At 44.4% G+C, this 288,358-nt stretch overlaps 3 protein-coding genes across 16 annotated transcripts in view; 1 reads left to right on the top strand and 2 right to left on the bottom strand.

The window, feature by feature from the left end:
- VAV2 (vav guanine nucleotide exchange factor 2) overlaps positions 1-56,591 on the bottom strand; it is a 277,949-nt gene extending 221,358 nt beyond the window's left edge. For 5 of the 8 annotated variants that reach the window (XR_013274298.1, XM_077479141.1, XM_077479145.1 and 2 more), the window contains exon 1: positions 55,691-56,591. Coding sequence is in view for 7 of the 8 variants with exons in the window: in XM_077479141.1 (XP_077335267.1) it covers positions 55,691-55,894 (204 nt within the window). In the remaining variant the exon portion in view is untranslated. The remainder of the gene's footprint in view (positions 1-55,690) is intronic. The other 3 variants (XM_077479147.1, XM_077479144.1, XM_077479148.1) reach the window with 2 other exon arrangements.
- Positions 56,592-123,377: 66,786 nt separating this feature from the next.
- On the top strand, positions 123,378-132,174 carry BRD3OS (BRD3 opposite strand). The gene is made up of 2 exons (XM_077479140.1): positions 123,378-123,473; positions 129,253-132,174. The coding sequence occupies exon 2, from the start codon at positions 129,504-129,506 to the stop codon at positions 129,753-129,755; it is 252 nt and encodes an 83-aa protein (XP_077335266.1). The 5' UTR covers positions 123,378-123,473; positions 129,253-129,503; the 3' UTR covers positions 129,756-132,174.
- Positions 132,175-153,781: 21,607 nt separating this feature from the next.
- Positions 153,782-273,184, bottom strand: BRD3 (bromodomain containing 3). 7 transcript variants are annotated; one of them, XM_077479131.1, is made up of 13 exons: positions 273,001-273,173; positions 228,102-228,413; positions 227,534-227,671; positions 225,769-225,919; positions 222,384-222,566; positions 221,221-221,438; positions 218,890-219,261; positions 206,555-206,683; positions 195,784-196,011; positions 187,197-187,480; positions 178,529-178,827; positions 158,463-158,588; positions 153,782-154,219 (listed from the first exon to the last, which is right to left on the bottom strand). In XM_077479131.1, exons 2-13 carry the CDS (start codon positions 228,300-228,302, stop codon positions 154,101-154,103), a joined length of 2,448 nt encoding a protein of 815 aa, XP_077335257.1. In that variant the 5' UTR covers positions 228,303-228,413; positions 273,001-273,173; the 3' UTR covers positions 153,782-154,100. The 7 variants fall into 7 exon arrangements, with proteins under 7 accessions (XP_077335257.1, XP_077335262.1, XP_077335261.1 ...); XM_077479136.1 differs by having other exon boundaries at positions 195,820-196,011; positions 273,001-273,167; XM_077479135.1 differs by having other exon boundaries at positions 158,463-158,585; positions 273,001-273,165.
- Positions 273,185-288,358: the final 15,174 nt, after the last annotated feature.

The raw sequence follows: 288,358 nt of genomic DNA, 5'->3' as shown, positions 1-288,358 counted from the left end.
TAAGACTGAACAATTGCTGCTACAACTACTGGCGATTTACCGCTAACCCCCCCTCCCGACCCCCCCAATGTGAAAGTAGCCTTCTGAATGTACAGTGTCAGTGATCTCCCTTTTCCCAATGCAAAGAGTCAGTGGAGCCGGTAAATTACATATTTACCGGCTCCTTCCTCCGCTCTCCATCCTGACAGATCGAGGACGGAGGGGGATCGGAGGAGGGTATGGGGGACAGTCAGGAACGAACGGTGCGGGCAAATACTCAGCATCAACACCGAAACTAGTATCTGTATCAGTGCAACCCTATAAAAAACCTTCTGACTTTAGAACCCCTTGAAGGAAGCTATACTCGTGCAAACTGGCACAAGTCTGCCTACTCGAACCAGCTTGTTACTCAATTGTAAAAAAAAGTTACCCATTTAAATACTTTGGGATTATTACTACACCTTCCATTACAGTATGCTGAACAGCGAGACACATTCTTACGTTACATAGTTTCATAGTTAGTAAGGTTGAATAAAGACACCAGTCCATCCAGTTCAACCTGAGTGTGTGTCTACAATTGTCCCTATCCCTGTACATTGCACACTCACATTGGTCCCTACCCTCAATGAGCCCACAATCCAAGGTCCCCATTCATATACTAGCGGCCAGTTTTGGACAGAGGTCAATTAACCTACCTGCATGTCTTTGGAGTGTGGGAGGAAGCCAGAGTACCCGGAGGAAACCCACACAGGCACAGGGTGAACACGCAAACTCCAGGCAGGTAATGTTGTGGTTGGGATTTAAACCAGCGACCCTTCTTACTGCTAGGTGAGAGTGCTACCCACTACACTACTGTGCCGCTACTCACTACACTACTGTTACCCTGAGGCTTCATGTACACGGGACGTTTATCAACCTCTTCTGAATGCTGGAACATCACAGCTAGTAATCTACGTTTAGAAACATGTGTTTAGCAGCATTTACAAGCCGAGTTTGCATTCAGAAGCATTTACTAAATATAAACTCAGTAGACCTTCCTAAGTGCCGGTTCACACAGGAGCGACTTGTCAGGCGACTTAGCCGCCAGACAAGTCGCGCTCCGCTCTGTACTATGGAACCGTTCTAATAGGAGTGACTCAAGTCGCTCCGACTTAGAAAAAGGTTCCTGTACTATTTTTGGGGCGACTTCATGCGACTTGCATTGACTTCTATACAGAAGTAGTTTTGCAAGTCGCTGCTGAAGTCGTGTGCAGGCCGCGTCTGTGAGCCGCGCTGCAAGTCGCGTCGCCCCTGTGTGAACCGGCACTAAATGATTAGAAAGCACCAACAAATATTTCTTAACCATTTCAGCCATTTAGTGAGAGAACAGTGTGAGTAGCAGCTGAGAAAGTGTGCTTGAAGCTAGCTGTTATTTTTTCGGTTGGCTTGTTAGTTTGGATCCAATGAAGAGCACATGTGAGGAACTGGGTGAGGAACTGGGTGAGGAACTGGGTGAGGAACTGGGTGAGGAACTGGGTGAGGAACTGCTTCTGATGTTTTTTGCTGAAGCTCCAAAGATGTAGAAAATTGCGTGAGAGGACCAGAGCTCATCGCTACTGGACTCATCCATTGATGGCTCAACGCATGTCCACAGGATACTTTTCTAATATGTATGTAGAGCTGTGCGATTACCCAGAGAAATATTTATTCATTTTACACGCATGTCAATTGCCACCTTTGGCGATCTCATGGAAAAAGGTTAGACCCCCCGTCTAGTTCGCATGGACACCAACATGAGGAAAAGCGCGCCACCAGAGGAACGCCTGTTGGCGACTCAACTTCAATGCCAAGTAATGCAAGTCGTGTATTGTACAGCATAATTGGCTGATGAGGGGAATATCACATGGTAAATCAAGCTCGCAGGCGGTGATAATTGAGTTTTTGGTGTGTTTTTAGCATTTTCCAGGCTCAAAAGTAATAAATTAAATAAGTTTCTCTTTAAAAACGCTTCTAAACGCAAAACGCACCTAAACACGGGTAGCAGCACTTAGCGCTTGAAATGCCTCTAAACTCAGCTTCTGAGCTAATTTTTTTGAGGTTCCAAAAAAAAGCCTCTAAACTCAACTGCCTAGAAACGACTATAAGAAACCCTTTCACACCACGCCGCCCATAGCGTCGGTGGTAAAACGCCTCTATTTTTAGCGGCGTTTTACCGTCGGATTTGCGGCGCATTTCAGCCGCTAGCGGGGAGTAAAAGCGGGGTTAAAACCACCGGCAATAGTGGCGTTTTGCCGGCGGTAATACAGCGCTGCCCCATTGATTTCAATGGGGAGCAGCGGTGGAGGAGCAGTAAACATACCGCTCCAAAGAAGCTGCTGGCAGGACTTTTCCCTGACGTCCTGCCAGCGCACCGCTCCAGTATGGAAGCCCTCTGGGCTTTCACACTACAGACAATGGTGCAGCTGTTTTAGCGTGGATTGCAGACGCTATTTCTAACAATATAGCACCTGCAAAATGCCCTTGGTGTGAAAGGGGTCTAAACGACCCCTGTGTACATCTACTGATAACATAACAGAGGAGAGTTCAGGGGCAGTTGGGGAAAAAAAAAAAATGCCCAACTGCTCCTAAACGTCCGTTTACCAGCAGCGGTGTACATGAGGCCTAATTTTTCTCCGATTTCCAAGCTTCTGTGTTGGATCTTTCCCAGCGTCCTCATCTGCTGTCAAGAAATTATAGCTCACAGCATTCCCACCCCAAATGTCTGATCTTTGCCAATCAAACAGAACTCACAGTGGGAATATATCCAACACTAGAAAATTTCCAGTCATCGAGGTCCAAAAAAAAAAAAAGTCATAAAAAACTCTCCTGTAAATATGCTTCCTTAAAGGGATAGCCTATGCAAAATGTTTTTTTTTTTTCCCAGTTAGTGGTAAATGCGGGTGAGTTGCATAGCCCACCGACTTATTTTATACTTCTTAGGCTCCATGCACAGTGAAGCGCAAAAAAAAAAAAAGCTTTTTCTAGACGCCAGATTGCTGGCAGAAAATGTTGGCTGAAAAACGTGCTTTTAACAGCGTTTTGTACCAGCGTTTTTAATAAAAATACAGAGGACACTCCAAAAATCCCACAGTGCATTCCAAACTCCCACAATGCATTGAAAAAAATAGAACGCCGAACACAAATAACGCGTGCTTATGGAGCGTTCATACGTGTTTATCGGCGTTTGTCTTTTTTTGGTGGTGAAAAAATTGCACTTTGAACGCAAATTTCTGGCGTTCAGAAAAAAGCCCATAAACTCCACTGCTCATTAAAGCTAAAAAACGTCTATGTGTGCATGGACACATAGGCTAACAGAGTGGAGTTTATGGGCTTTAAAAAAAAAAACGAAAAAACCCCCCCCCCAAAAAAAAAAAAAAACGCCCAAACTCCAATAAACTGCAGTTTATGAGCTCCGGTGTGCATGGAGCCTTATGCAGGCCATACACGGTCAAATTTCGAACAAATTTTCTTTTTAAAACCAGAAAATTCAGGGTTTTTTTGTGATCCGATGGCGCCACCATTGATTTTCGAAATTCGGCTGACCAAGCCTTCAATTTCACCTCATGTTACAGAAAATAATTTTCTTGGCCGGGAATCTTCTTTTTTCTCCGTAAATTTTCTTTACTTATTACATTTCTCGCACGATTCTCCCATCATTGATTAGAAAATCGTTCGTCTTTTCAAAAAATTTCCAACATGTCCGATTCTTCAAATTTCATTTCCGCACGAAAATCGGCTGTTGCTGCCGCCCCACTAATGGTGCGAAATTCATACGAAAATTCTTAGATACGATTTTCGAAAGAAAAAATTCTTTTGAAATTCGAACCGTGTATGGCCGGTGTTCTGCTGTATAGAGTCCGGCCATCAAATATTGTCCAAGCCGACGAAGCTTCGGAAAATCTCCGAAGCTGAACGGCGCCTGCGCCGTGAGTGGAGGTGGTAGCCCCACCATCCAAGCGGACATAGGTTTGTGAATATTAGAGGGCCCCTCGCGGACGAGCTTCGCTCGCCACGCTTCGGGCTTGGCCAAGCTGCGCTCGGCTCTTTTATATTCCAACTCTATGTCCACTTGGATGGTGGGGATAGAACCTGGACTCACGGCGCAGGCGCCGTTCATCCTCGGCAATTTTCGGAATCTGTGTTGCTGTGTACTGCGCATGCGCAGTACGCAGCGGACACTATCGGATGGAGGACGTTATATGACAAGACACCGGCATTAGTGAGAAATCCAACATGGCTTTTCACAGTCACATTCAGTGGGAGGAGCTGAGGACTCTGGGTAGAAATTCTAGGAGATGAGAGATTTCTAAGAAGAATCCAGCGAGTATCACAAGTAAAAGTGATTTCTACAACAATAATGGCTTCATATGGAAGACAATTGCTTTACATAATGACTGTTTTCATGGTCATTAAATTACATGGCAAAATGAATCCAACATTGTGCAGCAATGAACCCCAAGCAGCGCTGTGCATAACGACAAGCAGCGGACGAACGAAGGGGTAATAGATCTCAGGAAAGCACATTGGCTCAGCACGTTTTTCTCTAGAGCAGAAAATAATCCCTCATCTAAACACTGACCTCGGATGTGAAGCTGCTAATCCACAAATTTTCAGCATGTGCTACCGTCACTGCGGGAGACCGGACTGACACATACTAGAGATCTGACACACTTTGTTGTGGCCAGTCTGGTCAAAGGCGATGTTTCACTTATGGCTAGGGTAGGCTCCCTAAATTAGCTATATTGCTGCATACTGCAAAAGTATTGGGACGCCTGCCTTTACACGCACATGACCTTTAATGGCATCCCAGTCTTAACCCGTTGGGGTCAATATTGAGTTGGCCCACCCTTTGCAGGTATAACAGCTTCACCTCTTCTGGGAAGGCCGTCCACAAGGTTCCGGAGTACGTCTATGGGTATGTTTGCCCATTCTTCGCATTTGTGAGATCGTGCACTGATGTGGATGAGAAAGCCTGGCTCGCAGTCTCCGCTGTAATTCACCCCAAAAAAGGTCAGAACTCCGTGCAACCCAGTTAAGTTCCTCCACCCCAAACTTGCTCATCCAGGTCTTTATGGACCTTGCTTTGTGCACTGATCCAAATAATTTGTTGGAGGGGGGATTATTGTGGGGGGTTGTTTTCAGGGGTTGGGCCGATCCCAGCCCCTTACCATGTGATAAACGGTCAATTGGCTGACAGCTGATCACATGATGTAAACAGAAGATCGGTAATAAGTTCTCCCCCCCACCGAGGGGAGAAAAAAAAAAAACCCAGATCACTGGCTTCTGTCAGGAGGAACATCAGTCCCTCACACGGAGAGGCACTGCTGTTATGCAGTGCCATCTACCAGTGCTGCAAATCAATGCCCATTAGTGCCACTCACCAGTGCCGCCCATCCATGCCACCTCTCAGTGCTGCCTCATTAGCGTACATCAATGCAGGAAATTTACCGGTTTCAAAAGTTTATGACATACTTTGAAACAGTTTTTTTTTTTTTCTTCTTCAAAATTTTTCGGGCTTTGTTTTTTTTTAGCAAAAAATAAATAAAAACCCAGCAGTGATTAAATACCACCAAAAGAAAGCTCTATATTGGGTGAATAAAAATGATAAAAATATCATTTAGGTACACAGTGTAGCATGACCGCGCAATTGTCATTCAAAGAGTGACAGAGCTGAAAGCTGAAAATTGGCCTGGCAAGGAAGGGGGTTTAAGTGCCCAGTAAGCAAGTGGTTAAGACCACTAAAAACAATATGTTCATGGGAAAAAATGGTTTTAAAAACAACATTTAAAGCGGGAGTCCGCCGTTTTTTTATTTTTTTTTAAAAAGCCAGCAGCTGCAAATACTGCAGCTGCTGACTTTTAAAATAGTGACACTTACCCCGCCCAGCGCGCCCGCGATGTCGGCACCCGAAGCCGATCTCTCGATCATCTCTCGGGTGCTGCCGCTGCCATCTTGGGTAGGGGAATCAGGAAGTGGAGCCTTGCGGCTTAATTTCCCGGTTCCCTACTGCGCATGCGCGAGTCGCGCTGCGCAATAAGGATGGCCCCCGCTGTCTCTGGGATCCGTGTGTTTCCCAGCAGGCAGCGGGGGTCCTTCGGAACGGGGCGTAGATTCTGCGGAAAGGGGCGTAGATTCTGCAGATATCTATGCCGGAAGTGGGTGCAGATAGAGGTACCTGCACCCCCCTCCCCCCTGAAAGGTGCCAATTGTGGCGCTGGAGGGGGGGGGGGGGTTCCAATGAGCGGAAGCTCCACTTTAGGGTGGAGCTCCGCTTTAAGGATAAATATGTAAGGTTCGGTTCACACAGGGGTAACACGACTTTTGGAGGCGACTTGGACGTGACCAACACTACTTTAAGTCGCCCCAGGCCAGGCGCCTTGCCGTGGCCAATCAGAGATTGAGCTCTCAGGGGGGGAACTCCTTTTGAGAGCTGATAATTCTCTGAGAGTCGCCTCCGTATAGACGGAGATCGGACTTGGAGGCGACCTCCATTGAAATCAATGGGTACCGGTCGCCTACAAGTCGGATTGAAGTAGTACAGGAACCTTTTCTGAAGTCGGAGCGACTCCAGTAGTGTGCATTAAGACGGCTCTCATTCACTTACATTGATTTCTACATGTTGTGCGACCTGAGGCGACTTGAAGTCGGATCTGAGTCGCCCCTGTGTGAACCGGCTCTAACAGTTTGCAGAGATTATTAAAGCAGAAGCAGCAGCACAAGTGAAGCAATGAGGGACGCTATTTCCAGCGCTCAGCTTTCTGTGCAGGAATCCCGAAGGCCGCGTTTCCTGATAACAGAATAATCCGCAGGGTGAAGTCACACTGAAATCTAAATATTTAAAATTCCTATGCAGATAAGGAGATCTTATACATACATATTTACTAACGTTTACAGCAACTTTTTTTCTATTATTAAAAATTGGCAGATCTTTTACAAAACTTGTCATTTTTCTGACACTGTTGGCCCCTCCCACATTGGCGAGCGTTCCCTTCAGTTGATTGGATCTCAGCCCCTCTCATTGGCGATTTGTTTCTCCCCTTTCCTGCGATGCTGAGATTTCCTGCACTAGGTTGTGGAGAATTATTGAGAATATATTGGAATCTGGAGAGCACATTGATTGGGGGGGGGGGGGGGGGGGGCGGCGACACCATTGTTTAGCAAATTAAAAAGCCTCAGCTACAAATGTTTAAATCCCCATATATAAAGCTGTAATGTCGGTTTGATGCCTCTTTAATAAGAATAGCGCGTTAGCCGCGATTTGAAATTTTTTTTTTTTTTTTTTGTTACGCTGCAAGCGACTCGCTCCTATAAGACAGAACATACAGAAAAAGACATTAAAACGAGACGATTCCTGGAAGCAGCGGTGTATTCCTCCTCCGACGCTGCACACGCCTCTTCCTCATGTTATTAATAATGTGGACAGACAGGAAGCAGATTGCTATTAAGTATTACATGGCTATTAATTGCTTTTCTAAGGCTTCATTAAGTGTGATTTTATGACGCAGACACGGCCGCGGGTCGGCTGCGCACATTAAATTTTGACAGGATTACAAATTTATTTATTATTCATTTTCCGTTTTACTGCTCCTTCGACAAGCGGAGCGGATTTGGAACAGCGCTGGAAATCTTTTCTGCTAGAATAACTCCACCATCAGCGTGCGTAGTCTATAAGAGAACCTATAGATGCGACGTTGTGATTGTCGGATGAAAAGACACGCCGAGCCATTTATCCATTCCGATTTTGGATTCTAATTTTTCGGTATAAAAAAGATTTATGGCACTAATAAAATGTACAGAGGAAAAAAAAAAAAAAAAAAACTCACACTCCCGAAGCTTAGTACAAACACAGCCGAGCAAATTATGTTTTGAGGATAATGCCGCGTACACACGATCGAATTGTCCGGCGTACTTGGTTCCGCCGAAACGCATTTCACCGGACAATTCGATCGTGTGTGGGCTTCAGCGGACTGTCTCAGCGTAAAGTCCGGCGGACTTAGAAAGTATTTTTGCAGTCCAATCTTTCCGCCGGACTTGGGTTTCAGCGGACAATACGTTCGTCAGTGTGCTAGTCCGGCGGACTAAGAATGGCGCATGCTCAGAAGCAAGTACGAAAAGAAAGCTATTGGCTACTGGCTATTAAACTTCCTTTTTCTAGTCCCGTCGTACGTGCTGTACGTCATCGCACAAGCGAACGCCGGACTTTGTGTGTCCAAGTCCGTTCGGTAGAAAGTCCGCCGGACTATTCGCCGGATTGTTTGCCGGACTAAGTACGCCGGATAATTCGATCGTGTGTACGCGGCATAATAAACACAAAGAAGTTTTAAAATTATCCTGACCCTCGATCCCCTACCACAACTTGATAAATATATGGAACAAATATACATGTAGCGGTACCCTCGTAAGGGCTGCCGAATTGGTAATAGCAATCCGCCAATCACCTTGCTGCCGATCTCACACGCACCATGTAAAGACATTAAACAGTCAATGATTTGATTTTCTCTTTATTGATGGGAAATGACTTGGATGAAACAAGGTAGGTATGAGATGCCCACATAGGTTTTGTATATTGAAGGGTATCCTCCATGGCCTTGGCCTAGTATATGGATTTTACCTGTAGAATCCTCACTGCAGACTATTGCTTCTTCTGTTACTTAGCATATCTGACTGAAGCTTTACTACTCTCTGCTTCCAGTTGTAACCAATCACCCACCGTAGTTTTTACGGCGGCAGAACGGCTCCCCTGTGCAAATCCCCGTAACTGTACGGCGGCGGCTTTAAAGGGTATCGGGGGCGCGTGCACCTGCCCCGTCATTGGAGGAGCCAATACGCATGCCCAGCTCCCACGATGTAAGCGCGGGAACAGAGCAGAACTGTGTGTGTGTGTGTGTGTGTGTGTGTGTGTGTGTGTGTGTGTGTGTGTGTGTGTGTGTGTGTGTGTGTGTGTGTGTGTGTGTGTGTGTGTGTGTGTGTGTGTGTGTGTGTGTGTGTGTGTGTGTGTGTGTGTGTGTGTGTGTGTGTGTGTGTGTGTGTGTTAACGGGCAGCACAGTGGTGTAGTGGTTAGCACTCTCACCTAGCAGTAAGAAGGGTCCGCTGGTTGGAATCCCAACCACGACACTACCTGCCTGGAGTTTGCATGTTCTACCTGTGCCTGCGTGGGTTTCCTCCGGGTACTCCGGTTTCCTCCCACAGTCCAAAGACATGCAGGTAGGTTAATTGGCTTCTGTCCAAAATTGGCCCTAGTATATGAATGGGGAGCTTGGATTGCACGCTCCTTGAGGGTAGGGACCGATGCGACTGTGCAATGTACAGGGATAGGGACAATTGTAGATAGATACTCAGGTTGAACTGGATGGACTGGTGTCTTTATTCAACCTTACCAACTATGAAATCCACATCCTGTCGGGAGAGGAGACAGATCGCGTGTTTCTAGTATATAGAAACACCGATCTGTCTCCTCCCCCAGTCAGTCCTATCCTCCACAGTTAGAACACACAACGATGGAACACATATAACCCCTTGATTGCCCCACAGCGTTAACCCCTTCCCTGCCAGTGACATTTATACAGTAATCAGTAGCCATTTTTAGTTCTGATCACTGTATAAAATGTCAATGGTTTCAATAAAGTGTCAAAAGTGTTCAATTTGTCGCAGTCACACAAAAAAAAAAAAAAAAAAAAAAAAGTATAATAACAAAAATGACAAAGCAATAAACTATTTTGTAGGCGCTATAACGTTCGCGCAAAACCGATCTATATACACTTATAGAAGAATACACTTAGAAGAATACCTATCATAAACTGAGGAAAGAAACTGTTTGTTTTTTTAAGAATTTTGGACATTTAAGCAAAAAGTCAAAAATATTGTGTTTTTTTTCTAAAATTGTCGCTCTTCTTATGTTTATAGAGAAAAAAAATAAAAACAGCAGGGGTTGATCACCATCAAAATACCACCCAAAAAAAAAAGCTCGATTTGTGGGGGGGGGAAGGAAAATCTATTTTGTTTGAGTACAAACGTCGCACGACCGTGCAATTGTCAGTTAAAGCGATGGCGCAGTGTGGTGTCGCAAAAAAATGGCCCACTCAGGAAGGGGCTAAATTCTTCTGGGGCTGAAGTGGTTAACAACCCCCTCTGCTACCTAACTGACCAGATCAATATCTCAGGAATTACATTTTTTTTTTTTTTTTTTTTTTTTTTTGAGCAGTGTATTTCCTGAGATTTAAGCAGCACTGCCAGACTGTACAGCCAGCCTGGTGGCCTGGCTTTTCTTCACTGTAGCAAAAGCAGAACTCTAATTAAATCCTGCTTTGCTAGTTTGCTGGCACCCTAGCTACCAATGATATAAATCAGTTGCTGGGACTTCAGCACCATAACAACCACAAACAAAAAAAAAAAAAAAAAAAAAAAAAAAAAAGGGGGGGGGGATTCCCAGTTATCCAGCACCCCACACGTGATCACCTTGGATCCTCTGCCCTTTTCATTACATTTAGCTGCCAGGTGGGGAAATGTCCTTCGCAGAGAGTCAGTTGGTAAAAAGGACTGTCCCAGTGGGTGAGCGGATTTTGTTTCGGTGAATATCTTTTTCCATGACTGAAGTGGATCTACACTGCTGGGTGACAACCGACAACAGACTAACATCATGGCAACTATTTTATTTTTCTTCTATTTGCCGCACACTCACTGACCCTCTTTCCTGGCCAGCCAGGCTGCTTCCTTGGATAAGGGTCAAGTACAGGTTTTGTGGGGAACTTCACTTTTTTTTGCATGGGGTCCCCTTTACAATATATACACCAGACCCTAATCTAGGATACGGGTCTGGTGTAAATGTTGAAGAGTACCCCTGGACCACTCTGCTTACAAACAATGAGACGCCCTGGAAATGTAATTCAGTTACAATTTAAAAATGGTATTGTTTTTGGTTTGTTAAAGCGGGAGTCCGCCGGGACTCCGCGTTTTTTTTTTTTTTTTTTTTTTTTAAAAGCCAGCAGCTACAAATACTGCAGCTGCTGACTTTTAAAATAGTGACACTTACCTGTCCAGCGCGCCCGCGATGTCGGCACCCGAAGCCGATCTCTAGATCGACACTCGAGTGCTGCCGCCGCCATCTTGGGTATGGGAATCAGGAAGTGGAGCCTTTCGGCTTCATTTCCCGGTTCCCTACTGCGCATGCGCGAGCCGCGCTGCGCAATGAGGACGGTCCCCGCTGCCTCTGGGATCTGTGTGTTTCCCAGCAGGCAGCGGGGCACTTGCGGGAAGGGGCGGGCACTTGCGGAAAGGGGCGTAAGTTACGCCCCTTTCCGCAGAGAGCTATCCCAGAAGTGGGTGCAGTTACCTGGATTATCCCCTCCCCCCTGAAAGGTGCCAATTGTGGCGCCGGAGGGGGGGAGGATTCCGATGAGCGGAAGGTCCACTTTAAGGTTTAATTTAGTACATGTGTGTAGTTTTAAAGTGTTACTAAACCCAGGACCCTGCATTCACAATATCTGGTCTCTCACAGTATATGGAAATGCAATTATTTTAGTAAATATACAGTAGGTAAACTGCTAAATACCTTTTCTCATCAGCAGTATATAGCAGTCTTGTAAATTCTATCAGTGTCAGACCGAGCACTGGTTACAGCTTGTAGGAAGAGAGTTTTCATTTTCCTCGGACTGTCCTATGAGGCTGCATAACCACTGACCCTCTGTCTGGACAGTGCTGATTGCCACCGCCGCCCCCCCCCCCCCCTCCAAAAAAACAGCTCTTTAGAAATACACACCAAACTGAGCATGTGCAGAGAGTCCCACAAGGCTCTGTACTATGAAGAGATGGATTGGGGACTGTGGAAGAAGCGGAGGATCAAAGAAGACAGGATCAAACAGCCTTTTGCCACAATGCGCAGGATTAATCCCTTAGGATCCACAGTGAGTATAACAAGCATGTTTTACTGCATGGGGGGGGGGGTCAACCTGAGGAGCTCTAGCTGTTGCCTCATGGGACTTGTAGTTTTACAACAGCTGGGGGGTCACCGGTTGAGTACCCAAGCTTTACTGCATATACAGACTGATTTTACTGTTGTGGGTTTTCGTAACATCCACACCATTTATCAGTTTGCAGAAACACACTAATCCATTTAACAGGGTTTCCTATGGTACATGGTCACATCTATGTTTTTCAGCCACTGCATTTTTGGAGCGTCACGGACTTCCCCCCCCCCCCCCATAGCAGATTGCATTTTGTGTGTGTGTAAAAACAAGAATTGCCGGCAAAAAAAACTACGTGGGAGGAACCCCATGCTAAAAGGGTATAAAACAGGTTTATTGAAGAGAAGTGATGAAAAAAATATAAAAAAAACACAGCAAAAACGCATCAAAAACGCATGTTCAACAACACAAAAAGCACTGAAAAACATGCATGAAGACCGCATCTACTGCATAGATGTGAACCTAGCTTAAGGCACCCATTAAGCATGTTATGTAAATTAATGATAGGTTTAATTTAATTTAAATATTTTTAGAAGAGCTGCTCCCTGCTAAACAGCAATGTTTTTCCATTGGTACATGTTCTCCAAGCATCCTACTACCTATGCCTTTTTTTTTTCCCCAAAAGCTTGACAATTGCAGATTTGGTTAACATGCACTGCAATGGAGTTTACAGCTTTGGAATTTTTTTTCAATTGTTCAGTAAAGTGAGCTTAACTTTGATTAATTGGCTTATCATACAGCATCATGTAAATCCGCATCCTCTGAGCCTAGGCTCCCGTGTACCCACCCCGGCTGTGACTTAAACGTAAAGGAGAAGCAGTACAGCGATGTGTTCATCTCTCTATTACTTTGTGCTGCTTCTTCCTCTCCTACCCCGAGCTCTGCTGTGGTCAGTGGGAAGAATGCTCCTCTTATGATGGTTATCAGAATGCCATTATAGACAGCGAGAAAGATCATTGGGGTATTATGTTCTGCCAAGTGGTGTTGGACCTAGAATTATGCAGGTACCATCAGATGGGAGATTAATTAGCCACAGCTCAAGGAACCAAAACCTCTGGAGGAACGAAAGGGTTCCATGGAACCCTGACTGAGAATGACTGTTCTAGAGTACAGATTTAGACAATAAGACCCCTTTCACACTGGGGCGTTTTTCAGGCGCTTTTGCGTTAAAAAAAGCGCCTGTAAAAAAGCCTCATCTGCAGTCCCAATGTGAAAGCCCGAGTGCTTTAAGAGCCCTTTCACAATGTCAGTGCCCAAAAAACACTCGTAAAGCGCTGCTTAAACTAGCAGCGCTTTACCAGTGTTTTTCGTGCGTTATCGGGGCGCTTTTAACCCCTGCTAGTGGCCAAATAAAGGGTTAAAAGCGCCCACAAAATGCTGCTGCCAATAGCGCTTTTCAGGCGCTTCCCATTGATTTCAATGGGAAGGGGCGCTTTAGGAGCATTGTATTCAAAGCGCTGCAAAGAAGCTGCTTGCAGGACTTTTTTTTTGACGCCCTGCCAGCGAAGTGCCTCAGTGTGAAAGCACTCGGGCTTTTACATTGGGATTGCAGTTGCGGCTTCGTTCAAGCGCTTTACAGGCGCTTTTTTTAACGCTAAAGCACCTGAAAAACGCCCCAGTGTGAAAGGGGTCTTAAGCCTGGCCACCTTTCCGAAAAGTAGCAGCAATTCACCTCACTGCTCTCTACTACTGTAAGTTATATTGTACCAGTGTGACATCACCACTCACAAGCTATACGTTACATTTTACAGGAATGACACCAACTACTCTCCAGAAGTAAGCTATATTCTCCAGGAGTGACATCACTGCTCTCCAGATATAGGTTATACTGCACTGCTGTGACAACACTCAATATATTAAAACATTACATTTTACAGGGGTGACATTACCGCTTTCCTGATAGGTTGCGTCGTACAGGAGTGACATCCGCGCTCTCCAGATATACGAGTTATATTTTACAAGTGATATTACCTCTCCAACAATTATCAGCGGCATTGCGAATTTTAATTAACGTACAAGTAGGTACATATTCATGGAGTCACATTACATCGTTCTTAAATCTACTGATCCACCACCAAAAAAAAAAAAAGGAATTATACGCACCTTTCCAGAGACAATGCCCCGCTGGGTGTCGTTATGAAAAGTCTATGGAGAAGTCATCTTCTCTGTTTAAATGAACATGAAATTATCTCCTGGCTTAATTAGAGGTCCTCCACAGAAACCTGTAATTAACTTACATCCCGCTGTGCGGGAGGAGGAGCGAGAGCGCCGGCTTCTCTTACACAGAAAATGTCAGGACCCGAGAAAGGCGACAGGAAAAGAATTCCACACAATGAGAAATTCTGATACACTGTCGCCACAGAGGGGGTTTAGAGAACACGACAATCCTTACATTATGTAGCTAAATGTGTACACGGCATAAGGAGAACCACCGCTGCCAGGACATTTTCTCATGACTAAAAATTCAAGCGAACCGGTCCACAGATAAATCTGTCTAAAACCCCAAATGACAGCCAATCACAAGTCAAGGAATAGCGTCCAAATGTCTTAAAAGCTTTTCAAGCAACAACTTGGATAGGTGTCAGGGGTTCACTCGTTTGGAACAGAACCCCATACAGCCAGAAGTCACTGCTGCTGCAGAGCTGTATAAATTATTATTATTATACAGGTTTTATATAGCGCCAACAGTTTGCACAGCGCTTTACAACATGATGATATATTATTATTATTATTAATAATAATAATAATAATAATAATAAGAGCCGGTTCACACAGCAGGCGATGCGAGGCGACACGACTCGCCTCGCTCTCGCAAGTCGCCCCCGTTCTGTACAATGGAACCGTTCTGAGAGGAGCGACTCGAGTCGCTCCGACTCAGAAAAAAGGTTCCTGTACTACTTTTGGGCGACCTCGGGGCGACTTGCATTGACTTCTATACAGAAGTCATTTGCAAGTCGCCGCTGAGGCCGCGGCAGGTCGCGGCGAGGCAAGTCGGAGTCGCCTCGCCTGCTGTGTGAACCGGCCCTTATGGGTAACTGTGGAGAAGGCAAAGTAAGCTCCCCTGATACAAAGGTTGATGTGAATGGTTTGGTGTTCTATACACTAACAGTGGTCATCAACCTTGTCCTCGGGGCCCACTAAGGCCCCTTTCACACTGGGGTGGTGCGGGCGTCAGCGGTAAAGCGCCGCTATTTTTAGCGGCGCTTTACCGTTGTTCTAGCTGCGGTCTGCGGCCGCTAGCTGGGGTTAAAATCACCCCGTGAAAAAAGGGTTAAAGCCGCCCGCAGAGTGCCGCTACAGCGGCGCTTTGCCGGCGGTATAGCCGCGCTGTCCCATTGATTTCAATTTGTAGGAGCGGTCTAGGAGTGGTGAATACACCGCTCCTTTCACCGCTCCAAAGATGCGGCTAGCAGGACTTTTTTTACCGTCCTGCTAGCGCACCGCTCCAGTGTGAAAGCCCCTCGGGCTTTCACATTGGAATGAAAGGGGCAGTTTTTTTTAAGCGCTGGAGCGCCTGAAAACCACCCCAGTGTGAAAGGGGCCTAACAGGCCAGGTTTGCAAGATAACTGAAATACATCACAGCTGATATCATTTGCTGCTCAGTGATTGCCATATTCTAGTCTGCATCTCCCAAAGGTAATACTTAAAACCTGGCCTGTTAGTGGCCCCTGAGGACAGGGTTGATGACCACTGCTCTACAGCATTACAAGATGTGTCGGAGCGATTACCTATATATAGCAACTACTTTTCCCATTAATAATAATGAAGTGTGTAGGCGCCTCGTAGACCTACAAGCCCTCATTCAGAGCCAGTCATGGAGACTAGCAGGCTATTCCATAAGGCAGTAATGAAACACATGTCCAGCAAGGACACAAGGCATCAGCTGCGGCCTGCACTGCATCACGTCTCTTCAGCTTCCTATAAACTAGGACTCCGCTGAGAATAATATTGTATTATTAAATATGTTACGACTGTCAGAATTATTACAGGCCTGGAGGAGATTACACTGTAGAGGGGATAACGAGGAGAAAATCACCAGGCATAGCAATCATAACATATTATAAAACATTATTATCCATATCAAGAAAAGTGATGATAATTTAGGCAAGGTTACAGAAATTAATGATAGATTATATATATATATACACACACACACACACACACACACACACACTATATTATATATACACACACAAACAATATAATATATTATATTATATTATATTATATATATATATTTTTTTTTTTCATATATTCAAGATTGGTATATTAGGGTGACCCAAGATTAGGCGCTCTGGTTTTGATTGATGATGTTAAAAGATTATGCGCAGGCTCCTGAGAGTCCACACATTTAAAATTACAGACCCACTAAAAGTGCATCTAAATTCAGGAGCAGAGTTGTCACCACAGGACAAGTAGTCTGTAAGGACTACAGTACTCCTACCCCTCCATAACATAGAAGGTGAGGTGTTCCATAGTTCAAAGAAAGAACTGGGATACTTAAAAACTAAGCTTGAAATAATGCCGCGTACACACGACCGAATTGTCTGGCGGACTTAATCCGGCAAACAATCCACCGGACTTTCTAACGAACGGACTTGGCCACACACGGACACTCCAAAAGTCCGGCGATTTCTAACGCGATGACGTACAGCACATATGATGGGACTAGAAAAAGGAAGCTCAATAGCCAGTAGCCAATAACTTCCTTCTCGTACTTGCTTCTGAGCATGCGTCATTCTTATGCCGCGTACACACGAGCGGACTGTATGGCGTACTTAGTCCGTCATACAATCCGACGGACAGTCCGTCATACTTTCGACTGAACGGACTTGACCACACACGGATGCACAAACAGTCCGTCGAAAGCTGTACAGCACGTACAACGGGACTAGAAATAGGAAGTCCAATACACAGCAAAGCACCCTTCCGCCGTGTAAATCCTTTCTGAGCATGCGCCATTCTTAGGCCGTCGAACTAGCCTACTGACGAGCGGATTGTCCGCTGAAACCAAAGTACGACGGACAGAATTTCGAAAAATCCGAAATACTTAGTACTCCGGACTGCACGCTGAAAAAGTCAGCTGAAGCCCACACACGAGCGGACTGTCCGCTGAAATGTGTTTAGACGGACTAAGTACCCCATACAGTCCGCCCGTGTGTACGCGGCATTAGTCAGTCGGACTAGCACACTGACGAACGGATTGTCTGCTGAAAGCGGAGTCCGGCGGACAAATTTTGAGTCAAAACTACTTTCTAAGTCCGCCGGACTTTACGAAGAAAAAGTCCGCTGAAGCCCACACACGATCGAATTGTCCGGCGTAATGCCACAATTCGGTCGTGTGTACGTGGCATACGACTGCAGAGTTTGCAGGACTGCACTGGATTTCTGTCAGGATAAACAGGTAAATGTTGAGGCCAAAAGGGAGCAAATAAGGGAAGTGCAATATTCAAGATTACATACATTTTAATGTCTGTCTGTCTGTCTGTCTTTCTCAATGACTTCCATAAAATACACATCCAGAAAATTAATAAAAGCCACCTTCAAAATGTCTAAACTAGCGACTGAAAGATTCAAGGCATTTTCTAAAAAATTGAAATCGTCAGATTAAAGTTGGAAAATGCATTATGGGCCATGAAGGTTTTCCAAAAATGGCAGCAGTCAAAATTCAGGAGGATCTCTGGCTGCCACGACCTTGACACATAAAGATTTAAATATACAAAATGAGCGTTAATCCCAGAAAGAATCACATTACAAATCCACTGTGGCAGATTTTCTTCTCTAAGAGATTAAAAAAGATTAACCATGGAAATAAAAAATCAACATTTAACCCTTCGCCCAGCAGGTGAAAGAAGAAGTACGGCGCCCAGTGTGTCTCTTCTAGAGACAGAAAGGGGTTAACCCTCATATTGAGGCCTCCTATATGCCCTATGGGCTGCGCTTCATCCGATTTGGTGCCTAATTCCATATTCTATGTAAAAACATAAATGACTTTTTCTAAGTCGATATTCAGTTTGAGCTCATTACAGTTTGGCTCCAGATGGTCCACTTACTGGATAAGTGACGGAGAATTACCCTTCAGAGAGCCGATCGTACTAATTCTCATAAATTTGGCAGCTTTTCTCCTATTTGTCCTTATTAAAATGAGAATATTCCCCTTGTTAGGCCTTGTTATCTCACCTCTCCTACTTGAGATATTTGCAACATCACAGAAAATACATGAAGCCTGCCACTGTGCGGAAAAGGTGACCTAATGTAGAAAGAGGTTTGGCAACATAAAACAGAATCCAGAATACAAAGTGTCTTGTATTCTAGAGATACTGGGATTACTGAACGACAAAAGATAAAATTCTTAGCCCTTGTACACACGGTCGGACATTCCGACAACAAAATCCATCAGATTTTGTCCGAAACTTGTGTTGCATACACGCGGTCGGACAAAGTTGTCGGAAAATCCGATCGTTCTGAACGTGATGACGTTATTTCGTTAGGACGGGACTACGTTCAGGCTAGTAGCCAATAGCTTCGGTCTAGGACTTTGATCTGAGCATGCGTGGCACTTTGTCCGATCGGAATTCTCTACAAACGATCAGACAAAGTCCGATCGGATCATGTTGTCGGGAAAATTTTATAGCCCAGCTCTAAAACGTTGTCGGTCGGATATTCCGACGGAAACAGTCCGATGGAGCCCACACACGGTCGGATTATCCGACAACACGGTCCGATTGCACATTTTCCGGCGGAATGTCCGACCGTGTGTACAAGGGCTTAGAGTTGCCTTGATACTCAAAGTCACCAATGTCATGTGATCATTCAGAGCCAATGTAGGGAAAGCTGTCAGTGTGCTGTCATCTTGTGATCACACACAGCCAATGTAGTAAGAGAAGCAGTGGGATGCCATGTGACCATTCAAAGCCAATGTAGTAAGAGAGGCAGTGGGACGCCATGTGACCATTCAAAGCCAATGTAGTAAGAGAGGCAGTGGGATGCCATGTGACCATTCAAAGCCAATGTAGTAAGAGAGGCAGTGGGACGCCATGTGACCATTCAAAGCCAATGTAGTAAGAGAAGCAGTGGGACGCCATGTGACCATTCAAAGCCAATGTAGTAAGCGAGGCAGTGGGATGCCATGTGACCATTCAAAGCCAATGTAGTAAGAGAAGCAGTGGGACGCCATGTGATGTGACCATTCAAAGCCAATGTAGTAAGAGAAGCAGTGGGATGCCATGTGACCATTCAAAGCCAATGTAGTAAGAGAAGCAGTGGGATGCCATGTGACCATTCAAAGCCAATGTAGTAAGAGAGGCAGTGGGACGCCATGTGACCATTCAAAGCCAATGTAGTAAGAGAGGCAGTGGGACGCCATGTGATGTGACCATTCAAAGCCAATGTAGTAAGAGAAGCAGTGGGATGCCATGTGACCATTCAAAGCCAATGTAGTAAGAGAGGCAGTGGGATGCCATGTGACCATTCAAAGCCAATGTAGTAAGAGAAGCAGTGGGATGCCATGTGACCATTCAAAGCCAATGTAGTAAGAGAGGCAGTGGGACGCCATGTGACCATTCAAAGCCAATGTAGTAAGAGAAGCAGTGGGACGCCATGTGACCATTCAAAGCCAATGTAGTAAGAGAAGCAGTGGGACGCCATGTGATGTGACCATTCAAAGCCAATGTAGTAAGAGAAGCAGTGGGATGCCATGTGACCATTCAAAGCCAATGTAGTAAGAGAGGCAGTGGGATGCCATGTGACCATTCAAAGCCAATGTAGTAAGAGAGGCAGTGGGACGCCATGTGGCCATTCAAAGCCAATGTAGTAAGAGAGGCAGTGGGATGCCATGTGACCATTCAAAGCCAATGTAGTAAGAAAGGCAGTGGGATGCCATGTGACCATTCAAAGCCAATGTAGTAAGAGAGGCAGTGGGATGCCATGTGACCATACAAAGCCAATGTAGTAAGAGAGGCAGTGGGATGCCATGTGGCCATTCAAAGCCAATGTAGTAAGAGAGGCAGTGGGATGCCATGTGACCATACAAAGCCAATGTAGTAAGAGAGGCAGTGGGATGCCATGTGGCCATTCAAAGCCAATGTAGTAAGAGAGGCAGTGGGATGCCATGTGACCATACAAAGCCAATGTAGTAAGAGAGGCAGTGGGATGCCATGTGGCCATTCAAAGCCAATGTAGTAAGAGAGGCAGTGGGATGCCATGTGACCATACAAAGCCAATGTAGTAAGAGGCAGTGGGATGCCATGTGGCCATTCAAAGCCAATGTAGTAAGAGAGGCAGTGGGATGCCATGTGACCATACAAAGCCAATGTAGTAAGAGAGGCAGTGGGATGCCATGTGGCCATTCAAAGCCAATGTAGTAAGAGAGGCAGTGGGATGCCATGTGACCATTCAAAGCCAATGTAGTGAAAGCTAGAAGTGTTATAAATTGGACAGTGCATGAAAGATTTATTTACAGCTTGTCGTTTTTTTTTCAAGACGTTGTTTGACCCGGTGGCATTGTCCACATTAATGCTAGCACACCGACAATGAATAGAAAATTGCAGCAAATTACTACACCAGTTATTATACACCGATAAGCCATTGAGACTGCTAGGCACAACCAGCGATCATATGTATACTACGTGGTACATTACACTTGACCATAAATTTGTTGGGCATCCCGTTTCAATACTATGGAAAGCAATATGGAGCGGTTTCCCCTTTTGCTCGATTTTGCAGCGTGTCTGTAGAAATTTTTGCCAATTTAGCACAAAAAATAAAAATAAAATCTGTGAAAAGGGTGGAGGAGTGGCCATTTAATCATGCTCAGACGTAAATGCAGGCCCTTTTATCTCCATTCCCACATATTTTTGGGCATGCCCAGAAAGTGTAAATTCCTCAGCAATGCTGAGAGGCAGAGGCAACTTGGCAAGTGATCTGCAGCCAGATGAGCAGCCCGGTCAAAACTAGCATACGGTAGACAGACAGGAGCGGAAGACTATGTTCACACTGGCCGGTGCGAATTGTAGCGTCTGAAATCAGAGATTCCTGCTAGAATCTCCAAGTGTATGGGTGCTGTTCACTATAGTGGCAGGTCATTGGCAGCCCCTGCTAGTCGCACTCTGCATAGCCAGCCATTGATTATCTGTGGTAATAGACTCTTAAAGAGGGTGGGTTAATGGGTTTGGGTTTACTTCCTCTTTGTTACCCTTTAAAGGTAAAGAATAATGGGCTACTATGCATCGCATAGTAGCCCATTATGTGTCACTTACCTGACACAGGAGCCAGCGAAGTCACCTCTGTCCCCTGTAGTCCGTAGCATCCATCTTCTTCCGGGTTCTCTGGCCACTCACAGTGCCAGAGCAGCGATGACATCACTCCGGCGCATGCGAGTCGCCACTATCGGCATATCGCCGTTAGCAGCGGCATGTTGCTAATGCCAATAGTGCACCTGTGTGCCGCTGTCTACGGTGCATGCGCCATAGACATCTGTCACTATCTTTTAGTAAATATCTCCTAAACCGTGTAGGTTTAGGAGATATTTCTTGGACCTACAGGTAAGCCTTAATCTAGGCTTACCTGTAGGTCAAAGTGGTTTGTAAGGGTTTACAACCACTTTAAAGTCTAAATCTTTTTCTGACACTTGTTAGTCCGGAGCGTCCATCTTCTTCCGGGTATCGCTGCTCCGGCCACTCACATGCGTACGGCAGCTGCCACTAACAGCATATCGTGTGAATTAGCACTCACTCCCCATCTGATCTTTTGGCCAATTACTTATTCGGTTTGTCAGATAATGATGTTGGCAAAGAGAGACCTGGCTTGCAATCAACATTTCAATTCATACCAAAAGCGATCGGTAGGGTTGAGGTCAGGGCACTGTGCAAGCACTCAAGTTCCTCCACATACACAACTAATCAAACCATGTCTTTATGGATCTGGCTTTGTGAACAGGTGAACAGTTAGACTGCTTTCACACTGGGACGGGTGTTGATGGTAAAACGCTAGTTTAGCGGCACTTTACCGTTATTTTAGCTGTGCTATTGGGCCAATGGTGGGGTGCTTTTAACCCCCACTAGCTGCCAAATAAAGAGTTAAATGTGCCCGTGTAACGCCACTGCTGAGGCGCTTTGGCAGCGGTGCCTATTCATGTCAATGGGCAGGAGTGGTGTATACATTAAGATGTACTTTTTTTTATTTATTTATTTATTTTTTTTCATGACATGTCCTGCCGGTGCATAGTCCCAGTGTGAAAGCACTCGGGCCCTCACACTGGGACTGCAGGGGAGGTGTTTTTTCAGGCACTATTTTTTAGCTCAAAAGTGCATGAAAAATGCCCCAGTGTGAAAGAGGTCTTAAGCTGTAGTGCAGGGATATGCAATTAGCGGACCTCCAGCTGTTGCAGAACTACAAGTCCCATGAGGCATAGCAAGACTCTGACAGCCACAAGCATGACACCCAGAGGCAGAGCATGATGGGACTTGTAGTTTGGCAACAGCTGGAGGTCCGCTAATTGCATATCCCTGCTGTAGTGAAAGGCCTTCCCCAAGCTGTTGCTAAAAGGTTGGAAGTATACAAGGGTCTAAAACAGAGATATGCAATTAGCGGACCTCCAGCTGTTGCAAAACTACAAGTCCCATCATGCTCTACCTCTGGGTGTCATGCTTGTGGATGTCAGAGTCTTGCTATGCCTCATGGGACTTGTAGTTCTGCAACAGCTGGAGGTCCGCCAATTGCATATCCCTGATCTAAAATGTCATTGTAACAAAATTTAAAAATCCACATACAAGCCCAGCAGCTCAATGCGTCCCATCTATATTGTAATTATTCTAACAATTGAGCCTTTTCTGCATTCCTGGACTTCTCCAGCTATCGTGAAACTACAAATGTCTGCATACCCACTTAAATTACAATCAATCTTACAACACTGATCAGAGCAGACATGGGCTGCCAAATTGTCCATTTAATACAACACCAACAAATATGGCAAGAAAATTGGCACAGGGCCAGCCATGAGGACAGCTCCTCCAGAAAGGGAAAGAAACAAGATATTATAACAAAACAGATTATCATTCAGTCTGGCACAATTCCCAGCCCGTTCCTATAACAACTACACAGAGAGTTGCCTGACGCAATTGCTCTGACCCCTCTGACTGGCCTGGGTTGTGTCACCAGCTGCGTCATCCATCATTTTGGAACTTGACAGCTGAGCAAGAGGAATCTTCTTTAGGAAGTCAGCGGTAGCAGAGGACCCCTGACCACATCGCTAACGCCAACATGAACCAGTAGACAGGAGGAGAGGTGGTCAACCACCTCTATTTTGCAACAAACGGTAACCCAGAAGCAATGGCCATCACAGTCTTCTGTTATTTATAGAAAACAAGCCTAATGCGTGAAACCCATCTCAGCCATGCTATCCTCCAAGTCACAGAAATGCGCATTGATGTGATTGAAGTGGACAAATGTGGGTTACAGTGCTCCAATTGGGCTTAGAAAAACAGGATCTTTAAATAGGAAAAAAATAGGATTTTTAAAACAGTTTACCTGTAAAATCCTTTTCTTTGATGTACATCAGGGGACACAGAGCCATAGTAATAACTATGTGGGTTAAATCAGACCATCAGGTGCTGGACACTGGCACGCCACTTAAGGCGTGTACTTCCCCCTTATAACCCCTCCCATTACTGGGAGTCCTCAGTTTTGAGAAGGAGGAGAAGGAGGAGAAGGAGAAGGAGGAGAAGGAGAAGGAGGAGGAGGAGAAGGAGAAGGAGAAGGAGGAGAAGGAGAAGGAGGAGAAGGAGAAGGAGGAGGAGGAGGAGAAGGAGAAGGAGAAGGAGGAGAAGGAGAAGGAGGAGAAGGAGAAGGAGGAGAAGGAGAAGGAGGAGAAGGAGGAGAAGGAGAAGGAGAAGGAGAAGAAGGCCATTTTAAAAATCCTATTTTCTTTTCTTACATCAGGGGACACAGAGCCATAGTAATAACTATGTGGGATGTCCCATAGCAATGTCAACTGAAGGGGGGGGGGGGACACAGAATCAAGGAAACAGGAGGCCAGAGGACTCATCCTGCAGCCTGCGATGTATGCTGTGCCCAAAGGCAATATCCTCATGACCTTTAATATCGATTTGATAAAATCGGATAAACGTCTGCACCGAAGACCAAGTTGCGGTCTTACAGATCTGAGCAATAGAGGCCTGATGATGCACCACCCAAGAGGCACTAATCGCCCTGGATGAGTGTGCTCTTCATAAGAGAAGGAAGAATTGTCTTCTTTAAGCTGAAGCTTGATCAATCACTTGACAAACCCATTAGGAAAATAGTGGATCTTGATGCTGCCTGTCCATATCTTGGATCCTCTGGCAGTACAAACAAAACCTGTGTTTTGCGAACCTGAGAGGTCGCCTTTAAATAGATTCTGATCGCTCTTACTACATCAAGAGACTATAGTGCTTTCTCTTCCCCAGATTAAGGCTTCTGGGGAAAAAGAAGGAAGAGTAATATCTTGCTTTAAATGAAAACCACTTTTGGTAAGAATTCAGGATGAGGACATCAAACCACCTCATCCTTATGCATGATGAAATATGGCTCTTACGAGACAGAGCCGTTAGTTCCAAAACTCTTCTAGCAGAAGAAATGGCAAGCAAAAAATATTATCTTTCTTGTCAAAGAACCAAGAGAATTTCTCGTAAGGTTCAAACGGCTGATTCAGCAAAGCCGATGAGACATATCTTAAATCCTAAGGATTTAGAGGTGCCTTGATAGGGGGAATAAACCGTGTTACCCCCTGAATAAGCTACGCACCAAGAGTGGGAAGAAAGAGGCCATAGGAAAAAAAAAAAAAAAGACAGCGACACGGCCTGGATCTGGCTCTTGATAAAAAAAAAGTCAAGGCCAGCTTAATTTCAGATTCCATATGCAGGAATCCAGAGATCTACAGCTGAGATCAAACTCCGTTTTTAGACCCGAGACTGAATGATTTATTAAAAGTAGATCCTTTTAATAGGCTAGGACCGTTATGCCTTGAGCCCTTAACCTGGCTAAAGGCGGTGCCAGAATCTTTCAGAACACTCGTAGTGCTGTGGCTAAGCCGGATGGCAGTGCCACGATTGAAAAAAATCATTTCATATTTCAAACCGCAGACATTTCTGGTAAGCAGGAAACTTTGGCACATGTAGATGTGCAACTCCCCTCCTTTCAGTGATTCAGATCTCCGAGATCTAGAATGGGTCTTACCTCTGGCTCCGAGACCTTAAAAGGTTTGCGTCAAAAAAAAAAAAAAAAAAAAAAAAAAAACACCCTGTTCCACTAAGGCAGTGATGGCAAACCTTGGCACCCCAGATGTTTTGGAACTACATTTCCCATGATGCTCATGCCTTCTGCAGTGTAGTTGAGCATCATGGGAAATGTAGTTTCAAAACATCTGGGGTGCCAAGGTTCGCCATCACTGCACTAAGGGAATCTCTGATATCACCGACTGGGATAACAGCTGTTTTTTTTTTTGGAACCTTAGGAGCATTCTTTGAGGAGACGGACACTCTTGCATAAAGACTACAGCATCAGAAGCCCCATGGACCCCACAGGCAGCACCCAAACGGGACCTGAATCCCGGACCCTCAGATCTAAAGCTGACTGGGCCATCCGGGCTCTTGAAACTTTAGATGTAACTGAAAGAAAAGTCGCAGAAATCCCTCTGCTCTTAACATTGTTCCTGCCAAAATCGCAGGACCTTTCCCCTCACCCGAACGAGTGGGGGTGCTCCTTCATGAGAAGGCCTTAGCATTCTGCTTTATGGGCTTTCTGCCCCCAAGATCCTGGTGCGGCCCCTGGGAACTAAGGCATAGGAGAGGCTGCACAATTAAAGGAGAACTGTCTGAACCTCCTTTTACTGGTAAAGAGAGCTTTACCCCTTTTGGATGTACTTATCCATTCTAAATAGTCATACCCCAGAAAAAGGGACACAGACTGGCTAAGGCCGCGTACACACGCGGGGACTGTTCGCTCAACTTTGTCCGCTGAACAGTGTTTCGGCGGACAGTCCGCTCGTGTGTGGGCTTCAGCGGACAGTTTCAAAAAACTTGAAACTTGGTTTGAGCGGACAGTCCGCTCGTGTGTAGGCTTGTTCGTCAAACTAAGTTCCGCGCATGCTCAGAAAGAATTTATACGCCGAAGGTTGCATTGCAGTGTATAGGACGTCGTTTTCTAGTCCCGTCGTACGTGCCGTTCACGTCATCGCGCACGGTTTCAGCGGACTGTTCGTTCGTCGTGTGTGGCCAAGTCCGTCCATGCTAATTTTGAGCGGACTGTCCGCTGAAACTGTTTGACGAACAAAGTTGAGCGAACAGTCCCCGCGTGTGTACGCGGCCTAAGGGTTTTCACCTGGTGCTTCGGCTGATTAATATTACAGCCACGACCATCTTAACCCAAGAGCATCCAGTCAAGTTTAGCCAAACTAGCCGTTTATATTTTGGCAGCAAGAAATTGTAATATAAAATTTTTACTCATAAGCACATATAGTATGTTCAAATGGAAGCGAATATCTATAGCATAATTACTTTTCTAGTTTTACTCAGACAGCCATGAGAATACGAAGGAACACCAATAAAAGCAGTTCAAAAAGGCAGCCAACAGTGTACCAGGAAATAAAAATTCATGAACCAGGTTCAAAAGGGCAACAATGATTACATTTACGGTCTTCTACTTCCTTATAACACACAGTCTATTACAGGGGTAGGCAACGAAGCCTCTTTTGCAGACACTCGACTCCCTCCCCATCAGCAGAGCAGCGCAGGGAAGCGTCATGCAGGCCATACACGGTCAAATTTCGAAAGAATTTTCTTTTCAAAAATCAGAAAATTTGTTTTTTGTGATGCGATGATGCCACCACTGATTTTTGAAATTCGGCCGACCAAGCCTTCAATTTCACCTCATGTTGCTACAGAAAAGAATTTTCTTGGCTGGGAATCTTCTTTTCTCTCCGTAAATTTTCCTTTCATCTCCGTACATTTTCTTTTATGATTACATTTCTCACACGATTCTCCCATCATTGATTAGAAAATCGTTCGTTTTTCAAAAAAATTTCCAACATGTCCGATTCCTCAAATTTTATTTCCGCACGAAAATCGGCTGTTGCTGCAGCCCCACTAATGGTGCGAAATTCATACGAAAATTCTTAGATAAGATTTTCGAAAAAGAAAATTCTTTCAAAATTCGAACCGTGTATGGCCGGCATCAGTGAGACTCTAATGGATTCCAATTCAGAATTCCCCACACCGCACCTGCACTGAGGGGGAGGCACTGCGCCCCTACACATTGTAAAAGATGGGAAACATTGTTTGGTTCTCTAACTTTGTCGTCAGCTTTTGTGATGGGGAAGAGTTTGGGTGCAGTTCTGGGGGGGGGGGATCCCCATTTCCAGGAGGAGGAAGACTACTCTCATTGGCCACTGCTAAAGCCAATCACAGTCCTGCTAGCATCGCCCACCATCTGGAGGACTCGCTTGGCACTGCCAATCTCAGAAAGAAGAGATTTATCTGTGATTGAGAAAACCCCAATCAGGTGACAGTTTGTGGAATTAATGTTGAGCTTCTGGGAACTTTGTTGAAATTATTCCTGAACATTTGTGTCACTTACTACTGAACCCCTCGGCACTCCGTGTCCCTTTAAGCCACAGCCAGTATTCAGTACAACGCAAATCACACCCAACTTTTCCTGTGGCGCAGAGTGCCGCACTTTTTCTTAGCTGCGGGGGCCCAACTTATGATCCTGCACACAGGCCCACTGCTTTCAGAAAATACCCCCGATCTGAGCTCATCATTGCACATCCATTCCAGATGCTTGTATGTGACATCACATACAGTGGGGACGGAAAGTATTTAGACCCCCTTAAATTTTTCACTCTGTTATCTTGCAGCCATTTCCTAAAATCATGCAAATTAATTTTTTTATTCATTAATATACACACAGCACCCCATATTGACAGAAAAACACAGAATTGTTGACTTTTCGTAGATTTATTGAAAAAGAAAAACTGAAATATCACATGGTCCTAAGTATTCAGACCCTTTGCTGTGACACTCATACATTTAACTCAGGTGCTGCCCATTTCTTCTGATCATCCTTGAGATGGTTCTACACCTTCATTTGAGTCCAGCTGTGTTTGATTATAGTGATTGGACTTGATTAGGAAATCCTCACACCTGTCTATACAAGACAAGACCTTATGCCCCATACACACGATGAGATTATCGGACGAATGATCGTCCGTTTTTTATTGCATGCTAATCTCAGATCGAATCTGATGAGTTTACTAAAGTCACGAAAATTCCCGCACGACAGAAAAAAAATTCGGAAGTGATGTCATGTGTTGTAATGCATTTGTATTGCATTTTCGAACGATAGCTGTACTGATTACACGAAAATCGTACGATCTGGCATCGTACGAAAAAAATTTCCGCGCACGTCCGATAGAATAATATCGGATGAACTGTTCGAATCGGCTCTCGAAAGCTCTGTACTAACGACTCGATTATCGTACGATCGCATCGAAAGCGGTATTTTCCGTACGATTTTCGGATCGTGTGTACGGGGCATAAGGCCTCTTTCACACAGGGCGGATCAGTGATGATCCGCCACGTGGATATCCGCTTGCTCAGCGGGGATCCTTCTGTCAATATGGGGTCCTGTGTACATTAATGAGGGAAAAAATTTACTTAGAATGATTTTAGCAAATGGCTGCAATATAAAAAAAATAAAAATAAAAATTAAGGGGGTCTGACTACTTTCCGTCCCCACTGTACATCACCTGGGCTGGATGCGAAAGTTGGATCAGTAGGATGAGTGTGCCAGGACAGGTAGATGTGTCTCTTCTCTGCATATCACACATATAGATGAGAAGAGGGTACAGCGGTGGGGCAGATGAGCAAGAGGGTACAGCGGTGGGATAGAAAAGCAGGGGGGTAGAGCAGTGGGGCAGATGTGAAAGGTGGTGTATTGGTGGGACAGATGAGCAGTGGGGAACAGAGGTGGGGCAGAAGAAAAGGGAGTACAGATGTGCAGGAGGTACATTGGTGGGGCAGATGAGAAAGCAGGTTACAGTGGTGGGGCAGAAAAGTATGGGGATATGGCGGTGGGGCAGAGGTGCAGGGTGGTACCGTGGTGGGGCAGATGAGCAGGGGGGGGGTACCGTGGTGAAAAAAATTTGCAGGAGGGACAGCGATCTAAGGTGTGAAGGTGCATGAATTGGGGCTGATCTGAGGTGTGGAGTTGCTGAAATTGGGATTGATTTGAGGCATGAGAGTGCAGGATGTTAATTTCTCACTACCAAAAGTAGTTTACAGCATTTGTTTTCCTGATTAAGAGTGTGAAGTTGACATTTTTTTGCTATAAAATTGGCACGCTCAATTTCTTTGAAAACATTTTCACACACTGTACTCAAAAGGTTGCCTACCCCCTGGTCTATCAAGTGTAATTGCTAGTTTTGCACGCTTTCCACGTAAAGGAGAGAAGATGAAAGGTAACAGAATGCTGCCACGTTACAGTCTGAAGGTCAGACATATTCATCAGTGGAGGAGCGACCACTAAACAATAACAAAGTCCAAACTGGTCTCAAACATATATAGGAAGGTAATTTGTTCATAGCTTATTGTCCATCTGCCCTCCACCTACTCATCAGTGTGCTTCCACTGTGGAGTCACTCATCAGACAGTGATTATAAACTAGATACCAGGGTGCCTTAACGTGGCCTGTAGCTTATGCACATATTTGCAAAATGTGTGCAGAATAAACCTGTTTTTAACGCATACTGTCAAAGTGGTTGTAAACCCTTACAAACCACTTTGACCTACAGGTAAGCCTGTAGGTCCAAGAAATATCTCCTAAACCTACACAGAGACAGCGGACAGCGGAGCGCAGGCGCACTGAGCAGGCCGCAGATCACGGTGGAGTGACGCTGGAGTGACGTCATCGCGGCTCCGGCGAATCACAGCGCCGGAGCAGCGAGACCCAGAAGTCACTCCAGGATACATGGCAGCGGTGAAGATGAAGAAGGAGGACCGCTTCGGGGGCTTCGTTCTCAGGTAGGTTATTCATAATGAGCTAGTATGCTATGCATACTAGCTCATTATGCCTTTGCCTTGCAGATTGCATTTTAAAAAAAATAAAAAATAAAAAGTGCCTTTACTTCCTCTTTAAACAGGTTGATTTGGTTGTCAGTGGGCTGGTCGGTAACTAGGCTTGAAATTTTTCCTTGGATTTATCCTTGGCCTTGTTTATATCTATTTGCCCTCCAAAGCTGCTTACTGTAATGGCCAGTTATAGGTTGGGGGTAGTGGACCCCTTTTTTTTGCTTTTCCATTAGTCCCTTAAAACTTAAAGCAGAGTTCCATCCATATTTTCATCTTTATATATAAAATGGTTTCCTTTCTGCTCACATAACATTTGGGGAAATTTTTTTTTACCTACTGTATCTGTCTTGTTGCCATGGGGTCCCTCGTAATCTGCCATTTCCGGGCCGCGGCGATGCATGTCAAATTCTGCGGGGGCCTGTGCTCCTAGGAGAGGTGTGTCGTTTCCCAGGAGTTTGCGGGCATCGCCAAAGGATTTCATTGTGTCATTTCCAAACAGGATATGACGCGATGAAAGGCGGATCTAAGTACCAGCAGCAACTTATCCCAGAAGAGAGACCTAGTGGCCTTCACATGCCCACAATGAAGATGGAAGCGCTCAGGAAGACAAAATATAAGAGGTAAGTAAACGCTAAAAAAGATGTACTCGAAATGGGATTCAATTACAGACATGATTTAATGTATATTATGTAGACGAGCAGAGGGGATGCTGCAAAAAATAAAAACAAAATTATGTGGGCGGAATTCCGCTTTAAGACAAATTCTGGAAAGCAGTTCCCCTAAAGCTTGGTTCAAACTTCTGCCATCTGAAAGTCGTGCGACTTTGTCAGGTGACTCGAGTACTACTTTGATGCAATTTTCAGGAATGCCTGGGTAATAATCCTGTAATGTCAGATCCAAATCACATCAATATAGATGAGGATCCGACATGAAGGCAACTTCTATTAAAGTCTACGGGCACAAGTCAGATAGTCACCTTGAAGTAGTACAGGAACCTTTTCTAAAGTCTGAGTGACTTCGGTAGTGCTAATTAAAGCAGCTCTCATTGACTAACATGAGATATCGCATCATGCGACTTGGTGTCTCACAAGTCGGATCCCAAGTCATGGCAGTGTGAACCGAGCCTTAAAGAGGAAGTAAACCCGATGGGTTTACTTCCTCTTTGATCCCCTACCTACATAGTTAAAGCATAATGGACTACTATGCATCGCATAGTAGTCCATTATGTGTCACTTACCTGACACAGGAGCCAGCGATGTCACCGCTGTCCCCTGTAGTCCGGAGCCTCCATCTTCTCGTGGGTCTCACTGCTACTCCTGCGCATGGGAGGCAGCACTCGCGGCATATTGCCGTTAACAGCGGCGCGCTCAGTGAGCCCGCACGCTGCTGTCTATGGCGCGTGCGCTGTTGACAGCGGTGCCTGTCTTTTGGCAAATATCTCCTAAACCATGTAGGTTTAGGAGATATTTCTTGGACCTACAGGAAAGCCTTAGGTCAAAGTGGTTTGTAAGAGAGAAGAGAAAGAGAAAGAAAGAGAGAAGAGAAAGAGAAAGAAAGAGAGAAGAGAAAGAGAAAGAAAGAGAGAAGAGAAAGAGAAAGAAAGAGAGAAGAGAAAGAGAAAGAAAGAGAGAAGAGAAGAGAAAGAGAAAGAAAGAAGAGAAGAGAAAGAGAAAGAAAGAAGAGAAGAGAAAGAGAAAGAAAGAGAGAAGAGAAAGAGAAAGAAAGAGAGAAGAGAAGAGAAAGAGAAAGAAAGAAGAGAAGAGAAAGAGAAAGAAAGAAGAGAAGAGAAAGAGAAAGAAAGAGAGAAGAGAAAGAGAAAGAGAAAGAAAGAGAGAAGAGAAAGAGAAAGAAAGAGAGAAGAGAAAGAGAAAGAAAGAGAGAAGAGAAAGAGAAAGAAAGAGAGAAGAGAAAGAGAAAGAAAGAGAGAAGAGAAAGACAGAAGAGAAAGAGAAAGAAAGAGAGAAGAGAAAGAGAAAGAAAGAGAGAAGAGAAAGAGAAAGAAAGAGAGAAGAGAAAGAGAAAGAAAGAGAGAAGAGAAAGAGAAAGAAAGAGAGAAGAGAAAGAGAAAGAAAGAGAGAAGAGAAAGAGAAAGAAAGAGAGAAGAGAAAGAGAAAGAAAGAGAGAAGAGAAAGAGAAAGAAAGAGAGAAGAGAAAGAGAAAGAAAGAGAGAAGAGAAAGAGAAAGAAAGAGAGAAGAGAAAGACAGAAGAGAAAGAGAAAGAAAGAGAGAAGAGAAAGAGAAAGAAAGAGAGAAGAGAAAGAGAAAGAAAGAGAGAAGAGAAAGAGAAAGAAAGAGAGAAGAGAAAGAGAAAGAAAGAGAGAAGAGAGAAGAGAAAGAAAGAGAGAAGAGAGAAGAGAAAGAAAGAGAGAAGAGAAAGAAAGAGAGAAGAGAGAAGAGAAAGAAAGAGAGAAGAGAGAAGAAAGAGAAAGAAAGAGAAAGAAAGAGAAAGAAAGAGAAAGAAAGAGAAAGAAAGAGAAAGAAAGAGAAAGAAAGAGAAAGAAAGAGAAAGAAAGAGAAAGAAAGAGAAAGAAAGAGAAAGAAAGAGAAAGAAAGAGAAAGAAAGAGAAAGAAAGAGAAAGAAAGAGAAAGAGAGAAAGAGAGAAAGAGAAAAAGAAAGAAAGAAGTTAGTTTCCAGATTGACAGGACAGTTCCTTAATTTTACTTTGATAGAAAGAAACAAAAAATCTGTACACCTGTCAATTGTTTCCCGCACTGTGATCACCTGTGACAGGATACAAATTGCACCCATCCACCTCCCTAGGAATGACTAAACGGCTGCTGCAACCATGCGCACTCTCTCCCGGCGCCTGTCAGCGGCAACAGAAAGTCTCTGCCATGGCGTCGTGGAGAGGAGTGTCAAATCTTGCTGAATGGGGGACTGTGGGAAGCAGAGAGTGTCAACAGGGAGCCACACAGCGAACATCTTCCTCTGTCAGAGAGAGCGGCTCTGTTCTGTGCTGCAGAGAATAAAACAGAGAACAGCGGGAATTTGCACACAGTGCTTTGATATCGAAACAGTCTCGCTTTATTTTGCTCCCTCTATAAATCGCAGAGTTAAAAAGCGCTGAATATTTCTTGCCAGGAACAGACAGATCTTCCCCTTCCCTAATGAAGGATGCCATTGTAAGCAAAATCTCTGTTCCGGTTCAGCTCCGGCAAGAGATTTCACGGGCTGTGGTTTAGAGGCAGACAAGCTGGATGCACCTGCGCCGAGACACGACGCTTACTGTCCGTATGTTCAATTTGGAGATATTTATTGATCACTCTGATAACTACAGTTTTCTGAAGAAATGTGACGCCCTGCAAACATACAAGAAAGTAAAATGATCCTGTCATAATAGAAATAAATATAGGAGCTACAAAAAGGTCAACTTGTTTCTTAAAGCGGCTGTATAGTCATTTTTGGAACTTTTACCTACAGGAAAGCCTACAATAAGGCTTACCTGTAGGCAAAAAAAAAAAAAAAAAAAATCTCCTAAACCTATACGATTTAGGAGATAGTCCCCTCGCAATGCGGCGCTGACTGCAGCAGTGCATGCGCACAGGGGATTCTCGGCTCAAAGTCCGGCAAACCCCGGACCCTGCCGGGAAGAAATCTCCCGCGCGCGTGCGTGACGATATCCCGGAAGAAACGCAGAGGGAACATGTCAGCTCCCTCAGCGTGGATTGGGACAGATGTCGGGGCCTCGTTCTAAGGTGCATACTAGCTCATTATGCCTTTTCCTTTGCAGGTCAGCGCCGGAGCCGCGATACCCGGAAGAAACATGTCAGCTCCCTCGGCGTGGATCGGGACAGATGTCGGGGCCTTGTTCTAAGGTAAGTATTTCATAATGCCTTTTTCCTTTGCAGGAGTGAAAAAAAAAAAAAAAACAAACACACACACCATCAGCTGGTATACAACCGCTTTAATGGTGCAAGATATCCTCAATTTTTGCTTCAGACCCATATCACACTAGGGATATTGTTGGAAAATTGCTGCAAGATCAAATAAACTACTCACCTACCTCTACAGTTATAATCTCTCACTGGGCTGACCATGAATTATGCCGGCCATACACAGTTCAAATTTCGAAAGAATTTTCTTTCGAAAATCGTATCTAAGAATTTTACGTATGAATTTCGCACCATTAGTGGGGCGGCAGCAACAGCCGATTTTCGTGCGGAAATAAAATTTGAGGAATCTGACATGTTGGAAATTTTTCATATGGCAACACGTGGACAGGTATTAGATACACAATGGATGATGCTCACCATGTGGCAATGCACAGCCAATATATAAAACTTGTGTTTATCCAACACAACTAGCCACATCATCTGCTTCCAGAAAGTACCTAAAATCTACCTCATTTACTGTGTTTTCACTGAAAAGAGACTGCGCATGCATGTCCACCATACAAGGTTCTATAATGTGTATTTTCCTAGGATTCAGGCTCAAAGTACACAATGCAAAAGACCGCCCCCCCCGATCCCTCCCTTACACTTCAAAGTATTCAGATCACTGTTTTCGGCTATTCTGAATGCTGTATTTTTTTTTTTAAACCGGCGCCATTGGCAGTCAAGTAAACCGGAAGTGACGTCATGACGTCGCTTCCGTGTTTACAATTAGGCGGGGAGGCATCAGATGTTCGATTGGGGCTCCCGATTGAACAGGAGCCCCCCGGTAAGAGCGGTGGGAGGGGGGGAAACATCCCCTCCCACTCCCACTCCTCCGGCATAACAGCTGAGCGGCTTTTAGCCGCATCGGTTGTTATGGCTGGAAAGCAGATAGCCGGCTCTGCAAAACAGTACCGGGATGATGCCTGCAGGTGCGGGCATCATCCCGGTATAACCCCTGAAAGCAGAGTACGCACATCTGCATACGCTCGGCGGGAAGGGGATAGGCTTACCTGTAGGTACAAGTGGTGTAACAGAGTTTACCACCACTTTAATGTTCAATTGGTAATAAAAAGGTTTTCTCTGGGGGGTTTAATATGGCTTTAAGATCTTCTGCCATGACTTTTTGGTCAAAGGTCGTCCATTTACTAAAATCTTAGTGTCAAAGATATTCACAAAAAAAATAAAATAAACCACCACCACACAACGCATGGCAGGCTCTATTACAAAAGAAGATCAAAGCTTGGATTAGCAACCACTAAACATACCATATTCCAATAGCTGGCCAGGTGATGATCGCTAGAAACTAGAACTCATCAATTTCCCAGAAGTCTATACACAGAGTAGACAACAGGGGCAGACTGATTATTGGGCCACTCGGGCACTGCCCAAGGGCCCCATGCCACTAGGGGGCCCCATCAGGGTTGCCAGCCTCAGTAAAACCAGGGAAAGTATGTAAAAATCTCTGTTTTTTTTACATCTGTCTCTGAAATGTCCCTTACCAACATCCTTTTGGTCTAAAAATCCTGAGATTATAGCTGCTCCACCTCTCCAGTACCTTCTCAGCCAATAGAAACATGTCTGTGTATACTGTGTGATTGTATACTCTGTGTGTGTGTTTGTGTATACTGTGTGACCCCATAATCTCCGATTGCCTGGGGGCCCCATAATCTCCTATTGCCCGGGGGCCCCATAAGTTGTCGGTCTGCCCCTGGTAGACAATACTGTATCATGGTTAACGTTAAGAAGCATTTTGAATAAACATACACAATACATTTCTGTGTGTAAGGGAGCCATGGTTAGAACTTTTCCATTCAGGAACAGATGCCAACAGCCTTTTAGTTGGTAGAGTTGGGGAGGGAGCAGGATACGCCGTTTACCCAATCAGCTTAAAAGCAACATTAAGGGTACTTTCACACTGAGGCACTTTACAAGTGCTATAGCGCTAAAAATTGTGCCTGCAAAGTGCCCGTTCTCCTCGGTGCGCTGGCAGGGAGCTCAAAAAAGTCCTGCAAGCAGCATCTTTGAGGTGCTGTAGGAGCGCTCCTAAAGTGCCCCTGTACGTTGAAATCAATGGACAGCGCCATTGCAGCAGCGCTTTGCACCATTTTTTCGGCTGTTAGCGGGGGGGTTAAAAGCGTCCGACGGGCAGCCGAAAAGCACTGCAAAAATGTCGCCGCCCACCCCAGTGTGAAAGTGCCCTAAAGCTTCAGATTTTTTTTTTTAATTTTTTTTTTTTTAATAAAAACAAAGACACGTTACACTTACCTGCTCTGTGCAATGGTTTTGCACAGAGCAGCTCTGAACCTCCTCTTCTGGGATCTCTTGCCAGGGCTCCTGGCTCTTCCTCTTCGGCAAATGCCCCTATAGAAAACCGCTTTCTATGTGGGCACTTAGCCCTTGTACACACGGTCAGAGAATCTGTCGGAATGCGTCTTATCGGACCGTGTCATCAGATAATCCGACTGTGTGTGGTATGCATCGGACTGATTCCGTCCGAATCTCCTTCCGACCCAATTTTCCAACATGTTGGAAATATTTCCCGACCAACTGGTTCGATCGGACATACTCCGATCACGTGTAGAGAATTTTGATTGGACAAAGTGCCACGCATGCTCAGATCAAATTCCTACATCAAAGCTATTAATTACGTCATCACGTTCTGAATGATCGGATTTTACGACAACTTAGTCCGACCGTGTGTATGCAACAGTTTCGGACAAAATCCGACGGATTTGGTTGTCGAAATCTCCGACCGTGTGTACAGGGGCTTATGCAGGCTTTCTCCTGATCTGCCCTGTCTATAGACACAGACCAGGTGGCTTGGCCCTGCACCCCACATCACAGCAATTGACTGCAGTGGGAGCCATTCAAATTTAAATCTGCCCAGTGAGGAGGGAGGCAGCAAAAAGAGCAAGAGAATCTTAAACTGGCATCTGACTGAATGCAGGCGCTGTTTGGCTGCCAATTTTCCAACTGACTCCTTCAAGTTTTGAATTGAGGGATATAGGGCGGGTTCCTTGTATGGCCAACTTTAGTTTCCAATACTCTATTATGATCTAGTGAATAGGCGCACTTGACAAAGCCAGACACTTGTATAATCGTTTTTATTGGCATATTCCTGTGTTGAGGATAGTTATAGTTTTTCTCTTTCTTTTATTGGCAAATATAATTTACATGCAATCTAATCTTGCAGCTTTATAAACTGGCCGTTTCCGTGTCATCAATGAGGATTCTCAGTGTGCGGAGATCATGTTCACACACGTTCTCCACCAATTAGCTCCGTTTCATTGTTTCATAAACTGTTTATGGAGTGTGATCAGTGTCGATCCTCAGGATCACTGCTGTTCATTGCTTCATAAACGGACACCAAACGCAAACACGTACGCAAATTAAATTTATATTATTTTTTTACTTAAATAGAGCTTTCTTTTGGTGGTAGTTGATCAACACTGGGTTTATTTTATTTATTTTTTTCTATATACCGTATTTATCGGCGTATAACACGCACATTCATTTTAAAAGGAAAGTTTCAGGGGAAAAAAAAAAAAAAAAACTTAAAGCGGAGGTCCACCCTAAAGTGGAGCTTCCGCTCATTGGAACCCTCCCCCCCCTACGGTGCCACAATTGGCACCTTTCAGGGGGGAGGGGGGTGCAGGTACCTGTACAGTACAGGTATCTGCACCCACTTCCGGCATAGATATCTGCAGAAGCTACACCCGTTTCCGCAGAATCTACGCCCCTTTCCGAAGGTCCCCCGCTGCCTGCTGGGAAACACACGGATCCCAGAGACAGCGGGGACCATCCTTATTGTGCAGCGCGACTCGCACATGCGCAGTAGGGAACCGGGAAATGAAGCCGCAAGGCTCCACTTCCTGATTCCCATACCCAAGATGGCGGCGGCAGCACCCGAGAGACCGGCTCCGGGTGCCGACATCACGGATGCGCTGGGCGGGTAAGTGTCATTATTTTAAAAGTCAGCAGCTGCAGTATTTGTAGCTGCTGGCTTTAAAGAAAAAAAATAAGGAGCTTTGCAGAAAAAAATAAGGGTCAGTGCCCATCTGCAGCCTCATAAGTGCCATCAATGCAGCCTCATCAGTCCACATAAAAGCAGCCTCAGCATTGCCATCAGTGCAGCCTTATCGATGCCCATCTGCAGCCTAGATGGGACAGGGTAGGAGGGGGGGGGGGGGGGGGTGGGACGAGCGCCGACAGATTACATTCAGCGAGAATCTCCTATGATAGACAGAACAGTGGTCCAATGGCGGCCCAGGAGACGGAACCTCCTATTACAGAGGCCTCCAAATAAATAGGAGATTGGCAGCTAAAATTGAAGTATTGGGGTAAAAAAAAAAAAAAAAAAAAAAAACACCCACCAATAATTTTCTACTTTCGGTTATAAAACATATCCAATAAAATCAACATAGGGCAAAATGCCTTCCCTCCATGTTGAGGGCATGTGGCCGGGTATGGATTAGAAGTTGGGGTGCTCGCTTATCCTCCCACTCCCTTTCCTGGCCTGCAAGCTCAAAGTCTGGTATAGATTTTGGAGGGATCTCTTTTTATTTATTTTTTTATTTTATTTTTTTGGTGCCGGGCACCCTTAAACCAGTTCCAGCACTGGCTACAGTCAAATGACGGGCAGGCAGGATGTCCTCCCAGAATGTCCACCTTACAGCAGTGATGGCGAACCTATGACACGTGTGCCACAGCTGGCCCTCCGTGGGCACGCAGCGCGCCGTCAGGATAGGGGAGGGAATCCCCCAGCCGGACAGTCACTAGCTCTGGTGGCGCAGGTGCGGAGGAGTCGGCTTCATTCCTATCATCAGTGTGATCAATCAGGCAGCCTGGCAGCAGATGTGAGCAAAACCCTCCCTGCATGTACCGCAAGTTCAGCCCGGTGGGAAGGACACAGTATCTGCATCTGTAAGCAGCACCGCGATACCGAGGAAGAGAAGAATAGGGGAAAGGGGGGGGCAGAGGACACTGCTGTGTATGTGGGGGTGCTTTGGGAAGGGCCATAGCAATGTCCCCAACTGGCCTTCACATCACCCCCCCCCTCCCCCCAGTATTCTGAGCACAACGCATCTCTGATCCCTTCATTTTGAGAGTAACGCATTCATAACCCCCGCATTCTAAGAGTAACGCACTCCTTTGAAAAAGCCCAAAAGGTTTTTTGCTCCCTTGAAGGCTCATTCAGAGGGATGATCAGTCCCATCCTCAGAGTCGCTAGTAGGTAAGGCAGGTGGGCAAGTCCACGTTGGCACTTTGAAATAAATAAGTTTGTTTCGTGTCACCGTTTTTTTGGCACTTGGGCTCAAAAAGGTTCGTCATCACTGCCATAGACTGTCTACAAAAAAAAAAAAAAAAGAAAGAGGTAATTTATTGACTGCAACCTGCCTAAATAATACAGATTTGGGGATTTTTCACCAAAAAAAAAATAAAAAATTTAGCAGAATACAGTTTGGCCCAAAATAATGAAGAAAGTATTTGAAAAATTCTATAACATGAACAAATGAAAAACCTTATTTTTTTTCCTTTTTTCTCCCCGTTTATCAAAAAATAAAAAAAGCCAGTGGTGAATAAATGGCACCAAAAAAAGCTACATTTGTCTGAAAATATGATAAAAAAAAATTCATATGGGTACAGTGTTGCATGACTGCACAATTTTCATTCAAATTACAACAGCGCAGAAAGCTGAAAATTGACCTGGGCAGGAGGGTGGGGGGTATTGAAGTGGTTAAAATTGACTTCTTTGGTAGGGACCCCTACTGAGGAAGTCCACGCCCAGGGACGAAACGTGCATAGGGAAGGGAACAGAACCCATTGATTGAATATCATCTCATGGCCATCCTGGAAGTGTTTCACTGATATATCTGTACCAGCTAGTACTGCTTAAAGAGGGATTCCACCTACAAAAAAAAAAAATATTAAAAGCCAGCAGCTATAAATACTACAGCTGCTGACTTTTAATAAATGGACAGTCACCTGTCCCGGGTTCCAGCGATGCCGGCAGCCGAGGCCGATCGATCGCTCGGCTCTCGGCTGCTGCCGCCACCATTCTAGGTGAGGGAATCAGGAAGTGAAGCGAATCGGCTTCACTTCCCGGTTCCCTACTGCGCATGTGCGAGCCGCGCCGCGCAATAGGAAATCTCCGCGCTGTCACTGGGACCCGTGTGTGTCCCAGCAGACAGCGCGGCAGGGCAGGAAATGGCGTAGACTCCCACGGGAGTCTATGCCCGGAAGTGGGTGTAAATGCCTGTCTTTGACAGGTATCTCCACCCCCCTGAAAGGTGCCAATTGTGACACCGGAGGGGGGGGGGGAAGAGTTCCGATCAGCGGAAGTTCCACTTTAGGGTGGAACCCCGCTTTAAAGTGGTTGTATACCCCCGATTGTGAGTTTTACCTATACGTAAGCTTTATTCTGGGCTACCCTATTAGGTAGTGGAAATATATCCAAAACGTGTGCCATTTAGGAGATATTTACCTTGTAGTGTGCCGATGTCATCAGCGCATGCACTGTGAAGAAACGGACCTCCATGCGGTTTGTTCCCGAGTGTGTGCCGTGACCGGAGTCCACAGCCCCGGAAAGGAAGAGGGGCGAAGTTAGATGCTTCCTGCAGCGGGGACAGTGTGGGCTTCATTTGCAGGCAAGTGCCACATAATGGGCTAGTTAGTATGCGATGCATACTAGCCCATTATGCTTTTACTTTGCAGGGTTTGCTGCAAACAAAGGAGTAAGTAAAACCCATCAGGGTTTACTTGCTCTAATTGCTACAATTTTTTCTTGGTTTTGGGATTACATTTCATGCAGAGAGCCCTAGATCTTTTTTGTTTTAAATATTGGAGACACAGGGAGATAGATCGCTGCAGAGACCCAACATTATCCACGGAGAGGAGCAGCCGATTATGAACCACTGCTGAACACAGGAGTCATAATGTGAGATGAGCATTTACATCTCACAGGTGGAGGATCGAAACATGCATTTTATGGATTTGTTTCATTCACATCACGGTGAATCAACACTTGGATGGGATTATTTTTTGCTTGGATTTATAATTGGCTCATTGGAGCAAATTTCTGGACTATTTGCACTTTATCATACTAAAATTAGTTTACAGACACATTGCACTTATATAGATCAGTTTTCACTGTATGTATTTTTTGCACTTTAGGGAATTTTTTATATGTTGGATTAAACCTATTTATTTTAATAAGTATTTACATAAGTTGCATTATACAGGCGGTCACCAGGTTACAAACAAGATAGGGTCTGTAGGTTAGTTCGCAGGTAAAATTTGTATGCAAGTCAGAACAGGTACATTTTTTTAAAGTGGTGTTGCCACCAAAAAATAAAAAAGTGTTTAAAATTCTTAAAAAATAAATAAAAATAATAATAATTGGAAAAAAAAAAAAAAAAAATGGTTTACTCACCTCTAAAAACCTGTTGCTAGGGGGTCCCTTGTAGTCTGCCTTCTTCCTTGCCCGGGCTGGTGACATCACTTCCCCTCACGCCGCACAGTCATCTGGGACCGGTCACGTGCGCCGCTCGCGCATGTGCATTGGGTGCCCGGCTGTGAAGCCACAGCCGGGTGCCCACAGTACAAATGACGGCGCCGCGAGTGGGGAATGAGGGGGGAGGGGGCTTTGTTCCCCTGCATCGCTGGACCCTGAGACAGGTAAGTGTTGCGATTATTAAGACCCCATTCACACCTGAGCGTTTTGTAGCCCTACGCCTGAAGCTACAAAACACTGGAGGGGAAAAAATACATTATTCTCAATGGAGATGGTTCACATCTCCACTCCAAGTCGCCTGAAGCCGAACGCCTGAAGCTCAAACAAGTTCCGGACCCTTTTTTGGGCTGATTTGGGCGTTTTCATTCCCATAGAAACTAATGGAAACCCGTCGGAATTTCCAACACACAAATGTTTGAGAGCAGAGTCTAAAATTTTCCCGACAACAAAATCCGATCGTTTAAATGCCGATCGTGCGTAGACAATTCCGACGGACAAGGTGCCACGCATGCTCAGAATGAATTACAAGACAAAAGCTATTGGCTACTGGCCTCTTTATAGAACCGTCGTATGTGTTTTATGTCACCTTGTCCTGAATGATCGGATTTTCCCGACAACTTTGTGCGACCCTGTGTATGCAAGACAGGTTATCCGATGGATTTTGTCGTCGGAATGTCCGACCGTGTGTACAGGGCATTACAGGAGTGAATTTCCCTTCCTAGGGGTAGATTTCCTCTCACTTCCTGTTGTCTCCCTCCGTTTGTAAGTCGGATGTTGGTAACTCTAGGACTGCCTGTATAGGGTAATATGGTGAGTTTACAGTAGTACTGCTCTAATTTTTGGTTTTATGTGGATTAAATGTAGTTAAAGCGGAGGTCCACCCTAAAGTGGACCTTCCGCTCATCGGAACCCTCCCCCCCTCCGGCGCCACAATTGGCACCTTTCAGGGGGGAGGGGGGTGCAGATACCTGTACAGTACAGGTATCTGCACCCACTTCCGGGATAGCTCTCTGCGGAAAGGGGCGTTCATTACGCCCCTTTCCGAAGGTCCCCCGCTGCCTGCTGGGAAACACACAGATCCCAGAGGCAGCGGGTCCATTCTTATTGCGCAGCGCAACTCGCGCATGCGCAGTAGGGAACCGGGAAATGAAGCCGAAAGGCTCCACTTCCTGATTCCCATACCTAAGATGGTGGTGGCAGCACCCGAGAGACGATCGAGAGATCGGCTTCGGGTGCCGACATCGCGGGCGCGCTGGACAGGTAAGTGTCACTATTTTAAAAGTCCGCAGCTGCAGTATTTGTAGCTGCTGGCTTTAAAACTGGAGATATTAGATATATTAACAGTCTGTTCGTGATAATAGGGGGATGCGCTAATTGTATACCATTTAAAATTCATACCAGACCCCCACCCTATTGTTTTTTTTCCCCATGCCGCATCTTTTGTTTACTTTCGCTGTAAGTGGGGGATCCCCTGTTGATATCAGGGATGATTCATAGCCGGAGTGTGCCAGCTCATAACATCCAGCTCAAATTGCATCAAGTCATCATGTAGATGCGATTTTAACGCATTACCATTAAAGTCTTTGGACCACAAAATTGCATCTGCATAGCACCAAAGCAGCACAGGACCCTTCGCCAAATTTGCATTACAGCTGCTTTGCATTGATGTGAACGGGCACCACTGGAAATGTTATTTTCATGGTCATGTTGTTCAAGGAAAAAATAAAATATAAATATGGCTTCTCTAACAATAATAATAATAATAATAATAATAATAATAATAATAATAATAATAGGTAGCGATCAGGCATCATAGCCTATTGTCTAATTTTTAAGACCCCTTTCACACTGGGGCGTTTTTTCAGGCGTTTTTCAGGCACTTTAAAAAGCACCTGTAAAGCGCTTGAACGAAGCCTCATCTGCAGTCCCAATGTGAAAGCCCAAGTGCTTTAAGAGCCCTTTCACAATGTCAGCACCCGAAAAACGCTCGTAAAGCGCCGCTTAAACTAGCGGCGCTTTACCAGCATTTTTCAAGCGTTATTGGGGCGCTTTTAACCCCTGCTAGTGGCCAAATAAAGGGTTAAAAGCGCCCACAAGACGCTGCTGCCAGTAGCGCTTTTCAGGCGCTTCCCATTGATTTCAGTGGGAAGGGGCGCTTTAGGAGCGGTGTATTCACCGCTGCAAAGAAGCTGCTTGCAGGACTTTTTTTGACGCCCTGCCAGCGCAGCGCCTCGGGGTGAAAGCACTCGGTCTTTTACATTGGGATTGCAGTTGCGGCTTCTTTCAAGCGCTTTACAGGCGCTTTTTTTTTTTTTTTAAACGCTAAAGCACCTGAAAACCGCCCCAGTGTGAAAGGGATCTAAAAGGCAATTCATGCCAAAACGATGCAAATTGTTGGTAGTGTTCATAGTGTCAAAGCATTGGTTTTTTGTAAACTGAATCACTGGCTGATTTTAAATGGGTCCTTTGGTCGTAGGACCTAAAGCCCATAGCTCTCGACTCTGTTCCTACCCACCGAGGGTTGTTTTATAAATTTTACTCAAATATGAAAGTAGTAAAAAAATTAAAAACGGAAGTTGTGGTTGGATCCCCGTGTATTGGCCGAGGCAGATGTGCAGACCCTGAAACTCACTGTTGAGATCATCGGGAGTGATGTTATGAATTACATTACTGGATGGTTTAACCTTCCAAGTCCAAAAATCACAGTGGACAACCTCCTAAAGTCACCCAATTGCACCCCCCCCCCCGTGGAATACAAACTGCACTGGTGGCGGAAAGGCCCAGTGAGGAGAGGGAGGGGTGAAAACTCTGCCACCCAGAGAATTATGTGTCAGTATTAATGAAATTTGTGGCACCTGTGAACTCTGCTCTTCTATGTGTGCCGGTGTTCACATGGCACTGAAGGGCAGTGGAAGGCTGCGCTTGTCTGGTGTAATTAATGTTTTCTGCCAATCATTGCGGAAAGAGGAGAGCAGAACGGGACTGTGCATTACAAGAAGGGAGCGCCTGATAACTGCAGGAGATGATCACAGGAAGAAACGCTGGCACAATACACACACATACGGGCATCTATACCCCAACACAAAAACACACGCTGAACAATTATTTCTGAGCATTTATTATCACTCAAGAATCTTTTTTCAAATGTGAACTGTAGGGGGGATATGAATAAAGGAAGCCTTTATTAAAGCAGAACTCCACTAATTATTATTATTACATCTGAACTGAATGCACAAAATGTAATTTCAGAAAATCAACAACTTTCTGTGACTCAGGGTACCATTTAAATGAAAAGCTATGCTCATGCTCACATCTGGTGGACGTGCCCAAGCATCCGACCGTTCTGGTCCAACGTTATTCAAATTATTCAGCGGATCTCAGGCATCAACCTTCCCAATGATCCCTGGCCTATCCTTTTCCACGCTACCCCAGATCCCATTGGCATGTATAAACGATCAATCATCCCTCACTTGTTGAATACGGCCAAGGCACGAATACCCACCCTATGGGGCCAATCCAAGAACCAGTCAATGGAAAGCTGGATGCATAAGATATCAGAACAGTGGTGTAGTGGTTAGCACTCTCATCTAGCAGTAAGAAGGGTCGCTGGTTCAAATCCCAACCACGACACTACCTGCCTGGAGTTTGCATGTTCTCCCTGTGCCTGTGTGGGTTTCCTCCGGGTACTCCGGTTTCCTCCCACAATCCAAAGACATGCAGGTAGGTTAATTGGCTTCTGTCCAAAACTGGCCCTAGAATATGAGTGGGGACCTTGGATTGTGGGCTCCTTGGGGGTAGGGACCAATGTAAGTGTGCAATGTACAGGCATGGGGACAATTGTAGACACCTCACTCAGGTTGAACTGGATGGACTGGTGTCTTTATTCAACCTAACTATCAAACTATGAAGAAGTACATTTCATGGAGGACATCACCCACAACAATAAGAATACCTCGCAGAGACATACTTTATCTTGAAACCCTTGGAGAGAATTCACAGCCACTTCATTCTACAAACATCTTATAACACAAACTCATTGTGATGCGACCATCTTCCCAAACCGGTCTTGACATCTCTATCTACACAGGAGCCTTTCTTTTTGAAGCCTAGACTTACTTCTCCCCTGATTTAATCATAAAAAGGTCCAGTTACACTAATGCGGCGTACACACGACCGGACTTTGAGGGAGTAGGTCCGACGGTCTTTCCGAATGAACGGACTTGGCCACACACTAAAGTCCGATAGATTCGAACGTGATGACGTACGACCGGACTAGAATAAGGAAGTTCATAGCCAGTAGCCAATAGCTGCCCTAGCGTCGGTTTTGTCCGTCGGACTAGCATACACACGAACGGATTTCTCGGTCTGGTGGAGTTCCGGAGGAAAAATTTAAAACATGTTCTATTTGGAGCCCACACATGATCGAATTGTCCGACGGACTCGTTCCGTCTGACCTTTGCTGTCAAAAAGTCCGGTCGTGTGTACGCGGCATTACTCTCCATGTGTCGCCACGCAAGCCACCATCCCTCTTCCTTCCCCCTTTAATCCTCTTCCCCGGTCTTCTCTCTCCCTACTGTTCTCCCATCTCTTCCCGTTTCACACTCTGAATTTCTTCCTTTTTCCTAGACAAACAACTCACCGTCCTTACTTCGAATTTGTGCTTAGACCCATACTTGCTCATATGTCATAGATACTGGTGCAGACACTTTACCATGTATAGAGCTCATGTTTAGGGCCGGTTCACACAGCGAGGCGCGGCGAGGCGTCTCCGACTTACCTCGCCGCGACCTGCGGGGAGCTCAGCGGCGACTTGCAGAGGACTTCTGTATAGAAGTCAATGCAAGTCGCCCCCGAAGTCGCCCCGAAGTAGTACAGGAACCTTTTTTCTGAGTCGGAGCGACTCGAGTCGCTCCTCTCAGAACGGTTCCATTGTACAGAACGGGGGCGACTTGCGGGAGCGAGGCGAGGCGAGCCGTGTCGCCTCGCCTCACTGTGTGAACCGGCCCTTAATGTTACCTGACCACCAGAGGTTATGAGTAGCCCTGGTAACCTACTACAATGCACATGTAATACCCACATACTTTATCTTAACTGTTTGTTGTTTATCTTGGACGCTTTAATAAACATTTATTAAACAAAAAAAAAATAATAATAATGAAAAGCTATGGGGTCAGTTCTGGGCCTTGTACAAAATACTCAGTAACTCCTATAAAAGTGCCAGACGCAGTCACTGCATCAATGTTCAAGTATTCCAAACAGTCTCAGATGCCAGCTATAGGAATACAATAGCCGGTAGTGGGAGATTTGTCCACACACGCTGTAATGTGACTGGGGAAATCTATGAATTTCTCTTGTTCAGAACTTGCATAAAAGTCTACACTTCCCTCCATTCTAATCTGACAGCTTTCAGGCCGGGTGACCGGCCACCTATGTCCCGAGTGTTACATTGCCGGCCTCAACAGGGGCCTGGGTCATATGTTCCCCCCATAGCTGTTTACCAGAGTCTACCAGCAGGTCCGGCAGTTAGGGAGCACTGCAAAAGGTAAACACAGGTTGGTCACTCTGCCCACAATAAAGTGAACCTGTCATGTTCCCTACTATAGGCAATGTACAGGTTCACTTTAAAAGCATAAAGAAGCCATTAAATGAAGTTGCCTTGTTAGCCCTTGTACACACGGTCGTCCATTCCGACGGAAAATGTCCGATCAGGCCGTGTTGTCGGATAATACGACTGTGTGTGGGCTCCATCGGACTTTTTCCGTCAGAATATCCGACCGACAAAGTTTTAGAATTTAAATTTTCCGACAACATGATCCGATCGGACTTTGTCCGATCGTGTGTAGAGAATTCCGATCGGACAAAGTGCCACACATGCTCAGATCAAATTCCTAGACCAAAGCTATTGGCTACTAACCTGAATGTAGTCCTGTCGTAATGAAATAACGTCATCACGTTCTGAACTTTTCCGACAACTTTGTCCGACCGTGTGTATGCAACACCAGTTTCGGACAAAATCCGACGGATTTGGTTGTCGGAATGTCCGACCGTGTGTACAAGGGCTCAGACATATACTGGGACACAAATGGGGCGTTATGTAGCCATGTTCCATAAAGATAGTGCTTGGCTGGGTTCTTGGAGAATCATTAATAAATATTTTGTTTAGAGCATTCTATGGTGTTCAATGACCCTCCTGTAGATGGGACAGATAACCTGCACAGTTTCTACTTGAAGACTTAAAACTTCCTGCAGGAAATGGTTATCAAATGCTTCACTAAGAAAAATTTGCATACAGATGTGACTCACTGAAACCAACGTGTATGGCACCAGGGAGCTCAAAGTACGCGTCGCAAAAGAAACACATTAAGTGGGCTGTCGTCGTTTTCCCTCTCACTGGGTGCCACGTGGATCCACTGGCTTTAATACGTTCTGGAGTCAGTGGTCGGGAATAAACATGGAGATGAATAATTGAAACTTTTTCTGCATGCTTATTCCGGCTCTGTGGCTATGGCTAAATTAGCGCAGTTCTGCACGGGCAAAGCAGGAAAAAAAGGTTGCACCTCTCAAAACGTGGCCATCTGGAAATCACATGGCGCTTTGGCACCATGCAATTCCACATGCAGGAAAGCTCACTGCGTTTTTTAGTGCATGGAGATGGCATTAAGAGTTCGCAAAGCAAGGTTCACATCAGTGCAGTGTGAGAATGCGTGTAAATCACATGCATTCCCGCACCCGCATGTAGCCGCACACAAAATGTAGAGCTTTAAAGAAACTGCCATGGGGTCCCATGAACTTCTAATGACACGCCCACACACTGAAAAACGTAGCACACTTTTCCCACATGTAGAACTGCAGGGTGCCTAAGCACTAAGCAATTACGTGCAAAACGAGTTTTAAAAAATTTGCTGGAACCTTTTTTTTTTTGCAGGAAAAAACACAGGCACAACAGCCTATTCAAATGAATAGTCAATGTGCCTGCACAAACGCAGCACGTATATCAGCGCTAATGTAAACCTAGCCTTAAATGGCAAACCCCCCCCCCCATGTGTTTTTTTTTTTTTTTCTTTTTTTTTTTTAAAGCACCACGTTTTGTGTGTGGCTGCAGGAATGCATGCGATTTCCATGGATTTCAACATCTGCACTATTGTGAACCTAGCCTTATCAAAGAAAGACAGCAATTTAATCTTCTTCCCCCTTTGTCTACAAGACGGGAAAAAAAAAACAACAAAAAAATAAAACTCTGAAACAGGTTCTTTCCTTTGCAAATGCTATCCAAAAGAACACACATACACACATATATACCAATCAGCCATAACTTTATGACCACCCACTTAATTTTGAGTAGGTGCCCATTTGCCATCTAAACAGCCCTGACCCATGGAGGCAGAGACACCACTAGACCTTTGAAGGTATGCTGTGATATCTGGCACCAATCCATCAGTAACAGATCTTCAAGCCCTGTATGTAGTCAGATAGGCCCTCCACGGCCCTCATTTTTGCCATGTGCCATTATCCTATTGAAAGAGGCAACTGACATCAGGGAATACTGTTTTCATAAGACCCCTTTCATACTGTCAGCGTTTTTCAGGCGATACCACGCTAAAAACAGCGTCTGTAAAAAAAAAAAAAAAAAAAAAAAAAAAAAAAGAGGCTCCTTTCACACTGAAGCGGTGCGCTGGCAGGGCGACACAAAAAGTCCTGCCAGCAGCTTTTTTGGAGCGGTGAAGGGGCAGTGAACTCACCGCTCCACCACTGCTCCCCATTGAAAACAATGGGACAGCGATGCAATACCGCCGGCAAAACGGGGCTCCGGTGGAATTTTGCGGGCAGATTTTACCCCTTTTCAGCCACTAGCACCTCTAAAACTAGGGTAAAGCCTCTTTACCACCGACGCCCCACACCCCGCCCCCCCCCCCCGTGGCTCGGTGTGAAAGCCCTCTAAAAGGAGTTTACTTGGTCAGCAACAATGTTTAGGTAGTTGGTACGTGTCAAAGTAGCATCCACATGACATTGCACAAATTGTTGGTCATAACGTTATTACCAATCAGTAGGGGGTGCAACGGATCGTCACAGATCCGTGATCCGAACGGGTCACCCCGCTCGGATCGGCACATGCCGCGATCCATGGTCTCGGCCTTAGGAAAGGCCGCAGCTTCGGCCTAGCTCAGAAGCGGCGGGCATCTTTCTACACCCAGGCCGTTTTATAATGTGTTCGCTCCGACAGAGCGATCACTTGTAAACAAACCGGCGTCATGTCATGGAAAAAAAAAAAAAAAAAAAAGGCATGAAATTGGTATTAAACCCAAATTCAAAAAAATCTAATCAAAAATGTATTATATTGAAGCTTACCAATCATTAGATGCGGCAGCGTCTGTTTTTATCGCCCCCCCCCCCCGTTTTCACCTGGTGATCTGGCCAGCAACACACCTCCTGTATTAGTGAGAGACAACTCTGGAGGAATGAGCACAGGAGACACCTGAGGCATTTGCCACCCTTTGGGGAGGGGGGGCAAGTATGGGGTTTTAACAGGTACCCACTCCCACTTCTGGGTCACTTCGCCATGGCGAACTGAGGCAGAGGTTCGCCCCCCACGCCTCCTTTCCCTGCAGCCGGCCCATTCACAGAGCGCAGCGTGCTTTGCGCATGCATAGTAGGGAACCGGCTGTGAAACCACAAAGCTACACTGATGGTTACCTTAGTGGAGATGGCAGCAGCAGCACTCGATTGAAAAATCAGCTCGGGTACCGACATCGCTGGATCCCTGGGCAGGTAAGTACCCCAATGATAAAAGTCAGCCACTACAGTATTTGTAGCTGCTGACTTACTTTTTTTTTCTGAAGGAGCCGGGAGCTCCTATTTAAGTGAGGTCAAACCTCCCTCTCCTGAACGTTTTTTTAAGAATCACGATCAGGAAGGAACGCTTTTACTGCGGTCTGCAGGAAAGCGCAAAACAAATTGCGATTTGCATTTTTTTCACAGCCGCAGTCAGGGTAAACTAGTATACATGTAGTCTTAGGTAGTTTGTCTCATCCTTGTAAACTGATACATTCTACCAGAGAGCTTGGGCTTTTATGGAACAGACAAAAATAGAAGAAAACTAATGCAGTCATCACATCTAAAGAATTGGTAAGCTGCAATATAATAAACGTTTGCTTGTGTTTAATACTGCTTTAAAAGTAAGAAAAAAAAAAAAAAAAAAAAACTTAAAGTTATAACTAAAGGCAAAGCTTTTCTTTTTTTTTTTTTTTTTTTTAGTTTTGGATAGGGGGAAGAGGGATTAGAAATTGTCAGGTTTTTATTGCCATCTGTGATCCCATTAAAGTCTTGTTTTTTTTTTCTTTAAAAATAACAAACAAGTTATACTTACCTGCTCTGTGTAGTGGTTTTGCACAGAGCAACCTGGATCCTCCTCTTTTTGGGTCCCCCTTCCTCCTGTCAAGTGCCCCCACAGCAGGCAGGTTGCTATGGGGGAATTTGAGCCAAGCCACAGCTCCGTGTGTCCAACCAGACACCGAGCCACGTTTCAGCCCCACCCCGTCTCTCTCACTGGCTGACTTTGATTGACAGCATCAGCCAATGGCACTGCTGCTGTGTCTCTGCCAATCAGGAGGAAGAGTCCCAGACAGCCAAGGCACTCGTGGACATCGCTGGATCAAGAGGGGGCTCAGGTAAGCATTAGAGTGGGGCCACTGCACACTGAAGGTTTTTTTTTTTTTTTTTCTTAATATACAGAATACATCAAGGTAAAAAACGATCTGCCTTTACAACCACTTCCCCCCTCCATTTGTCCTGTTTATCATCACTGAAAGTGAAATTAAAACTGGCTACTCCTCTTCTCGAGTGCCCCGTTGGAGAGCCGCTCTCCCTCGGGGGGAAATCGTGCAGGTGCACTCCTGTGTCCTGCTGCTACGTCTATTGCCACAGACAGCAGGACTCGGCCCCGCCCCCTGTCTCTGGCGTCATTGGATTTGATTGACAGCAGAGGGGGCCCAATGGCTGCGCTGCTATCAATCTATCCAATCATCTATCCAATCATGACCCGAGACACACCGGCTGGAGCTTGTGTGCTTGTGCCCGTTTCAGGAATAGAATGCATTAAGGTGAAAAACCCTGAGGGTTTACAACCTCTTTAAAAAAAGGTGGAGTTCCAGTAGATTTTGTGTTTATTAAAAGTCAGCAGCTACAAAGAGTGTACTTTTAATGTGCACACACTCACCTGTCCCACGATCCAGCGGTTCTCTCCCTCGCAGCTCCTCTGCAATACAAGTATGGGCACCCAGTTTTGACAGCTTGCAGCTGTACAGCCAGAAGCGCACTGTGCCTCCATGGCCGGGCAATCTTCTTGGACCTGTAACATGTTCCAGAAGATTGCAGGGAGGGAGGAGAACTAGGTGACTCGAGCGGAAGTGGGAGCTGGGCACTCGTCAAAACAAAAAGGGGGTATATAACCTGCCCTTACTCGAAAATATATATAATATATATATATATATATATATATATATATATCACACACACACATACAGAAACATATACATACATACATACACACACAACCACTTTAAGCTTTTGCAACTACTTAAGAAATATAAAATACACTTTTTGATACAACCAGTATCAGGGCCTGGGTCACTTCATAGCAAATTTTTGCTTTACATTATAAAAGTCTTTTTTTTTTTTTTTTTTTTTTTCATCATGTATAATTGTTTTACCTTAGGACTTGGATCATTAGGGGCAAAGCAACTTAAAGCGGAGGTCCACCCTAAAATGGACCTCCGCTCATCGGAATCCCCCCCCCCTCCGGCGCCACAATCGGCACCTTTCAGGGGGGAGGGGGGTGAAGTTACCTGGATAATCCAGGTAACTGCACCCACTTCCGGGCTAGCTCTCTGCGGAAAGGGGCGTACGTTACGCCCCTTTCCGCAAGCGCCCGCCCTCTTCAGCAAGTGCCCCGCTGCCTGCTGGGAAACACACAGCTCCCAGAGGCAGCGGGGACCGTCTGGATTGCGCCGCTCGGCTCGCGCATGCGCAGTAGGGAACCGGGAAATGAAGCCGAAAGGCTCCATTTCCTGATTCCCATACCCAAGATGGCGGCGGCAGGACCCGATAGACGAGCGAGCGATCGGCTTCGGGTGCCGACATCGCGGGCGCGCTGGACAGGTAAGTGTCACTATTTAAAAGTCAGCAGCTGCAGTATTTGTAGCTGCTGGCTTTTAAAAAAAAAAAAACGCGGAGTCCCGGTGGACTCCCGCTTTAAATGGCTCTGTGAGACCAGTGAGTGGTTCTCATTGCCCGGTGGCACTGCACACAAAAAGTACACAAAAAAAGTTTAAGGAAAAAGGCTGTCCATAGGGAAGAGGCATTAATTCTCAAATGCAGCGACTTTGGGAAATGTTTAGTTCTAGAGCTCTAACCCACTGATGCTCTATACCAGCCTTTCTCAACCTTTTCACCACAGAGGAACCCTTGAAATAGTTCTCCAGTCTCGGGGGAACCCCGGCTAGAAATTAGAAACCCACAACTCATGATACATTAGTGTGATGGTCAGTGGGAAGAATGGTCCTTACACTTGTGGTCAGTGGGAAGAATGGTCCTTACACTTGTGGTCATTGGGAAGAATTACCTCCTTACAGATAGCTAAAAATATCAATGGTGTCAGTGGGAACTTATCTGAGAGTCAGAAATTGCCCAATGCTGAAGGAACCCCTAGCAATCTAATGCCGCGTACACACGACCGAACTTTTTGACAGCAAAGGTCCGACGGACATTTCGATCTTGTGTGGGCTCCATCGGACCTTTGCTTGCCAAAAATCCGGCGGACTTTAGAAATAGAACACGTTTTAATTTTTTCCGCTGAACCGAGAAATCCGCTCGTGTGTATGCTAGTCCGACGGACAAAAACCCGACGCTAGGGCAGCTATTGGCTACGAACTTCCTTATTCTAGTCCAGTCGTCATCACGTTCAAATCCGTCGGACTTTGGTGTGATTGTGTGTGGCCAAGTCCGTTCATTCGGAAAGTCAGTCGGAACGCCGTCAAAAGGCCGTCGGAACGACCGTCGGACCTAGTCCCTCAAAGTCCGGTCGTGTGTACGCGGCATTAGGAGGAACCCTGGGTTGAGAATCACTGCTCTATACTCTGCTTCTTCTGCCAAGTGTACTGACCCCCCTCCACTCCTATTGGAAGCCTCCTCAAGAACCACAAGCAGGAGACCAAATATATCACCGCAGCGCTGTGGGCGTGGCTACCTGTTCCATGTCTGCGGTAACTAATGTCAATGTCTGCTTGATGCCAAAACTACAGGATCAAGCTAAGCCGAGACAATCAAAAGAAAAATCAAAGCACCCTGACAGAGGCAGTAATGTGAGCGATCAGAATTCCAGCAATCAGCTTCATATCTATCATCAGCTATCAACCAACTGCTGTAGGTAGTCATCTTCGCCCTTTGCCTGTCCAATAAAAAGCAAACCGAATAGTAAAAAAGGAGCAAAGTGCACCTTATCGTTTCTGCCACATAAAGTGCACCTGTCACCATGAAGAATGATGTAGGCGGCCATTGAGGACCTCTTTTTTTTTTTTCGGTAATGCTAGTTGGCTAGCTGTCTCTGGCTTCTATATTTTTGAAAATCACTGACCCAGACTAAGGCTCCATGCACACCGAAGCTCAAAAAAGATTTTTTCTGGACACCAGATTGCTGGCAGAAAACGCCGGTTGAAAAAAACCGTGCTTTTAACAGCGTTTTGTACTAGCGTTTATGAGCGTTTTCAATAAAACTACACAGAGGACAATCCAAAAATCCCACAGTGCATTCCAAACTCCCACAATGCATTGAAAAAAATAGACCGCTGAACACCAATTAATGCGTGTTTATGAGCATTTATAAGCGTTTGACGTTTTTTGGCGGTGAAAAACGGCACTTTGAACGCAAATTTCTGGCGTTCAGAAAAAAAGCCCATAAACACCACTGCTCATTAAAGCTAAAAAAAACGTCCATGTGTGCATGGACACATAGGCTAACATAGAGTGGAGTTTATGGGATTTTTTTTTTTTAAAAACGCCCAAACTCCAATAAACTGCAGTTTATGAGCTCCAGTGTGCATGGAGCCTCAGCATGCAGAGAGAGAGTCAAGTCTGGTAATCTGCAAAACACAGAAAGTAGTCACGCCATGCGATTCGTACAACAGCCACACACCTGGCATTTTCAGAAGAACAAGTCGGCAATGGCTCCATCCAGATTTCTTTCAGCACAAGTTTTGTTTAAATAGAGCCACAAACCATTTTGTATAAAATTACTGAAAAGCAGCAGATCAAATAAAAAAAATACATAAATAAAATAAAACGTGATGTGACACTGGCTAACCTGTTCCAGCAAGGAGTTAAACCGACAAGGCCGAGCCCGGCATGGAGCCCCCGGGCCCACGGGCAGCAGCTGCCCAACAAAAAAAGGATGCAAAAACGCAACGCTTGAGCCACAGGACCAACCTAGCAGCCAATCTTAATTCTGTGCACAGCGCCGTCATTCCCTGGGCGCCCCTCACTGGCAAACCAGCCAACCAGGGATGATTAAACCTCAAAACCCGCCTGGCCTCCACAACGACAGGTCAGCACGCAATAAACTGCTAATTAAACAATAAAATAGTCCTAATGAAAGATAGACAGCCAAAGATGTCACGAGCGACCGAGAAATTCCATATGCTACAAACGACATTCTATGTTACCGAAGGGGAGTCTCTCAGGAGCAATACGGCGCTGTGGCAGCATCTGCTGCGCACAGCGATGGGCAGCGCTGCCACCCCGGCATTAACCCCTAAAGCGCTGTGTAACACTCACCCGAAACAATGGTATAAAATCGAAACAACGTGCTGCGGGGCATACAGCACGCTACAACAGTAAAAAAGCTGGCACGAACCAAAAACAAAAACCAGACATGGGTGCCAACCTAAAAACGGAGAATCACTACAGGTGAGCAATTACCAACCGACAATCACACAGCGGCTTGTTTAGACAGAAACATGGAAGGTGTAAATTCTGCATGGTGAACACAAACCAGTTTGTAAGATGGCACGAGCATGCACCCTGCGGGCAGAGGTGCCATGTGGCAGAACGGGACACAAAGCTTAATCTGCATATACTCTACAAAGAAAAATAAGAGCTGTTTCTGCATTAGGTAGGGGGGGGTGGGGGGGGGGTAAAGCACCCCACCCCCCCTTTATGCATTATTTACCATCCAAAAAGATGCCCCGTTACCTGTGACATCTGAGGGCGGAAATTGATGTCCTTGAGGTCGATAGATCCGGGGGATAAGTTGTGAAGAAGCTGGCACAGCAGGACCCCATCGCGGAGGGCTTGGGCCAAATCGAAAACCACCGCCGAGGGCAGAACTACCCTGTGGTTGGGGGGCAGAACTTTGCAGTCTATCAGCCAGCGGCCACATTGTCTCCATTCCTCCATGGCGAAGGGGGTTGGGGGTAAGAGGGGGGCAAATTCCAGGGCCAAAAAGCTGCTCCTCCGGGGTCAGGCTGCAGTTGGGGTCATAGCAGGAAGAGGGCGCAATGTGCCCAGTGTATTGGTGTTAGGTGCCCCCCAGTGTGTGTGTGTGTGTGTGTGTGCCCACTGTGTGCACTAGAAGGTGGGGGGCACCCAGTGTGTGTCAGTGCTGGGAGCCCAGTGTGTGCCAGTGCTGAATGTACAGTGCTGGGTGCCCAGTGTGTGCAGTAGAAGGTAGAGGGTGCACAGTGTGTGCCAGTGCTGGGTGCCAAGTGTGTGCCAGTGCTGGGTGCCCAGTGTGTGTGTCAGTGTTGGGTGCCCAGTGTGTGTGTCAGTGCTGGGTGCCCAGTGTGTGTGTCAGTGCTGGGTGCCCAGTGTGTGTAGAGGGGGGGGGGGGGAGGTGCACACTGTGTGCTGGCTGATAGATTAACCTTTGCACTGTACAATGCTGGCAGCACTTCCTTGAGGCACAGACTGGGGGCAGCCAGGGGGCTCTTCTCTGGGTTATGTGCACAGCTCAGCTCCTTCCATCTTCCTCCTCATGCATTGTCCATCCAGGGGCCAAAGACACACAACAAAGGGCCCCGGCTCTCCTCTTCTGCCTCTCCCGGAGCTCCTCTCTCCTCCAGTGCGCGCCCCCGCCCGCTTACACTAAGGCAGCGCGCTCCCGAGGGTTGATCCCGAGAGTGGGCGGGGCTGATCCCGGGAATGGAGGCGTGGCCTGGGCAGGGACAGGCGTTCAGCTGCAATGCTGCTACATTGATATATATATATCGTTACGTTCAGAGGAAATGGGGACAATTGTATGACAATCAGATCGTACGTGTAGGAGGCCAGCGAGTGGCGAGTGGCGCTCTCTGCAGGCATTCTACTATTATTAATAATATCATTTATACGATACAGGGATCAATGATCACAGCCCTGTGCTGGCTCCTTTTATTTTCTCATCCCTGTAGAACAGATCTGTGATGGAGATTACTATTATCATGTGTCACTTGTATGTGGAATCAGAGGAGTTGGAACCCCCTTGCTGGCTTCCCAGGCTGCATTCAGATCTGTGATGGAGATTACTATTATTAGATTACTATTATCAGATTACTATTATCAGCCTGCATTCACACTTTCGCATTTTGTAAACGTGCACAAGTTTGCACGCATTTGCAAAAACCGCCTGTCAACGTTTGCGTTACTATTCGTTGTTAGCAGCGCCCCAAACACAGGCAGAAAAAAAAAAAAAAAACACTCAAAGCTCAGACATGTGCATGACAAAAAAAAAATTGTTTCGATTTGTTAAAGGGGTTGTAAAGGTAAATGTTTTTTCACCTTAATGCATTCAATGCATTAAGGTGAAAAAACATATCACAGTGCCCAGCCCCCCCCCCCCCCCCCGTTTTACTTACCTCACCCCTCGAAAATCCCGCGCCCGCCCCCACCGTTCTTCTTCACCACTCAGCCATTGGCTCGCGCTGCTGTCAATCACATCCACTGACGCTGAGCACCGGGGGCAGGGCCGTGTGATACAGCAAGCGGCTATAGCCACCGGTGTCCTATCATCATATATGGTCCCCCATCGGATAGTATCCGCTGTGTACAGCACATGCGCAGTACACAGCACACACAGATTCCGAAAATAGCCGAGGACGAACGGCGCCTGCGCCGTGAGTCCAGGTTCTAGCCCCACCATCCAAGTGGACATAGAGTAGGAATATAAAAGAGCCGAGCGCAGTGAGGCCGAGCCTGAAGCGTGGCAAGCGAAGCTATCCCGTGAGGGGCCCTCTCATTTTCCCAACCCTATGTCCGCTTGGATGGTGGGGCTGCCACCTCCACTTACGGCGCAGGCGCCGTTCATCTTCGGAGATTTTCAGAAGCTTCTTCTGCCCTGTACTGCGCATGCGCAGTACGCGGCGGACACTATATGATGGCAGGACACTATCTACCAGAACACCGGCTGTATCACGGGAACGCTCCCGCAGGTACTTCTCACCATGTGAGGGAGCTCGCATGAACGTGAGAAGTACCTGCAGGAGGAAGCAGAGACAGCCGCGGAGGGACCCCAGAAGAGCAGGTTCGGGGGCCACTCTGTGCAAAACGAGCTGCACAATGGAGGTAAGTATAACATGTTTGTTATTTAAAAAAATAATAATAATTAACTTTACAATCCCTTTAATCTAGTTCTTTTGTTTCGTTAAATTCAGTTGATTCATTCAATTTATATTCGGGAATTCGTATTCTGAATTTTTAGAATTTACAGATTTTTCTTAATTTAAAATGTTCAAATCTATAAATTTTGAATCGGTCAAATCTTAAACATTCGATTTTTTATTTATTTTTTTCAACTTCAATGTGGCAAAGTTAACAAACAAAAGAAATTACTCTTTAACCACTTGCTTACTGGCAGGGGTCAAGTCCTGGGGAAAAAAAGTGTGGGAACTCCCACCCAAGATCCACTCCCCCCACCAAAAAAATAAATAAATGATACGCTCATATGCATAACGCTTCAAAAGTAGTATTTTTCATGCAATTTTCGTATTGTGTGTATGAAACTTAACTGTTAGTACATAAAAAAAACAAAACAATCATCTATAAACATAAATACGGTAATTCTCTGAATAATCAGCATTCATTCAGTTGTGCTTCTATCCAAATGTGAACATCATGTTCCGATCTTTATTGGGGAATGTTATTTTGTATATAGAGTGTTTATGTGGTGAGTTTACACTTTTCATTGAACAGAGTTTGGATAACACAGGGTTAAATGGAAAGGTCATAAATGAATTGCACATTATCTGGACAGAATGCTTGGGGAGATAGTGATGTGTTCCTGCTTAGGAGATGTATGTTAGCTTGGGGGGGCTACAAACTCTGCAGGGGCTCCAACACACACTCGCTGCTATTCCAACCCTTCACATATTTTCACATAAACTTCCCTCCTGGCATTAAACTTTGCCAGGTATTGTGCTCAGCTTACCACCCCAAACTGATGTTCCTCCCTCAGCTCACCTCTCTCCCTGCATGTCCTGTGAGCAGAATAGCTGATCTACCCGTCAGCTAGACCTAGACCTGATCTACCCGTCAGCTAGCTATGATTGACAGGTAGATCGAAGCGGAAGCTGTCATGGGGGCCCCCTACTGGCAATGCCTGGATGGTCAGGTGTGCGGCACTTACTATTGCGAGCTGTGTCGGCGGCTGCTGGTGTAGCACCTGCCACACAGTTTGCATAGGTCAAAGTCTTGCAGGACGCGGCTGCTAATGGGAACTGAGTTCCTGTTGTGGAAAAAGTACAGGAACTCTGTTCCTATGCGTTCCCGCAGGACTTGAGCCCTGCTTACTGGGCACTTAAACCTAATGCTAATGCACTTTGAATGACAATTGCGCGGTCATACAACACTGTACCCAAATGAAATTTTTATAATTTTTTTCCCCCAAATAGAGCTTTCTTTTGGTGGTATTTGATTACCTTTGCGATTTATTTATTTATTTATTTATTTTATGTAAAAAGACAGAATTAAAAAAAAAATAATAATTTTTTATTTTGTTATAAAATTTTAAAAACGGGTAATTTTTGTCCGTCATTGATGTACGCTGATGAGGCAGCACTGATGGGCACCGATAGGTGGCAGTGATGGGCACTGATCGGATACACTGATAGGCAGCACTTCTAGGTGGCACTGATTGGCACCACTGGTGGGAATTGATAGGGGGCACTTGTGGGCACTGTTAGATGGCATAAATGAGGCATAAATGCCTCTTCCTTTTCGGGACCGATGTCCCTTTAAGATGAGCCGGTGATCGGCTTTTTTTTTTTCTCCTCCGCTGTCAGCCAGAGGAGGGGAAAAAAAATGATTATCGAGCTTTTGTTTTGATTATGTGATCAGCTGTCATTGGCTGACAGCTGATCAAATGGTAAGGGGCCGAGACCGGCCCCTTACTCGGATGGGTGATCACCCGAGTTTCATTGACTCTGTGATCACAGGGCGCGTGCACAGGGGAGGGCGTCATATGATGGCCTCCCGGGAATTCAGGTAATTCGGCCATAGCGCGGATGTCAACTGGTTAAATCACCTTTGGCTTAACTAAAACAGCATTATTTTCGAAAAGCTACTGTAATAACACACACAGGGGTTTATTTACTAAAGGCAAATCCACTTTGCGCTATGAGTGCACTTTGGAAGTGAAGTCGCTGTAGATCTGAGGGGGACATGCAAGGGAAATAAAAAAACAGCATTTTTGCTTGTACATGCTCAGTAACCATCTTCTCTGTACAGCAACATGTACATCTTCTAAATCAGATTTATGTCAAAATCATCTGTGTGTCTCCCTTTACCCTCCCTATAAATTCAGACTTATTAAGTCAAGCTGGCCATACACTGTACAAATGTACTTCCAAAATTTGCTCAATAGGTGGCCCTGTTATCCACTTATCGAGCAACATTGGGGGCTGGCTGTCAAAGTATAATAATAATCTTGTCCTTTATTCACATGTAACAGGCCTGGGGTGCCTTTTATGTTATGTGTATATAGGACAAGGTTATCACTATACCATCAGTATACGGCCAGCTTAAAGTGGAGGGCCACCTTGAAAACAAAAAAATATTAAAAATTACAAAAAAATATAAAAAAAATAAAATGAAAAAAAATTTTTTTTTTTACTTACCAGAAATGCCTGTTGCTAGGCACTTTCTCCTAATCTTCCTCTTCCTCCTCCGCGGAGATCTTCTGTCTTCTCTCTTCGTCGCGGCGTCTTCTGGGTAATGGGTCGTGCTGTGTTCTGGGAACTGTGTGTTCCAGAACACAGCGCGTCCCATTCAGAAAGCGCTGCGGGACTCGCGCATGCGCAGTAGGAAACGGGCAGTGAAGCCATAAAGCTCCACTGCCTGTTTCCCTTAGAGGGAATGGCGGCGCCGAGACCCGAGGGACGGGTCGGCCTCGGGCGGCCGACATCGCGGGCGCCCTGGACAGGTGAGTGTGTTTATTAAGTCAGCAGCTGCAGTGTTTGCAGCTGCTGACTTTTTTTTTTTTTTTTTAAACGGACCTCCTCTTTAAACCACTTGCCTACTGGGCACTTTCAGCCCCTTCCTGCCCAGGCCAATGTTCAGCTTTTAGCGCCGTCACTCTTTGAATGGCAATTGCACGGTCATGCAACACTGTACCAAAATGACATTTTTAGATTTTTTTTTTCACACAAATAGAAAAGCTTTCTTTTAGTGGTAAAAAAAAAAAACGCATGAAAAAATAAAACACATTTGTGTGAATAGAGCCTTATACAGGAGGTGTATTACTGGCAAAATCATTAAAGCGGGAGTCCGCGTTTTTTTTTTTTTTTAAAGCCAGCAGCTACAAATACTGCAGCTGCTGACTTTTAAAATAAGGACACTTACCCGCCCAGCGCACCCGCGATGTTGGCACCCTGAAGCCGATCTCTCGATTGTCTCTCGGGTGCTGCCGCCGCCATCTTGGGTATGGGAATCAGGAAGTGGAGCCTTTCGGCTTCATTTCCCGGTTCCCTACTGCACATGCGCGAGTCGCGCTGCGCAATAAGGATGGTCCACGCTGCCTCTGGGATCTGTGTGTTTCCCCAGCAGGCAGCAGGGCACTTGCGGAAAGGGGCGTAATCTACGCCCCTTTCCACAGATAGCTATGCCGGAAGTGGGTGCAGATACCTGTACTGTACAGGTACCTGCACCCCCCTCCCCCCTGAAAGGTGCCAATTGTGGCGCCGGAGGGGGGGAGGATTCCAATGAGCGGAAGGTCCACTTTAGGGTGGACCTCCGCTTTAAAGTGTTACTAAATCCAGTAATATGGAAATAGTCCCCCCCCCCACAGTGCCCACAGCTTATAAATATTCTTTTTACAATAAAATACTGCCACTATATACCTTTTCCTGGTGCCTCCATGGCAGCATACCTGTGACAAGCTCCGCCTTGGCTCCTCCCTCAGGACTAGTGAATATTATAAAAGAAAAGGTTAGTACAGCCCCCGCATTCTCCTTTTTTTCCTCATACCTCATGGCAGTGAATCCTGGTCGGCGTCCTTACCTTCTGCATTCGGCAGCGTCCGTCCGGGTTCAAGCCTCTCCCGGACGCAGTTCCTTCTCTTGGGCAGCTAAATGCGCTTATAAGGTTGGAAGTCCCTTCTGTAGGATCTTTTGGGACAAGCAGTTTGTCTCTTAAGTAAGAGCTTTACCTGCAGTATGGGCATTCAGGCTCCAGTCTATGGCAGCAGAGGTAGCAGCTTTGCTCTGTCCCTGAGGTTTGTTTTTTCCCTCCAGTCTCATCTGTCCTTCCTGTTTGTCACTCCCAGACTCACTAGGGGCCGCGCGCGGCGAGTCTGTGTCATTTTATAATAGTCTAGCGTTCCCGCCGTCGTCTGCGCATGCGCCAGCGGGTTGTATGTTTCGACGGTCAGTTTTGACGTTCGGTGCGTGTGCGGTAGCGTCGGAAGCTTCGGCGGCCATCTGTTTTGAGGGCAAATGGTTCTTTTTGCCCTCAGAGTGTCAGAGGAGGAGCTTTAGCACGACATCACTTCCCCTCCTCCTATTTATTTCCCCAGCAGCACAAGTGAAATGCCTGTGGTCAACAAGAGAATTACACTTTAGAGTTCCAGGCTATTCCCACCCCTGTTAAGGTAAGGCATGTTTTAAATGCATTTGTTTTTGTACATGTGATCATCCGAATATATTGGTATAGCTCTGATGGAATGTCTCTTTTTCACTTAAAAAGAATTAATTTATTAATATATTAAATTATTTAAATCGGAGCCTCCAAAAAAAAAAAAATATATATATATAAAAAATGGATTTAAAAAAAAAAAAAAAAACACAAAACACAACACACAGTAACGGGGGGTGGGAATCGTCACTTTTGTAGGCAAATTCCCTTCTTTTCCGTGAATCAGCGCACGACGGGTTGACGCCTTTTCCTCTGACTCTTTCCTAGCCGTTTCCTCTGCTAAGCCGCCTAAACATGAGCCTTTCGCCGCCCGCTCAAGATCCTACTCTACTTCCAAGGTAAGGACCTACGCCCAGGTAAGTTTAAAAAAAAAAAAAAAAAAAAAAAGAGTGCACTAAGGACGATACTTTTGTATTTCAGTCCTGTACGCCAGAAGACGTCTAAGAAGACCTCAAGGCGATATGGAGATGACGATGATGATTCCTGTCACAGCAGAGACAGGTCACCCAGACATGGGCATTACAGAAGCGGCAGGAAAGCTTCAGCTAAGAGGCGCCGTCATTCGCGCTCCCCGAGACCTAGACCTACCAGATGTCAGGCCTGCGGAGGCTCCCCACTTCCGGACAAACTAATTTGTCGAGATTGCCTTAGAGACTATGCAGCAGACAGAGAGTCTGAGAGCCTACAGGTGGCAGATCTCCTTAAAAAGGCAGTTAAAGACTCCCTTACGGAATTGGTCGCTATAAGGCCGACACAACAACCGGCATCTCCTCCTCAGGAGCTGATGGCTGAGGCCTCCATTCCTGGTCCATCCACCAGTGGAAGTGGTCGTCTGTTCCCTCCCTCCTCCTCTAAGCATAAGGACGAAATGGCCATTTCAGAGGATTCCTCAGATGACACAGATGCCTCTGGCTTTGCCTTTGCCATGGTCCAGCCCTATGTGCAGGCCGTTAAACAAGCAATCGGTTGGGAGGATTCCAACGTGGAGGTCAGGAAGTCCAAATCATACTTCCCCTTCCTTAAGCGCCAGATCTCCTTCTTCCCTCTTATGGAGGAAATCAGGGAGGTGATCGAGGAAGAATGGGGGAGGACAGACAAAAGACTTTCCACCAATCGATTGGGAAAATTATACCCTCTCTCCGAGGCAGATTCCAAAATGCTGGACGGCCCGCCGGTGGTAGATGCCGCAGTGGTAAGGCTGGCCAAGAACGTCACTTTACCCCTAGATGATTCAACCTCCTTCAAGGACCCTCTGGATAGAAGGATGGACCTTGACCTTAAGAAGGCCTATCAGATGGCAGGATATGCCTGTAAACCTGCAATAGCTCTGACATCAGTGTCCAACGCACTACGCGTCTGGACAGATAATATAGAGTCGGCAATCCAACAGGATATCCCTAAAGAAGAGATAATAAGGGCATTGGATGAGCTGAAGCTCTCAGCCGACTTCATTGGAGAAGCCGCCATCGATTCCATTCGTTGCTCCGCAAGGGCAATGCTTCACACAGTAATGGCCAAAAGGGCACTGTGGCTAAAACCATGGGCAGCGGACGTTGCCTCGAAGCAAAATTGGTGCAAGATACCTTTTGACGGTAAAGCCTTGTTCGGGGAAAAACTCGACAAAGCCATCTCTCGGGTCACCGGCGGAAAGTCAGGCCTACTTCCTCAAGACAGGCGATCTAGACGTTTCAGATCCTCTGCACCAAGGTTCCAATATTCCAAAAATAGGGACTACCGACAATCAAGACAAGGGAAAGGCTTCAGGCACAACTGGAAGAGCACACAGTCTACGTTTCTCAAGTCCAGGAGGCAGAGGCCGGTACCTACCCCACAGGAGCCATCAAAATCTTTTTGACGCCAGGCCAGCCCAAGTGATCCCTGTGGGGGCCAGGTTGAAACAGTTCTCAAAGATTTGGGAACAAAAATGCAGGGATCCCTGGGTAGTTGCAACAGTCAAACACGGTCATTCCTGGTCCTTCCTAAACCAACCCCCCAAGGACTATTTTTCTCCGACAAGGGTGTCAAGATCTCCTCAAAAGGCGGAAGCTCTGAAGCGATTTCTTCTTTCCCTACAGGAACAACGGGCAGTAGTTCCAGTGCCTCCATCCGAGAGATTTTCAGGTTTCTATTCCACCCTGTTTCTAGTCCCCAAAAGAAACGGAGGGTGGAGACCTGTGATAGACCTAAAGAGGCTAAATCGCTACATTTTTCTGGAAAAGTTCAAGATGGAGTCTCTTCAGACGATCATTCGCGTAGTCCAACCAGGGGATTGGATGTTGTCAATAGACCTGCAAGACGCCTACTTACACATACCTATACTCCCTACGTTCCAGAAATACCTGAGATTTGCGGTGGGGCAAGTACATCTCCAATTTCGGAGCCTTCCGTTTGGCCTCTGCACGTCACCCTGAGTCTTTACAAAAACCCTGATTGCCATCATAGCACCTCTGAGAGAATTGGGGCTCCGGGTGTATCACTATCTGGACGACCTTCTACTCCTGGCGAAGAACCCAACCCAGTTATTAGAACACAGGGATATCCTGTTAACAACACTAGTGGATTTCGGTTGGAAGATAAACTACGAGAAAAGTCTTCTCTCTCCGACCCAAGAGATGGTCTATCTGGGAGCCCTGTTCAATACAATGAAAGGATCAGTGTCTCTCCCACCTCAGAAGGTATCTTCCATTATCCAACAGATGAAGAAGGTGAGCTCGAGATCCCACCTGACAGCCTCAAATTGTTTGAGCCTGATAGGTCGGATGTCATCATGCATCCCTATGGTCCCCTGGGCCCACTGGCATTTGAGACATTTTCAGCTGGAGTTCTTAAGAATGTGGAACAAACGATATCTATCCCAACCCATACACCTGACAACCCGGATGCTCAGGAGTCTACATTGGTGGATGAAGAGACAGTCGCTTCTGAAGTCTCGCCCGCTAGGGCATGTCGACTGGATCATAATTACTACCGATGCCAGCGCAGCTGGTTGGGGAGCACATTCCAACAAGACCTCAGTACAAGGGAGATGGTCCTTCAATGCAGCAGGCGTGGTGTCCAATGTCCTGGAGCTCAGAGCGGCCTATCTTGCACTGCTAGCCCTGGAGTTCGAGATTTCGGGCAAACCAGTTCTCCTCAGGATGGACAACAGGGCCGCGGTATCTTATGTGCACCGTCAAGGAGGAACGCGCAGCAGATCCCTCCTGAACGAGGTGGAGCCCATATTCCTCTGGGCCGAAAGGAATCTGAAGGACCTGAGGGCAGTCTATCTGCCCGGCCATCTCAACTCAAGGGCAGACAGCCTTTCCCGCAGGTTCGCAGACACCAACGAGTGGTCCTTACACCCGGAAATCTTCAACTGGATAATGATCCAGTGGGGGCCCCTCGAGCTAGATCTCTTTGCGACAGCATCCAACACCAAACTTCCAAGGTTTATCTCGAGATTTCCGCACCCCCAGGCGGAGGCAACAGATGCCCTATCAGCCCCGTGGGCATGCGATCGGGCCTACGCTTTTCCCCCACGGCCCCTCATACCGAGGTTCCTGTCAAGACTCGTGAGGGAGACATCGACGGTGATAGCGGTTCTGCCATACTGGCCAAGAAGGCCTTGGTTCCCTACGGCAATGGATCTGAGCACCAGTCCTCCAGTCAAAGTTCCAATAGTACCCCTCCTCCTGTCGCAAGGATGTCACACCCACCCAGATCCCCGCAGGCTGGACCTTCACATCTGGCAACTGAAAGGGAAAGGTTCCAATCCCTAGGGTGCTCCGACAAGGTGATCGCAACCCTGCTCAAGGCAAGAAAACCATCCACAAACAACATATATGATAAAGTATGGAACAACTTCAAGACCTTCATGCTTGATAGAAACTGTGATCCAGGTTCCCCTTCGTCATCTCAAATTCTTGAGTTCCTGCAGGCAGGCCTGGACCTGGGTCTTGCATTGAGTACTTTGAAGGTACAGGTGTCAGCGATCTCAGCAGCAACCAGTAGAAGATGGGCGGAGGACCCATTGTTAATCCAATTTTTTAAGGCCGTCAGGAAGATCAGACCACCGTCTAAACAATCTTTTCCCACTTGGGACCTTACGGTCATCCTGGAGTCCTTAGCCAATCCACCCTTTGCCCCTTCGGACTCAATATCACTCTGGAACCTAACTTTAAAATTAGCCTTTCTGATAGCCATAACCTCCGGCAGGCGGGTGTCAGAGCTCCAAGCTTTGGGAGCAGATCAGGATCATATTATTTTTTACCCAGATAGAGTGGAACTTAGAACAATACGAGGGTTCATTCCCAAGGTCGCTTCATCCTTGAGCATGTCAGAACCCTGGGCACTCCCAACATTTTCTGAACAGGACTCTGTCACTCTTCATGAATTAGACATCGCCTCCACTCTGAAATGCTATCTCCAAGCCACAGCTCCATTCCGGGCTTCCATCAGACTGTTCATAATTCCCTGGGGAAAACGTAAAGGAAAGGAGGCATCAGCCAGAACGATCGCTTCATGGATCGTCAAACTCATCCACAAGGTGTACAGGACAAAGGGACTAGAGACCCCTTCAGCGGTCAGGGCGCACTCCACAAGAGCGGTCTCTGCCTCTTGGGCGGCAAGAGCGAATGTGTCGATCGAAACTATTTGTCGGGCAGCAACCTGGTCATCCCAACACACATTCCTGAAACATTACAGGGTGGACCCAGGAGCTCTCTCCTCAGTGGAGTTTGGCAGACAGGCAATCACTTCGGCCTTAGCCTCTTCTAAATAATAAATTCTTTAATAAACCTCTAAGCATTATCCCACCCGTCTCAGCTAGTTATTTGTCACAGGTATGCTGCCATGGAGGCACCAGGAAAACAGAAAATTGTTCCATACTTACCGTAATTTTCTTTTCCTGGTGCCTATCCATGGCAGCATACAATCCCACCCTCGGTATTCTATATTAACGAGAATGCGGGGGCTGTACTAACCTTTTCTTTTATAATATTCACTAGTCCTGAGGGAGGAGCCAAGGCGGAGCTTGTCACAGGTATGCTGCCATGGATAGGCACCAGGAAAAGAAAATTACGGTAAGTATGGAACAATTTTCTGTTTTTTGGCTGATCTGTATACCACGGTCAGTGATAAACTGCACAGTTTCTCCAGTGCTGAGAGTTCAGGTAGGAGGAGATTTCCACTGCAGCCTGTATACACTCCCACAAGTGTGATGCCAATATCCTGTGACCTGGCTAGCTAGTAAATGTTCTCTCCAGCATAAAAGACACAACTGAGCATGTGCAGGTTGGCTACCCTGCCTGTGATAGCTGGCCTTTCCAAGATAGACAATGCAAGAAGGGAAGGATCTGTGAATACAGCCTTTTTACACAATGCAGAGGACTAACCCCTAAGTTCCACAGTGAGTATAACAAGCATGCTATGCTGCATACACAGACAAACTTTACTTTTGTGGGTTTAGTAACACTTAGTAACCGCTTCCCGACTGCCTCATGCACATATACTGCGGCAGAAGGGCATTTACAGGCAGAATCACGTACCTGTACATTGCCCTTTAAGAGGCGGGTTGCGGGCACGCGTGGGAGCTTCGTGAGCGCAATTGCTGGTCCCGTGGACTCTAAGTCCGTGGGAATATCCGCAATCGTCTCACAGAGCGGAAGAACGGGGAAATGCTAATGTAAACAAGCATTTCCCCCTTCTGCCTAGTGACACTGTCACCGATCACAGCTCCCAGAAATCGGGAGAGCGGTGATCAATGTTGTGTCGCACACACAGTTAGAATCACTCCCTTGGACACACTTAACCCCTACAGCGCCACCTAGTGGTTAACCCCTTCACTGCCAGTCACATTTACACAGTAATCAATGCATTTTTTAATTGCACTGATCACTGTATAAATGTGAATGGTCCCAAAATTGCGGCAAAAGTGTCCGACCTGTCCGCCATAATGTCGCAGTCATGATAAAAATCGCTGATCACTGCCATTACTAATAAAAAAAAAATATTAATAAAAATGCCATAAAACTATCCCCTATTTTGTAAGCGCTATAACTTTTGCGCAAACCAATCAATAAACGCTTATTGTGATTTTTTCAGCTGATCATGTGATGTCAACATAGCTGGTAATCGGCTATTTTTTCTCCTCGCACTGACAGCGCAAGGAGAGAATAAAAAGGCGATCACCGGTCGACAGTGAGAGGGACATCAGTCCCGATCACTGCGATGTGCCCCAGCTCCTCAGTGCCCACCTGTGCCCCCTACAAGTGCCACCTACCAGTGCCCACCAGCAACACCTGTCAGTGCCCACCAGCGCCACCTGTCAGTGCCCACAGTGCCATCTGTCAGTGCCCACAGTGCCATCTGTCAGTGCCCACAGTGCCACCTATCAGTGCCTAAAATCAGTGCCTGAACAGTGCTGTACATCAGTGCCACCTATCGGTGCCCATCAGTGTCACCTACCAGTGCCCATAAGTGCCCATCAGTGCCACCTATCAGTGCCATCTATCAGTGGTACCTATCAGTGCCCATCCATGCCACCCATCAGGGCCCATCAGTGCCATCTTATCAGTGGCCATCAGTGCCACCTTATCTGTCCCTATCAGTACCACCTTAACTGTGCCTATTAGTGCCCATCAGTGCAGCCTATCAGTGCCCACCAGTTCCTCCTCATTAGCGCATATCAATTAAGCAGAAAAATTACCTGTTTGCAAAATTTTATAACAAACATGATTTTTTTTTTCATCTTTTTTTGTTTGTTTAGCAAAAAATAAAAACCCCCAGCTGTGATTAAATACCACCAAAAGAAAGCTCTGTTTGTGGGAAAAGCCGAAAGCTGAAAATTGGTCTGCGCGGGGGGGGGGGGGGGTTAAGTGCTTAGTAAGCAAGTGGGTGAGCTTTCAGATGTTGTGCCCGTATTTCTGTCTGTTGTGATCACATTCTGCTGTCTGTCAATGTTCATTTGCATTTGATGTCAGTAACGATATCCCTAATTTTTGCAAACTATCCTACATGGTAGAGACATTGAACATATTACACGCCTCTGGCTGTTGAACTCAACAGACCAGAAAGTGGGGGCAAGTGTAATTTATTTCATAAAAAACAAAATCTGAAAACGAAAGCATCAAGATTCGGAAAAGCCAAGTGTCAAAAGAGGGCGCTTGACGTTTCGCTTAACGTTGGAGGAGATCCCCCGGACAAGCAGACCTAGCGAAGGGTTTGCTGCACACGTGGAGGAACGGCGACTCCGCATCTGACAAGCTTTGACACTGTGACATCTGTTACTATCCCGAGCAAATCAGGGCGCTATTAATGCTAAAACCAGAGTTCACTTCATTTAAATGAAAGCCAAACTCCAGGCAAACACAAAAGGCGCAAATGAATAATGAATGCAGCTCTGTATTCATTATTAACCACTTTCAGCCCCGGACCATTTTGCTGGCTTAAGACCAGAGCACTTTTTGCGATTCTGCACTGCGTCGCTTTAACTGACAATTGCGCGGTCGTGCGACGTGGCTCCCAAACAAAATTGACGTCCTTTTTTTTCCCACAAATAGAGCTTTCTTTTGGTGGTATTTGATCACCCCTGCGGTTTTTATTTTTTGCGCTATAAACAAAAAAAAGAGCGTACATTTTTAAAAAAACGCATTATTTTTAACTTTTTGCTATAATATATATCCCCAAAAAATATATAAAAAAACATTTTTTTTCCTCAGTTTAGACCGATACGTATTCTTCTACATATTTTTGGTAAAAAAAATTGCAATAAGCGATTATTGATTGGTTGGCGCAAAAGTTATAGCGTTTACAAAATAGGGGATCGTTTTATGGCATTTTTATTGATATTTGTTTTTTTTTACTAATAATGGTGGCGATGAGCGATTTTTATTGTGACTGCGACATTATGGCGGACACATCGGACATTTTTGACACATTTTTGGAACCATTGTCATTTATACAGCAATCACTGCTATACAAATGCACTGATTCCTGTGTAAATGACACTGGCAGTGACGGGGTTAACCAGGAGGTGGCAGTGTAGGGGTTAAGTGTGTCCTAGGGGCGTGTTTCTAACTGTGGGGGCGTGGCTTTGTTTTACAGATCACTGTTAGGCCTCTTTCACACTGATGTCCCGTTCAGGCCCGCCTGTCAGTTTTTCAGGCGGACCTGAACGGGTGCTCCATAGAGGTCTATGGAGCGTCGGATGTCAGCGGTGACATGTCCGCTGACATCCGACCCGCTCCGATCCGAAAAAGTGTAACGGAGGAAAAAGCTATTTTTCCATCCGTCTGCGGATCGGATGACGACGGGCACTGCGGTCCGTCGTCATCCGATCTCCCATAGGGGAGAGCGGCGCTGTGACAGGTCCGTCCCTGCGCAGTGTGCAGAGACGGAGCTGTCATCTCCCTGCTCAGCGGGGATCGGCGGAGTGATCCCTGCTGAGCAAACGGATATCCACGGGGCGGATCAGAACTGATCCGCCCCGTGTGAAAGGACCCTAAGGCAGAAAGGGGAGATGCTGTTTACATCTGTAGCTACAGCTGTTTACTTCTTCCTCCCCGTGAGATGATCACGGTGATCAAGTCCGCAGGACCCACGGTCGGACTCATGGGGGTCCCGACCGGCACGCACTGGACGTACCTGTACGCCCATTTGCCTGTCCGTGCCATTCTGCTGACGTACATCGTCGTGCGCTTGTCGGGAAACCTTTAATTGGAGTTATTTTAATACAGATGGTGTATGTACCGGAATTTGACTGGCTATCTGACTTTTAGCCCGGGTTCACAGGTGGGTGCGTTGCGAATTGAATCTGCGGTTTCACTGCGCAGATAAAAATCAATTGTTCAGCGGTCCCTCTGCGTTTTGGCTGAGGATCAGCTGCGAATTCAGAAGTAACCCCTGAAGTGTCTAATTAGAGCTGCACATTTTGATCTGGATAATCGCTTGTTATCCATTTCTGAGGCTGCTAATAAAAAGATTGATTTTTGTGGACACTTCCTGGTTGTCCAGGAGTCTGTAGTGTGTTTTTGTTTGTTAGCAAAATGTGTGCTGCTCTGCCCATGATAATGCCAACCGGTGTTGGTGCAACAGTAGCAATCTTGCTGGAAGTAGAGAAGAGGAGAAGGAGGAGGAGAAGAAGATACTGGGTTCATCCCATAATTGTAAATCGGGAGGAGAGAGGCCAGTTCATGATCCTGTATGAAAACCTCTATGTGCATGACGAGAAATTTTTTAATTACACGTGCATTTCAATAACTAGGTGAGTCATTTACCTGCCAAACCATTCATTTTTTTGCATGCATATTTCCAGGGCCGTCTTTAATATTGATTGGACCCTGGGCAAAAAACTTTTCTTGCCCCCCCCCCCCCCCCCCCCATGCAGTTTTGCTCTCCACCTGCTCTGACATACAATAAATAGCAGCCAGACTCAAAATCAGTTAACTGAATCAGATCAGGCAGCTATTGCAATTGGTTGCCATAGGTTACAGTATCATTACCGCTCACTGACTGGTTGCTAGAGGTTACAGCACATATTATGGCTCACTGATTAATTTCTAGAGGTTACAGCACGATTTCTGCTTGTTGATTGGTTGCTAGAGATTACTGTGCATATGACCTCAGGGGGGCATGATATACATATCAACACCCCTGGCTACCCCTATTTACATATGAATGCCGGTAATTTACATGTAAACACAGAGTCGGAAGGTGAGTCATCTGTACACAATAGGGCAGAGCTGGGCAGCATTAGTAGCAGCACTTCACACTGAGATATTGGGACACAGCACAGGACTAAAACCTCAAGGGATGAGGGAATTTAAACTGGGATAGTTGGCAAGTATGAGGCAGCTGCTTTGGGCCCCACAACAATGACAGGGCCCAGGGCAGCTGCCCCTTTTGCCCTGCCTTAAAAACGGCCCTGCATATTTCCATAGTAGGGGATGTTTGAAAAAGACACAAGTCCATCAAGTGTAACCTTTGTGTGTGATTATGTCAGTCTTATATTTTGATAAATAAGCGTTGTTTCTCCCCCCCCCCCTCCAAAACACATTGTCCCCAAGTTGATGGGGACAAGGTGCTTTGTGTGTGTGTGTGTGGGGGGGGGGGATCCGCCGCCGCTTTGTTGTGCAGTTTGTGACCAGACAATTGTTATTGTTCAATTAAAATGCCAGTGGCTAGATCTATGTCCAAATTATGTCACAACTGCAAATGGCGTAGGATCTTATTTTTGATGTCACTTATTTTACCTACATTTTGATGTAGATGAAGGATGCAGCCCTTTTTTGAAATAATAATGCTCTCTACCACTTACCTTACTATTTTGAAGACTGTATGGCAAAATGTGTTTCATACATGTATCTAATCTAAGCTTTTTTTATTTTTGATGAATTGCTTGGATTAATCTCTACTCGCTTGGAGCGTCAGAACACGTGCTAAAGAACTAGTATCCAGCCTGCTGAAAGATTACTGATCACATTAACCGGTTCCCGACCAGCGCACGCCGATGTACGCCGGCAGAATGGCACGGGCAGGCATATTGGCGTACAGGTACATCCAATCTTTAATGCCGCCCTGCCATCGCTGGTCGGGGTCCCCATGAGTCCGGTCGCGGGTCCTGCGGACTCGATTGCCGCGGGCATACCCATGATCGTCTCACGGGGCGGCTGAACGGAGAGATGCCATTGTAAGCAGCATCTCCCCGTTCTGCCTAGCAACAAGTGACGCTGATCTCTGCTCCATGCGATTGGAGCAGAGATCAGTGTTCACTAAATGAAAGCCCAGCCCCCAACAGTCAGTAACACACCCCTAGGAACACTTAACCCCTACACTGCCACCCACTGGTTAACCCCTTCACTGCCAGTGTCATTTACACAGGAATCACTGCATTTGTATAGCAGTGATTGCTGTATAAATGACAATGGTCCCAAAAATGTGTCAAAAATGTCCGATGTGTCCACCATGATGTCGCAGTCACAATAAAAATCGCTGATTGCCGCCATTACTAGTAAAAAAAAAAATGCCATAACACTATCCCCTATTTTGTAAACGCTATAACTTTTGCGCAAACCAATCAATAATCACTTATTGCAATTCTTTTACCAAAAATATGTAGAAGAATTTCGTATCGGCCTAAATTGAGGGAAAAAAAGTTTTTTTATATTTTTGGGGGATATTTTTTTTAAAATTGTCGCTCTATTTTTGTTTATAACGCAAAAAATAAAAACCGCAGGGGTGATCAAATACCACCAAAAGAAAGCTCTATTTGTGGGGGGAAAAAAGTCAATTTTGTTTGGGAGCCACGTCGCACGACCGCGCAATTGTCAGTTAAAGCGACGCAGTGCCGAATGGCAAAAAGTGGTCTGGTCTTTGGCCAGCAAAATGGTCCAGGGCTGAAGTGGTTAAGGTACTTTTCTTCACTGATGTCCTTTGTCATGTGAATTTTGGAGCATGTAATCTAATGTTTTTACAACTCTTCAAACATGTGTAATTCTAAATATAACCCGACAAAAGTTGGCCTAATAAGGATTTATTCAATTATCCAAGATATATTAAAAATATATATATATATATATAAAAAAATAAAAAATATTTGCCATGTAGCCATCATAAATTAACATAGAAAAATGGAAAAAACAAAAAAATAAAAGTCTTTCAAGTAGGGCTCTTTAACTTAGTTTACCAAAAAGGTGTCCTCTTGGACCTCAGCCTTGGACAGGCATTTATAATTATAGATTGTGATAGTTTTTTTGGAAAGGGGGCTCATTGGAGTAGTGACTGGCAGAAGCTGGGTCATCACTGGCAGTGCTGGGAGCCGGCCTGGCCTCACCATGTTGACTTGGCACATACATACCAGGATTTGGGGGGGGGGGGGGCTGATTGAAGTAATTGGGGATGGGATAGGGAATGTTACTGTGTGCAACTTCATATCTGGAGATTGCCTTTTCAAAACTTGAAGGATAGGATGGGGGATTATAGGGGTAAGGTTGGTGTTGTTGTTCAGGGTACTGGACGTATTTGGGATAGTTAACGGGAGGTCTTGGTGGTGGCACATATGGCACTTTAAATGAAGCTTCCCCACATGGCTGTGAGAAGGAGTGCAGCACTTGTTCAATAGTTTTTCGCATTTCAAAGTAGCGCTCTGGTGGTACCTTTTTAATTAGAGGGACAAAACTGAGTGCCAGTATAGTATCGGGACATAACAAAGAATCCACCTTTTTTGACAAGGTTTTCAACATTTCAAGTAGGCGCTCACTTATGTCAGGTTGGGATTGAGGTGCTCGCCTCCGTGGCACTTTGACTGGCAGAACAATGTCTGCAGGAGCAGAGGAGGGCCCAGGGATAGCCTCTGCCACTGCAGATTGTTCATCTGGATTTGTTTCCCAAAGATAGGACGAGCTTTGGATTTGTGATAAATCCTCTGTGCCTTCTGGAAATTCAATCTGGCCTTGGGCCTCCGGTTGAGCCTCTGGTTGGTCCTCCATTACATCTTGTTCCTCCCAAATAGCTTCTGTCCTATTTTTCAAAAATAAAGAGGGGAACTCAACTAGGCATAATCAAAGTTAAGATGTTGGCAGATACATAGATGATGTAGATGAAAACTTACTCTCTCATCTCCACAATGGGTTGCAGAAAATCGAAGTCCCTGGCAATCATATAGGGTACCCTTGGCACTGCCCCTGTGCCACTCCTTGCTTCTTCGACGTGACACATATATTTTCGAGAAGCATCACGCATGCTATGCCACTGTCATGGTTATGCAGTAATCTTCCTGTTTGCTTACCTCCCCTCATGTGTTCAGACTAAGAGGCCAGCCACTTTCACCTGGTGGTTTTTAGAACCTCTCCTCTAAGCATGGCTCCACCCCAGGTCCTATCAGGGAACCCTATATTAACACTGCAAGCCAGTGGTGCTGATCAACCATTGTGTATCCATTGTGTGTTTGGCTTCCTGTTTCCTGCTTGCCGTGTGCTCTATGTTTGTCTTTGTTACCGACCTTGGCGTGTTCTCAACGATTCCTGTCTGCTTGTGACCTTAACCTTTTGGCATGTCCCCAACCATCCCAGTCTGCCTGTGACCCTGAACCTTTGGCGTGTACTCTGTTGTTCCTGTCTGCTAGTTGTCCTGACCTCTGCCTTATCCCCTTACTATCCTTATTGTTCCAGCCTGCTGCTTCCTTCTCCTCTAGTAAGTGTGAGCTGTGAGACCCTAGGGGCCGCGACCTGGAGCCAGACTGTAGCCAAGTCCATCCTCACCACTGGAGGCTCTGGTGAACACCTGCTGGCTCTTAGACTCCGCGCCCTGGGGAATTTATGCTCTAGCTCCTACTGGAATCTGTGTTAGTGATCCAGTAGACCTGTGTCCTAAACCTCCCTGCGTACAAACCGCAGCAGTCAGTCCTAAGGTCCACTACCTAGCGGTGCACTTCTGACTCCTACGGAGTGCATCTGTCACCTGGTCTCAGGTGACCTGACAACCACCTTGTCTGTAAGTATTGCACTGAAAAACATAAAAATTAATAATTTTATTTATGTTTGCTTTTAGGTACCTAGCAACAGGAAATTCTTTTGGAAGTTTGCACTATGAATTTAAGGTTAGGAAGTCAACTATTAGTGGCATTGTTAATAAAACCTGCCTAGTCATATGGGAAGAACTGAAGGATTTGGTTATGAAGAAGCCAACAAAAAAAAAACAAATGGTTGAAGATAGTGGAGCTATTCTGGGAGCGTTGCAATTTCCCCAACTGTCTGGGAGCCACAGATGGGAAGCACATCCACATCCTCAAGCCTCCAGCTAATGGGAGCCAATATTTTAATTATACGATTTTTTTTTCGTTGGTATTAATGGCAGTGGCAGACGCCAATTATAAATGTATTTATATTGATGTGGGTTCTTATGGTAGCAGCTCGGATTCTAGTGTATTTTCACATTCCTCATTTGGCCGCATGCTGCGTGAGAATACACTAGACTTGCCCAATCATTCTCCCCCGCCCGGAACAACAGAGCCTTCCCTCCCACATGTATTCGTAGGAGATGAAGCATTTGCACTTTCAGAGCACATGCTCAGGCCTTTTTCAAGTCGCTCTCTGACAACAGTAAAAAGAGTGTTCAATTATAGGCTCAACAGGGCACGACGAGTAGTAGAATATTCATTTGGTATACTATGCAATAAGTGGAGATTCTTGCATACTTCAATAAACCTCGGTATTGACCATGCTATCAGTGCTGTTAAAGCAGCCTGTGCACTGCACAACTATGTGCGTGAACGAGATGGCTATCTATTTGAGGATTCCCTGAGCCATAACATGGAGGCGGCACAGTGGAATGTTACTAGAGGCACCACTACTGGTACACATATTCATGGTGAATTCCAAAAATTCTTTATGTCACCAGCTGGGGAGGTGCCTTGGCAGATGAATTCGATATAATCCTAAAAAAGTGTGTATTTGTTTGCATTATATTATCAGTGCCTTTATAAATGAAAAGTGTGCTGTAACAAATGTTTTTTTAGGTCATTTTGATTTTTTTTTAAATAAAAAAATGTTGGTCACATTTGTGTTATAAATTATTTTGCAAACCTAATGCCGCGTACACACGGTCGAACTGTTTGACGTACTTAGTCCGTTGAAACACATTTCAGCGGACAATCCGCTCGTGTGTGGGCTTCTGTGGACTTTTTCAGCGTGCAGTCCGGAGTACTAAGAATTTCGGATTTTCCAAAAATCTGTCCGTCGTACTTTGGTTTCAGCGGACAATACAGTCGTCAGTATGCTAGTTCGACAGACTAAGAATGGCGCATGCCCAGAAAGGATTTACACGGCGGAAGGGTGCTTTGCTGTGTATTGAACTTCCTATTTCTAGTCCCGTCGTACGTGCTGTACACGTCATCGCGCAAGCTTTCGACGGACTGTTTGTGCATCCGTGTGTGGTCAAGTCCGTTCATTCGAAAGTATGACGGACTGTCCGTCGGATTGTATGACGGACTAAGTAGGCCATACAATCCGCCCGTGTGTACACGGCTTAAGATTAAGCACGTTTTTAAGAACGTTGTCCTTATATTTAGGATGAAAATACCCAAGACACAATGTGTATAAATGAGTAATATAGAGATCCACGTGAACCGTAACATATGGATCAAACAAAGTTGAAGCAAGTTATTGCGAAACATGTCAGGTACATAGCCTGCAGGCGAGATTTTCCACGCATTAAAATGACAGTCTTGTTGTTGCTGTTTTCCTTCTTGTATCCCCTCTTCATTGTGGGCTTTGTACATGCATGTATTTTTTTTTTTTTTTTTAATAAACGCATTTTTTTACGGGATTTAATCTACTCTATGAGGAGGCCTTCTGTTTTTTCCCCTTTTATTTTTGATACACCTATTGTGGTGTGATTATTGCCTACGTTGGAGAACATGCCGATGTCACGTACCTTAAGGCAGAGCCCGGAATGCAGGGAGCGGCCTCTCGTAGACCTCTGACTCAGGAGGCCCTGGTAGTGATGACAGGGGCTCGGGAGCACAGAGGAGCACAAGTGCCTGACTGGATGGCTAATGTAGGAAGCAGCAGACCGTTGATGGTGGAGGTGTCCTGTAGTCCAGCAGCAGAATGCAGGTGATGGTAAGGTACAGCAGACAGCGGGAGGATTCCTGTAGTCCGACAGCAGAGTGCAAGTGACCACAGGATACAACGGACAACGGGAGGAGTTCTGTAGTCCAACAGCGGGTGCAGGTGCAAACAGGATATAGCGGGTAGTGGAAGAAGTCCTGTAGTCCGCAGCAAGAGGTAAGAGGCAACAGGGCACAGAGGAGACAACAGCCGGGTACGGTGGTGGACTGGGAGGTGTCCTGTAGTCCAGCAGCGGTAAACAGGAAACTGGCAGGTAACGGAGTAGTACAACGGTCCAGGTCAGGCACAGGCGAGCAGATCAGGTACAGAAACGAAATCCAGAAGAGTAGTCGGGTACAAAGCCAAAAGTCGGGGGCAGGCAGCAAACAGCGAAGTCAGGAACAGGCCGGGTTCAATACGGATCAGGATACGGATCAGGTGAATTCAGATACAGGATACCAGAGTACACGGGAACGCTGTTGATCGGGCAGCAAGGCAGTAAAGCAAGGATCCACTTTAAATAGCGCTATTGGCGCCAATTGCGTCAACCGGCCACGCGCGCTCCCGCGCACCGCCGACCACGATAACGCTCTTCTTGCCGCACAGAAGATCTTCTGCATCTTACGCCGCTCGGATGCCGGTGAAAAGGATCTTCCTGACAGCCGATGATATCCTACATTGGACACCCCGTCTACAGAGAGTACGGAGGACGGTTCGGCGGAGTGGAGGTTCACACCACCCCTATGAGAGGATTGCTGTTTGTTGCAGCTTGATGCCTGACTGATTCACCACACTAAGGTGTGTGGGTCCACACCATCGGGTAAGATTACCCATTACCTTATTTCCATCCATCCAGTACGCTGTAGTATCTGTATGAGGAATTTCTGAGGGGTGTCGGTTTCTTCAGTGTTCCATTCTGTACACATTGGAAGTTGAGCACTACTGTCGGTTTGGACTACTCCCTACTGAGAAGGAATCATCTGTTGCTTAAAGTGGATGTAAACCCTTACAACCAACTTTGACCTACAGGTAAGCCTAGATTAAGGCTTACCTGTAGGTCCAAGAAATATCTCCTAAACCTACACGGTTTAGGAGATATTTGTCCGAAAGACAGCCACCGCTGTCTACGGTGCATGCGTCACTGCGCGGGAGTGACGTCATCGCGGCTTCGCCGAATGACAGCGGCGGAGCAGCGAGACCCACCGAGAAGATGCTCCGGACTACAGGGGACAGCGGTGACTTCGCTGGCTCCTGTATCAGGTAAGTGACACATAATGGACTACTATGCGATGCATAGTAGTCCATTATGCTTTACCTTTGCAGGGAATGAAAGAGGAACTAAACTCATCAGGCCTCTTTAAAGCGGGATTCCACCCTAAAGTGGAACCTCCGCTGATCAGAACCCTCCCCCCCTCCGGTGTCACAATTGGCACCTTTCAGGGGGGAGGGGGGTGGAGATACCTGTCAAAGACAGGTATTTACACCCACTTCCGGGCATAGACTCCCGTGGGAGTCTACGCCATTTCCTGTCCTGCCGCGCTGTCTGCTGGGACACACACACGGGTCTCAGGGACAGCGCAGAGATTTCCTATTGCGCGGCGCAATTCGCGCATGCGCAGTAGGGAACCGGGAAGTGAAGCCGATTCGCTTCACTTCCTGATTCCCTCACCTAGAATGGTGGCGGCAGCAGCCGAGGCCCGAGCGATCGATTGGCCTCGGCTGCCGGCATCGCTGGAACCCGGGACAGGCGAGTGTCCATTTATTAAAAGTCAGCAGCTGTAGTATTTATAGCTGCTGGCTTTAAATTTTTTTTTTTTTGGTGGAATCCCTCTTTAAAGAATATGTAAACCCAACATTTCATAGTCGTAATATGTGCCCGCTGTACCATGTACTTGTATGGAAAAGTTCTCTTTGTATTAAATCCCTGGTGTTCCTGGTGAGACTGTGAGCTCAGTGGGTTGAGAACCTACAATAAGTGAATGTAGAGAAAGTTAAGGAGTTTGTTAAAACTTGCGTTAGGAACTGTTCTAAGACTGTTGCCATAGCAGACAGCATTCCTACACATGCAGATGTGGGGTCTTGCTGGATACGTTTCCCTGCATGGCTGTCTACCTGTAGAAGTCTTGGAGTCTGCCAATTAACATTGCAACTGCCTAAAGGTGTCCTGGTCCTAACCCTCTCTCCCAAAGTTCAAAGAGAAATAAAATCTCTTTGCATTCAAGAAGTGTCTGGCGCCCATGAATCTACCTCGCATTACACCCACTATGCCTTACAACTCACTCTATACAGAAGGATGGCATCCGTTTTTTTTTGCTCTGGAGGTTCTCATTAGACTAAAGGAGGCCTGGGTTCTTGCTAGAGAATGGAGCAGTCAGAGGCCTGAGCAGAGGGGGATCCGGCTTGGATTTGGGGAAGGTGGTGGGTGGAGAGGACAGGAAGAGAGAAATAGCAGATAACTTTAGGAATACAGGAACAGCTTTGCGTGGGAGATTTGGAAGTTCACATTACGAGTCAGACTTCAGGCTGAGCTGCAGAGTGCAGAAAAATCCAAATTATTGGGAAAAGTTGAACAGAGCAGAACAGACGAAGAAGAAACAAGGGAGAGGTCAGAGGGTGTGACAGAAAAGCCATCTCTGACTCAGATTGCTGAAATACTTTAAAACATTCAATAACTCAAGACATATATGGTTCCGTTTAGTCTGAACTGTAAGGTTACTGCAAAATGGCTAAAAACGTATTCCACGTGTGATTTCCTGTAAAGCTTCCTCAAATGATTTCCTATGAACCACTGCACACTGACAGCATCTGCATTGGCAGCTGTAAGCCCTTGTACACACGGTCGGACATTCCGAGGGAAAATGTCCGATCGGACCGCGCTGTCGGATAATCCGACTGTGTGTGGGCTTCATCTGACTTTTTCCGTCGGAATGTCCGGCCAACAAAGTTTGAGAGCTGGATATAAAAATTTCCGACATGATCCGATCGGACTTTGTCCGTTCGTTTCTAGAGAATTCCGATCGGACAAAGTGCCACGCATGCTCAGATCAAATTCCTAGACCAAAGCTATTGGCTACTAGCCTGAACGTAGTCCCGTCATAACGAAATTACGTCATCACGTTCCGAACGATCAGATTTTCCGACAACTTTGTCCGACCGTGTGTATGCAACACCAGTTTCGGACAAAATCAGTCGGAAAAAATCCGACGCATTCTGTTGTTGGAATGTCCGACCGTGTGTACAAGGGCTTATGGGAGAAAACAGGGAGTAGCATACCTCTTAACTCTCTGAGATGGGAAGGAGGGACACCAATTAGCAAATGTATGTAGACATAGGGCATCCCCCCGTCCTATCATAATTTTTTTGGGGGGGGGGTGTTTTATTACCACTAATATTCCTTGGCTTTTGAAATTTACAAATGCAGCAATTTAGAAATTGGATGAAAGGTTTAGCACTGGAAAACACTTTTTGAAAGATAAAAAGTGCATTTTATATACAACGATATAGATCATATCAAAATGAGGGGGAAAGAGGGACAGAGGGACTTTGTTCCAAATCAGGGACAGTTGGGAGCTATGGAGTAGTGGTGAGTGCTATCATTTATTGTAGGTAGTCTGTGTGTTGTGGACTGCAGGTGACCCCGCCCCCTTGTAACGTCACCGACCAGGGACATGCTGGGTCGCTGACTTCCAGGGGCGGGGTCACACGTTGACATTATTGGGTGGCCGCCACCCCTTACATATTACTGATTGTTGACCAGCTGCCGCAGTTTTAATGTGGCAGAATAGCACGGCTGGGCGAAACAACGTTGCCTTACGTTGCTTCGCATTTTTGGACACTAGGGGCGCCTGCAGCGTGTGCACGGAGCCGATGCGAGTGCCCAGTGACCGCCGGGCTCCTGTAAACGCACGTGACAGAGCGAGAACCGGAATCTGTGTGTGCAAACACATAGATCGCCGTTCTCTCAGGGGAGTAGAGACAGATCGTATGTTCATACTATGTATGAACACAGATCTCTCTCTCTCTCTCTCTCTCTCCTCCTAGACAGTCCAATTTTTTCCCCCCTTCAGTTAGAACACACCTAGGGAACACAGTTAACCCCTTGTACGCCCCCTAGTGTTAACCCCTTCCCTGCCAGTGACATTTATACAGTAATCAGTGCATTTTTATAGCACTGATCGCTGTATAATTGTCACTGGTCTCAAAAGTGTCCGATGTGTCCGCCGCAATATCGCAGAGCCGAAAAAAAAACGCAGATCGCCACCATTACTAGTAAAAAAAATAATAATAATAAAAATGCTATAAATCTATCCCCTATTCTATAGACGCTAGAACTTTTGCGCAAACCAATCAATATACGCTTATTGCGATTATTATTTTTTTTTACCAAAAATATGTAGAAGAATACATATCGGCCTAAAGTGAGGAAAAAATTTGTTTTTGTTTTTTTATCAAAAATATGGGATATTTATTAAAGCAAAAAGTAAAAGATGTTGTGTTTTTTGTTCAAAAGTGTCGCTCTTCTTTTGTTTATAGAGCAAAAAAAAAACGCAGAGGCGATCAAATACCACCAAAATCAAGCTGTATTTGTGGGAAAAAAAGGACATTAATTTTGTTTGGGTACAGCGTCGCAAGACCACGCAATTGTCAGTTAAAGCAACGCAGCGCCGTATCCCATCATATGGCCTGGTCATTAAAGGGGTTGTAAAGGTAAATGTTTTTTCACCTTAATGCATTTTATGCATTAAGGTGAAAAAACATCTGACAGTGCCCGCGCCCCCAGCCCCCCTGTTTTACTTACCTCACCCCTCGAAAGTCCCGCGCTCGCCCCCGACTTCCTCTTCACCACTCAGCCTGGCAGCTAATTGGCTGGAGTAGATGGATTGAAGGCAGCGCAGCCATTGGCTCACGCTGCTGTCAATCACATCCAATGACGCGGAGCGCCGGGGGACAGGGCCGTGTGATACGGGAGCGCGCCCACAGGTGCTTCTCACCATGTGAGGGAGCTCGCATGAACGTGAGAAGTACCTGCGGGAAGAAGCAGAGACAGCCGCCGAGGGACCCCAGAAGAGCAGTTTCGGGGCCACTCTGTGCAAAACGAGCTGCACAGTGGAGGTAAGTATAACATGTTTGTTATTTAAAAAAAAAAAAAATAATACCTTTACAATCCTTTTAAGCAGCCAAATCTTCCGGGGCTGAAGTGGTTAAGAACTGTCAGATGGTGGAGCTGTCAGACAACAGGAGCCTTCGTCGGGTACGGAACAATTTTTTATTTTTTTTTCAGGTCAGCGGTAACGATGGGCATCATGATGAACGATATATATACACTGGGGGACATTTTTTTTTTTTAAAAAGGATGTTTAACCACTAGAGATTCGCACTATAGACAAATGACGGCTACAGCACGGACCTCCTTTGCCGGGACTACGTCTATTGACGTCGTCCCGTGCACGAGCGGCCTCCCGTGCAGAGCGGCGCTCTCTGTGATCAGCAAGTCTATGAGACTCGCCTGATCACAGATCGAAGCAAGGGGTCGATCCCGACCCCTTACCACGTGATCAGCTGTCAGCCAATGACAGCTGATCATGTGATACAACTGAGCCGACAGCCGCCGCCAGCGCGGGGAGAAAAAAAAAGAGCTGATCACCGGTGGCCGTGATCGGGACTGATGTAAGGCCAGCTTACCAGTGCCTACCTGCCCCCTGCCAGTGCCACCTCAGTAATTAAAAAGTGCCCCCATCAGTGCCACCCATCAGTGCCCACAGTGCCACCCATCAGTGCCCACAATCTGCCTCAACAACGGTGCTGCACCCTAGTGCCACATATCCGTGCCCATCAGTGTCATCTACCAGTGCCCATCAGTGCCCATCAGTGCCACCCATCAGTGCCACCTATCAGTGCCCATCAGTCCCATCTATCAGTGGTACCTATCAGTGCCCCTTAGTGCCACCCATCCGTGCCATCTTATCTGTGCCCATCTTTGCCCAACAGTGCCGCCTTATCTGTGCCCATCGGTGCCACCTTATCTGTGCCTATTAGTGCCGCCTTAACTATGCCTATCAGTGCCCACCAGTGCAGCCTATCAGTGCCCACCAGTGCCGCCTCATCAGCGCACTTCAATGAAGGAGAAAAATGACCTGTTTGCAAAATTTTATAACAAACTATTAAACATGATTTTTTTAATTTTATTTTTTTTTGCATCTTTTTTTGTTTGTTTAGCAAAAAATAAAACTCCGAGCTGTAATTAAATACCACCAAAAGAAAGCTCTATTTGTGGGAAAAAAATGATAAAAATGTCATTTGGGTACAGTGTTGTATGCCCGCGCAATTGTCATTCAAAGTGCATCAGCGCTGAAAGCTGAAAATTGGTCTGGGCAGGAGGGGGGGGGGGGGGGGGGTTTAAGTGCCCAGTAAGCAAGTGGTTAAAAAAGTTTTTATTGACTTTTTACACTTTTTTGGTGAATGATACTCGAATGAGTGTGCGAGTGCCCGGTGTGGGTGGGTGTGTGTGTGTGTGTGTGTGTGTGTGTCGGGGCTCTTGTTAAAGGGGGTTTCCAGATTCCTAGAATTCCTATTCCTGGTCCAGGGTTGCGGGAAAGAGGCCCTTGTCCTTATCACCATGGGGACAAGGTACTTTGGGAGACCCCCCCCACCCCAAAGCACCCCACCATGTTTAGGGCATGTGGCCTGGTATTGTTCAGAAGGGGAGGTGCTTACTCGTTACCCCCCCCCTTCCTTTGCTGACCTGCATGCTCGGATAAGGATTTGGTATGGATTTTGGTGGGGACCCCACGCCCTTTTTTATTAATTTATGACGTGGGGTTCCCCTTAAAATCCATACTAGATCTGAAGGGCCTGGTATAGACTGAGGTGGGGGGGGGGACTCCCATGCAGTTGCACTGAAGTCGCATTTAAATTGAATCAAATCGCACCACTTTGAAGTCGCTCCTGGTGTGAAGAGGGGCTTAGTCGTATTTTAGTTGACTAAAATCTCCAGTACATTTTATTTGACTAAAAATCGAATAGGTTTAGTTAAATTGTAATGCATTATTCAAACATTTCTCGAGAATTGCCAAACTCATTATAAACTCCTGGAGTAAAAATCTAAAATCATGTTTATTATTATTTATGGTATTAAAGGGGTTGTAAAGGTTTGTTTTTTATTTTCTAAATAGGTTCCTATAAGCTAGTGCATTGTTGGTTCACTTACCGTATATACTCGAGTATAAGCCGAGATTTTCAGCCTCTTTTTTGAGGCTGAAAGTGCCCCCCTCGGCTTATACTCGAGTCATCGCTGTCTGCCTGCTCGATCAGCGTGTCGAGCAGACAGACAGCGGCCATTCTATTCAAAAGCCGCGCCTCCGGCGCCGCCTTCGCCTGTGATAGGCGGAACACTGAATTTCCCAGCAGCCTGTGTTCCGCCTATCACGGACATCGTATCATCCTCGTACTACGGACGAGGATGATACGACGTCTGTGATAGGCGGAACACAGGCTGCTGGGAAATTCAGTGTTCCGCCTATCACAGGCGAAGGCGGCGGCGCAGCTTTTGAACTTTACAATGGCCGCCGACGAAGAGGGCACGGGACGGCACGGCACGGGACGGGACGGGACGGGGGCAAGGCAAGGCAAGGCAAGGCAAGGCACGACACGGGACGGATGCAAGGCGGCAAGGCACGGGACGGAGGCAAGGAGGCAAGGCACGGGACGGAGGCTCGGGACAAAGGTAGGCTGGACACACACACACACACACACACACACACACACACACACACACACACACACACACACACACATGGATGGAGACACACACAGGGATGGATGGATGGATGGATGGAGACACACACACACAGGGATGGATGGAGACACACACACACAGGGATGGATGGATGGATGGATGGAGACACACACACACAGGGATGGATGGATGGATGGACACACACACACACAGGGATGGATGGACGGACACACAGGGATGGATGGACGGACACACAGGGATGGACGGACACACAGGGATGGACGGACACACAGGGATGGACGGACACACACACAGGGATGGACAGGCATGTCTCACCCTCGGCTTATACACGAGTCAATAAGTTTGCCAGTTTTTTTGGGGGTAAATTGGGGGCCTCGGCTTATATTCGGGTCGGCCTATACTCGAGTATATACGGTATCTTTTCCTTCGATTTCCCTTCTAAATGTTTTTTTTCTTTGTTTTCTTTGTCTGAATTTCTCACTTCCTGTTCCTCCTCAGTAAGCTGTTCTGGCTCACTAACCACCGCTCAGATGATGGTGAGAAGTTTACTGAGGAGAAACAGGAAGTGAGATATTCAGACAAAGAAAAAAAACATTTAGAAGGGAAATCGAAGGAAAAGGTAAGTGAACCAACAATGCACTAGCTTAGAAGAACCTATGTAGAAAATAAAAAACAAACCTTTACAACCCCTTTAAGGTTTGAACATGCACTATAGACACAGAATTAGCCATTGTGACATACAGCTTAACATCTTTAGCCCCAAAAGATTTTACCCCCTTCCTGACCAGAGCACATTTTGCTATGCGGCACTGCGTTGCTTTAACTGACAATTGCGCGGTCATGCGACATTGCACCCAAAAAAAAATTGACGTCCTTTTTACCCACAAATAGAGCCTTCTTTTGGTGGTATTTGATCACCTCTGCGGTTTTTATTTTTTGCGCTATAAACAAAAAAAGAGTGTCAATTTCGAAAAAAAAACACATTATTATTTACTTTTTGCTATAATAAATATCCCTCAAAAATATATAAAAAAAAACATTTTTTTTCCTCTGTTTAGGCCGATATGTATTCTTCTACATATTTTTGGTAACAAAAATCGCAATAAGCGATTATTAATCGGTTTGTGTAAAAGTTATAGCGTTTACAAAATAGGGGATATTCTATTTTTATTTTTTCAGTGATGGCAGCGATTTGTGATTTTTATCGGGACTGGGACATTATGGCGGACACATCGGACACTTTTGACACTATTTTGGGACCATTATCATTTATAAAGTGATCAGTGCTATAAAAATTCACTGATTACTGTGTAAATGACACTGGCAGTGAAGGGGTTAACCACTAGGGGGCGATGAAGGGGTTAAGTGTGTCCTAAGGAGTGATTCTAATGGTGGGGGGATGGGCTTCAAGTCATATGACAGTGACCACTGCTCCCGATCACAGGGATCAGTGATCTGTCATGACACAAGCCAGAACGGGGAAATACCTTGTTTACATAGGCACTTTCCCGTTTCTCAGGCTCTGTGACACGATCGCTGGGAGACCGGCGGACATCGAGTCCCGCGGGCACGGTCACGCTGTACGTCTGCTATCCCCAGCTCTTAAAGGGGATGTACAGGTAAGCCATTGTGCCGATGTATATCGCTGTGCAGCGGTCGGCAAGTGATAAAATATTTAAAAAATACAAAAGAAAAACTGTAAACTATTTTGGCTATAATGCCATTGCACATATTACCTGAATATATTAACCACTTAAGGACCAGGCCTCTTTTTCAGACTTGGTGTTTACATGTTTAAAACAGTTTTTTTTGCTAGAAAATTACTTAGAACCCCCAAACATTTTATATTGTTTTTTTCTAACACCCTAGAGAATAAAATGGCGGTCATTGAAATACTTTTTTTCACACCGTATTTGCGCAGCGGTCTTACAAGCGCACTTTTTTGGGAAAAAAATCACTTTTTTGAATAAAAAAATAAGACAACAGTAAAATTAGCCCAATTTTTTTTTTATATTGTGAAAGATAATGGTACGCCGAGTAAATTGATACCCAACATGTCACGCTTCAAAATTGCGCCCGCTCGTGGAATGGCGTCAAACTTTTAGCCTCAAAAATCTCCATAAGCGACATTTAAAAAATTCTACAGGTTGCATTTTTTGCGTTACAGAGGAGCTTTAGGGCTAGAATTATTGCTCACGCTCTACCGATTGCGGCGATACCTCACATGCGTGGTTTGACCACCGTTTTCGTATGTGCTAGCTTCTGTGCGCAAGCTCGTCGTGACGGGGTGTTTTTAAAAAAAAAAATATTTTTTTTTCTTATTTATTTTAATTGATTTTATTTATTTTTACACTGTTTTAAAAAAAAAAAAAAAAAATGGATCACTTTTATTCCTATTACAAGGAATGTAAACATCCCTTGTAATAGAAAAAAGCATGATAGGTCCTCTTAAATATGAGATCTGGGGTCAAAAAGTCCTCAGATCTCATATTTGGGCTAAAATACAAAAAAAATAAAAAATCTGACATTTAAAAAAAATATACCTTTAAGAGGTATGGGCGGAAGTGACGTTTTGACGTCGCTTCTGCCCTCCTATGGTATATAGACGAGTGGGGGCCATCTTAGCCTCACTTGTCTCTATGCCCAGCAGACGGAAGGACCCGATCGCCTCCGCCGCTACTGACGGCTCCGGTAAGCGGCGGAAGGTGCGGGAGGGCGGCGAAAGGGGGGGTGGCACCTCTCCCGCCGCCGATAGCGGTGATCTCGCGGCGAATCCGCCGCGGAGACCACCGTTATCGTACAGCCGACCGCCGCCTGAAGAGATGGATATCTCGGTTGTGGCAGCAGCTGCTGCCGTTACCGAGATATCCCTCTTCAAAAAATAGGACGTACATCGTCGTGCGGCGGTCGGCAAGTGGTTAACAATATTAAAGCGGAGGTCCGCCCTAAAGTGGAGCTTCCGCTCATTGGAACCCTCCCCCCCTCCGGCGCCATAATTGGCACCTTTCAGGGGGGAGGGGGGTGCAGGTACCTGTACAGTACAGGTATCTGCACCCACTTCCGGCATAGCTATCTGCGGAAAGGGGCGTAGATTCTGCAGATATCTACGCCCCTTTCCGAAAGTCCCCCGCTGCCTGCTGGGAAACACACGGATCCCAGAGACAGCGGGGACCGTCTTTATTGTGCAGCGCGACTCGCGCATGCACAGTAGGGAACCGGGAAATGAAGCCGAAAGGCTCCACTTCCTGATTCCCATACCCAAGATGGCGGCGGCAGCACCCCGAGAGACGATCGAGAGATCGGCTTCGGGTGCCGACATCGCGGGCGCGCTGGGGCGGGTAAGTGTCATTATTTTAAAAGTCAGCAGCTGCTGTATTTGTAGCTGCTGGCTTTTTAAAAAAAAAAAAAAAACGGCGGAACTCCCGGCGGACTCCCGTTTTAAGAAAAAAAATAAGAAAAACCTTTTTCTTCATTTTTTTTTTCTTTCAGAAGCTTGGTGGATGCTCCCTTCTTATTTTTATGTGGTAGTGCGATGTTCATTTTGACATCAAATTTCGATTTAGTTTTAGTCATAGCGTTTTGATTAAAATGCCATTTTAGTTTTAGTCGTATTTTAGTCATCTGAATTGTTTTCATTTTAGTCGACTAAAATAGTGTTCGTTTAGCCAACGAAAATATTTCTAAAAGGTCTGATTGTAACATGTTTCAGAGTTTAGGCATGAGGCAAGACATCTTGTGCACCATGTATGAACTTCTTCCTGTGGGCAGGAACAGCAGTCCATACACTTTCTCCACTACGTAATTCCAAGTGGGCCTGCCATGACACAGCTGCGATAACGGGGATGAGGCTTTATGGGACCAGGATTTATGGACATGAATGTAATGTTCATTTGTCATGGAGAGTCTTATGCCTTGTTCACACGGTGAGACATTCCGACAACAAAATACGTCAGATTTTTTTCCGATGGATTTTGTCCTAAACCGGTGTTGCATACACACGGTCGGACAAAGCTGTCGGGAAAATCCGACCGTTCGGAACGTGATGACGTTCATTCGTTGCGATGGGACTATGTTGAGGCTAGTAGCCAATAGCTTTGGTCTCGTGATTTGATCTGCGCATGCGTGGCACATTGTCCGATCGGAATTCTCTACAAACGATTGGAAAAAGTCTGATCTGATTTTTTTTGTCGGAAAATTTGAGATCCTGCTCTCAAATTTTTTCCGGCTAAAGCCGCGTACACACGGGCGGACTGTCTGTCCAACTTAGTCCACTGAAACACATTTCAGCGGACAATCCGCTCGTGTGTGGGCTTCAGCGGACTTTTTCAGCGGACAGTCTGGCGGACTAAGTCTTTCGTAATTTCCGTAATTTTGTCCGTCCAACTTTGGTTTCAGCGGACAGTCCGCTCGTGAGTAGGTTAGTTGGACGGACTAAGTATGGCGCATGCTCAGAAAGGATTTACACGGCCGAAGGTTGCATTGCAGTGTATTGGACGTCGTATTTCTAGTCCCGTCGTACGTGCTGTACACGTCATCGCGCAAGTTTTCAGCGGACTGTCTGTTCATCGTGTGTGGTCAAGTCCGTTCATTCAAAAGTAGGACGGACTGTCCGTCGGATTGTCTGACGGACTTAGTTGGCCAGACAGTCCGCCCGTGTGTACGCGGCTTGAATTTCCGACAGAAAAAGATAGAGCCCACACATGATCGGATTTTCTGACAATGTAATCCGATCGGACCTTTTCCGTCTGAATTTCCGACCGTGTGTACAAGGCATTACTCTGCTCTTCTGAGATGTGCCATGTCCATATAGGTCAATCATGGACAGTGTCCGGGTTCAGCATAGCAAACAATTCCCAACAGAGATAAGAATCTATTATCATAGAGCCACTCAGACTCCAGATAATGAATTATCAGTGCTGTTAATTTGCAAACTAATGAAATTGTAATGGAAACATTGTATGCAGTTTAACCACTTGGGATCCGCGCTATTGGCAAATGACGGCATTAGCGCGGATCTACTTTTTCGGGACTACGTCTATTGACGTCGTCCCGTGTACGAGCGGCCTGCGCGCCCCCTGAGGGGCGCGCGCGGCGCGCTCTGTGATCGGCGAGTCCATGAGACTCACCTGATCACCGATCCGTGCAAGGGGTCGATCCCGACCCCTTATCACGTGATCAGCTGTCAGCCAATGACAGCTGATCATGTGATAGAACGGAGCTGACAGCGCGAGGAGAAAAAAAAAAAGCCGATCCCCGGCGGCCGTGATCGGGACATCAGTCCCGATCACGGCCAGCAATACAAGCGACCACCTGCCCCCTGCCAGTGCCCACCTGCCCACCGCAGTGCCATCCTGAATAAAAGTAAGTGCCCCCCATCAGTGCCACCCAGCAGTGCCCATAGTGCCCACAGTGCCACCCACAGTGCCATCCAGCAGTGCCACCAACAGTGCCACCCACAGTGCCCACAATCTGCCTCAAAGGTGCTGCACCCCAGTGCCGCCCATCAGTGCCCAGCAGTGCCGCCCATCAGTGCCCAGCAGTGCCACCTATCAGAGCCACCTATCAGTGCCACCTATCAGTGCCCATCAGTCCCATCTATCAGTGGTACCTATCAGTGCCCACCCGTGCCACCCATCCGTGCCACTTATCCGTGCCACCCATCCGTGCCATCTTATCTGTGCCCATCTTTGCCCATCAGTGCCGCCTTATCTGTGCCCATCGGTGCCACCTTATCTGTGCCTATTAGTGCCGCCTTAACTATGCCTATCAGTGCCCACCAGTGCAGCCTATCAGTGCCCACCAATGCAGCCTATCAGTGCCCACCAATGCAGCCCATCAATGCCCACCAATGCAGCCTATCAGTGCCGCCTAATCAGCGCACTTCAATGAAGGAGAAAAATGACCCGTTTGCAAAATTTTATAACAAACTATTAAACATGATTTTTTTTTTTTTTTTTTTGCATCTTTTTTTGTTTGTTTAGCAAAAAATAAAACTCCCAGCTGTAACTAAATACCACCAAAAGAAAGCTCTATTTGTGGGAAAAAAATGATAAAAATGTCATTTGGGTACAGTGTTGTATGACCGCGCAATTGTCATTCAAAGTGCATCAGCGCTGAAAGCTGAAAATTGGTCTGGGACTGAGGGGGGTTTAAGTGCCCAGTAAGCAAGTGGTTAATGACAATACCGGAAGACACTGAGGGAGCAGTGTGATGGACATTAGAAGATTTGCAGACTGAGCATTGAACGGAGATGTTATAGAGCTGTCCATGTTTCAGAAAATTACAAATAAAATTTCAATACAATGAAATAATTTTTTTATTACGTATTGGACTAGTATTATTTTATTTACCTCATTTATCTATTCAGCATCTTATAAAATTTCGAAACCTAGTAGAATTAAACTCCACCGAAACATTTTTGGTTTTGGGTAGACTGGAGAAGGGTTTGAACCTCTGTCTCAGTTCTAACTACTATACTTTGAGTAGAAAGAAATGGGGCATGTCATGGTCTGCGGGAGATTTCACCTGCCACCACATCCCATAAAGGTGAATAGGGCCACTCCCCCAACTGTTAGATAGTTAAAGCGGGATTCCACCCTAAAGTGGAACCTCCGCTGATCGGATTCCTCCCCCCCTCCGGTGTCACAATTGACACCTTTTAGGGGGGAGGGGGGTGGAGATACCTGTCAAAGACAGGTATTTACACCCACTTCCGGGCATAGACTCCCGTGGGAGTCTACGCCATTTCCTGCCCTGCCGCGCTGTCTGCTGGGACACACACGGGTCCCAGTGACAGCGTGGAGATTTCCTATTGCGCGGCTCGCGCATGCGCAGTAGGGAACCAGGAAGTGAAGCCGATTCGCTTCACTTCCTGATTCCCTCACCTAGAATGGTGGCGACAGCAGCCGAGAGCCAAGCGATCGATCGGCCTCGGCTGTCGGCATCGCTGGCACCCCATAAACGACAAACATTTTATACTCTCCTTCTCTGTGTAAGGGTTTTGCAGCGTGGCCCCAAATCCTCCTCTTCTGAGGTCCCTCAGCGGCGCTCCTGGCTCCTCCTCTTCTCGAATGCCCCACAGAGAGCCACTTTCCATTGGGGAATTTGTGCGGCATGCTCCCAAGTCCTGCTGCTGAATCCATTGACACAGACAGCAGGACTCAGCCCCGGCCCCCGATTCCTGTGTCACTGGATTTGACTGACAGCAGCAGGAGCCAATGGTCTCTGCTGATATCAATCTATCCAATAAGGACCGGAGACAGCGGCTGGAGCTGCTGTGCTCGTCCCCGTCACTGGAAAGATCGGGTTCAGGTAAATACAAGGGGGGCTCTGGGAGGCTGCTGCACTACCAAAGGTTTTTCACCTTAGTACATGGAATGCATTAAGGTGAAAAACCTCGAGGGTTTACAACCCTTTAAGCATTGAACAGATACCAATTTTTTGGGCAATTTAAAGACCTCCCCTGCTCTTTCTGTGGGGGTATATTGTCTATAGAGGGAATTTATTAGGGATTCAAAAGAAGTAGCAGTAGCTTCCTCTGTAGCAGAATTATGTAACCAAGGAAACATCCACCGATATAGATATATTGGTTGGAATGATAAATAGCATATCCTTAAAGTGATTGTAAAGCTTCAAGTTTTTTTTTTTTTAACCACTTACAGACCGGACAATTTTGCTGGTCAAAGACCAGACCACTTTTTGCGATTTGGCACTGTGTCGCTTTAACTGACAATTGCGCGGTCATGCGACGTGGCTCCCAAACAAAATTGACGTCCTTTTTTTCCCCACAAATAGAGCTTTCTTTTGGTGGTATTTGATCACCCCTGCGGTTTTTATTTTTTGCGCTATAAACAAAAATAGAGCGACAATTTTGAAAAAAACGCATTATTTTTTACTTTTTGTTATAATAAATATCCCCCAAAAATATATAAAAAAACATTTTTTTCCCTCAGTTTAGGCCGCTACGTATTCTTCTACATATTTTTGGTAAAAAAAATCGCAATAAGCGATTATTGATTGGTTTGCGCAAAAGTTATAGCGTTTACAAAATAGGGATAGTTTTATAGCATTTTTATTAATAATTTTTTATTATTATTTTTTTTACTAGTAATGGCGGCGATCAGCGATTTTTATTGTGACTGCGACATTGTGGGGGACCCATCGGACATTTTTGACACATTTTTGGGACCATTGTCATTTATACAGTAATCACTGCTATATAAATGCAGTGATTCCTGTGTAAATGACACTGGCAGTGAAGGGGTTAACCAGTGGGTGGCAGTGTAGGGGTTAAGTGTTCCTAGGGGTGTGTTACTAACTGTGGGGGGGTTGGGCTTTCATTTAGTGAACACTGATCTCTGCTCCAATCACATGGAGCAGAGATCATCGTCACTAGTTGCTAGGCAGAATGGAGAAATGCTGTTTACTCTGCATTTCCTCCATTCGGCCGCTCCGTGAGACGATCGCGGGGATGCCCGCGGCGATCGAGTCCGCGGGTCCCGCGACCGGACTCATGGGGGTTCGACCAGCGCGGGAGCAGGGCGGTATACCTGTACGCCAATATGCCTGCCCGTGCCATTCTGTCGACGTACATCGTCGTGCGCTGGTCGGGAAGTGGTTAATAACAAACATGTCATACTTACCTTCACTGTGCAATTAGTTTTGCACAGAGTGGCCCCGATCATCCTCTTCTGGGGTCCCCCGGCAGTGCTGTTAGCTCCTCCACCCATCGTATAACCCCCTAGGAGAAGCACTCTCCCGGGGGTTACTTTGCGGGCACGCTCCCGAGTCCAGCATTTGCGTCCATAGACGCAGAATGCCAGACTCGGCCCTGCCCCCCCAGCGCTGCGCCATTGGATTTGATTGGCCAATGGCTGCGCTGCTATCAATCTATCCAATCAAGAGCTGAGAACCCTGGGCAGAGGAAGAGCGTGTCTTTACCGTGGGAAATTCAAGGGCTGGGGTAAGTAAAACGGGGGGCTGGGGGGCCGGTCACTGGCAGATGTTTTTCAATTCCTTCAATTAATCCAATTCCTTTAAATCCAGCCCTGCCTTGGTGTTCAGTGTAAGTGACAATTTCAGATTTTACCATATGTCTGTCAAGGGAATGAGGACATAGCAATCAGCTCTGCCCTATTTCCCATAATCCTCTATTTCTGGGAACATGACACTGTGCAACCACATGACTGCTCCACTGAAGGCAAAAGCCGATAAACCCTCAGGGTGGCCTCCTCCACATTATTTCGGGGAATCACAGCCAATGTATACTTTATATACCGTACGTGTGCAGATGAATATACAGTATCTGACCTCATTGTCACATTCAGAAACTATTACTTGACTGGTTACAGAAAACAGAATGATAAATTATGGTGCTGTAATTCAGAACATTATATACCGCCCGCTGCGCCACCGAATTCCTACATGGACATAAATTTAATTAGCGCAGCCTGAGTGAAAAAAAATCTGCATGTTAATGTTTAATGGCGCGCGCGCGCGGGTGAAGACAGCTGCTTGTTTTCGCCTGGAGAACACGGGATAATAAAATAATAATTGAGGAAGGTCTGTGTCCCCATTTGTAAAATCCCCTCTTCATATAAGAACGTTAATCCGACATAACAAGCTTGTATCAGTCTGATAATTAGATTTTCTGCATATTCTCCCATCGCGTCTGCGCCTTAATCACTGTGATTCAAACATTAGATCAGGTGAAGGAGGAATTTGAGGCTGGCTGCAGGAAAATCAAGGTACAGATCTATGGATAGTTTCACATTTATTGTCTCGGTGCTCTTTTGCTGAGGCCAGTGACAACCCCAAAAAGCCACAGGTCCCCAGCATTCAGGCTGTATTCACACCTGAGCATAGCGTCTTAGCCCTTGTACACACGGTCGGAGAATCCGTCAGAATGTGTCCTATCGGACCGCGTTGTCGGATAATCCGACTGTGTGTGGTATGCATCGGACTGTTTCCGTCGGAAAATCCGTCGGACCAAATTTTCCAACTTGTTGGAAATATTTTCCAACAAACTGGTCCCATAGGACATACTCAATCATGTGTAGAGAATTACGATCGGACAAAGTGCCACGCATGCTCAGATCAAATTCCTACATCAAAGCTATTGGCTACTAGCCTGAACGTAGTCCCATCATAACGAAATTACGTCATCACGTTCTGAAAGATTGGATTTTTCGACAACTTTGTCCGACCGTGTGTATGCAACAGTTTCGGACAAGATCCGACGGATTTGGTTGTCGGAATCTCCGACCGTGTGTACAAGGGCTTTGTGTTTCACATGGGTATCCCAAATGTAATTCTGCCCATTAAAAAAAAAAAAACTCCAGTTTTGGACACAATCCAACGGACAAAATCGGATGGATTTGGTTGGCAGAATGTCCGACCGTGTGTACGGGGGCTTTGAATGTTTATTCACAGGTTTTTGTGCTACTTGTGCATTTGTATGCAGCGCTTTTGGGCTTCGCCGTTTTTTCATTAGCCAATAAAGGAAACTATTATCTGTTGCATCATTTGTTGCTAGGTATTTCAGCTTTTTTTTAGCTCTATTAGCTTTTATTTCTTCTTTTATTATTCATTATAGTAAATGTTTTTTTGGTAGGGTAAGGGGTTTGAGTTCAGTTTAGGTTAAGGTTATTTAATATTTTATTTATTTTTATATGAATAATAATAAATTAATAAATGTAAAATAAATACACAAATAAAAAGACTTATGCTGCGTACACACGATCAGGCATTCCGACAACGAAATCCTGGGATTTTTTTCCAACGGATGTTGGCTCAAGCTGGTCTTGCATACACACGGTTGCCGCACAAATGTTGGCGGAAAGTTCAGATCGTCAGGAACGCATTGACGTACAACACGTACGACGGCACTATAAAGAGGAAGTTCAATAGCCAGTGCGCCACCCTTTGGGCTCCTTTTGCCAATCTCGTTTTAGTAACAGTTTGGTGAGAGACGATTCGCGCTTTTCAGCCTGTTGCTTTTCAGATCGTTACTGCTCTTCAGTTTGTGCTTGTGGATTCGCATCTGGTTTTCAGTGTGTGTAGTCAGTTCGCATGTGGGTTTCAGTGCGTGCTACTTATAGTACGTATTTGATCTTCAGTGCGTTCTTGTCCACTCGTTTCTGAATTTCAGCTCGCTCTTCTCAGGCCTTTCTGATTTTCACTGCGTTCAGTTCGCTCTGACCAGCCGACTGTTTTGAAACCAAGTTGCGGGTATGTACTCATCGTAGAGTTTGTGCTGTGCAGGGGTTTGGTGTTGGGGTTCTTACTTTGACCCAAGCCCACTCCATGAACAGGGTGAGGAGTTCATGGACGAAGAATTGTTTGCTCCAGTGTGACCAATTCTCTCATATGCCTTTGTTACAGGAGATCCATGAGAATAATCCTAATGATTTCAGGAATTATCTCCAGATGACGGACCCCGTATTTCACCATCTGTTGACTTTGCTGTCCCCTTATATTACAAAGCAGAACACTTGCATACGGCAAGCCATCACTCCCGAACAGAGGCTCGTCGCCACCTTGCGGTACTTGGCGATGGGGAGAAGTCTGCCGGAGATCAAGTTCTCGACAGGCATCTCGCCCCAGGCTCTGTGAATCATTATTCCAGAGACCTGTTCTGCTATCATTCAGGTCCTGCAGAAGGACTATATTAGGGTACATTTTATCCTTTAACATCACATTATAGGTATTTAAATGAATGTATTTTTAAAATAAAATTTGTATTTAAAAATGAAAAATATTCCTTTGATTTACTGCTTGTGTTTCTTTTAGCTGTCTCCTAGGTTCTCCAATGGGCTTCTTTTTTTTTTGGGCCATTTTCTTCAATAGTTCCAAGGTAATTTCTTTGATACATGAGGTGACAATCTCTTCTTCAGCTAACTATTATTTATATTGTGGGTCTACTACACACACACCTTCTTTTTTGTTATTAATGTATGTAATGCATTAATGATGATAATATTCATAATTTTCAGCACCCTGAATAAGTTTTTTTGAGTGATGATAATGGCCTGATTTATGCAAATTATAAAGCACTTACTAAGGGAAAACCCACTTTGCACTACAGTGCGTTTAGAAAAGGGTTTTTGAACAAACATATTTTTGGGAAATTTTTTTTCTTTTGGGACAGTAGAAATATATATTTTTTGTGGTAAACAGGAATGTTTTTCAAAACATAAAACAATACACAACTCAGGAACTTACAACTTTCAACTATGATAAATTGAAGGCAAAATCAGTCATTAGTATGTCCAAACTGTGTTGATATTGTCATCATCAGATGGGGTGATGTCACCCCTGTGAAAGCCAAATTTTGAACGTGCACACAAATTTAGAGTCAAAATGGGGATTTCCCTCCTGATCCCATGCCTAAGGTCAACATGTGCTAGCTCCAATCATGGGGGATCAATGGACGTGTTTCGGGGGTACAACCCCTTCCTCTCAGCTACTTTAGTTGCGAGGAAGGGGTTGCACCCACAAAACGCGTACCTTGATATCCGTGATGGCAGATGGCACATGTTGACACACTGTGTGCATCTTCAAAATTTAGCTTTCAACATTTTTTAGAAAAGTTACAATAAAAATCCAAAAATGATAAAATTTTGCCGTGTTTTATATTCTGCCTAAAAAAATCTATGTTTGAGTCTTTTTTCAACAACATTGATGTCTTCTTTGATCTTCTGTAAATCCCGATTGCACACCATGATCTCCCCGATGAGGACGTGTGCACTTGCACTTGTGAAATGAGATTCTTCTTCCACAACATCCGCATCACCTAAAAGAAAAAAACACACCATGTATTATAAATATGCAGGCATACGTCGATTACCTGAACTGTGGTCTCAGACACTCACCTGTTCATAAACCTCTCCTTCTTCCACATCCTCAGGTTGTGGTTTTGGAATTTCCCCTTCTTTAGGAGGTTGGGGGTCCCTGGTGTCCTCTGAAGTCCCGATTCTTTTCTCCCCTATGTGAATAAAATAAAGGTATACTTAGCACACAGATATTTGAGGCAAGAAATAGGAATATGAAACATGGCTTGAATTGTCGTACATTTGTCGGTTTTGGCAGAGTTCCAAGCTGAAGACATTGTCTTTTCCCTTTATTAAAGCTGAATACTTATCTTTTTGGGTAAAGTTTCACACATGGGGACACCCCTAGTATCCACTGGAGCACCTGTGTGAGACACCCTAAAAGGTTTGTTCTGGTGTCCCACACTAGTGCTCCTGCATCCAGATGTGTAAACAGCTGCTGAGTGTTCTCTCCTTGCACTGAATCAAGTTTGCATTTCAATCTAGTTAAAAACCCATCTAGACAATAATGTATTAAACTTCCTTTAATAGAAATAAGCCTGAACAAATGTAGTTAACCTGCACCTGGGAAAAACATTGTTTTAGTGGGCGAACGAATGATGTTTACTATGAACGATTACTGTGCCCACGAACCTCAAACTTGCCATTTTAAACTATACAACAGTAAAGCAAAGCACATGGAGCAGCACGAACTTAATAAGAAGAATAGGAACACACGACAAAATACTTCATTTTTTGCAGCACTCTCTTGATTCTTCTATACTGATCCTGCTCCCTCAATTTGAGGTCTGTCCATCGTTTCCTCAGTTGATCCTTTGATCGTCGTACTTCAAAATTCTTCTGCAGACTTTTCACAACTTTAGTCATGATCTTGGCCTTTCTGACATTTGAGTTTGGGTAAGGTCCATGCTTCCCGTCATAGCAGGGGCGGATCCAGGGTGGGGGGGGGGGCAACAGGGCAATTGCCCCCTCCGAAAATATCACTGACTGCAGCGCAGTCCCGACTCCTGAGTCTCTCTCTCTCAGTATCATCACCAGCTGATCAACGGTGCAGTGAGAGAGAGACTAATAATTACACCGCTGTACTGAGGAGGTGGATGGAGCTGCGCCGCTGGCTTGGCCTCTGCCTAGCAACCAGTGACGTCAGTGAGTCACATTGCCGCTGCTAAGGAGGAAAGCGAGAGAGAGCCCCGGCATTCAGAGTGAAATCTTCTTCCGACCGACTCCGTCCCTGAGTGAGAGTGTTGGCTCCACCCCCTCAGCTCCTCCTCCCTCCATCTTCTCCACAGTCCATCTTGCAGGCCTCCGCCCCTGAGTGGGTGTTGGCTCCACCCACCTTCTCACTCCTTCTCCAAACTGCAGTGCAGAGCGGTGTGAACCCAGGGCATTTAATGCCATCTAATGCTGCCTGTGGAGTGAGGATATACTAGTGCAATTACCGGATCCCGCTCCTCCTGCTCCCACTCATCTCATTGCTCCTGCAACCTGCATGGGAGCCCCTCCCCCAACCAGAGGTCCAGAGCACCAAAATATTTTACTAAAAGTGAGTAAAAGAATAAATGAATGTGTCAAATTGCAAAATAGATGTGTGCCATAACTGATTATGCATGGAAAAAAAATGCCCTTAAAACTTGTTCAATGTTAACCCCTTCAGCTCCGGGAAAGTTTTACCCCCCTTCATGAACAGGCCATTTTTTGAAATACTGCGCTGCATTACTTTAACTGAATGACAATTTCCCACAAATAGAGCTTTCTTTTGGTGGTATTTGATCACCTCTGGTTTTTATTTTCTGCAAAATAAACAAAAAAAGACTGATAATTTAGAAAAAAAAGATATATATATATTTTTAACTTTTTGCTATAAAAAAAAGTCTTCATCAGTTTAGGCCAATGTGTATTCTGCTACATATTTTTGGTACCCCCCCCCCCCCAATAAGTGTATATTGATTAGTTTGCACAAAAGTTATAGCGTCTGTAAAATAGGGGATAGATTTATGGCATTTTTATTTATTTATTTTTTACTAGTAATGGCGGTGATCAGTGATTTTTAAATAAGCAACACCTAATTTTCTGGCGGTGCCCCTCCCGAGACTAGACTCTGGATCCGCCCCTGCGTCATAGTCGGCCCACTTCAAGATGTCCACCATTTCACCCAAGGACATATTAGAGGCCTTAAATCTCCTCCGGGATCAGGACGTTCATGGCTCCGGATTTTCATTGTTGCTGTTCTCTGCTGCATGCACCTGTTGTCTCTCCGTCATGTGCTCTCCCACTGCGCGGAAAGACAAGGGGCGGGGAATATACTATAAAGAAGGTCAGGGCCAGGTAAAGTTTCACGCATGCACAGTGTATAAAAAGCGTAACACGCATGCGTCGTACATACGATCTGTGAGCAGAGGACTGATTAGCAGAAGCGCCGATTGTTCTAACAAAGGTACAATTTTAACTTGGGGCATCAGTGGCCTATACTGCTTAGAGATTGAGGCCTATATTCGGACAAGATTATGCAAGTTTAGCCTGACATTAGGGTTTGTCTTGTGTTGGGTCTTGCAGAGAAAATGGATCGATTCAACGATCATGATTTACTCCCCCAATTCATTGATTTGTACAGAGAGCTGCCCTATCTGTGGCAGACAAAACACTCCTTTTATACAAATCAACTAAAGAGGAAGGCAGCGCTGGATAATTTGCTGGAATTTGTGAAGTCGCAGATCCCCACAGCAGACATCAACTATTTAAAGTGCAAAATTGGTGGCATGAGGAGCACATATAATAGGGAGCGCAAGAAGGTCCAGGATTCCAGAGATAAGGAGCAGCAGAAGATGAAATTTATGTACCCAGGCTGTGGTACTATGTCAGACTGCGATTTCTGTCAGACCAGACTGAAATCAGGCCATCACTCTCAACCCTTCCTTCCACTCTTCCTTCCACCCCTGCTGAGGATTCCGAAGTCCAACCTGGGCCTTCCACCCAGGGAGTAGATGTGGAGGAGCCCAGCTTGAGTCAGGTATAGCATTGTTAAACATATTTATCAAAATTGTGTGTGATTGATGAACAATAAACTTAAACTATGTCCCTTTTTCATACACAGGATATCCTCAGCCAGGAGGAGGCTGTTGAAAGTGTCAGCCAGGAGGTGGTGGGAGTAAGTGGCAGCCAGGAGGTGGTGGGGTAAGTGGCAGCCAGGAGGTGGCTGGGCTCAGTAGCCTGACCGAATCCCAGGTCCCTCCCCTCCACCTTCAACAAAAAAAGCCCTGGAAGAGGAAGAGCGTGGAGGAGTCAGCACTTGATTTCATTTGGCAGACTTCTGCGTCCCTCAGAACCCCCACCAGTCTTCTGGAGGATTATGCCTGCATGGCTGCCAACAAAATTCAGGAAATGGAGGAGGGCCAACACCTCTTTTGTGAGGAACTGATATATATGGCCCTAAAAAATGGGTTGAGGGGCAAAACCCACCTGTGTGAGTTGAACCATCCTCCTCCTCCTGCCACAATTCCAACACCAGAGCCACAGCCTGGAAGCAAGCATGTAAGGAAGACAAGAGAGTGATGGTCTGGGTTCGGCCTGGTCTGGCAAAAGACGTAGGCTGTTGTAAGACCACAGCCTGCGGACATATATGTCATCTGCTACTGTTCCTGATCTCTTGGAGTCCTGGACTGGAATGTGCTCCCCATTTAATGGACTCCCCAGGCTCCCAATTTTGTCTGTCAAATAGTTGATGTGTGCCCTGGGGTACAAAGGCTTCGCTAATTTCACCAGTTTATCCAGCGTTGCCTTACTCTTTATTTTGTTATGACCCCTAATAAATGTATATATTTTTTATTAAATTATTGTGTTAAAATTAAGAAAGGACAGTTTGTTTGTGAGTAGGCAGGTACATTTCAAAAAGACAATGTAAAATTAACAAGGGACACCAACACCAAACAATCTCCTTGAGGTTAAAAAATACAAGATAATAATGGTGTTGTGGTAACTTGACACACAAAATGAAAAAAAAAAAAAAAAAAAGATTATGGCGATCACTAGAAAAAAAAAAACAGGAGATCTTGATTTCCCCCAAAAAAAAAAGGAGATCACTATAAACAAAATCTAGAAACATTATTCTGGAGATCTGGCAAAAAAAAATAAAAAATGTATTCATGAGATCACAAGAAATAAGAAAGAAATCAGTTTGTCAGAGCTATGTGTAAAGCAACTTTATTATTCGAGCATAATAAAGAAGAAGAGAATGCGCTGCATTGAAAGATTACAAAACGTGCAGCGTGATGAATGTGCTATCCCCATTACGAACCTTAGTTTTACCAGACCGAGCGCTTTCGTCTCGTACTTGATTCAGAGCATGCATGGAATTTTGTGCATCGGAATTGTGTACACATACTCTGAATTTCCGACAATGTATTTTGTTGTTCGGAAAATTTGAGATCCAGCTCTCAAATTTTTGTTGTCAGAAATTCCGACAAAAAATGTCCGATGGAGCCTACACACGGTCAGAATTTCCGACAACAAGCTCCCATCAAACATTTATTGTTGGAAAATCTGATCGTGTGTAAGCAGAATTAGACTTACCGGTGATGGTATTTCTAAGAGCCTTTAAGGACAACCTCGGAGAGAGCGCAGCTCCGCCCATTTTCCAGGAAACACATGCAGTTTTAAAACCGCCCTCTTCCACCATGGCTTCAGTTATTGTGTGGTCTCCGACATACTGGAAAACAAAGCACAGAAAACCACAAACAACCATAACACACTCTTAAAACCACTTCTAAGATAAAAAGGGAAGGAAGTAGCAGTTGCCCTGAAAGGCTCTTAGAAATACCGTCACCGGTAAGTCAAACTACCGTAATTCTTTCTCAAATTGTCTTTCAGGACAACCTTGGAGAGGATAACCAAGTAAACTTACCCTAGGGTGGAACTACTGCCTGCAGTACCTTCCTGCTGAAGGCTTGATCTGCGGCGGACAGTAAGTCCAACCTATAATGTCCGAGAAATGTTGAGTAGTTGGACCAAGTAGCAGCCTTGCAAATTTGTTCAGGCATAGCACTGACCCTTTCGGCCCAGGAAACTGCCGTTGATCTCGTAGAATGAGCAGCAATACCTAAGGGGGTATTTCTCCCTTCGCTTTGTAGGCTTCCATGATTGCCCATCTAAGCCATTTGCCCAGCATGCTTTTGGAAGCTTTCTCTCCTTCACGAAAGCCTGAGAAAATCACGAAGAGAGCGTTTGATTTTCTGAATTCCTTGGTTACTGTTAGAAAGTGTAGTAGGCACCTCCTCACATCCAATGTGTGGAAAGCTTTTACTCCTGGACAAGACGTTTTCTGTGAACGGTGAAAACTCAAAGAAATCTTGGGTAGGAAAGCTGGATCTGTTTGAAGGATCACCCGGTCTGAAAGAACCTTTAAAAAGGGTTCTGTGACTGCCAGGGCTTGAAGCTCGCTGACGCTTCTTGCTGACGTAATGGCTACCAGAAAAATTGTTTTGAGAACTAAGCTTTTTAAGGATGCTTCCCATAAGGACTTAAACTGAGCTCCCGTGAGACCCTGTAAAACAACAGACAAATCCCAACTGTGAAAAAGGGCTATCGGCCTATTTCGTGCAAGTGCCCTAAAAAAAAACGTGAAATTAAAAGAAAGAAAGAGTCTTCTCGAAAAAACTGATAGACTGGGTTTTTAGGGTGATGGCTGTCAGCCCCTTCTCCATTCATCGTGACCTGGAGGCCTTTAGACGTACACCAGGAGTTGAACTTTTTCCAAACCTTCATGTATATGGCCCGAGTTACCTACTTTCTACTAGAGAGTAGGGTCTTCACTAATTTATCAGACAGACAATCTCTTGCCTTTTAAGAGGTATTCTTCAGAAACCAAGCAGTTATATGTAACCTGTCTGCTTCCGGATGGTTCACAGACCCCTGTGTTAGCAGGTCCTTTCTGGGCGGCAGCTTCCATGGCAGTTTTGAGGCCAGGTTTAGCAGTGTCGCGAACCAGGGTCGATTGGTATTTTCCTCCCTGAATTTCCTTAGGACCAGCGGTATCAGACGAAAGGGGCAAAAGCGAATACACAAAAACGCACAAATGGTGCTTTTCCATTCATTCCTATGGGAATAAAAACATGCCGAAAACGCCTAAATCTACCCGATTTGAGCGATAAAAAAAGCTCCAGAACTTGACAGGCAATTTGGAGTGGTGATGTGAACCATCACCAAATGTTGATTCCCTTCCCCCCCCCAGCATGTGAATGCAGCCTTAGCAGTGGTATTGTTCTTTGCCAGCCTGCAATCCATGTACACTTGTACAAACATCTATGGATGTCAGTAATGCAACAGTGTATCCTTTTTTAAAGTGTATGCCCTACTCCTCTTTTCTTTTTCTTTTCAATTTTGGGTAGAGTGGAGACGTGTAAGAACCACTGTCAGTTTTTTTTACATTAAATTTATTAAAACCACGAGTAGGTCCCACTTAGGAAAGCAACGTTTTCTTGGAGGCTAACCTTAGGGCCACTTTGAAAAAAAATGAACAACAAGGCTATTGGCAGCCCACTGAATCCCTGTGAAGGCACATAGGGCAGAATTTGGGTGCAGTGTTGTATGACCCTGCAATTGTCATTCAAAGTGCATCAGCGCTGAAAGCTGAAAATTGGTCTGGATAGGAGGGGGGTTTAAGTGCACAGTAAGCAAGTGGTTAAAATATGAACTATGGCTATACCAGACCTTTGCATTCTTGGGGGCTGTCTGGAATGTAACAAGTTGCACATCAAAGCTTTGTAGTATATCAGATTATTCATCTGAAGAAGCAAGGCTGAACAAAAGCTTGGCTCTTGACCGTCTGGTGTGATAATGCTATGCAAGCAAGCTTCAAAGAGGGCCATGGCAGGCAGGATGATTGATGAAGGTGGGTTACAGAGATCAAAGGCATTGAAAATTGACCCAGGATACATAGACATGATACATGGACAATGCTGCCCCTAGAGGCCAATACAGCAGGAAGGACAGAATTATAATATATTAAAAGGACTACCTCTTGGCAATATCTCATTGGATAGGAGGCTAGTGGGGGTGGTTGAGTGGGTCTGAATGAATGTGTAAAAAGTGCACATAGGAGAGAAGTCGCCCCTTTTTCGCTCCTGACTCGTGCCTGATGGCTCTCTGAGCCTCATGGCTCTCTCTGTTATCAACATTTTGAGCCCAGCTGAGGAGACAATATCTAGGGGACAGCCTTGCGATAAGTATATTTGATGTTCTATTGTTATATGCTTTGTAATATCTTCCTTTAGTATTTTCATTTTAGCATTTTCTTATTTTCTTGGGAAATAAATAAGACTTTGTTTTACTAAGCAGTGTGTTTATTTTCATAGCTAACCTTATATTATTGTGCCATCAACAGTAACTGTCAGGAATAGACAAATTAATACATATATGGAATAAATAGAAGGTATCCCTTTCCCATAATTCCTTTTGGATAATATTTAGTTTAGAATTTATTTCAATTTCAGAATTTATTTCAATTGGCACCCCAGATTTATTTCACATGGCTAGCTGCCAATCTCCTGGTTAAACAACTTTCAGTATGATTTCACATTATTCCATCTTGAAGTGTTCTTGCCTTATATATCTGTTCCACCTCGTTAGGTCTATAACAGGCATCATCCTCCTGTTTTTTCCAGGGACTAAAAATATTGGAGAACACACACCTGAGAAACTATCCTTCAAGGCACTGGAATGATTGCTTCCTGGAATAGCAATGTGTTTGTATAGGAAGGAAGAGTCCCCCTCTTCACGGCACAAAATTGTCATCTTCTTGGAATGTACTTGGAGCGTGTCATCTAGCAAAACAGACAAATATGACCCTCGGATATGGTGCGCAAGACCCACTTCTCTCTTACGTTGGTCCATACTCTTTGAAACCAGTGCAGACTTGCCCCTACTGGAAGGGACCGGGTGAGCAAACTGTCAAAACAACTTAGAAGCTTCCTGCAGTTGGGCCCAAGCTTTTCACCCACACTTCAATGGCTTGCCACTGACACCAAATGCCATTGCAGACCTGCATGCCTCACTGGCTAATACGTAAATATTTTGAGGTCAGGGTCAGCTCCTTGTATATGGTATCCTAAACGATACTATGCCTTCTAGAGGCAGGGTTGCAAGCCTTGCCAACCTATGTCCTATCACTGGGGTGGGTGGGGTCCTGAGGCCTATACCCGTGTGTGCTGACATGGAGCTGTCAGGAAAATGGCGTTGAGGTGGATCATTCCATTCAAATCTAAAGAGTTAGCTATGGATGGGTCCTTGTGGCCCTTGTATCCCTGCTTCTATTTACTGCTCAACTTGGAGTCTCACGCCACTGCTTTATTTTTCATAATTTAAGATAAAATGGTGAGGACAGTTCTGTATTAGTTGTGGAAGGTAGGGATGGAGTAAATACAATGTTTCTGTTTCAAAATAATGCATAAGGCCTGGTTCACACATATGCATTTTTTGTGCATTTTCAGCTTTAAAGAAACACACTGCACTCCATTTAACATGGTGCATTTTATGGAAAATACTTTTTTCTTGGTTTTTGGTTCCATAGACTTCAATGGATGAAAAGCATGCAAAAATGCAAAATGCACCTGCAATATGCAAACTGTATAAGTTTGAATCAGGCCTTATGCCACGTACACACGACTGGACTTTTCAAGGGACTAGGTCCGACAGACTTTCGACGGAGTTCTGACAGAGTTCTGACAGAGTTGTGACGGACTTTCCGAATGAACGGACTTGGCCACACACAATCACACCAAAGTCCGACGGATTCGAACGTGATGACGTACGACCGGACTAGAATAAGGAAGTTCATAGCCAGAAGCCAATAGCTGCTCTCGCGTCAGTTTTTGTCCGTCAGACTAGCATACACACGAGCGGATTTCTCGGTAGGAACTGGGTCCGGCGGAAAAATTTGAAACATGTTCCATTTCTAAAGTCTGTCAGACTTTTGCAAATCAAAAGTCCGCTGCAGCCCACACACGATCGAATGGTCTGCCGGAATCATTCCGTCTGACTTTTGATGTTGAAAAGTCCGGTCCTGTGTACGCGGCATAAGAGCCAAAAGGAAAAGTGAAATTAACATGTTTTTGGGGCTGTGGGGAGGGAATTTAAGGGAAATTTCCTCAATGGGACAAAAAAAAAAAAAAAAAAAAAACTGACAATGGTTATAAATCACTCTCTTACTCTATCCAAAACGAAAAAAAAAAAAAAAAAGTTGTGCCTTTAGTTCTACTTTACATTTTGAGCTATTTTAATAAATGTTTTGGAATTATGTTATTTTATACAACATTCACAAACCCTCGATCTGTGCTTTTGATTTTTTTTTACAGGAGCCAATTAACCTACCAGCATGTCTTAGCCCTTGTACACACGGTCGGAGAATCCGTCGGAATGTGTCCTACCGGACCGTGTTGTCGGATAATCCGACTGTGTGTGATATGCATCGGACTGTTTCCGTCGGAATATCCGTCGGACCAAATTTTCAAACTTGCTGGAAATATTTTCCGACAAACTGGTCCGATAGGACATACTCCGATCATGTGTAGAGAATTCCGATCGGACAAAGTGTCACGCATGCTCAGATCAAATTCCTACATCAAAGCTATTGGCTACTAGCCTGAACGTAGTCCCATCGTAACGAAATTACGTCATCACGTTCTGAAAGATCGGATTTTTCAACAACTTTTTCCGACCGTGTGTATGCAACAGTTTCGGACAAGATACGGCGGACAAAATCCGACGGATTTGGTTGTCGAAATGTCCGACCGTGTGTACAAGGACTTAGGAGTGTGGGTGGAAACTGGAGGAAATCCATGCGGCACATGAAGAACATGCAAACCCCAGGTCGGTTGTACTGTGGTTGGGATTCGAACCGGCGACTTTAGTGTTAACAGGAGCAAGTGCTAGCCACCGTACTGCCCCTCTATATGTGCCTTCCCCACATGCAACACTATAGAATTTGATGGGTTTACTTCCTCTTTCATTCTCTGCAAAGGCAAAGCATAATGGACTACTATGCATCGCATAGTAGCCCATTATGTGTCACTTACCTGACACAGGAGCCAGCGAAGTCACCGCTGTCCCCTGTAGTCCGGCACATCCATCTTTTCGGTGGGGTCTCGCAGCTCCACCGCTGTCATTCGGCGGAGCCGCGATGACGTCACTCCCACGCATGCGCACGGGAGCCGACACGCGCGGCGGCTCTGTTGTTGGAAATTCCGCGCTCAGTGCGCCTGCGTGCCGCTGTCTACGGCACATGCGCCGTAGACAGCTGTGCCTGTCTTCGGGCAAATATCTCCTAAACCGTATAGGTTTAGGAGATATTTCTTGGACCTACAGGTAAGCCTTAATCTAGGCTTACCTGTAGGTCAAAGTGGTTTGTAAGGGTTTACAACCACTTTAACAGACATCTGAATCCCAGTGAGGGGTATGCACTGTTCACTTTTCATTCTTTTTTGTAGTTCACATAAATCATAAAGCTGGCCCATTTTTCTACCCTCACCCTTGCACACACACATTACCCCTTTTTTTAAATGGCAAATCTTAGAAAGCCAATCTTGTAACATTTATCACTTTACAAATACAGTGAATAGTCCACATAGAAGCAATTCACACTAAAGAATTGGTGGTAAATGTTAGTGAATCTTTATTTTGAAACAGGTGACAATTTTGATAAATAATGGTAAATGCTTCATAAACTGGAGAAACGAGTCAGTGAACAGAGACAGTGACCTTCAAAAATCTTTCCCAATAGTCAAAGTAGTGGAGAACGCTAAAGACAGCCACGTTTTTGCAGATTTAGCTACAGTGTGGCAGAGAATTCAGGATTCTTAATAGTTGTTTGCTGCCATCTTGTGACTGAAAGTGACCACTACAGGTGTATGTCCTCATCTTCCTACCCAGCCATGTATCCTTCAGACAAAGAAAAACCTTTAGTTTACTTACGTACAGCGTATTTTGTTCTCATTCAATTACGGTCATTACCTGTTGGGTGGCTTTGTGTAGTGCTGCCAAAAGTCAAGCCGTTTCTCAGAAATCTCATCCTCGTGTAGGAAGGGGCGGTGACACAAACTATTCCAGGAAAATCCCACCATTGCGTAAGGAGCCGAGACACAAACAACTGCAGGAAAATTCCCCTCATTGTGAGAGGGGGAAAAAGCACAAACTTGTTGCAGGGAAATTTCAACACCCTGGGAGGAAAGAGATACAAACTATGCAGGAAAATCCCACCATTGTGAGAGGAGCAACGACAAACTACGCAGGAAAATCCCGCCATTGTGGGAGGGGCAGAGACCCAAACTATGCAGGAAAATCCCACCATTGTGGGAGGAGCAGTAGCGACAAACTACGCAGGAAAATCCCACCATTATGGGAGGGGCAGAGACCCAAACTATGCAGGAAAATCCCACCACTGTGGGAGGAGCAACGACAAACTATGCAAGAAAATCCCACCATTGTGGAGGGGCAGAGACCCAAACTACGCAGGAAAATCCCACCATTGTGAGAGGAGCAACGACAAACTATGCAAGAAAATCCCACCATTGTGGGAGGGGCAGAGACCCAAACTATGCAGGAAAATCCCACCATTGTGGGAGGAGCAGTAGCGACAAACTACGCAGGAAAATCCCACCATTGTGGGAGGGGCAGAGACCCAAACTATGCAGGAAAATCCCACCACTGTGGGAGGAGCAACGACAAACTATGCAAGAAAATCCCACCATTGTGGAGGGGCAGAGACCCAAACTACGCAGGAAAATCCCACCATTGTGAGAGGAGCAACGACAAACTATGCAAGAAAATCCCACCATTGTGGGAGGGGCAGAGACCCAAACTACACAGGAAAATCCCACCATTGTGGGAGGGGCAGAGACCCAAACTATGCAGGAAAATCCCACCACTGTGAGAGGAGCAACGACAAACTATGCAGGAAAATCCCACCATTGTGGAGGGGCAGAGACCCAAACTATGCAGGAAAATCCCAGCAATGTGGGAGGGGCGGAGACCCAAACTACACAGGAAAATCCCACCATTGTGGGAGGAGCCACGACAAACTACGCAGGAAAATGTCACCATTGTGGGAGGGGCAGAGCCCCTAACGATGCAGGAAAATACCACCATTGTGGGAGGAGCAGCGACCCAAGCTATGCATGAAAATCCCACCATTGTGGGAGGGGCAGAGACACACAACTGCAGGGAAATTCCCCTCATTATGAGAGGGGAAAAAGCACAAACTTGTTGCAGGGAAATTTCACCACACTGGGAGGAAAGAGACACAAACTATGCAGGAAAATCTCACCCTTGTAGGAGGGGCAGAGACACAAACTATGCAGGAAAATCCCACCATTGTGGTAGGGGCAGAGACCCAAACTACGCAGGAAAATCCCACCATTGTGGTAGGGGCAGAGACCCAAACTACGCAGGAAAATCCCAGCATTGTGGGAAGGGCATAGACGCAAGCTATGCATGAAAAATCTCACCATTGTGGGAGCAGGAGATACACAAACTATGCAGGAAAATCACCATTGTGGGAGAGGCAAAGAAAAACCACTGCAGGAAAATCTCATTAACGGGAGAGACAGACACACTTGACTGACAAATCTTGACGTGGGTGGGGCAAAAAACACCAACTAGAACAGGGAAATATCACCACCTTGAGAGGGACAGAGACAATTCTCTGCAGGAAAATTCTCCCCACTGGTGTTTTTTTTAGAGGTCAAATATTTGGAAAAAAAAAGCACTAAAATTCTCTATATTGAAAACATTAAAAAAACTATGAAAGCGCAAGCATGCAAAATTGTGCAAGTCACATTAAAATTAATTAACAGTAATATTGCAATAACAGATAAAATATCTGTAAATACACTATAATGATTGATTGTTTGACTCATTGGTTGTGAGATTAATAGGCAAACGCAAGCTTCAGGTTCCGGTACCGCATGGAGAGCATCTAGGCTATCACAGCTCCCACCGCACTCCCCGAATACTGCACATAGAACAGCCAAAGTCTGAGGTATTCTCCCAGCCTCCTCTCTCCTGCCAGGGGAACCCTCATGGATCGTTTTGTTGAGCAATTCGGCGCCCGCGCCCGCTCCCTCTGCTGTGCTGAACACTGCAGAACTGCCCACAAGTATGCAGGCTCCCTCTATACCAACACCCAGCCTCTCATGCAAGTATTGCCCAGGCTGTAGTGGCATTTTTGACCCCTATGGTCACCCAAGCAGTGGACCAAGTGGTCCTTAAAGGGCTCGGACACATCCATAAAGAACTGCAGTCACAAGCCCTACGAATTGATCAGAGGAGCGAATCTCCTCTATAGAGAATGATGCCGCTGACATGTCTGCTGCCATTGCCAGGCTCTCCACTGCTCAGAAGGATCTACAGGAAAAAGTGGACAATGTAGAAAATCGCTCAAGATGCATCATTGGGTTTCCTGCATCGTATTCCTCTTCCAGGCTTACCACCATCTGCTCCTCCACCATCCCGGAGCAGCTGGGGTTACGCACTCCATGCTTAGTGGAACGTGCGCACTGCATCGGCCAGCCATCAGAAACACGTTCCAAGTCTTGACCAGTGATTGTTAGATATCTCAACTACGCAGACAAACATGCCATACTTCAAAAATTTCCTTGAGTGTGAAACTTATCTGATGATGACCATCCATTACTACTCTTTGCAGACGATTCTATTAAAGTTACGTGCCAGCACAAAGCCTTCTCTGCCGTTTGCTCCTCACTTTACAACCATCACATTAAATTTACTCTAGCTTACCCAGCAACCCCGCACATCCAACCAGACACAGGTGAGCGCCTTTCTTTCACTTCTCCATCTGAAGTGGAGCACTACCTTAGCACTGCACAACCATCAGCTATGGAACAGGAAGATCCTTCTACCGCCCTCGATCTTTCCTCACCCAGGACATATGCTTCATCTTCCAGAAGTCCTCAGAAACCCCCCTCCGTATGATAAATCTGCGCACCGCTGACTGCCTAATCCCTCCATCACTGGTAGACTTTGTTTCTTCTATTTTGCAGCCCACCATTTCCTCCTGTGCCTCACTCCCACACTGGGTCCATATTTGCCTTCCGATAGCTTGTAGAGTCCTCAAGCAGGCCTGGATTCATCCCACCCCGCCTCATATTGCCTCAGTAAAACATGCGCTACAAACCTTATTTCTCATGGAAAAGCAAGACACTGTATACCCAACAGTCTAAGTCCTTGAAATGTTTTATCGCTAGAGATCTCTCAACATATGGCACCCTTCCCATATACGGACTGGTACTTGTGTGCGGATCTTACCAATACGCTGGGTAAACTCAGGCAGTGCCGGGACAAGGTTATCCGGGGTCCAGGGCAAAGATGCCAAACTGCGCCCCCCCCTTTCCCTTCGGGTCAGGGTGCCGCCTACCCCTGCAATAAACCATTGTGCCAGGGGCAGCTGACCCTCCTGCCCACCCCTTGTCCCGGCCCTGAACTCAGGATCCGAGATACCCATGAACACCAGAATCCACTCGCCCCCCCCCCCCCCCCTAGCATACTCCATTTGTTTTTTTACGGTTCTATTTAAGTTGAAATGTGTACTTGTTATTAACCCTAATAATCTCTTTTCCTCTATCCGGTTAGAATGTCTACTCGCTTCCACTCCCCAGGTTGTTTCTTTGGTGCAATTTTTTAGTTAGCTACTCCTGTTACACCAGATGGACCATTATTAGTCAACCATGTTTTTCTGACTTTAGCTGTGCTATCAAGGCTGATTCTACACTACTGTTATTTTTGTTCTACTCTGCGAAGGCTATGTCATTTGTCTTGGAGCCTTCACAGTAAGGCCCCTTTCACACATGCGGATGGTATGTCCGTATTTCATCCATCCGTTTGCGGATGAAATACGGACATACATTCATCCCTATGGGATAGCGGGTGTCTGCGGATGAGCATCCGCAGACACCCGATTTCGTCCGCCTCCGCAACAGTCCGATTCTGCAGACGGAGGAAAATCCTATTTTTCTATCCGTCTGCAGAGCGGATCGGATGAACACGGACAGACGGTCCGTGCTCATCCGATCCCCATAGAGGAGAATGGAGAGCTGACAGGGCGGTCCCTGCACAGTGTGCGGAGACCGCCCTGTCCGCAGCCAGCTCAGCGGGGACAACGGAGCGATCCCCCCTGAGCGAGCGGATCTTCACGGGGCGGATCATTACTGATCCGCCCCGTGTGAAAGAGGCCTTACATGACTTGTGTTTATAATACATACATACATATATATATATATATATATATATATATATATATACACACGTATATATATATTGTAAGGGATCTTCCCGGGGTAGGGTGTGTTTGGACACAGTTCACAGCAGACTTGGACTTTATAAAGTAGACCTTGGCGTTTATTCGTGGTACAAACAGTCCAACAAACAAAGTATACAGCAACACCGTGCTTCTTGTGTATAACAGGAACAAAATAATAACAAAAACAAACAACCTAGCCCGGCTGGGCGCTTACTAACAGGTTCTTCTCACCTATCTGACACTTATAAACACAGCGTCTTTCGCCTGGATATCGCAGGGTGGATTTTAGCTCCAGCAGTGGCTGTGCTTGCAGCTTCCTCAAACACACAGACTGTTCGTTTCCCTGGCTGAGAGCAAAACACCTGCAGGCCCGCAGAGCCTTTACCTTCCCAGGCTAATTAGGATCAAAGCTCACCTGATCCAAAACCCAGAACTGGAACGAGGGATGGGGGGTGTGGAATGACAGGTCCCTCTACCAAACCTACCTGCCATTCCATATAAACCCAGGCCCGGCAAGATTAAATAACAACTCAGCAGCATATTGCTGCTGAGAAACTGATCCATCCTGGACTTACCATCTCACACTGTGTAGCAACCTAGGTGAGATGTACACCCCCTCAACCACTTCTCCAGTGACATGTCTACAATATATATATATATATATACATACACACACACACACACACACACACACATTAGGCTTGTGCAATTCGTTTCGTAACAAATCGAAATTCGCCCGAATTTTGCATCTTAATAAAAAAATAACGAATAACAACGAATAGGAAAGAAATATAATGAATGAATTCGAATGAATTCGACATGATTCGGTAATTCTTTAAAGATCTAATGAAACAAAAGGTCAGCTCAAAGTAAATCTTATAGTCCAATCAGCTAATTAATTTTGTGCCGGAGGATGGATTACTGGCAAAGTGCATTCCTGAGAACTGAGTGAGAAGGGTGTTGTATTGTATTTGAGCCGAGGAGAAGAGACGTTGTCATTGTGTGTGTTAAAATATTCAATAAACAAACGACTTTCCAAACTACGAATCATTATCACGAATGTCTATACATACATAAATAGCGAATTTCAACGAATACGAACGAATGAATTTGACACTCTACGAATAATAACAAATTATCCGAAAACTTATTAACGCAACATAACGAATATAACAGAACGAAATGATGTATTTTACGAATGACAACGAACCGAAACTAAACAAAATTTTCCGTTTAATATACATAAAGAAAATAAAAATAAGCCAAAGCACCCAACTTTATGAACCGATATCCTATGGTGATTATATTGCATTTGGAATTTAGGTTTGCTGCTGACAACACGGATACAATATAGCACAATGACTTTGACTTTCCTAATCCACAGATTCATTTTTTGCGACAATTCTAAATTGCAGTTCGGTTATTTCGGTGGCCACTGCCAGGCAGGTTTAATGTTTTCACGCTGAGTGCACCTCCTCGGTAACTCTGCATAATGACTTATAGCAGCCTGTGAGCTTATCTACCATTCCTTACAAAATACGGTAATTACACACAGTCGGTTGGTTGCCATGAGAACGAGCTATTAATGCGCTCAATCTGAACTTGGTGAATTAATAATTTGCTTATTTTTTTATTGTGCAGGCTGGCAACTGTAATCTGCTGCCTGGGACTGGCAAACGCGTAAAATCACATTTAAAATATTTTTAAACGGCGAATACTCTCAAGTGTATGTTTCATTTGTATGCAAATTTAAAGTGGTAACAATTGCAACCTTTGCGTCTTTTCTGGGAGGCAGGAGATGGCGGTAAGATCAGATAAAACATATGCTAATCTGTGTATGTAAGAAGGAGAAAACCCCTGTCCAGCTGTACAGCTACCTGGAGTTGGGGGGTTTTGTATCTGTGCTGCAAAGATAAGGATTGCAATATCACCACAAAAAGACAATTTAGTCCAAGTATTGCCAGTATGTACAAGAGGAGTAAAGAGATGAATGATAACAAGCATCAGTGCACAATACACATACTCTGTGCCCCTGACTGCAGAGGCTTTCTAGCAATGTGGAATACTGGCACCACAATTCCCAACTCCTTAGAATGTATTGTAATGTATGGACATATTCAATTCCAGCTTCATTAAAACGCATATAACCATAGGCGTGCGCACAGGGTGTGCCAGATGTGCCTGGGCACACCCTAATCACCCCATGCAGTGCCGATTCCCCCAGCTTCACATCTCCCCCGTGCAGTACTGCCAAGCTTCCCATCTCTCCTCTCAGGAGTGGGAAAAAATATTTAATTAACTGGCCTTTCTTTTCTGAATAAACACAGTGAGTGATCTGTACCGATCTCTCCCATCTTCATTCTTAAAGAGGAAGTAAACCCTGATGGGTTTACTTCCTCTTTGATTCCCTGCAAAGGTAAAGCATAATGGACTACTATGCATCGCATAGTAGCCCATTATGTGTCACTTACCTGACACAGGAGCCAGCGAAGTCACCGCTGTCCCCTGTAGTCCGGAGCATCCATCTTCTCGGTAGGTCTCCGTGGGTCTCGCTGCTCCGCCACTGCGCATGGGAGCCGCCAGTCACGCCATATCGCCATTGACAGCGGCGCGCTCAGGGCGCCTGCGCGCCGCTGTCTACGGCGCATGCGCCGTAGACAGCGGTGCCTGTATTTTGGCAAATATCTCCTAAACCATGTAGGTTTAGGAGATATTTCTTGGACCTACAGGTAAGCCTTAATCTAGGCTTACCTGTAGGTCAAAGTTGGTTGTAAGGGTTTACAACCACTTTAACTGAAGCATAGTAAACTATGTTTACAGCAGTAATAGATAGTTATCCTCGCGCCAAAATGGTTCAAAGAATTGGTTATAAAACTATGGTTGCAGCAAAAACACCGATAGGAGCAGAAAACCCTCCCCTAAATTGGTAATGTATAGTGTATAAGTGGTGTTGCGCTCCACAAAACTTACAATAAATAAATCAATGCTGGTAAGCTAAATTTATGTAAAGCTATTGGAACCGTGTTCCTTTAAATCTACACACTCTAAAAGATAAATATGAAATAACTCAAACTAAAGTGCATACAGTGATAATCCTACTGGGATAAAGTATATATATATATATATATATATACAAATAAAATCAATAATTGCAAACTCTCAACTATAAAGTGCATATAGTGAGTGTGATTACACTAAATAACATCAAAATATCTCAAATATAAATATAAATATATAAAAGTTATTTAAATCAAGCTTCCAAATATAAAGTGCATATAGTGAGTGTGATTGCACTAAATCTCATCAAAAGTCCATACAGTGCAATAAGTGAAAGAATGGTTTTTTAAAACGATTGAAAAAAATCCAAAAAGAAAAAATTAATTAAAAATATTCCTTATATTGAAAATACATGCAATGCGTGAGTTCACACTGTGCAGCAACAACAGATGGACTTGTGAAAAAATAAGACATCAATAAGTGATTCCACCGGTGATCTTTGTGTATCTTCAAAGCCAGGTGCTTCCACACTGAGTGCAATGGCTACCTTACCTCCCTGCTGTAAGGTAAACAGCAAAAACAATCTCCCACTTCCAGCAAATAGTGATGCTATCAATTAGTATAGGGACTGCAGATCATCTTTCTTAGGTTCTCAGCCATACACCACAGACCAATTCCATATAGGAGACAGAAAAGGGGGGACTCCAATAGTGAAGTATGTAAAACACAGGGTGATGAAGTCACATGACTAGTGACGATACGCGTAGGATTGGATGAGGAGGATACCGGAAGTGACGTCCGAGGTACGAGCGCTGAGTTCGTTCGTTTTTACGCTGTAAACTTATTGCCTGTGATTGTTTTATCTAAATGTGAGTACCTAGGACTAGGTCCTTTATATATTAAAGCCTGTGTTTTACATACTTCACTATTGGAGTCCCCCCTTTTCTGTCTCCTATATGGAATTGGTCTGTGGTGTATGGCTGAGAACCTAAGAAAGATGATCTGCAGTCCCTATACTAATTGATAGCATCACTATTTGCTGGAAGTGGGAGATTGTTTTTGCTGTTTACCTTACAGCAGGGAGGTAAGGTAGCCATTGCACTCAGTGTGGAAGCACCTGGCTTTGAAGATACACAAAGATCACCGGTGGAATCACTTATTGATGTCTTATTTTTTCACAAGTCCATCTGTTGTTGCTGCACAGTGTGAACTCACGCATTGCATGTATTTTCAATATAAGGAATATTTTTAATTAATTTTTTCTTTTTGGATTTTTTTCAATCGTTTTAAAAAACCATTCTTTCACTTATTGCACTGTATGGACTTTTGATGAGATTTAGTGCAATCACACTCACTATATGCACTTTATATTTGGAAGCTTGATTTAAATAACTTTTATATATTTATATTTATATTTGAGATATTTTGATGTTATTTAGTGTAATCACACTCACTATATGCACTTTATAGTTGAGAGTTTGCAATTATTGATTTTATTTGTATATATATATATATATATATATATACTTTATCCCAGTAGGATTATCACTGTATGCACTTTAGTTTGAGTTATTTCATATTTATCTTTTAGAGTGTGTAGATTTAAAGGAACACGGTTCCAATAGCTTTACATAAATTTAGCTTACCAGCATTGATTTATTTATTGTAAGTTTTGTGGAGCGCAACACCACTTATACACTATGTTTACAGCAGGCTGCAGAGAAAGGGATTGGGGAATTTCTAGCCTCAGTTTCTTTCTCTGTCTGAAAAGTGAGACATCAGGGGTCTCAAACTGGTGGCCCTCCAGCTGTTGCTAAACTACAAGTCCCATCATGCCTCTCTGTGGGAGTTTTGTAATGGTCAGCCTTGCAATGCCTCATGGGAATAGTTTTGCAACAGCTGGGGGGCTACCAGTTTGAGATCCCTGGTTTAGACCCTTGATATTTCACCAACACCCCATAACAGGGCTCCTAAAAAAATTGTAAAAAAATAATATTGTAAAAAATAATTTAAAAATAATTTAAAAAAAAATAACACTGCCCAACCGACCGTCTACTGCTCCGCTGATATACACACGTGTGTTTGTGCACTGGGAAGCACACCCTAATGCAATATGCTGCGCACACCAATGCATATAACACATACAAAATTACTACAAAAGCCATTCCCTAATTTAAAGCAGTATTCCAGGATAAATAGACAATTGAAATAAAAATATGTGATTTATCCTACTTGTAAAAGGGTTAGTATTTCTGTCCATCCAATCCTGAAATTTACACACCTCTGCCACACAAAAGCAGCTTGGTGACCTGACTTTACTGCAGTCAAGCAACACAGCTAGCTCTCAACTCTCCTTCAGTCTGTGATTGGTCAGTGAAGAAGCAGCAATATACTGTTGATGCCATCCTTTTGCTCTCTCCTCCTGTCAGCATGTTGTCAGCACATGGAAGTTCAGTACTGGAGGTTCCATGCAGTAAAAATCTCTCTCCTATTTTAAGGGTTGCTGTACATGGGGCAACAAGAGGCAGAAATCAAATCAGATTCAGCCATTTTTTTCAGCTGCAGTCAAAATATATTTATGTATTAATACATAATTACTTTGATTGGTGATCTGAGTGTCTGCCTAAAGTTCAGTTTTAATCTTTTCAAACTCAGCTCAGGGTGTAGATTACTTAGGAAATAGTGGGAGGTGAACAGATGGGCACAAGCCTGTAACACGTCTTACCTGTAGGCACAGTGAATATCTCCTAAATTTGCACAGTTTATGACATATTCACACAGGATGCATCCGACCAGCACATGTGCTCTGAAGTAGGGTTGCCACCTGTCCAGGATTCACCCGGACAGTTCGGGTTTGGAATCACGTGTCCGGGTTTCAGACTGCCTGAAACCTGGACACATTATTTAGACTGGACTATAGCTTCCCAGTAGGGTTGCTGGCTGCAGTTGTGTAAGCTGAGAGTGTGTTTTACACTCTCTTTCACACTGCCCAAAGCCACCACTAACATTTTCCCCCTCCCCCCCACATACAGACGGGCTTGATCTGCACTTCTTCCTCCCACTCCTACCCCTCTGTGTCTCCCCACACTCCAATCCCCGGCGCTGTGGCTCAGGAAAGGAAAGTGCGGGCTGGAAATTTTAAGTCCAGCAGCCTCAGCTACATCTAGATGAGAGGTGCTGACTGCCAAGGGGTGAGTGAGCTCACCATCCATCCCTGCCGGTGACTGAAGTCTCCCTCCTTCTCTCTCTTGCCTCTGAGTGAGTACACTAAGGAAAATCAGGGTTCTCAGAGCACCCTTTACATCAGAGTTCCCCTTTACTCCAGAGGACACAGTGTTCCCCCTTACATAAGAGTCCTCACCGTACATCAGAGTTCCCAGAGCATCCCTTACATCAGAGTCTGCAGAGTCCCCCCTTACAGTGTAAGGGAACTCTGCAGATGCAGATGTAAAAGGGGAACTCTGCAGATGCAGATGTAAAAGGGGAACTCTGCAGATGCAGATGTAAAAGGGGAACTCTTGTGATTAACTTCATATGATTAGAAATGTTATTTAATTGCAAAATATATGTATAGTTTATACTATAAAAAAAAATTACTGTGCGCCGCTAAAGTGTTCGGGTTTGACTTGAAGAAAAGGTGGCAGCCCTACTCTGAAGAGATGGCATTTCAGTGCTCTGCCTTCAAAACTCTGTGCCAGCCACGCACCAGCCATTCATACAGCCAGAGTCTATGAACCTGGGAAGAACGGGTGAAGATGGAAGTGCCGGGGAGTAATGACAGCACTGCGCTGGAGGGCTAGGGAGGTAAGCCTGTCATAATGTGCTAGTATGCAGTGCATTTCAGTACGTTATGATCTAAACCTTTTTGTGGAGCTTAACTACTACTTTAGAGTACAAACCAAAAAGGGCTTTTTGATTCTCATGCAATACTCCAGGTAGAGAGGGGTAAGGAGTTTGAAACACCCATTACTGGCCTGCAGGCTTAATAGCACAAAAAAGACACCATTACAGAAAAGAGCCTTTAGGTTGATTCGAACATTCTGTACCCTCCTAATAACAGACATCCTCATTAGCAACCAAATCTTTCCAGTAGCAGCAGCAGTAGTAGTTGTCCTTATAATCCCATCTTGATGTTTTCCCAGGGTCTCCACAAGTGTTTCACCCAGGTCCTCGTGGCAGAATGTCCTCTGGTAATTCATCTCATACATCATCAGTGCCTTAGGTCCTGTCCTCAGCCAGGCTCCCAGACCAAGGAACCCCCAGCACAAGTATATGCTCTTTACACATCCACCCCAGGCCAGAGCCTGGGTGGAAGAGGGAGAGATCATTTGGCCCTCCACAAATATTTATACTCTCCTCCAGCATGCACCAGTGGTAATAAAAATCCTACTGGTTGGTTAGTGGAAGTATAGATATTCATAAGTCAGTTTTACTGCAGTTTCTCATACGAATACTAGAGGTACCAGTGACACCTACTGGTAGAAGGGGGAAACCACAGCTTCACTGAGTTTAGGGAAAAACCAAATGATCAAGTAAGGTAGACTATAAGACCCCTTTCACACCACACCGCCGATAGTGTGGGCGGTAAAACGCCACCATTTTTAGCTGCGTTTTACCGCCGGATTTGCGGCGCATTTCGGCCGCTAGCGGGGTGCTTTTACCCCCCGCTAGCGGCCGAGAAAGGGTTAAAACCGCCGGAAATATGCCGCAATAGTGGCGTTTTGCCGGCGGTATTATAGCGCTGCCCCATTGATTTCAATGGGGAGCAGCAGTGGAAGAGCGGTAAACACACCGCTCCTTCACCGCTCCAAAGAAGCTGCTGGCAGGACTTTTCCCTGACGTCCTGCCAGCGCACACAATGGTGCAGCTTCTTTAGGGCGTTTTGCAGGAGCTATTTCTAACGCTATAGCGCCTGCAAAACGCCCTGGTGTGAAAAGGGTGTTAATCAGCAAGGTTGTCTACCACCCAGCAGAACTACGTTTGGATATCAGCCCCTGTTTAGGACAGGGCGACTATAAATAAATTATATAGAGCATCACTGATATTACCTAATAAAACTATAACTTTCCTAACCATGTATCCATATTATGTTTAATTTCCAAGACATACTACACGTGTTCCCACATGAAATCGGTATTAAAGTGGAAAGCCAGGCAAAACTAGCGCTCTCTGCCACATTCTACACCTAATCTATCTAACCCTGTGAAGCAAAAATCCCCAGTTACCTATTCTGCAACCAGTCTGGTCTGGTCCCAGCATCAGCTGTCAGCGGGGGCTTCAGTGTGGGGGGGGGGGGGGGGAGGTGTTGCAGGAGAGGCAGCAGACAACAGAAGCCTCATAGTAAGTCAATGGGTGATGTCACTTCACAGCCGTTGTCGGTCCTCTCATAAGTACTGCGCTTTTTGCTTAAAAGGGTTAGATAGATTAGGTTTAGAATGTGTCAGAGAGTAGGCTAATACCGCGTACACGCGATCGGAATTCTTGTCGGAAATAGCTCCGATGGTTTTCCTGCCGGAATTCCGACAGAATTCTGCTCAAGCTGTCTTGCCTACACACATTTATATTTATTTATATACGCTCACTTTGTTGCTAAAATTACTCATAAATTCAAGATGTAGCTGGGTGTAGTAAGATGTCCGCTGTCGCCTTCTTCTGACTGCAGGTGTTCTGTCAGATTAGCAAACCTGGTAGCGTTGGGACGCATGCGATGCTGATGGAACGTCACTTCCGTTACCTAATCTGACGGGTCGCCTCCTCTAACGGAACACTGACTCTGTGCAACGTGTGACACAGCAGTGCCTACGCATAGGGCACAGTGACTACGTGTTACAGAATTCAAGGAATTAAATGTGTGAGGATCCACACAACGTTTACAAATGTCCTGATCGTTCAGAAGAATAAGATTAGGCTACAAATAACGGAAATCCAATATGGAAATCAATATGTGATTTTACATTGTGACCATAGATAGGAATAAAACTCTTCTACTACATACAGAATATAAACACAGACCAAACACTTGTGTGAGCCTACCTTATGCTTCTTTCATGACAGGGGGGGCGATAAAAAAAAACAAGTGATTAAGCCACAGTTTTACTACCCCTTCCAACGCTTTTCATAAGTGTTCAGCTGCTGTGGAAGGTTTGTGTCAGGGTGTTCAGGCACTTCATGTACACAGTACCAGCTATGACCCCTGGAGATACAGCCTTTTTAGGAATAGTCCCTGGATGCACAGATCATATATAGACAGTGCATGAAATGCACATCGCCGGAACACTTGTGTTCAGCCGCTGTTTCCGGGGACAGGATAGTGAGTGCACCGGCCCGGGGTTCAACGTTACCATGGTAACAGATGGTGATTGGCAGCTAATCTACTGCAGAGGACAGCGGGGAGGCGACTGAAGGGGTAACCAGGGGGCTAAAGGGGGTACCGGGGAGAGGGAGGAGAGCTCAGATCCATCCATGTACACCGAGAGGGGACTTGCATGGGTTTCCCCTCCACCACCATTGTTACTGAGACTCTCAACTGGGGGATTATTTTGCAATGCTACAAAGCATTGCTGGGATTTGTAGTTCCCCTATAGCTGGGTAGTATTCAGCATTGATGTATAGTGCATTGCTGAGATGTGTAGTCCCTGTACAGCGGAGGCTTATTCTGCACTGCTATAGAACATGTTGCTGGGATGTGTAGTCCCTCTCTAGCTGTAGAGGGAATACAAATCTCAGCAGTGCACTGTACAGCAAAGCAGAACACTACCCAGCTATAGGGGAACTACAAGAGAACATATTGCTGGGACTTGTAGTTCCCCTATAGCTGGGTAGTGTTCTGCTTTGCTGTACAGTGCACTGCTGAGATTTGTATTCCCTCTACAGCTGGAGGGTCATTCTGCACTGCTATAGAACATATTGCTGGGATTTGTAGTTCCCCTATAGCTAGGTATTATTCTGCTTTGCTGTGCAGTGAACTACTGAGATTTGTAGCCCCTCTACAGCTGGTTTGGGGTCATTCTGTGTTGCTGTAAAACATATTGCTGGAATTTGTAGTTCAGCTACAGCTGTGGTTTTATTGCATTGCTATGCACTGTATTGCCGGGATTTGTAGCCTCCCTACTGTTGGGGGTCATTATGCATTACTAGTATAAGTGATTACTGGGATTCACAGTTCTGTAAGTAGGGGAACGTTCAGAAAACCATGAAAAGCAATATAGTAGCTGCACAGGGCGATGCCCCCCAAGGCCAAACCTAAATCTAAGCTCCAGTGGACAGATCTGTGAACTGTTAGCAGCCATTATATAGAGCAGCGCTTTTCACTCTTTTTTTCATTCAAGGCACCCTTATAAAATTATGGAGACTCTTGAGGCACCCCATTCTAAAATGTAAAAACGACTCTAAGCCCTTGTACACACGGTCGGAGATTCCGACGGAATGTGTCCGATCGGACCGTTTTGTCGGATATTCCGACTGTGTGTGGTCTACATCGGACTGTTTCCGACAGACCAAGTTTTCCAAATTGTTGGTAAAATTTTCAGACAAAATGCTCCAATCGGACATACTCCGATCATGTGTAGAGAATTCCGATCGGACAAAGTGCCACGCATGCTCAGATCAAATTCCTACACCAAAGCTATTGGCTACTAGCGTGAACGTCATCACGTCAGATTTTCTGACAACTTTGTCCGACCGTGTGTATACAACGGTTTCGGACAAAATCTGACGGATTTGGTTGTCGGAATCTCCGACCGTGTGTACAAGGGCTAATAGTTTAGTTTTATATAACGCAGCAACATCACTGGCATTCCGAGAGATTTAACAAAGCATGTCCAAAGCCATGTTTTGAAGCAAGTGTAAACTAGCCCTAAGTTGAGAAAGAAAAAGAATGAAAACTGCACTCAGAGACTGTGAATAGCAGCTAGCACTACATATAGTGCAAACATATAAGAAATAAATAGTGCAGCACTCACTACTGTATGTGGGGGTTTGTATTAAAAAAAAAAAAAAAAAAAGAAAGAAAAAAAAGTGGTTTTGCCAAACCAAATGTATTAACTTTCTATGCGGAGGTGAGCTGCCATCTAGATAAAGGAATGCCCGTCGATGTGGTGTATCTGGATTTTGTAAAAAAAAAATTGACACAGTTCACCATAAATGTTTACTGTACAAAATAAGGTCAGTTGGCATGGACCATAGGGGGAGTCAGTGGCGTCACTAGAGGGGGGGCTACTGGGCCCATAGCCCCAAGTTTCTAGGGCAGGCATGCGGTCACACAATTTCGGACCTTCCCCTTCCCCAAAGAACAGCAGCACTGGATGCAGGGCAGGAGCTGCATGAGTTAACTTTTCCTATTAACTAGCAGGTGATTGATTACTAGTGTCCTACCATTCTATCACCTGCTTGTTAATAGGAAAAGTTAAGCTTGGCAAACCCCCCACCCTTCATCCAGTGCTGCTGTACCTCCCGGCTGCTCTACACTCTGTGTAAGGTAAGCAAAAGGACATGGCTGTGGATGGAAAGGCAGGGGTGACATGAAGATGGCAGTGCGGGGGGGGGGGGGGGGTGAGATGATTTGAAGGTGGTGGCAGAGCACATTATTGTGATACGAGGAGGGGGATGTGAAAGGGGAGCAGTGCTGTGGGGGGAGGGGAGCAATACGGTTTTATACTAAAGTTAATATCCTGCAAACTGAACTTCGCTATGGGGGGCTGCTTTTGTTTATTTTTATGTAGGCTGCAATAGGAGATCTGGCCATGAGCCGTTGCTCCTGAGGGAGTAATAGTGATCCAGGAAACACATATTGACACTCTGATCAGAGAATCTTGTGAATCTTATACGGATCTAATGTGGATCTGAGTACTAGTTAGTGGTCATATATTTCTGGTAAGCCTCCACCTGCTGCACAAGTGTGGTGTGCTTTTTCTATCTGGGATCTTTGGATGGTCTTGAACCCTTCCTGCTGACACTTCTAAGTTGAATAGCTATAAGGACCTGTTTTCCCTTATGAATTTACATGCATATTATTTGGTTTTATGGACTCTTACTTCCTAACAACACAGTTTAATTATTCCCTGAACTCATTGCATTTTTATTTTTTGCAAGTATTTTGATCGCTGTAAGTGAAGGTTGCTAATGCAATTAATACACACAAGTCAAGTCACATTGCATGTATGGTATCTCACGTTTAATGCTACAGAAGCTCTGCACATTTACCTAAAATGTATATATTTTGTACCCAAGCATTGTGCTGCCAGCCCCATTTTCTTCCTTTATATATTAGCCATGCGGGGGGGGGGGGGGGGCAATGCTGCGGGGGTAAGGGATTTGAAGCAAGCCAGTGCTGTGGGCAAGGAGACTTGATGTAAAGGAAGACGAGGGGGCATTGGGGTGTGGGTGTGTGTGTGTGTGTAGGGGACAGTGGATACTAATGTAAAGGAAAATCCAATGTGAAGTGGGTTACTGAGATTGGGAGTGGGATATCAAATGATGGGCCCCTTTCACACAGGACGGATCAGTAATGATCTGCCCCCTGATGATCCGCTCGCTCAGCGGGGATCGCTCCGTTGTCCCCGCTGAACCAGCGGCGGACAGGGTGGTCCCGGCCCACTGTGCAGGGACCGCCATGTCACCTCTCCGTTCTACTCTATGGGGGGATCGGATGAGCACGGACTGTCTGTCCATGTTCATCCGATCCGCTCTGCAGACGGATAGAAAAATAGGATTTTCCTCCGTCTGCAGAATCGGACAATTGTGGAGGCAGACAATAGCGGGTGTCTGCGGATGTTCATCCGCAGACACCCGCTATCCCATAAGAATACATGTATGTCCGTATTTCATACGCAAACGAATGGATGAAATACGGACATAATGTCCGCATGTGTGAAAGGGGCCATAGGATCTGAGACATTGCACAAATATGCGGTTGGGACCTTCGCTAATTTTAATTCAATACCTCTGCTCTAGGGTGACCAGGGTGGGTGCTGAGGCAGAAGGGGGGCGGTACGCCCCGGGTGCCACACACTCGCGGCGTACCGCCGTTAACTGCGGCGCGCGCAGCGCGCCGCTGTAAACGGCGCATGCGCCGTAGGCAGTGGTGCCTGTCTTTTGGCAAATCTCTCCTAAACCATGTAGGTTTAGGAGATATTTCTTGGACCTACAGGAAAGCCTTAATCTAGGCTTACCTGTAGGTCAGAGTGGTTTGTAAGGGTTTACAACCACTTTAAAGTTCAAGTTTAGGCAGGGCAATTCTTACTTACAATAATCCAGTATGGACCAATGTAAGAATGAATGTGCCATATCTGTAGTATTCCCCCTGGAAGTTGGAGATTTTTGTAGTAGGCAGTGCTACAGTGTTTTCTGCTAGCTTCCAGTCCTGTGCTGAGTGGCTGCCTTGCTGCATTCTGAAAACAGGAGGGCACTCGCTTGGCATGGGATCATTCCGAGAAGGCTTTGTATTTTCTCAATGAAAGCAAAGAATTACCTGATGGGACAAGGTGGTGACTTTGAAATCACTGCCCCGATTCTCAGCATTGGACCTGGAAGCCAGTGGGGATCACTGTAGTACTGGTGCCCACTAAAGTCATTTCTAGCTACCAGGGGATCCCACAGGTATGGCACACATACTTATATCCCTTATCCAAGCTGGTGTAAAATCTGTCAATTTCAGCTTTAGATCGTTTTCTAGTTTAGTACATCATCTTCTGGATAGTGTAGCTACAGTATCTCACTAAAGTGAGTATACCCCTCACATTTCTGTAAATCTTTTAATGTGACAGCACTGAAGAAATTACACTTTGCTACAATGTAAAGTAGTGAGTGTACAGCTTGTACAACAGTGTAAATTTGCTGTCTCCACAAAATAACTCAACACACAGCCATTAATGTCTAAACCGCTGGCAACAAAAGTGAGTACACCCCTAAAAAATTTCCAAATTGGGCCCAATTAGCCATTTTCCCTCCCAATATCATGTGACTCCTTAGCTTTACAAGGTCTCAGGTGTGAATGGAGAGCAAGTGTGTTAAAGGTGGTGTTATCGCTCTGAGGATCTAAAAAAGAATTGTTGCTCTACATAAAGATAGCCTAGGCCGGTGATGGCGAACCTTGTCACCTCAGATGTTTTGAAATTACATTTCCCATGATGCTCATTCACTCTGCAGTGTACTTGAGCATCATGGGAAATGTAGTTCCAAAACATCTGGGGTGCCAAGGTTCGCCATCACTGGCCTAGGCTATAAGAAGATTAAGGACATGGATTACTGGAACCATGTCCTGTCTTCTGATGAGACCAAGATAACCTTATTTGGTACCGATGATGTCAAGCATGTGTGGCAGCAACCAGATGAGGATTACAAAGACAAGTGTGTCTTGCCTACAGTCAAGCATGGTGGTGGGAGTGTCATGATCTGGGGCTGCATGAGTGCTGCCAGCACTGGGGAGCTACAGTTCATTGAGGGAACCATGAATGCCAACATGTACTGTGACATACTGAGACAGAGTATGAGCCCCTCTCTTCGGAGACTGGGCTGCAGGGCAGTATTCCAACAAAACCCCAAAAACACCTCCAAGACGACCACTGCCGTATTAAAGAAGCTGAGGGTAAAGGTGATGGACTGGCCAAGCATGTCTCCAGACCTAAACCCTATTAAGCATCTGTGGGGCATCCTCAAATGGAAGGCGAAGAAGGACAAGGTCTCTAACAGCCATCAGCTCTGTGACGTCGTCATGGAGGAGGGGAAGAGGACTCCAGTGGCAACCTGTGACTCTCTGGTGAACTCCATGTCCTAGAGGGTTAAGGCAATGCTGGAAAATAATGGTGGCCACACAAAATATTGACACTTTGGGCCTAGTTTGGACCTTTTCACTTAGGGGTGTACCCACTTTTGTTGCCAGCAGTTTAGACATTAATGGCTGTATGTTGAGTTATTTTGAGGAGACAGCAAATTTACACTGTTATACAAGTGCTCACTACTTTACATTGTAGCAAAGGGTCATTTCTTTAGTGTTGTCACATGAAAATATATAATAAAAAATATTTACGAAAATGTGAGGGGTGTACTCACTTTTTGAGATACTGTATATAGTGGTAAAACAATATTTTTTTGGTGTCTGTGTGTGTTTTGAATGTCCATCTCCATTTTACAGTGATGTCATGTGTATGCAGCATTGGTTGTAAGCATTGCATTATGTTTAACTGCAGGTATCCTGACATTGCTGGACACAGAGATATATTTCACTTCCTTTATAAAGAGCCCGAGAGATGCTTCAGTCAGACCTGCTGAGGGTCACCTCCATTTCCCACCTCTTCAGGTTCAAGGTCATAATAACGACCCCTGACTCCCTTGTGTATGGACTGTCCTGGTAGCTCTATTTAAAGGACAAGGAGGGAATTCATAAAGACGCAGCCTCCAGAACTGATCTGACACTACATATATACGTTGCAGGAGGGTGATGAGCAGTGGACGGGTACCATTGGCTGAAAAAGCCATGTCGGAAGGTTACGCCAGACTGCGGTACAGAGACACCTCCCTCCTCATCTGGCAGCAACAACAGCAGAAGCTGGAGACGGTGCCACCTGGGACATACCTGAGCCGGAGTCAAAGTATGTGGTACTCACAGTATGGGAATCAGTCCATCTTGGTCCGCGACAAGAACAGCATCTCTAGAGACACCGGACAGTCCAAGTTCTGTACTGTAATGTGAAGTGGCATTACCTGTAAACAGTATTTACTTGTTGCACTTTAGTCGCACAACAGGCGTACATACAGAGCCAGCTTTTATTGCATAAGGAAAGGCAGCTGTGCACTTAAAGGGAACAATTCTTTGTAAAGATTTATGCTGATCACATTCATCAACTAAACACTCATCTACCCAGTAGAAATTCTTACACGACTTATGTTAATGATGCACATTTAGCACAGTGTGGCATTTTAATGGTTTTATTGTGAGAAGCCCCTATCCGACGGCCCCGTACTCCATTGGGGTAGAAATCAGCCCATTTAGAAGTACCCCTAGGAGGGAGGCAAGAGCAGTGGTCATTGTTATGGATTGAGCATTTCTAATTCGCAGTAAAATTCTAGCTCCAGTCCTGCATACTTTTCCCACATCCATGACTTTCTAGGTTGTGAGATCAGGACCAAGATGACAGCACTGAAGCCTATTCCTTTAAAAAGAAGGAAAAGGTTTGGTCCCTGGCTATAATGAAGATCCAATAACTTAAAGCGGAACTTCACCCAAAAGGGGGGAAGTTCCACTTTACTGCCCCCCTCCCCTCCTACTTTTGGGATAGCTGGTACCTGGTTTGGACAGGTACCTTCTCTCACATATGCTCAGTTTGCCTAGACTAGTGGTCTCCAAAGTGCAGGCGTTGGCTTGCTTTCATCTTGCCCTTGGGCAAAATTCCCCCCATTGCCACCAATAATGGGGAACTATTCCTCCCACTGACACCAAGAATGAGGCAAAATTCCTCCCACTGACACCAAGAATGAGGCAAAATTCCTCCCACTGACACCAATAATGGGGAACTATTCCTCCCACTGACACCAATAATGAGGCACAATTTCTCCCACTGACACCAATAACGAGGCACAATTTCTCCCACTGACAACAATAACGAGGCACAATTTCTCCCACTGACAACAATAACGAGGCACAATTTCTCCCACTGACAACAATAACGAGGCACAATTTCTCCCACTGACAACAATAACGAGGCACAATTTCTCCCACTGACAACAATAACGAGGCACAATTTCTCCCACTGACACCAATAACGAGGCACAATTTCTCCCACTGACACCAATAACGAGGCACAATTTCTCCCACTGACAACAATAACGAGGCACAATTTCTCCCACTGACAACAATAATGAGGCACAATTTCTCCCACCGACCCCAACAGTGGGGTACAATTTCTCCCATCGACCCCCAACGGTGGGGTACAATTTTTCCCACCAACCCCAACAATGGGGCAGAAGTCCGGCCTCCCTAAAATCTTAAGGACAAACAGGCAGAGAACCATGGCCTAGATCAGGGATATGCAATTAGCAGACCTCCAGCTGTTGCAGAACTTCAAGTCCCATGAGGCATAGCAAGACTCTGACAGCAATAAGCATGACCCTCAGAAGCAGAGGCATGATGGGACTTGTAGTTTTGCAACAGCTGGAGGTCCGCTAATTGCATATCCCTGGCCTAAATGATCTGAGCAGAAGTCCTCCCCCCTCCCTTGCTTTGCCTGCAGCCTTCTGGGTTATATCACAGATCCCAGAAGCAGGCGGACTATAGCCAACTTTTTTTTCATACAGCCTAAAGATACTCTTTAAATACTTTTTGGCACAGGATGAGGTTGCTGCCAAGACATTTAACAAGACTGTTCGAAAAGAAAACACATGCTAGGGTACAGCTAGAGAAATACTGGGCAGTTGTTACTGATCTCTCCTTTCAAAAATGCTGGTTGCCAGGCTGCCTCTGGTTTCATGAGACAAGCCTATAGAGCAGTGATGGCGAACCTTGGCACCCCAGGAGTTTTGGAACTACATTTCCCATGATGCTCATGCACTCTGCAGTGTAGGTGAGCATCATGGGAAATGTAGTTCCAAAACATCTGGGGTGCCAAGGTTCGCCATCACTGCTGTAGGACATGAAGTCAGCACACCTGATCTGTATTCTTACGCTGGATCAGTGGCTACAACTGTATTACACTTACTGGACCAGCGTGACACCCAGTCAAGTTTGCAACTTTAGGAGGAGAATTCTGCAATGACAACCTCTATATTTCCCCACAGTACAGGGTTTCTTTCTGCATAATGTTGTGTTGTTCTTACATGAAAGAAATGCTGCTTCTATTACAAGTGTTTTTTTGTTTTTTTGTTTTTAATGGGGAAAAGCTTTATGGCACTAATTTCTACAATTATGTTTGACAGGCACGTGCTGCATCCCTGCAGCATAAGCATTGATGTTGTACATTTCTGCACTATTCATTTGTTACACAGTATTTGTTTTTTTTTTTTACATGATTTTGTATTATCACTTTTTAGAATTCAAGAAAATGGAAAGCAAACATTTTTCCATCTCAGAAACACACTATGTATATTTGTTAAAAAAATAAAAATACAAGGCTTTAGATGTTGTATACCAAACTTGTCCATTTAACAGCTATTGTGCTTTTGTATGTGAACACTGTGTATGGTTGTAACTCAGATATCCAAGACTAGGGTAAAGTTTCTGACACTGACTATGGATTCTATACATATGCACAGAGTAAAGGCTGGCTTTACACCTCTGCATTACTGTACTGTCACTCTGTGTGCTCCCCCATCATTTAGAATGGCATGCTAATACACAAGTAGAGTAGACGCTGATGGGCACACACTACAGTGCATCACAACCTAAAGCATTACTAAACCCACAACAGTAAAATCAGCCTGTATATGCAGTAAAGCGTGCTCGTTATACTCACTGTAGAACCTAAGGGGTTAAATCCTCTGCATTGTGTAAAAAGGCTGTTTTATCATGTCTTCTCTGAACCTCCCATTCTTCCGCTCACCCTCCTGATAAAACAGAGCCTTGGGGGCATTCTGCACATGCTCAGTTTGGTGTGTACTGCTAGAGAGTTTTTTTTTTTTTTTTCTTTTCTTGGGTGGGTGCATGTGATCGGCGCAGGGCCAATTAGCACTGTCCAGAGAAAGGGTCAAGGGTCCTGAAGCCTCCTAGGACAGCTTTAACCAGTGCTTGGCCGGACAACAATAGAAGTCTATAGACTGCCACAACCCCTTGCAAAAAAAATTATGGAATCACCACGCTTGGTGTTCATTCAATTGGTTTGTGTAGAAAAAAAAACTAATCACAGACATGCCTCAAAACTATTTTCATCTAACATTTCAACCTTCTGGCTTTAAAGTGGTTATAAACCCTTACAAACCACTTTGACCTACAGGTAAGCCTAGATTAAGGCTTACCTGTAGGTCCCAGAGATATCTCCTAAACCTATACGGTTTAGGAGATATTTACAAAAAGACAGGCACCACTGTCTGCGGCGCGCACTGAGCAGGCTGCAGATCACGGCGATATGCCGCTCGTGTCGGCTCCCGTGCGAGTGACGTCATCGCGGCTCTGGCGAATCACAGCGCCGGAGCAGCGAGACCCGGAAGTCACTCCAGGATATATAGCAGCTGCCCAGATGAAGGAGGAGGACCGCTTTGGGGGCTTCGTTCTCGGGTAAGTTAATCATAATGAGCTAGTATGCTATGCATACTAACTCATCATGCCTTTGCCTTGTAGGTTGCATTTAAAAAAATAAATAAATAGCCTTTACTTCCTCTTTAACCACTTCCCGACCAGCGCACGACGATGTACGTCGACAGAATGGCACGGGCAGGCATATTGGCGTACAGGTACGTCCAATACTCAATGCCGCCCTGCCATCGGGAGCGCGCCGCCGGCGGCGGTGCGCTCCCGCGCTGGTCGGGACCCCCATGAGTCCGGTCGCGGGACACGCGGACTCGATCGCCGCGGGCATCCCCGCGATCGTCTCACGGAGCGGCCGAATGGAGGAAATGCTGTGTAAACAACATTTCTCCATTCTGCCTAGCAACTAGTGACGCTGATCTCTGCTCCATGTGATTGGAGCAAAGATCAGTGTTCACTAAATGAAAGCCCAACCCCCGCACAGTTAGTAACACACCCCTAGGAACACTTAACCCCTACACTGCCACCCACTGGTTAACCCTTTCACTGCCAGTGTCATTTACACAGGAATCACTGCATTTCTATAGCAGTGATTACTGTATAAATGACAATGGTCCCAAAAATGTGTCAAAAATGTCCGATGGGTCCCCCACAATGTCGCAGTCACAATAGAAAATCACTGATCGCCGCCATTACTAGTAAAAAAAAAAATAATAAAAAATTATTAATAAAAATGCTATAAAACTATCCCTATTTTGTAAACGCTATAACTTTTGCGCAAACCAATCAATCGCTTATTGCGATTTTTTTTTACCAAAAATATGTAGAAGAATACGTATCGGCCTAAACTGAGGGAAAAAAAAGTTTTTTATATATTTTTGGGGGATATTTATTATAACAAAAAGTAAAAAATAATGCGTATTTTTCAAAATTGTCGCTCTATTTTTGGTTATAGCGCAAAAAATAAAAACCGCAGGGGTGATCAAATACCACCAAAAGAAAGCTCTCTTTGTGGGAAAAAAAGGACGTCAATTTTGTTTGGGAGCTACGTCGCACGACCGCGCAATTGTCAGTTAAAGCGACGCAGTGCCGAATCGCAAAAAGGGGTCTGGTCTTTGACCAGCAAATTGGTCCGGTCTGCAAGTGGTTAAGAAAAGTGCAGCAAATTGCAACTGTTTTTGCAGATCAAGCAGAGTAAAATAATATGGAATCACTTCATTCTGAGGAAATTATAGAATCACTGTGTACTTTGCAGTTCTAAAGCAAATATCTTCTCATTAGTCTGCAGTTTAAAAAAAAAAAAAAAAGAAAGAAAGAAAGAGCGCTTGCACACCTTGGTGAACTGTTGCACCAACCTGATTAACATGAATCATGGCTCCAACATGAGAGATGTCAGTTGAAACAATGAGGATTATAAAACTTCAAGAAGGTAAATCATCACGGAATGTTGCAAAAGATGTTGGTTGTTCCCGGTCGACTGTGTCAAAAATCTGAACCAAGTACAAATCAAATGGGAAGGTCGTTAAAAGGGAAGCGTAGTGGTAGACCAGGGAAGACATCAAAGTGTCAAGATAGAAAACTTAAAGCAATATGCCTTGAAAACAGAAAATGCAAAACAAATGGAGGAACAAATGGTCAGAAACTGGAGTCAATGTCTGTGACCAAACTGTAAGACATCACCTAAGAAAATGGGATTTACATACAGAAAAGCCCAACGAAAACCATCATTAACACCTAAACAAAAAAAAAAAAAAAAAAAACGAAGGTTACAGTGGGCTAAAGAAAAGCAATTATGGACTGTGGATGACTAGATGAAAAAGTGATATTCGGTGATGAATCACCAATCTGCATTAGGTGGGGGTGATAATTTTGTTTGGAGCCGTTCCAATGAATACAGTGTATACCGCTCCTGCCCATTGAAATGAATGGGCACCGCTGCCGAAGTGTCTGCAATGCGATTTGGCACGGGCACATTTAACCCCTTCCTCGGCCACTAGCTGGGTTATAATTGCCCCACTAGCAGCCGAATAGCGCCGCTAAAATGACGGTAAAGCGCCGCTAAAACTAGCAGCATTTTCCTCTCAACGCCTGCCCATTCCAGGGTGATAGCAGCCTTCAGTAATAAGCGATACGGAAAGTTTTTTACATTTAAACATTTATTCAACAAAACAAACCTTCAGTTCACGTGTATGTATAATTTAGATAAAAAAACAAAACAAAAAAAAAACTATATATTAAATACAGAAAAACAGGCACTCAAAACTTTGGGACGAAAAAAAAAAATGGGCAAACTTTACTGTTAATTTTTTTTAAATCATTGTATTTTTTCCCAAAATATTATTTTTGAAAGCCGCTGCGCAAATACCGTGTGACATAAAATATTGCAACAACCACTATTTTATTTCCTAGGGTCTCGGCTATAAAAATATATAATTTTAGGGGTTCTAAGTGATTTTTTAGCAGAAAATACAGGATTTTTACTTGTAAGCAACAAGTGTCAGAAAAGATTTAGTCTTTAAATTGTTAAACTGAGAACTCTACACAGGGAGTTCAGTCCATTGAAGAAAAAACATTTTATCTCTGATCTTTTCTTGGCAGACTGCCCAGAGAGGAGGAAAGTCGCTCCACAGATTAAGTTCAGGCAATTTACATTGACTTCAATTACAGAAGTCTTTTGCAAGTCGGGCTGAAGATATAAATCTGCCTTTTTTATTAGCACAACCGGCCGATGCCGATTAATTAAAAAACTCCAAATATCGGCCGGCCGATAGATCGATCGACCTCTAGTTCATGTTATAATTTTGGACACTTTTCTTATTCCATCAATTGAAAGGATGTTTGGTGATGATGATTATTTTTAGGATGATTATGCATCTTGCCATAGAGCCAAAGCTGTGAAAGAGCCTGCTGTATGTCGGGGGAATCGATGCGCATGGCCGGTGGCCACCCGCGATTGTGGGAATGAGAGCCAGAATGGGGATCTGTCAATGTAAACAGACAGATCCCCGTTCTGACAGGGCAGTTAGACAGATCTGCTGTTCCCAGTGATTAGGAACAGTGATCTCTCTCCTCCTCCAGTCAGTCCAGCCCCCATACAGTTAGAAACACTCACAGGGAACAGAGTTTACCCCTTGATCAACCCTGCCAGTGACATTTATACAGTAATCAGTGGCTATTTTTAGCTCTGATTGCTGTATAAATGTCAATGGTCCCAAAAAAGTGTCCGATGTGTCCGCCGCAATTTTGCAGTCCCCTTAAAAAATCGCAGATCGCCATTACTAGTAAAAAAAAAATAAAAAAAAAATAAAATGCCATAAATATATCCCCCATTTTGTAGATGCTATAACTTTTGTGCAAACCAATCAATATACGCTTATTGCGATTTTTGTTACCAAAAACATGTAAAATACATATTGGCCAAACTGATGAAAAAATAGGATTTTTGTACTTTCCGTAAAATCCTTTTCTCTGAAGTTCATTGACTGACACAGCATCTTCATCTTGACCATAGGGTTATATCGCCACCTTCAGGAGACAACTAGAACATGTCAAAACAGCAAAACTGCACAGTACCGCCCAGGGGGCAGTCCTACCGGCTATAACCCCCCCGACACTGCATCCAGCAGCTCAGTTCGTCAAAAAGCAGCACAAAAATACATAGGAGGGGTGGGCGCTGTGTCAGTCAATGGACTTCAGAGAAAAGGATTTTACGGGGAGTACAAAAATCCTATTTTCTCTTTCGTTCATTGGCGGACACAGCATCTTTATCTTGACCTTAGGGATGTCCCCAAGCAGTGTAAAAAAAACGAGGGGGTGGGAACAGAAAGAAAACAACTCCACCCATAACAACCAGAGCTTTTCAACAGAGAAGTTACAACCTTGCGGCTGAAGCAAGCATCCGAAAATGCGCTCACATCAACCTTGTAAAATTTTGACCAGGTCGCCACCTTACACGCCTGGGAAACGGACGCTTGATGTGGGAATGCCCAAGAGGCACCAATTGCCCTGGTAGAATGTGACGTGACAGGAAAGGGATAAAGTTGTGGACAAGCAAAAGGCAGGAGATATATAAAAAAAATAAAAAATTCAAAGGCTTTATCAATGCCTAGTAGCACAGTGAAGTCTATTATTGAGAAGTCGAAGGTATTTGATACAATACAGACCCTCCCTGGATCAGGACATTGCTCCCAAATGAATGAAAGAGCCAGGAGGAAACTGGTCAGACCAAGAGGCCTACAGCAACTCTGAAGCAGTTGCAGGAATTTATGGCACAGAGTGTGCATGTGACAACTATATCACCAATTCTTCATGTTGCTTGTATTGGAGTGTTGCAAGAAAAAAAAAGCCAGTCCTCAAGATTGGCCACATGCAGTCATGGTGGGGCTTTGCCAAAAACACACCTTGAAGATTCTAAGGCCACATGGAAAAAAGGTGTTCTGGTAAGATAAGACTAAAATGTAATTATTTGGCCTCAATGCCAAACGATATTTCTGGCAGAAATCCAATACAGCTCACCATCGAAATATCATCATTCCTACAGTAGAGCATGGAGGGGGGAATATACTGTTATGGGGGTGTTTCTTTGCAGCAGGGACCGGAGCACTTGTCAGAATAGAAGGAAAAATGGATGGGGCAAAATACCGTCAAATTCTTAAAGAAAAAAGAAAACACATGCTATTTCAAACAATGGGTACATAAATAACATTGTTGTATTCAAATTGACAGTTTCAAGACGGCTATTGTCCGTACAGTAAACAAAAAAGAAAGGGTCTCTAACTAAGACCCCTTTCACACCAGGGCGTTTTGCAGGCGCTATAGTGTTAGAAATAGCTCCTGCAATCTGCCCTAAGGCCCCTTTCACACTGGGGCGGTGCGGGCGTCGGCGGTAAAGCGCCGCTATTTTTAGCGGCGCTTTACCGTCGTTTTAGCGGCGGTCTGCGGGCGCTAGCGGGGTGGTTTTAACCCCCGCTAGCGGCCGAAAAAGGGTTAAAACCGCCCGCAAAGCGCCGCTGCAGCAGCGCTTTGCCGGCGGTATTGCCGCGCTGTCCCATTGATTTCAATGGGTAGGAGCGGTTTAGGAGCGGTGAATACACCGCTCCTTCACCGCTCCAAAGATGCGGCTAGCAGGACTTTTTTCACTGTCCTGCCAGTGCACCGCTCCAGTGTGAAAGCCCTCAAGCTTTCACACTGGAGTGAAAGGGGCCGGTTTTTTTCAGGCGCTACACAGGCGCTATTTTTAGCGCTGTAAAGCCTGAATACCGCCCCAGTGTGAAAGCAGCCTTAAGAAGCTGCACCATTATGTGTAGTGTGAAAGCCCGAGGGCTTTCACACTACAGCGGTGTGCTGGCAGGACGTCAGAAAAAAGTCCTGCCAGCAGCTTCTTTGGAGCGGTGTGTTTACCGCTCCTCCACCGCTGCTCCCCATTTAAATCAATGGGGCAGCGCTGTAATAGAGCAGGCAAAAGGCCGCTACTGCAGCATATTGCTGGTGGTTTTACCCCTTTCTCGGCCGCTAGCGGGGGTAAAAGCGTCCTGCTAGTGGCCGAAATGCGCCGCAAATCCAGCGGTAAAACGCTGCTAAAAATAGCTGCGTTTTACCGCCGACACAATGGTCGGTGTGGTGTGAAAGGGGTCTTAAAGAATGTCGGTTGTTATGGAAACATATTTGGTCAATAAACTTGTTCAAATAAAAAGGGGGAGTGGAGACTGGGACACACACATCATCATGCTTTGAAGAAGATCAGAAGCCACTTGTGATACAATAACAGTGCCAGATTTTCCAGAAGAAACCGTTGCCAATGGAGACCACAAACATACATTAACAGAAGTTACGTAACCTTGCTAGATAGACGCAAGCAAAACAGAGAAGAAGGCTTACCTTCCAACATGACAATGATTCAAAGCACAATCCGCACTACTATGTGCTAAAATTATGTAGAATCCCTCTAAATGTAGTTAATAATGTATTCCCACAAAGTAAAATACAAAATTGGATCAGAACCGCTAGCCCCCTGCAAAATGGTGATAGAATACCATCACAATCATGTATATTCTATCACCATTTTGCAGGGGGCTAGTGCTTCACTTATCCAATGTTGTACATAGTAAAAATAACCACACAGCGGTTGAAGGAGAAAAAGATGAATGTCCTTGCATAACCTCGTCAAAGTCTAGATTTAAAGTGGTTGTAAAGTCAGAAGTTTTTTTTTTATCTTAATGCATTCTAAGCATTAAAAAAAAAACCTGTGTGCAGCAGCCCCAGCGCCCCCTAATACTTACCTGAGCCCCATCTCTCTCCAGCGATGTCCACAAGTGCCCCGGGCGTCTCTTCTCCCAACTGGCTGCGACACAGCAGCAGCGCCATTGGCTCCCGTTGCTGTCAAAGTTAGCCCATCAGGAGAAGGGGTGGGGCTGAACCGAGGCTCAGTGTCTGAATGGACACACAGAGCTGTGACTCGGCTCAGGGTGCCCCCATAGCAAGCTTCTTGCTGTGGGGGCACTCAACAGGAGGAAGGGGCCAGGAGAGTTGAAGAGGAACCTGAGATGATGAGAATCCAGGCTACCCTTTGCAAAACCACTGTACAAAGCAGGTAAGTATATGTTTGTTATTTTTTAGAGAAAAACAAAAATAGGAAACATTTTACAATCACTTTAAACCCCATTGAAAATCAGTAGAATGACTTAACGACTGCAGTCCACAAACCATCTCCATCAAATTTAACTGAACTTGAGCAGTTCTACAAAGAAGAGTGGGCAAATATTGCAAAGTCTAAATGTGCAAAGTTAATAGAGACATATCCCAACAGACTCAAGGCTGTAATTAAAGCAAAAGGCGGTCCAACAAAATACTGACAAGGGGGTGATCCTTTTTCCAACTCAGATTCCGTTTTTGAATTTTTTATTTTCTGATATGTTGGGGTTATATCTTTCACTTGGATGTTATAAGTTGCACTGAATAAACACAACTGGATAAAACAAACAATTTTCTGCAAAAGCAACAAAATATGAAGGGGACGATTATTTTCTATACCCACTGTAAATCTCCGCAATGGGACACAGATGGCAAAAAAACTGACAGGGGTTATAACCCTCCCTTAATCTATCCAAAATATTTTTTTTAAAAAGTTAGGGGTTTTGATCATTCCCTAACAAATGTTTTTTTTTTTTTATGTAACGTATGTTGTGTTTTTAGGCATGCATTAATGTATGTACAGTAAAATATAAAGGTTGGAAGAACATTAGCGTTATATAACTATTTGGCCGCATAAGAGTCAGTGTCAACTAGCTTGTGTTTACTTCAGAAATTTACTTCAGAAATGCACCTACATTGGTCCTGTTGGGCTCATCTACACTATTGGTTGTGTTAATTAATGCAAAAGTTGGTATTGTGTATTAATGGTTTATTAAAAGGGACCTCGGTGCCCTGTAAAATGTGATAAAGCATTAAAAAAACATTATAACATTAAGGCTCGGTTCACACTAGTGTGACTTATGTGACATATCACTCTATGGCACGCAAGTCTCATCAAAGTAGTACAGGAACCTTTTTCAACCACTTCAGCCCCGGAAGAATTGGCTGCTCAATGACCAGGCCATTTTTTAGGATGCGGCACTGCGTCGCTTTAACTGACATTTGCGCAGTTGTGGCCCGTTGTAGCCAAACAAAATTGACATCCTTTTTTTCCCCCCACAAATAGCTTTCTTTTGGTGGTATTTGATCATCTATGCGATTTTTATTTTTTGCGCTATAAACAAAAAAGAGCGTACATTTTGAAAAAAATAAATAAATAAAATATTTTGTACTTTTTACTGTAATAAATAGCCTCATTTTTTTTTCCTCCCTTTAGGCCGATATGTATGCTTCTACATATTTTTGGTAAAAAAAAAAAAAAAAAAAAAATTTAAAATCGCAAAAAGTGTATATTGATTGGTTTGCACAAAAGTTATAGCGTCTACAAAATAGGTGATAGATTTATGCCATTTTTATTATTATTTTTTTTTTACTAGTAATGGCGGCAATTTGCGTTTTTTATCGAGACTGCGACATTATGGCGGACACTTGACTTTTGGGTCGACTGACAAATATACAGCGATCAGTGCTATAAAAATGAACGGATTACTGTATGAATCACTGGTAGGGCTTGGGTTAACCTTTGGGGGGCGATCAAGGGGTTAACTGTTCCCTAGGTGTGTAACTGTGGGGGATGGGACTGACTATAGGAGATGAGAGATGGTGGTTCCCAGCTGGTTCCCAACTCATGATCTCGCTTCTCCTCACAGAACTGGGATGTGTGTGTTTACACACTCACACACACACACACACACACGTCCCTGTTCTGCCTCTCATGCCCGCGACTGCCAGTCATGAGCATAGGCACCCCAGTCGTGCAGTGGGTGCACGGGCCTGCTATCTCACTTAAAAGGACTGACGTATACCTATGACGTTCGCTGGATAGTGCCGACATGACGGCGGCTGGTCGGCAAGTTGTTAAAGATTCTGCGAGTTTAGTTACAAAGATTGGAAGGGATTGCTATTAAAATTAATGTATTTAGACTTGTCATGCGACTTTGTGTTGCAAGTCGCACTAGTGCGAACCGAGCCTCAAAGCCAGATAGTTTAAAAAGGACAAGCACACCTTTGGAAAATGTTACATGTTCCACTTGTTTTTAGGGTGGAATATATAGTGTTCCAGCATCTGCAGCCTCTCCCCCATGATGCCCTCTCCCTGTGATAGCCAGGCTGTGCGGGGCTCCTCCACATGGCCACATCATTCATTCACAATTTTCTATGAATGAATGCCTACAAGTACCAATAGCCATGATGGCTTGTAGTTCTCAATGCGCTGCGAGGGCACTGGTGAGAGGTCCTGTAGTCCATTGATCTTCCTGCTCTCAAGGTACAGGCAGTCAACGAAGCGGAGTCTGCAGTAGCCCATGATTGCATCCACTATCTTACCTCCAATATATATATATATATATATATATATATATAGATATAGATATATATTTTTATAAATATGAAGTTGACCCTGCAGGGCTCCAAAAAATTGAATGTTGCTTTACAAGAAGATCATATTAAGGAAAATGCTGGTGTTCTACCAATATGCAAGCAAAATGCTTGAAGGTGACGCCACTGATCACAGCACCCTCATTACTAAACCTGCACCACTAGTACCGTTTGGTGTGCAGCTGGAAATTCATTTTCCTAGATGGTGAAGCAGAGCACACCAATATATTAAATGGCATGGAGGAGGAAACTATTGCGACTGAAAGTTGACCAAACCACCAGATGTTTTGTCATATTTATTTATTTCAGTTACTTATATAGCGCCATCAATTTACGCAGCGCTTTACATATACATTGTACATTCACATCAGTCCCTACCCTCAAGGAGCTTACAATCTAAAGGTCCCTAACTCACATTCATACATACTAGGGACAATTTAGACAGGGCCCAATTAACCTACCAGCATGTCTTTGTTATCTCACCTAAGAGAAAAAGAGTCCTAAACCGTATTGTATGTATGAGTGTCATTTGGTAAACATGCGGATTTGAGCTTTTTATTGCTGTCAGAACTTTTAGTAAGATGCCCTGTTTGTCCCCCTCCGGAAAGTACGGTAGTTATACAGCCCACTGCCTTCATATCATGCGGTTTCAATGGTTTTTATTAATGGTTTTGGCAAAATAATAAAGAACAGTTGGTAGTAGAGTGATCAATCCTCGCTTGCTCCACGTGTATCAAAAAACAAACAAACAGATGAACAAGAGAACGAACACCCAGAGAAATGCATATCATGCTTTCTTGCTGTGTCATCAGCCCGATTTTTGTGCCCTCATGGTGTACAGCAGGGATATGCAATTAGCGGACCTCCAGCTGTTGCAGAACTACAAGTCCCATGAGGCATAGCAAGACTGACAACCACAAGCATGACACCCAGAGGCAGAGGCATGATGGGACTTGTAGTTTTGCAACAGCTGGAGGGCCACTAATTGCATATCCCTGGTGTACAGCCTTCGATATAAAAACCCAACTTTAGCTCAAACTTATTCATTTTGGATGGAGCAGGAAAGAAAAACACCTTCTATTCTTTATTGCTGTAGCCCAGTTGTGGAGATTTTCACCCACTTCTTTTTTGGGCCTGTGCTTTCCTATCCCAGTGACATTCATGCCCTCTATTTTTTTTTTTGCATCACAGGGACAGAGGGAGAGTGAAGAGCTCCACAAAGGGGTCACAGACTAAAATAAAAAAGTGTGATAGTATTTTTGACTCTCCCCTACTATAATGAAAACTAAATATAATTTGTCTGGAGTTGGGCCTTAAAACAGTAGTAAACGACACTTTAGGACTTTTACCTAGGAGGTAACGTGTAAGTACAGTGAATATCTCCTAAACATGTACCTCTTCGGAAATATTCACATGTGTAGGAGCCGGTTTTGTCATCCGGTGCATACACTGGAGCAGGGAAATGCAATTAGCGGACCTCCAGCTGTTGCAGAACTACAAATCCCATGAGGCATAGCAAGACTGACAGCCACAAGCATGACACCCAGAGGCATGATGGGACTTGTAGTTTTGCAACAGCTGGAGGTCCACTAATTGAAGATCCCTGCACTGGAGTATGCCGTCCATTAAAGTGGTTGTAAACCCTTACAACACACTTTCACCCACAGGTAAGCCTAGATTAAGGCTTACCTGTTGGTGCTGTAAATATCTCCTAAGCCTACATGGTTTAGGAGATATTTACAATTCCCCATATAAGGATTTCTTCTGCACATGTGCCGATGTACTTGGCGCATGCACACTTTAGAAGGGTCACGGCATGCCGTGGGAGCGACGTCACACGACTCCGGCCAGTCACAGAGCCAGAGTCCGTGACCCCGGAAGGAAGATGGATGCTTCCAGCCGGCGAGGAAATCGGGGACATCGCTGGCTCCTGTGTCAGGCAAGTGACACATAATGGGCTACTATGCGATGCATAGTAACCCATTATGCTTTACCTTTTCAGGGAAACAGCAAGTAAACCTATATCAGGGTTTACTTCCTCTTTATGAGCATTGTGTCATAACCTTGACTTCTGTGCACATGCACAGGAGCGACATCACCACAGTCCAGCCATTCTAGCAGCCAGAGTGAAAATCTGGAACGATAGCAAGTCTGTCATAACATGGCATACTTACACAGCATGACGTAAACTGCCCGGTGGGGCAATTTTTATCATTGTAGGATTTTACTATAATTTTAACGGCAAGACTTGATTTTCTAAACATAAAATTATTTTGTGCCTTTAGCTCTAAAACAGTACTGTCTTATCAGCTCCACAATAGGAGACATCTGCTTAACATTAAAGAGAACCTGTCAGAACAGAACTGTGGTAGATGCCACTGCTGACTAGTTTTTGAAGGCACAGATTCAGCACAGTCCCTCATCCCTCTCACTACTTATAAAGGTTTAGTAATGGCAATCTACAACTACTACAAGCTTTTTATAATTTGCCTACCTTATTTTTTCCTCCTCGTTCTTCTCACGGTTTCAGTTTCAAATTAATTCATCTCCCTTTTACATCCAGGAACTCAACTTAGAACTCTGGGGCAAGCCTCTTGAGGCATGAAACAGGAACTTCCCAGGATGCAGCTGTGAGGCCAGGGTTACATCACCAGAGCCTCATTCAACCAGGAAAACAGCAATTTAACTAAAATCAAAACGTGTTTGACTAATAAATGTAAGAGGATTTTTTTTAGAACAGTCTGCAGAGCCAAATAAAAAGAAATGTTGCGCTGTCCTTAAATGTGCTAATATCTTCATATTATTCACAAAGTGCGTATAATGTTAATTTAAAAAAGAATACATCCACTTATTCAGAATATAGTGAAATTGATATAATCTGTGCCATCATGCAAGGAAAAAAATTTATAAAGTATATCAAAAATTTAAATAAAAATAAAAAAGTAGGGTTGAACAAGTGCACAATTATATTCCATAGTTCTTCAGGTGATCATCAGCTAGTGCTCCACTCCAGAATAGGCATAACAACCTTCTTACCAGATAGTGAGGCCAAATCCAGATCTGATCTCTCTTTAGTGAGCTCACCCCCTCACTCCAGATATGGAGTGTATCCCCTTTCAAGGCGACCCGCAGGCAAAAAGACTTGTATAAACCGTTTTCAGAGCCCTCCACCACAGGTTACTCATATAACATCGGTGAAAATAATTATTTGATCCATTGCAGATTTTGTAAGTTTGCCCACTTACAACACAATAAAGGGTCTATAATTGTTATAGGTGTATTTAAAAAGTATAGAGACAGAATATCAACCAAAAATCTAGAAAAAAAAAAAAACGCGACACAAATGTTAAAAATTGAGTTGTAGAGTTTAGCGAGTAAAAAGCATTTTATCCCCTAGGAACAAAACAATTTCTGGCTCAGACTGGCTACAGTAGGTGCTCATGTGGTACACAGATTAGTCTGTCAATTTAAGAAGGTGCTCTTAACGATAGCTCGTTATGTGTATAAAAGCCACCTGTCCACAGAATCTTTTTTCCATTCAAACCTCACCTTAAGGCTGGGTTCACACTGCTGCGGGGGGAGATCCGGATGTGATTCGCACCGCAAATCACATCCGATCTCCGTAGCGATGCGAGTTCAGCCATACAGATAGTATGGCTGAATTCGCAGCGCTCCCGCAGCAAACTCGCACGGGACCCTTTTTTTGGTCCGCAACAGAATCGGATCGCATGGGGGTTCACACCATGCGATCCGATTCCTGTGCGAGTCGGCAGATCGCACTGCGATATGCGGACGGATCTGGGGGTGTCATTAACATAACATTGACACTCCCAGCCGTCCGCATAGGGCAGTGTGAACTGCCGGCGGGAGGTGTGCGATGCGGGAAAACGCCGCGGATTCGCGGCGTTCCCGCATCGCAGCGGTGTGAACCCGGCCTAAGGCTGGGTTCACACTGCTGCGGCTGGGAGACCCGGATGTGATTCGCACCGCACTGCAGTGCAAATCACATCCGATCTCTGTGCGATGCGAGTTCAGCCATACAGATAGTATGGCTGAATTCGCATCGCACCCGCCCCAAACTCGCACAGGACCCTTTTTTGGTCCGCAGCAGAATCGGATCGCGTGGGTGTTCACACCATGCGATCCGATTCCTGTCCGAGTTTGCAGATCGCACTGCGGTATGCAAACTGATCTGGGGGTGTCATTAACATTCCACTGACACTCCCAGCAGTTCGCATAGGGCAGTGTGAACTGCCGCCGGGAGGCATGCGGCAATGTGAACCCAGCCTCATGGGCAAAGCAAAGAGCTGTCAAAAGACGCCAGGGATAAGACTGTAGATCTGCGCAAGGCTGGAATGGGCTACAAGACCATCAGCAAGAAGCTTGGTGGGAAGGGGACAACTGTTGGAACGATTGTTTGCAAATGGAAGAAATACAAAATTTAAAATCAATAATGCACAAGGTCGGTGCGCCCTCCTTTTTTTTCCTCTTTTAAACCAACTACAAGAAACAGCTTACCTCCATGCTTGCCAAGAAGGGTTTCTCCACCAAGTACTTGGAGATCAAATACATATTTTATTCACTGAACTGCAACTCAATTTATAACATTGTGTGTTTTTTTTTTTTTGGTTGATATTCTGCCTCTATCATTTAACCACTTAAAGTGGTTGTAAACCCTTACAAACCACTTTGACCTACAGGCATGCCTAGATTAAGGCTTACCTGTAGGTCCAAGAAATATCTCCCAAACCTACACGGTTTAGGAGATATTTGCCAAAACACAGGCACCGCTGTCTACGGCGCACTGAGCGCGCCGCTGTCAATGGTGACATGCTGCGAGTGGCGGCTCCCGTGCGCGGGAGTGATGTCATTGCGGCTTCGCCGAATGACAGCGCCGGAGCAGCAAGACCCACCGAGAAGATGGAGGCTCCGTACACAAGGGGACAGCGGTGACTTCGCTGGCTCCTGTGTCAGGTAAGTGACACATAATGGATGCGATGCGATGCATAGTAGTCCATTATGCTTTACCTTTGCAGGGAATAAAAGAGGAAGTAAACCCATCAGGGTTTACTTCCTCTTTAAGGACAGGGCAACATTTTTTATTTATATGGTAGATATTGATGGGTACAATATTGTGAGTGTAGCCGTCGGTACATTGTTCTATTTACATACTTTTTACACTGAGCACAGATAATGCTGATGGGATTTTTAGTGAAAGGATGGACAGAGCCAACTTAGAGAGCATCAGAACTGTTGTGCATCACATTTACTCTGGTTTCAGGCGTTAAATGTGGGCATCTTTGATTAATGTCTTACCATGTCTTTATGTGCGCATTGAGCACAAATTGCTCGATATCAGTGGAAGCCAAGTAAAAGAAGTCACAAGACTATGAAGACTTTTTGTACTTTATTATGAAAAAAAAAATAAAAACAAAAAAAAAAAAACAAAAAAAAACAAACGCACCTCAGGGCCCATGATTACCAGAACATCAAAGAGTACGTCCTAAATTTTATATCTTTTTTTTTCCTGTTGTCATGAGGCCAGCATTGCAATAAACAAGCTAAAACTACTTACATTGACTTGTTCTCAATAACTGACATGTACAGTAATATTACTAGATATAAACAGCACTAAAAGATTTTGAAACATTACAGTAAAACTTGCATGCATATCAGAAAATAAAAATGATAAAAAATAAAATTATGCATGTCGACGCAAAGCTAGGAAATTAGACAAACTGCAGGAGAGATATACACACTTGTATCAACTGGTTTTAACCCCTTGGCTGCCAGAAACACACGGCACCCAAAGGGTTACAAGAGCTGCCAAAAGGGCCCATGAACCTATGGGAAGCATTGTGGTGTTTAAAAACAAACACAAATGAAGAAAAATATATATATTTATAAATTTCCCAAAACGCAAAGTTTAAAAAAAAAAAAAAAAAAAAAAAAAAAATATATATAGTATTATGTGCACCTTACAACAAACAGCATACAATTGCTGCAAATAACAGCTTGAAGTTATTTTTTGTCTCCAGTTTTACAACATAACCCCTGTTTCTTAATGTGTACAATAAAATAAAACCCACACATTTTGCAGTCTTGCACATGTATAATTAAATAGGTGTAGCTTACTTTTGTTAATTCTCCATTCAACAAAATGCAAATTAAAAAAATATATATACTTTGATATGACAATGTTGCTTTTTATAGGATAAAAAATACAATTCTAGATGGAATTGAAGGATGTTAAATTTAATCTACTAAACTATAGAAAATTGCACGGGGAGACAGCAGCACCGACACAAACAATTTTTAACGTAAAACTGCAGCCCGATTTTGTTTTACGTGTTTTTAATAGAAGGGTTAAATCAATTGTAAAGATTGTATTGCTGTCGGTTTCCCCCATCAAAAAGAGTTTTCACTGCTTTCTGTTCTGGTGACCACAGAGAGAGAGCAAGGTAGTTGGGGGTGGTGGGAGGTTGTCTGGAGCTCAGCTTAAAAAGGGGAAATTATATAAAATACAGCACTCCGCTTTGAATTTATTATGATCACTGTTAGCTGGAGTTTTTTTTAATAGGCAGAATTACATTTGGGATACCCATGTGAAACACAAAGCCGTTGTACACACGGTCGGAGATTCCGACAACCAAATCCGTTGGATTTAGTCTGTCGGATTCTGTCCGTTGGATCTTGTCCGAAACTGTTGCATACACACAGTCGGACAAAGTTGCCGAAAAATCCGATCTTTCAGAACGTGATGACGTAATTTAGTTACGACGGGACTACATTCAGGCTAGTAGCCAATAGCTTTGATGTAGGAATTTGATCTGAGCATGCGTGGCACTTTGTCCGATCGGAATTCTCTACACATGATCGGAGTATGTCCTATCGGACCAGTTTGTCGGAAAATATTTCCAGCAAGTTGGAGAATTTGGTCCGACGAATATTCCGACGGAAACAGTCCGATGCATACCACACACAGTTGGATTATCCGACAACACGGTCCGATAGGACACATTCCGACGGATTCTCTGACCATGTGTACAAGGGCTAAGGCAGTGATGGAGAACCTTGGCACGCCAGATGTTTTGGAACTACATTTTCCATGATGCTCATGCACTCTGCAATGTAGCGGAGCATCATGGGAAATATAGTTCCAAAACATCTGGAGCGCCAAGGCTCGCCATCACCGCACTAAAGGTATTTACTTTTTGTCCACTAATAGCAAAATGTTACTTGGTACCAACAATGAACTTCTTTAACAGTTTCTATAAAACAAGACAAGCCTAGCATAAAATATGTTAAAGGTCAACCGTATCCAAGGTTTCTTTAGATTTGAACAGCCCCCTCTGTGGGTTAAACGGGTGAATTGTTTTTTTTTTTTTTTGCCCATCTTCCTGTCCTGGTGAGTAAGTAATGGGAAAATTCTCTAATGTGGACAGATAAAGCAACAGTACTACACAGTAGTGTGTTTTTTGTTATTGGTTTGTCATTATAGATCTATTTTTATGCTCCATTTCTTATATCCAAAATTACAATAAAATTTTCCTTGGGGAGTTGACCTTCAGCCTATTTTAGATCATGAGACTGTAAACTTTTAATGATGTACATAAAATAAAATCATAGTGTGCAACCTGGTGACAATGAAAAGATGTTAGACTACGTGATACATATTTACTGCACAGTTTATGAAAGACCTGTATTCAAATTACTGTAAATCACACAACTTTATAAAATGTACAATGATCCAGAATATTACATTTTTATTATTTTTTACAACCCCCCCAGTGTCCAAATCAGGCTAACCTCTTGTTTTATTACATAAAAACCCTTAAAAACGCACAGGCCACGGCTATGTAGTGGCCTTAGAAAAATAAATTTCAACATATCTTGTAGAAGCCACAATGTGTTTGAATCTGAACGATTTCTAGAAATTATGACACAAAATCATTTATTCTGATTCATGATCATAACAAGGAACCTAAAATCCGAGTACGGACTGCTAGAAAGGCAAGAAAGGTTATTTTGCGCCAACCAAATGTTTTTTTTCTCTTGATGTTGCAGTTTACATAACAAAATTTTTGTGGGTTACATATTTAAATAAGAAATGGAATCTACCACCAACTATGGGTCTTGGGGGAAAAAAAATATATATTTTTCCATAGCAACCACTCTGCAGAAAATTGGGAAGGTCAGAGGGCTTGAGGTATTATTTCCTTCATAAATTCAACGTTGGTTCAGGATGGGGATAAGACCCCTTAAACACCAGGGCGTTTTGCAGGCGCTATAGCGTTAGAAATAGCGCCTGCAATCTGCCCTAAAAAAGCTGCACCATTGTCTGTAGTGTGAAAGCCCCGAGGGCTTTCACAACACCAGCGGTGCGCTGGCAGGACGTCAGGGAAAAGTCCTGCCAGCAGCTTCTTTGGAGCGGTGAAGGAAGCGGTGCGTTTACCGCTCCTCCACCGCTGCTCCCCATTGAATCAATGGGGCAGCTCTGTAATACCGCCGGCAAAACGCCGCTATTGCGGTGTATTTCGGGCAGTTTTAACCCTTTCTCAGCCGCTAGCGGGGGGGTAAAAGCGCCCTGCTAGCGGCCGAAATGTGCTGCAAATCCGGCGGTAAAACTCCGCTAAAAATAGCGGCGTTTTACCGCCCACGCTATGGGCGGTGAGGTGTGAAAGGGGTCTTAAGGACAATCGTTTGCCCTGTCGCATGCATGAATTACACTGATCCACTCTATAAAAGGTCTCTCACCTGACAGGGTCAATGCACTTTGTATGTTCTGCCAAACAGAACTGATGTGAGATTTTTTGCAATGAAGAGCCAAAGTCATAATTAGGTTTAAATATGCTTTACGGATGCAAAAATCAACACCAACAGCCAGCTAAACTGATATGGAAAGAAAATCTAACCGGAAAATCCTCCAGTTTTCTTCCCCAATTGCTCACACTTATAATCAGATTTTCCTAGGGGCACATGATGGCCGAGCCCCCTCTATTAACTTGTAAGGTCAACAAATGCAGCGTACACGCGATCGAATTGTCTGGCGTACTTAGTCCGACATACAATCCGGCGGACTTTCTACCGAACGGACTTGGCCACACACGGACACACAGAAAGTCCGACGTTCGCTTGCGCGATGACGTACAGCACGTACGACGGGACTAGAAAAAGCCAGTATCCAATGGCTTCCTTTTTCGTACTTGCTTTGAGCATGCATCATTCTTAGTCCGCCGTACTAGCATACTGAAGAACGTATTGTCCGCTGAAACCCAAGTCCGACGGGAAGATTGGAGTGCAAAAATACTCTTAGTCCGCCGGACTTCACGCTGGAAAAGTCCGCTGAAGCCCACACACACGATCGAATTGTCCGCTGAAATGCGTTTCGGCGGACTAAGTACGCCGGACAATCTGATCGTGTGTACGCGGCATTAGTTTTACATACAGGCAACATCTATGAAGATGGAAGAGAAACAGCTGGTGCTGGCTTATCAGACAGAATAATAAGTCACGAATTACTAACTTGTCCAATACTCAAGCGCAGGTGGCCAGCCATTATAGGGACCTACCCACAGATGGAAGATCATCTCCTCATCTCATGTCTATTGCTACATTTACTTTGATTCACTTGCACTAGCTAAGGGTTCTATTATCCTAAACACACTAGCATAGATCAACCAGCCTGCTGCACTTTAAGAAGCCGAATTAAAATTAGTTAGATAAAGGTTTTGAAAAATGCTTCCTGAAGCCAACACTCTTTAAATCCTTAAATGAAACAATGTCTTATGTGTTTAGGGCCTCATTTTTGTGGGTGGGGGAGATACAAATGCACACACACCTTTTAAAAATGATTGAAAACATGTAATAAAAATACCATTTCCCAAAAATCTTCACCCAGTACAATAAGTTAGAATATTCTGATCCTCAGGACAAAAGTACAGCGCTTACAATGTACAAAAAAAATAAAAAAAAAATAAAAAGGACTATAAAAACAAAATGTAACCCTGTCTGGAAAATTAGTTTGCACTTGCCAATCCACGACTAAATATTTGGAAGAGTTAACAAAGATTCTAATTAAAAAAAACATTTATTAGAAGCCTGGCATATTAAGACTAGATAAAACAAAATAACCTTATATTGAAATACAGAAGAAAAAAAAAAAAAAAGGTACACATTTCACAATAAAAAAAAAATAGACAACTAGTCCCCCCCACCCCTCCCCCTCCCACCACAAACCCTTTAAAATCTTTCAATAGGGGTTCTATGCTAAAATTCTTGTAGCTGCCATTTTGGTAGCATTAAAAAAAAAAACTCAATAGCTGCTAATCTACATGTACTGTAGACTAACATAGTGGAGATACAAATGCTATACACTCTCAATTACAGGGAGGATTCCAAAGTTGTCCCTGTTTATTGTTTAGGGAAATCATGCATATATGTATAAGAAATATAGTATAGCTAAATGGGGAAAAGAAAGGGTTGAGGGTATGTTTTAGTAGGGAGGGGGTGGGGGTGGAGAGAGATTTGGGGGGAGAGGAGACAAAAAGAAATTAAGGCCTGAATTTCTCTGCATGGTTAAAAACTAAACCAAAAAGTTTTTTTTTTTCCTGATTGCACCAGTGCTAAGGATATTCACATGCAGTGACGTATGCTAGAGGAAAAGATCGGTACACAAAAAAAAAAAAAAAAAAAAAAAAAAAAAAAAATGTACAATATCAAAAAAATGGCACCTGTTGCCATAAACCGTAATAACAAGGATATAGACAGAAATAAGCTATAGAGAGTGCTGGATGTAAGAGAAAAAAAAAAAAGATTGTCAAATTCCCAAAATAAAATTCTCCATATGAAGATTGTTGAGCACAAACTGCACTCTAGTCACTAAACAGTAAATGTGTAAGCCTTGCTTGCTATATTACAATTTTTCTACTACAGGTTTTGTCCCATATTCCACTGTGCAGTTTAAAAATGCTTTTGCAAAAGTCAAATGGTTAATAAATAACATATGCAATATGTACATTAAAGCAAAAAGAAAGGCTAGTGGAATGTGTAGCTGAGGGGGGTCATTGTACTGAGGACCATGAAAATGTTGAATTTCTTACAAAATATGAATTTACTAGATATACTTTTTCTTGAGGTAAACAGAAAGCTTTAAAAAAAATTAAAAAATTAAGGAAAAATTAAAAAAAAAAAAAAAAAAAAAAAGTTAACCCCCACCAGATAAAAGTTACTTCCCGTAATATCAGCTACAAGTGCCTTGTGCACATTTTGCCCCATTTGAAAAAAAAATAAAAAATAGGCGCAATGCTGAAGCTGTAAACGTATGTTTAGTATATCTAGGTACTACAGCAAGGTTACACACACACCTATTTAATTACAAGGCAGGCAGTCTCTGACAGAGAAAGTACCATGTGAGAGGTTACATAGCAATTCGTTTCCAAAGTTGAGGGGCGTATTAAATTCGGTGGTAGTCGGTTCAGTTCGTGTTAAGTTCTGAGAAACACAATTTAGACCAAACAGGGAGAAGAGGCATTAAAACCAGTTTAAAATCTCTTTAATTATATAAAGTAAAATTTTCATAAAATCCAATTAAAGCAACAGGGCCCTCCGCTCGCTGGTTATTGCTGATGCCTGTTTGCCAAACTGGAGAATCTTCTATTTTTTTTTTTACTTTTTTTAAAAAATAAAATTAGTCTGTAGTTTTTTTCCTTCTTTTTGGTTTTTTTTTTTTTTAAATTTTTTTTTCCTTTTTTGTTTTTTTTTTAAAACAGCACACATAAGCCTTGAGCCTCAGACGAAGACACTGGGGAGAAGGACAAGATTGTGTGATCAGTTTTGATTTCCATGGTTAAAGTTTTACTCTGAGTCACTGCTGTCAGAGCTGGACCCGCTGGAGCTGCTGCTTCCGGATTCTGAGGAGCTGCTACTGCTGCTGAGCCGGGATGGACCTCCTGCTGCTCCTGAACCAGACTTCTCTGCAAGAGAAAAATAAATGCACAGCAGTGTTGGATCAGATTATAATTACTAATAAAAAAGACATGCAGTGATATCATTTTAAAATCCTGCAGACCCCTGGCTTGCTGGTCGTAAATTATTCTTTTTTTTTTTTTTTTACCTGTACATCTGTCATATGTATAGGGAAAAGGCAATTGGGCAAAGCTTCTTTCATGCTTATTGTAGGCAAACATGAAGCAAGTCAGGCGGTAAATATGTGCCTTGGGTGTGAATAACCACCAGTAAGTTTATGCTATAAAAACAAAAAAAATGAGCCTGGTTCAGGACTCTAATATACAACCTGCCATGACTTTAAAGCAAAAAATACTTTAGATTTAATTTCAATATATAGCTTTAAGACTTATCTGGATTATGAACATCAAGATAAAATTCTGAGATAGAAGAGATAAACTAGATACAAGATAGGAGGATACAGTCCCGAGAGATTATTAAAAAAAAAAAAAAAAAACTTTAAGTTAAAGTTTATTTAAAAAAAACTTTCTGCAATGCATGTTCACTAACATCACTTACCCTCCAAAGAAGTGTATCCCACATCCTGCGGATTTCTAGTTAGCCCTTGGACATTTCGACAACCAAATCAGTCGGATTTTGTCCGAAACTGTTGCATACACACGGTCGGACAAAGTTGTCAGAAAATCCGATCGTACTTAACGTGATGACGTTATTTCATTAGGACGGGACTACGTTCAGGCTAGTAGCCAATAGCTTTGGTCTAGGAATTTGATCTGAGCATGCGTGGCACTTTGTCCGATAGGAATTCTCTACACATGATCGGACAATCCGCTCGGATCATGTTGTCAAAAATTTTTTATAGACAAGTTGGAAAACTTGGTCCATCGGATACTCCGATGGAAACAGTCCGATGGAGCCCACACACTGTCGGATTATCCGACAACACGGTCCCATCGGACATTGTCCATCGGAATATCCGACCGGGTGTACAAGGGCTTAGAGTAGAAATGATGGGGTAGTCTCATTCAACTGCATTTTGTGACAGGTCTTTCGGACTTCAATGTACTGTAATGTTAGATCCGAAGACAGTAATGCACCATCAGAAATTTGGAGACGTGAAGAGGACCCGTCATCGCTGCAGAGAACATTTCTAAACCAAGGAGCAGCAGGAGGTAGGATATACTTCATTAGAGGTAAGTAGTTGACCCTGCATCCCAAAAATAAATCTTAACTAAACTTCAGCTTGAACATGAACCTGTGGCCAAACATTCAAGTGTGCACATATCTTTAACAAGTCGTAAATGGGCTTTAAACAAGTCATCTCTGACCTCGATAGCCGCAGGCACCGTGGAACAATTCATCTCTAAGTTCAGAGCAGAGGCACTGAAGTGTTTTAAGTCATGCTCTTAGCAGCTCAGCTCACTCTGCACCCTTCCAGTTCACCTTCTGTGGGTTTACATTAGATATCACAAGGCTGCTAAAGTGGAAGTAAACTCCGCTATCGTTTTCAGCCAAGGAAGCTGCCATCTTTGCCTGTTTAATCTTCAACTGCTATGGTGCTGCACATGTGATTCGTTATGACACCAGCCATTGGATGGTTTGATAGTTTGGCTGAGAGCACAGCCAATGTGCAGTTAGCATTCCCAGCATGCCTTTTTTTGTTTAACTGTTTAAATCGATGGGTTTACTTCCACTTAAATTACTGCTGGGAGGGAAAGGTTTGGTAAAGGTTTAAGCAAGCTGCTGGAAGAATAACTTAAAAGGGCCTTTAGTATTTCGGCTGTGAACGAAGCAAAGACCCGTCTAACCAAATTCATATTTATGAAGCCAACAATCAATTTTGAGGGTTACAGGTGATCCAGGTCAAAACGGCTGGGTAACTGGGGATTTCTACAAAATAGCATTTCAAGATTAAATGCTCTTAATATATTGAAACTGCTTTTGTTTTTTTTGGGGGGGGGGGGGATTAAAGAACTTTTTTGGGCATCTCAACTTAGGTCAGACCCAGGACAAAGCAGTAGGAAACGTATGCTCTAGACCAGATGACCACTCTGCCTTTAACGCTCAGGGTCAGTCACAGCAAGGGAAAGTGTTCTACTATACCGGCAGAGCAGAAAAGTTTTGCAGGTTGTGATGTGAGGCAGTGCTGCGTTAGAAAAAGGATGAAGCCTCTAGAGTCTGCAATGTAGTGTACCCACCAGTCCCAGAAGTATTTGGAGAGGCATAGTTTCTATTCATGCAATGGTGCAATTAGATTAAAAAGAACTATGAAAGTGCAAGCGACACAAGACTGAAGTGGTCTGAATGCAGCATTGATGGGAATTACTACTTCCTACAACAAACCAAGTGCACTGGGCAAAAGCATCACATGGTGTGGCCTTTTACCCCTGGTATTAAATAAGCACTCCTTTTATTCCAGGGAGCAATGAACTTCACCAATGCTGAATTCTAATTCTTGAGGAGTAAAAAAATAAAATAAAAACACAATCAACTAAAGAAATGAAGAATGATGCACTAAACACACTTCTGACCCAAAAAAAATAATAATAAAAACGGCTAATTTTTGCTGTGCACCTGCAGGATCTGCATCTAACAGTGTAAACCAGGCCTGGATAAACAGCAGGAGCCAATTCATCAATGTAAAGCCAATGGAACTCTAAGCACCCCTTTTTCAGGAAGATCAGTCCTTGGTGCTATAAAATTCAGCTTTGCACCTCAAAAAAAGAAGGAGGATCACATGCCGACAGCTTTCATTTACATATGAATTTAAAGCATATGTAAACCCAAGAACAAAAATAATATTTTGCAACTCACTCGTCTTTAGATGTGGGGCTGCATTCGTTTTCTTTATTTCCCACATGGTAAACCTGCCAGCAACACACTTCCTGTTCCAAGGTGAAAATGCTCACTCTCCTGCATCTTTGGAGGTGCAGCATTGTGACTACATGACTATAGAACACCTGGGGGGGCAGCACAGTGGTGTAGCGGTTAGCACTTTCACCTAGCAGCAATAGGGTTGCTGGTTTAAATCCTGACCATGACACCATCTGCTTGGAGTTTGCATGTTCGCCCTGTGCTTGCGTGGGTTTCCTCCGGGTACTCCGGTTTCCTCCCACACTCCAAAGACAAGCTGGTAGGTTAATTAGACCTTGTCCAAAAAAAAAAATTGGCCTTAATATGTGTATGTCAATGTTGTATGTGTTTGTAAGCATGTCAGGACCTTACGGGGTAAAAGGACAATGCAAAGCCACAGATGGTGGCAAGAAAAAGCGCCCTGAGGTGATTCAGTTCGCATAGGTAGCGCTATACAAGTCACTCACTCACTTCCTCTCTCCTCATCTCTAAATAAGGGGAGGGGGGGTATTCTGTACTCCACAGAGATATCAAAAAGTCAACTGCTGCTAAAAAAAAAAAATTTGCCTTACCTAATATAAAAAAATAAAATAAAAAAATTAAAAAAATAAGAAAAACTTTCAATGGGACAATAACAGACCAAAAAGATCAAATAAAGAGTCCAATTGTTAGGTTTTTATATATTAAGGTAAACTTTTCATGACAGAAATATGTAGGCTGTAATTGGTGCATTCCGAAAATGACAGTTGCTAGCTTTTATGCTAAGCACTGACACAGAACAAGCCTCCAAAATCAATCAAGTAACAATTTTTTTATATGGCAAAATATCTATGAATTTCTCCGAATACAGGTTTCTGTTATTGGAGAGAAAAATAAATAAATAAAAATAAAAGCTTCCTTGCATGTAATACTTCTGTACAAAATCTGCTGTGAGTTGCACTGTGCTTGGTTATCAGTCATCTTGGGTGTCTAATGCCTTTTTGTATAGTAAAAATAAGGGAAATCTGTGTTTACCCAAAAAATTAACAAGGTGGGTGTGGCTATTTGGGCAGCATGAATATTCATGGTAAGCGCAAACAAAAAGTGATTGCAGAGAAAAAGAATGCACAGCGCATGTTTTACGGGTACGATTCTAAATGCGCACTTGCCTCTAAACCTGCCTGTCGGCTCCTACATACTACAGATTAGTCCAGGTCAGGATTACACAGTGAAGCAGCCTGATCACAGCGGTGAGAAAATGAATGAAAACAGGAGGAGGAATAGTTAGATGACAAGCATTCCCGCTTCCTAATACTCTAGCAGGATGAATAGGTCAAACACCTGCTTGCTTGGGGTGACGGGCACTGAGCTTGCATTTCTGTGGCTTTGTTGGCCAGAGGGGCGGATCTAGCACTGTACCTTTTTTCGTGGGTTTCTTGTTATTTAATTGGCCGCTCACATCCTGGAGTCTCTTCTCCAACTGCTTTTTCTTTTCCTGAGCCAACTCTTCCTTGGACTTTACAGCTTGCTTCTTCCCCGAGGCTGCTGGGAAAGCGAAGCAATCAGCCAGACGCCAACACAAGAGAGGTTTTCTGCACAACCTCTAGAGCAGCGTTTGCCAACTCTGCTCCTCAAGCCACGCTGCAAGAAGTAGTACATGTTTTAAGGATATCCGGTCTATTGACAGGTGGGTTTAAAACAGAAACTTAATCACAGGCACCTGCGATAAAGCAAAGAATATCCTGAAAACCTGACCTGTTGGGGGGGCTTGAGGACCAGAGTTGGAAAACACTGCTCTAAAGGGCTCTAGAGGGAACTTCTTGTGACTCCCAACAGGCCAAAGTTTAAGCATTATTGCTTGAGCATGGAAAGGTTGAGCAAGATGGTCAAAAACCAATGCCTGCTCCCCAACCTCTGCTCATGCAATCATAAGCTTAAAAATGAGGGAACGTTTCAGCATTCAAGTTTCTACTGAGAACCAGCTAGAATTCAGCCTTGGGAAATAAACTGCAAGACATTATTTGTTGGAATGATGATTTAAAGCCACAGGCACAGAGAAAAGATATAGACTATACAAAACAGGCAAAAAATAAAATATAATTATACAGGTGTCAGACGACCAGATAGTGTCCCGCCAGCATCAAAAAGGCCTTACAAAAGTCATGTTGACTTTTTTACTGGTAATAAAATTTTCTTATTACTATATGTTTGGGAACACCTCAGAAGGGTTAATAATGCACTGCAGGAAAGTAATGAAAGGTAGGGCAAACAAAAGCATGGATATGGAATGCAGTGGGATGGATAAACTGCCATAAAATGCCACTTCAGCCCCGGCAAGGGAAAAAGCCAGCAAGCCTCCACCGCTTTGCAGAAAGTATCTTTAACTTTCACCACTGCAAACATTACCTGTAGCAAAACTTTTACCAGAAAGCAAGTCACTCAGCATACAGAAGCTAAATCAGAACATTGCCAAAATATGTGTTAGACCAGTTTCCATATGTTTAAACAGAATTTAAGAAGGTTTGGAATATATATAATAATATAGCTTGTACAAGTCTACATATCATTCGTTTGGGCTTAGCAGCAGAGAAAATTGTAATTGCTTTGCAGAAACAGATTGACACCTTGTTGTCAAATGCCTCATGTAAATGCCGAAATCAATGCTTTGAAAAATGGGCTTACTGTAAACCAAGTGGTTAGTCTCAGTCTACAGACCAAATCAAAACTGCCCAGCACCAGAACGGATATCAAACTACACCTAGAATTACTTTGGTGTAACCAAAACAGCCATGGCAACCAATGAGAAATATTTTTCTAATCAAAAATAACTAACTGAAGCCCTAAAGCGGAATTAAACAGAAAAATTAGGTGGCTGAATTTTTGCCTTTTCTAGACTGCGTTTCCTTTTTGACTGGTGATCCCGACTTCCTGTCTTAGGGTGGCTACTCCATTGAGAAGCAGTGGCGTAACCTTGGCAGCACTGTCTGCAGAGGGTAGTGTTAAAGAATACGTTCACCTTTTAAAAAAAAATAAATAAATAAATGCACATCTTTTTGCAGGTAAAAAAAATTAGTTACGCTTACCGGTAACGTCTTTTTCAGTAGTCTTTCAGGACAGCCACAACGAGAGACCTTGGCTCCTCCCCTTCCTAGGAAACACTGCGCCAGCCCATATAATTCCACTTCCCCCTGCCGGACTTGTTTTTTTTTTTTTAATAAGAGGACCTCTGGCCAGCTGGGGAGACACAAGAACACATTAATAACATACCATAACATATTACTAGCATGCCTGTGTTGAGGTCTTCCTTAAGACCCCCCCAAAAAAACGGGTGGGCAACTAGTGCTGTCCTGAAAGACTACTGGAAAATACGCTACCAGTAAGAGCAACACTAATTTTCCCTCATCGTCTTTCAGGACAGCGACAATGAGAGGATAGACGAGCGCTTACCACTTAGGGTGGGACTACGGCTTGCTTTTCGCCCAAAGGCTTGCTCAATTCCTGAGACCAGGCCCACCCTGTAATCTTTTACAAAGGTGGCAAAACTGGACCACATTGCTGCTTTGCAAATTTGCTCTGGGGTCGCTGCAGCCTTTTCCGCTTGAGAAGCTGCCATAGTCCTAGTAGAGTGTGCTTTTATACCCATAGGAACTTCTTTTCCTGCTAACAAATAGGCCTAGCCAATGGTTACCGTGAGCCATCTAGCAATAGTGCGCTGAGACTGTTTATACCCCTTTCTTCCCCCAGAAAACAAAATAAGCAGGGAATCTGACTTGCTGTTTTCGTCAGTTTCAAGTACCGCAGGATACATCCATCTCCTTACATCTAAAGTGTGAAATTGAAACTCTGTTTTACTTCCTCCATCAGCTCATCCCCCACAGCCATTACCTTTTGTATCAATTGACCCTTCCTTTTTAGATTGTAAGCTCTAATGAGCAGGGCCCTCTGATTACTCTTGTACGAAAATGAAACGTAACCGTAATGTCTGCCTTTATTTTGTTGAGCGATGCGCAAACTGTTGGCGCCATATAAAACCTGTAAAATAAACTTCCTTTCTCCTGGGGGATTAGGGCAAAAAGTGGGTAAAACTATCTCCTAGCTTCTGTGAAACTTCAAAGCCACTTTAGGTAAGAATGCCACATCTATTTTGGAAACTTCCCGTTCAATACAACACAAAAAGGGGGTCTGACTGACAAGTCCTCCATTTCACGGACCCTCCTAGTAGTTGTCACTGCAACCAAAAATATGGTCTTGAAAGTAAGATCCTTTAGTGAACAATTTTCTAAAGGTTTAAATAGTGGATCAGTTAGGGCCTGTAAGACCAAAGATAGGTCCCACTTGGGGAAAGGTGGGCCTTGAACTGGCCTCTGCCCCCCTAGTGCTCTGAAAAATCTGACCACTCAAGAGTTGGCCAAATATGCAAGTGCGGATACCTGGCTCTTTAGAGTATTCATGGCTAACTCTTTATCTGCCCTGCAAAAACTCCAAAACGGCTATGGGGCTTTGCACCTCAAAGGAGTTTCCTGCACACCATTCATTAAAGCATACCCAGACCTTTTTGTAGACGAGGCGCATCTCCTTTCTGCTATTGAGGAGAGTGGATATTAGCCTTTCTGAAAATTCCTTGAATTTGAATAACCCTTCCTCAGTAGCAGTTTTAATTTCGTCAACTAAAACATTTTAGTCGACTAAAACAACTGAGATGACAAATACAGCTAAAACTAAAATGGCATTTTAGTCAAGACTAAAATGGGACTAATACTAAAAAAGGCCATTTTAGTCAAAAGACTAAAACTAAATTGAAATTTGACTTCAAAATTAACATTGGTCATAATAAACAACATATTTGATTTTTCACTCGAGCAGTATATAATGAGTGTGGAAATTGTAGAGAAATGTTAACTAATGCATTACAATTTAATTACACCTACTTGATTTTAGACTAAAAGGTACTGGATATTTAGTCGAATAAATACAACTAAAACAAACAATTGTGACCAAAACTAAAAAATGCCATTTTAGCCCCAAGACTAAAACTAAATCGAAATTTGCTGCCAAAATTAAACACTGCTCCGTAGCCAGGCCGCTAGGTTCAACGATGTACCCGGGGACAAAGGACCACTGGGCCCTGTGATAAGAGATCCTCCCGGATCAGTAGGAACCATGGGGATTCTACTGCTAATTGTTTGAGGACTGAAAACCAGGACCTTTTGGGCCAATGCGGTGCCACCATGATCAGTGAGATGTTCTCCATTTGGAATTCTCAGAACTGCCGGTAACAAGACTGGTGGCGGGAAGGCATAGCATTTTGTGAAATGCCAGCTCTGTGTTAGCGCATTCCACCCCTAGTGCATCTTCCCACTTGTTTAAGGAGAAGAAACCGGGTATTTTTGCGTTGTCCTTTCATGCGAAGAGGTCCACCTCCAGGGATCCCCATCTTTTGGATATATGTTCAAAGACCTCTTGGTTGAGGACCCAATCGCTCTCAGCTGTTTTCTGCTGAGAAAGTCCGCCACATTCTTTTCCCCTTTTAGATAAACTACCGAAAGGCTGGTCTCGGCCCAGCTGAGGACTTCTGTTGCCAGCAGGATTCCGCTTCTCGTGCCACCTTGCTTGTTTACGTATGCAACTACTGAGAAGTTGTCTGAGCACACTAATGTGGTGTCCTTGTAGTTCCCTCCTGAAAAACCTGAGTGCCAACCCAACAGCATTCAGTTCCTTCCAATTAGACGACCTTTTGAGCTCCTCGTCCCTCCAGGTGCCCTGTGCCAGTAGGGTTTCTAAGTGTTCAATTTTCGGTAATTTTTCTGCTGGCAGAAAAACCCTCAACTGAGTGGAATCTAGCAGGTACCCCAGGTAGACAATGCGCTGAGATGGAATCAAGCTGGACTTTTCCAGGTTCAGCAACCTCCCCAGACCTGTCAGGATTTTCTTTGTCAGTTCGAGATTTCTGGTTATCTGTTCTGGAGATGCTGCAAAGAGGAGCAGGTCGTCCAGATATGCAATTATTGAGACTCCTCTAAGCCGCTGAAAGGCCATGGCTTCTGCCATGACCTTTGTGAAGATTTGGGGTGATGAGGATAGGCCGATTGGAAGTGCATGAAACTGTAGATGGATTGTTTCTCTACGTTCACCGCTAGATGGAGAAACTTCTGGAAAGCTTCTACAATAGGGACATGGAGGTAGGCATCCTGGAAGTCTAGCGACGCCATGTAGCAATTCTGGGGTAGCAAGGCTCTGACCCATAAAGATAGATTCCATACAGACCCTTTTGTAGGATACAGACTGGATCAGGGGTTTTAGGTTTAGCATCAGTCTATTTTCCTGAGGGTTTTTGCACTACAAAAATGCGCGAGTAAAAAACCCCACCTTCCTCACGCTTTGGAACCCTGCGTATTACGATTTGTTCTTCCAATTATTTTAATGCCCCCAATAGGGCCTCGGCCTTCTCCACACACCTGGGAAGGTGTGTGACAAGGAGTCTTCCTGGGGGTGGTCTTTTAAATTACAGATCCCCTCCTTAAAATCCCCAAGATAAATTGACCGGGGACCGCCTCCCACTGTTGGAGGAAGGCCCCCAGTCTTCCTCCCACCCTGTTTGGAACATCATTGGCTTTTTCAGGGCTGTTCAGGAGGATGAAAAATCGTGCCCCCTCTGCCTTTGCCCCAAGCTTTCTTTTCCCCTTCAGGCTTAGGGACTCCCCTTCATTTCTGTGGACGAAAACCCTTACTTTGTCTGAACTAGGAGTTTGCGTTTAACTGGGAAGGAACATTTTTTTGTCGGCTGTGCGATCTAGCACAGCTTCTAGACCTGGGCCGAAAAGTAAATCTCCCATCAATGGGATCCCGCATCAGTTTAACTTTAGAGGTACTATTGCCTGGCCACGTTTTTTAGCCAGGTGCTCTTCTGGCCAAGTTGGCTAGAGCCGTGGTTCTGGCAGACATGGGGATGGACTCTGCAGACACATCCGCTATATATGCCTCTCCTCGCAGAATAGTAGGAAAAGATGACAATATAGTTTCCTTGGCAGTTCCCACTGCACTATGATCCTGAATTTGGAAAATCCAATGCTCCAAGTTACGGCCACTACCGTGACAGCCATTTCCAGTTTCAGATTTCCTATGGTTGATTCCCAGGCTCTCTTTAGGAGGGAATACATTTTTTTATCCATAGTATCTGCTAGAGCTCCCATATCCTCAAAGGGCAGATCTGTATGTCTGGAAACCTGAGAGAAGGCAGCGTCCAGTTTGTATTTTTTATTCCAGATGGACAATGGATCTTCTGAAAACAGAAACTTTTTCAAAGGTTTTTTCTAGAGAAAAAAGGCTTCCATTCAGGATCCTGCCACTCTTTACTGTTTCCACCAGGACATCATGAACTGGGAAAACTTTTTTTTTCTGTTCCCCCATGCCCCTGTACATCTGGTCATGGAGTGTCAGGAGTTTCTTGTCCGTCTCAATTCCAAGGGTGGTGTAAATTGCCCCCAAGAGGTCCTCTACCTCTTGCAGGGAAAGCTTATACCGTGAAGGTTTCCTGGAATCCCCCGTCCAAGGTCCTCTTCCTCTGATTCTTCCTGGGAACCCGAGGTTGCACTATCTGGCTCTTCTCTAGTCTCCTCTCTGGGGGCCCCAGTAGCTCCTTCTGCCGCGGCAGTGGCGGCCGGTTGGAAAAGTAGAGAACAGGGATATGCAATTAGCGGACCTCCACCTGTTGAAGCACTACAATTCCCATGAGGCATAGCAAGACTCTTAGAGCCACAAGCATGACAGCTAGAGGCAGAGGCACGATGGGACTTGTAGTTTAGCAACAGCTGGAGGTCCGCTAATTGCATATCAATGGTATAGAGCCCTGTGCTTGTGAATGGGTTGTAATTTAGGATGCAGGTGAGGTTTTTTTAGGAAGCTGAAACCCTTTAAAACAAGGATTTAAATGACTGAAAGGTGGAGGAAAGTTTCTTCACTGAAGCCGCTAATCCCGATTCCTGCTCTGATGCCCTTTCTCTGACTAATGCATCTATACAGTCTTTGCGTAATACTTTTGTCCAAGATTGCCCTAGGGTATCCCTACAAGAGGCGCACTTTCTCCTAGAGCTATGCGACGATCTTGATTTCTCAGTAGCTTTCTGAAATACATGCAAGAACCAATAAACAACATCACCTTTCCTACAGGTTACAACCCTGGGGAGTGCTGCAGGCCTTTTAAAAAAGGTAAGAACCTGAACCTCCCTCCCCCTCTGAACACCCAGAGGGACCACCCCACTACAAGGAACCATCAGTGGAGGGGGGAAATACTAGATAAAGAGGACCCTTCCCCAGTGTACCCGTACCTTTGGATAGCTGGAGCTAGCATCGCTGTGCAGGCATCCGCTTCAGACATGGCCACTCTGGTGGTTGCTATTGTGGAGTCTCACCCTACCTGTGCCGCGTTCCCGACTCCTCTGCAGACTGCGCCCGGCCACCATCAGCACCGTGACCTGGAACCGGAAGTTGCTCATCAAAAGGGAAAGATCCGCCCTCCACCGGAAATTACGTCTGTCACTCGGCCCGCATGGTTCCAATGCGGCCTGCACCCGTGTACAGGGAGAGCGGAGCTGCCTACCTGCTGCATCCCTGTGAATGCGATGGTGGTCCCCCGCATCTTCCGCCTGCACTCGGCGAAGATGGGGTGGCAAACTGTGTGGTCAGGTGTGTACCTCACCGCTTCCCTGAGAGTGCCTCAGCTTCCCCTACAGGGCTTCAAAGCCACAGTCTCCCTGACTGTCTGGCCAGGTTCCTAACAGTGTCTCCCCACTGGTGGAAACAAACAACTGAAGTCCGGCAGGGGAAAATGGAATTTTATGGGCTGGTGCAGCGTTTCCTCGGAAGGGGAGGAGCCAAGGTCTCATTGTGGCAGTCCTGAAAGATGGTAAGGGGAAAAAGGTGTATTTATTATTGGGAGCCTGGAAAGTATTGCACCCACGATCAGATCGTGGGCGTTATGTAGGGCTCTTCCAGGCTCTGTGTGTAAGCTGTTTGGCCCTACATCGTACAGCCAAGCAGTTAAATATTAACAGGAAACATTATTGAACTACCACAGCTCTCAAGAGTGCCGTGGTAGTTCACAAAGAACTACAAGCCAACAGTCACAAAGGCTGCCGGATCTTTTAGTTTTCAAATCACAGAACTCTATGAATGAGTGACATGGCTGGACACATTCTTTGAAGATTCTCACAGAGAGCGGGGGGAGAAGACAGCCCTCCGCCTGCAATGCTGGGGAGGTGCGGGGGCCAGTGGATTTGTAACATGTTACACCCCGAATATGGGGGCAACATCTAGCATGTTACAAAAGGTGAACCTATACTTTAAGCTGACCATGCAATAGTAAATATTAAAATATATATATAAAGATATTTAAAAAATTAATTAGTGCATTCAATGACATGATGGATGTAGTTTAAAAGTACTCCAAAAACATTTGCTTTGAACTTTCGAATTTGGAGTGAATGGACTTTCCCAAAGGAAAGTCACATTCATTGTTAAAAATGTGTTCAATCAAGAAAAAGTTTACATCCTGCTCCTTCAAATTCTCTTGTCCCTATGGTAAAAAACAAAAAAAAAAAAAAAACACCTTAATATCCATTTGACTCACTGATTAGAAAATCAAACGTTCTTAAAATAAACGTTTAAAAATTCTACTGCATGGCCAACTGGACTAGCAGATTAAAATGGACCTTACTAACAAATTAAAGCCTAACTCCAGCTAAAACGTTTTAGCAAGAGTTTTTTTTTCCTTTCTGGATAAAGGTTTTACACAAGTGAACAAATGGACCATTATAAGAACCCCTGTCGGCGTTAACTCATTTGTCTTCAACTTCCATTTGCTTTGTTAAGGGAAGTTGAAAAAACAGTAGGATCAACAGTTAAATAATTTTACATGTGGACTCCTAAAAACAAAGACTGCTGCGTCATGTCTTTTTTTTATTCGATACATCAAAGCTCTCTGTGCTGCCTGTTGATCCACGCTACTAATATGAAATGTATTTTTAAAAAGTGACCAATCGCCACTTGGCACCATCGGGCATTCATTAAACTGTATGTAAAGCCAAAATTGTTATTTGCGTTGGATAAAATAGCAAAAGTTACTTCTGTTGTCTGTGTCCAGTGGAGATTATTCTTTTGCATCTCCAGGACAGAAAGTAAAAGGAACAGAATAAAGTCCAGTGCAACCCTGAGACTATGAGGAGGGGTTGGCTCCCTCCAGGCTTACTTGCCCTTTGCCTATTCATCATAATGCATGCACTTCTACTATGGAGGCTCTCAAAAATGTATAGAGTTAGGACTGCAGATAATACTGGGGTGTCATGAAGTGGCTCTGCAGCTTACACATGCATTTGCAAACGAAAGCCCTATTTTTAACGAAAACTGTTAGCCAGGATAATTTGATTGGTTGCAGGCTGGTAAGTGGAGCTGGGAATTTTTTTTCGGTTTTGTTTGACAGTGTCGCCCTTCCATGTGCTCTTTGCGGCAAAGGCCAGTTATAGGTGTGGGCAGTGGCTATCTCTATAGAAGGAAATCACCACAAAGTGAGAGGAATTTCAACATTGGAAGATTTCTGCTCATCTTTTGGTCTTGTGAAAACAGCGGAATTTAGCATGTTCTCTTACATTCCGTTTCAGTGACAACGGTCTCCAGGACAAGTAGAAAAGTAAATCTCCCCAATGCACAAACAGCAATAAAAATGTAACAACGTATCATGCTTTTCATAAAATAAAAGTTATGGTTTTGTACGATTTAGCCATGTTCCTCACAGTACATGCTAAAAAGGGTAAATACATCGCACAAAATATTTTCATTAGAAGTTAAGTTGAATCAGCCTCTGGCTTCCTATTTGCTTCCGTTATTCCAATAGTGAGATTCCACCTGCCATAATTCCCAGATTCCTGTCCAAATAGGAGTTATGGATGTTCCGGCAAGACCTATGTGAGCTCCAGTGTCCCTTGTTACATACTCAATAACATGAAAAATCCACCAGGAAAATATTTTTTTGATTGTTTCTACATATTCAATGATATCCCTGAGCTGCCACAACTATACTGTAAACTCTGGTTCTAGCAATCATTGCTGCACCAAAAATAAAAATTCAAAATTTGCCCAAACTGTGTTCTTATACTTGGGGTGACTACTGCCTCTTATCTTCAGTGGCTGCTTGCAGTATGCAGCTACAATGAAAATATAATTACAATATCAAATATGTATTATCCAAATAGAAAATTCATTTAAAAAAACCTTCAAATTCTGTATAAAATATGGAACACACCACATTAACTGGTCATAGTTGCCAGTAGATTCTTTATGCAAGCCTAGACATAATTCTTTCCTTATAAAAAGTGTGATAAAGTGTGATCATGGCACATTAGTATAGTAATAAAGAATAACGCCAACCAAATGGATAAATCTACAATTGAAACAAATCTTAACTTGCCAAAAGTTGTGTAAAGAAAAGCTCATACTTATCTTTCCCCAGCCCTGCGGTGCTGCATGACTGGATAACATAAGGAAGGTCACAACACCGAACATACAATTTTGTCATCTCCATCCTACTGCTGATCCAACTCTTTGTGCTAATGACATCCTACGCTCTCCAAGTCCACCCAAAGACCAGCCCTCTTCGATCCATCATCTTAAAGAGCAACCCCGTCCATTTTAAGGCCAAAATTTCAACTTTCACCTGGTGCACAGCTCAATATAAATAAGTATTTCAGGTCCTTACGCCAGCTGAACAGAAAAATAGGATTTTTGTATCTACCGTAAATATTATTTCTTGGAGTTGATTGATGGACACCAGAATTCTTACATTGTTGGATTATACTGCTGCCTTCAATAGGATATGGATACTGTCCTACACCCAGCATGCCTCAGTTTTCTGAAAAGCAGTATAAGAAGCATGACAATAGACAGAGGGGTGGGGATTTTTGACTTACCTGTAAAATCATTTTCTTGGAACACAGAAGGGTATTCAGAGACATAGGTTTATGGATCCACCTTCAGGAGATAGGACACTGACAAGGAAGCAGAGTCATTGTAAAAGAACAGCATAACCCCTCCAGCTCCTACCATGTCTTTCGTAGCTAGCTGTAAAAGCAGAAGGATGGGACTCGTGTTCCCATAAAACTACGGAAAATAAATTTACAGTAAAAAATTCCTATTTTAAATTGTTCATTAGTGGACAAAGGAGAATATTCAGACGTTGAGAAGTCCCAAAGCAGTCAAACTGAGGGGTGGACCAAACAGCAAATACCTGCTAACAGGCCCACATAAACAAAGGTCAACAGATGGTCAGAATCTGAACAGCTCAGGACAGCCACCCAGAGAATCTTGCAGCCAAAACTGGAATCAGAAGAGGCCAGAATATCCACCTGGTATAAATCTAGAGAACCTGTGAACAGAAGACCTGGAGGGCAGCCTTGCAAAGTAGGGAAACAGATGCTGGAAAGCACAAGAAGCATTCACAGACCCAGTGGAGTGCACCCCAATAGGAAAAAGGAGAGCCTTGTCTAAGTGGATAGGCTTGGGAGAGCAGTTACATAATCCACCTGGAAATAACTGTAGGTAGGAAATACTCAGGACTGTATTCATAAGAAAGCAAAGAGGTCCTTCAAACAATATTTTGGTTCCAGCGGTGACTTCTGGGGGTGCGGAATCTTTCCGAACCGCTACATGGTCTGGATGGTCATTGGCAGACAATGCATGAGCTGACTGGAGGAGGCTGGCCATATATCCCACAACGGGGGAATCTGAGAGTAGAAGGGCAAGCACAGGGTCCAGCACCTTAGCGAAGACCCAAGGCACAGTGGACAATCTAAAAGGAGGGGAGGACAATAAACTAGTAGTGTTGAGTGTTCACAGTGAAACACAGGAAGCGTTGGTGCACTGGAAAAATGGGGACATGTAGACAAATGATCTTTGGGTCCAACAAGGCCAGAAAATCCACTAAATATAGGGAGGAAATGACAGATCTCACTGATGCTTTGCAGAGTTTGCATAACCACTAGAATGAATCGAGGCCCCTTAAAAACAGAATTTTGAAACATTCTACTACCTTGGAGTAGAAACCCTGAAAACGTTCTCCTTCCAAGGGCAGGGTATTAACACCCTGACCTGTACATTGTTTCAAGGCAGTGCAGAAGTCCACACACTTTTGCAGCGAAGACAAGAATATTGGGGGGTATAAAACAAGGTGGTGGAAGAGGCTGTGACTATCCAGTAACCCTAGGAGACCACTCTTCAGACCTAGGTTCCAAAATATTCTGGGCCCGAAGGTAAATAACTGCTTCCCACAGTTTGGAGGAATTACCCCGATGCTTAGAAACCTTGGGGATCCAAGCCTTGTGGTAGAGTGGGTGTTCAGGTTTAGTCCTGGACCTAGAGGCCTGAGAAAAATGAAAGGTGCTGGTCTTCCCCTTGATAAAAGGAGTCCAGGGACTTGCTGAAGAGATGTTCCTCACCCTGAAAGACCAATTTCTTGCAAAGCTGTTCTGCAGCCCACCACGTGAGTCAAAAGGTCCTTTGCATGAAAAAAAGAAAGGAGACACATCCAAGATCAGGCACATAAGGCCCAGCAGTCTACCCACACAGTACAGTGGTGCTATTGGAATGTGCCCTAGTTGTTGGAAAAAAGTGGGATCCAAAAAAAAGAGGATAACATTTTGATCACAAGCAATGTCAGCAGACAAGACACTTAGGCCTTAAAGTGGATGTAAATCTTCACATATACCCAGTGAAGTCAACAGCCTCAGATGATACAGTGGGATGAACCAAATCTCCCCACGTAAGCTTTACATGTATATATGTGCTGTCTTTAACTTTGTATATTCTTTATAAAGTGCACATTGTAGTAGAGACTCTCTTCCTGTTCAGCACTGGGAGTGGATTCTTAGCATTCAGCCAAGACAGCCAATTGGATGAAAGGCACACTCCACATAGGAAGAGGAAGGAAGGAATGAATATGCAGAGCTGTGACAAGACAAACTCTCTGCTAATCTATTTATAGCAAGCTCCCTCGACAAAAAAATTCAGGCTGACTGAGAACCTGTCAGAAGTTGTCATGCTGATAACAGAAGAACAGAGTAGCAGAAACACTCGGGACTCAAGGCTTTGGAGAAAGATAGGAAAATGCTAGAGAGATAGATGTGCCTAGGTCAGATTTTACGAAACAGCTTTACATCCACTTTAGGTTGGATGTAGCCACAATAGCAGGTTGTAAGGCAGGGGTCGCCAAGGAAAAGACAACCAAATAAAGGGCCTCTAGGCATTTGTCCATTGGGTCCATGAACGCTGGGACACCAGACAGGGATGGTCAGTGTCAAGGCATTAAATTGCCAGATCTGCTACCAGAACAGACCACTTTTTAAAGAGAACTGCTGTGGAAAGCACTTGTTAGGGATAAAAAAACTATCAGGAGTAGGCCAATCCTTGTACAGCTCAGACTGCACAATATAGTGAACAGGGAAAGCTTTAAGTGGCTGGTGACTTTTACAGGAATCCATGCTCATAGCCATAGTGCAGTGGACTCAGGTTGAGACACTTGCGAACCATCTCCACTAAGACTGAGTGATGTCTTTGGGTTTTGGTGTTATGTCCACAAAGACTCCTGCACCTTGATGTCCGTGACAGAAAGGCTGCTCTTCTCATCCTTTATGGATTGTGTAGAAGTATCCTCCAGGGAAATCATGGAAAGAACCTGGTTGAGATGGTGTATGCAAATGGTTGTGGCCCTTGCGCTGCGAGTGAATAATCACAGGTGAGACCTTTTCCCATGAATTTCAGCATGGCAGAGGAGAATTCTTGTCTGGACAGGGCAGAAAAAAGGGAAATCTCACCGGACAGAGGTGCCTTTGAAAGTAAGGGTGAACTTCAGCGAGGAAAAAGGGTTCTGGGCTGTCACTATCTGTCTTTTAGGGAAGAAATACTATCCCTCCTAGTATTAGCAGGAGGGTCACAAGCTAGTGTGGCCCACTGATACCTCTAAACTTTTGATTCTCCATTCTGGAAATCTAGTGAGACAAACCCTGGAAAGGTAATGCCATCCATGACCAGGCCACTGAAGCAAATGCAAGGAAGAGAGGTCTTAAGGCTTGCCGGGAACTGGCTACATTTGGAAAGGGCAGCCATTCACTACTAGAAATAATGCAGCCCATGCACCAAGAGCAACAAACTGCACTAGAGGTGTCTGAGCACCCAGAAGATGGCTGCAACAGACATTTAAAGTGTTGCGCTGTGGGGTTCCCAGGATAAATACCCCTAGCACTCACAAATATTAGTCTGAACACCCCTAGTGGTCTGAGCAGGATGAGCAGTCATGGAGTAAGTTACCCTACAGACAAACAACGCCCCACCAGTGGTTGCACCGAGCAGGAGTCTTCAGGAATAGGCTTCAACAAGCCAGGTGTAGCATGACCCTGGATAGCAGCAAAAACACACAGTGCACCAGGTGCCTGAAGCTAGTACCCACATAGCCTAGTGCCCTAATGTCACATTACAGGCCTTTCCAGAGCTTCTTTCCCTGTGGGGTCTGGGTATGGATTCTCTGACAATGCTGAGTTCTAACTAATTCCAATAAGCTCTAGTTGCTGGAAAAACAAATAGTATTGGGTGTGTGATGGGTTATGTTCTTTAACAATTCTAGTTGTCGGTGTCCAATCTCCTGAAGGTGGCTGCACAAACCATACGTCTCTGATGATCTTCATGTAACCCATAATAAACCATTAAGAAAATCTATTCCCCCCCCCCCCTCCCCATTGATTGGAGGGACAAATGTATTTAGAAAACCGTTGGGAAATCCTAAAGCCACCCGAGGGGTGGACAACAGCAAAACAAAAAGCCCAGAACATTGCTGGGACTAGAGCTCATAGAGCCCCCTGAAGGATCTGAAACTGGCATTAGAAGAGGCCTGAACATCCATCTGGTTAAACAAATCTAGGAGAGAGTTACTTGATGCTGAAAATTCCAAGATGCGCTTACAGATCTAATAGAGTGCACTTTAACAAGAAAAGGTAGAACCCAATCCTTGAGAACATAAGCTTGGATGATGATCTGGCTGAGCACACCTAGAAATAATGGAACGAGAAGCAAGTTCTCCCATACTCTTGATGAACGGGAACCATCAATAGGGACAGAAGAACAACATCCTGGTTAAGGTGAAATGCAGAAATTACCTCAGGAAAGAAAGTGATGGCCTGAACAACACCGTGCAATAGCAGAAAAGATTCTTTACACAATAAGGTCACCAGCTCAGACACAAACCTTGCACAGGTGATGGCAACATGGAACCCTGCTTTGTGAGAGTAAAATGATATCCCCAACAGGTTCAAAGGGTAAACGGATCAAGACGCACAATGATGATGTATTGTTGTGGCTGATGGCTTGAAGTTCTCAATGAACTATGAGAGCACTGGTGATGCTCCTCATAATTACTTGATTTTCCTGCTCACAAATAACTTCATGCCCATATTTGGCGGTATGGGCAAGACGCCCATCTTGAGAGTCTGCAGGAGCTGGACATTGCACCCCTGATCTGCTGGTGGTGGGCATAAAGCTCTGCAGGCTCCTTATTAAATGCACTTTTTTCTGTTCCTGCAAAAAGCTATTCAAGTACGTTTAATGCAATTACAGTGGGGAAAATCATTATTTGATCCCCTGCAGATTTTGTAAGTATGGCCACTTAAAAAGAAATTAGGGGTGTATAAAATTTTGATGGGTGTATTTTAAATGATAGAGAATATCAACAAAAAATCCAGAAAAAAAAAAACACTACAAATGTTATAAATTGAGTTGCAGTTCAGTGAGTAAAAGAAGTATTTGATCCCCAAGAAAAAACATGCCTTAGTACTTGGTGGAGAAATCCTGGTTGGTAAGCACAGAGGCAAGACATTTCTTGTAGTTGGTGACCAGCTTTTTTTTCCCACACATCTCTGCTTTACAGATCTTCTCTAAATCCTTAAGGTTTCCTGGCTGTTGCTTGGCAACTCAAAGTTTAAGCTCCTGCGCCACATGCGCCGTAGACAGCGGCGCGCAGGCGCACTAACGCCGTTGGCAGCATGCCGCTGCCAACCGCAATACGCCGTTAGCGGTGGCTCCCGTGCGCATGCGCGGGAGTGACATCATCGGCGCTGTGAGTGGCCGGAGCAGCGATACCCAGAAGAAGATGGATGCTCCGGACTACAGGGGACAGCGGTGACTTCGCTGGCTCCTGTTTCAGGTAAGTGACACATAATGGGCTACTATGCGATGCATAGTAGCCCATTATGCTTAACCTTTGCAGGGAGACGAAGAAGTAAACCCATCAGGGTTTACTTCCTCCTTAATGCCAAAAGAGTTAAATTTTAGTCTCATCTGACCACAGCACTTTCTCCCAATCCTTCTCTGAATCATTAGATGTTCATTGTAAAACTTCAGATGGTCCTGTACATGTGCCTTCTTGAGGAGAGGGACCTTGCAGATGCTGCAGGATTTCAATCCATGGTGGCGTATTGTGTTACCAATGGTTTGTTTGGTGACTGTAGTCCCAACTGCCTTGAGATCTTCCTTGAGATCTCACAGGCGCTTCCCGTGCAGTTATGGACTGATCCTGTATTTTCTCATGATCATCCTTACCCCATGAGGCGAAATCCTGCATGGAGCTCCAGACCGAGGACGATTGACAGTTATCTTGTATTTATTCCATTTGTGAATAATCAATCCAACAGCTGTCTCTTCCTCACCAAGCTGCTTGCTGATGGTCTTGTAGCCCATTCCAGCCTTGTGCAGGTCTACAATCTTAACGCCACCCCCCCCCCCCCCCCGACATCCTTTGACAGCTCCTTGGTCTTGACCAGAATAGTGAGATTTAAATGGAAGAAAGATTCTGTGGACAGGTGTCTCTTATACACAGAACCAGTCGTTAGGAGCAACTTCTTAAATTGACAGAACTAACCTGTGTACCACATCAGCACATACTGTAGCCAGTCTGTGGGACCCAGAATTTTTGTTGGTTGGTAGGGGATCAAACACTTATTTTACTCCCTGAACTGCAACTCAATTTATAACATTTGTCATATATTTTTTTCTGGATTTTTGGTTGATACTCGGTCTCTATAATTTAAAATAAACCTATGATAAAAATTCTAGACCCTTCATTTCTTTGTAAGTGGGCAAACTTACAAAATCTGCAATGGATCAAATACATTTTCCACACTGTAACTAACCAATTATTAGCCCTTAGCCTTGATTCACACTAGTGCGTGTGAACATCTCATGTAATTTCCACATGAAAGCCACCACATTTCTGTGCACATCACATGCCTATGTGGTGCAATTTGAGCAACACATTTTGTATGGCTCAAATAGCATTGCATCCGCACCAAAATGGTGCGGGACCCTTTTTCCGCATCTGAATCCCATTGCAGTGCATTTTGCAATCCGTTTCAGACTGTCATAAATCTAACATTGACACTTACAGCAAATCGCATGGACACCGTTCAATTGCTATGCGATAGGTAAAAATGCAGCAAATCTTGTGCTTTTTGCACATTGCATCAGTGTGAACCAAGGCTACACCCAAAAAAACTTTAATCAAGTATGAATGGGGGGGGGTTCAACTGTGAGTCCATGTCTGGAACACCTCCAGATGAAGGAACTCCCTGGGGTTTAAGTGCTGTCAGCTCACGCAGTCTGCCTTCCGGCAGCCCATTCCTGAGATGTAATTAACGGACACAACTAGAATGTGTAGTTCCACATAGAAATATTTTTGTTCTATCTCTTATGCTGAAGCAGGACTTCTGGTTCCTCCCCGATGGCTCCTCCCGATGGAACACCATTGTCCAATTGAATCCTGTTTGATGGCCTTGCAGTCAGGATGTCCAGTGTTGCAACAACAACCAAATTGCCTAAAGCGCCAGAATGTTCATAGGACAACCAAGTCCACTGTGTCCACAAAGTATCCAGTACTTATACTGTGCAGCCTGATAAGACTGGCATTCATTATAGAGTTTTTCCTGGCATCCATTGTAGGGTTTTTCCCAAGAAAAAAGGAGAAAGGACTCTCCCAACTGTAGCGCAGGATTCCTGAGCCACCATGCCACAAAAAACTCGGTCCCCAATGCAAGGAAAATTGGTCTGTCCAAGGACTAGACTGACTTGTCCCATGATGATAGAATGTTTGTGGTGAAGGTGTCTCAATTGCCTCAAAAGGAGGCTACGATCACCCCAAAACTCTCATGAGTTAGAGTCAGAGTGAGAACTTGGGGGTTTTGGAAGTCCAAGGTTTGTGGACAAGCTGGGTGCCTGGTTTGGGCTTGGCTGTGGGGGTTGAGGACTGTGATTAACTTTTTGGGAGAGGTGAACCTTCCTGGCCTGAACTATAGGATTCTTCTGCTGGGGCAGATCAGTAGTCTTACCCCTGGGGACATACAAGACATAATCCATCAATGGCATGCGTTTCTTGCATGGCAGCTGAACATTTGAAGAGTCCTTCTTATGATCACAGACTGGAGATTCATATGGAAACAGACAGGAGACATCTAATAATCTGTCCAACACAGTAGCATATGCCTGCAGGTATGAGCTCTAAACACAATAAGAGCTTGGAAGGAGACCGGATCCCCTCTCATGGCCTTAATCCAGTCAACTAGAGTTTGGCAAGCTAGCAATATGACCAAGGCAGTTTTCAAGGTAGGGCATGCCAGAGAGAATAAGGTATTGGAAAAAAAAATCTCTAATCGCTTACCTTAAACACAAGTGCATCTTCCTCTGGGAAGGTCAGTACTTTATTAAGATAGGATACTGCAGGAGCCACAGTGAAGACAACTCCCTTCTTTAAGTGTATCTATGCCCAAAATGTTTCATTTTAATGTTGAAAAGAGTAAGGAAAGGTTATACAGGGCCGTCAAACATTTGGGAGGGGAGTACAGCTTGTCAGGAGTCTCTCAGTCCCCATAAAGGAAGGCTGGAAGGCAGAGTCCATTAAACCTGCAAGCAGATCAAAAAATGATTCTGTTGAAGAACGCATGGAAGTGCACTTGTAGCCTTTGCAGTCAGAGATCAAAGCTGCAGTTTGGATTAAAAATCCTGCATGACTGGATTAACATAAAACCAAAGGTAAATAAAATAAAACCAAGGTGGGGGGGGGGGGGGGGGGTGCGCACACCTGAAGGAGCCAAAGAAGGCTCAGAGTATGGAAGGGACTAAAGTAGACGCACATTTTCAGGCTATCCGGTCAGGCCCCTCGGTAGGTGGACATTAAGCAGCGCCAGAATTGTTAACGGATTGGGAGTCTGACAGACTGGGTACACCATGACTGCTCCTCTTGTTTCTAGGATTGGACCCATCACACTGCAAAAACAGGGACTGCATAGCTCATGGTACAAAGCATACTTACGAACCAGCTGCTGGTAGCAGTAGAGGTTTCAATGGCCAACGGTGAGAAGGTCCCTGTAAGGTGGGCAGCAAAGATGAATAAAGGATAGTCCACATAATGATCAGGATCAACAGTGGGAAGGTGCTTACTCAAGCCTGACAGACCGGGGGGGGGGGCAAAGACCCGGACACTCCACCTAACAGGTGACACCAGTTCTGTTCAGTCACTCAGCGTTAACCTTTTCCATAAAAACAGAAAACTGAATAATTTTGGTGCCAAATGGTATTTTTAACATGATAGCCCAAGGAGCTTGCCCCGCACAACCTACTCACAAGGAGCCAAGGAAAGCTCAGAGTATGGCAGGTGGCAAATGGTCCTTTTACCAAGGTAGCTCAAAGTGCTTGACCTGCACAACCTATTCATAAAATTTATTTTTGAGAGTCTATGCCACAGTTATGGTCCTAGGATGCACTCTGTTACCAATGAATACAGTATACACAGGTCTGCAAAGCGCCACAATGCAAAGTGTCTGAAGGTCAAATTCCAGTCAAGCCACATGTTCCATGTATGCCCTCCAAAAGCTACAGTTGTGACTAGCTACCAGCTTGTAGAGAAAAAGTTAACTTTTTTTTTCTACTCAAAAGGAAACAGTAGCTAGCAAAAATGGAAGACTTTCCATTCATCTTTCAAGCTGGGAGAAGGGCTTATTCCAGCTGGCATTTTTTTTGTTTGCCAGTGTCCAAATCCTCCGAAAGACGGCAGAATAACCCAACAGTCTTTGAATTACTGTGTCCCTCAATCGTAGCAATTTAAAAACGTTTAAGAAATACAAATTAAGCTAAATGTTTATTTATTTTTGCCTGGAGCCAACTTTTAATTCCAATAAAAGTAAAGGTAATCCTGCTTTTTTTAAAATCTATTTTGGATTCTAGAGCAACGATGAAGTATGGTATAAGTCGATAGTCTAAGTTCCAGATGTTCTTTTAGATTCCAGACAAAAGACATGTTGCTACTGTGTTACCATTTAGAAGCCTGGTACTGAAAGATATTATAAAGTTCTGTACATACAAGACTAAACACTTCCCATGTCTGTGCCTTGTATGCAGAGATTACTCACAGAAAGGTTTGCGCTGTTTTTTTTGTAAACAAGATTTGACGTATCTCTCGAGCTCTCTCAGTGTGGTGGGTTTCAGAGTCTCAAAATCGATTTCTATCTCGTCAGGATTGGAGTCTCTTAGGGATGGTTCCCGGGACTGTATAATATGGACGACTCGGCCCAACTTTTCACCCGGGAGCCGGTTGATGTCTAAACTGAGTTGTCTCTTTTCGTCGTAGGTCATGGGTAGACCCTCTTCCTCCTCGTCTGAGTCGTAGTTGGCGGACGGAGGCTGCTTTCCACCTTTCTTCGGTTGCTTGCTGGGGAGAGACATTTGGAAGCACAAATTAAAAAAAAATAACACATAAAAGTTTATCCTGTGTATAAAGATGGAAAGTCTCATGAATGATTGAGCAAACACTATAAAGCAAAACTTTTGACAAAACTTTTAAACTTTCTGAATCAGTCATCACAGCTCTGCTGGTCGCATAGTCTATGGCCTGAACTACCCCTGGTAAAGATTCTTCATGGTGGTAAAATATTACACCTTCCAGGCAGCTTACTCCATATAATCTGAATATGCCTGAGCACTGAAATTTGTTCAGTTGACCTCAAGATGCTAATTTTAATTTAGACAAGTCCAAGTTTCTCATCCCTGTCTAGAAAGCACAGTATAACAGGTTTAGCCCCCGTTCACACTAATGTGTTTTTCATGCAGCTGCTGCTGCCCTACACAACAATGCAAATCACATTATTCTCTTTGGTGCCTATTTACAATCAATGCAGCACAGATGCATCACTTTTTTTTTTTTTCTTTTTTTTTTTTAAAGGGTGCTACTTTGGTGCAATGCAGTGCAGTTTTGGCACCATATATTACAATAAAAACACATCAAAACCATGTGTAAAGTGCATGTATGTGCTTTTGTCAGAGTTAGGTTTATACAATTCAGTCTTTTCCCACAAAAACACATGAAGCATGACAAGGTGTCAAAAAAAAAAAAAACTTACCGGCAACTATTTCCAGGACAGCCCATGAAATAGGCAACTACTCTAACAAGATCATCACCAAATACACTTTGAAAGAAATCCCTCTGCAGAACTGGTCAGTTTTAAACAAGAACCGAAGGACAAAACATATACAAAACAGAAAGACAAATCAAGAGCAGGAATCCAGCTGTCCTGGAAGACTCCTGGAAATAGAGTTACCGGCAAGTCTAACTCCAGCTTTCCCAAGTTGTCCTTCCATGACAGCCCATAAGATGATTAGCAAAAACTTACTAGATTAAGAAGGGTCAATAAAAGCCCCAAGACCTCAACCTCCTTCGGGATTACCATAAATATCAGATATGGTGGACCCAGTTATCTTACATTCTAAATAGAAAGAAAAAACAAAATGTAGGGGACCCCTAGCTGCAGGAAAAACAAAGCCATATCAGGGAGCTAAGAGATCAAAATTACACAGGACCGACTGCAAAAAAAAAAAAATCAATATCCATAATAAAAAGTACCAGCTCTAGTGAGGCCCTGGTCAACTAAGAAAAGCTGAATGCACCTAAATCCTGTGTAGCCAAAGAAACAGGGCAATTGAAGCACACTATAGGTGAAGACTTAAAAGCAAAGTGGAAAAAGATTAGCCCTAACAGACCCTACATGGCGACAATGCTGATACCCCAAACTACCGTGCACCTATTACCACCTGAAAAGACAAAGCAGTAGGGTGTTGGCCTAAAATTCCAAGATAACAATACTTGAGGAATGTTACGGGATGCCAAAAATCCACTAGAACCAGCCTCCAAATGCACCCTTTTTGTGTGTGTGTGGCAATAGTGGTGCATATCATCAAGGTAACTGACAACCATAAACCAATAGTAGAAGCATATTCAACTAGCAGGAAGACAAAAACCTGAAATGAAGTATGCAATGACACAAAAATACAGAATTGCAACATATCCAAGGCATGCAAAAGGGTTACCATGTAAGTAGACGACCTGCAACATGTGTAAAATATAGTTATACCACCGTATCAAACAACTGTTGCAGCGCAAGGACAGACACTACATAAATGCAGCAATATAAACTATCTTGCCATTTTCACATGAAGCCATGCAAGAGGTACACAGATACAGGATAGACAGCACGCAAGATGCATAACAATGCATGACATGCAAAATGGACTTCGGCTTGTAACACTCCACATAAAGTGAAGCAATGCAAAGACAAAACATTCCATAAAATGCCCTAAAACACTGGAGAAACCACATTTCTACCCATGTACAAAGGAAGCTATTAAGAGGGAAACGCTGTTGTACAAGATAGATAACACCAGCGCACATAAGTAAAGCACATGTAAAAAGATGTAGTGTTAACGATTATACCACTGCACTAGTGCTGAGGAGCAAGCCCAGGACATGCTCTATATGTTCTAAATAGATAACACATTCACTACAAAAAAGTAATGTAGAGGTCTAAAACTGTGGTCTACGGTGGATAACAACAAAAACAAACAAACACAGGAACCACACCCGTCCTGAAGGTCCTAGTGTTAAAACACTAAAATCGGCTGCACAACAACTCTGCAAAACAAATGTTACCAAGCTGTACAAGACAAAGTCATGAAAGAGGTCAATACCGTGGAATGGGGTGGACATTACATAACTGTATTAAACCTAATATCAGAACCTATACATGTCTTGAGAGAGGTTAATATTGTGGTGAAGGATAACCCCACTACAATATGTGTAAAGGCAAACCCTAAGCTAATCTAAAGAGTTAAATATCTTCTGCTGACACATAAATGCCACGTAGGGGACCCCTTCTGCTGCCACACTCACAGAAGGCTCTTCTCCTGCATTGCCACACCTAAAGTCCATCAAGAGGACTGTGCGGTAAAATTATTTATTTTTGTTATTTATAAAGAATACATAAGGTCCCTACATAACAGTATAATGCATAACAGTATAATAGGGACTCTCTGAAAGTAAGGGAAAACATTCACTACAAAAGAAGTGGTGTAGACTGTAAATACAACCACCCAGCTGTAATAATCTTAGGTGTAAGAGCCATGAATCTGGAGGCCTCATGCAAAAGTGGACAAGGAATTTGATCATCCAATTTGGAGGCCAAGAAAAAAAAAAAAAAAAATCATGAGAGGCCTTAGCTATTGCAGATTATCCAGAGAAACATCCACCCTTTGGAGTACCTCTAGAAGTTACAGGTGGCAGTAAGCAGAGGTTAACTACATTTGTAGAATGTATAAATAAACCCTGCACCTGAATTTAAGGTCCTGGCAAGAGTGTATGCGTAGGAGTCCACATGCAAAATCAGCAGCCCAAAATGGTTACTACACATCAGACCCAACATGCAAAGTACAACATAAAAACTCAGCCCCAAAAGACAGACTTGTGCGAAGGCTGTAAATTTACTCTGAGACAGACCTCTATCACAGAGAAGCAGTATAGCAAAGATAAGCCCCACATAACCAGAGGCGTATATAGGCAAATCCAGAATGAGCGAGGGCTTAGTATACCAGGTAATAAGCTCTTCATCAACAGCGGGCAGGTTTAATCTGGCTTCACCCGCATTCAATTGACAGGAGATTGACTGGCTCTCACACAGCTCCGGAGCAGCTGCAGAGCGCACAACAGAAGGGTCCTGTGCCTCTTTGGCTCCCTTTCAGGTCTGAATTCAGACAAAAATTCGGACCTGAAACGCTGAACAGGGACGCACCAGACCCCCTGCTTTACCCCGTGGCCGCACATAGTGAACCCAGCCTCTCGAGTTCTACACTAGTTGGAATAGAAGGCTCAAGGAGATGGGTGGAAGGGGGGGGTAGTGCAGTGAAGTTATGGAAAGGACAGACCTGCCACGCCTTCCATGCTGTAAACATAGGGACAGTGGCAGGCAAGCGAGCTGGCAGCAGGGAGAGGACACAGGCAATTTGGCGAGGCTGCAGTCCGGATATGACGGTTGCTGGGTCCGGAAACCGGATTGCGGTCTGCCATTTGGTGATGACTGTACTACACGAATCCAGCTGAGAAAGAGTAGGGGGGCTAGTAAATCACCCACAAGATCCACCTTCCGAGGAACCCCTACAGCCAACAGCACAGGAGTAGGGAATTTTGTCATTGGTCAGGTTGGGCAGGGGTCTCTTAAGAACCAACGAGTGTAAGGTGGAAGCCACCTCCTTTTTTCACTCTAGAGAAGGCTGCTACAATCAATGGCCTATTTCTCTCCCCCCCCCCCCTCTCTCTCAGGAGCCATATCCTAAATGAAATGCAGAGAGGAAATTAATCAGGACCCCCCCCCCAACTACCTAGCAGAAGCTCTTCCAGCTGGGGAGTGGGCGTCTACCTCATGTTCGGATCAACCTGGGGACAGAGGGGTAGCACCCACTCATGCTGAGCTGCTTCAGACGCCACCTGCACTGCAGTAGATAGGGAGCACCCAATAGTGTCCTGTCACATTATGCCCAACACCCAGGGGCCCCAGGTGACAGATTACAGGCTAGGCAAAAACCTAGGAGCAAACACAAGTGAGTAATTAGGTACAGCAACCTCCAGCTTACCTGTGTCCTGCTGGTGCCAAGGGTGCTTGCATCCGCCTGAGCTGTAGTCTGCATTGAAGAATCTGAACTGCACAACAGCCCGTGCTTTAAGGAAACACTATTAAAAAGGCTCCAGCCAGCCCTAGCCCTTCATGGAAAATGAGGCTTCAAACCACCGAAAACGAGGCTTGGAACCAGAGCCTTTGGCACCTGGCAACTTACGGTCAAACTGAAACACAGACAGGCCACAAACCCAAGCGCAGCTACTGCGCGAGTCCCCTCTAAAAAGTGCACTATAGTGCAGACAGTGCACACACCCAGTCACCTTGACCTGGAGCCCATGCATCCTGTGATGGTCCCTGTCAAGGGGGTATGCCACTTCCAGATATGGCCTTCACCAGGCACAGAAGGAGGAAGGGAACCACGCTACCTCCTTCCCATACAGAGGAGCGGTCTTGGAGGGAAATCTTGCATAGAATCCCACCAGCTGCTCCCAGGGGAGCCAGATAGGTAAAGGTGTGGGTGGAAGGAAAGGAAAGCCAGAGAGACAGAAGCTTCCCTCTCCCAGATTCCAGATGATGCATCGCCTCCATCCTGAGAAAACACAATAAACTGACCAGTTCAGCAGAGGGAATTCCTTTTAATGTGTATTTGGTGATGCGTTTCCCGTTCATGTTGGAGGAGGTGCCTATATCTCATGGGCTGCCCTGGAAGATGAGTAGCACTACACTAAGGCACTGAAAAGGCATCATGCTGCGGCAGCAGTAGGGTGAACCAAGGGCAGGTTTAGGATTGTTCATATGTGCTGTATAGTAGTGGTGTAATGTAAAGATGAGCCATTCCAATTACCTTCAGCAGCAGGTGCTACAGTATCATATACAGATCACACTTATCTACTTTCAGCTCAATTAAAGGGGTTGTAAAGGTAAACTTTTTATAACTTGTAATTGATGTCTGTTAGGTACTGATAAAGAATAATGTTATCACTTATTAAAATTAGTTAAATACCTGAGAAAATATTGCTTGTATATCATCCTCCTGCCTTCCTCTCTCATTTCTAGCCTGTATTTGCGGGTTTTCGTTGCGCGTGCATTACAGCCACGTCACGGCCTACAGTTCCCATTAGGCTTAGCGGCATTGCGCATGCGCAGTGCCTTTTATATCGCCTAACGAGAATGAGCAAAGTTCTCGTGGACAGCAAGGGGGCAAAGTCCAGGCAGGGCAGTGAAGCTTAGTAAATGAAACTAAGCCAAGGGAGGAGTCGCTGCGGCGTGGTAGACACGCCCACTAACCCACAGCTTTTTTCTCTATCTGCAACGTAGAGAGCGTCCTGACGCTCTCCTGTAGTCCAAGGGAGGGGGCGAGCACGACACTCCACACCAGGGAGAAAGCCTCGCATGACAGTGTGGAGTTACAGACAGAAGAACAGGAAGTGAGGATTTCTAAGATGAAATAAGGACATTTACAAGCAAAATCAAAGGATGAGGCAAGTGAAGGAGGACTGCACTAAGGTAAAGGAAGCTATTTAGGGAAAAAAAATTGTACCTTTGCAACCCCTTGAACTAATATAAAAAGGCAAAATAGATGTGCAAAGAGTACAGGAGGATATGTAAAGGCTACATGATAACGAGTGTCCATTTCCTGCACTAAGATTAAGGGAAAAAAAAAGTGATTCCTGGTTGCTCTCAGTTGCTACATGGTAAATGTCATTGTACTTGGAATTGGCTACCCATATTACAAATTGGAACAGATGTAGAAGTCCAGGAAAGCAATCACTGAGCAATTTTGGGTTGGGCAGCTAGGAAGGAGACAAGAATATATTTTCCAGGCATTTTACCCTGCTGAGCTGGAAAATGTAGGAAGAGTGATATTTATAAGGGGTAAACCTGTTTGGGAGGACGGAAAACAAAAAGATTCCCAGATAGAAAAGCCCATTTCATACAGACATAAAAGTCAGTTACTGCTATTATAACTATTTAAAAAAAAATGTCTAACTATATAATTGATGCTTATGTTTTTTTTTTTTATAATGTATTATGCATTTATGTATTGTATAATTGTGGTTCTGCCTCTGCACAGTTGAATAAACTGGCATAATAATGGTAATCAAGAGCAGACCAGTATTCACCTAACCAAAATCAAACCCCATCTCTGATGGCTTTTAAGTTTCCGCATTACTTTTTTAAAAGATACAAGAAAAAACTTAAGCACTCAAGGAATATTAGAGGAAGACGAGCTTGTGTGTCACATAAGCCTGAAGTATTCAGAAAAGAGTAGCATAATATAGCTGTGGGAGCAGTGGGTAATGAGCCCAGGGTTAGGGGAGATTGCTGTAAAGTGATACTAAAAGGCAAGATTTTCTTTTTCATTTTTACTTTTTTTTTATTTGAAAAAAGAAAAGGTCATACTTACCTGCTCTGTGCAACAATAATGCACAGAGCAGTACCTTACCTCTGTCCCCCGCAGGTGTCCTTTGCTCTTCCTTTATGTGGGTGCCCTCTCAACAAGCATGTGCAGGTAAGTGTTTAGGGGTGGGGAGATGAGGTAGATTATGAAATGAGCATTTCTTTTTACCTTAATGCAGGGTATGCTTAAACATTTCAAATCCAACGCCTGGAAAAGTAAAACTCTTTCCTTGCAATGGGGAAAGGCTTTTTTTAGGTCTAGGAGGAAGTAGCTTTACTGACTAGGATCCACGACTTCCCCATGCGTCAGTAGTGGACTGTCCCTGTCATGGTCTTTATGACGTCAGGGGCATTTGACCGCTGGAATATAAAGGAGAAGAGGCTGTGGGGAACAGTCTTGCAACAGGAATGAGCCTGCAAGAGTAGAGGAGAAGAGAAGTAAAACCACTTTTCCTGGTCCCCTTAGCTGCAATCGACCAGCACTTAAACCTTGCAGTACAGAGACAACCCCACTGTAAGGTAAGATTTTTCCTTTCCTGGAATTCAGCTTTAAATGACAGCTGGGCTGATTGGAGGAACTGCTGCAGACTCATCACCTCAAACATTTTGTGCTTCTTACTTCTCATCTCCAGACACTTTGCACATACAGGAAAAGTAGTTTAACAACTACCTTATACAGCAAGCACTCTTGAAAAGGTGCAATTGTCTTCCATAGGAGCTGTCCTAGGCTAATAAAAAAAAATAAAAAAAAGATTGCTTCAATGGCCTAGATACACAAAATAAATTTGGCTATTAAAGCGGGATTCCACCCTAAAGTGGAACCTCCGCTGATCGGATCCCTCCCCCCCTCCGGTGTCACAATTGACACCTTTCAGGGGGGAGGGGGGTGGAGATACCTGTCAAAGACAGGTATTTTCACCCACTTCCGGGCATAGACTCCCGTGGGAGTCTACGCAATTTCCTGCCCTGCCGCGCTGTCTGCTGGGACACACACGGTTCCCAGTGACAGCGCGGAGATTTCCTATTGCGCGGCTCGCGCATGCGCAGTAGGGAAGTGAAATCGATTCGCTTCACTTCCTGATTCCCCCCTCACCTAGAATGGTGACTACAGCAGCCGAGAGCCGAGCGATCGATCGGCCTCGGCTGCCGGCATCGCTGGAACCTGGGACAGGTGAGTGTCCATTTATTAAAAGTCAGCAGCTGTAGTATTTATAGCTGCTGGCTTTTAATATTTTTTTTTTTTTTGGTGGAATCCCTCTTTAATATTTATGCGAAAACCAAAACATTTAAATACGTTGATCCAGGGATCAGATTGTGTTTGTGGATCACAAAGAAAAGTTGTTCCTTAAACAGTATTTTTACAAGCGTTTTTTTTTTTTTTTTTTGCCTTACTGTCCAAGATGTTTTGAGTGTATGCTACCCCAAAAATAAAAAAGGTCCTTTATACATGTTGGCTTATTCTTAATATAATTCTTAATGTATTCTCATACCGTTTTTAATTCTTCTACTGCTAAATACCTGGTGATCCTAGCAGTTCTCCTGCAGTCCTTTGTGGTCAGTTTGCATCCATGGGATCATTGTTAGGGGATGCAGGACAACACACACACACATAAAAGAGGTCTTAATAAAATTGGAAAAGCTATGATTTATAATACCCAACATACTGCTGCAAAAAGTAAATTCCTGGGCTGATACAAGTTGAAGGCAGCAAAGCATTTTGCTTAAGTGCTCTTGTTCTTACCTATTGGGAGCAGGGACCACTGTAGTAGATGCAGTGGTGGTCGTCGTACTGTTCGCTTTCTTTGTGGGCGCTTTCTTAGGTGGAACAGGCTTGACCGGCTGGGCAGGTTTAATTTTCTTCTCCTCCTCAGTCTTCACCTTGTGCTTCTCCTTCTCTTTTTCCTTTTCTTTGTCTTTATCCTTTTTCTTCTTCTCTTTCTCCTTCTCTTTCTTTTCTTTCTTTTTCTTTGGTTTGTTGACCGGTGCCTGTGACAATGCAGCCAGTTGCTCATGTACAGCCTTCAACTGGGAAAGAAGATAATCATTACTGCATAGCATGATTTAAAGCTCACGAATTATAAAATTAAAGTGGCTCTAAAGGCTCAAGGGTTGTTTTGCATTAAGGCAAAAAAAAAAAAAAAAAAACTTCTGTAATCAGCCCCCCCTTATACTTACGTGAGCCCCATCATGATCCAGCACTGTGTCTGAGAGCTGCAACTCTCTCCTCACAGGAGGCGGCGGCAGAAGGGGGAGCCATTGGCTCCTGATGCTGTCAATCAAATCCTGTGGTGGGGCAGGGAGGGACGAGCCGCGCTGTTTGTGTCTATGGACACAGGCAGCACGGCATGAGAACAAGCCTGCAGGAGTGCCCACAGCTTCAAATGGGGGGCAGTCGCCAAAGTAGAGGAGACAGGAACACCGCTGAGGGACCGAACAAGGAGGAGGATAAGGCTGCATTGCACAAAACCAATGCACAGAGCAGGCAAGTATAACATGTTTAAAATAAACACCTCCCCCAAAAAAAAAAAAAAAAAAAAAAAAAAAGAATCCACTTTAAAACTAAAGACCAAGGGAGATCATGAAAATGTGCAAAGGGAGAAAAAACAAAACAAAAAAACACAGTAATTTACAAGTGCACATGTACAATAAACCAGAATTGTAACATTCAATATCCTTCCGACAGGAAGGATATGTAACCTTTTCACTTCCTGACCAATTTTAAACATATACGCCAAAATATGTTTTTTTTCATTTGAAGATTGTGCAAAACCCCAAAACACATTCAAACATTTGTCAAGGCAAAATTAAATAAAAATTATTTACATGCTGCAAGTACAAAAAAGCTAAATGTTGATGTGCAAAAAATATAATGTGCTCCTACGTTTCTCTTTGATACAACGTAAGTCATAAAGCATATGTTATCAGCCATGCTAACTTAAAGTAAAACTATAGCCAAAATGTTTTTTTTGTTCATTTTGGAGGGAGTAACTGAGAATAACCCGTCAGATTTTTTTTTTTTTCACATCTGTGTCCCATTTCAGAGATTTTTATGTACTTCCTCTCCCATAGTCACAGGAAATGCTTGCAAATTGAGGGAATTCCATGGGGACCAGGTCACCAGAACTAGTGTTACCATTGTAAGATATCCCCTCCATTACTTTTCCGAGGACAAAATTTGGGATTTTCTTTTAATTTTCAACGATAATGGTAAACAGGAAATATTGAGAGGGTGAATCTCCCTAACAGGGAGACAGACAGCTATAAAAACCTGACAGGTGTTCTAATCCTGTGCCACTCCATGCAAAACAAAAAAAAAAAAAAAAAAAGTTTTGCCTTTAATTTTACCTATTTGCTATTCTCCCCTGCTCATCTCCATAACGCCTTCTTGTGCACAGGCAGAGAGCAAAGAAGTTACCAGCTTTTCTGGCAAAATCAATAGGGAATGTTGTTGCACTTACCGAACAGATAACAAAACAAACTTTCAATGGCATATTTAGCAGACCAAAAGGGAACAAAAACGAGAGACTTTTTTTTTAAGGGCCAATATACACTTTTAAATATTTATGAAAATAATATTATATATATATATATATATATATATATATATATATATATATATATATATATATATATATATATATATATATATATATAGATATATATATAGATATATAGAAGAGATGGTAGTTGGAATTTATGTCCCACAATATTTGACCGTTTGTCAAACCTAGATTTTCAGTAAAAAAACAAAACACTCAAATGACTTTTTACATTACAGAGGCTATTGCAGACTGACCAGTGCAAAACTGCTACCTCATAAGCAGCAACAGTGTCAGCATCCAGTGTGTGCTCCTTTAATTGGCTATTTTGTACACAGAAAGATGTACCACATCTGATGGTACATTGAAGCACGTTCAAGTGGTTCTAAAGGTTTTTATGTGTTAAGGTAAAAAAAAAAAAAAAAAACTGTAAGAGGATCAACCCCACCCTCTTATACTTACCTGAGCCTGATCTCGATCCAGTGTTGTGAATGAGAGCTGTGACTCTCTCTGATCTCTCCCTCCTCACAGGGCGAATTTATAGCACTGTTGCAGGGGGATAGTGTGTCCTTTATTTGGTTGAGGAAGGAATTGGTATAGAAGGAACAACAACAAAAAAACATCACAGGACACAGTAGTTACTATATGGGTTATAGGCCACCTTCAGGTGACAGGACACTGGCACGCCCTAAATTAAAAAGCACACTTCCTATATAACCCCTCCCACTGGTGGGAGTACCTCAGTTTTGTAGTAAAGCAATACACGTGTATTCCAAGAAGGGAAGGGGGGCCTCTGTGTCCCGTTATGTACTTCAAAGAAAAGGAAGGTACAGGTAAGCGGTTATAAAAATCCTATTTTCTTATACATCACGAGACACAGAGCCATAGTAGTTACTATGTTGGATGTCCCATAGCAATGCCAACTGAAAGGAGGGAGACACAACAAAGTAGGACACAGGAGACTAGAGGACTCATAATGCAACCTGCAGTACACTACGCACAAAAGGCGATGTCCTCATGCCTTTTACATCTACTTGATAGAATCTGGTAAATGTATGGACTGAAGACCAAGTTGCAGCCTTGCAGATCTGAGCCATGGAGGCTTGGTGATGCACTGCCCAAGAAGCACTAACAGCCCTGGTGGAGTGTACTTTAATAAGAAAAAGGAGGAATTTTTTTTCTTTAAACCATACGTTTGAACAATCACTTGACGAATCCATTTAGAAATAGTAGATTTTGATGCTGCCTGTCCTCTTTTAGGACCATCTGGCAACACAAAACATTTGTTTATGTATCTGAGCGGTCACTCTCAATAGACCTCGACCGCTCTCACCACATCAAGAAAATGTAGTGACTTTTCTTCCACAGAAACAAAGCTCTGGGGGAAAAAAATGAAGGCAGAACAATATCCTAAATAAAAACGCGATACTACCTTCGGTAAGAATTCAGGATGAGGCCACAATACAGCCTCATCCTTATGAGCAACAAATACGGCTCCTTACCAGACAGAGCAGCCAACTCTGATACTCTTCTTGCAGAAGATATGGCAACCAAGAAAATAATTTTTCCCCCCGTCAAGAGGACCAAGGGAATATCTTGTACTAGCCCCCAAAAAAAAGCTGCTTCTATAAGCCAACATTACTAAAATTAAGTCCCAAGGGTTTAGGGGTGACCAAACTGGAGGATTAATCTGCGTTACCCCGTGAATAAAGTTACGAATCAGAGAGAGGGAAGCAAGTGGTTGATGAAAAGAAAGACCGATAAGGCCAATATCTGGCCATCAATAGTGCTCAAGGCCAGCTTCATTTCTAATCCTATCTGTAGGAATTCAAGGATCCTACCTATGACATATTTCCTAGGGTGTCAACCCCTGGATTTACACCAGACATATGCCTTCCAGATACTTGAGTCTGGAGGCTGGCTTCCTAGCATTTAACCAAAGTAGAACTACTGAGGCTAACCGCCTACGATCTTTCAGAATGTGGGTCTCAATAGCCAAACGCTAAATTTAGCGTTTGTAAGGTAGGATGGAATACTGGACTTTGCGAGAGGTCTGGCCAAAGTGGATGGCCCCGAGGGTTCCCCACCGCCATCTTTATGATCTGAGCAAACCAAGATTACCTGGGCCACACGAATCACCTCGTTTCCTTCTTGCTTGATCCTGCGAAGAAGAAAGCGTGGAAGCAGCAGAACAGGAGGGAACGCATAGATCAGTAAAAAGCTGATCCCACTGAAAAAATCAAGGCACCTGTTTCGTATGCCATCAGATCCCTTGTCCTTGACACAAAGTTCCACATCCTGAACTCCCCATCTTCCAGTATATCAACAGAAACATGACGGGGTGAAGGGACCATTCTCCCGGGAACAATTGTTGGCGACTCAAGTAGTCCACCTGCCAATGCACTATTCCCGGAATGAAAATTGCTAATAGGCAAGGAATGTTGTGTTCTGCCCAAGATAGAATACGATTCACCTCTTTCTGGGCCGCACGACTTCACGTGCCCCCTTGGTGAATGATGAAAGCCACAGCTGTGGCACTGTCGGATTGGATCCTGATAGGCCAATTCCGTAGTTTCAGTGTTCAGGCCTCGAGGACCAGGCGTACTGCTCGAATCTCTAGAATATTGATGGACAAGGTCATGGCTTATTTGGACCATTTCCTTAGGACAGAAGCTTCTTCCAGGACTGCTTCTCAGCCCAGAAGGCCGACGTCTGTTACCACCTCCCATGTAACTGGTAGAAAGGATTTCTCTTTTTGAAGATTCTTGGATATCAACCACCAATTGGGGGTCTGACGGACATTGGGGGATAAATGCATTGGTTCCCTTCTTGTTCCCAGTTGTCAGGATACAGTTTTGCAGCAGTCAAATGAAACCACGCATAAGGAATGGCCTCGAAAGAAGCCACCATCTTTTCGAACAAATTCATGCAAGCCGAATAGAAGGATTCTTCTTTGACTTAAGTTATTCAGTTCCCTTATGGAACAGATTCTTTCCTGGGGAAAAAAACATCCTCTTCTGAGCTGTATCAATGATCACCCCCAAGTACTGCAATCTCCTTGATGGGTTTTAGGAGGATTCCTCTAGGTTGAGAATGCAACCTAGTATCCCAGGTAGCTAACTGCGGTGACCAAAGTTTGGAACCGCACATGGAAAAAAGCATCCTTGATGTTGATTGACGCCAGAAGTTCTGCCCCTTGTAGGACAGAGACTACTGATCGGATTGACTCCATGCGAAAAGAACAGATATTCAAAATCAGTTAACAGCTTTGAGATCTAAAATGTGTCTGACATCCCCGTACAGTTTTGGAACCGTAGCAAAGGTTTGAATAAAACCCTAATCCTTGCTCTACCAAGGGGACCACAGATATCATTCTGAGACAATAGATGATCCAAAGCTAGAAAGAGAGAGACTTCTTTTCACTGGATCTCTGGGAACGTTTTTATCTGAGAAAACGAGGAGACAAACTCCGACATTGTTCCTCCCAGACCCTTGAAAACTATGGAAGCCTCCCCCCCCCCCCCATGTGAGCGAGTGGGGGCACCCTTCCATAAAGCTTTAGTATTTTATTTTGTGGGTTACCTCCCCCAGGTCCTCATTTGACCTTGGGACTGAGCCTGAGGTCTACCTCTTGAATCTTGATGGTGGAGGCAGTCATGACTGCCTGGAGGCAGATGACCCTGGCACTGGAAAAGAAGCACATTTAAAAAGAAAAATACTTAAACTTCTTAACTGGAAAAAAAGGGAACTTTTCCCATCAGAAATTCTTTCAATATACTTATCCAGATGGTCTACAAATAACCATTCACCATAAAAAGGGAAACTAGCCAAGAGCTTTTTCCATGGCGCTTTGGCTGACCATCTTTCAACCATAGGATTCTATGCACATGTACCAGCCTTAGCATGAACCGTGAGGGCTGGAGAACAGAATCTTTCATAGCGTCAACTGTAAAACAGAACACTTCTGATATTCTGGCCAAACCCTGGGCCTGCTGATCAGGAATAACTTTGAGTACCTCTATTAACTGGTCCTTTAAGGACTGAGATACTCTGAACGCCAGCGCAGGTTTGAATGACTGAACCTGCATATGGGCATTGTCTAATGGACAAGTCAGGTTTTTGTTTACAGAGGATATAGCAGCGTTAATTGCTGGACTTCCCCATAAACCCTTCCTCATAGAATATTGAGAACTCTTTCAGAGGAAAAAAAAACTTTATCTGGGTGCTCTCACTCAAAATATATAAGCTTTCTTAACCATGAATGGATAGAAAAAGCATGAACAGATTGGGGGGGCTTTAGTGAACCCAAAGCAGAAGTGGGCTCATCAACTGACTGCGTTACTACAAGATGTAGAGCGGACCAATTCAGTGAGTAACTGTAGACAACCTTTCCTGCGAGCTTGATACTTCGCATCAGGTTCTTCAGAAGAGGAGACATCAGCCTCTTCCTGGTCCTAGAGAGAAATTTGTCATCTCTCGCTCCTTGTTCCTCAGTATGAGAGCCCCGAGCAATGGACGGGGACCTGTTACGAATAGTCCCACTTTGGGATGCGATTAAAGCATAAAACTTACTTCAGGCTTAAAATAGTTGAAGAAAAAACCTCCTTAGTAACATATACAGGGGCTGCAGTGTTTAAAAGCAGCTGTAACACTTGCCCCTCCTTACGGCTCACGTGACCAGCCATATCACCCTCAGGGGAGGATGCCATCTTACTGGGATGGATCTAGGCTTCCGTGTGATTAAATATGCCTTTTTAGAGCCCTTTATTGAGGTGTTTTTAACCCGCTTCTGCCATAGCCCGATGCACAAAGCAGAGGTACTACCAGAAGTAATGCATCCACTGCTTGAGAAATAGTTCAGCTCTGTCACTGCTATTAATGCTCAGCTTGATGCAGTAGTAAAATGTGTCAAAGGAATGCCTGTGTCAAGACCTCATTGCTCCTTTGTCCCTCCTGCAGCATAAATACCACAATGGTGCTTAAAAAACAAAAAAACAAAACAACAACAAAAACAGACCTTCCCACGCTGGACGTTTGAGGATGCCAACGCCGCGCTAAGCCCCGCTCCGGCCCTTTTTTCCCCCTTAAAAATACCTTTTTCCAGCGTGAGCCCCTGATCCTATAGGAGGATCCACTGCGAGGAAGGAGGAATGGCGGAGCGAGCGACGTGCCGTTTTTTTAAACCTTTGGCACAAAGGGGGGCAAAGGGGGGTGGGTGTCCGATGGGGAAATGGAGCCCCCCCAGACTAAAGCCCCAAACACACTCAGATTTTCTGCCGATTTTTTCCTTCAGATTTACAAAAAACATATAATATGGAAGTCAAACCTTAGGAGTTTCAATTTGTATGCAATCAGGCAGGCCCTTGTACTACATGGTTTTGGTAAATCTGAAGACAAAAATCAGAAAATCTGATCGTGTGTATGGGGTTTTACCGGAGGTCTTACTGCATCGCATATGAGAAACTTGCTGTTTCCTGGACAAACATGCTCAATACAGCCCCCAGTGGTGACATAGGCATGACAACATTTACTGATTTAAAGGAGACATTCATAAGAAAATTTTTTTGTTTATTAAATTTCTTAGAAAACTCCACTTACCCTTCCCACCGCAGGGTTTCCAACAACGCTGCGCTAAGACCCCCCCCCTTCACGGTGGGTTACATTCAACCTTCAGAAGCTGGGGTTCCTCGGAGAAACCCACAATCCTGAACATGCAGTAAACTTTATGGACTTACTACCAAAAAGTACTGGATTCCGAAATCCAGCTCTCTAAGAGAAGCATTTACAGGCAAAACCTAGTTTCTTTGGATACAAGGCCTGGGCACCATTCAATTCGGCCTAAAAGACACTTGGAATGGATCCAGTCTGCATAGCTAGCCCCAGCAAGGATTGCTCCAGTGGAGCTCAGCACATCTTCACTCGTGACCAACACCTTAGAGACTGGTGAAAAAAACTGAGGTACTCCCACCAGTGGGAGGGGTTATATAGGGAGTGCACATTTTAATTTAGGGCGTGCAAGTGTCCATCACCTGAAGGTGGCCTATAACCCACATAGTAACTACTATGGCTCTGTGTCCCGTGATGTACGATAAGAAATAGAGCTTTTTAAAAGGCAGTCAAAGGTCAGGAGAAAGAAGAGGGTAGTGGGAGGAAAAGTAAAAAGTGATTAAGTTGCAATACCTTTCAATGGTTTAGAAAATAAGGACCTTCTGGATTAATCACATTCCCTATTTAAGACCAGTGGCTTGGTTTGGGTAGAAATCTATAGAATGGGCCATCAAGAGAGGTGAAACACTGGGTTGCCAACGACCGGGTATAAAATTGTATGTATAGGTGAGAGGTCACACTGCATGAAAGCCTGGGCACAGATCTTGATCCAGAGGCCTTCAAAGATTGTGGAATATGGGATGTGGACCATGGTAAACACCCCAAGGCAAAGGTGGAGGTTTCATTGCTCAATGGACATTCATTGCTTGTAGGGGCCATGCCTGCACCAGTCTAATATTCTGACCAAAAGGCAGACTGTGTTGTCTCTAGAAAAATTGTGGAAAGCTAGAGCGCCATGTGTTTTCAGTGAACATTGGAATTGTGTTTGAGTCCATACAAGCTCCGACTGAAAATGTTTTAAATCAGAATCCTACCCTAATTTTCTATGGTCAGTTTACATTAAACAGCTTATGTAAATTCAGTATTTCTACATTTGCTAAACAAAAACAGGCAAAAAAAAAAAAATGATTAAATGCGTTGATGAAAAGCAAAGAATGAAACAAAAGCGGTTCACCCACAAACCTGCAGAAGAGTTTTCACAGAGTATGTTGTCCTCACCTGCTCCTGGAGCTCGGCCAGCCGCGTGGCTCGCTCTTCTTCAGAGTCAGAGCTGTCAGTCTCAGAGGAGCTCTCCTCACTAGTGTGACTACTTTCTATGCTTTTACTGACCACTGGAGCAGGGGCGGGGGGTGGGGCAGGGGCCTCCACAGGTTCATCTGGCATCTTTGCAAATCTCATCTCAAAAACATCCTGTGGTAAAAAGAAGATCAGAAAGAATAAACACCGTAAATTGCAGCAACAAAGCCCAGAAAGTCTGCATAGTGCATGCATAGGATCGTGATGCAACGCTCTCCACCTTAACCATTTAGAAAATACAAAATATTCTCTGAATGATGACCGTGCCAAGCAGCCAACCTCCTATATTCACAAGGCATCATAATGGCCACCCCACACAGGACCCTGAAGAAAGTGGAGATCACTGGAGTATTGGTGCCTGCTTCAGTAATTTCCAGCTTCTAGGTGCATCAGCCAGGTATAGTATATACATAATTACACTGGTCCAAGCTGGACCAATGAAAATATGTAAAAAAATATACTGTGCCTGAAATTATTTAACAGTTTGCTACTGGAGAGAGGTTCATGCTGACTTATGTGACCCAACATGACAGTAATTTCCCTTACTGCTAACACGTCAGAAAATACTAGAGCCGATTTCAGGTGTTTAAAAAATAGGATTTTTCCTACAGCTTACCTGTAAAATCTTTTTCTTGGAGTACATAACCGAACACAGAGCAGTCATTACTATCTGCGTTATACGCCATCTACTGGTGAATGGACACTGGTAAATCAAACAAGAAGTCATCCCCTATATATCCCCGCCTATACAGGATTTTGTAGCAAGCAATAAACTTCCCAGACAGGAGGGGAGGGATCTCTGTGTCCCGTGATGTACTCCAAGAAAAGGATTTTGCAGGTACGCTATAGGAAAAATCCTATTTTCTTTATCATACATCACGGGACACAGAGCAATCCTTACTATCTGGGATGACCCCAAGCAATGCCTTTGAGGGGAGGGAGACAATTGCAGAAACTGCCACTATTACGGTTTGTAATACGTTGAGACCAAAGGCAGTCTTCCTTCATGTTCTTGGTATCCACCTGGTAAAAACCCTGTGGATGTATAAACTTAAAGACCTTGAGCACTGACACCTGATGGCAGACGGCCCAAGATACTCCCACACACCTGATACAGAATCTCTCCCCAGAAAAAAATAAAAATGGATTTTACCCTTTAAAACCATAGAGATCATTGATAAACTGGCAGATCCACTGCTAAACATTCAACCTGGATGCCACCTGCCCATCCTGGGCTCTTCTGCACAAATCAGGATTCCTGACCTGTGGCGACAACTCAAGTAGACCCTGAGCATCTGATCTACCTCTAGAGTAGGTAGCAATCTTTCTCCTGCCGACTGTGGATTAGGAGAAAAATAAAAAGCAAGACACTGTCCTGATTCGAGTGAAAACTAGAAAGCACTCTAGGCAATAGAGATGGATGAGGACGCAACATCACCTTATGATGTGAGACCAAGAACGGCTCATTGCATGAAAGAGCCGCCAGCTTTCACACTCCACTTAGTGAAGTGATAGCAACTGAAGAAGCAATCTTCCGAGATAAGGAACTAACAGTCTCCCAATTGGTTCAAAAAAATGGCCTCTGCAAAGACAGCCAAGAGCGAATCCCAGTCCCAAGGACACAAGAGTGGCCTAAAATGTGGGCCTATGCGGCACGCTGTATGAAGTATGAATCAAGGAGTGACAAACAATGGCCTCTGTAAAAAATGGATAGGGATGAACTGGAACCTTAAAAATGGTACTTAAGGCCAATTGCCTTTCACCTACTGATTGGAGAAAGAAAATAACATTTCCCACTCAGTCCTGTGGCTGCCACTTCCTTTCTACCCCAGGAACAAAAAATATTTCCAAGTCCTGTAATCAAAGTTCCCTGAAAGCAGCTTCCAGGGGCTCAACAGTGTGGGGATACAGGACTCAAGACCATTAGGTCTTGTTGCACTGGGAGTGTTCAAGGAGCGACCACGGCAAGCCTTGCTATGTCTGCATACCAAGTCCTCCTGGGCTAATTCAGCTAACACTGTTATCAGTGTTCGCAAAATATGTGGGAGAAGTCAAGACAGAGGGAAAGCATAAAATAAGGAAGAACTGGTCCCTAAGGAGTTACCAGTACATCTGCCCCTATTGCTGGTGGGACTTTCGTTCCAGACACAACCTGTTCCCACTTGTTGTAGAACTTGGAATCTAGTAGATCCACCTGCAGAGTTCACACTGCCATAGTGATAGAATCACTTTTGGTACTGTCTCAGACAGAACGTTGTTCACATTCCTGAGCTGCATGACTCCTGGTGGTTGATCTATATTATAGCTGCAGAGGCATTTCCAGATTACAACTACAACTGGTTTGTCCCAACATCCAGAGCAAGGCATACTGGCCAAAAATAAAGATATTGATGGGCAGTATTTTTTCCTGTGGAGACCAAGGCCACTGAACTATAGCCACCTTCTAACCAACTGGAGAAGCTGCCATCAGTGGTCATCTTCCCCCATCACTTCTCCAGATTTCGAACCACCAACATTAGCTCTGCAATACCCCAGGAACAGAACTGTCTGGCAATCCATTGCCTGGATCTTCATGTTCCAGACGGAGAGAGAATGATCCTCTACCTAAGACCTGGAGTAGGACTGTACATAGGGAATGTGCCTCGACCTAGATACAACTTCCCCCTGCAGAAATGTATCAAAAGGAAAATCTGGAACAGACTGCTTCCTGAACAAAGATTGAGGTATACCAAGATTGGCACCCCTGCGTTTTCATTAAGTCCGGCACTGGGCTGGGAGATTTGTGAACCCTCTGAGTTGTGGCCAGCCTGAAGAACAGAGTCACAAAAATAAAAAAGTTGACTTTGCACTGCAATTTGCAAAAACCCTTGAGGAGCCTGGGAAAAAACAGCACATGAAGATATGAGTCATTGAGGATTTTGGACCACGAAATCTACCTCTCGCAGAGATCAACACTAAATGGACAGAGCCTATCTGAAACAGAAGGATGTCCGGCAGCTTAAGCTCCAAGCTAGACCTTATGTCCCCATGGTTTTGGGACTGCTATAATTTTTTTTTAATAATGAACCCATACCTTCTGCTCCAAGAGTCAAATGCAATGCAAAAGACTGACGACTCTGTGGCAGACCCCAAAAGCCAAAATAGGCGTAATCTTCCAAGCTTTTGCAGGCTAACGATTGAGCAAAACCACCTCAGGAGACTTACAGCATCTGGTATTCCCAGGTAGTCTCACATGTTTGATCCTACTTAGGCTTTCGATCAGCAGAAATAAGGCACAACCAAGGTGATGGGGTCCATCTGATGAAAAATAAATGTGTCAGGAAAGTACTGCAATGCCAAATACCACAGTGGCTCAGATGCATCTGACACGACTGTTCATTGGGGGATGTGGACAGCGCCAGATCACTGAACCTGAGAGCGGTGCATCTGCCCCCCCAGGCTGCCTTTCCTTTCAGGTACCATTTAACTGGTATAACAGATAAATAACGTAGTAACTATATTAGCCAACCAAATACACAGTCCTCCAAGGATGGAGGCCCACAATAATGTTGGTTTAAAGCTATGCAACCATGCAGGTACCCAGGAATGCTGTTATGTAGGTACCCAAGTGTGCAAACATGCAGGTATACAAGTATTCTTGCCATTCATGCATTTATGAATGTAGTCCCAGGCAAACAAGCACACAGGTATGTAGTCCCAGGCAAACAAGCACACACGTATGTAGTCCCAGGCAAACAAGCACACACGTATGTAGTCCCAGGCAAACAAGCACACACGTATGTAGTCCCAGGCAAACAAGCACATATGTATACAGCTTAATGTAAATAAGTATATACGTATACAGTACAAAACATGCCAGTATACATTTAAGCAATATGAATTTATGGAAGCATGTGCTTATGCAACTATGCATTAAGGCAGGGGTGTCCAAACTTTTTTCAAAGAGGGCCGGATTTCATGAAGTGAACATGCATGAGGGCCGACCATTTTGCCTGACTTTTTTTGAACCGTTAAAATGAAATGCAAATTAAATTTTTAACCAAAGTTTATTGCAAACGGCATACTTTTCATTTCGTCACATGGATGACAAATCTACACAGGTGTTAAATCACTCTGCCTTTCATATATGACACCCCCAGATCCGTCCGCATATCGCAGTGCGATCTGCGCACACACACAGGAATCGGATCGCATGGTGTGAACACCCATGCGATCTGATTCTGCTGCGGACCAAAAAAAGGGTCCCGTGCGAGTTTGCTGCGGGAGCGATGCGAATTCAGCCATACTATCTGTATGGCTGAACTCGCATCGCTACGGAGATCGGATGTGATTTGCACTGCAGTGCGGTGCGAATCACATCCGGATCTCCCCCCGCAGCAGTGTGAACCCAGCCTTATTCTCTCTCTCTCGCTTTAATTCTCTCTCGCTTTATTTCTCTCTCGCTTTATTTCTCTCTCGCTTTATTTCTCTCTCGCTTTATTTCTCTCTCGCTTTATTTCTCTCTCGCTTTATTTCTCTCTCGCTTTATTTCTCTCTCGCTTTAATTCTCTTTATTTCTCTCTCTAATTCTCTTTAATCCTCTCTCTCTTTAATATTCTCTCTTTAATATTCTCCCTCTTTAATTCGCTTTAATTCTCTTTATCGGTAATTATCTTTACCTTTTTTCTCCTCTGTTCTGGCTTTCAGGCAGCTGACAGCGTGCGGCGCCGCCGCAAACAATCCGCGCCGCCAATCACAGGCACTGAGAGATCTGCAGCTGCTGCAGGGACAGCTCAGTGTCTGCTATTGGCGGCGTGTGCTGTCAGCTTCCCGGAGGCCTTGGACCGCCCCCAGCATCTGACCGTCAGTGGGAGGCGGGGATGAGAGGCGGGGTGAGAGGCACTAGCAGCCAATCACCGCCACCAATCCCCGCCGGAATCACAGGCTCCGGACCTGCCGCACACGCCTCAGCTTGTTAGAGAGGCGCTTGGGGTGTGCGGAGCCAGGCGGGCCATAATGCAGGAGAGGCTGGGGGCAAGGTGGGGGCCATACAAAACCGAACCGCGGGCCGCAAATGGCCCGCGGGCCGGACTTTGGACATGACTGCATTAAGGCAAAACACAAACACGTGCGCCCATGTAAACACGCATTTATGCGATAAGAATGTGTTTATGTAAGATATTTAATGCAACACGTAGCTGTGCAAACATGTATAAAACATGCATCTTTATGCAACCATGTGTCAACATGCATCTTTATGTAAACATTTATAAGCATGAAAGCATGCGTTTTATCAACCGTGCATTTCAGCAACTGTGCATTTTAGCCACTGCACGTTTTAGCAAGTTTGCAAGCATGCACCTGCTTAACTGCACTTGGCTCCATACTAGTCCTGAAGGATTTAACCAAGCACATTATACTGGAGACACAACTCCTTAAAATGCACCCATGCTCATGTTTTTCCAAACGTGTATAATTAAACATGCATTTAAGCAACAAGTTTGCATGCATGTATACTACACTGCACCTGCTTTCCAAGCAGTCAACAACACTTTAAAGTCAACGGCTATCCATACAGGGGTATATCGACTTACAGTTGTACAGTCCCCCTGGATGAGCAGTAAATATGCAGCATATAATCCCGACTTGTCTGCCACACAGTTCTCCCATAGTAAGTACTCACACTTTGTTAGTATTCATTGGCTGCTGTTATATCTCCAGAGTCCCTGCTGACTGCATGGCAACATGGCCACCCTTCCACTTACTGCCTATATAAGAATAGGCCATACTGAGTGAGCCTGCGCCCTTAGCAGCTGGAGGAGAAACAGCAGCCCACATGACTAAGAAGTACACAGAATGATTAAACAGCACACTGCCCCTAGTGGCCACTGGAAGGACAGACAGTCAGGTCTTTTTTTTATATGTTTTTTTCAAAAGAGAAACTGCAAAAATGCAGACTTACCATTCCGGCTGCAGGACTCTGAACATAACAGGAGTCCAATCTTCACCCATCACAGCGAGCTTTTTCATAAGAGACCTTCAGAGACTGGGCCCCCCTCAATCTGGGGTCCACTCCCCTGGCCCTGTATAGCACCCTGCAGGAAAGCACCTTGGTCAGAACAAACACTGCACATGGCTCCATTACGCAGGGTCCAGCGCCGTAAGGCTGCACTACAAGCAAACCTCGAGGAATCTTCTCGACTTCCAATGAGGCTTAGGTACCGTACATTTTGGCTGACAGCTTTTTCGATTGGATCTGACTGAAGTCCATGATTCTTAATAGAACCGCCCAGACCTCTAAGTATGCTCCAAGAACACACGGGCGAAAAAAATTGAGGTACTTCCTGTGTAGGAGGAGTTATATAGGGGAGGAGTTCTTGTTTGATTGATTTACCAGTATCCATTCACCAGTAGGTGGCGTATAAATGACTGCTCTGTGTACCATGATGTACGATACAGAAAAATGGTTTGGGTTGGAATTTTACATTGTACAGTAGAGGAATTATAGTCATAGATGATGGGACAATCCCAAACAATACACTGAGGGAAGGGCAGCATAATAACAAACAGGTTCACACAAAATAAAAAGGTCAACAGACTTAAAACTCAGGAAATAGCTTGAAGAACCTTGCAGCTGAAGCTTGCATCAGCAGAAGCCTGGACATCCATCCAGTAGAACCCTGAGAAGGTATGAACAAAAGATCACGTGGCGACCCTGCAAACATGCAAAACTGATGCTTCATGCTGAAAAGCAGAAGAACTGTCAACAGCTCTGGTGGAATTGGCATGGATAGGGAAGGAAGGAGCCCTTTGAGGTCATAAGCTCTGGAGATGAGCTGCTGAAACACCTAGCAATGGCAGAAGAGGAAGTAGGATGTCTCTTCTTGGGACCTTAGCCGCTTCAGATCTGCGCTATATCCAAATGATGGCTACGGCATGGACCTACTTTGCCGGGAGGGCATCAATAGACGCCCTCCTGTGCTCGAGTGGCCTGCGTACCCCCTGCAGGGCCCGCGCAGCGCGCTCTGTGACGAGAAAGTCTATGAGACTCGCTGGATCACAGATCGGCGTAAGGGGTTGATCTCTGGGAAAGACAGGGCCAGTGACACCAAAAGTTTCCTTCATTGGGGATTCTAAACATCAATACAATTTAAAGGAGGAAACAAACTGAACAGGAAGAAGGAGATGCTTGTTGAGAATAGAAGTGGCAGGATCCACTAAATGGATAAATTTTTTCATAAATTTTTTCCATAGAATGTACGGTAACTCAGCAAAGTATTTTAGAAGAACTAAATCTTTACATACTTGATTTGACCAATCTTCTTGCAAAGCACAAGGGAAAAATCCAGACATTGTCAACCATTTTGTTCTCATAGGAGGTGGTTTGGGCCAAGGAGATTTAAATGCTGCTAGTCCAAGGCTAGTACGCACCAAATGGTTAAGCTCACAGTAGAAACAATATGACAAAGTCTTAGATTGTACATCATAGCATGAAAGAGGGAAAAAAAATCCACTAGAGGCTCCTCTTCTGTGTTCAACTTTCCTTTCTCAGTATCTTATTTAAAAAAAAGGTTAGGCGGTTCAGGGTCACACACCTGAAAATATTTAGGTGATGGAGGGGCAGAAGAGTGCTCTTGGGTCCTGGAGACTGAAGGTTATAGAAAGGCATAAAGTTTTCCAAATAAAATCAGACATAACTGCAGTGAATCTGACATAGTCAGATAGGCCATCTGTTGTGGGCCTGAGAGGAAGCTAGAATTAAATGAGCTGGGTCAATATATGACCTTGCTCCAATGCAGGTGAACTGCTATCGCCCTGAATATTTCACTGGTTTTCCTCAGGTAAACCCTGTCTTGCCATACCAAAGCTGCAAGTACCCAGAGGGGACCAAACTTAACCAGTCAGGTAAACTCCCTAAGGCAGGGGTAGGCACCTTACAGAGGTGGATATCTACCTGAACAACAACATGGCAGAAGTCAAAGATCACTAAAATAATAATAAATAATAATAATAGTGATGCGCTATGAATATTCAAAAAAAACTAAAGCACACGGTGCAAAAAGTGCAAAGACCAAGTACAGTACAGTGACCACCGGGGGAGAATACCACCAAACCAACTCAACCCAGCACTGTCAAAATCGCAAAGTAATTAGAAACAATGTGCCAATCCCTATATCATCACCAAAATAACCAATAAATATATAGACCATAAATAGATATTAAAAGTGCAATGTGCTATATGTGTTGATAAAACAAATGGGCACGGGGGGAAAAATTCCACACACCACGCCTAATGCTAAACCCTATAAGAGTGCTAAACGATAATATTAACACATCAGTGTACAATGTATCGAGTGAAATGACCGTAGAGTCAATGCAACAATCAAGGTAAAAAAAAATTATTATGTGTATGTATAATATATATATATATATACTGTTTCCCCTAAAATAAGACCTAGCGTGATTGTCGGTGTTGGCTGCAATATAAGCCCTACCACCCGAATAAGCCCTACTCTGTTTCCTCAAAAATAAGCCCTACCCTGAAAAGAAGACCTACAAGGACTTTAACTAGGGCTAATTTGGGGGGTAGGGCTTTTATTGCAGCTATCACCGACAATCACACTAGGTCTTATTTTAGGGGAAACAGGATAGATAGATAGATAGATATATATATATATAGAGATAGATATATATATATATATATATATATATATATAGATATATATATATATATATATATAAAAATCATGTAACAAAGTGCATGGAGCAATATAAGGGCAAACGCCCCAAAGGGGTCCTAATAATCCTGAATATTAGGGACTATAGTAGTACAGTTCAAAGAATAATGGATGATATTAAATGCTAAAGACAGCCACTCCTGAGCATATAACAATTATTATTTTAGCTTATATTTCTTTTGGTAACTGACCACGTTAAGGTGTTTGCAGCTGTTTTCATTCAGGCACATTCCACTGAGGTTCCATATTTGCGCTTTAGTAATTTTTGTTTCAAAGATCACTGGTGTTGCCTCCTTACACTAATTATAAACCTTTATTTGCTTACCATTGTGTCACAATCATGTGCATTGCACGGAAATCATGGGTTTAAGTGGTGAGGAGGCAACACATCACCTCCTCACCACCTGTCAACCACCCTCAGATGACTTATGAGCAGCAGTGCCTGCTCCACTTGTGAATGAGCTCTCAGTTGCATTCGGTCGCTGCACTCTTAGGACTTGTTCACATGTAAATGCCTGTGGTTGAGCTGTGGTTTTAGCGCCCCCAGTCCCTACCCCCTTCAGCTGGTGAGGCAACAGCCAAAGATGTGCACATGCTGCAGCAGGTATTAAGCCCCCTGTTGCATTTTGTGCATGCTACCGCCTGCCAATCGCGACCCATTCAAGTAAATGGGATCACTCAGCATGGGACAGGAGCCAGTACTACAGAGGAGGCACTGGCTTGTGTGGTTCTTGTTCCCTAGGACAGCTCCAAGTAGTCCTTCTGTATTGCACTCTGTTTGATGCTCTGGGATGGTGGGTCGGCAAGCCCAGACTGTGATCTACAAGTTGCTGACCTCTGCCTTCAGGGAACTTCAGGGTCTAGGTGCCAAAGGAATGGAGCATGGTCCTGCATAGCATCCTGCAGCAAACTAAACTTGTTGCACCATTTTCCAAGGTGAGCGCCAAACACAGTGTGCAGTGCCTGAAGCAAACAGGCCGGAACTGACCAGGTACAGTTCACAAATGTACATCATAAGTAACCTGAGGCAATATGCAGTTGAATCCTGATAGAAGTGTCAAGAAAAAAAATTAATGGTTTAGAAACGTCTGGAAAGGAGAGGAGGTTCATTACCTAGGGACACTAGCAAAAAACTAAATCCAAAGGAATGGGTGGGGTTCTATGAGGGTGCAGTGGGGGCATTCCCAGCAAATCTTTTGCAACCGTCCAGTCATCTTAAGGTAGCCACATATAACCTATGGTTTGACTACAAGTGCTGTGCCCTGTACTGTAGGATTAAGATAGCAATTTTACTGATTCTCCTCTTCCACAGGCTCCCTGCACAATGTAAGTCTGGTCCCTGAAGCCTACTTTCCTCTATGCCCCAGCAGTCGCAGGTCCTCCAACATCATCAAGACCAACGCAGGGTCTATAGCCCTTCGCTGGACATGAGGACACAAAGGAACAAGTCCACTGCTGGGACTTAAAGAAGCGGCAGCTGCTGCGGAACACTGGATGCCAATTGTACCCATCGTGAACTCTGTTTATCTGGCTCCATCCACCATGTTCAGCCTGACTCTGAACAGTGTCCAGAAATGTCATGCAACATTATGCGATTATGTAATTTAAATTTCATATTTATTCACATGCAGCCTAGAACTTTATTCTATGCATGGAGAAAGGTCCAGCTTAGCTAGTTAAAGAAAGCATGTCAATATCTGTATTGGGTAAAATGGATCAAAAAAGACATTCATATACAAGAGGATCGCAAACATCAAGAATAAAGATAAATTCAAACAAAAAATGCTGATCTCTTTGTCAGGGTGGCATAAATTCTTGTGCTTGCAGATGGTGTAGTCATATTCGCTAACCTTACTATCTGTAAAAGGCTGAGACACACAGTATAATATGCAGCAGTGGTGGAGCGTGGCAGTCTAACAGTGTGTTTGCATGCTAATCACCTGCAATTTCCTGGCCATGGCGACTACCTCATGGTCAGGTGGGTTATACTTGTAACAGTTTGAGAACATTAACCGTATATCGGCAGCAAAAGCCTGAGCATCTTGATAATCCCGGGCATCCATTTTTTTCTGCAATGAGAGACAAAGTAATACATTGTGAGGTTACACCAGCTGGTGAGAGAATATATAAATTATTATAAATCGCTCAAAATATTAACAAGACTAAAAAAGAAAACAAACATACTTCTCCACTTTTAATCAGTAATATAAAATTTGTATCCCAAAAAGCACAAACCTGTTGCTGCAACTGCCTTAAAATTGTCAGAGGCTGTCAGACCCCTTTCACACCAGGGAGTTTTGCAGGCGCTATAGCATTAGAAATAGCGCATGCAATCCGCCCTAAAACTGCTGCACCATTGTCTGTAGTGTGAAAGCCCAAGGGCTTTCACACTACAGCGGTGCACTAGCAGGACGTCAGGAAAAAAAAAATGCCAGCAGCTTCTTTAGAGCGGTGAAGGAGTGGTGAAGGAGCGGTGTGTTTACCACTCCTCCCCATTGAAATCAATGGGGCACCGCTGTAATACCGCCGGCAAAACGCTGCTATTGCGGCGTATTGCCGGCGGTTTTAACCCTCCCTTGGCCGCTAGCGGGGGGGAAGAAGTAGCTAGCGGCCGAAATGCGCCGCAAATCCGGCGGTAAAACACCGCTAAAAATAGCGGCGTTTTACCGCCCACACCATGGGTGGTGTGGTGTGAAAGGGGTCTAAGCGATGATCGGATGTTGGTTTTCCAGCATGCCTGTTCAATAAAAGCCAGTTGTTAGACCAGCTTCGGTCAGACAAGCTGCTGTACACACAGTCCAAATGTCAGCTGGTTTCTCTTGAACCGGCTGATATTCAGCCTGTGTGTACCAGCCTTTACACTTCCATCTGGAGTACCCAAATAGTGAGTTGCTCACTCTGAACATCCTCCATTCAGAAAACCACTTGCATCCTTTACAGAATGCAAGGTGTTCTGTGATTGAGGGAGGAACAAGGGCAACCTGCTGTCATGGGTTTGCTCCAGCTAGAAGACTAATGCAGCGCACACACACGATTGGACTTTACGGCGAACCAGAGTCCATCGGACAATTCGATCGTGTGTGGGCTCCAGCGGACTTTTTCTTCCTAAAAGTCCGGCAGACCTAGAAATAAGACTGGCTTCAAATTTGTCCACCGGACTCGGCTTTTAGCAGACAATCCGGTCGTCTGTATGCTAGTCCGACGGACTAAAACTGATGCTAGGGCAGCTATTGGCTACTGGCTATGAACTTCCTTGTTCTATTTCATCACGTTCGAATCCGTCTGACTTTTGGAGTGATCATGTGGGGCCAAGTCCTTTAGTTTGAAAGTCCGGCGGACCTCAGCTGCAAAGTCCGTCGGATTGTCCACCGGACCAAGTCCGTCGAAAAAGTCCGGTCGTGTGTACTCGGCATTAGTCTCAGCACCAGATGTTCAGTGCTTACTGTACAGGCTGAATAAATGAAGAGTTTTCTCAAACACAGCTTTAATGCATTACATCTTTTGTTACTGTGGCTATAAAAAGGTAAAACCAGAGCAACAGTTACAATTCACTGTCAAAAATCTTTCATATACTGAACTTTGTGGAACACACATAGACAGTATTACACATACATACACATCCATCAACAATTTTACAGGATACAGAACAGCATGTCATTTTTTTCCCTTTAGAAAAGTACATTTTAAATAAAATGACCACTAAGCATTTAGACCAAAAAAATAAAATAAGAATGTTGGACAATGGCAATTCAACTTAAAATGCTTGTAAATTCTCAATTTTCTTCACCTTAATGCATTGTATGCATTAAGGTGAAAAACCTTCTGTGCTGCAGCAGCCCCCCAGAGCTTCCCGTTTTTCTTACCTGAGCCCGTCCGTTCCAGCGGCGAGTATGAGCCCAGCGACTCCAGTTGATTTCTCTGTCCTCATGGGACAGATTGATAGCAGCGGGAGCCGATGTCAATCTAGTGACATGGGATGCAGGGCCAAGTCCTGCTGTCTGTGTCAATGAATGCAGCAGCGGGACTTGTGACGTTGCCCCCATGGAAGAGAAGGGCTGTCTGTGGGGGCACCCGATGAAGAGGAAGAACCAGGAGGGTCAGCAGGGCACCCCAGAAGAAAAGGAGGATCTGGGCTGCTCTGTGCAAAACCCTTGCACAGAGCATGTAAGTATTACATGTTTATTTAAAAAAAAAAAAAAAAAAAAAACACAACACCCTTTATAATCACTTTATAACTAAGTATAACTACAGCAGAAGAATTTCTACATACCTGTAATTCCATATATTAGTGTACATTACAGGACACAGGGGGAGTGTATTCACACACCATTAGCTATAGGCATGTACCATAAGAAAATTGGGACACTAGTAAAGCCTATAGGACAGTGATGGCGAACCTTGGCACCCCAGATGTTTTGGAACTACATTTCCCATGATGCTTAACTACACTGCAGAGTGCATGAGCATCATGGGAAATGTAGTTCCAAAACATCTGGGGTGCCAAGGTTCGCCATCACTGCTATAGGAGGACCTGCCCCGCCAGGCACTTCCCTTATACCTCTATCCCACTTAATAAGTGCTCCATTTTGAAACAAGGAACAGCAGGGGGTCTATGTCCTGTACTCCAAGATATGGAAGTTACAGTCAAGTCAAAATTCCTTCCAATGTGACATTAACAAGGTTATAGTGAAAAAAAGTGTTAGAAAATAGTTTCACACAACTACTCTTCAGGCCAAAAATGATTATCTAATTGTACAATACAAGACACAGGCAATGTATTCATACACCATCCCCAAGCAATGAATAGAAGACAGGGCAAAAATTAGGAAATCAGAACTGTGCCAATGAGCCCACATTAACAAGGGTCAGAAAACCCAACCTCAAGTACCGCTGTGAGGATCTCGTGGGCAAAAGTTGGATCCGCAACCAAGTTAAAGCTTAAAGGGGTTGTAAAGCTTAATTTTTCATTTTCTAACTAGGTTCCTTTAAGCTAGTGCATTGTTTGTTCATTTACCCTTTCCTTCGATTTCCCTTCTAAATGTTTTTTTTCTTTGTCTGAATTTCTCACTTCCTGTTTCTCCTCAGTAAACTTCACACCATCATCCGAGCGGTGTTTAGCGAGCCAGAACAGCTTACTGAGGAGGAACAGGAAGTGAGAAATTCAGACAAAGAGAACAAAGAAAAAAAAAAACATTTAGAAGGGAAAACGAAGGAAAAGGTAAGTGAACCAACAATGTACTAGCTTAAAGGAACCCATTTAGAAAATAAAACACAAACCTTTACAACCCCTTTAAGGTGGTATTGCCCCAAAAAACAAAAATGTAATATATCACAGCTTACCATTTCTTAAACATGGTGGCAGCATTAGTTTAAGCTCTAACACTCTAATACATCTGCAAAAGAGCTTGTTCTGTTGAAAAACAACCTACTTACTGGCTGAATCACCAGATGAAAATAAAGGAAAGAAAGCCTGAAAAAGAAAACTAATGAAGACATTGCATCTAAGAACTGGATAAGTTGTAATATGTTTGCTTTTGGTGTTATTATTGCTTTAAAGTGATTGTAAAGTCATTTTTTTTTTTTTTTTTTTTTAGAAAGCAAAACAAGAACATGTTGTTATACTTGCCTGCTCTATTGCAGTGGTTTTGCACATAGCAGCCTGGATCCTCCTCTTCTCGGGTCCCTCCCTCCTGCAGAGTGTCCCCACAGCAAGCAGTCCATTCAGACATGGAGCTTCAGTTCGGCCCGTCCCTCTGTCTCCTGATTGACTAACTGAATTTGATTGACAGCAGTGGGAGCCAATGGCACCGCTGCTGTGTCCCAGCCAAACAGGACATCGCTGGCCAGAGATAAGGCTCAGGTAAGTATTAGGGGGTGCTGAGGAGGCTGCTACACACAGAAGGTATTTTATCTTAAAGTATAGAAAGCATTAGGATAAAAAAGCTTCTGCCTTTACAACTCCTTGCAGGGAAGCATCTGAACCCAGAGAAAGTGGAGGCTGATATGATAGACTGGAGGTAATATAAAGGCATTACGATTACATTTAAAGTAAATGTTTACCAGTAGTGTGCATTATAATTTAAAATGATTATATCCACTAGTACTACTTTAATATAAACGATTTATATCTCCCTTCCTCCTATTTATAATGTATATCCTACTTCTGGGTAAAATATAATTATATATTGGGCAGCACAGTGGTGTAGTGGTTAGCACTCTCACCTAGCAGTAAGAAGGTCACTGGTTCAAAACCCAACCATGACGCTACCTGCCTGGAGTTTGCATGTTCTCCCTGTGCCTGTGTGGGTTTCCTCCGGGTACTCCGGTTTCCTCCCACAATCCAAAGACATGCAGGTAGGTTAATTGGCTTCTGGCTTCTGTCCAAAATTGGCCCTAGTATGTGAATGGGGACCTTGGATTGTGGGCTCCTTGAGGATAGGGACCAATGTGGGTGTAGAATTGTACAGGGAAAGGGCCAATTGTAGACACTCACTCAGGTTGAACTGGATGGACTGGTGTCTTTATTCAACCTAACTAACTATGAAACTATATTATTACTTTCACTGTTTCACGGTATAAATGAACCCCTTATAGTAGTGATTATCTGCTCTTTTTGTACTAAAAAATAAAACTAACATTAGCACTTTAAACCACGACAGGTGATACAAAAAAACAAAAACAAACACACACATGCTTCTACTACTAAACATCTTAGGCCTGGTTCACACTTATGCGTTTTTGCAGAAACACACTACAGTTCATTTAACATGGTTTCCTATGGGAAACGTTCACATCTATGCTTTTTTTAGCTGCTGCGTATTTGGAAAGGAATTACTTATTTCAATGCATAACTGTGCTTTTTTCGGTTCAATAGACTTCAATGGAGAAGCTGCAAAAAAGCATGTAGTGCATTTTTGCAGCAATTTGTGTTTTTTAATCTGCCCAACAAATATGCCAAAAAATAAAAAAAAACATAACCGGCTGACTCTCCTTCCTCTGACAGATGCAGCGGGAGGGGCCAAGAATCCCCCACTGACAAATCGAGAGGAGAAAGCCGGCCATGCGATCGCAGATCTCGGCTATGAAATTAGCATTTACAGTATTTTTTTTTTTCTATAAATCAGACACTGCAAGAGGAGACAGCGCTGATGCATTAATGTTATAGTTATTTAAGCAGCAGGAGCGGAGGAGATGGGCACTGTCACTAGCACAGGAGGAGACAGATAGCAGGGTTGCGGATGACAGAGGCATGTAAACTGACCATGATGTCAGGGCTCAGCAGCCGTGATGAACCATGGTCCGTTTACAGGGGGGGAGGGTAGAAACTGGCAGGATTAGCCAGCTTTTTTCTTTTTTTTTTTTAGGTGTTACATGGGGCCAAATGACAGCACAAGCACTGTGCTGTATAACATGCTTTAAAGTGGTTGTAAACCCATCCCAAAAAAAAAAAAAAAACCTGCAAGACAAAAAAGGCATAATGAGCTAGTATGCATCGATGACTAAGCAATGATGATGTTGTGAAATGCGTCAACCGTTTGTCCTGCTTCTGTTGTCACGTGAATTTTGACCATTAAATAAAGGCTTTCATCGGGGTGCGGCTGTCCAGAATCAATTTTTTCAATTTGAATCGTATACTAGCTCATTATGAAATACCTTAGATCGGGGATATGCAATTAGCGGACCTCCAGCTGTTGCAGAACTGCAATTCCCATGAGGCATAGCAAGACTCTCACAGCCACAAGCATGACAGCCAGAGGCAGAGGCATGATGGGACTTGTAGTTTTGCAACAGCTGGAGGTCCGCTAATTGCATATCCCCGCCTTAGATCAAAGCTGGTGCATCGGTCCCCGTATATCACTGTGACCGGCGACATGTCTCCAAAACGTTACTTACGGGTTCACGGGCACCGGTGCTGCGATTGGCCAGAGCAGCGATGATGTCACTTCCTGCGCGTGCCGGAGCTGCTGGTCATGGCACATCAGAAGAAGCATTGGCACAAACCAGCCGTTTCTTCAATGCGCCGATAACATCGGTAAATGCTGATACAATGGATAGCTCCTAAACCATGCAGGTTTAGGACATATCCACGGCACCTACAGGTAAGCCTCATCATAGGCTTACCTGTAGTGAAAAGTGGTTTGAAAGGGTTACAACCAATTTAAAGGAGAAGGATCCATTTTAATTTTTTTTTTTTTGGGTTAACATATTTCTTAAGATAATGATGCTGGGCCTGAAGATTACTTGTAACTAACTATTGCCACTTTAATTCCACTTTATTTATATCACATTGAGGACCAAAAGTCCCCTACGTGATATAATGCATTTGTGACAGGTTCTCTTTAAATGAGACACCAGAGGCGAGAATTTTTTGTTCAGTTTAGATCTTGCATAGATGTCATATTTCCGACACTCAAAAGCGGCTACAAGCCAGGAGAGGAAAATTTACAAGAAGATAGGGTTTGCAGTTGCACAGCATCAACAAGAAAATCTCCTGGCTTAGGGGTGACTTTAGGAATGATATCTAGCCAACTTGGACTATAGCAGCGACAGTTCAGTCCCAGGGGTTCTGTACAACAGTCCAGGTCACAAAAGTGGTTCTTAAAGAGGGACTGCACTGCGTAAAAAAATATTAAAAGCCAGCAGCTACAAATACTACAGCTGCTGACTTTTAATAAATGGACACTCACCTGTCCCGGGGTCCAGCGATGCCGGCAGCCGAGGCCGATCGATTGCTCGGCTCTCGGCTGCTGCCGCCACCATTCTAGGTGAGGGAATCAGGAAGTGAAGCGAATCGGCTTCACTTCCCGGTTCCCTACTGCGCATGCGCGAGTCGCGCAGCGCAATAGGAATTGTCCGCGCTGTTTCTGGGACCCGTGTGTGTCCCAGCAGACAGCGCGGCAGGACAGGAAGAGGCATAGACTCCTGTGGGAGTCTATGCCCGGAAGTGGGTGTAAATACCTGTCTTTGACAGGTACCTGCACCCCCCCTCCCCCCTGAAAGGTGCCAATTGTGACACCAGAGGGGGGGAGGGTTCCGATCAGCGGAAGTTCCACTTTAGGGTGGAACCCCGCTTTAAGCCCGAAGGTTTTTTTTTTTTTTTTTTTTTTACCTTAATGCATGTCTACGCATTAAGATTAAAAAAAAACTTCAGAGTCACAGAAACTCCCCCAGACCCTCTTGTACTTACCTGAGCCCAGTCCCCATCGAGTGCCATTCATGAGATCAGAGGCTCTCCCAGCTCTGTCAGTCCTAACTGGGCAGATTGATAGCAGTAGGAGCCATTGACTCCCTATGCTGTCAATAAAATCAGATGAGGCAGCAGTGGGGGGCGAGCCACCCTATCTGTGTTAATAGACACAGGCAGGGCGGTTCAAGAGCCCCACACAATTAACCAGATAGAAAGCAGCATTCTATGGGGGCACTTGCCCAAGGGGGCCCAAAGCGCCAGCAGGGGAGCCAAAAAGAGTAGGATCTGGGTTAATCTGTGCAAAACCATTGCAGGGAGCAGGCAAGTATGACATGTTTGTTGTTTTATTAGAAAAAACAAAGCTTTAAATATTACTAAGGGCCGGTTCACACTGCGGGTGATGAGGCGACACGACTTGCCTCGCCGCGATCTGACAAGTCGCCCCCGTTCTGTACAATGGAACCGTTCTGAGAGGAGCGACTCGAGTCGCTCCGACTCAGAAAAAAGGTTCCTGTACTACTTCTGGGCGACCTCGGGGCGACTTGCATTGACTTCTATACAGAAGTCATTTGCAAATCGCCGCTGAGGTCGCGGCAGGTCGCGGCGAGGCAAGTCGGTGTCGCCTCGCATCGCCCGCGGTGTGAACCGGCCTTAAGGCCTCTTGCACACTGCAGCTTCGAAATGCTCAGTACAGCTTTTTCTGTACTGAGCTAAAATACAGCCCATTCATTTTAATCTACCTATGCACATAGGTGCATAAACAAGTGCCGTGTATTCTTCAGTTAAATTTTTTTTTTTTTTTAAATCTGCTTTTTTGGTCAGCAATTCATGCCTAATGCATGCAAATACCCATTTACATATGGTGCAGAACGAGAACACGAGAATACGTTTTCACACATTTTCGCAAACATGCGCAAACGCATATACGCAAAAAAAAAGTCTGAAAAAGTAGATGTTTAAACAGGAGTATCATGCGCAAGAGGCCTAACACTGCTTGGGAGGGCTTTTGCCGTGATCTTTACTTGCGGCCATGTCTACATATAAAAACAAGAGGGGAAATTGCTGTGCTAGACCACTCAAATTAAAGCTGCTAACACGAAAACCAACAAAGTCCAAGCAAATAAAGTATAAACAAGTGTAGAGATGACACCATATAGGTGTGTATAAATGTATATAGATTGGAAGTGCTATCAAAGAGGTAGCTGTAGGCACATTCAAAATGGGATAAGCATTCATCTAAATTGTAGATAAATACTTCTTACCAGACAAGGTGGACCCACCTGTCATACAACTTATACCAGCCTAGGCCATGTGGTCATTGAAGGAACCAACTCTGATGTAGATAGAACTTGTAGAGGAATTGCTCTGCATGCAGGCGTTTGATTCAACTCCTAGTTGAAGGCCATTAGGTCAAAACGTGTCAGTTCGTTCCCAACATTGCTTTTACTTTTTATTTTGCTTGTGATCACATTTTATGCAGTCATGTGTAAACGGATGTTTGTACATTTTTTATCGAGATTAAATATCTTTAAATTTTAAAACCTGCACCATATGGAGCCCTTTACTTTTTTTGCCTTATGGTGCCAATGCGATAAATGTACCACTTGGTCTCTGGTTTCCGGTGCTTAGTTTTGAGATCCAAAGAACATCCGCTTTGAGTATACCCTTGAGCTCCAGATATCTGGTTGTGCCACACCAGGATCCACTCCAGTTGATTGATCGAACGCCTGCATCCAGGGCAATTCCTCTACAGGTTCTAACTACATGAGAGTTGGTTCCTCCGATGACCACCGGACCTCGGCCGGTATAAGCCAGATTGACCCACTGTCCTATGACAGATGGGTCCACCTTGTCTGGTAAGAAGTATTTATCTACAATTTTCCATCAGACGCATGCTTATCCCGTTTTGAATGTGCCTCTAGCTACGTCTTTGATCGCACCATTTTATTTGCCACTGAGGAATTAAGTGGTGTAGTGGTTAGCACTCTCGCCTAGCAGTAAGAAGGATCGCTGGTTCGAATCCCAACCACAACACTACCTGCCTGGAGTTTTCATGTTCTCCCTGTGCCTGCGTGGGTTTCCTCCGGGTACTCGGGTTTCCTCCCACATTCCAAAGACATGCAGGTAGGTCAATTGGCTTCTGTCCAAAATTGGCCCCTAGTATATGAATGGGGACCTTGAATTGTGGGCTCCTTGAGAGTAGGGACTGATGTGAGTGTGCAATGTACACTCACCCAGATTGAACTGGATGGACTGGTGTCTTTATTCAACCTTACTAACTATGCCCTATGAAATTTTCTCACACTTTTTCACTTAGTGATTGGACTTTTTATGTTTTGGTATTATATATTTTTTGTTAATTTGTGTTTATAGCACTTCTAATCAATATTAGTTTATACACACCTATATGGTGTCTCTAGTGCTAAACTTCTTTATATTTTATGTCTACACATAATACCAGACAGCATTTTATTCTATTATACACTGCTGCACAAAAAAAAATGAGATCTGAATGTTGCCTTGATGAATGAATAAGCCTGAGTATAGCAGCTCTGTTCTTGAACTGCAGCATGCAATCACAGTAGGGCTGAAACAACTAATCGATTAATCGACAGCTAATCAATTATGAAATTAATCGATTACTATTTTCATAATCGATTAATCAGCCAGTAACATAATGGGATTAAAATAAACTAAAATTAACTCTTTATAGTACAAAAAGAGAAAATAATCGATACTGTAAATATTACTTTCACAGTTCTACAGTAAAAAAATGAACCCCTTAAAGTAGTGATTATCTGCTTTTTTTTTTTTTTTTTTACTATAAAGGGCTCATTTTAGTCTTTTTAACCCCATTATGTTACTAAATGTCTTAGACCTGGTTCACATCTATAAGTTTATTGGTGCTTTTTGCAGAAACGCACTACAGTTTATTTACATGGTTTCCTATGGGACACGTTCATATCTGTGCTTTTATCATCCGCTGCGTGTTTGGAAATGGTCAGGGACTTCTAAAACGCAAAACGGTGCTTCTTTGGTTCAATATACTTCAATGGAGAAGCAGCAGAAAAGCATGTAATGCGTTTTTGCAGCAATTTGTGTTTTTTAATCTGCGTAAAAAAAATGCAAATTGTAGTAAAATCACATGCGCAGAAATCAAAAACGCACAGCAAAAAGCCCTGCAGAAACAGATCAAAAGCAAACTGCACAGGTGTGTACCGAGCCTTATGCTGGCCACACGGATCAATTTTCAGATGAGAATATTCAGACGAAAAATCTTTGTACATTCGCTGAATGAAAGAATTTTGTTTGAAATTTGCACTTGTTTTTAACGTTCTATTTTTAAAACGAATGCAATTTCTAAATGAAAACCACATCCACTGTCTGAAAATTCCTTTGACCAAGCAGTTTTCTATTTCCAAATTTTCCCATCACTGTGGTTGAAAATGAACGTTAAATTTGACCCACTTTTTTTTTTTAAGGTTATTAACCGATTAATCGTAACAATAATCGGTCAACTAATTGATTATGAAAATAATCGTTAGTTGTAGCCCATAATCGATTAGTTGGCCGATTATTGTTTCGATTAATCACCTTATTTTAAAAAAAAGGGGGGGGGGGGTCAAATTGATGTATATTTCCAACCACAGTGACGGGAAAATTTGGAAATAGAAAACTTCGTAGTCACAGGAATTTTCAGACAGTGCATGAGGTTTTCATTCAGAAATTATTCATTTTAAAAACAGAATGTTAAAAATAAGTGAAAATTTCAAACAAAATTCTTTCATTCAGCGAATGTACAAAAATTTTTCGTCTGAATATTCTCATCTGACAATTGATCCGTGTGGCCAGCATAAGGCTCGGTACACACCTATGCGGTTTGCTTTTGATCTGTTTCTGCAGTGCGTTTTGCTGTACGTTTTGATTTTTGCGCACGTGATTTTACTGCAATTTGCATTTTTTTTTTAGCCAGATTAAAAAACAAAAATTGCTGCAAAAAATACATTACATGCTTTTCTGCAGCTTCTCCATTGAAGTATATGGAACCAATAAAGCACTATTGTGCATTAAAAGTCCCTGACCCTTTCAGATGTGAACGTGTCCACTGTGAACTGTAGCGCATTTCTGCAAAAAGCACCATAAAACGCATAGATGTGAACCAGGTCTAAGACGTTTAGTAACATAATGGGGTTAACAAAAACTAAAATGAGCACTTTATAGTAGAAAAAAAAAAAGCAGATAATCTCTACCGTAAGGGGTTAATTTTTTTTACTGTAGAACTGTGAAAGTAATATTTACAGTAGCGATTATTTGCTCTTTTTGTACTATAAAGGGCTCTTTTTTGTTTTTTTAACATAGTAATCGATTTCATAATCGATTAGTTATCGATTAGTTGTTTCAGCCCTAGTTGCAGCCCTAAATCACAGCAACATGAAAACCACCACAACCCTTATTGCTAGCTTCCAGAGATCTTTGTCAGCTTTTGACTAGAAAAAATGACTGCATGAAATTGAATGATCCGCAGAGATTTGCCATCGTTTCGATGACTGCCACCGGGGAAGAAGATTGAAAATAGCTTTCCTAGCACTATGGTGGTTTTTACCAAATTCAAAAGCAGTTTTAATAAATTTATTAGCTCAAACACAAGAAAACAAAACCCATGAATGGCAGATTGACTTCCAGGCTATAGGTCTTTTTTTCACTTTCACAGGACAGCTGTTAAAAAGACTTCAAAATTGTCATGGGTGGTGCTAACATTTTGTTGGCCATACACATAGCAATGTTTAGACGATTCAATAAAAAAAAAAAATTAAAAAAAAAAACCCGGTCAAGCAATACTATAAGCAAGCAACTGGATGTTTCTGCACTTACATTTTTGTAACTGGACTGCTAAGCAGTGGACTGTAAAAAAACGATTTTTATGGAGAAAAAAAAATAAAATAAAAAATCTAAAAACGGAGCTTAGATTTCCACTTGTATGGCTAGCTTTAGGGTACATTTTCAACCTCCCATTAAGAACACAACAAACAAGGAAACCAGCTATTTTGGGTAAAAGCTCCAGCAAGAGTGGGTATATGGTGCATGTACCTTAACAGTACTGAGATCCATGGGATGTTTGATGATATCATGATAGTCATGCAGCTCCAAGGCCTCCGCATCAACCGGTTTGTAGAAGGGCCAGGCATATGCGGCGTGTTTCTTGGACAGCATCTCTTTCAGGATACTGTCACAGTATTTGAGATGCTCTGTCAATCTGCCTTTCTTCCCAGCATTCTGCAGGATTTCTCCTTCCTCCAAGTCCTTCTTTGGCGCCTTAATTGGGCGCCCAGTGCTCTCTCGTCTGTTGGCCACTTTTGCTTGCTTGGGATCGGACAAGGGGACAGGCGACTCGCTGCGGCTGGCGGTTATGGCAGATGTGGTGGGAGTGGTGGTGTCTGCTTTCCTCTTTACCCCTTTTTTCTGGAAGAAAGAGAAAGAAGTAGAGTTTGACTCTAATTTCAGGCATGTGGTATCCCCTATACACAAGAATCCCGAAGATTTAGCAAATGTCACCAGAACACTGGGGAAGTTAAACAGTTCTGTCAATTGAAACTGCCTTCACTTTTTTTTGGGCGGTGATTAAAATTAAAGATGGAAGCGTCATGTCCAACACAGCTCTTTTAGATACTTTGGATTATGTGTGGTCCTGTGTTACCAGAATATTGTACAGCCACCTTTGTAATGTACAGGAAAATAGCAGAAACGTATCCAATCAAACAACAAAAGCTCGCTGTCCACTTTTCTCAACCAAGACTTAGGCTAGGTTCACAGCTATGCAGCTGCACTTGATATGTTTTTCCAGGCACGTTTTGCAAGGCATTTTGAGTTTTTAAACCCTAATTTTTTTTATGCGTTTAGCCTGAAGTCTTCATGCGTTTCACTTTTTTTTTCCCCTTTAAAAAACACACTGTACATTGTTGGTTGCTAAGGAGTGGGCTGGAAAGCCGGCCGCTGCATCTTTAATAACAGATGAGTCATTAGCTGTCAGAGGGGCCCCCTGCTGACAGCTGAATGTACAAAAAAAAAAAAAAAAAAAAGAAAAATCGTGGGGTTGGGGTGGGGTGCCGGTACCAGGGGTGTGTGAGCAGGAGTCTGCTTGTCAGTTTCACACACAATCCTGATGGCTGCAGCCACTGGATTATGTGCGATACCCCCCGCTGTCAGGTCCATACAACGTACAGACTTGGCAGCGAAAGGGTTAAGATAAAAAGCATTCTGTGTGCAGCAGCCCACCCCTCCCCCATCCTCAGCCCCTCTATTACTTACCTGAGGTCCATTTATATCCAGTAATGTTGAAGGGTTGCCTGGGACTCCCCTCAAGGGCCATTGGCTCATGCTGCTGTCAAAGTCAGTCAGCCAATAAGAAGAGAAAGGGGGCGGGGCCAGACCGTGGCTCAGTGCCTGAATTGACACAGGGAGCTGAGGCTCAGCTTGGGTAGCTGCTTGCTGCGGGGGGCACAAAATGGGAAGGGAGGGACCAGGAGCACCGAAGAGACACGAGAAGAGGAGGATCGGGGCTGCTCTGTGCAAAACCACTGCACAGAGCAGGCAAGTATAACTTATTTTAAAAAAATTTAATAAAATAAAAAAAAAATAAACACAAGAGACTTTACAATCACTTTAAGTCTGACCTACCAGCATTCTTGGTTTCAAGGCAGCACCTGTAGTCCTGGCACCTAGGTCACCTCTTTATAACTGTAGTGCTTGCTGATTTCAGATTGGTTGTCAAGGACCCTGACATCCAATGACCCAGAACCTCTGTCTTCTTGATAGCAGCATGCATACAATGTCAAGGGAGATGCAAATATACTTGCTGTTGAGTCTAGTTACTTGACCTATGGCAGTGATGGCGAACCTTGGCACCCCAGATGTTTTGAAACTACATTTCCCATGATGCTCCACTCCACTGCAAAGTGCAGGAGCATCATGGGAAATGTAGTTCCAAAACAGCTGGCGTGCCAAGGTTTGCCATCACTGACCTATGGCATAAGCCCCCCTGGCCTAAAACCAGTACCAGAGGTTGTGAAATGAAAACTTGTGTCTTATTTAGGTACAGGCTGCCTCTACTCAACAACCAGTGAAGATTCAGAAAGCAAACAGAAAAGCAGAGTTCAAACACACAACAATTGAGCATTAACCAAGTCCTTGGGTAAAATCCCGATCTATAGTCCAATAAAAGTAATGGGTAGAGGTTTTGCAGCTTCAATTCAAGGCAAAGGAAACTACAGCTGAAAGATGCACAAAAATTCAGAAAGGACCACTGCCATCAATTTAAGAAAAGTGTCTGCTTATGAGGCAAGAGGGTTTCTGTGGCATAAGAATATCTAGTACAGGACAAAAGCAGCAATCACAGGTCAGTTATTTCTAATTTAATATTACCTTAACAACAGGAGCAGGTGGCGGGACTACTGATGCTACTGGAACTGGGGCGGCTGCAGGAGGCTGCGGTGATGTAGTGGTAGCCGAAGGGTTGACATTAGCCGTTATGGTTGGCACAGGAGTCGCAGCGATCACTGGAGTTTGAGAAACTACAGGGGCAATATTTGTAAGCTGAACTGTTGGGCTCACGGTGGAGACGGAGGAGGCTTGCGCTGCAGCTATAAATAAAAATAGTTAAAAAAATGTCACTCTTTTGTACAAACGGATTTTGCTAAAACTAATGACACTTCTACCAAGTAAATAAATTACAGTTTGTGCCAACTAATCCCAGCTTCTACACAAGGCTGCGGGATAATTCATATGAGGGTCACAGTAACATTTAAGAAAACGTACAAATATATTTACACAAAAACACAGTTACAGACTGAAATATCCAAAAGTGATGAACAGTGTAAAGAGTTATTTTACAAAATACTGACACAGCCTGTATATGGAAACTCATTCAGGAACATCCTTCAGCCTAAGACCCCTTTCACACCACACCGCCCATTCTGTCGGGGGTAAAACGCCGCCATTTTTAGCCGCATTTTACCGCCGGATTTGCGGCACATTTCGGCCACTAGCGGGGCGCTTTTACCCCCCGCTAGAGGCCGCGAAAGGGTTAAAACTGCCGGCAATACGCTGCAATAGCTGCGTTTTGCCGATGGTATTACAGCGCTGCCCCATTGATTTCATTGGGGAGCAGCGGTGGAGGAGCGATAAACACACCGCTCCTTCACCGCTCCAAAAAAGCTGCTGGCAGGACTTTTTTCTGACGTCCTGCCATCGCATCGCTGTAGTGTGAAAGCCCTCGGAGCTTTCACACTACACACAATGGTGCAGCTTCTTTAGGGCGGATTGCAGGCGCTATTTCTAACGCTATAGCGCCTGCAAAACGCTCTGGTGTGAAAGGGGTCTAAAATGAGAACAGCCAGCATGGCACACCTGTATAAAGGCTACCATTTAATGCAGGTGTGTGAACTGTCATTATAATTGTAAAGTCTTTCACACAATGTTATTTCTTTGTTAAATTTTGGGGGTTTATGTTTTTTTTGCCATTAAAACAAGCTCCCAAATCATTCCATAAATCTGCGACTGCATTCAGAATTAAATGGTTAGGTGACCTTTGTAACGATCCCGTCGCCTTTCCACGGGTGGATCAGCTCGTCTTCCGGAACTACGCTCCACTACGACTGGTTTGGGAGAGCTGCGCTCCACTACGACTGGTTTGGGAGAGCTGCGCTCCACTACGACTGGTTTGGGAGATGGAGGTTTTTTCTCAACGGGTTTTTCTTGTTCGGTGATTACTGGACAAAAAAAAGTGATCTTGTTAAAAGGGACATTCATTGACTGGTACAGAAAGAAAAAAAAATAAAAAATAAAACACATTACATTTTACTTTTTTGTTTTGGAGTAGAGAAGGATTTTAACTTTTGTTAGTTATACAAATAGAGCCTTCTTTTGGTGGTATTCAGTCACCACTGGGTTTGTTAGGTCTTTTTTTCCTTTTTAAAATTGCAAAAAAAAAACATTTTGAATGAAAATAAATGAAAGATATTTTCTACTTTGTTATAAAACATATCCAATAAGAAAATGTCTTCATAAATTTTGTCAAAAATGTATTTTGTTACAGATCTTTGGTAAAAAAAAAAAAAAAAATAAAAGAAAAAAAAAAAAAGGTATTTACCATAGAATATATATATATATTTTACACACACACACACACTGATCAATCCTGATGTACTGATGGCCCATTTCATTTCTTGAGGCCCTTAAAATGCCACCCCCCAAATGACCTTTTTTTGGAAAGCAGACAGTCTAAGGCATTTAGACACAAGCATGGTCAGTTTTTTGAAGTTATGATTTGTCACAATTTTTTTGAAAATTTATAAATTGAATACAAATTTTTATTTTTATTTTTACATACTGTGCAGTACAGCATCATATGCAGGGCAGTCACCAGAAATTACACCCTTAGCGCCTTACCCAGCTTTAGGCCAGTGCAACCCCCCCCCACCCTGCGGCCTGACCACAAAAATTCCCCAAGGCCCGTCCACTGGCCATCCTACGAATCCTCGGTGCACCCACTTTTATTTTAACACTCTTATCCCAAGGTATCCCCAATCCCGGCCCAGAATCATCCATCCCTCTACACAATGTATCCCTATCCCCACCCAGAATCCTCCCATCCCTCTCTACAATGTATCCCCATCCCCACCTAGAATCATCCATCACTCTCCACAATGTATCCCCACCCAGAATCATCCACCCCTCTCCACAATGTATCCCCATCCAGAATCCTCCGTCCCTCTCCAAAATGTATCCCCATCCACGCACAGAATCATCAATCCCTCTCCGGGATGTGGATAATTCTGGGAGGGGATGGGGATACATTGTGGAGAGGGATGGAGGATTCTGGGTGGGGATGAGGATGGAGTTACATTGTGAAAATTCTCTCCTCTCCACAATGTAACCCTCATCACCACCCAAAATCATCCTAATCAATTTTCACCAGTAAGTAACCTAACAGCAGCAGGCTCTGAAGGAAGCAAAGCGAGTGCTGGATCACCATCGGGTGGGGACACAGGGAGGAGAAATCAGGCAGCGGCTTGTGTAATTCTCTATTGCGAGCTTCACGTGGGCAAGCGGCTGCTTGCTGTGCTAACAGTTTAATTCATATGGTGCTGTATGGGGGTGCGGGCCGGGCACCTTGCAAGTGTATTGCCTGTGCCGGCCTGATGGCGCCCCTGATCATATGACTGGTGAGGGGGTGATCAGGGACACAGATTGGTGACAGCATGTTAAAAATAAAAAATAAAAATTAATTTTTTTAAATTTTTAAAAAAGAAATTTGTATTTTTTTATTTTATTTTTTTACATACTTTGTTTGCTGTTGCAATGATGATCGTTATAAAAGCAATGTTTTCAACGGTCATGAATGGGTTACAATCATGACAACTGTGATTATTACTGATCTGTGATTGGCTAGTCTGCAGTCTGAGCGCAATGCACTCCTGATCCCTGCATTTTGAGCCCAACGTACTCTTGAATCGTGCAATCTGAGCATAACACACTCCCAAACCCTGCACACTCTTGTAATACTTTTTTTTTTTATATCCACTGCATTTGCCATTTGCATTTGGGGTTAACAATGTATCACCGGCAGTAGATCACAAAGGCAGTGCGTTTTTAACATGGTGCAGGAAACACACATGGAACATGCCTTTCTGGCACCACGTCCTGGTTTGAACCAGCCCTAACAGGTGATCTTTGACTTCATCCGTGTTGTTCAAGTAGATTTTCATTTCTCTAAGGTTGCCCACCCCTGCTTTAATGCAATAATGGTCCTTTAACAAAACATTGATTAATCCAGAGAATACCAAAACTCTAAAGTAGTGATGAACATTATAGAACAGAATGAAGTAAATGCATCACCCACAGTAACCTATCATGTACTACTTTAGCTAACCCCTTCATGAAAACAATAAATAAAAGAGACAGCTGCCATTTAACTTGTTACAGGTGTAAGATTTTCCTTTCATGCATTTTATATTGGGTAAAACTGATGGAGGGTGGAAAAACAACACTACAGATCCTGCCACTTGCGGACAAAAGATTGCCAGCATCATACAGAAAACATCAGAACCCATAGAAGCAGAGGCTTTAAATCCTTGGCCGTTTGTGTTTTAAAAATGTATGCATTATAGATACAAATTTTTGACAAGGTGTACGAGTGGTATAGTGTGCCAATTTAAATGGACCAAGCAATTCACACTCAAACTGCTTTTGAAGACATTCTATAGGCGATATAGCTGTGTGCTTTACCACTAAACTAAAAAGAGCATTTCTTATACGTGGTGTACCGTTGTGCTACCATAGCCCCGATTAAACCAAGACTATATAAAACTCTGCTCTAGCGGCAAACAGGGGATGCTACAGTAATATTACTATTGCAAACAAGAAAAGTTCATTCTAATGACGGAACTGAAGGAGCAAAGTAAGAACAATAATAATTAATAAAATTAATACATAACAAAAATTTAGACATCCCTTTCAAAGACAAACTTTGCTATTATCCAACAAGATTATGTATACCAACAATATATGCCACACAATTTAACAATGATATATGGTAAACCTTCCAAATTGATGAAATAGCGATACTAAAGTCTTGGGGTTTTATTTGTTTAAAAATAACAGCCCAGATCCTCCTCTTCTAGGGTCTCCCACTGGCACTCTTGGCCCTCCGTCCGGCTGAAAGCCCCCACAGCAAGCCATTTACTATAGGGGCACCCAAGCCGAGCCGTTGCTCTATGTGTCCATTCATCCATTTAAACCACCATAATGAAAGGTTTGCTTGGCTCCCGCTAGCGGCACTACAGACTTCACCAGAGATTACACATATTACATAGACATTAAAGATTAAGATCTTTAAGATAAAAAAAAAAAAAAAAATAGATCACCAATTGATACCAAGGTCCGATGATTTAGTTCCTGCCGGGACATTACCTGGCGTTTGTGCTGCTGGTGGGGTTGGCTTCTTTCCTTTGCCTTTTGGAGCTGGGGGCAATAATTCTACCTCCTCTTGGGGCATCTGCGCCACTTTTTGCAGGAATATCTTCTCCAAGGCCTGGGCCATTAACACAATGTCGTCTGTGGACTGAGAAAGACGAGACAGTTATGGACAATTATCAATCTGTAACATGGAAAGCCTCAATAAGCAAAGTGTGTGTTAACCATGGGAAACACATTTCTCCTTCATTCTCTATAGGCGCTTGCTACATGACAATTAGAATCTGAATTAATGTTACTGGCAAGCATACTTTTCCTTCATTCTGATAAAAGGGACTGACATGGTCATACAGAGGTTTTTAGGCTCAGCACATACTGAAAACCCTGACATTTTTTTTTAATGATTTTTTTTTTTCAATTGCTATTTACAAAATTAAAAAGAGAAGCTAAAAATATAAAAAAGTTAAGAGAATTTCTGCAAGCATTTCTACATCACAGAAGTATAGCCACTTGAAAAACTGGACACAGATTTGCTACCTTGATACACTGTGGATGGGTAAGCACCTAAAATGGTCTTTATTGCCGTTTGCCCCTTGTAGGGCAGGCGAGGGTCCATCCATTTCCTGTGTGGTCACAGGCCTAAAGTCAGGGCAAACCTGCAAACAATTAGAAGTTCTGACCCCTCCCCACTCAAGTCAAAAACATAGGGCTCATGGCCAGAATCCAAGAACATATTTGACTCAAATTAACCCCTACCTTAACCCTTTAGGCCACAAAAATCCAGCAAATTGGTAGTATGGTGGTGCAATAGTCATGAGGGTAGCTATAGCCAGTATATGACAACACAAAACAGAAATGTCCACACTGAATGCAGACTGTGTTGACAACATGACCTGTAGTCGGGACTACGCTGAGTTCTTTCATATATTAGTTTCTTTAGCTGCTAAATGTAGGAGCAAGACCTATACCATTGCTGGCAGCACATTGGTGAACAAGGCTGCTGCTCTTACACAAGTGGGGCTTAAAGAGGAAGTAAACCCTGATGAGTTTACTTCCTCTTTCATTCCCTGCAAAGGCAAAGCATAATTGACTACTATGCATCGCATCGCATAGTAGCCCATTATGTGTCATTTACCTGACACATGAGCCAGCGAAGTCACCGCTGTCCCCTATAGTCCGCCACATCCATCTTCTCGGTGGGTCTCGCAGCTCCGCCGCTGTCATTCGGCGAAGCCGCGATGACGTCACTCCCGCGCATGCGCACGGGAGCCGAGACGCGCGGCATTGCGTGGCATCTTCGTTATAGAGGATGCCACGCTCAGTGCGCCGTAGACAGCTGTGCCCGTCTTCGGGCAAATATCTCCTAAACCGTACAGGTTTGGGAGATATTTCTTGGACCTACAGGTAAGCCTTAATCTAGGCTTACCTGTAGGTCAAAGTGGTTTGTAAGGGTTTACAACCACTTTAAGTCTCCAGTGACCCAAAACCTGCACCACCCTTTGTGTGGGAGCAGAATTCTGGTTCCACAATGTACTTGTTGCAGCACTTAGCAGCTAGGGGGGGAAAAAAAAAAAAATCAAACAAACTAGCAAACAGCATATTACTGTATATGTAGCCTGACTGCTTTACAGTAAAAATATAAAATGTTTAATTGGGCTTTAAAGCCCAATTGCTACAAAGCCCCTTGTCAAAATATTACAAGCTGGTCCCGTACAATTAATTCTATAGATTATCATGAGTAGGACTTGACATGGACACTCACCTTGTTGTAGATGTAACAGTTTGTAAACATGGTATTAAAGTCCTGCATGCATTCATTTGCACTCCAATAATAGTTATTTTCAAGTCTCTTTTTTATTGTCCCCATATCCATTGGATTTTTGATTATTTTGTGATAGTCCTGCAAGTAAAAAAAAAAAAAAAAAATGGGTGGCTCAGATTTTTTTTTTTTTTGGAGAAAACCAGGTCAATGTCGGATGGGTGCTTTTTACAACATTTAAGAAAAATACGTTTAGAGTGTAGCAAGTGTCGGCTCTGTGGCCTTGCACTCATACATTCAAACATTCCAGATCATGGAGCTTAGCATTCACCCACACAGCAAAAGTACTTCTGAGAAGAACTCAAAGATGCACTGCGATGATGCTGAAGGTAGTGGTTTAAAGCATATAATCCTTCAATGTTTTTGTATGACATCACACTGCCAATTAACACTGTAAGAAATCTAACTGGAGTGTCTGCAAATTAATGTGCAAAGAGCAACTAATGACATCACCCTGATAAAAGGATTTTGGCAGAGTAACATTCCCTGTAACACAAAAGCCTGGACTTACAGGTAGGTTGAGCTTGATGCAGTCTACCGGCTGGTAGAAAGGCCAGGCAAACTGGTGCTTCCAAAGGGTCTTCACCACCACATTCTGCATGTACTGGAGCTGATTGGTCTTACGACCTGGTTTGTTGGTGTTTGTGACCTCTGGAGGTGGAGGATTTACGGGCCCTTGAGGAGCCTGGGTGGTGGCAGTGGCAGCAGACATGATTGCCTGTCTCTGGGTTATTTCCCTTCACAGCAACTCTGCAGGGCAATTTCTTCTTTTATGGCCCCCGGAAAGGAAGGACATCCCATTTCAAGGATACCACCATAGAACCTAGATGAAAAAACAACAAAACATTATCAGAAAACCTGGGTAAACACACACACACACACACACACGATTTGGGAAGTCTTAGAATAGGCTAAACTAGCTTGGCTTCTGCTTCGATCTAAAATAGATAGATTTTTTTTAATAGTTCCTAAAACTCTTGCAAATGAATTAGCCAAATATCATGTAAAGGGGGAGGGGGGGGGGTAGATTTTTTTTTTTTTTGCAGTGTCATGTTTTGTCACTGGAAAATACTGCCAACTGCCTAAGATAACTCTTTGAACATATAACCGGTATACAGTAACAAAAGCCTTGATGTTCTTACAGACTGGAGAGTACTCCGTGACTAAGGGCACTTTCACACTGAGACGTCAGCGGTAAAGCGCAGTTAAAAGTGTTAGAGGCACCTTTATGTGGCTGCTAGCGGAGTTAAAAGTGCCCTGCTAGCAGCCACATAAAGGGTTAAGAGGGCCATGAAAGCACCGCTCCCACGGCACTGCCCATTTATTTCAATGGGCAGGGGCGTTTTAGGAGCAGTTAATACACCGCTGCAAAGATGCTGCTTGCAGGACTCTGCCTTTCACACTGGAGTGACAGGAGAGGCGCTTTATAAGCTCTATTTTTAGCGCTATAGCGCCTGTAAAGTGCCTCAGTGTGAAAGTAGTCTTACATCAAGAAACAATGTTCAGCACTAAACCTAGATGACTCAGGCAACAGGTTGTTAAACCAAAAATTACACATGGCATTAACCGGTTCCCGACCAGCGCACGCCGATGTACGTCGGCAGAATGGCACGGGCAGGCAAATGGGTGTACCTGTAACGTCCCTTTAAATTTGCCGCCCTGACGGCGCGCTCGCATGCTGGTCGGGACCCCCGTGAGTCCGGTCTCGGGTCCCGCGGACTCGATCGCCGTGGGCATACCTGCGATAGTCTCATGGGGCGGCTGAACGGAGAGATGTTGTTGTAAACAGCATCTCCCCGTTCTGCCTAGCAACTAGTGACGCTGATCTCTGCTCCATGTGATTGGAGCAGAGATCAGTGTTCACTAAATTAAAGCCCAGCCCCCAACAGTTAGTAACACACCCCTAGGAACACATAAGCCCTACACTGCCACCCACTGGTTAACCCCTTCACTGCCAGTGTCATTTACACAGGAATTTATATAGCAGTGATTGCTGTATAAATGACAATGGTCCCAAAAAAGTGTCAAAAATGTCCTTTGTGTCCGCCATAATGTCGCAGTCCCAATAAAAAATTTTGTTTTAAAAAATATCGCTGATCGCCGCCATTACTAGTAAAAAAAGAAAAAAAATTATTAATAAAAATGCCATAAAACTATCCCCTATTTTGTAAACGCTATAACTTTTGCGCAAACCAATCAATAATCCCTTATTGCGATTTTTTTTTTACCAAAAATATGTAGAATACGTATCGGCCTAAACTGAGGGAAAAAAATGTTTTTTTATATATTTTTGGGGGATATTTATTATAACAAAAAGTAAAAAATAATGCATTTTTTTCAAAATTGTCGTTCTATTTTTGTTTATAGCGCAAAAAAAAACAAAAAAAAACGCAGAGGTGATCAAATACCACCAAAAAGTTCTATTTGTGGGAAAAAAAGGACATCAATTTTGTTTGGGAGCCACGTCACATGACCGCGCAATTATCAGTTAAAACGGCGCAGTCCCGAATCGCAAAAAGTGGTCTGGTCTTTGACCAGCAAAATGGTCCGGGGCTGAAGTGGTTAAAGAGAAATCTTAATGAAAAAAGATGCAAAACAAAAAATCGGCATACGGTTATTAAAAAAAATAAAAATGAAAAAAAAAATGAAAGAAAAAGTTGTATAAAGTCATTATACAACATGTTTCTATCAAAGTCTTCCACAATCATAACACAGAATCCTTGATAAATCTTAACGAAAAATCATCCTGTGGTTGGCCAACTGAAGTACAAGGGTGCAAATCTCTTGACAGTTGTAAGGCCATCCAAAAACATTAGATACCCGGGCCTATTCTCTTAAAAATTAGCATTTTCAAACTGAACATTTTAGGAAACACTGTTAGCATGAAAGGATTCATGATGGGCTATTTTTCCCCAAAAGCACTTTATCCGAGTTTACAAGAATATACATAAGCGTTAACGATGAAATATTCACAGTACAAGTATACATGTCATCAATTGGGGCGTATACCGCTGCATGAAGAAGAAATACAGAAAGCGAGTAATTCACTACAAAGGGAAAAATAACAGAACAAACATTTTCCTCCCCACTCAGCCCTACCGACTAAGATGTTAATAGAAAATAAACCTATAAGACTTTTTAACGGTTATCTGTCCTTGCGGTAGAACCGCACGATTAGTCGTTTAAAAAATTGTGATCTCGATTCAAGCACCCTCACGATCTCTATGCAGCATTTACACAAATTCAATTATGTAAGGGCAGAGACGTTCTCTACTCACTCAGAGCTGTCAAAAAAAAAAAAAAAAGCAGGCAAATGCTTATCAACATTGTCAGTGCTGGGAGATAACTATAAAACAATGTAACTTTAGACCAAAGGAATGAACTTGGTCTGTAAATGAGGACAGTTTAACCACTAAGGCTAGGTTCACACTATTGCGATGCGGGAACGCCGCGAATCCGCGGCGTTTTCCCGCATCGCTCACCTCCCGCCGGCAGTTCACACTGCCCTATGCGGACGGCTGGGGGTGTCAATGTTATGTTAATGACACCCCCAGATCCGTCGGCATATCGCAGTGCGATCTGCCGACTCGCACAGGAATCGGATCGCATGGTGTGAACCCCCATGCGATCCGATTCCGTTGCGGACCCAAAAAAGGGTCCTGTGCGAGTTTGCTGCGGGACAGCTGCGAGTTCAGCCATACTATCTGTATGGCTGAACTCGCAGTGCTACGGAGATCGGATGTGATTTGCTGTGCGAATCACATCCGGATCTCCCCCCGCAGCAGTGTGAACCCAGCCTTAAAGACGAAACCTTTTTCTGACACTTGTTGCTTACAAGTAAAAAAAACAAAAATCAGTATTTTCTGCTGGAAAATTACTTAGAACCTCCAAACACACACACATGCATACATACACAGTTGTTAAAGCGGAGGTCCACCCTAAAATGGACCTCCGCTCATCGGAATCCCCCCCCCCTCCGGCGCCACAATCGGCACCTTTCAGGGGGGAGGGGGGTGCAGTTACCTGGATAATCCAGGTAACTGCACCCACTTCCGGGCTAGCTCTCTGCGGAACGGGGCGTACGTTACGCCCCCGTTCCGCAAGCGCCCGCCCCCTTCAGCAAGTGCCCCGCTGCCTGCTGGGAAACACACAGCTCCCAGAGGCAGCGGGGACCGTCCGGATTGCGCCGCGCGGCTCGCGCATGCGCAGTAGGGAACCGGGAAATGAAGCCGAAAGGCTCCATTTCCTGATTCCCATACCCAAGATGGCGGCGGGACCCGGCAGCCGAGCGAGCGATCGGCTTCGGGTGCCGACATCGCGGGCGCGCTGGACAGGTAAGTGTCACTATTTAAAAGTCAGCAGCTGCAGTATTTGTAGCTGCTGGCTTTTAAAAAAAAAAAAAAAAACGCGGAGTCCCGGTGGACTCCCGCTTTAAGCTTTAACACAGTACCAATACTTTTTTGCAAGTACTCGCCGATACCAATAGCGTAGGTAGGGGCGTGGTTGTTAGGGAGTTGGGTGAGGCTGGGAATGAGGGAAGGGTGGCATTGGGATTGTGGGGTGGGAGAGTTGAGAAGAAAAAGTCAGTGATCGCTGGCTGGAGGGCTAGATGATGGGGAAGGGAGGGTCATTGGGAGACATGGGGGCAGAGGTGACAGCTGGTGGGGGGGAGGCAGTATCGGGGCATTAGGGGGGCCCAGTAACCGGTCTGTACCCTGCTGACACTGTACATACTACACTAACCTGTTTGCAGGATTTTCTCCCCTCAATACTCAGTTCTGCTTCCACAGCTGCCTCACACTATAGAAATACACGTGTTGATGTTGCCCACTGCCCCTTGTCGACCCACCCACTCTGTCATTGGGTAGCAACCACCCAGCTCTCTCCCTCTGTGCAGGAAGGGAGGAGTTATGACATCACCCACCCTCTTCTTGTTTATAGAGCCAAGAAATTATTACAGGGCTGCTGCACAATAAAAGAGATACCCAGGAGCAGGAGTGTTCGTGTGGCCAGCTGTCAGACTGTTCCCACACAGTGCTGAGGCATTTGCCGCCACCCTGACCTGGCACCGTTACTGCTTCGAACCCCACTGCTGAAACACTACCCAGCTCGATAAAAGCAGACTGTTCCACTGACTTTCGTTGAAATAGTCAGCCAAACAGTGACTGAATACAATCAAATTCAGCCAATGTTCACGTATTCTGACAGCTGTGGGTGTTGGAATAAAACAGCTGTCTAGGGAAATGCACCCATCTACGCTACTTCAGGCACTTTCACACTAAGGCGGTGGGGTGTCGCCGCTTTAATGACGTTTTAGCAGCGATTTTCAGCTGCTAGCGGGGCGCTTTTAACCCCGCTAGCGGGGCGATGAAGGGGTTAATACAGGGGTTGACAAATCTGCTTGGAATCTAGGAGCCAGCTAAAAAAGTTAGGAGCCAGGTCCGTGACGGCGATCTGGACCTGTCCCTGTCCTGACATGGAGATGAGCGAGGGGAAGATAGCCCCCAGGCCCCCACATACGAGATCACCTCCCATTGGACACACCGCTCGAGTGCTAAATGGCCGCTGTGATTGGCCATTTAGCATGATCTGTGATTGGCTGTATCCAAGGGACACGGCCAACACAGAAATTCCCCGATGCGCGCCCATGGCGGCGTGCAGAGGGGAAGTAAACAGGAGGATGTCCAGGGAACGCCCTCCCGGCAATTGGTGTCCGCGCTGTAGACATCTTTTGTCTATAGCGCGGGCACGAAGTGGTTAACAAAAGAATGTGACTTTTATTTCCGCCATATTCCCACTTATTTACTGCCATATCCCTGCTAAGGGTTCGATCAGGTCCACCTGAAAAACTGACAGGTGAACCTAATCAGGCAGCCCTTGTGAAAGGGGCCAAGCAGGTAGGATTACAAATAATAATTTTTTTTTTTTCCTTAATTAACCACTTGCCGCCCGCCCTATAGGCAATTGACGGCGGCAAAGTGGTTTCATAATCCTGACCGGACGTCATATGACGTGATCAGGATTATGAGCCGCTGCGCGCCCCCGGGGGCGCGCATCGCGGCGATCGTTGTTGCGTGGTGTCAGTCTGACACCCGGCAACTACGATCGCGGTAAAGAGTCTCCGACGGAGACTCTTTACCATGTGATCAGCCGTGTCCAATCACGGCTGATCACAGTGTAAATGGGAAGAGCCGGTGATCGGCTTTCCCTCACTCGCATCTGTCAGACGCGAGTAGAGGAGAGCCGATCAGCTGCTCCTCTGACAGGGGGGGGTCTGTGCTGATCGATTATCAGCACAGCCCCCCCGAGGATGCCCACACTGGACCACCAGGGACGCCACCAGACCACCAGGGAAAAGGTAATAAAGGTCATAATCCTCTCTAGACCACCAGGGATGCCAGTCAGCACAATGGGTGCCAATCAGTGCCCATAATGGATGCCAATCAGTGCCCACAATGGGCCTCACTGATTGGCATCCATTACTATAGTATAACACCGATGCCGCCTATGAGTGCCCACCTGTGCCGCCTATGAGTGCCCACCTGTGCCGCCCATCCGTGCCAGCTATCAGTGCCAATTTGTGCCACCTATCAGTGTCCGTCCGTGTCGCCCATCAGTGCCGCCCATCAGTGCCGCCCATCAGTGCCGCCCATCAGTGCCGCCTATCAGTGCCGCCTATCAGTGCCGCCTATCAGTGCCGCCTATCAGTGCCGCCTATCAGTGCCGCCTATCAGTGCCGCCTATCAGTGCCACTTCATTGGTGCCACATTGGTGCCCATCAGTGAAGGAGAAAACGTACTTATTTACAAAGTTTTGAAACTGAAACAAAAAAAAAAAACATTTTTTTCAAAATTTTCGATATTTTTTTATTTGTAGCGCAAAAAATAAAAAACGTAGAGGTGATCAAATAGCACCAAAAGAAAGCTCTATTTGTGGGAAAAAAATTATAAAAATTTCATTTGGGTACAGTGTAGCATGACCGCGCAATTGTCATTCAAAGTGCGACAGCGCTGAAAGCTCAAAATTGGTCTGGGCAGGAAGGTGTTTAAGTGCCCGGTATTGAAGTGGTTAAAATGTATTTTTTTTACTTTTAAAAAAATAAATAAAAATACAAGATATATTATATATATATATATATATATATATATATATATATATATATATATATATATATAGAGAGAGATATATAGAGAGAGATATATAGAGAGAGATATATAGAGAGAGATATATAGAGAGAGATATATAGAGAGAGATATATAGAGAGAGATATATAGAGAGAGATATATAGAGAGAGATATATAGAGAGAGATATATAGAGAGAGATATATAGAGAGAGAGATATATAGAGAGAGATATATATAGAGAGAGATATATAGAGAGAGATATATATAGAGAGAGATATATATAGAGAGAGATATATATAGAGAGAGATATATATAGAGAGAGATATATATAGAGAGAGATATATAGAGAGAGAGATATATAGAGAGATATATAGAGAGAGATATATAGAGAGAGATATATAGAGAGAGATATATAGAGAGAGATATATAGAGAGATATATAGAGAGATATAAAGCTATTTACCAGCCACCACACTCATCGTTGGGCAAAAGGCGCCAGGCAGGGCTTTGAAGCTCCATTAGAATTAGCATTATTAGAAGGGGTTGTAATTTCAACATCCACCACAAGATGGCGACAGACTACGGAAAGACTTTAGAAGGCCGCAAAGCCGCGGCCTCAATTACTGGCCGGCGCGGCCCGATGCAATCGCACGGCGGAGTTCGGGGTCCACACGGAGGCCGGATACCCCAGCTGTGTTGCCCCAGGCGCCAGTATGCGAATTCTAGTCGCAAATGCGACCTGGCGCCCGGGGTTTGTCGAGCTCTGGGTTAATAGCACGCGTGTAGCGTCCCACAAGTGCACCGCTCCAGTGTGAAACCACTCAGGCTTTTATACTTAAGTAACAGGAGGGGCACTTAATAGGTGCCATTTTTAGTGCTAAAACGCCTGTAAAGCGCCTCAGTGTGAAAGTATCCTAAGTGCGGATGTAGGAATCTGTTATAGGTTTAGCGCCAGCTTTATTACTGTTCATACTCTTTGCATTGACAGACGGCTCTAATTAGATCATCTGCAAAACCACCATTTTAGATCAGTCTCCAAGAAGTAAAGATTAGAGCAGAACAGTCCCCTACTTAAACTACCATCACATTTAAACTTGGCCAGAAAAATGTTATAACGGACCATTAAATTCTCTGTGGGTTCCTGACTCCATGCAACTTCCTTCTACAGAATCCAAAGTTTAAGCAGAAGGAATGGGGAGACCCAATACAGACAAAAACTCTTGCTGCAGGGTAGCCCAGGTGCCAGGAAGTTATTTTTAATCGCCATGGTGACCTGGCACCAGGGGGTTTGTTGAGGCCTGGTTTAAAGTTTTAGGTTTAAAGTAAACTCCCCTATCGTTTTCATCCACGGAAGCTGACATCTTTGCCTCTGTTTAATCTTCAGCTGCCACGGTGCTGCACATGTGATCCGTTATGACACCGGCCATTGGATGGTTTGACAGTTTGGTTGAGCGCACAGCCAATGTGCAGTTAGCATTCCCAGCATGCCGGGTTTTTTTTAAACTGTTTAAATCGATGGGTTTACTTCCACTTAAAAAGTACAGATACAGAGCCATTTATCCAGCTATACACCCAGAGCTGGGGGTGTATTGCATAGATACACGCCTAAATATATGGGTACCTAAAACAGGATTAAACTCACCCCTATAACTTTTATTTTATCCCTTGGTCTTACACAAAATGTAACATTTCTGCTGCCAAAAGCAAAACCTGAAAACATTTGAAACAAAAGTTTGAGTTTTGTGCAAAAGATTTATACATGACAACTGTACAATGCAACGTATATAATGAGGAGAGTCTCACAACCCAATAAACCAATTAGAAGAACAACAACAAAAAAAGAAGAGGGAGGTTAAACTGGAGTCCATTATTTCCATATGAATCGATAACCATACGTTGCATTTATAGACAGACAACATAAGAAAAGGGTTTAGACTGTACCAATATATGAAGTACCAGACAGACTAGGAGGGGCAAGTTGAAGGGGACTGTAACCATCTATCCTAGATTTTATTATACTTTCCCGGGCAACCTCTATTTACGTAAACCACTTTTTGTAGGGTAAGGCGTTATTAACCACCCCACACCCAGGCCAATTCTGACATTTCTCTCCTACATGTAAAATTCATCATTTTTTTGCTAGAAAATTACATAGAACCCCCAAACATTATGTTTTTTTTTTAGCAAAGACCCTAGAGAATACAATTTTATCTCGCACGGTATTTGCGCAGCAATTTTTCGAATGCGTTTTTTTCAGGAAAAAAAAAAAAACAGTAGTTAGCCCAATTTTTTTGCACAACGTGATAGATGAAGATACGCCGAGCAAATAGATACCCAACATGTCACGCTTCAAAATTGCACATGTTGGTGGAATGGCACCAAACTTTGGTATTTAAAAAAACCCCATAGGCGACGTTTTAAATTTTTTTTACTGGTTACACGTTTTGAGTTACAGACAAGGTCTAGTGCTAGAATTATTGCTCTCGCTCCAACGTTCGCAGCGATACCTCACATGTGTGGTTTGCACACAGTTTTCATATGTAGACAGGACTTGCGTATGCGTTCGCTTCTGCGTACGAGCTCACTGGGACAGCGGCGCTTTAATTTTTATTTTTATTTTTTTAGTTTGATTACTTTTATTCCTATTACAAGGAATGTAAACATCCCTTGTAATAGAAATATGGCACGATCGGACCCATTTACAGTGAGATATGGGGTCAATAAGACTCCATATCTCACCTCTAGGCTGGGAAGCCTAAAATAAAAAAAAAAACGATCCTGGCTTCCTAGCCAAATCGGCGCCGTTATTTTGAATGCAGAGGCCGGGCGTGACGTCATAACATCGAGCCCGGCCTCCGAACGATCATAGAGACTCGGGGGACGATCTGGTCAACCGGAAATCTCTATGGTATTATCCGGGGGGCCGGCGGATCCTGTGACCGACTCGCCGATGGAAGCAGTGAGTCGGTAGAAACACCGGAGGGCGGTGGGAGGGGGGGGGGGGGGGGAGTCCCCTCCCGCAAGAACGATTAAGCGGCGGAACAGCCGCTATGATCTTTCTTATGGTGCAGGGAATCGCCGGCTGAAAACGCCGATATCTAAATGATGTCTGTGGCCTCAGCCATCATTCAGATATACCCCCGGAAAGTCAAGGACGTCCCTGGACATACCTTGGGCAGGAAGTGGTTAATGTCAGCAAGCCAGGCAGCTAGCGTAGGGGCAGCCACCAAGATCCAATTTCAAGCTATTAGCCTTCTGCAAATAATGTTTCATAGAGGAACTGGAGCGGATATTTGTCCATTCCGGTATCAGGAAATAGGCCCAGAAGGTATTGCTTTGGATCCAACGATACTGGTGAGCCCTCTTGGTTGTGTAGGAACTGAATGACCTGTGACCAGCATCCCTGAATCCAAGGACACTACCATAGGAGGTGGTCAAAGGTGCCAACAGAGATCAAACACCTGGGGCACATAGAGCTGCGGGAGGAGCAGAATTTAGCCATTCATTGCGGGGTCAGATATGCCTTGTGTGTAACATAGATTTGTGTAAGTCTGTCAGACAGTTTGGGGGGGGGGACACCAGCTTGGAAGTTTCTAGCACCTCACCCCAATCCTCCAACACCATCAACCCACCGCTGCTTAATAGAATATGCTAGCTTAGTTATAGCTGGAATGGTGAGTATATTATAGAAAACAGATATGAGCTGACGTGGTTCATCACTATATAGCACATCTAGGGAGGATAGTTAATGGGTACTTATCCTGCTCCCAGTGTGGAGTGCGTGTCGTTACTGAAAGAAGCCAAAAAAGCATATAATTTGGAAGGTTGAATTCTGCTTTCAACTGATCAAATGTCTTAAAGTGGTTGTATACTAAATTTTTTAACTTTTACCTACAGGAAAGCCTATAATAAGGCTTACCTGTAGGTAAAAAAAATATCTCCTAAACCTGTACGGTTTAGGAGACATTCCCCTCGGTATGCGCCGCTGACTGCAGCGGCACATGCGCACAAGGGGATTCTCAGCCTGAAAATCCGGCAGTGGCCGGCCGGAACGAAATCTCCCGCGCGCATGCGCGGGAGTGACGATATCGCGGCTCCGGCCACTCACAGCGCCGGAGCCGCGATACCCGGAAGAAACGCAGAGGGAGCATGTCAGCTCCCTCGGCGTGGATCGGGCCAGATGTCGGGGCCTCGTTCTAAGTTAAGTATTTCATAATAAGCTAGTATGCGGTGCATACTAGCTCATTATGCCTTTTGCTTTGCAGGTGTTAAAAATAAAAACATTGCGGGTTTACTACCGCTTTAATCTCTCCACCTTGAACATGTGACAATAGGTACAGTGCAAAAGTACTCACCCACCTTGGCATTTTTCGTGTTTTGTTGCCTCAAAGCCTGGAATTAACATGGATTGTTTTTTATTTTAGGATTTGAGTAATTTAATTAAGGCCTCATGTACACTACTGCTGGTAAACGGATGTTTAGGAGCAGTTGAGCATTTTTTTTCAACAGCTCATGAACTCTCCTCTATGTTATCTTATCAGTACATAGGTTCATTTATAGTCCTTTCTAGGCAGTTGAGTTTAGGAGGCTTTTTTTGGAATCGTTAAATCATTCAGGAGAGGTTGTAAAAACGACCTGTGTACATGAAGTCTTAGATAACATGTACACAACTTTTAAGATTTTTTTTTTTATTATTATTATTATTGTGAAGCAAACAGGGCAAAAAAAAAAAATGTGCATAACTATTCAGCCCCCTAAAAAGTCAATACTTTGTAGAGCCACCTTCTGCAGCTATCACAGCTCCAAGTCGCTTTGGATAAGTCTATAAGCTTGCCACATCTTACCACTGGGATTTTTGCCCATTCCTCCGTGTAAAACTGCTCCAGCTCCTTCAAGTTGGAAGGTTTGCGATTGAGAACACCAATCCTTAAGTCTGACCACAGATTTTCTATTGGATTGAGGTCTGGGCTTTGACTAGGCCATTCCAACACATTTACAGGTTTCCCCTTAAACCACTCAAGTGTTGATTTAGCAGTGTCTTTGAGGTCATTGTCCTGCTGGAAGGTGAACCTCTGTCCTAGCATCAAATCACACACAGAGTGGTACAAGTTTTGCTCAAGAATATCCCTGTATTTAGCACCATCCATCTTTCCATCAACTCCAACCAGATTCCCAGTCCCGACTGCTGAAAAACATCCCCACAGCATGATGGTTTTCTTTATGTGATGGGTTTGCGCCAGACAGCATTTTCTTTGATGGCCAAAAAGTTCAATTTTAGTCCCATCAGACCAGAGAACCTTCCTCTATATATTTTGGGAGTCTCCCACATGCCTTTTCACAAACTCAAAACTTTTTTTTTTTTGCTGAAAGTAATGGCCCTATGAACAGCTACTCCACTCTCTGCTGTGGAACTCTGAAGCTCCTCCAGGGTTACGTTAGGTCTCTGTGCTGCCTCTGATTAATGCCCTCCTTGCCCAGTCCATGAGTTTTGGTGTGTGGCTGTCTCTTGGCAGGTTTGCTGTTGTGCCATGTTCTTTCCATTTGGTTATGATAGATTTGATGGTGCTCCTGGGGATCAAGAAAGATTTGGATTTTTTTTTTAATAACCTAACCTTGACTTGTACTTCTCAACCACATTGTCCCTTAGTTGTTTGGAGAGTTCCTTGGTGTGTTTGGTTAGTGGTGCCTCTTGCTTAGGGTGTTGCAGCCTCTGGGGCCTTTCAAAAAAAAAAGGTGTGTGAATGTAATGAAAGATCATGTGACACTTAAGAGTGCACACAGGTGGACATCATTTCACTAATTATGTGACACTTGAAGGTAACTGGTTGCACCTGATCTTTTTATGGGCTTTATAACAAAGGGGTTGAATACATATGCAAATTATCATTTTTTTTTTTCATTTCTGAAAAACTGTTATGTATATATTTTTCTAATTTTACTTCACCAACTTAGACTACGGTGTTCTGATCCATCACATAATTCAGATCAAAAAAACATTACTTACTGTAATCTAACAAAATAGTTAAAAAGCCAAGGGGGTGAACACTTTTGGAAGGCATTGTATATACCCTGAGATATCCAAATGGTGGGGTCAGGTACCTGAAGAAGCTCCGGGAGAAGTTTATTGTACCACAGGGGAGTATTGTCATGAAACACCGAACAATCCATCTTGGACATCACCAGGTCCCAGACACTTTTTTGCTGAAATGAGAGTCCTGAATGATTTGGATATACCATAGAGCCCCTGGGTGCGGGAGTTGCGAGTCTGCTGGGCTACATACCAGGGCCAAGTCTGCGTTTGTCTGACTCATCTATGTGGTGTAAGTGAGAGAGCTGCGCTGCTAGGTAGTAGGACCCAAAGACTGGGACTGCAAGGGCCCCCAATGTAGTTGGACACTGTAGAGCCTTGCAGAAGAGTTTGTGCCTGCCGCCCGCATATAAAGTATTATAGGGGTGTGTCCACGATTTTGAAGTACTTAAAATGGAATGTATATTGGAGAAAGCCACAGCACATAAGATTTCAGGTAACAGTATCATATTAATTAGGCCTATGCTCCCCATCACCCCCACCAGCAATCTTGCCCACATTTGGATTTTTGATTTAATGAGCGGAATTAAAGGCTCCACATTCAGTGAGATTAAGTCAGCCGTGGACCGGGAAATCTGTATTCCCAAGTATTTCAGTGCGTTTACTCTAACCAGGGGCAAACTGGCCTGTCCCCTTGATGGACGCAAGGGGGGGAGGGGGGGGAATACATCCATGGGAAGGATCTGGTACTTATCCCTATTCATCTTGAGTCCTGAGAACAGACTGAAGTTCTCAATCTGCAGGGCCATCTGGAGGGAGGGGCCAGAGTCAGAGATAAAGAATCACGTCGTTGGCGTATAGTCCAACCCTCTCCTCCACTGACCCAGATGTCAGCCCGTGAATACCCGGGTGTGCCCTGAGTGCTACCGCCAAGGGTTCCACGGCCAGTGCGTGTAGCAAGGGTGAGATGGGGAACATCTGTTGCGTCCCCCGTGAAAGTGGGAAAGCGCCAGAGGTCCAACCATTAGCCACCATCCTGGCCTGCGGAGCATTATACAGGATAGTGAGCCATTTGACAAAGTTGGGGCCGAACACAAAGCAGCGGAGACACTGCCACAAGTATAGCCACTCAACCGAGTCAAAGGCCGAGGCTGCGTCAAGAAAGACAATTACTCTAGACCAGGGATATGCAATTAGCGGACCCCCAGCTGTTGCAAAATTCTAAGTCCCATCATGCCTCTGCCTGTGGGTGTCATGCTTGAAGCTGTCAAGAGTCTTGCAATGCCTCGTGGGACTTTTACATCTCCAACAGCTGGAGGTTCGCTAATTGCATATCCCTCCAACATATCTGCCTGTTCATTGGTCAATCTAGGGAGTGTGAGGCCACCAAGAAGGTTTTCCAGGTCCTGTGAAAAATAGCTAACCTTAGATGTGCATACTTCTTGCAAAAAAATCTGCAAATTCTATGACAATCAAGGTGGGGTCCATGATGACGCCCACCGTATCAGACCGTAGGGTAATAACCACCAGAGGTGTCAAATAGGCAAGCAGTTTACCCAGACGTTCACCCTGTTCAAAGATCCTTTGTTTACTAAAGAGCTCACTCCTGGCACAGCTGGTCAACCACCCTACTTTGAAGCTGAACTGTGCCAGTAAGGTAGGCAAGAGTGATATCACACAACTATCCTCCAGTTTAGACAACCGAGCGGTACGTTTGTTTTCTAGTACTGGTTTTTCCTAAAATGAAGTGGGCAGCACGGCCAATTCAGTATGTGATGTGGAGGTTGTCAGTGGTGGCTATTCATACATATCCATATTGACAAGATTGAAGAAGAGCCTGCTCGGAGCCTTTAAGTGGACTGGACGATCGTAAAGTGGATCTTCACCGTATTTTGTTTCCCTAGCATTTCTGGCCGTGGCCATCTTGAGTGATGGCACGTTTTTGGCCCCATCCCCATTACTGTCTGGTTTCTAATAAAACAATATATTCCCTAGAACTGTAACCATTGGGGAATGCTAATCATACCTTCAGTAACCGGTTACACTATGTGGCTGGAGACCTTTAAAATTAACAATGAAAAATAGCTCCATGGAATAATTTGAGTATTCTCCCGACACTGGCTGGTGACATCTGCTTGCTTTTAACATAGCTGCAGGAAATAAAAAAATACAGCTGTATTAAAAAAAAAAAAAAAAAAAAAAAAAAAAAAAAGGGGCATGTCTGTTTTCAGGTTTACACCACACAGGAATCTTTTGTCAGATAACAGTGAACGGTAACAGACAAATGAATGTGCCTTGAGTAACCAGGCAAAGAAATGCCAGGACATTGGGGGTCTGTCTGTAACTGCACACCCCTAGTAGGCCAGGGATTACCAATAATTTAACAACTCACTAATATCTTCATTTTTTTTTTTTTTTTTTTTTTTTTTTAAGAAAAATTTCCTTGATTTTTTATTTATTTTTTTAAATGTGGAACACTTCACAAAATTGCGTGAAACCTTTTAACCTGCTACAGGGAAAAAGATAGATGAAATCTGGTTGGCTGCTTAACACAAAACTGAAACAATCACTTTTGGTTAACGCTGAAGTTTGAAGAAAAAACGAAAGTTTTGGATAGTGTGGAGAGGAGTTAGACCATGTCAAGTGCTATTTGCAGTTAGTGCCTGCTAGGGAGATTTAGAAGCCCTGTTTATCCTTATCAAGGGGTTGTAATCCATTTATTTTTTTTCTAAAAATAACACACATACCTACACTTACCTGCTCTGTACAATGGTTTTGCACGGAGCAGCCCGATCCCCCTCTTTTGGGGTCCCCTGCCGGCACTCCAAGCCTCTCCTATTCATCCCTCACGTAAATCTGCTTTCCATCGGGGCACCTGTGTGGGATCGCTCCCGAGTGCTGATGCTGCATCCATCGACACAGACAGCAGGATTCGGGGCCCCCCCACTGGATTTGATTGACAGCCAATGGCTCCTGCTATCAATCTAGGGCTGAAACAACTAATCGATTATGAAATTAATTGATTATTATTTTTATAATCGATTAATCGGCCAGTAACATAATGGGGTTAAAAAAACTAAAATGAGCCCTTTATAGTACAAAAGGAGCAAATAATAACTGCTGTAAATATTACTTTCACTGTTCTACAGTAAAAAAAAATGAACTCCTTACAGTAGTGATTATCTGCTTTTTTTTTTGTACTATAAAGGGCTCATTTTAGTTTTTTTAACCCCATTATGTTACTAAATGTCTTAGATCTGCTTCACATCTATATGTTTATTGGTGCTTTTTGCAGAAATGCACTACAGTTCATTTACATGGTTTCCTATGGGACACGTTCACATCTGAAAGTGTCAGGGACTTTTAACGCGAAATGGTGCTTTATTGGTTCAACATACTTAAATGGAAAAGCTGCAGAAAAGCATGTAATGGGTTTTTGCAGCAATTTGTGTTTTTTAATCTTCCCAAAAAAAATGCAAAAATGCAAATTGCAGTAAAATCATGTGTGCAAAAATCAAAACGCACGGCAGAAACAGATCAAAAGCAAACTGCATAGGTGTGTACTGAGCCTTATGCTGGCCACACCGATCAATTTTTCAGGTGAGAATATTCAGACGAAAAATCTTTGTACATTCGCTGAATGAAAGAATTTTGTTTGAAATTTTCACTTGTTTTTAACATTCTGTTTTTAAAATTTAGTGTAATTTCTGAACGAAAACCACATCCACTGTCTGAAAATTCCTTTGACTAAGCAGTTTTCTATTATTTCCAAATTGTCCCATCACTGTGGTTGAAAATGAACGTCAATTTGATCCACTTTTTTTTTTAAATGTTATTAACCGATTAATCGAAACAATAATCGGCCAACTAATCGATTATGAAAATAATCGTTAGTTGCAGCCCTATATCAATCTGTCCAATGAGGAGAGAGACAGCAGCTGGAGCCGCTGCGCTCATGCACAAAGCTAGATCGGAGTAGGCTCAGAGAATAAAAAAAAAAAAGGGGGGGGCGCTATAGCACAAAAGGTTTTTCACCTTAATGCATAGATTGCATTAAGGTGAAAACCCTTGAGGTTTTACAACCATTTTAAAATTTTGGGTTGTCCCCAGAACAGCAATAATGGAGATATTTTCAAATGGGGACACTACTTCTGGTGACAACCAAAGATTCTCTCACTTTAGAGGAATTTTCTCCCACTTCCTGCTTTGGCTAAGAGACAGACGTGAAGGGAAATCTACCCACTGGGAACAGATGGCTAAATTACACCTTATTAGAGGTTATAACCCTCCTTTACTCTACCTGAAAAAAATAAAAAATAAATAGGCCATAGCTCTACTTTTAGTACGCATATTTTTGCAAAGTTAAATTGGTCCCATTCTCGATAGGCATCATTTACAGGACACTTTGCATTTACTCAATAAAAGCAAAGCTTGGACAAGGTGAGGATCCTGACGTCCATTCCCTACCTCTCAGCAACGTATACTGTAAGTATCAGAAGTTTGGTTGCCGAAATTAAGAATACAAGTAGTAATCACCATTATATTATGCAATCTTTCATAGGGAGAAGATAATATGATCCTTTAAAATGACAGGCCTTTTTTTTTGGGGGGGGGGGGGGGGGGGGGGTAGATTTGGTAGATCTTTAAAGAAAGGGAAAAAAAAATAATGAAAAGATTAACGGCACAGCAAACATTTCAGGATTCTTTTTTCCTGCAGTAACATCTCGGTCAAGCAGGTACATCTGGTTTCTGATGCACAGACTGGAAAGCAAAATTAACATCTCTATGAGTTGAATGCGACAATGTTCCATCAAGGATAGCACAGGAGGTTTATCTGATGAATAAACTGGAGCAAAGCTAGCGGGTAAAGACAACAAACAATTTCACCATTCTAAAGTAGATTCTGCTCCAGCCTGTGATAACTTTATACATGCAGCCATCAGATTTGCCAGTCTGTTCAATACATTGCCTTAACCTCGACCAACACAGGACTCCTGACCTGCATGCTTGTTATTGCTCAGCGACTTATTCAGTAAATGATGCAAGGATGAAAATTAGCAAGCACAAGCCTGAACCTTTAAATACAGGTCAGCAATGATGGTGACCCGTCACTTAACAGGTTTTCTACTTCAGAAAAATCAATGGCTTTACATCCTATAGAATGCAGCATTCCATGCCATCGCCTACTGTGACCAACAGCCACCTGCAGGGTTTATACTTCTGTCAGTATGCTTTATCTTCTAATTTTATTCCAGAAAATTTCATTTTAAAAGTTTAGAAAAAAGATTCACTGCGATGAAAGAGGTAAACAAAAAAGGAGAAAAAAAATAAAAAACAAAAAAAATTATATTAATATATATAAAAAAAATATATATATAATTATTTTTTTGTCTTTTTATTTTCTTTCTCCATTTATAATAATATATATATATATATATATATATATATATATATATATATATATATATATATATATATATATATATATATATATATATATATATATATATATATATATATATAAAATGGAGAAAGAAAAAAAAAAAAAAAGACAAAAAAATTTATATAAAAAAATAATAATTTTTTTTGTCTTTTTTTTTTTATTTCTCATATTATATATACACACACACATATATATATATATATATATATATATATATTTTTTTTTTATAAGTTTAATTATTTTATATAGGATTTCACAGCTTAGTTTGCCAAACCCCCAAACTCCAGGCAATTTTTTTGGAGAAAGGCTAAAACTTGAGTTATTATCATTGTCCACAATCCCATGGAATCACACGGGTTCTCACATCGCAGCAGTGTGAATCAATTACTAAAACTGGAGAGTGGAAAAATATGGCGCAGCTCTGCATAGAAACCAACATGCAACATGAATGACAGCATCACTGCAAGCTGCATTGGGGTTTACACAAAAAAAAAAAAAAAAAAAAAAGAGCCAGCCACTGCCACAGCTCCTTTTTGGTGTTTCTGCACATTATTGCTGTATCCAATGTCTCAGGTTTCCCAAAATAAAAAATAAGAATAAAAAGAAAGGGAGGCAGAGAACCACAATGCAGAAGAGGACCGCTTAAAGCGGTAGTAAACCCGCATTTTTTTTTTTTTTTTTTAAAACCTGCAAAGCAAAAGGCATAATGAGCTAGTATGCACCGCATACTAGCTCATTATGAAATACTTACCTTAGAACGAGGCCCCGACATCTCGCCCGATCCACGCCGAGGAAGCCGACATGCTCCCTCGGCGTCTCTTCCGGGTATCGCGGCTCCGGCGCTGTGAGTGGCCGGAGCCGCGATATCGTCACTCCCGCGCATGCGCGCGGGAGATTTAAATCCGGCCGGACGAGCGCTGCCGGATTTTCGCGGAGAGAACCCCCTTGTGCGCATGCGCCGCTGCAGTCAGCGGCGCATACCGAGGGGAATATCTCCTAAACCGTACAGGTTTAGGAGATATTTTTTTTACCTACAGGTAAGCCTTATTATAGGCTTTCCTGTAGGTAAAAGTTAAAAAAGTGGGTTTACTTCCACTTTAAGGCAGGGCTTGACAAATTTGCTTGGAATCTAGGAGCCAGCTAAAAAAAGTTAGGAGCCAGGTCCATAACGGCAATCCGGACCTGTCCCTGGCCTGACATGGAGACAAGTGAGGGGAAGATGGCGCGGCCCCCCCCCCCCCCCCCACCTGTCTCCAAGTCATTGCCCATAGCTCTTAGAGGGACATTTTATTTATTTTTTCAAATGACAATTTTTTGTAATTTTTTTTTTTTTTTTTTTTTTATATTGTGAAAGATAATATTACGTCGAGTAAATCAATACCAAACATGTCATGCTTCAAAATTGCGCCCGCTCATGGAATGGCGACAAACTTTTACCCTTTAAAATCTCCATAGGCGACGTTTAAAAAATTCTACAGGTTGCACTTTTTAAGTTACAGAGGAGGTCTGGGGCTAGAATTATTGCTCTCGCTCAACCGATCGCATCGATACCTCACATGTGTGGTTTGAACACCGCTTTAATATATGCGTTCGCTTCTGCACGCAAGCTTTGCGGGACAGGACGCGTTTAAAATACATTTTTTTTTTCTTATTTTAACTTATTTTTTTTTAGTTTTTTCACTGTTCTTTAAAAAAAAAAAAAAAAAAAAAATGTGTGTCACTTTTATTCCTATTACAAGGAATGTAAAAATCCCTTGTAATAGAAAAAAGCATGACAGGTCCTCTTGTATACGAGATCTGGGGTCAGAGAGACCTCACATCTCATATTTACACTAAAATGCAATTTAAAAAAAAATTTGTCATTTGAAAAAAATAAAAAAATAAAAATGTCCCTCTAAGAGCTATGGGCAATGACTTGGAGACAGGTGGGGGGCTGGGGGCGCTATCTTCCCCTCACTCGTCTCCATGTCAGGTCAGGGACAGGTCCAGATCGCCGTCACGGACCTGGCTCCTAACTTTTTTAGCTGGCTCCTAGATTCCAAGCAAATTTGTCAACCCCTGCCTATAACCAATATAAAACAAAATGTCATCATCCGCTACAGGCACTCAATCAAAAACCGATTCTGAGACACAGGAGCCAGCTCCCAACAATGGCCGCTCCACAAGTTTTACACAAAGATTCAAAAAGAAAGGGAAGCCACCCACCATTTAAAAGCCCACAGGGCTTTAAAACCCAGGTGCCACAGTCTATATAGTTACATAAAATAGCAAAGTTGGGAGCCTAGTCCCCAGCTAGGCTACCACAAAAACATGGGGGCAGTTGGACTATCGTGGTACAGTAAAAGCAATACAATAGAATGATATAACAGATATATACAAAAATGACAAAATGATTTTATCGATGTCAACAAACAATTCATCATTTACAGATAGAAACATGGTAGCGGTACACAATATATCACCAGTGAGTAATCACAATAGGACAATTGATCACAGATGTCATTTTCCTCAACTAGTTTCGGGGACAACTGCCGATTCATCAGGAGGTTATCCATGCTCCAGCAGACATCATGCACAGAGTGCTAGCACCAAAGGGATGGTCCCCCGCAATAACTCTGGGGAGCTACAAAATATGGATGATTGGAATCTGATAACGATGTAAACAAAATTAAGGGGTCCCGGGAGAGGAAAAACCACTAGGGCAGATATTACCAGTGTGTGGCCACAGTGTATAGCTAAATACTGTAGCTATACACTGTGGCCACACACTGGCACTATCTCCCCTAGTGGTTTTATACAACCTGGATGAAACATGGGAGCTGACCCGTTTCATCTATGGGACCTGTAGTAAAGGTGTCTTAAAAAGTGGTTGTATACTCAAATTTTTAACTTTTACCTACAGGAAAGCCTATAACAAGGCTTACCTGTAGGTAAAAAAAAATATCTCCTAAACCTGTACCGTTTAGGAGATATTCCCCTCGGTATGCGCCGCTGACTGCAGCGGGGCATGCGCACAAGGGGATTCTCGGCCTGAAAATCCGGCAGTGGCCGGCCGGAATGAAATCTCCAGCGCGCATGCGCGGGAGTGACGATATCGCGGCTCCGGCCACTCACAGCGCCGGAGCCGCAATACCCGGAAGAAATTGGGCCAGATGTCGGGGCCACGTTCTAAGGTAAGTATTTCATAATGAGCTAGCATGCGGTGCATACTAGCTCATTATGCCTTTTGCTTTGCAGGTTTAAAAAATAAAATAAAAAATTGCGGGTTTACTACCGCTTTAATATAGGAGCTGGGCAGAAAGGGTAGACATTCAGACACTGTTGATGAAAACCAGTGACTTCCTCTTAGTGCCCATTCACACAGGGGCGACGCGACCTGCACACGACTTCAGCGCCGACTTGCAAAGCGACTTCTGTATAGAAGTCAATGCAAGTCGCCTGAAGTCGCCCCAAAAATAGTACAGGAACCTTTTTCTAAGTCGGAGCGACTTGAGCCGCTCCTATTAGAACGGTTCCATAGCACAGAACGGAGCGCGACTTGTCAGGCGGCTAAGTCGCCTGACAAGTCGCGGTAGTGTGAACGGGCACTTAGTCCTATGAACTGGATCCCCACTGAACCAAAATATTATGGCTGTGCGGGTGGAGACACAGCAGTCCAAGGGATACACCTCATTGAAGCTGAGCAACGTCTCCTGTGCTGATTTTTTTTTTAACATAGGATTTATTGCAGCTAAAAAGTGAGGTGCTGAACAAAGAAAAGTTTGAAAAAGAAGATTAATAAAGCGGAGGTCCACCCTAAAGTGGACCTTCCACTCATTGGAATCCTCTCCCCCCTCCGGCGCCACAATTGGCACCTTTCAAGGGGGGAGGGGGGTGCAGTTACCTGGATAATCCAGGTATCTGCACCCACTTCCGGGATAGCTCTCTGCGGAAAGGGGCGTAGATCTACGCCCCTTTCCGGAAGTCCCCCGCTGCCTGCTGGGAAAACACACGGATCCCAGAGACAGCGGGGTCCATCCTTATTGCGCAGTGCGACTCGCGCATGTGCAGTAGGGAACCGGGAAATGAAGCCGAAAGGCTCCACTTCCTGATTCCCATACCCAAGATGGCGGAGGCAGCCCCTGAGAGACGATCGAGAGATTGGCTTCGGGTGTCGACATCGCGGGCGCGCTGGGCGGGTAAGTGTCCTTATTTTAAAAGTCAGCAGCTGCTGTATTTGTAGCTGCTGGCTTTAAAAGAAAAAAAAAAAAAAAAAACGGCGGAACTCCCGGCGGACTCCCGCTTTAAATACCAAAACTGCAAAGAGAAGACATCACATGGAACACTTTTTTGTTAAACTATCGGCACAAGTACAGAGCTTTACATAGAATGAGCTGGAGACAAGCTTGAAACCTTACTATGGTATTATAATATCACTCAAACTGTATCAATTCTTTCGGAGAAAAGATCAATGAATGATATAGCCTTTAGAGGAAGACTAAAAATAAATACATTTTATTTGTTTAACTTGCAAAGATAGAATTTCAAAGAGAGAAAAAAGTTAATAAAAAAATAAACCAACAAGTAAATAAACCTATGAGAAAAAAAAATACCTCTCAATGGTTGGATTGACCGCTATGTGTTTTCCACTGAAGTGAAAAGTTTTTTTTTTTTTTTTTTTTTTTTATCATCAAAATGCATGGCAACACATCACACATTTTGGCGCTCTTTGCATTAGATGTGAACGTGCATTTCAATGGACATCAATGACCAGCATGGCACTTGTAGGTCTGTGTGAGATTATATACATCAACATACCGCATGCACAGAGATGCACTTTTATTGATTTCAAATGGAAAAAAAAAAATACTTTCACATCAAGCAAAAAATGTGTAAATCCAGCCATAAGCAAACCAAAAAACTCAAAAATGTCCAAAACTGCCCATTTTTGTTCCCTAAAACGATCTCCCGGGAGATTTAGAATAAAGGCTACAAAACTGTGTGCATCCAAGATACTACAACAATCTATGACACTCAAGGTAAAACTTTAAAAATCTCTATAGCGCAAATTGAAGTCAAAGCCGAGTTCCAGCTGTTTTTGTGCTTATTAAAAGCCAGCAGCTACAATCAGTCTAACTGCTGACTTGTAATAAAACACACAGTCCCCCATCCCACGGTCCAGTGATGTGGCTGCCAGAACCGTGTCTCCCTGGCAATGACATTGCAAGTGTGGGCATCCGGCTGGGACAGCTTGCGGCTACACAGCCGGGTGCACACCGCGCATGCACAAGTCCTCAACGTGCCGGGAAATCTTCTGGGACCTGTGACGTGTCCCAGAAGATTGCAGGGAGGGAGGGGGCGCTCGAGGCACCTAGGCTGGGTACCTGTCAAAACGAGGTACCTCCTAAAAATAATGACATGCCGAATGTGCCATATCAGGAAGAAAGGAGTACTTAAAGCGGGATTCCACCCTAAAGTGGAACCTCCGCTGATCGGAACCCTCCCCCCCTCTGGTGTCACAATTGGCACCTTTCAGGGGGGAGGGGGGGTGGACATACCTGCCAAAGACAGGTATTTACACCCACTTCCGGGCATAGACTCCCGTGGGAGTCTACGCCATTTTCTGTCCTGCCGCGCTGTCTGCTGGGACACACAAACGGGTCTCAGAGACAGCGCGGACAATTCCTATTGCGCTGCGCGACTCGCGCATGCGCAGTAGGGAACCGTAGAAGTGAAGCCGAGTCGCTTCACTTCCCGATTCCCTCACCTAAAATGGTGGCGGCAGCAGCCGAGGGATCGATCGGCCTCGGCATCGCTGGAACCCCAGGACAGGTGAGTGTCCATTTATTAAAAGTCAGCAGCTGTAGTATTTATAGCTGCTGGCTTTTAATATTTTTTTTGTAGGTGGAATCTCTCTTTAAAGCAGAACTTCCACTTTGAAGTTCTGAAAAAAAAAAAACCTGAGCCTTTAGACCCAGTTCACACTGATGTGGTGCGGGAACTTCGGCAATTCCTGCGCGGTTCCCGCACCACATCAGGATTGCAGGCAGTTCACACTCTGCTCTGCGAAGCGATGCGGGCGTTAATGAAACCCCCAAATCAGTTCACAGAACGCAGTGCGAGCTGTGTAAGCAGATCACATGGGTCTCATCACACATGCAATAATAGTGCAGACAAAAAATTAAAAATATTTTAAAAATAAGGTCCTGCGCATTTTTTTGGTGCGGATCCAGTGCGCCACAATGAATTTGCATGTCATTTGTAAGGGAATACGGTACAAATGGCAGTGTGAACCCAGCCTAACAACCACTTTAATACAGGGCACTTATACCCCCCTCCCCCCGTGCCCAGACCAATTTTCAGTGCTCTCACAATCTGAATGGCAATTACTCAGTAATACAACACTGTACCCAAACAAAATCTTTATAATTTTTTTTTTTTTCACACAAATAGAGCTTTCTTTTGGTGGTAATCACCACTGGGTTTATTTTTTGTGATATAAGAAAAAAATAAAATAAAAAAATAAATAAAAATAAAAACCTTTTTTTAAAGCGGGAGTCCGCAGGGACTCCGCGTTTTTTTTTTTTTTTTTTAAAGTCAGCAGCTACAAATACTGCAGCTGCTGACTTTTAAAATAGTGACACTTACCTGTCCAGCGCGCCCGCGATGTCGGCACCCGAAGCCGATCTCTAGGTGGACACTCGAGTGCTGCCGCCGCCATGAGGACGGTCCCCGCTGCCTCTGGGATCTGTGTGTTTCCCAGCAGGCAGCGGGGCACTTACGGAAGGGGGGGGCACTTGCGGAAAGGGGCGTAATGTACGCCCCTTTCCGCAGAGAGCTAGCCCGGAAGTGGGTGCAGTTACCTGGATTATCCAGGTAACTGCACCCCCCTCCCCCCTGAAAGGTGCCAATTGTGGCGCCGGAGGGGGGGGGGGAATCCGATGAGCGGAAGGTCCATTTTAGGGTGGACCTCCGCTTTAAGTTTCAAATATAACATTTTGCAAATAACTAATTTTTGTTCATAAATTTGGGCCAAAATATATACTGCTATATCTTTGGTAAAAATAACCCAAAGTGGTGGATATTATTTAGTATGTGTAAAAGTAAGACCCCTTTCACACTGAGGTGCTTTACAAGCGCTATAGCACTAAAAATAGTGCCTGTAAAGCGCCTCCCCTTTCACTCCAATGTGAAAGCCAGAGGGCTTTTACACTGGAGCGGTGCACTGTCAGGATGCTAAAAAAAAATAAAATAAAAAAAATAAAAAGGTCCTGCAGGTAGCATCTTTGAGGCGCTGTAGGAGCAGTGTATACACCGCTTCTACAGCAACCCTGCCCATTGAAATCAATGGGTAGCGCCACTGCAGCTGCGCTTTTAACCTTTTTTTTTGTCCGTTAGCAGGCGTTAAAAGCTCCCCGCTAGTTGCCGAAAAGCACCGCTAAAAATAGCGGCGCTTTACCGCTGACGACTGGGCGCTGCCAGTGTGAAAGTGCCTGTAGAGTCTTGCAGGCTATGGTGGCAATCATAAATTGATCACACCTGATGCGCTGGCGCCCCATTTCATTTATTGAAGGACCTGAAATGGCAGTACAAATATCCCCCAAATGACCCCTTTTTGAAAAGTAGACAGTCCAATGTATTTAGTAAGAGGCGTGGCAAGTTTTTTTGAAGTTGTAATTTTTCCCCACAATCCTTGGGAAAAATGAAACAAAACCAAAAAAAAGTAACACTAAATTGTCATAACAAGTTATTTTTCACACACAGCATATACATACTACCAATTACACCCCAAAATACATTCTGCTACTCGTCTTGAGTATGGTGATACAACACAGCCTGGCCACATATAGGGAGCACTGTCAAACGTTATAGATGCATAAAATGACATATAATTTCCTGACTACCTATCACACATTTGAAGGTCCTGGAGGGCCAGGACAGTGGAGTTACCCACAAAATTTTGGAAAGCAAACACCCCAACGTATATTCTATGAGGCATAGGTTGGAGACAGGTACTCTGACGTGCCGGTGACAGCTACTCTATTACTGGGGGCAATCAGTGTGGATTGGCGTTTATTGTAGGCGGTAACTAGCCGTGTTACTGCAATCTCCTCCTCACACATGATCGTGTGGGAGGAGAACCAGGTAACAGCTAGGTACCACGGCTAATTTACATTCTGTGACTGGCTGCGATTGGACACAGCCGGTCATGTGGCAAAGAGGCAATTTCATTGCCTCTTTACCCTGGTCATGGGATGGGCTGCGTCAGAGTGACATGCCTTAATCCAGATTGCCGCTCTACATGACCCTATGGGTGTGCACAAGGACATTGCTTGCAACCAGCTGTGATTGGACACAGCCGGTCACGTGGAAGAGCGCTATTTTAATTGGCTCTTTACACTGATCAGGGTTGGGCCGTGTCCCAAGGGACACACCTCATCCCCGGGAGCACGCTAAGTGACGAGAACGGGAGGGCGTCATATGACATCCATGCGGAGGGAGGAGATGTTCCTGCCGGTGTCATATTACTAAGGCCCGGTATGGAAGTGGTTAATACAGGTCATCACAGGACTGTCGCTACAGCACCCTGTACTCGCATACATACATGCATACAAAAAAAAAAAAAAAAAAAAAAAACAGCACAGATGGAGCACAAAGTTTGGATTTAGCATAGATCTCCATTTTAACCGCTTGCGGATCAGCCACCGCAGTTTTACTGCGGCAGGCTGGCTCCGCGAACTCAAGTTATCGTACATGATCTCGCGAGGCTTGCCTAGCAGGCGCACATGCCCACCACAAGCTCCGTGAGTCCCGCGGACTCGATGTCCAGGGCATACCCGCAATCGCTTCATGCAGAGGCAGAAGGGAGAGATGCTAATGTAAGCCAGCATCTCTCCGTTCTGCCTAGTGACAGTGTCACTGATCAGCTTTGCCTGTGATCATACAGCTCACCCCCCCCCCCACAGTTAGAATCACTCCCCAGGGCACACTTAACCCCTACAGCGCCCCCTAGTGTTAATCCCTTCACTGCCAGTCACATTTACACAGTAATCAGTGCATTTTTAATCGCACGGATCGCTGTATAAATGAACGGTCCCAAAATAGTGCCAAGTGTCCGATGTGTCTGCCATAATGTCGCAGAAAGCTCTATTTGTGGCGGGGGCGTCAATTTTGTTTGTGAGCCACGTCGCACGACCGCGCAATTGTCAGCTAAAGCAACGCAGTGCCAAATCGCAAAAAGTGCTCTGGTCTTTGGCCAGTCAAATCCTCTGGGGCTGCAGTGGTTAAACAATACATTTTTATTGAAAGTTATTAACAATACAAAATTGTCATTTACTTTCGTCATATGTAAAGCAAAAGCATAGATCTCCATTAAAGGCTAAGTTTACCTTTTGTAAAAAGATAATTAATGCATTTTTTTTTTTTTTTTTTTTTTTTACAATGGAGCCAGCAAACCACTGCACTCGCCATCCTTAGATCACGGGTACAATGTACAAGATACTGTGTACAGCTGTCTGCCTGTACTTCCCATTTGGGCAAAAAGTTACTGTAGAGCAGGAAGAATCAATGAACTGCCAGGGTGCTGATGAGCGCCATCACAGTTCATTGACAAATATAAGCAGTCTGCCGTAGTGGCAGACATGAATTGTAGTTAAAGAGGAAGTAAACCCTGATGGGTTTACTTCCTCTTCGATTCCCTGCAAAGGTAAAGCATAAGGGACTACTATGCATCGCATCGCATCCATTATGTGTCACTTACCTGACACAGGAGCCAGTGAAGTCACCGCTGTCCCCTGTAGTCCGGAGCATCCATCTTCTCGGTGGGTCTCGCTGCGCCGGCGCTGTCATTCGTCGGAGCCGCGATGACGTCACTCCCGTGCATGCGCACGGGAGCCGCCACTTGCGGCATATCGACCGTTATCTGCAGTGCGCTCAGTGCGCCGTAGACAGCGGTACCTGTCTTTCGGCAAATATCTCCTAAATTGTGTAGGTTTAGGAGATATTTCTTGGACCTACAGGTTAGCCTTAATCTAGGCTTATCTGTAGGTCAAAGTGGTTTGTAAGGGTTTACAACCACTTTAAAGTGATTGTAAAAAGTCTTGCTTTAAAAAAAAAAAAAAAAAAAAAAAAGTATAAACATGTCATACTTGCCTCTTCTGTGCAGTTGGTTATGCACAGAGCAGCCCGTATTCTCCTCTTCTGGGGGTCCCTCTTTGCTGCACATGCGCCCCCCCCCCCCCATAAACCAGCTGCTTGCTATGGGGAGGGGGGGCGAGCCGAGTCAGAGCTCCATGTGTCGACTCAGACACAAAGCCCCAACCCGGCCCCATCACCTCTCTCCCCTGATTGGCTCCCGCGGCTGTCAGTCAGTTTGCCAATGGCGCTGCGGCCTCAGCCAATCATTTAGAACAGTGGTCATCAACCTTGTCCTCAGGGCCCACTAACAGGCCAGGTTTGCAGGATAACTGAAATACATCACAGGCAATATCATTTTCTGCTTAGTGATTGCAGTATTCTAGTCTGCATCTCACCTAGGTAATACATAAAACCTGGCCTGTTAGTGGGCCCTGAGGACAGGGTTGATGACCACCGATTTAGAAGCAGAGACCCAGAAATCGCTGGAGAGAGAGAGAAAGGGCTCTGGGTAAGTATTAGGGGGTGCTGGGGGGCCTGCTACACACAAAAAGTTTTTTTTTTAAATCTTAAAATGGAAGTAAACTCCCCTATCATTTTCAGCCAAGGAAGCTGCCATCTTTGCCTCTGTTTAATCTTCAACTGCTATGGTGCTGCACATGTGATTCGTTATGACACCGGCCATTGGATGGTTTGAAAGTTTGGCTGAGAGCACAGCCAATGTGCAGTTAGCATTCCCAGCATGCCTTTTTTTTAACTGTTTAAATCCATGGGTTTACTTCCACTTTAATGCATAGTATGCATTAAGATATAAACAAAAAAAAAAAAAAAAAAAAAAAACTTTTGCCTTTACAACTCTTTGATTAATTCCCAGAATTTTGAATAAATGTTGTTTATGTGTGGACAGAGCCCTGCACAGCCACGCCGTTTTTAAATTGTGACAGTAAGTGTGGGGAGAGGATCCCCCACCCCAATATCACAGTGAGGGATGGGGGGGAGGGGAGGAGGAATTGTGCGGGCTGCTGCGTTAGTTGCATGTTACACCCTACTAGAGGTGAATTTAACCTTTAAGAATTCTACTGGAGTAAAACGGGGTAAAATAGAATGCTACTCCCACATCACACTTTGGGCCACCTGTCCAAAAGCTTACACACTCGGTCATGTGATTTCTGCCTGAAGCAGCATTTTTAGCCCTTCAACTCGTCATATATCGAAGACAGACAAAAGAGCTTTTAGATTCAAAAATATGGATAAGGTCATCTTTAACCTTCCTTCACATTCATTCTGGATTACAGGTTTTTGTGCAGTTGTACTACATTAATTAAAATACAGTGGATTTCACTAGATTCTTATTCATAATCCAGATATAAAAAATAAAAATAAAAAAAACAAACACACAACTGCATTGTCAACAAGGAAAACGAACGAAAGCAGTAAATTAAAATTATAATAATAAATTTACCATCTTAAAGCACACCTTTTATGAACATGTAAAAAGTGGCAAAGTGCAAGGACTTCATTGCCAATCCCACCTCAACACTCACACTCGCCAAAACACTCATAGAATTGCTTGTAAAAAGTTGTGAAATGCTTTGTGTCACATTTACAGTGAAGGCACCATTAGTGGAAGGAAAAAATGTTCAGCTTATTAATTCACTAGGAACATACAACATGATGGTGACACGAGCCACATTTTGCCATTAATAAACTTCAAGTATGGAACTCACAGACCAATATGGGTCATGCTTTGGCAGCTGTGATTTATACCAGCAGGAAAGCAAAGCCCCCCCAAAAGGCTGCGATCAGCAAAACAGACATACACAATGGTGACGTTTAGGTAGGGCAAGTGATAATTTAAAGTGGAAGTAAACCCATCGATTTAAACAGTTTAAAAAAAACGGCATGCCGGGAATGCTAAATTCACATTGGCTGTGCTCTCAACCAAACTGTCAAACCACCCAATGGCTGGTGTCATAACGGATCACATGTGCAGCACCGTGGCAGTTGAAGATTAAACAGAGGCAAAGATAGCAGCTTCCGTGGATGAAAACTGGAGTTAGTACTTACCGGTAACTCCTTTTCCGGTGGTCTTCCAGGACAGCCCTTGAGAGATGGAGCTCCTCCCATCGACACAGGAAACACATTGCCACAGTTCAAAAGGCGGTCCCTCAGGTCCCTGGTCAGTCATTCACCAAGAACCGAAGGATGGAACTGAAAAACATATAAACCATAACAGGTAATAACATTAGTATATCACTACAATCAAATAAAGGGTGGGATCGTGCTGTCCTGGAAGACCACCGGAAAAGGAGTTACCGGTAAGTACTAACTCCAGTTTTCCCAAGTGTTCTTCCAGGACAGCCCTTGAGAGGATCCCCAAGTACTTACCAGATTAGGGGGGGACCACGGCCTGGAGGACTTTCCTCCCAAAGGCCTGATCCTGACTAGACATTAAGTCCAGTCGGTAATGCCTTGTAAAGGTGGAAAAGCTTGACCATGTGGCTGCTTTACATACCTGCTCCGGGGTGGCACCCGCTCTTTCTGCCCAGGATGCAGACAACGCTCTTGTGGAGTGAGCTTTAACACCCTCAGGAGGATCTCTATTCAAGGCCTTATACCCCTCTGCTATAGCTAGCCTAATCCATCTAGCTATGGTTACTTTTGAAGATTTCTGTCCCCTACGCTGTCCGGAAAAAAAGGACAAAAAGGGAGTCTGAGATTCTGAATGGATTTGTTATTTTAAGATATTCTAGAATACACCTCCTCACATCCAATAAATGAAAACGTTCCTCTTTCTCATTTGCTGCATTTTGACAAAATGAAGGGAGGACAATATCTTGGGACCTATGGAAGCTAGATGCTACCTTTGGTAAGAACCCAGGGTCTGTCTTTAGAATGACTGTCTTCTAGTATCTGTAGGAATGGTTCCCTGATGGAAAGTGCTTGGATTTCCCTGACCCTACGGGCTGAAGTGATTGCCACCAGGAGAACTGTCTTAAAGGTAATAAGCCTTAGGGAGGCCTCTGAGATAGGCTCAAAGGGTGACCCCAAGAAAGCTTTTAGCACAACTGCTAAATCCCAGGATGGGACTTTTGTGATTCTGACTGGCTTGCGTCTAGCGACTGCCTTACAGAATCTAGCGACAAAAGGATTTTCCTGCAAGCGTTCATCTAGGTATACACTTAAGGCAGCTATCTGTACCTTAATAGTACTTAGGGTTAAACCCTTGTTTACACCTTCCTGTAAAAACTGTAGAATATTAGCCGTATTTATGTCCCGGCTATTCAGCCAGCTATTGAATTTTTTCCAGACTTTTGTAAATAGCTCTCGTGACTGGTTTGCGACTCTGTAGTAAGGTCGCAAATTACCTCGTCTGACAGGCCCTTACTCCTTAAGATTTCCTCCTCAGTAACCACGCTGACAGCTTCAGTGTGGCGACCTGCGGATGGTAAAGAGGTCCCTGCGACAGGAGGTCCTGTCTGTAGGGAAGTCTTAGAGGTGGATAATCTGTCAATTGTAGCAACGTTGTGAACCACGGTCTCTTGGGCCAAAAAGGTGCTACTAGAATCAAACAGGTTTTCTCCTTGAGGAATCTTGCTAGGACCCTCGGAATGAGATGAAGAGGGGGAAATGCATACGCCAGACTGAAAGTCCATGGAGTTTGCAAGGCATCTACCGCCAGGGGTTGATCTCCTGGGTTTAGCGAGAAAAAATTGGGAACCTTGGCATTTTTCTTGCTCGCAAAAAGGTCTACCTCTGGTTCTCCCCAGTGAGCTGTTATGAGATTGAATGCCTCTGGATGTAAGGACCATTCTTGGTTCGAAATCCTCTGTCGACTCAAGAAGTCCGCCTTGTTGTTCAGCTCCCCTTTCAGGTGAACTGCAGAAATGGATTCCAGATTGGCTTCTGCCCACTGGAGAATGCGTCTGGCTACCAACATCAAACAAGGACTTCTGGTTCCTCCTTGTTTGTTTATGTATGCTACAGCCGTCGTATTGTCTGAACGGATTTGTAGATGGTGACCCTGTATTGCGGGGTGGAAAGCTAGAACAGCTCTCAGGATTGCTGTTAGTTCTTTCCAATTGGAAGAGAAACATTTCTCCTCCGGGGTCCACTTGTCCTGGACCCAGCTTGAGCCTAGGTGGGCTCCCCAGCCCCAACTGCTCGCATCCGTTGTTAGTGTTGAAGTGATAGGAAGGACCCAATGAACCCCTTTGTTTAGGTTCTCCCTGTCCTTCCACCACCAGAGGGAGCGTTTTACCCTTGAGGGGATCAATACCTCCTCCTCCAGATCTCTGCCTTTTAATTGTTCTAACAGAAAACCCTGAAGTTCTCTTTGATGGAACCTGGCCCATTGTACGGCTGGAATGGCTGCCGTCATAAGACCTAAGACCGACATTACTTCCCTCACCGTACACTTGGGGCTGCATTGAAGAAAAGATATTCTCTGCCACAGTCAAAATCTTTTCTTCCGGCAGTATAATTTTCTGATCTACAGACTTGATCCAGTACCCCAGATACAGGATCTCCTGTGTTGGGGTTGTCTTGGATTTCTCCTGACTGACAATCCACCCTAATCGACTCAGACTGAGTTGAGTCAATTCTAGGTCCTGAGAAAGACGACTCTGAGTGGGCTGTTAGGAGCAGATCGTCTAGATAGGGGATAATTGAGACTGATTGAAGCCTCAGAGGAACTAAAGCCTCTCCGAGAACCTTGGTAAAGATTCTCGGAGAGGATGATAGACCGAAGGGAAGTGCTCTGCACTGAAAGTGGTAAACCTTTGTGTCTATCTGCACTGCCATCCGAAGGAATTTCTGGCATTCCTCCCTTATTGGAATGTGCAGATAAGCGTCCCTTAGGTCCAGTGTTGCCATAAATGTTTCTTTCTGCAGGAGATTCTTTATGGAATAAATGGACTCCATCCGAAATATCTTGTAACGGATGGAGCGATTCAGTGGACGGAGGTTCATAATTAGTCTGAATCTCCCTGACGGTTTTCTTACCACAAAGATGTGCGAGTAAAAACCGTCCTTGTTCCTGAATAGGGACTGGTGTCAATACTTCTTGATCTACCATTTCCCCTATTAGTAAGGGTAAGGCCCTGGCCTTTTCTGAGTGACTTGGAAGCTTTGTCACCAGAAACTTGGAAGGAGGGTTGCTGTGAAATTCCAGCGCATGACCCCTTTTTATTATATTTAAGACAAACTCGTTTCGAGGTTGTCTCTTCCCATTGAGGAAGAAATTTGCTTAATCTTCCTCCCACAGGAACCCTGACGTCACTGGGGTTTGGGATCCTGATTGGGGCGGCTAAACAGTATGCCCCCTTTTCCTTTCCCTTTATGTCCCGACCAATGTTTTTTGGGGGTTGAACTCTTCTCTGGTTTAGAGGGTTCCTTAAAGGGACGAAAAAATTTTCTTTGAAAATTTTTCTTTTTTTGCGGGAAAGGTTTTCTTTGTCCGCCGTCCTTTCTAAGGCGGAGTCTAATTCAGGCCCGAAGACTAAGTCTCCTGTAAAAGGGACGCTGCACAGGCGGGTTTTAGACGCCGTGTCTCCCCCCCAGGTTTTCATCCATACTGACCTCCTTGCTGCCACTGAAAGTGCTGCAGATTTAGCCGTAAATTTAACGGAGTCCGTGGAGGCGTCAGAGATGAAACTGGTGGCCTTAAAAAGCATAGGGAAGGATTTCAAAAGCTCCCCCCTAGGAGTGCCTGCCTTTAAGTGTTCTTGTAGTTGCGATAACCAGAACTACAGGTTTCTAGCTACACAGGAAGTGGCTAGAGCTGGTTTTAAGCCTGCTATAGAGGCATCCCAGGCCCTCTTTAAGACAGACAATGTCTGTTCTCCTGTCCATGGGATCTTTCAGGTGGCCCATATCCTCAAAGGCCAGATCAGCCTGCTTTGAGATTTAGGACAGAGGGGCGTCTAGTTTTGGTTTTTTTTTTTTTCCAGACCGCCTCTGGGCTCTCATCAAAAGGGAACCTTCTCTTAAGGGATTTAGGAAAGAAAACCTTCTTGTCTGGTTCAGACCACTCCTTAAGGACAAGGTCAGAAAGCACCTTATGTATAGGAAAAACCCTTGCTTTCTTTTTCCCCAGAGCCTCATACATTTGATCATGTCTGGATAACTGAGTTTCTTCCTCCTCAATTTCCAGCGTATCATAGATAGCCCCCATTAGCTCATCTACTTCCTCGAGAGAATCTATATTTTGAGGCTTTAGATGCTGCTTGATCCTCTTCCTGACCCGAGTCAGTGTCAGAGGATTCGGGGCTAATCAACGTGGGGCTAGGCTCCCTGACCATACGGGGCTCCCCTGAGCTGGGTGTTGTAAGGCATGGTGAGGATGAGATTATAGTTGTTTTACTCGTGGAGGCAGCTGCAGCTGATCCCACGTCAGTGATTAACTCCCGGAGGGACTTAAAGGTCGACGCCATTTCCTCTTTAAAGGAGCCCAAAAACTTTGCTAAAGGGGAATCTGCCTCAGATTTAAGCAAGCTTGCAATGCATTGCTTGCATAGGGCTTTGTTAGAGCCAGAGGACAACCTATTCCCACAATTAGGACACTTTTTGCGGCCTGTCTTGTCTTCCCTTGGCATCTCTTTAGCCTGTAAATAAGAAGACAAAGGATTTCTTAGCGTCAGCACCATGTCCCTCTTAGAATCACCACTAACAAACAACCTCACTGTGAGTAAACCGCCACCGTGGAGCACTACAGGGCCCAGCCTACAAACACCACCACTCCACCAGAGTAATAGCATGCCCAGCAGCCTACCTGGGTTTGGCTGGTGCCTGTCTCCGCCGGAGTATCCTGGGGAATAGCCTCCATGGTCCCCCTGTGACGCTCCGAATCCCGCCGCTAATCCGGTATAGCTGGACGCTGGTCGGGCTTCACAGGCACAGCGCTGGCTCTCCCTCTCCTCCTTGTACCCTAGAGACCCGGAACCGGAAGTCTCGGCACGCAGTGATGACGCGGTTCCGCCGGAAGTGAACGCTCGGCGTCTCCGACCCCCTGCAACGAGGAGGGAAGATGGAAGGTTCCACTCACCACTCCTGGGGGAAACCGGCGTCATTCTGCCCCTGGCCACCTCGGCACTGGAAGGAGGAGGGTAACGGGTCTGCTCCGGTTCAGCTGGACGGTACCCGAGCCAAAGAAAAAAGGTATGGACCCAAACTGCAGCCATAAACCAGGACCCGGTCCCTTAGGCTTGCAGGTTCTCAGGCAGCCCCTGAGAGGGGCCTCCAGGTTCCTGGCAACATGTTCCTCCGACGGAGGAAACACAAATGACTGACCAGGGACCTGAGGGACCGCCTTTTGAACTGTGGCAATGTGTTTCCTGTGTCGATGGGAGGAGCTCCATCTCTCAAGGGCTGTCCTGGAAGAACACTTGGGAAAACGATAGGGGAGTTTACTTCCACTTTAAAGATAAATCCCACATTCCTGGTGTACCCAACCACAGAGAAACTGTACATGTGGGATAGAATGACCATTCCCAATTGCTATAGCTGTGGTTGTAACCCAGGAACTCAGATTTGTCTTTAGGCCACCTTTTACACCGGTGCGACTTGTCATTCGATTTGAAATTGCATGACACATCGCACCCTATTGCAACGAAACCGGTCAAATTCTGTTTGAATGACTTTGCGGTGATGCACAGATTTGGAAAAAAGGTTTCTGCACTATTTTTTTTTTGCAATCCCAGGTTTGACTTGCATAGACATCTGCACAGATAACAGCCAAGTCGCACTGACCTGCGGCTTTGAAATAGAGCGACTTCATGTGAAGTCACGCAATTTAAAGAGAGATTCCACCTACAAAAAAAATATTAAAAGCCAGCAGCTATAAATACTGCAGCAGCTGACTTTTAATAAATGGACACTCACCTGTCCCGGGTTCCAGCGATGCCGGCAGCCGAGGCCGATCGATCGCTCGGCTGTTGCCGCCACCATTCTAGGTGAGGGAATCAGGAAGTGAAGCGTATCGGCTTCACTTCCCGGTTCCCTACTGTGCATGCGCGAGTCGCGCAGCGCAATAGGAATTGCCCGCGCTGTATCTGAGACCCGTGTGTGTCCCAGCAGACAGCGCGGCAGGACAGGAAATGGCGTAGACTCCCACGGGAGTCTATGCCCAGAAGTGGGTGTAAATACCTGTCTTTGACAGGTATCTCCACCCCCCTCCCCCCTGAAAGGTGCCAATTGTGACACCGGAGGGGGGGGAGGGTTCCGATCAGCGGAGGTTCCACTTTAGGGTGGAACCCCGCTTTAAAGTCAGAGTCATTGTGAACGGGGGCTTATGCAATTCTCCAAAATTAGTTACTGGACAGAAATAATACAAACTATTTTAGTAATATCACAATGACCTATTTATTTTAGGCCCTACAACAATAGAATACTAAATTACCAGACTACTTTTAGTGGCTAGAAATTCGAATACACAAAATTGGGCGTCACCCCACCAACCCACCTTTACTGTGTGGAAAACACAAATTAACATTCTTATAATAAATAACCTACATACAAATGAAGAGGTTTACCCAAAAAAATTTAAAAAGTTTCAAATCTTTTGATAATTGGAAAGCTGAACGCTCATCGACACCCCCATATTAAAGAACAGCGTTTATTGCAATAAATCTGGAAAGGGGCAAAACACAGATGTCTATGCAAAAAACTCAACAGAAAACGCAGAACAGAAAAGTAATGCAGGAACTACTTTTTCAAATCGATGCGGCAACACAAAGTCGGCGGCGCACAGATTTGAACAGTGCCGTTGCTGACAATAAGGTGTGAGACTTTGTAATGTGATTTTTTTTTTTTCAGGTCAAATCACACGACAAGTCACTTTGGTGTGAAGCTTATGCAGTGAAATAGAGGTAATAGTAATATATTAGCACAACTATCTTACTGATTTTTTTTTTCTTTTCTCCGGTGCATGGCAATGCTATCTTTAGTGTACAATTGTATGCACCCTGATCCCCCAATCTGATTTAAACAGTAACTCCACTTTTTTTTTTTTTTTTTTTCTCTCTCAACAAAACATTCCCCTCTGAGTTTTCAATGTACATTGAGGGAATTTAACAAACTTTGTTGCAGATTTCTACCTTTTGTGTTATTTCGAAGAAATAGCCGTCTGTCCATGTGTAAAATATACCTGTATGGAAGCGATTCTATAAATGATCAATCAGCTGCTGCGGCAGAGTCTGCACCCCTTTAGATGCGATTTCCCTGTGGGAGTATCTCACCACAAATAAAAATGTTGTTGTAGGGGATACTCAAAATCTGACTTGTATCTTAAGTGTAGACTTCTAGGAAAACAGCAAGCCAATCACACAAGCAGCAAACAACATTTCTGAGGAGTGTTTTGTACATCACCTGTGTAAAAAAATACATCCAGGCTGCCTTCTTGCATTGCCTTTTTACAGAAAATTGGAGCGTTTCAGATTAAAAAGGAAAGGTAATTTTTGATAACATTCAAATACAATATGACTTTATTAATTAAAATTTTTTTGTAAAAAAAAAAAAAGAAAAAAAAAAGAAAGAAGAAAAAAAAAGTGCCGTTACCCTTTAATGAGAGCAACGTGTTACAGATAACCATGTGTATGGTTTAAAACAGGGGTGCCCAAGCTTTTGAAGAGCAAGGGCCACTTAAGCAACTTGGTAACCGGTCGCGGGCCACAATGAGCGGAGCGGGTGAATGGCATGTCCGTGTCCACTCTGCATTTGGAGACACGGACGCAGCCCACGAAACTTTTTAGCGGATCGTATTGGAGGTAGAACACAAGTCGGTTTATGTCTGCCACTACTTAGGAGGTAAATGGAGGGTCCAATTGATCGGACTGTCGGAACTGACCGCGTGAAAGGGGTCCAAGGTTGCTTTCACACTGATGCGCTGCGGTTTACCCTCACCTGGTGAACCTTTGGCTTTCCTGCAGTTTGCAATAGACTTCTATTATATTCTGCAGGTGTGGTGCAATTTCAGAAAGCTCACCAAACTCGCAGGTAATAATAGAAGTCTATGGTTCAGTGCAGGTAATTGCTCTGCACCTGTGGATCAGTTTGAAAGCAGCCCAGTAACCACTGCAGAAAAGATATGCCCATTATATACACTGTGATTTTAGTAATAAACTGACCTTTAATGACAGTATTCTTTCTATTCTATCCCAGAGCAGGAGGTCGCGGGCCACATCAGTGGGCTCCGCGGGCCACATGTGGCCCCCTGGGCCACTGGTTGGGCACTCCTGATTTAAAATAACAACATTTTTAATAAAGAAAAAAAAAAAACCCTTCTACAAGACACTAAATATTTATCTATTGGGAGGTTCAAGAGTGTGAGTGTAAAAAAAAAAAAAAAAAAAAAAAAACACACACCTTTGCATTCAAGATAAAAAGAATTTGAAAATAAATACGTGGGCATGTCTGGAGAGAAAAAAAAACAAAACATAGGTTTAATTAAAGACGAAAACAAAAGCAAGATCTTATTCCCCAAAAGAGGGATAATTCTTAACATTTATCCACACTCCCCAGAGAAGTGACAGAAGTAGCTAATCAAGCTCCATATTCCCTCCTGAGCCATTATGTAACGGACTGGCAAACAAAAAAAAAATAATTCTTGTTCCACAATGTAAATGACATTGCAGCGGGTCCAGATAAAATAATGCAAACGTAAGTTCCAGCAAAGTGAAAGGTTTATCATGACAGCACTTCTGTCATGTACAGTATTAGTCCAGACCACAGGGCAGCATACATTTTATACATGCACTTGACATCTATGGTAATATTGCAAACTATTTAGCAATTTACAATCAGCCCTGCAGAGAGGCTGCTAATATTTACTCAAAGTGACCACACCAGCGACAATTTTATATTACAAATGTATCAATCACCAACAAGAGTAGCAGCCAAAACACATTATGGTGGGAAGAAGCTCATCATCAGAAAAAAATAAAATAAAAAAAAAAACTAATTCAACTAATAAACATAACAAAAGAGGTTTTACCCCCAATTTCCCTCTAGCCTGAAGAGCAGCCCTTACCAACTGCGGCTGTTACACTTCAATCTTGTGAGAGGTGTTTAGGAAATCAGGCTCGTCACCATCACCTTCACTGCCTGGGGACCATGGTGGAAAAAAGCCCATCTCCCCACCAAACAACAGTCAAATCTGGTAAAAGCATTAAAAGCAAACACTCTAAGCCCTTGTACACACGGTCGGACATTCCGACGGAAAATGTCCGATTGGACCACGTTGTCGGATAATCCGACCGTGTGTGGGCTTCATCTGACTTTTTCCGTCGGACTATCCGACCAACAAAGTTTTAGAGCTGGGCTATAAAATTTTCTGACAACATGATCCGATCAGACTTTGTCCGATCGTTTGTAGAGAATTCCGATCGGACAAAGTGCCACGCATGCTCAGATCAAATTCCTAGACCTAAGCTATTGGCTACTAGCCTGAACGTAGTCCCGTCGTAACGAAATAACGTCCTCACGCTACGAACGATCTGATTTTCTGACAACTTTGTCCGACCGTGTGTATGCAACACTAGTTTCAGACAAAATCCGATGGATTTTGTTGTCGGAATGTCCGACGGTGTGTACAAGGGCTAACAGTTTACAAATTTTACTTTTTCCATAATTTTATGGAGACACAGTAGTGCAGATGTGTATTCAGGAGAGATAACCACTTTCAGATCTACAGGATTCCAAATTTGTGAGGAATAACATCTGCGTGATGCTGTAATATCCATGATGAAGGGAGATCGGTTCCATACAACACTGGGGGGAATTTACTAAAACTGAAGCAGACAGAATCTAGCAGCTATGCACAGTAACCAATCAGCTTCTAACTTCCGCATGTTCAGATAAGCTATGAAAGTGAAAGCTAGAAGCTGACTGGTTGCCATGCACAACTGCTACAGTCTTAGCCCTTGTACACACGGTCAGAGAATACGTCGGAATGTGTCCTATCGGACCGTGTTGTCGGATAATCCGACTGTGTGTGGTCTGCATCGGACTGTTTCCGTCGGAATATCCGTCGGACCAAATTTTCAAATTTGCTGGAAATATTTTCCAACAAACTGGTCCGATAGGACATACTCCGATCATGTGTAGAGAATTCCGATCGGACAAAGTGCCACGCATGCTCAGATCAAATTCCTACATCAAAGCTATTGGCTACTAGCCTGAACGTAGTCCCAATCGTAACGAAATTACGTCACCACGTTCTGAAAGATCGGATTTTTCGACAACTTTGTCCGACCGTGTGTATACAACAGTTTCGGACAAGATCCGATGGATTTGGTTGTCGGAATCTCCGACCGTGTGTACAAGGGCTTAGTACAGTAATGGCGAACCTTGGCACACCAGATGTTTTAGAACTACATTTCCCATGATGCTCACCTACACTGCAGTGGATGAGCATCATGGGAAATGTAGTTCCAAAACATCTGGAGTGCCAAGGTTCGCCATCACTGGCTTAGTAAATTCTACTTAATGTTTCCATGTTTGTACAATTCCATGCATTTTGAGTGTCTATCGTGTCACTTAAAAGTCAACCGAGATGGAAACCGGGGACAGGCCATCTTGGAGCAAGTCATCAGCAAAGAAGTGACAATCAGTGCAATTCTGACAAGACCAGGGCACCCGTCAACCACCGTAGAAATAGGTGACCCTATGCAAGTCAAGACACCTGCTGCCTCTTCACAACACAAAAAACAAAACAAAAACAAAAACAAAACAAAACAAAAAAAAGCAACAAAACAAAAAAAAGCAACAAAACAAAAAAAAGCAACAAAACAAAAAAAAGCAACAAAACAAAAAAAAGCAACAAAACAAAAAAAAGCAACAAAACAAAAAAAAGCAACAAAACAAAAAAAAGCAACAAAACAAAAAAAAGCAACAAAACAAAAAAAAGCAACAAAACAAAAAAAAGCAACAAAACAAAAAAAAACAACAGTTTCCCAAAAGGGAAAGCTTAGGGTATAACTAACCATATATGCACTCAGTGAATTCAAATCCAGTAACTTGTGAAATAACTACTATACAAATTAGATGAGACAAACTATGTCATGCGGTTTCAGCAAAAACTTTAATCACATTATGGCACCTACTCAGCCAAAACAAAGTTGAACACAATATCCAGTGCAAATTTTCGGAGGTTAATAGCACAAATAAAATATCAGCATCAAAGTGCACCGATTTGATAAACTAGGGCTTATTTATCAATGAGTTTACAAACACTGTCCGCATTTTATACTACTTTCATATTGAAGGAGACCGGTCGTAGAATGTAGAGCACTCTTATTCAAGACAGCTTGTTAAATGAGACAAACTGTTTCTTCTATACTGCCTGCTGTAAAGCCCTGCATAATACATTGGTGCTGGAACATTAATAAGACAACAGCCCAGCCTATTTTGAAATCTGATGCCAAGTATAAATATACAAACAGTTCAGGTTTTTTTTTTTTTTTTTATAAACTAAAAACACAGAGCACGTCACAAGGCGAAATAGATCCAAAAATCAGAAAACTTTTGAGGAACAATGTCATTACTTCATCTGTGGCCACAAGGACATTACAGAAGATCCTAGAAGAGTTCCTCTCTCTACACTACAGTATCAGGTTGCAGCCACTGGAAAATGCCAGGATGTAGTGGCCAGGAACCCAAAGCATATTCCTTGAATCCAACTGTAGAGACTAGCTATTCATTCAGACACTTAAAAAACAAAACCAAAATGTATTTTATCTCCAGGACCAGGGAGGAATTTCTGACAATTAAAAAAAAAAAAAAAAAAAACACGACAGCAACACAAAATGCTCCTTGCTGTGCTATGGAATGAACATGGGAGAACATGTAGCAATGGCAGAAGTTTCTAAAAACATTCACACAAAGCCAATACAATATGCAACAATGTTTGAATACAAAAGAACTTACTACAAGCCAGCTGATTGCTAAATATATGCCCTTCAGCAGCAACAACCTTGAATGAAATGAGCCCCCCCCCCATTCACATCAGATTTTGGAAGCCCAACGCCCCCCATACACACTATCAGATTTTCTGCTGATTTTATCCTTCAGTTTTACCAAAACCATGTAGTGAAGGGCCCCGTCTGATTGCATTCACATTGAAACTCATAAGGTTTGACCTCATATTATATGGTTTTGGTAAATCTGAAGGGAAAAAATAAATAAATAAATCAGCAGAAAAAAAATCTTATAGTGTGTATGGGGCTTTGTGTGTACATGAGCAGAATCCCATGTTTTGGTTCCTACAGATGTAAACAACTGAAAAGTTTACATAAATATGAGCATTTCAGACACTCACAAAATTCCAAGAGTCCCAAAACACACAACTCCCCCAAAAAGCACATGTAGTTATTTGAGCGTCGCACAACAGGTAACAAAGCACTCAGGTTTGAAGGCGCCTATTTAAAAAAAAATAAAAAATTAGATTCTTCAACTTGAGACTGTCGCATTTCAGGAAATCGAGCAACAGAACACCCGAATAGGAGTTGGACCTAAGTAGGTCAGAACGCTAAAGCTACCAGATCGCTGGGTGCTAAAAAAAAAAAAAGTGACACAAATTCCCAACCTGGAGCAGTTTACTGCGGCAGCTGAGGAAAGGGGGGGGCTGACCATCCACACTGACGCAGACATATTATGCCAGCCATTTTCAACCAGGGTTTCCGTGGCACCCTGGGGTTCCAACAGAGGTTGCTCAGGGTTCCTTGAGCTGTGGCTGATGAACCACCTTTTTGATGGTGCCTACAGAGTTCAAGGTTCAGCATCACTTAGCAAAGCCAGCAGCATGACACCAAATATTTTTTTTTTTAGCTGTCTTTAAGGGTAGCATTCTGAGCACCACTTTAAGTGGGACATTCTTCAAAATCGGCCATCAGTATAAGGCTGGGTTCACACTGCAGCGGTGACGAGAATCGGATGTGATTCGCACCGCACTGCAGTGCAAATCACATCCGATTTCTTGTGCGATGCGAGTTCAGCCATACAGATAGTATGGCTGTATTCACATCGCACCCGCCGCAAACTCGCACGGGACCAATTTTTTGGTCCGCAGCAGAATTGCGTTGCATGGGTGTTCACACCATGCGATCCGATTCCTGTCCGAATTTGCAGATCGCACTGCGATATGCGAACTGATCTGGGGGTGTCATTAACGTTTCACTGACACTCCCAGCAGTTCGCATAGGGCAGTGTGAACTGCCGCCGGGAGGTATGCGATGCGGGAACCCGCCGCGGATTCGCAGCGTTCCCACATCGCTGCAATGTGAACCCAGCCTAAGGGGCATTGTTCCCATTAAACCCTGATAAATTGGTTTTAGTAAGGGCTCCTTGAGACCTGAAAATTATTTTTGGGGTTCCTCTAGGGTTAAAAAAAAGGTTGAGAAAGACTGTATTATTAGGCAGTTGCCATCGACTGCATGCCTTCCTGCGCAAATTCCCTCCAGAAACAGCAGACAAAGTGCAACTTTCAGAAAAGTTTAGGCTCTGTCAGAATAAGGCATTTCTAAAAATACAGGGGGGGGGGGTCACCCAGGAAGGTCACATCCCAACAGAGGCGAGGGCAACACATGTGCCATACACACCCGAGACTGGCACATATGGGACTGCTTACACCCCCCACCCCCCCCCGCCAAAATAATCACTTTCTGCCACCACAACCAGAGAACAGAAAAAAAAAAAAGGCAACACTTCACGAGAAGATTTAAACACACAGAAAAGTCACACAAAACCTGAAGCGTCTCCACCTTACATAGGCGACCTAAGAGAATTCGGCTAAAACACAACTCAGATACTCCCCCCCCCCACTTGTGTATGAAACAAATAAAAGGTAAAAGATGAAAGGGCGGCTCTGCTTGGCGGAGGGATTAGCAGACGGCTACTATAAAAAAAAAAAAAAGTCAAACACTTTGCAACAGGTTATTTCTTATAACATCTGCGATACTTTGCCGGTGGTGACCTGCGGATGGCGTCCTGGAGGAGGAATATTACTGAGACATAAGCCAAGAAAAAAATAAAAAAAATCGAGTGATTGAAAAAAAGATATAAACAAACATAAAAATAAAAAGTAAAACAACTGAAGAGCCGGTGTTTGTAAACAACAGACCCACCTGTCACAGGAAGTCCACCCCATTATTAGTAAACACAACAAGTGAATGTGGGGCTCATACACCAACCCGAATCCCACAGAATACATTGTAGAAACCCCCCCAATCAATCAATACAAGACAGGGGGGGCTTAAGTTATTGGATCTAATAACAACACATAATATTACACACAGATCCCCACAAGTTCTACATACAGCAGAAGGGGCTCCCCAATCCAATATAGAGCCCCAGCACTGTCAGCACCCCCCCCTCCCCCTGTAGGAATGAGCCCCCCTCCACCCCCTGTAATAATACTGACACCCCCCCAGCCCCCTCCTTGTAGCAGTTCTTACCTGCAGACAAGCACCCAGGTTCCCCTCCCCCCCCTCTCCTCCAGGCGGCCAGGGTCCCGGGTCCTCCCCCTTCTCCAAAGATACAATGTAGCAGTCCTGTACGCGGCCGCTTTGTTACATTGTATCTCTGGCTGCACAAAGGCCGGAGCGGCCGCTACCATGGCGGGGAGAGGGGGGGGGTGGGGGTTAGTGGAGTCCCCCCCCTCCTTCCCCTTCTTTTTTGCCCCTCCCCACCCCCGGAGCCCTCGCACTCACACACACACAACGAGGCCTGTTCCGTGAAGAGTAAGGACGATGGATTACTTTCCACCGGGGCTCCGCCGCCCGCCCGCCGTTCCGTCCCTCCAGCGCCTCACCAGCAGAATAGAGCAGCACCGACTGAGCACCGCGCATGCGCACCCGCGCGCACTGGCCGCCGGGAGTTGTAGTCCGCCGCTATTGGAGGAGAAGGAGCACAGCGGCCGGCGCAGACTACATATCCCGGCAGCGACGGCGGCCGCCCTCCCTTTTTTTTTTTCCCTCCTGTATAATGGAGCGGCCGGGAGAGAGGGTATAGGGCCGCGAAGTAGGTTATTTAGCGGGATACGATGTCACTGTCACCCCTGCAGGGGGATCCTACGCCTCTGTAGGGGCCCCTGCTGCACCGTGTGGCCCCTGGGAGTATTGGGGAGGGGCAGATCAGCCTAGGAGAGGGGAGGAACCAGGACCCCCCCTCCTCCTCCTCCTCCCCTCCCCCTTCCCTCCTACATGATGACACTTCCCTCCATTCTACACTGAGGAGAGAGCATTGTCACCTCTGTCCAGGGAGTCTCATCTACAACATGGACATTTCCACACACCGACACTAAATACAGCACCATTACACTCAATAATAACACAAAACATTAAGAGGTTACATGAAGAATGTTTACTGATCAGCCATAACGTATTGACTACCCCTCCCCCATATCCTCTCCGGCATGGACTCCACTACACCTCCGAGGGTATGCTGCGATCTCTGGCACCAACCTGCCACTAGCAGATCCTTCAAGTCGTGTAAATTGTGAGGGGGGGGGCTTTTGGCTAAGATCAAGTGTAGTATCTGTTCTTATCAGTTGCCAGGAGGTGGCGCTTGCTTCCGTCCCTGTCTCTACGGCGAGGTGGAGCGGGGGGTTGGCGGTTGCTATGCAAAATCTGCAGGCGTGAAGGTAACCTGGAGCGGTTCATAGCCGAAAAGGGAAGCCTTCTGATGAGGATGGAGAACCACTGGTTGGCGCCAGGGGAGGGGACCCTGGCCTTCTGGCCTGGATTGGGGCAGCTCTAGTTCTAGGGAACGCTGGTTCCCCTTTCTCCCACCGGGGAGAAAAGGCTGGTACTTCCCGAATGTAATTAGGTAGGAGTGATGGGAGCGAGGGTGAGACCTGATGGCAAAGGGCTTTCACTAAGCTCCTGGATCTCCATGCCTTTCTGGCTGGGGTGGGGGGTCAGGGATGCTTCTGTTGAAAAACATATGGTGATGTGTACCTGAAGTGGCAGTTCAGGGGTGCCTTATATTCACTGTGCTTGCACTTTGATATCTGGCACCTTGGTCACGTCACTATAAAACACGCCTTTTCACACCTGCCTCTAGGGCCGGGCCTTTTGGCTAGGACCAGAGGAATTTTTGATTCCTGGCCGGAGAGCCTGGTCATTGTGTTACTCGATGACCACTTTTTCACTCTCCTTCTCCACTATCCCTTCCCCACTTTTTATTTTTTTTATTTGTGTGGTTTGTCACGTTTTGTGTTGTCACTTCCACGTTTGATGAGTAGGGTGTCGGTCCTCGGGCCAACCCTGAAAGTCTTGTGGGAGGGTGGACATAGGCCTTCTGGCTTGGTTCACCCTCTCTTTGGGGGGTCTCCCTTCAGGGGAGCTCCTACCCTAGTACCTGGGTGGGTCTGTTTCGGAAAACCTTCCGGAAAAAGGCGGTCGTCCGGCTTCGGCCGGATGGGCAATGTATTGGTACCTCAGTACCCGTCTGGAGTCTAACGCCCTGGGGGATCAGGGTAAGGTCCTTCCTAGTGGAGGACAGCAGACATCCTTGGCACGTTTTTGTGTTTCACTCTTTGTGTGTGTGTGCACTTTTTTTGGCACCGGGTGGAAGTTTTTGGGTGTGTTTTGCACGCCATAGGCTTTTTCAATCGAAAAAAAATTGTGAGGGGGGCTTTTGGCTAAGATCAAGTGTAGTATCTGTTCTTATCAGTTGCCAGGAGGTGGCGCTTGCTTCCGTCCCTGTCTCTACAGCGAGGTGGAGCGGGGGGTTGGCGGTTGCTATGCAAAATCTGCTGGCGTGAAGGTAACCTGGAGCGGTTCGTAGCCGAAAAGGGAAGCCTTCTGATGAGGATGGAGAACCACAGGTCGGCGCCAGGGGACAGGACCCTGGCCTTCTGGCCTGGATTGGGGCAGCTCTAGCTGCGGTCATTTTTTTTTTTTTCGGGAGGGAACGCTGGTTCCCCTTTCTCCCACCGGGGGGAACGGCTGGTACTTCCCGAATGTAATTAGGTAGGAGTGATGGGAGCGAGGGTGAGGCCTGATGGCAAAGGGCTCTCACTAAGCTCCTGGATCTCCATGCCTTTCTGGCTGGGGTGGGGGCTCCTGTGGTCTGGGTTGGGGGGGGGGGTCGGGATGCTTTTGAAGAGCCTGTGGTGATGTGCCCCTGAAGTGGCAGTTCAGGCGTGCCTTACTTTCACTGATTTATCACTTTTCATGTTTGGCACCATGGCCACCTCACCATATACACGCCTTTTCACACCTGCCTCATATGCATGTCTCATATCCCAGGAGGCATAGCCTTTCATTGAGGAAAGGAGGAGGGGCATGGGTAGTGACACGTCACAGGGAGGCACGCTCTCTGTACCCAGAACAGCGGCCGCCGATTGATAACGTCACAGTAAACATGGCGCGACCGATAGCTGCCAGAAGAGATCTCATCCTACAATAAAATTTGTAGAACTCACCATCAAGTAAGTAGGGGGTTTAAAAAAAAAAAAGTGGGGGGGGTGAAAAGTTCCTAATCTTTTCAGCACTTCAAGCTACACTAGCTCTTCTCTTGGATCAGATTACACAGCCAGCCTTCGCCCCTGCCCCCATGTGCATCAATGAGCCTTGTCTGTCCACAACCTTGTTGCTAGTTTTCCTTTTTTGGACCATTTTTGTTGGATCCTGACCACCGCAGACCAGGAACATCCCAGAACAGCTGCATTTTTTGGAGTTGCTCTGAACTGGTCATCTAGCCATTACAATTGTCCCTTGACAAAGTCACTCAAAGCCCAATGCTGCGTACACACGACCGGACTTTCCGGCAGAAAAGGTCAGACGGTCTTCCCGACTGACTTTCGATGGAGTTACAACAGACTTCCGACCAAACGGATGCTTTTCCCGATAGAAATTGAGTCCGTCAGACAGATTTGAAACATGTTCCATTTCTAGGTCTGTCTGAATTTTTTTTAAAGAAAAATGATCGGATTATCCCACACACAATCGGAATATCCGACGCAATGATTCCGTCTGACCTATTCTGCCAGAAAGTCTAGTCGTGTGTACGCGGCCTTATGCTTGCCCATTTTATTTTGCTATCTACACGTCAACCTCAGTGACAACATGCTCACTTGCTGCCTAATATATGGAAAGATGAAAGAAATGGCTGCACATCCAGAACTCCCGATTGCCTTTTATTGTGCTGCCTAATATATCCCACCCACTTTTTTCAGGTTTTTGTGTACTGAGATAATCAAGGTTATTCACTTTACCCATCAATGGTCATAATGTTATGGCTGATCGGTGTACATAAGTTATACACAACACTACATAAGTATATTTTTCTTTATTTTTATTTTAACAAAGGAAAATGAACAGCCTCTTCCTTAATTGACATATGTCACCTGTATATAAGCAATCATCAAATTCAATATTGTTTAACCATGAAGTTAAATCTGGGGGAATATCAAAAAGAGGAAATATCTCCCTCTAAATTCCACTTTCCAAATTGCTGGCCAAACTTGGTCAAGGGGGTACACAACCCCTGATTCAGGACCCAGCACAGCATCTACTCCCCCTAATGTTGAAGACATAACAGCTAATATAAGACTATTCTTCTCCTTTCCCTTTTCTACCCCCACTTTAAACAATAAGTTTTCTTCCTTCCTCTGAAGAAACAAAAAGATTCCATGGCGACCATGTTTTCATATAGATTTCTAATTTTTGTCGAGATGTCCAGACTAGATCTTCTATTCGGTTTACTTCCTCTACCTCCCTAAGCCACATTCCCACTGTGGGAGGCTGTGTCTGTTTTCAAGTAAGGGGGATACAGGCTTTGGCTGCATTCGATAAATGGCACAAGATGGACTTCTTTATGTTTTAGCAGGGATTTTGGATAGATGCAATAGGAAGAAGGCCGGGTCTTCCAGGATTTCAATATCACAAAATTTTTTCATGATCTCCCGGACCTCTTTCCAAAATTTTCTAATTCTAGGAGAGGACCAAAAAGTATGTAGTTGGGTCCCCTGTTCCCTCTGACAGCGCCAGCAACCATCCGGTATGTTCGGAAAGCATCTGTGAAGCATAACTGGGCTTCTGTACCAATGATGCTGGACACTGGCACACCCTAAACAGGAATTTGCCTCCCTATATAACCCCTCTCACTACTGGGAGTATCTCAGTTTTTTCGCCAGTGTCTAAGGTGTTGGTTACGAGTGAAGATGTGCTGTGCTAAACTCCACTGGAGCAATCCTTGCTGGGGCTAGCTATGCAGCTGGATCCATTCAAAGTCTCTTTTAGGCCGAATTGAATGGTACCCAGGCCTCGTGTCCGAAGAAACGAGGTTTTGCCTGTAAACGCTTCTCTTTTTTTACTTTTGGTATTAAGGACATAAAGTTTTACTGGCAGTGGTGCTATTACAGGTCCAAGATTGTGGGTTTCCCTGAGTATCCCCGTCTCCTGAAGGTTTGTTAACGAAACCCATCGTGAAGGGTGAAGATTGGCTCTGTTGGTTTTTACCACAAACAACCCTGCGGCTGGAAAGGTAAGTGGAGTTTTCTAAGAAATTTTTGAATTTTCTTATGAAATGTCTCCTTTAATTAGTAAATGTTGTCATGCCTATGTGTCACCGCTGGGGGCTGTATGGAGCACATATCTTCTCATGCTTCCTCAAGAGATCATGCTGTGTTCGGAGTAGCAGGCTTCTTTTTCTCTCCAGCCAGCAACAGGCCTCCGATAAGTCTGGGGGGGTTCTCTTCTCCAGACACCCCACACCTGTGCTGTATTCTCCCTCTCTTCACAAGGAAGAGCGTCAGGAGAAAAAAAATGGGGAAAAAAAAGATCAGCACGCCACTACTCGGCGGCTCCCAGGCTCTCTCCTCCCCATTTTTTTCCTCTCACATGTCGGTACTCTAGGATCAGAGGCCTGCGCTCACGCGGGAAAACTCTTTTAAAAAAAAAAAAAAAAGAGAGAGGAGGGGGCCAAGTGCGATGGAGGAAGCGGAGCTTAGCACAGTGTTGGCGTCCTCCAATGTCCAGCATGGGAATGTGTTTTTTAAAGCACCATTATTACTGCTGCAAGCTGGTGAAGGGACACAAAAGCATAGAGGGGCATGAAAGCGGCTTGGTGACACAAGCATTCCTTTTGACACATTTACTATTTCATCAGGCTGAGCATTAATTGCAACGGCAGTGGCTGAATATTGCTCAAGCAATGGATGCGATTTCTTCTGGTAGTACCTCTGCTTTGTATATCGGGCTTTGTAACACCCCCTAAAAGGGTCTCCCTCAAGCTCTGGAAAGTCTACACTACAAATGGCATCCTCCACTGAGAGGGGGTGGCTGGTCATTAAATGTTTGCAACTGTTTTCAACACTGCAGCCCATGTTCATTTTACTCTCTTTTTTTTTTCCTCAGCCATGGTAGGTTTTAAAAAAAAAAAACGTTTAGGGACTTTTTTTATTTTTTTCAAATATAATGTTTATTGGATTTTCAACATGGGGTGAAGCCCCTAAAAGAAACAGTAGAAACATAGAAAAGTGAAGGTCGCAGCCTCCTATCAACATAACATTACATGAGGTATCATTTATTTGCTCAAATCATACTTAAATTGGGAGTTCCCTGAGTGACAAAAAACAAAAATAAAGCCAACGTCTCCCTACTACCGTATATAGGTGTTTCCTTGTACCGAAAAAAGTCTGAGATAGCTGGTAGTCCACGTCTCCCACCTCCCATCCCATGTTTTATTTACCTGAGGAGTAAAGTGAGTGGGTTAGAGGCAGCGGCCAGAATCCAAAGAAGAGAAAAGAAAAGGTAAGGATGAAAAAGAGAGGGGGGAAGCAGAGGGGAAAGGAAAAAAGGGGGGGGTGGTGTGAAGAGGGTAAGGAGGGAAGGAAGGGATGGGGTAGGCGGTTTTCCAGTGTGTATTCCTCTATGGTGTCGATTTATGTGGTGGTGTCGTCTTAGATTTGTTGTGAGGGGCTGTCTCTCAAAAGGGCTTTACTCTCTTCTGAGTGTATGAACATGTTCCAAAGGGTGCAAGTTTTGTTATAGGTTTCATGTCTGTCCTGGGCCGTCATTACCAAGTCTTCCATCTTATTTATATCCTCTACTTTTTGTATCCACATTGCTATGGTCGGTGGACATTGCTGTTTCGAGAGCAGTGGGATAAAGGATTTAGCTGCGTTCGTTAAGTGTCGGAGTATAGACTTCTTATAGATTATGGGGGAAATAGAAGATATGTGAAGAAGAAAGAAGGCCGGGTCATTTGGAATCTGAAAGTCTGTAAATTTTTGAGAGATGGTGCGAATCGCTGCCCAGAAAGCTGTCAGTTTGTTACAGGACCAGAACAGATGCAATATAGTGCCTCTATCCTCACCGCAATGCCAGCAGTTTTCTGATGTGTCAGGAAAAATTATATGTAGGCGACTGGGTGTTAAGTACCACCTCGTCAGAATTTTATAATTAGTTTCCTGAATTTTAGTGCATATTGAGGATTTGAGGGAGAAATTGATCATCCCCTGTCTCTGTGTTGTAGTGAAAGTACGACCAAGGTCCATCTCCCACTTTGTAACGCATGTCAGGGTAGGTTGCTGGATAGGTGCAATTAAAAGTGCATACATTTGGGAAAGGGTTTGTGAGAGTAGTTCTGTTTCTGAGTAGTACTCGTCAAAGGTAGTTAGAGGTCTAGCATAGTTTAGGGGATTTGGGATGGTTTGGAGGGAATGATGAATCTGTACCGTATTCCAAAACTGGAGCTTGAATTCACCCGTTGGGTCTATTAGTTCCGTGATGGAAGGCCACCTACCCTGTGTCACAAACTGCGAGGCTGTTGTGCAGCTAGAGGTTCTTAGAGTTTTAAACTGCGTGGGTGAAATCCCAGGGGGAAATCTGGGATTACCTAGTATTGGAGTTAAGGGCGACGTTTTAGTTGTCAGGGAAGTCTGGAGCATGACCTGGTAAGCCTGCCGCAGGATATTACCTATCAAGGGATGTGATTTTGTCTCTTGGGGCATGTAGTCACTACACCAAAGCACATTCTTTAAGGGTATGGTAGATTGTTGTTGTTCAATTTGTACCCATAACTTAAGTTTTTGGTGCTGAGTCCAGTCTAGTACTCTGCCTAAGTGGATTGCCTGGTAGTATTTTCTAATGTCTGGTAACGCTAGGCCTCCTGAGTGTTTTGGCAAAACGAGTTGAGATCTAGGAATGCGTGTTTTTTTATGTGCCCAAACAAAGCGGGTGAAAATGGCCTGCACGTGCTTGAAGTAAGTAAGAGGTATCTTAACCGGTAATGCCTGGAAGAGGTATAAGAGTTTCGGCAGTATACTAATTTTCAGTAGGTTGCATCTCCCAAAACACGAGTGCAGACCCTTGTGCCAAGAATCTAATAATGTCCTTATTTTTGCTAGCAGTGGGGGGAAATTACTATCATATATACGTGCGAGTTCAGGTGACATTTAGCGACTTTAATCACATCCCAGTGTGGTCAAGATGCGACAGGTTCTCTTCCATTTTCCTAGGACCCTCAGACTGAGGAACTAGGGGCAGGAGAAGACGAATTCCCTCAGGGGACCGTGGTGAGGCTGATGACTCCTCTTATGAGTCAGCTTTCACAATCTGTAAGATTCTTTCTTGCTGAATGATCCGCTCCACATTTATGTACCTTTAACTGCGTGTTTGGGTTCGCTAAAGCATCCTCAAGCTGTGCATGCTTTTTCCTGTATATTCTTTGGCAAAGTTTTTTGTATCTGGAGGATCACCCAGATAAGCATTATTTTCCTTTCTAAAAAGTGTTCACACTTTATTCTATGGTAGAAAAAATTCACAAAGTAGGGTATACCAGCAATTAACGCTACAATATCCTTTGTGAGTACGTTTGACTTGTCCAGCAGACAATACTCAGATACTTAGGGATCCAACGGATAAAAGGTTGGAATTCCTATTAAAAAAAAAACACTTTTTTTCTCTGGCAGGTTGAGTGTCTCAGCCTGCGCTGACAGTAATTGGTTAATCATTAAGAGACCAGTTTAAACAGGTTTTCAAGGTTATCCTGCTCAGCAGGTCCAGGAGGCAGCTTTATGTTTGCAATAGTTGCTATGACAGATTCTATCCTTTAGGCCTTGCGCCCTTCGCTAAGCGTCTTGCAAGAAGCTCCTGGCTAGTCTTCCTTTTTGTGGTGAAAAAGCTATCTGGGGATATTTTTGCTAATATATCCAAAGAATTTCTAGTAAAAGAAAGATACCCCTTTTGCCATTTAAATGAAGGAGTAAATGTATTTTTATTTCAAACTTCCTTCTTCTGTGTCAGGGACATCAGCCTCCAGGCAGTCACGATGGCTTCCACCGTCAGGTTCAAAGGGTAATCCTCAGAGTTAACCCTAGGGACAAAAGAGGTCTTGGGGAAGGAAGACTACAAGATACTGTATCCTCCTTATTAGGGATGAGCTCGGTGTTCGAGTCAAACGCATGTTTGACTCGAACACCGGCTGTCTGCCTGTTCGGCGAATCCAGAACTTTGCAGGCCATTCGTGCCATGTTCGTGTGGCGCTCACTCAAGGCAGCCTTCTTATCCGCCCCAATTCTTCTACGCCCAGACATTTCTAAACCCTTTTCTTTGGAGGTAGATGCCTCTTCACTAGGAGTCTGTGCCCTCCTACTCCAAGCTCAGCAGGGCAAGTCTCAACCTCGCGGATTCTTCTCCAAGAAGTTTTCTGATGCGGAGAAGAACTATACCATTGGGGACCGCGAGCTACTCGCTATTAAACTAGCTCTTTAATCTTTCATCTTCTAGAGGGTTCTCCCCATTGTATTACCATCTATACTGATCATAAAAATCTGTAGTATTTACAATCCGCGAAACGCTTGAACCCACGTCAAGCTCGCTGGGCCCTCTTTTTCGCCCCCTTTAAAATTTTAACATTACTTTCCATCCAGGTGCCAAAAACCTTTGAGCTGATGCCTTGTCCAGGTTGTTTGACGTTGATGATTCTGAGAATCGCCTAGATCCTGGTCCCATCATCCCTCCGCATCTTATTCTTGCCACTACTCAGCTCCAGTCTATGCAGCCTCCTCCAGGTAAAACTTTAGTAGATCCTGCACTTCGTCCCAAACTCTTTGCTTGGGCACATGACTCCAAGTTCTCTGGACATCCTGGCATACCTCGTACTTGTGATCTTCAGCGTCATTATTGGTGGCCTTCTCTTCGTAAAGATGTCAAGGAATACATTCAAGCTTGAACGGTTTGTGTACTATCCAAATCTTCCACGTCTGCCCCTGCTGGGTTGCTTTTGTCCTTACCAGTGCCCAATGTACCTTGGCATTGTATTTCCATGGATTTTATCTCAGATCTGCCTCCCTCAACAGGTTCTACAGTCATCTGAGTAGTGGTGGATCTGTTCTCCAAAATGTGTCACTTGATTCCTCTCCCAGGCCTACCTTCTGCTCCCAGTCTTGCCACAACTTTCATAAAGGAGATCTTTCGTCTTCATGGGATGCCTTCACATATCATCTCTGACAGAGAAGTTAAATTTACTGCTCGGTTTTAAACAGCCTTGACCAGCTCCTTTGGGATTAAATTGGATTTTTCATCTGCCTTTCATCCCCAGTCCAATGGGCAAACGGAACGTGTCAATCAAAATGTAGAATGTTTTCTCTGTGCCTTCATATCAGCCCACCAAGATGACTGGGTGGACCTTTTGCCCTGGGCAGAGTTTGCCTTAAACCACCAGGCCAATCTCCTTTCTTCACTGTTTACGGGCAGCATCCATCTGTTCCCTTTCCTGTTCCCATTTCTCCTGTTGTACCAGCAGCAGCTGAGACCCAAAGGTCGTTCAACTCAATCTGGAAAGAAGTCTCTGGGAATCTTCATCTAGCTGCTACCAGGCATAAAATGGCGGCAGATCGTCATCGCCGTCCGGTTCCTAAGTTCCTGGCGACAGAGTTTGGCTCTCTACCAAGCACATCCAACTCTGGGTACCCTCAATGAATAGTAATAACATATAATCATGAGCCCAGTTACAGTAGCAATCAAAAATAAATGCGACTTAGTCGCATTTTTGAATGCACAACAATGATATTGATGATGGAGATACAAGATCAATATATGGGGATTGCATGTGGAAGCTCGCGTCATAATTGATGTAGGTAATGCCATTAAATTATGTTTAAAAATATATATATATAAAACAAAAAGTATATGTATAAAAAATATATGTATAAAAAAAGGAAGGTAAGAAAATTGTTTGCCGGCCTTCACAATTAAAATATATACCCAAGGTCTGTGTGTACAAAAAAGGAGAGATCAAGTATATAACAAATATATAAAGATCATATACATAAAAAGAGAGAAAAAACGAAAAAGTCATATACATAAAAATAATTTAATTAATGTACGTATATATACCAAGGAAGGAAAGGGAAGAGCATTGGGATCACAGTCCTTCCTGGAGTGAAACGAGGAGAAATGAGATTGCTAATATGTAAACGGAAACTATTTTAAACGATGGTATGGATCTCGATTTTTATTAGTATTTTTGTATTTCCTATTTTCATCATTATTATTATTTTTATATTTATTTTTATTATTTATTATTATTATTATTTTTTACCTTTATTTTTATTATTAATTTCTTTTTTAATTTTACTCCAATTATCATTTCTTCTTATTCTTATTTTCATATTTACTTTTATTTTTAATTTCTATTGATTATCAATTTTATTTCATATTTATCTTTATTTTAATTTCTACCCATTTTTTTCCATCCAAAAATGTCTTTCATAACTTTCTTTATACATACATTCTTTGTTCCCCACATATATATAATTTTTCAATCTTCTAATTTTCCTTTTCACCTTTTTCTTACGTTCACCCTTGTCACCATATATTTTATTCACTCGCTATCGCTACTATCATTAGTATAACCCTCCCAACCCGCTTGTATCAATTATATGGTTAATTACTATCACGTCTGACATCATCTATTTACTCTCCTACTTAAGAGCCATCCACCGCCGCTCTGCCCATACCTGCACTTGAGAAAGGAGCGTGCATGCCCGAACGAGGCTTGCGCATGCTCAGAAACACGTCGTGCTCTTGGGTGACATCACACGCTGTTTACGAGCCTGTCAGTGTCTCTGTGTATCACAGAACACAGCAGAGCTTCCCCTAGTGAGCTGTGAAAGAGGATTGTTACATGTCTGTATCCAGGAACAACACCAGCGAAAGGGAACAGTGATTTGACTATCAAACGGAGAATAATAATAACCATGGATGTAAGTGAGACTTTTTATTGATTGTATTAAATAAATGCACCTTTTACTGACTTGGCGCTCTTCTATATATTTCTTATTTGTACCGTTTCTATACCACAGGCATCTAGAACAGTGAGGCCGCGTACACACGCGGGGACTGTTCGCTGAAACTGTCTGCTGAAACCAAGTTTCAGCGGACAGTCCGCTCGTGTGTGGGCTTTCAGCGGACAGTTTCAGCGAACAGTCCGCTGAATAAGGTTTTTCGGAAATTCCGAAAAACTGTCCGCTGAAACCTTGTTTCAGCGGACAGTCCCCGCGTGTGTAGGCTTGTTCGTCAAACAAAGTTGCGCGCATGCTCAGAAAGGATTTTCACGCCGAAAGTTATAATGCAGTGTATAGGACGTCGTATTTTTCGTCCCGTCGTACGTGCCGTTCACGTCATCGCGCACGGTTTCAGCAAACTGTTCGTCCGTCGTGTGTGGCCATGTCCGTCCATGCTAATTTTGAGCGGACTGTTTGCCGAAACTGTTTGACGGACAAAGTTGGGCGAACAGTCCCCGCGTGTGTACGCGGCCTTACAGTTGGTGTATTGTGCCACCTGCACAGTATATACCTGAAGCTACCCCCAATTGCTAGTGTTGTACCGTTTCTATACCACAGGCATCTAGAACAGTTACAGTCGGTGTATTGTGCCACCTGCACAGTATACACCTGAAGCTACTCCCAATTGCTAGTGTTGTACCGTTTCTATACCACAGGCATCTAGAACAGTTACAGTTGGTGTATTGTGCCACCTGCACAGTATACACCTGAAGCTACTCCCAATTGCTAGTGTTGTACCGTTTCTATACCACAGGCATCTAGAACAGTTACAGTCGGTGTATTGTGCCACCTGCACAGTATACACCTGAAACTACCCCCAATTGCTAGTGTTGTTCTGTTCCTATACCACAGGCAGCTGCAGCAGTTGCAGTCGGTGTATTGAGCCCACCTACACAGTATACACCTGAAGCTATCCCCCATTGCTGGTGTTGTTCTGTTTCTATACCACAGGCATCTGGAGCAGTTACAGTTGGTGTATTGTGCCTCCTGCACAGTATACACCTGAAGCTTCCCCAATTGCTGGTGTTCTGTTCCTACACCACAGGCAGCTGCAGCAGTTAGAGTTGGTGTATTGTGCCTCCTGCACAGTATACACCTGAAGCTTCCCCAATTGCTGGTGTTCTGTTCCTACACCACAGGCAGCTGCAGCAGTTAGAGTTGGTGTATTGTGCCTCCTGCACAGTATACACCTGAAGCTTCCCCAATTGCTGGTGTTCTGTTCCTACACCACAGGCAGCTGCAGCAGTTAGAGTTGGTGTATTGTGCCTCCTGCACAGTATACACCTGAAGCTACCCCCAATTGCTGGTGTTCTCATCTCCCTGCTGGCCATTAGTATGTCTGGAAGGCCAACAAGGAGAGGCAGACAGTCACAAGCCAATAAAAGAGGGCAAGCAGGCTCTGTGTCTAGAGGCAACAGTGCTGGTCGTGGACGCAGTGCATCGTCATCAGCATGTGGCCATGGGACACGCTTGTCCTTATTTTCGGCAGCTGGACGTGTTGGGCCTCAACATGCCGAAGACTTCGTAGAGTGGATGACCAAGCCCTCCTCATCCTCCTCATCCTCTCTCACCCAGGCTCAGGGTACTGGCAAAGCAGCTGCCAACGCGTCCTCTTTCCTTATCTCAATGTCATCAGTCACTCCTTCCCTAGACCCACCATGTTCTCCTGAGGAGTCCCCCGAACTGTTTGAGCACAGTGTTGGGTACATGCTCCAGGAGGATGCCCAGCGTTTTGAAGGCTCTGATGATGATACCCAGCTAGAGGAAGGCAGTAACGTGAGCCCAGAGAGAGGGGATGCTCAAGAAGGACAGCAATCTAGCAGTAATGTTCCACCAGCTGCAGCATACTGCCAGGTTTGCTCCAGTGATGAAGACGGAGGGGATGATGAGGTCACTGACTCCACGTGGGTGCCTCATAGGAGGGAGGAGGCACATCTCCAACGAGGCAGGATGCTCTCTGGGGGCCAGCTTAAGGGCAGCACACCAACTGAATCACGCCGCAGAGCTCCGCCTGTGCAGGGCGCTGCCTCTGCGTGTTATTCCAAAAGTTCTTTGGTGTGGGCCTTTTTTGAGATGAGTGCATCAGATTGCACCGCTGCTATTTGCAACATATGTCTCAAGTGTATCTCGCATGGCCAAAACATAAGCCACTTGGGCACCACATGCTTGACCAGACATATGTTGACCTGCCATGCATCTCGTTGGCAAGCGTACCTTAAAGACCCACACCAAAGAACAAAGCGGACCTCTCCTTGCTCCTTATCAGCTGGGATCTCCAATCCCACTATACCTTCAGTCCTCTCTGAAACCTGCACTGAGAGGAATGAAGGTGTACAATTAGGTGTGTCACAGCCAAGTACGTCCAGGCACTCTGCTAGCAGTACACTGACGTTCGATTGTACCAGGCAAATTTCCCTGCCCCAGCTGCTGGACCGTCGAAAGAAGTTCACTCCCAGCCATCCACATGCCTGGCGGTTTAATGCTAGCTTGGCTAAATTGCTAGCACTTCAACTGCTGCCTTTTCAGTTGGTAGACTTCGCCCCCTTCTGTGAGTTTGTGCAATGTGCGGTTCCTCAGTGGCAGGTTCCCAAACACCACTTTTTCTCACGGAAGGCGATTCCGGCTCTCTACCGGCATGTGGAAGGCAATGTCCATGCCTCGCTGGACAGGGCGGTCAGCGGTAAGGTGCATATTACCGCTGACTCATGGTCCAGCAGGCATGGACAGGGACGTTACCTATCTTTCACGGCGCATTGGGTCACTCTTCTGGCAGCTGGGAAGGATGCAGGACAAGGTGCAGTAGTGTTGGAGGTTGTTCCGCCACCACGCCTCCAAAATGCTACTACTGGTTGTGACACACCTCTCTCCTCCACCCCCTCCTCTTCTTCCTCCATGGCCTCTTCCTGTGCTTTGTCCTTGGAACCAGCGGTGCTCCGTAGGCATTCAAGGGGCTACGCAAGTACACAGGCAAAAAGATGCCATGCCGTGCTTGCACTGGTGTGTTTGGGGGACAGGAGCCACACTGGTTTGTGAAAAATGGCACCAACCTCCTCTCCGCCCTCCGACAGGGACAACTGACCCATGTGCCCCGTGTGGCTCATGTCCATAACCTGGTGGTGCAGCGGTTCTTGGGCAGGTACCCAGGCTTGCAGGATGTCCTGAGGCAGGCCAGGAAAGTCTGTGTGCATTTGCGCCGATCATATAATGGCACTGCTCAGCTGGCTGAGCTCCAAAAGGAGTTGAACCTGCCCAAGAACCCAAGATCCGCCTTATATGTGACAAGCCCACCAAGTGGAACTCAACGTTGGCCATGCTGCAGTGGCTGCACACGCATCAGAGGGCCATCAATGAGTACCTGTGCGACTACGGCACCAGAACAGGGTCAGGAGAGCTCGTTTTTTTTCACCACGCCAGTGGGGCATGATCAGGGATGCATGCACTGTCCTGTCACCATTTGAGGAGGCCACGAGGATGGTGAGCAGTGACAGTGCATGCATCAATGACACTGTACCTCTTGTCCACCTGTTGGAGCATACGCTGCATGGAATAACGGCAAGGGCACTTGAGGCAGAACAGAGGCAGGAAGAGGAGGACTTCCTTGCCTCTCAAGGCCCCCTTTATCCAGACAGTGTTCTCGCTGTCCCACCGATCACACAGGAAGAGGAGGATTGTGTCACCATGGAGGTGGAGCCTGGCACTCAGCAGCAGCAGTCTTTTCGGAATGATTTACAGTCCCAAGAAACCCCTGGACTTCTACATGGCTGGGA

Source organism: Lithobates pipiens, unplaced genomic scaffold, assembly GCF_037356315.1.
Source record: "Lithobates pipiens isolate NorthernLeopardFrog02 unplaced genomic scaffold, aLitPip1_a1.2 Scaffold_14, whole genome shotgun sequence".
Classification (NCBI taxonomy): domain Eukaryota; kingdom Metazoa; phylum Chordata; class Amphibia; order Anura; family Ranidae; genus Lithobates; species Lithobates pipiens.
Note: the sequence above shows the minus strand (reverse complement) of the source record. Positions and strands in the feature narration are given on the sequence as shown.

Coding starts and splice junctions, on each gene's coding strand:
- BRD3OS (XM_077479140.1), top strand. CDS start 129,504: ATGAGCAGTGGACGGGTACCATTGGCTGAAAAAGCCATGTCGGAAGGT.
- BRD3 (XM_077479131.1), bottom strand. CDS start 228,302: ATGTCTGCTGCCACTGCCACCACCCAGGCTCCTCAAGGGCCCGTAAAT. Junction 187,481..195,783: donor CTGTGAAAACTCTTCTGCAG/GTTTGTGGGTGA, acceptor CTTCTTTCCCAG/TTGAAGGCTGTACATGAGCA. Junction 178,828..187,196: donor GTGGTCCCTGCTCCCAATAG/GTAAGAACAAGA, acceptor GTCTCTCCCCAG/CAAGCAACCGAAGAAAGGTG.